Below are 244,033 nucleotides of genomic sequence, written 5' to 3'. Positions count from 1 at the left end.
GAAGGATATCTTACGATGGATTTAAAATATGTTACCAATTTAGTCTGATTAATTCTTCATCTCCATTAAAATATTTTTACCTTGTGTTTTTTAGACATCCTCAAAACATACATCATTCTGTTGTACAAAAACTTGTGCTATGTTAATTGTTAAAAGGCTATTTTAACAATTAACTTTTTTTTTGCTGTTTAAAACAACCAGTCAATAATAAATTTCAGTATGCAAAAACAATATGAATGAAAATCGTTTTTGCTTCATAATGATAGAAATATTTTCAAAATCACAGAGGCTTAAAATCAGTTCAGAATTTATTAGAGAAGTTGTAACAACTAAAATAACATCAAATATTTCTAAAGTCTTAAAACAATTTCAGTGGTCCCTTTTGGTGTTTTTTATTAGCAGTTTCATCTAAGTAACATTTTGTAAAAGATTAAAAAGTGAAAACTTTTCACAGAAAGCTAATTAATAAAAAAATGATTTCACCAAGGACTTGACAGCACTCTTTAATATCTAGTTTCTGTGCAAAATGTTGCATCCTTACTCTGTGAGGCTGGAACATACTTGCTTTTCATTCAACTCTTCTTAAGCTGGAGGTTTGGGAGCTTACATAAGTATATTCCTGTGTAAGGAAAAAAAATTAACATCTTGAATGCATTTCTTGTACCATAAAAATCTAATTCATCAAATGTATAATTAGATATTTATTTTGAGATTAACCATTTATGTAGTGAAAGCCATAAGACTTAAATAAATCTACAGGCATACTTTCTTAAGAAGCATAAGGCTAAAACAGGAAATACTGCATTTAGTAATGTAACAGTGAACATGGCAATGAATTAATTAACAGTGAATAAACAATAAAGTGAAATGCCATCACAGTTTCTCCTTGTTCTGTGCTAATTATGAAGAGCTGGCCATTACTGGAATACAGATAGTACGGAAGGCCCAGAAGCAGTGTGTAAGGAGAGAGCAGCAATGGGCCAAACACAGGGAAGGAAAGTAGAGGAAGAATTTCATTATCTGAAAATGCTGAAAGAACAGAACAAGAAACATTTGGTGCCAGAAACTCATTAAACTGACTAATTTGCTTAATATCCAAATTGCAAAAGAGAACAATCAGCTATCAAAGGCAATGGGCAGATCAAAACATAGATTTGGCAGTGAGATTTTCCTGAAGATTTTTAGTGGAGGATTACCAGGAGGAAGAAGAGATGAGGAATAAAAGTTTAGAGAAGATAGTTTCAAATTTAGCAGTGAAGGAAGCAAGGATCTGAACTGACATTAAGAACAGTGGAGATAGGCTTCCATTGGGGAATATGACTACTTGAGTGGTTCACCTTTTGAGCTGAGCTGGCAAGGCAGCACTTTTGGGGCTCAGGCAGGAGCCCAAAGCATTCTCCAGAGCAAAGGAGAATCCAGGAAATCATCCCACTTGTCCTCTGGATGGCTGTTCCTCGCAAGCAGATCGCGAAACAGAATTCCAGCGATCAATGGGTAAGTGGAGCGGCTGGGCGGTGGGGCTGTCGTCTTTTTCAAGACTGTGTCAAAGCCAGAGCACGGACATTAGAACTGATCGCCCCATTTCTAAAACGCTTTACTATTTGTCTACTTTTCTGTTTAAGAGTCTTTCTTCAGCACAGAGAAGTGTATACCCTTGGTCGTTATTTTTGGGGGATTATTTTTTAATTGACTTCATTTTGGAATTTGTGATTTGTTTATTCAGCACAAGGACCAAAGCTGAGACTATTGGCTGCTGTTGTTTTTTTTAAGAGACAAAAAGAAATTTGTATGGATGTTTTCTTTTTTCTTTGATGAATCTGCACTGTTGGAGCTGGATCTTGCCTTATTGATGTTCCTGTGGGAAAGTGGCTTGTTATCATAATTTCCCTCTGGGCTGATTGGTCTGGATAAACGACAGTAATTGGAGAACTTTCCCTTGTCTTATTGGAGTTTTACTTTGACTCTCATTTTCAGAGTCTTTTGCTTATATTTTGCCTGTACTTTGCATTTTGAGACACTAGAGGGAGCCAAGGACCATGGCAATGAGAAGAGTACAAGGGTGAGCCTCAAAAAACATGTTTGAGGAGCTCACTGTTAAGGTCACTCAATCTACTGAAAATAAATTCTTGGAATTGGAGAAAAGATTGGATGCTGAGCTGGAAAAGACTGCTGCAGATGTTAAGTAAATGACAGTGGATGTTTTAGAAAATAAGAGGGAGACCAGAGATTTGGAGAGAGAAAGAGAACTGGACAAGTTTGCATTGCTTGAGCTTAGAGAAAAAGAATTCTGTTTAAGACTTCAGGGGGTCCCGGAAAAGGGAGACTAGGATATAATGGAAAAGATATCTCAAGCACTGGCAGTTACTAAAATGGGAGGAAGAAAGGATGGAGGAGGAGTTGGATAAAGTCTTTCTTTTTAAGATATGCAACAATGAATAAGAAACCAAGAGATGTTCTAGTACATTTTGTCAGGAAAAGAACAAGGGATCAAGTTTTGCAAACTCGTTTTGACACAAGACTAAGAATTGACAATGTGGATATAATTATTTTAAAAGAACTTCTTGTTAGGATTTTATTGATTGATTGATTTGATTTGATTTCTATAGCCGCCCATCTCAGCAAGTGACTCTGGGCGGCTTACAACAATAAAACTATAAAACAATTAAAACAATTACAATTAAAACAGTTAAAATATAAAATAAATACAAAATAAATATACATGGCTGCCAAGTGAGCAATGTATGGATGTTAATACAGCCAAGAGACGGGACCATCCACACGCTCGAGGCCCCAGGCCATGGCACAAAGCCAGGTCTTCACGGCCTTACGAAAGGCCAACAGGGTCGGGGTCATCCTAATTTCTGGAGGGAGGATGTTCCAGAGGGCAGGCGCTACGGAGGAGAAGGCACGCCTTCTAGTTCCCGCCAACTGACACTCCCTGGCTGACGGGACCCACAGCATGCCCAACCTACCAGTTCAAATTGGACAGGCAGAAACAACGGAGAAGGAAGTCACTTAGGTAACCCAGCCCCAAGCCATGAAGGGCTTTAAAGGTGACAACCAGCACCTTGAATTGCACCCGGAAGCACACCAGCAACCAATGCAGCTCCCGTAGCAGTGGTGTTACATGTGTCGAGTACCCGACACCATTTACTATCCATGCAGCTGCATTCTGCACCAGTTGAAGCTTCCGAATGCTCTTCAAGGGCAGCCCCATGTAGAGCGCATTACAGTAGTCCAGATGGGAGGTCACGAGCGCATGAGTGACTGTGAGCAAAGCCTCTCGGTCTAGGAATGGGCGCAACTGGCACACAACCCGAAGGTGTGCAAAGGCCCTCCTAGCCACAGCTGCCACCTGCTCTTCAAGCAGGAACCGTGAGTCTATGAGGACCCCCAGATTGTGCACCGGGTCTGTCTGGGGCAGTGCAACCCCATCCAAGACCAAAGGTGGAAAAACCTTAGCACCAGGAGGTCCACAAACCCAAAGCCATTCTGTCTTCCTTGAGTTGAGTCGAAGCCCATTGCACCCCATCCAGGCCCTTACAGCCTCCAGGCGCTGGGTCAGGACATCCATAGCATCACTAAAACTGAATATCATCAGCTATTGATGGTATCTTAGCCCAAACCATCGGATCACCTCCCCCAATGGCCTCATGTTGTCCTGACTCCCAGGAAACACTCTGAGACAGGGAACTGTTCTCTAATGTTTTATTGCTAATACATAACAGTAATCCTAACAAACTGAACAAGCGTGGGAAAAACCCAGCCATATAAACCCGCAGGTTAAGGCGGTCCCAATCTGTGCCTCTTGGAATGGCTCACCAATTCCTCAGTGCTATGCATGCGCTTAACAGTCTGGAAAGGAGCCCCCTGCTCGCCATCCTTACTCATGACACATGTAGATGTTAAATAGGAGAGGGGAGAGAACTGAGCCCTGAGGCACCCCACAGAGTAGGGGACATGGGCTGGACCTTTCCCCCCCTATCAACACCAACTGGAACTGACCCCGGAGGAAGGAGGAGAACCAGCACAACACTGTGCCACCCACCCCCAACTCCCAAAGCCGGTCCAGAAGGATACCATGATCGACGGTATCGAAGGCGGCTGAGAGGTCAAGAAGAGCGAGAATGGTTGCACTGCCCCCATCCCACTCCCGCTCCCACCAGAGGTCATCTAAGAGTGTGATCAATGCCGTCTCAGTCCCATAACCCGGCCTGAATCCTGACTGAAAAGGGTCATTTTAAGGAAAAGAAAAGAATGCTCTTCTTTGACAGATGTTTTGAAAGAGAGCAAGATTGCATTTCGCTGGGATAAGTTAGAAGGTGTAATTTTTACTTATCAACAGCAGAGATTTAGATTAAACTCCATTCCAAAAGCCAAGGATTTCCTTGCCAAATATGGGGCAGATCTGGAACAACGGTCTGTGGAGGATGAACAAAAAACTTCATGAGTTTACCAACAGGTAGAGGATACTGAACAGGATGTGGAGATTGGAGACACATCTAAAGACTTTGATGGATTATTTGCCTAGAAATGGAGTACAAATATATCACTTGGAATATAAATGGAGTGAATGCTTCTCAGAAAAGAAAGAAGATTTTTCACCATTTGAGGAAATTAAATTACGATGTGATATGACTACAGAAAACTCACATAAGAAAAAAAGATGTTAAATATTTGACAAATAAATCTCTGGGGGAAGAATTTGTTTCTGCAGGCTTGAAAAAGACTAATGAAGTTGTTGTACATGTTAAACCACAATTGAAACCATGGCTTTTAATTTCTGATGAACATGGCAGATACGTGGCAGTTGAAGTAGAGATGCAAGGACTTAAATCGATAATAGTTGGAGTATATGTGCCAAATGAGAACAGAGGGAAGTTCTTTAAACATCTTATGGAACAACTGCCACAATTTTCATATCAGAATTGGTGTTTGTTGGGAGATTGCAGTAGAGTAGCTTCCTTACTTATAGACAGAACTTCAAGTAAGGAAATTAAACAAGGAAAACTACCAAAATCCTTTTTTGACTTGATTGACAACTTGGCCTTGGTGGACTCTTGGAGTGAGAAGAATGGAATGGCGATAGAATATACTTTTTTTTTCTGAAAGACAAAAGTCTTTTTCAAGAATTGACATGATATGAATTTCAAAGAATTTGGCTAATAAGATTCTTAAACTGGGTATTTTACCTAAGATTTTCTCTGACTGTAACCCAGATAGCTTCGTAATCAAAAGAAATCCTACCATCTTTAGGTAGAGATTAAACAAAGCAATATTACAAAAAGAATAGGTGGTGGAAGATTGTAAAAGGAGGTTAAATTAATTTTTTAACAATAATTTGGATAAAGGAGCTGACTTAAAGACTGTCTGGGACACTAGTAAAGCTGTTATGAGGGGCTATTTTATTCAGTACGATCGTGACTTAAAAAAGAAATCCCAAGAAAAAAATGTGGACTACATTGAAACAAATTAAAATAAAAGAGACTGAGTTACAGAAAACGCCAGTTGATTTTAATCTTTTATATCAAACGTTTACATCAACTATCTATGTTAATGTTGAGAGAAATAGAGACTAAATTGAACTATGTTAAACAAAGACATTTTGAATTAGCAAATAAACTAGGGAGAAGGTTAGCTTATTTATTAAGGGAAGAAAGAGAAAAGAAAATCATATTTATTTATTAAACAAATTTACATGGCTGCCCAACTCACACACAGTGACTTTGGGCAGCTTACAAAATTAAAATCCACAATATAAAAACTCGTCAACCCCCCACCCTCCCACAGCGGCTACAACACAATAAAATCAACCACTTGATCAGCTCCATCTCAGTTAGGGGTCCCCAGGCCTGCTGACAGAACCACATTTTAAGGGCCTTTCAGAAAAGCATCAAGCTGGGGGCCAATCTAATCTTCGGGGGAGTGATGTTCCACAAGGAGGGAGACACCACGGAGAAGGCTTTTTTTCGTGGTCCCACTAGATGAACTTAACATACCCTGCCTCCTTGCTCTGGTAGGCTGGGTAGATGTGATTGGGAAAAGGAAGTCCTTCAGATAACCAGGCCCCAAGCCATGTAGGGCTTTAAAGGTGATAACTAGCACCTTGAACTGGACCTGGAAGCAAATCAGCAACCAATGCAGCTCCCGCAAAAGGCGACACGGACACAAATCTAGACTTGTGCAAAACTCTCCAGGCCGCTGCATTTTGAACCAACTGAAACTTCCAGATACTCTTCAAAGGCAGCCCCATGTAATCCAATAGTCCAAACAGGAGGTGACTAGAGCATGGTGACTGTAAAAAGGGCATGGTGGTTCAGGAATGAGTGCAACTGGTGCACAACTCGCAGTTGTGCAAAGACCTTCCTGGCCATGACTGCCACCTGCTCCTCGAGCAGGAATCACGAGTTCAGGAGAACCCCCAAACTGAGCACCAGGTCTGTCTGGGGCAGTGCAACCCCATCCACAACCAAAGATGGTAATTCTCCAAGAAATAAGGAGCCCTAAGCCCAAAGCCACTCCATCTTTCCAGGGTTCAGTTTCAGCCTGTTGTGCCCCATCCATACCTCAACAGCCTTCAGGCACCAAGAAAGGGCAGCTGTGGTATCACTTAACTTACCATGGTCAGAGATGTACAATTAAGTATCATCAGCATACTGATGATATCTCACCCCATGGTGATGGATGATCTCACCCAGTGACTTCATGTAGATGTTAAACAGGAGCAGAGAAAGTACTGACCCCCGTGGAACCATGCAAAGCAGGGGCCACCATTTGGACCTCTTACTCCCAATCAACACCGACTGAAAACAGCCCCAGAGGAAGGAGGTAAACCAAGATAACACAGTGCCCCCCACTCCCAACCCCTGGAGCTGTTCCAGAAGCTTACCATGGTTGATAGTATCGAAAGCTGAGAGGTCAAGCAGAGCTCCTGCTCCCACCAGAGATCATCAAAAAGCACAACCAATATTGTTTCCATCCCATACCCGGGCCAGAATCCCAACTGAAAGGGGTCCAAATAATCCATTTCATCCAGGATCCTCTGGAGCTGCATTGTGACCACCTTCTCAACAACCTTCCCCAAAAAGGGAAGGTTGGAAACAGGATGAAAATTGTCCATCAGGGTGGGATCTAGCAATGGCTTCTTAAGGGGGCAAACCACAGTCTCCTTAAAAGACTGGGGCACCACCCACTCATCCAAAGATGCATTAACCACCACTAGTACCTACCTGCATGTCACTTCCCAGGAAGCTTTTACTAGCCAGGAGGGACCCAAGTCAAAACTGCAAGTGGCCAAGCTCACATTCCCTAGGATCATGTCTCCTTCCTCAGGAGCAAGAGGGTCAAACTGTTCCCAGATAATGGCAAGAACCTACCCCAGACACCTCCACTGGACCAGTATCCACACCGACATCCAACTGGGAACAAATCTGAGTGACTTTATCTGCCAGAAAATCAGCAACTTCCACAGGGTGCTCCTGCAGGTGGATCTCCAAGTCCTCCCTACCCAGAAGGAATTGGGTCACCTTAAAGAGGGACGCCAGGCGATTTTCTGCAGATGCAATTTGTGCAGAGAAGAATTTCTGCTTCGCCTCATGAATCACCACGAGGTAGGCTTTATTGCAACTCTTACCTGTGTTTGGTCAAGTTCTTCGTTTTCCACCAGTGACGCTCTAGGCGTCAGTTTGATCAGTTTCATCCCTCTCAATTCCTCCATATACCACAGGGCACGACCAAGTCCATGGGTTGGGAGAGAACACTCGGGCGCAATCCTATCTAAAGCCTCAGCCACCCTCATATTCCAGGGGGCAACAAGGGTCTCAGTAGGACTACACAGCAGATCCTCAGCTCCCTCTGAGACCCATCAGGGTCCATCAGTCACCAGGGGTGGACCGACCTAATAGGTCCAGCTTCTCTGCGAAGGGTTGTGGCCCTAGAGAAGCTCATAGCCACCAGGTTGTGATCTGACCATGATAATGGGACCAAAGATAGGTCCACCAATTCCAGTTCACAAAGGATCACAATACCAAATCAGGAGTGTGACCACTATTTCTAGTTGGGCCCTGGATGACTTGGGACAGGCCCATGGAAGTCATGGTTTCCATGAATAGGAAAGCTACCTCCAACCCCACACCCAGGGAAGGCAGATTGAAGTCCCCCAGAATCATAAGCCTGGGAAATTCCACTGCCAACCCTGCAGAGAGGTCTAGGAGCTCAGGTAGGGAGGCTGCTACGCAGCAGGGAGGCTGGTACAGTAGCAGCAATTCGAACTGATCCCTAGGGTCCAACCTCAGAAAAAAGGTCTAATAACTGGGCACTTGCGGAGTAGCCACCAGAGACTCTTGGATGACAACAGCCACACCACCTCCCCTGCACTGCAGTCTAGGCTGGTGCAACACTCAGTTCCCAGCCAAGCATATTTCAGAGAGGAACCCCTCCCTCTGTCCCCAGCCAAGTCTTGGTGACACATACCAGATCAGCCTTCTCTGTGATGATCAGGTAAGCAATAAGGGGAGTCTTATTACAGACTGATCTGGCATTTAAAAGCAGCAGCCTAAAATCTAGGCCTCTATTGATCTGCTGATCAGGTAAATGGGATGAGCTCAAGGGGCCAGAACACAAAACCAGTATATTAAAGATTCAAGAAAGTGATATTGTTTTAACAAACAATGAGAGAATTCAGAAATCCTTCCACGATTTTTATTCTAATTTGTATGTAAAAAAAGAGGTCTCCTTGGAAAAGATGGATGAATATTTGGAAAAACAAAAATTACCAGAACTCTCACAGTCACAGAGACAAATTATAAATAGCTCCATAACAACTTTTGAAATAGCTGAAACCACAAAAAAGATTAAATCAGGCAAACCACCAGGTCCAGATGGGCTATCAAGCTTGTATTATAAATGCTTTAAGGACCAACTTATACAACCACTTCAAAAGGTTATGAATTCTACATTGCAGGGATCTGCAATGCCAGAATCTTGGAAAAAGGCCAATATTGCATTATTACCAAAGGAGGGACAAGATCTTACTTTAACTAAGAAAAATAGATCAATTTTATTGCTGAACAATGACTATAAAATATTTACTTCAATATTGGCTGATAGATTAAAGACGATTTCCCAGGATTTTATTCATGATGACCAATGTGGGTTTTTACCCAAAAGACAAGAGACAATGTGAGAATAGTACTGGATACTATCGAATACTTACAACAACATAATGAAAAGCAAGCGGCACTGATCTTTTTGGATGCAGAGAAAGCCCTTGACAATTTGAACTGGTCCTTTATGTTTAAAGTTTTGAAAGATAATGAATTTTGTAGAAAATTTTATCCAAGGAATTAAATCAATACATACACCCCAACAGGCACATATTATTGTTAATGGTGATTTAACCAAACCATGTGAGATACAGAAAGGGATAAGACGAGGATGTCCCTTTTACTTTTCATTTTAGTTTTGGAATTGTTAAACAGAGATATTAGGCAAGGTGAAAAGATAAAGGGTCTGAAGGTTAAAAAAGAAGTGTATAAATTGAGGGCTTTTGCTGATGATTTAGCTCTGATCCTACAAGAACATTTGAATGATATTGAGCATTTCATGAAGAAATTGAAAGACTTTGGGGCACTCACTGGTTTTAAAATGAGTTACACTGTCAAACACGAATTTTATGTTGTTTCAGAATAATTATGTTAAGGTTTGGAATGATGTTAAAAAAGACTTCTTGAGGTAGATAAACTTCAATTATCATAGTTGGGAAGGATCTCAGTGATTAAAATGAATGTTTTATCCAGAACGCTATTTTTATTTCAGACAATACCAATATTGACAACGGATGTACCATTTAACCAATGGCAAAAATATATTTCTAAGTTTATATGGCAAGGTAAAAAACCAAGACTTAAGTATAAATTGTTAGAAGATGTTAAGGAAAGAGGGGGGTAAGGACTTCCCAATTTGAAGCCTGTATTTTGATGCCTGTTGTTTGCTTTGGGTGAAGAAATGGGTGACTTTGTAGAAAAAGAAGTGATTGGAGTTGGAGGGACATGATTTGAGATTTGGGTGGCATGGCTTTTTATGGTATGACAAAGTTAAGGTTAATATGGATTTTAAAAATAATTTTATTAGCTGTGCCATATTGAGAGTTTGGAATAAATATAAAGTAAGATTGTCTCCTAATGTTCCTCTATGGTTGTCACCCCAAGAAGGTTTTTTTAGGAGATGAGTGTGAAACCAACATGGTTGACATATGCTAAGCTACTAACCTTTGTGGAAGAAGAACCTAAGTTAAAAGCAAGAGAATAAGAAATGGGGGTTACACTTGTCATTGGTTTACTTTTGCACAGCTGATAGAATGATTTAATTTAGATAAGAAGACTTTTAATTGTATTAATGAAAAAACCCAGTTCGGTGGACCTATGTACTAATAACAAGCATGTTATTGCTAAGATGTATAAACCATTATTGCAAATGAATTTTGAGGATGAATGTGTTAAAAATTGTATGATTAAATGGGCAAAGAATTTTGGATATAATATCATGCTTGTCAATGGGAAAATATGTGAACAAAGGTTTGAACTTTACACTGAATTATAACTTGTAAGAGTTATATATAGAAATAATATTTACTATAGTTAAAATTAGAGTAAGAGGTTAATGTATCATTTATCTGCATCTGTGCTGGAGAAGGTCGGAAGTCACTCCTTTTGTACTTCTATTTATTTCTGCACTTTTTTAGTTTATCTTTTTTCTTTTAGTCTTTCTTCAATCTTTTTCTGTCTTTTTGTATTTTATCTTTATGTTGAAACCTCAATAAAAGTTAAAAAAAGAATGGGGGGTAGAGCAGTCAGGATTACTAGAGCTGCTGTGATATGGAAAAATTTATTAGAATTACTAGCTTACATTACAGTAGATGAGAAAACAATACTGTAAAACAGCAACATTAGCAAGTCTTGTTTTTCCTCCAGAGGTATATCTACAAGAATGTTACAAAGCTATCAACAGAGTAAGTTAGCTGGGCTTAAGGTCAGAGGAAAACTAGTTTATTGGAAGGGTGCACAAAATGTGTCAAAATGAAAAGTATTAATCAAAGGTAGTAACTGCAGAGTGTACAGAGAAGGTACCCATTACAGGACACCACATCTGCCTTGTCTGTCACAGCACTTGCCCTTTGGAGCACCATGCCATTCGAGATCAGGTGGGCTCCGACCCTGCTGGTCTTTCAGAAAGCTCTTAAGCCCTGGTGCTTTCCTGGGCAGGGGAGTCAGGAGATTAGTGGAGCCCATGAGGCACTGGCTGATTGGTTATCTTTGGTTGCCTTTCTATGCTTATGTTTTGTTTGTTGCGTTAACAGAATAATTTGTAATGAAGTTTTATACTCTGTTACCTTCCAGAGTTGCTATTGCAAGATGGGTGGGCCAGATAAATTTAAATGAATGAATGAATGATTATGGAGAGGGAAATTAAGGAGATACAGAAAATTCCACAGCAGAAAGACCAGACAAAACCATTCCTTATGAAGAACAGATCAAAAGCATCTAAGGAGACAAGAGGAAGAATCTGTCTAGTACTGGAGACCTTATTCTGGCTTAAAGATTTGTACTCTGTCTTTTCATGTGCACAATTAACATATTGATACACCAGGTACTTTTGGAGTGTTTTCTGCACTGACCCTGAAACTGTTTTTGAAACAGACTGAACCATTATACTATAGCAAAGTGAAATAATATGCAGCAATAATAAACTTTACTCAATTGTTCATAATATAGCCTTCACAGTATTTTAACTAGAGCTATAAAAAAAGAAGTTGCATCTGAGAATTTGATTTTCATTTAACTTTCCTAAATGACAGCCTAGCGATAAGTATTTATCTCCTTTGCAATTGCTGTTTAGTTTATTGGCTACATTGCTCTGAACAGTTAGGAACATTTATTTTTAAAAAACCCTCCCAGTATTTCTTTAGATCACCTGAAAATTTAATTTTACAAAATAGTTACATTTGTAATTATAATTAAAAGTTCTTTCCAAGAACTTTTCATCAGGCAAGGTGATTAAAAAAGGGGTGGGGGGAAGCAGTGGGAGGAACTGTGACAGAGTTTCTCAGCTAAACAACAGGTAGTCCCACTTATGGCTGGATTTGGAGCCTATAGCTAGTATAAAGAAACTCTTCAGTCTTCACTTATCCCCCGAAGTAGGCTGGCATCATAGTATCTAGACATTCTCATACATACATATTTCTGAATAAATGCAATATGCATACTTACTAAATCCTCAGATATTGTGTTTTGACTCCTTCGGGCTGAAGGAAAAATGTGTCCCAAGGTGGCTATATATTTAAGAGAAAAACATTTGAAAGCCAATTGAATTGATTTTAAAAATTCCAATAGACAAGCAGATCTACACAATACTGAAACTCAAAATTTCCCAATATTAAAACTGTTCAGTTATCTCAAAACACTTCCAAAATAATTAAAAAAAACTAAACTAAACAGAGATGTGTACATGCTATCCCTCAAGTCCTACATTTATGTTTATAAATGATAGAAAATGCATACTGTTGTACTGATTGTTTTGTTTTTGGATAGCATAATACTGAACTGGTTAAACTTGTCTCAGAGAGCCAATTTGTGTAGTGGTTAAGACACCCAGCTAGAAATGGAGAGAGTGTGAATTTAGATATGAAGCCAGCTGACTGACTTTGGGCCAGTCACTCTCTCTCAGCCCTGGGAAGCAGGCAAGGGTAAATCACTTCTGAAATCCTACCAAGAAAGCTGCAGGGACTTATCCAGGCAGTTTCCAGGAGTCAAGACTGGCTCAAAGGCACTAAACAAAAAATGAAAAAAAAACCCTTTGTCTCAGATTCTCACATATGTTTGGAAGCCAAAAGTATAATTTAATTAAAAATCAGATAACTACTATAAAAATAAGTTAATTTTAAGCATAAGTAACCAGTTTTTGAGAGATGTTTGTAATTAGTTTAATAACTTCTTTCTTGGGCAGGGGGACCTGAATCACTTTTAAAATTATGTGAGACTTTTATTGTGGACTTTTCCATTCTTCAACAGTAAAAACAACCTGCATGCTCATGAAGTTTTACATTTAATAAATCATAAAACAGATTATATACAAGCTATACTTGAATTATATAACTGATTGATTTATTGACTAAATGATTACATGCCATCAAGTCAGTGTCAGCTCCTAGTGCCTACATAAATAGATTTTCTCTAGATTTTTTTCTGCTCTCAACGTGGCCCTTTGGGTCTTCCAATGGTGCACCCATCGCTGCTGTAATTGAGTCCATGCACCTTGCTACTGCTTGTCCTTTTTTTCTCTTTCCTTCCACAGTATGCAAAGACCCAGCTGGAGGTCTGGGAAAGGTGGAAGGAAAGAGAAGAGGACTATAATTTTAGTTAGATTCTCTGATACCAAGGAGTCTAAGTTCCTCCTCACCAACTCTCTGTCCTGAGTGATACTGGCAAATACTAGCATATGTTGCAGTGCTCTTCCGTGCTCCATGTTCTGTAGCTCGTATAATTAATAGTTTTGTTGCAGGTGAAGTGCCTTGTACCTGGAAAAGTATCATAATAAGTTATTGTGGAATCACAAATGTTCATTTCTGTAGCATCAGTGCAGTGGGCTCTACTTACAATGATTACTGAGCTGACTTGAGTCTTTGGATGCCTATACATTTTGCAAATAAATATTTAATCCTAACCAGCAACCTGTCATCATATTGATGATATTGTCCTTTTAATTAACAAGCCAGGTGCTGCAATATAAAAATGAAAACAGATTCCACCCTTTCTAACTCCTTTAACTTTAATTTTATTTTCTCATGCTTTGCAGGATGTTTACTCCCTATTCAGCTGACTAATTGTTATAAATTACATAATGTCTAACTACAAAAGTATTTCTTACCTGATGGCAAGTTTTAGGTAAAATGCATGGTGCACAATAAGGATGCCCAAACTGACAATCCTGCACACTTCCATGTACGAGAATTACATTATCCATAGCTGCATCATAAATATCACATTTAGTGTGATGTGGGACATCCAGTACGTACATATTAGAAAACTGCACACATACTTTGTATGACCAATCCTACACACCAAGGACATATTATAAGAATTAGATGAACATTTATAAACATTCTAGTTTGACCATAATTCAAAACTTTTATGCAGGATGAAGTAGAATCTCTCTTGAATCAAGCTTAACTCCTGATAACTACACATCCATGTCCAAGGTGTTTTTTATACTCAAAAATATCTTGAAAGATTTTAACTTGTTGCCTTGTTCTGCTTATTATTTCATACTTTGGAAGGTATGAAATAACTTCCAAAGGCAACAAGTTAATGTTGTTTTCATACAAAGCTTCAGTAAATATTATTATGTATTTATGTATTTACTAAATTTATAGGCTGCCCTTTATACGTTTACTTAAATTATTTCCTAGACTTGTATCCTAAATCATGTCTTGAATATAAGCAGAGAGTTTTCAAGTTAGGAGCCCTTGTATATTCTAGTACTCAAACAAGTTGTCCAATTTTAGATATTTAACAAAAAGAAAAGTTTTGCACAATAATAATGTAAATCAATAAACTGTATATTAATACATACATATATAATATACACTGGCTGAAACCACAATAAAAAAATTACATCAATTCCATTCTGTACTCAAATGTACCTACTTGTTCAATAGGATAAGACATGAGATTATCATCCCCATATACAAACCTAAATGTTCTTATGACTCCATTTAAATTCATTGTTCATTTAAACAATAAACTATTCTTTAGAGTTTTAATGTTCTTTGGTATTCTGTAAACATATCAATTTGTTAAACATCCATAATTAATAATTCAGATTTTGTTTCAATCTTCCAAGAACTTGCTCTTCTTCCTTTTCTTTACCAAAAGGAAAATGCTGCTTGACACTCACTTTTGTCACTCCAGGAGTATGTTTTCTCTGCTTCCTGATTTCCCTACCAGAACAGGAAGTATTGCTTTGATAGGGATTATTTTAATACAATGCGCCCTGTGTCTTAAAGCAGTGAGACAGCCACAGCAGCATTTAATAGAATTGCTTTCCTTTGAATTATCACTGGCAAACTATAGGATTTCTGTAATTTTGTATGTTTTTTAGTTTATGTGAAAGTGGAACACAGTAGATACCCAGAAGTATTCCAGCCCGTCCCAAGGCTTCCAGAGTTCAGTTAGTTCTCACATCTGTCTCTAATTCAAAACTATAGTTTATCAGCCTGTCTCCCCACCTTCTCAAAGCTGAAAATCCATATATTTAAATAGCAGAGATACAAAAATCTGTATCTCAAAATTATTTTCTAGGAACCAGTGAATGAGGATATTCACTGATCACTACCTATAAATATTGACAGGATTTGCTAGCTACACCAATTATTACAATTCCCAGCTTCTTCACTGAGAAGTCTATTTCAGTTGCAGCACAGGTTAAATAAAAGTAACAGCAAAACAACTATACTAGAATCATATAAAACATGCAGATTTGCCTACCTGACTTGGAAGATTTTCCTTAAAAGTTTTGAGAGCGACATCAAGAGCAATTTTTAACCATATTTTATATTCCAGGGAGGGTGGTTCCAAAAATGTATCAAAAGCTTCAAACAAATCATCAATAGAGATGAAACATGTCTGAAAAAAAAAGAATAAAGGAAGTGTACAGGAGAATTACAACTGTTATTGTACCTTGTATTGCGACTGCATTGACTTCAATTTCAATTTCTTCTTTGCCTGAACCTGACAAAATCTTGCCCTTTTCATATCTCTGTGTGATAGAATGGAGCAGGTAAACACTGTCTGCCCTCCTGTCATGAGATCTACCATACTATACAAGCTGTACTTGTAACTGAGATACAGATGAGGTTTTCTACAAACATATACATGCACACACACTGAGCCTCTCATGAGGGAGTAGGAAGAAATTGAAATGGGATAAAGAGCTGGCAGGGGAAGAGCTGTTCTTGATCTGAGATAAAATGAGAAGATGGCTAGCAAGGAAAGGTGGATTTAGGTAGTTTCAGACTGCTGAAGATATGCAAGTTCCTGGGTGATGTAAGATCACCAAATAGGGGTTGGCATAAAGGTTGCTGTACAGGGTGGAAGACAGCATGGCATGGGATCATGTCTACCTGGCACAGAGGAAGAAAAGGATCCAAAAATCAAAGTTCTGCTACTTGTGACAGGTTGCTTGCTAAGTTTTAATCAAAAACCTTGATTAATTCTTTAGGGAATTAGTCATAACTACTCACTTAACAACAGCTTACTCATGTTGACATAGTAGTAAAGGCATTACTTTTGAGGGCAGATTCCAGCCTGCAGAGCAAATTACACAATAAATCAATTTGTCATATTCCACTTTCTTCTGAAGTCAGAAGTGGAGAGGGATGGATGGGATTTGTTTCTCTCAGCTTCAGGTGGGTTAATTTCCATCTTATTCCATAGTGATACAAATATGTGTCTTCCCTTCCCCAGATTAGTCTCTCCTCTCCTATCGGACATGAAGCCAGAATGGATGGACAGTCAGATGGTTTGAGCTTGTGAAGATACTGCCTATAGAACTGTTGAAAGAAGTGAGGGGTTTCAATGTGTCTAGGTAGTCCTTCCAATTAATGTGTCTAAGTAGTCCTTCCAATTAATCAGATTTTCCAGTCTGTCACTTCTGTGCCAGGAATCCAAAATACGTTCAGCCTCAAATTCTTCCTCCACTCTTGCAAGATTGGGGAATGGCGGGCAGGAGTGTGCAAGGGGCAAAAGAGGCATTTCAGGCCCAGGAGGGAACAGTGGAAAGCAGAATCTCTTTTCAGTATGGCTCAGAGCTGCAGTCAAAAGGCTGCAGCACTGGTCTGTGCAAGTGGGGGAATAAATGTGGCATCCAGCTTTTTAGAGTCACATGGAAAGGAGAAATCTGCTAGAAAGACATATGAGCTGATTGTTGCCTGTCAGATAAAAACTGAGGTATTTCATCGAGTGAGCTGGCAACCAGATTCTTCCTGCAGAAGACTGATTTCTCATTGTGTTAAAAAATCTTGCAATTGTTCGTTTTTTTGAAAATTGATTTTATATCCAGAGTATTCACCAAAACTATATATTGTTTCCGCTACCTGTTTTATTGCCTTTTGTGGTTCTATGATGGTTAATACTTAGGCTGACCATATTTCCTTGAGACAAAAACGGGACATTGGGATGGCAAAACAGGACGGGGTTAAACTTACGAAATATTACGTATTCACGAAAAAGACGAAAAGAAAAGTTACCAACAGTAAGCTGGGAAGGTGCAGGAGGGGGAGATGCAGAAATGGTTGGGTCCGGAGAGGCTGGTGCAGGGGTGGCTTTGGGCGGAGAGGTTGCAGGAGGGCTGGGGGTGGCGGCGGACTGAGGGCAGTGGTGGGCTGAAGGCAGCAGTGAGCTGGGATGGGAGGACAGGGACAAGGCAGCAGGAGGCTGGAGAAGCGGAGGGCTGAGGGCAGTGGTGGGCTGAAGGCAGCAGTGAGCTGGGATGGGAGGACAGGGGCAAGGCAGCAGGAGGCTGGAGAAGCGGAGGGCTGAGGGCAGCGGTTGGCTGAAGGCAGCAGTGAGCTGGGATGGGAGGACAGGGACAAGGCAGCAGGAGGCTGGAGAAGCAGAGGGCTGAGGGCAGCGGTTGGCTGAAGGCAGCAGTGAGCTGGGATGGGAGGACAGGGACAAGGCAGCAGGAGGCTGGAGAAGCGGAGGGCTGAGGGCAGCGGTTGGCTGAAGGCAGCAGTGAGCTGGGATGGGAGGACAGGGACAAGGCAGCAGGAGGCTGGAGAAGCGGAGGGCTGAGGGCAGCGGTTGGCTGAAGGCAGCAGTGAGCTGGGATGGGAGGACAGGGACAAGGCAGCAGGAGGCTGGAGAAGCGGAGGGCTGAGGGCAGTGGTGGGCTGAAGGCAGCAGTGAGCTGGGATGGGAGGACAGGGACAAGGCAGCAGGAGGCTGGAGAAGTGGAGGGCTGAGGGCAGCGGTTGGCTGAAGGCAGCAGTGAGCTGGGATGGGAGGACAGGGACAAGGCAGCAGGAGGCTGGAGAAGCGGAGGGCTGAGGGCAGTGGTGGGCTGAAGGCAGCAGTGAGCTGGGATGGGAGGACAGGGACAAGGCAGCAGGAGGCTGGAGAAGCGGAGGGCTGAGGGCAGTGGTGGGCTGAAGGCAGCAGTGAGCTGGGATGGGAGGACAGGGACAAGGCAGCAGGAGGCTGGAGAAGCGGAGGGCTGAGGGCAGTGATGGGCTGAAGGCAGCAGTGAGCTGGGATGGGAGGACAGGGACAAGGCAGCAGGAGGCTGGAGAAGTGGAGGGCAGCAGTGAGCTGGGACGGGAGGACAGGAACGAGGCAGCAGGAGGCTGGAGCGGTGGAGGGCTGAGGGCAGGTCCCATGAATACATGGAAGGTCTGCATATTCATCCAAGAACATATAATACAGGGATGCAGTTTTATTCTGTGCAGACTTTATTCTGGCTTTTAGGAACAGCAGCTGGAGACCAAGGTGCTTGAGAATTCAACCACAGAGGCCTAGGACAGGGACAAATGACTTAGAAGAGGGGAGATGTAGCAATATATAGGTTCCCCTTCCCCTGCAATGGCCTTCCGAGCCTCCCCATAAGACAAAGGAATTAACTTTGGTCTTGCATTCTTTATAGAAGCAGAATAAATCTGGAGGAGGGAACCACTCAACGGTAGAGGAGTCATTCTGCAAACCATCATTGCCTAGTTCTAGATGGAAGAATTCCCTAGAACGATTTTCTTTTCTCCTTTGGTCATTGTAATCTAAAATGCCAATCCAATTTGTGATTAGCAAAGACAACAACCCCCAAATAGGCTATATTTGACAAAGTAATTCTATACGAAAACTACATTGTATATCCTTGACTGAAGGTTAGTATACTCCTACTATCTGGGATGGTCATCCTCTTCTACTTAGCACACAATTTTGGGAGGGACACACATGAAGTGGTGAGGAACAGATACCTGTCTACCCAACCTGATCTGCCAAATCAACATCAATAAACAATGGAGTGACAGATGTCACAACCAGATTGCCCTCACATCCTATACAACATATAGGAAGCACTGAAAATAGATAATAAATTGCTTTTCTAATCTAGTTATGTCTGCCATCACAAAGGCTTCAGGTAATTCCCTCAGTTATAAATTCTGTAACAAGACGCTTTAGTATTTTTAAGAGCAGCTTATCTTGCAAATATTAAGTGAATTAATTCTGTGCAATGGACACATTAATCTGCTGCTTTCCACACTGTTCCACACTGATATAATTTTGTTTATCTTTAAGGCACTGGAGAAAACAGGAATGGTAATGTAAAGCAATTGGGTAATTCAATATGCATTGTTTAAAATCTGTTAAGATTGAAGTGATTTAACGTTAAGTATTTTGTGTTAATATGTTTTCTACTACAGAGTAAGGTTACTATGGTAACTAATCATTTTGGCCAGGTGAAGAGGTTGAATTTAATTGTCCTCTTTTCGGAGGTTAATTTTTGCACCTGGGGAGAAGAATGTGCCTGGACTTGTTTTAGTTTCTGTTTCCCTTCTGTGTAGGCATGTAGAGAGTTAAGCAGCTCTCACTGAGAGCCTGTAAGAATGCAGAAGCTTTTAAATATGTTTTGCTTTCTGTAAATAAAATTATTTTTATAGAAATGCCTGGTGTGTGACTTTTCTGATCTCTCCTGGGCCAAAGGCTTTCCTAGCAATCTGCCAACATTTTGAATTCAGTTTTAAAACCCAAAATATGACTACCATTTCAGAACTTCAAGTTTTAAATAATTATATATAATTTCTTAGTCAAAAATTTTAATTCTAATATCATGTAAAATCAACATTATAAAGCAGAATTCTCCAACCTGTACGGCAGTTTCACAAGTAACTCCATATTCCATTTCTTGCTTAGTTAAGCAGTTGAGCTCTCCTATTATAGCTCCAGTCACAAAGTAGTCCGTGTAGGAAGATGTAAGATGTTTATCGATATCTTTGTCAACATCTTTCTGAGTATCTTTATTAACTTCTTTGTAAACTCCATAAGAAGGGGCAGTACCAGAAAGCTAGGTTTAAAGGAACAGTAATAATTTTAGACAGGTAATGAAATAATAATTTGCATGTACTGGTATAGGCTTTCACAGCTGGCATCAATGAAGCAGTGATGAGTTTTTGGGCTGAATGGCCATGGTCTAGATTTCTTTGTTGACTTTCCGCCAGCAGCTGCAGCTGGCATCTTTAGAAGCAGAGTGAGCTGCTTTGTGGTGTACCTCTCAGCAGCTCATAGGCAATTGAACTGGGTTGACTGGGCTCTTGTATATGAACCTGGCAAACTGATCTCTGATTGGTCCTTGTGTAGGTGGACTTCTGAATGATTGATTTTGGACAATTCCAAGACACCTGGTTCCTGATTGGACAGTTTTTGAGCCAGGATACTTCTAGGTATTCTTTCTGGTGAGACTGCTGCACAAGGAACCAATCAGCAGCCTGGCTCTAAGACAGACTAATCAGGAACTGGTACTCTTGGTATTTCTTCAAAATGGACCAATCAGATGAAGAACTTATCAGGAACCAGTTTTCTTGTACTCCCATGACATGGATCAATTAGAGATTAGCTTGCCAGCTTATCATCATTACTTCAATAATTTGCACATATTTTATTCCACTATTAGCCCTTCATATACATTTGGTAGGTACCCTGCAGCAAATACAGAAAGACAGTTATAAAGCAGACACTTCTTGTTCCCCAAAGGATGTACCAGTGACCACCTAGCAGGCTTATAAATCTCTTCTATCAAGAGATTTTTCATGGAAGTCCACTGAGGCTGATGCCTCTAGTTAAATGTGCTACGTTTCTCCTTAACGTTGTTTCCCCAAGGCCATATAGCGTTTGATAGTACAGTATATTCTTTCAACCGGTGAGAAATAGAAGCCTCAAACACTTTATCTCCTTCAGGTTTACCTTACAAAGATACAAACAAACATTCAGATTTCCTAATTTCCAAGGAAGTATCCAAATAAAAATGGAGGGCTCAATATGCATTCAATTTGTTTCAATATTTATTTTGCTGGTATGAGGACAAAAAAGAAAAAAGAAAAACATATTGTATCTGGAGAAAACGAGAATTAACTTCAGCATTACAGTCATGCCTAAGCATCATCTGACCTTTGTGAAAAAATGTAATTTGGAACCTTAGGAAAGCTTGCCAAAATCTGGTATTTGCCTCATTAACCTTACGAATACTAGAAAAACAAGTGTAAGCAAATTTACCACATTTGACTTAAGGTTTAAATGGTGATCTATGAGCATAGTCCAATTCAGATTCTAGGTCAGAAATCTATAGGCTGCAGGCAGGTTAAGAAGTACTATTTCTTCCAAAAAGTCTCTTGAGGTGAAGACAATAGATGGCAACTATCTCTCTTAACTGCTAAATCTTAGTTGCTTGGATTTGTGCAACCCAGATATAACTGTTGGGAAAGTGTTAAGGGAGCCAAAATACAAAGAAAGGGTTTGTGTGTATTTTAGAGAGGTGGGCAGCTATGGGGTGCTCTCAGGCACAGCCACATCATTCCTGTAAAATTATTACTGACCTATTGACAAGTCAACCTACAATATCTTTGCCTGCAATCTGGATTTGTGAAACTGAAATCCAGCAGCTGGATAAGTACTGTTGAAGAACTAGAATTTGAGAAATCACTTTACTGATTCTTGTGTCAAATTACAGCACATACCATTCCATTCTGATCATCCAAAACAGTAGGAGAGAAAAAAAATGTGGCTGCATGTTGAAGTCATACCTATACTAGAGTACATTCTGTAGCAGAGTTACCTTTTCAAAGAACATTCCTTGAGGACAACTGAGGAGCCAGGGTTTCTCTGAGAACAGTGGGCATTGGGAAGGGAATTCCCCATCAAACAGGCTACAGAGGCACAACAGCAAAGTCCTTTCAGTTAATTAATGCTGTCATGGCACTGCCCTCTGAATGACATTTCCCCTGGGATTCATATAGCCCCCACCTGACCTTATTTAAATGAGCCCTTGTTGACAGTTCCCCCAGGCCTTGAGTTTGGGTGAGTGACAACGGATCCGTGTGTTGATTTTAATTACTAGTCAGTACTGTTTCTCCAGACTTTTTCTTTCTAGGTTATATACTTTTGTATTTTTATTGTTTTATTCTGTAAGCTGCCCAGAGTTGTGATAGATTGTGGCAGCCTAAAACTTCATAAATACATAAAAATAAATGCATTAAATGGAAGATGGGCTAATCAATTACAGGGATTCCACATAATTTCTTCAAAATACTGAGTTGTTGACCAGTCAACCTATTGACCATTAGGGGGCAGCAAAGCAGGTTTGGTTGCCATTTACTGATGATCCGGATTTATGCAGCTGAGATGCAGCTGCTGGATAAATGCTGTTGAGGAGCAGTATATTGAGGCCATATTTTTACAGGTTATGTTCTGCATCTTTGCAGAGTGTTTGAAATGAGGGCTTTGCAGAATAAGGGTTTGAAAGGGCAATAACATCTTGAGCTGTCAAGAGGGAAAAGAGCCAGGAGGTCAGATCATGGTATGACACCATCATTTCCAGCAGCAAGCTAACTCTGTTGGATCTGATGAATTCTGTCTGAACAAAGAATTCTAATTGCACAATCTTTGAATAATTTTACTCAGTAAGAAAAATGAATTGATTTATGTCCAACCTATTCCCAAGTGTCCCAGGCATTGAGATGGTCTCAAGCTCCTTTTCTACAATTTCAGTACTAAGTCACAGTCCTCCAAGCAAACTGCGGTGATCTGAATACTACCCAGGTACTACTGTCTTGACAATGTGCAAATCCAGCTATCACCCAAGTATAGAAAAAGAAAAGCTCCCTAGGCATGCAGGTGAGATGCTTGTACTATTCATATTAACACAAATACCTACGACCATATTCTGGTGGAGGTTGATCTCCATATTTTCAGTGTGCTTTAGTGTATACAGGCAAGCTTCTGCTATGTCTGTAAAAGCTAAAACTTCCTATTTATTAAACACTGACAAAACTGACTTCACTGTTTCCATTCTGAAGTATCTCTTAGAGCCATTTCCTATGCAGCATAATTTTTATGTTCCTATTCTTTATGTATAATAAAAAGAAAGCAGACTGTGGACCTATGTTGTCTTTTTGTCACTAGTTCTTTTACTTTCTTATCGAGGAAATGACCAATGGTTTGAGATTTCTCATTAAACTCTCATTGAGAATTCTCATTTACTTTAAAGAACAGGTCACTTATATGACTGTTTTTTTGAGTGGTTGCCTGTGCATTCACGCTTCTAGGTGACCCATCATCATAAATTTTCTACAGATAATTTTGGCAGGAAGCATGCTCTGAACTGAGAATGGCCTGAGCCCAGCCAATGAAGGAATAATATTTGAAATTGTTGGAAAGGAACAATTCTATCGATCGCTAACGCCCACTGAACATATAAAGTACAAAAGGATTGTCCTTAATCAGATTCTAATTGAAGAAAAATAGGCAGAACAATGAAATGATTAATATGAAAATCAGAGATTAGTTAGGTAGGAACTAGATAACAAGCTTGGTTGATGTAACACTGTGGCAAAATTATGTATCATGATTGAAGAACCAGGGGCCATAAAAAGGTTAAAAAACCTGTAGAGCTTTGAACCCTGCCAATAATTTGAAGCTATTTATGTGCAATTGCAGACATGGTTATCTAATAGCCAGCAGCAACCAGACTTCCATCTCCCTTCAACCTATTCTGCATCTTTGAATAAATCTCTGTTGTTATTACAGTCACTAGAAGACACTGTGAAAAGAGTAGCCTTAAAATACGCTGGGAGAAATTATAACTGTCAAAGCAGCTAGATAAGCCTTTCTCAACCTTTTGACCCTGGAGGAACCCTTGAAATATTTTTCAGGTCTCAGGGGACCCCTGCACATTCAGGCTCAAATATAGGCCAGAAGTTACAAAATTATTATATTCATTTCATGTGTAGGCCTGTATATATGCATTAACAGTGTTCTTAAACTAAAAATAAAGAATGAAACTTACTTCTTTAATATGAAGTTACCCAAATTTGAAATAAAATTTTAAATAAATTGTGATCTCCCAGGGAACCCCTAGTGACCTCTCACGGAACCCTAGGGTTCCATGGAACCATGACTGAGAAACCCTGAACTAGAAAATCCAGCTGGGAAAGTGGAGATGATGATGATTTGAATCTATATCAGAATGAAACACAAAGAGCAAAATCTCTGGTAATTAGGACCCCTCCCATGATGGTCACTAAATACTTCAGTAAAATCTGAAGAAGCTTGGTGTTAATGGTGCTAGTAATGGCGATAGACCATTATTATAATGAGGCAGAGTTTTATAATATGATGAGCTGACGTATTATCAGATAGAAAGGGTGCCAAATGAAAGAAATCCAGAAATATTCAACAAAGTGGAAAGTGGAATAACAAGGCAGTTTAATGAAATGACTATGAAAGAAAAGTGCTAAAAACCATAAGGTGGGATGATAGTTAATAATTCAGATACTATAAAGACAAATGCAAATCCTAGAGAGGCAGAGATAGGTAACAATGCACGTCATACATTTTGTGATGACAGTGGAGTGAGGAAAACAATGAAAAGAAAAACATGAAAGAAAACAAAAACCCACTATACATCAAAGAAACTTATGCAGCTGGATTCCAGTGTGGACAAATACCTTTTTGAAATCTAAGGATGTGAATCAACTTTTCTGCTAAAGGAAATGCAGAAGGTAGAGATAAAAATGTATAAATAGAATGCCACCAAACATGAGTGTTTGTACAGTGGCACACATTCTCCAGCATGTTGTACAGGAAGAAAAAGCTTGTCTGCACTGAGTCTAAGTTGAAGTCAGTAGACAGGTAGCACACTCAGGTCCTGCTCTGAGGTTCAAGGTGTTCATGGGAAGGTTATTAATTGGTCCAGGGTCAGAGTGACAGAGTTGCTGGATACACAGGTTTCAAGGCTCAAGAACACAGAGGCCAAGTTGCATTGGTTGTTCTCAACAGAGAGGTGCCAGCTGGTTGTCACCATGATATAGGGCCACTGACAGATGGGAACAAGAATGACACTACTCTGGAGAAATATCTACTGAGCTCCTCTATTCTGCTCTCCAGATTGTGTTGTACATCCAGGCACTGGGCAGTTGCTCAGAATGGAACCTTTGCCATCTGACTGCCAGCACAACTGCTCCAGATGATTGCTGACAGAGTCAGCTTCAAGTGCTCATTGCTTGCCAGTTCCTGGGGCTGACATACATCTGGTGCATCTAGTGGCAGCATCAGAATCCTCTGACTCAGAAGTAGGCATGTCATATACTTTTTGCCAGAAATGATGAGATATTAAATCTTTCCACAAGGCAAAACATAGAAGGGGTGCCACATGCTGAAAAAGACATGTGGCCATAAGCTGCCAGGAAAGAGGTTGGATCTATTCAAACATAAACTCTCACAAAGTTACCAAAATGAAGTTTCAAATGGTTGGAAATGAGTCTTCACAATTAAGTGAGATGCAGAAGAGGGCATTCAGTGCTACAAAGCCAGTGTAGTTATCAAGGGATACTCCCAAAGTATGATGAAGATTGTGATGAAACCTTTGCACTTGGAATAAAATATGTTTCAATTAGATCTCTCCTCAGTGTTGCAGCATCAAGAGTACAGTAATGTATTTTAACACATAGATGTAAGGATGGACTTCTTCTATAACAACATCAAGGTGACATAGACATGCAGCAGCAACCAAGATTTGAAGAACCTGAAAAAGAAAACCTCATGTGCAAGTTTTGTTGTTTATTCGTTCAGTCGCTTCCGACTCTTCGTGACTTCATGGACCAGCCCACGCCAGAGATTCCTGTCAGTCGTCAACACCCCCAGCTCCCCCAGGGATGAGTCCATCACCTCTAGAATATCATCCATCCATCTTGCCCTTGGTCGGCCCCTCTTCCTTTTGCCTTCCATCTTCTCCAGGGTGTCCTGTCTTCTCATTATGTGGCCAAAGTATTTCAGTTTTGCCTTTAATATCATTCCCTCAAGTGAGCAGTCTGGCTTTATTTCCTGGAGTATGGACTGGTTTGATCTTCTTGCAGTCCAAGGCACTCTCAGAATTTTCCTCCAACACCACAGTTCAAAAGGATCTATCTTCCTTCTCTCAGCCTTCCTTATGGCCCAGCTCTCGCAGCCATATGTTACTACGGGGAACACCATTGCTTTAACTATGCGGACCTTTGTTGTCAGTGTGATGTCTCTGCTCTTAACTATTTTATCGAGATTTGTCATTGCTCTCCTCCCAAGGATTAAGCGTCTTCTGATTTCCTGACTGCAGTCAGCATCTGCAGTAATCTTCGCACCTAGAAATACAAAGTCTTTCACTGCTTCTACTTTTTCTCCCTCTGTTTGCCAGTTATCAATCAAGCTGGTTGCCATAATCTTGGTTTTTTTGAGTTTTAGCTGCAAGCCAGCTTTTGCACTTTCTTCTTTCACCTTCATCATAAGGCTCCTCAGTTCCTCTTTGCTTTCAGCCATCAAAGTGGTATCATCTGCATATCTGAGATTGTTAATGTTTCTTCCAGCGATTTTAACCCCAGCCTTCCTCAAGCCCAGCATGTCGCATGCTGTGTTCTGCATACAAGTTGAATAGGTAGGGTGAGAGTATACAGCCCTGCCGTACTCCTTTCCCAATCTTAAACCAGTCTGTTGTTCCGTGGTCTGTTCTTACTGTTGTTACTTGGTCGTTATACAGATTCCTCAGGAGGCAGACAAGATGACTTGGTATCCCCATACCGCTAAGAACTTGCCACAATTCGTTATGGTCCACACAGTCAAAGCTTTACATGAGTCAATAAAACAGAAATAGATGTTTTTCTGAAACACTCTGGCTTTTTCCATTATCCAGTGGATATTGGCAATTTGGTCCCTAGTTCCTCTGCCTTTTCTAAACCCGGCTTGTACATCTGGCAATTCTCGCTCCATGAATTGCTGAAGTCTACCTTGCAGGATCTTGAGCATTACCTTACTGGCATGTGAAATGAGTGCCACTGTTCGATAGTTTGAACATTCTTTAGTATTTCCCTTTTTTGGTACGGGGATATAAGTTGATTTTTTCCAATCTGATGGCAATTCCTGTGTTTTCCAAATTTGCTGGCATATAGCATGCATTACCTTGACAGCATCATCCTGCAAGATTTTGAACAGTTCAGCTGGGATGCCGTCAACTCCTGCTGCCTTGTTAGCAATGCTTCTTAAGGCCCATTCAACCTCACTCTTCAGGATGTCTGGCTCTAGCTCACTGACCACACCGTCAAAGCTATCCCCGATATTGTTATCCTTCCTATACAGGTCTTCCGTATATTCTTGCCACCTTTTCTTGATCTCTTCTTCTTCTGTTAGGTCCTTGCCATCTTTGTTTTTGATCATACCCATTTTGGCCTGGAATTTACCTCCAATGTTTCTAATTTTCTGGAAGAGGTCTCTTGTCCTTCCTATTCTATTGTCTTCTTCCACTTCCGCGCATTGCTTGTTTAAAAATAATTCCTTATCTCTTCTGGCTAACCTCTGGAATTTTGCATTTAATTGGGCATATCTCCCCCTATCACTGTTGCCTTTTGCTTTCCTTCTTTCTTGGGCTACTTCTAGTGTCTCAGCAGACAGCCACTTTGCCTTCTTGGTTTTCTCTTTCTTTGGGATGTATTTTGTTGCCACCTCCTGAACAATGTTGCAAACTTCTGTCCATAGTTCTTCCAGGACCCTATCTACTAAGTCCAGTCCCTTAAATGTATTCTTCACCTCCACTGCATATTCCTTAGGAATATTAGTGAGCTCATATCTAGCTGATCTGTGAGTCTTCCCTAATCTCTTTAGTCTGATCCTAAATTGTGCAATAAGAAGTTCATGATCTGAATTACAGTCAGCTCCAGGTCTTGTTTTTACCGACTGTATAGATGTCCGCCACCTTTGGCTGCAAAGGATGTAGTCAATCTGATTTCGGTGTTGTCCATCTGGTGAAGTCCATGTATAAAGCCGTCTCTTAGGTTGTTGGAAGAGAGTGTTTGTTATGCAGAGTGAGTTGTCTTGGCAAAATTCTGTCAGCCTATGCTTTGTTTTGTTCTCCCAGGCCATGCTTACCTGTAATTCCAGGTGTCATTTGACTGCCCACCTTAGCATTCCAGTCTCCTGTGATGAAAATAACATCTCTTTTAGGCGTGCTGTCCAGTAGGTGCTGCAGATCCTCATAGAACTGCGCTACTTCAGCTTCTTCAGCATCTGTGGTTGGGGCGTATATTTGGATCACTGTGATGTTAGATGGCTTGCCCTGAATTCGAATTGAGATCATTCTATCGTTTTTTGGATTGTATCCAAGCACTGCTTTAGCCACTTTAGTAAAAAGCTATTTCTGGGGTCAAGCAAGCAGCAAGGGCTTGGTATGAAAAGATGAAACAAGTGTTGCTTAATGAGAGATTCATACCAAGAAAAGCTTATCCCTATTTATATACCCAATATTAAGAATCAGAAATTGACATGCTTTTAAACTTGTGTTGTGGATCTAATTTGTGTTATGAGGATGAAAAAGACAACCAAGAAATTTTAGAATATCTGAGCAAAGAACTAGAGGTAAAAAATTGAGAGCTCCTATATCTCAGAATCAAGTCTGAAAGAGGAGAAAATGGAAGCTTCTCAGATAGAAACAGAAAATAATGAACTTATTCAAGTGCCTTGAAGTGTTTAATTGGGATTCTCCCCTTATGCTCTTGTGATAACAAAGATGCCAATTAAATCCTATATCTGAGGTGATGGAATTAGTTCTTTTGGAAAAACAGAATGTAACTAAAGTTTGCAAACCTGTATGGGATTTCTATCACAAGATAGTAATAGATGTAGATCACCAATTTAATCAAAAAATCCTTTTATAGATCTTTGGGATGGTAGCCAAGGTGACAAAAAGGGAATTGTTTTCTTCTATATAACAGCAAACAAATAATTATCACAATGAGCAGTCCAATAAAACTAGAATGTGCCCTACTGTCAAGGAAAGAAAAATCCCGAATCCTCAGTTAAATAGAATCAATCAAATCCTGAGTTTTATTAGAATCAACCAAAAGGACAAAAATGAGCACACAAGCTTTTAAATTCTTCAGAACTTTTCATCAGACAGATTGTAGCAGACAGGGACATTCAGTGAAGGGAGAGGGTGTGTGTCAGTAAAGTTAATAAAGTCAAGATGATAGCAAACACTAATATAAGGAACAAAGAAGTCTAAAACTTTGACCAGCAATGAAACACAAATTCAGTTTCAGGAGTGTTTGTAGGTTACTGGCAATTAAAAGTTATAAAAGCTATATATAATATTACTAACATAATTCTAGGTAATATTAATTTCTTCATTCCCAGTTATATTCCCAGGTATTTGTTGATATCTATATCTTACCTTAACCATTCCTGATACAACTAAATGGATTCCTTGTGGTACTTCGCCTTCCTCACATATGACATCTCCATAATCAAAATAAAGAATTTTTGCTTTTTTCTGAAAATAGAAATAGGATTATAGAACACAGAATAAACAATACTTTCTTAAGCATACCCCCAAAGGCATCAAGTAAGAAAAGTATTTTAAGGTGCTTTGAACATTTTAAGAATGTAGCAAATGACAATATATATACAAAAGAATTTTAAAATTAAGAGGACAAAGATCAATGATAAATACAACTTGCATCAGAAGTATATTAAAATGTTTAAATTATTTAACTATTTCAAATAACTTTCCCATCCAGAAGACATCCACAATATAGTTGAGTCCAAAATGCTGGGGATTTTAGTTGGGCAAAGGATGAGCTCCTAACATTGGGCACAAACATCAAATGGTACCAGATGGATGCAGAGAGAGCCTGGGATTTGAAGGTGAAAGCCACTGGACTGACCTGAGCAACAATGGAAAAAGACCACATATAATAGGCATCAACTTTTTAAGATGACTGTTAAATAGGCAAAGACTTATTTCAAAGCCAGGCCATAGCCTCAGTTGTCAATGGTGATCTACAAAGCATCTGTAATGTTCCTTGGCATGGTCCTGTTGATACTTGACCTTTTAGAGCTTGCAACTTCTGGTTGGCTGCAGGAACAGGAAACTGTGGTAAAATTAATGAAAATAGGGATTACTTTAAAAAAATTGTTGGTGCCAAGGCATGCACCAATTTACTATAAGCAAATTCTCATGGGCAGAAAATCACCCTAATAGTCCTATTGAGAATTAACAGAGCAACACAGTACTGCTAGAAGGTTGCAGACCAGAATTTATGGAAAACAGAATCTTGTAGTATCCAAAATGTCCTATAAAATGTCGTAACAGAGATGCAAAAGCTCTTTCTTGATGGAGCCAGAACATATACCTGATCTCAGTGGTGTAAAAAGTCAAGGTTGTGAGGCATAAGACCAGTCATCACATCAGAAGATGATCAGAATTCCCTGCAATGGGTTTGACATACAGATCTGAATGCTTTAGACCATAAATCCTGTCCAACAACAGTCATATGAAACTGGAACATTTTCCAAATAATATATGGAAGGGCTTACTTCCAGTCCTTTGTATATTCAGGCATTCAGGAAAGGTCATCTGCCTATTTGTTAAAAGAAGAAGGAATATAGAAGGTGATAAAGATGAATCTAGAGGAAAAACAGAGACCAGTGACTTTGTTTCCTGTTTAATTTCCATGCAGTCGGTGAATGATTTAGGTACATACCTGGATAGGGAAACAAACTGCTTTGAATTGAAGGCTGATTTAATTGCCAGCTTTTCCCCTCAGTTCGTTTAATTCAAAGGAGTTATGCTTTCTGAAGTGGTATTCAAGTCACTGGTGTGTGGTCCTTTCTGGAGGTCTGTAAGAGCACCACTGTTACAAATATCTTTCCAGAATTCTGGTAATACAGCATGGGCTGGAAGATAAAGGCCTGTTTTACAAGGTGAAAAGCCTGCTGAGTCCCTTCATCCTTTTGGATCTTGCTTAAGTCAGGAGCAAATTGGAAATTCCCTCTTTCTGGAAAAAAATGAGGATGAAGCTCCTGTAATAACTGGCAAAGTTTCAAAAGCAATGTGCATTCTTCATGCAGTACCAACTGTTCCTTAGAGGAGGCATCTGGATAATAACAAGTATTGTGGAAAAGTACTGTGGATTGACTGAACTCCAGTTTTTTCCTAACCTGGCAGACAAGCGATGAATCTGGGGACATTGTAACAGTATCTGGACATACTGCTTATTTCATTGGGACCGCTAGACTATGCCAGCAGATTGCCCAAGTAGATAATGAGGAAATTACTTAGGAAATCCAGAAAAATGTGCATGAAGTTCTGAAAGACCATGGGAGCACTGCAAGGATAGAAAAGCATACCTGTATATTCAAAGTGCCACAGCAAGTATTAAACAGTCTTCTACTTATCCCCTTTCTAGATCTGGATGAAATTCTAGGCTTTCTGGAGATCTAGATTAATAAAAACTGTTGCTATCTGTAATCTCTCTACAAGTTCAGGGATCAGAAATAAAGGGTAGCAATTTTAAACTGTAAACCTGTTGAACCCCCCACAGTCATTACACAGGCATGGCTCCATTCAGAAAAAAAAAGGGAGTGGTAACTGGTAAGGTGGAAGTCCAAATGAATCTCTTGTGCAGATTCTTGTTCAGAAGTTCCCTCAAAACCTGCAATTTTGGTTCAAGAATTAGGTACTGTATATCTGCCCTGTTAAGACACTGGCTTCTACCATGAAACCAATAGGGCAACTGATTTGGAAGTAGCTGGTCTGCCTCCTTTTTCTCAGAGTGGGTGGTGGAGCAAGTCATGTTGACAGGCTCAAAATAGCTATGTCAATAAGAATAGCTAAATTCAACCAGACCTGTTGTTGTTTATTCGTTTAGTCGCTTCCGACTCTTCGTGACTTCATGGACCAGCCCACGCCAGAGCTTCCTGTCCGTCGTCAACACCCCCAGCTTCCTCAGGGACGAGTCCGTCACCTCTAGAATATCATCCATCCACCTTGCCCTTGGTCGGCCCCTCTTCCTTTTGCCTTCCACTCTCCCTAGCATCAGCATCTTCTCCAGGGTGTCCTGTCTTCTCATTATGTGGCCAAAGTATTTCAGTTTGGCCTTTAATATCATTCCCTCAAGTGAGCAGTCTGGCTTGATTTCCTGGAGGATGGACTGGTTTGATCTTCTTGCAGTCCAAGGCACTCTCAGAATTTTCCTCCAACACCACAGTTCAAAAGCATCGATCTTCCTTCACTCAGCCTTCCTTATGGTCCAGCTCTCGCAACCATATGTTACTACGGGGAACACCATTGCTTTAACTATGTGGACCTTTGTTGTCAGTGTGATGTCTCTGCTCTTAACTATTTTATCGAGATTTGTCATTGCTCTTCTTCCAAGGATTAAGCGTCTTCTGATTTCCTGACTGCAGTCAGCATCTGCAGTAATCTTCGCACCTAGGAATACAAAGTCTTTCACTGCTTCTACATTTTCTCCCTCTATTTGCCAGTTATCAATCAAGCTGGTTGCCATAATCTTGGTTTTTTTGAGGTTTAGCTGCAAGCCAGCTTTTGCACTTTCTTCTTTCACCTTCATCATAAGGCTCCTCAGTTCCTCTTCGCTTTCAGCCATCAAAGTGGTATCATCTGCATATCTGAGATTGTTAATGTTTCTTCCAGAGATTTTAACTCCAGCCTTGGATTCCTCAAGGCCAGCTTGTCGCATGATGTGTTCTGCGTACAAGTTGAATAGGTAGGGTGAGAGGATACAGCCCTGCCGTACTCCTTTCCCAATCTTAAACCAGTCTGTTGTTCCGTGGTCTGTTCTTACTGTTGCTACTTGGTCGTTATACAGATTCTTCAGGAGGCATACAAGATGACTTGGTATCCCCATACCACTAAGAACTTGCCACAATTTGTTATGGTCCACACAGTCAAAGGCTTTAGAATAGTCAATAAAACAGAAATAGATGTTTTTGTGTACAAAGTGGCCTCACACCAGACTTTTCTTGTTTTCTTGTCAGAGCAGTGGCAATGTGATCTGAAGGGAGAGTTACATCTTTCCCCTTTGACATGGTCAGACCATGCCCTGGTGGCCTTGAGTTTCTCCTGTGCCACCCCCTTCTGCAGAGAGGCAGGACCTATTTGATCAGTCCACCCCTGGCAACTAATGGACCCAATGGGGTTTCAGAGGGAGCTGGGGGTTATACCCAAGGATCTGCTGCACGGTCCAGTGGAGGTCCTGGCTGCTGCCTGGAATAGGGAGGTAGCTGGGGCCTTGGACAGGATTGTGCCTGTGCAGCCTCTCTTATCCCATCAAATCCGATACTCCCCATGGTTCATGGAGGAGTTGAGAGTTCTGAAGAGGATTAAGAGATGCCTAGAGCGCCGCTGGGAAAGAAGACTGAACCTGACTGGACACAAGCTAGAGCTGCAATTAAGGCCTTCCTAGTGGCGGTAAGAGCAGCGAAACATCAGTATTTCTCCGCTCTTATTGCATCTGCAGAATGCCACCCAGCAGCCTGGTTTAGGATCACCCAATCCCGTTGGGGAAAGGAGGTCTGGAAAATCATCTACAGGGCTGTGCTGAGAAGTTTTCGGAGCATCTGCAGGATAGAATTGCTCGGATTCACGCTAAGTTGGACTCCAAGCATGAGACATGGTCTGTGGAGATGCCTGGGGAACATACTTACCCAGTTATCTGGGAAAAGTTCAGTCCTGTTGGACCTGAGGAAGTGGACAAGATCCTCTGGACTGTAAATGCCACCACCTGTCAATTAGACCTGTGTCCCTCCTGGCTGGTGAAGGCAGCTCGGGAGGTGACATGTGGTTGGGCCCAGTCAATGGTAAATACATCCTTGTGGGAGGGGGTGTTTCCAGCAGCCTTTAAAGAGTTGCTGGTATGCCCCCTCCTCAAGAAACCATCACTGGACCCTACTGTACTGGATAATTTTCGTCCAGTCTCCCACCTCCCCTTTATGGGGAAGGTGTCATGTTCACTGATTCAATGTAGTTTATACATCGTAATGTTTCACATGCCATGGCGCTGACGCACATTTCTGTTTGGGAGGGAGCTGCTGTGAGACCTTGTACCAAGCTCTGTATGTGAAATCAGTACAATGGAATGTGTTTGGGTTATCTTCTCTGCTCAAGGACTTTTCCCGCAGACCATCAGAAACTGGAGCACTTGGGATTGTGAACTTGAGAAGATTCTACGGGGGGAAGGATTTTATTTGCACCGAGGGTTTTTAGTTTGAATTTGGTGCACTTTAATCATTCTCAGCTTTCTCTGTGATCCTGCATACTATTCTTTATTAAATCAGATATCTTCGAATTCCTACTCATGAGTCTGATGGTGTTTTAGAATAGGCAACCATTACATGGTTGAGAAGGTGGTGGCATTGCAACTCCAGAGGATCCTGGATGAAATGGATTATCTAGACCCCTTTCGGTCAGGTTTCAACCCCAGATATGGAACATCCTGGCTCTCCTTGACCTCTCAGCAGCTTTCGATACCATCAACCATGGTATCCTTCTGTGTTGGCTCAGGAAGTTGGGGGTGGGTGGTGTAGTTTTGCACTGGTTCGTCTCCTTTCTCCAGGGACGGTGTTAGTCGGTGTTAATAGGGGAGGAGAGATCGGGCCCATGGCCCCTCCTTTGTGGGGTGCTGCAGGGTTCAGTACTCTCTCCTCTCCTTTTTAATATCTACATGAAACCGCTGGGTGAGATCATCTGTCTCCACGGGATGAGGTATCACCAATATGCTGATGATACCCAGCTATACATCTCCATCCTGGGGGAAGTAAGTGATGCTGTGGCTGCCCTTTCCAGGTGCCAGGGGGCTGTTGGGGTCTGGATAGGGAACAACAGGCTTCAGCTGAACCCTGGTAAGATGGAGTGGCTGTGGGTTAATGGCCCTTTGGCTCCCAGGAAGTTGCCATCTCTAGTTCTGGATGGGGTTGCACTGCCCCAGACAGACCTGATGCATAACTTGGGGGTCCTCCTGGACTCATGACTCCTGCTCGAAGAGCAGGTGGCAGTCATGGCCAGATGGCCTTTGTGCAACTTCACGTTGTGCGCCAGTTACACCCCTTCCTGGAGTGAGAGGCCTTCGAATGGTCACTCAAGCCCTGGTCATCTCCCATATAGACTACTGTAATGCGCTCTACATGGGACTACCATTGAAGAGTATCCAGAAGCTACAGCTGGTCCAGAATGCAGCTGCATGGACAATTTTAGGCGCTTCAAGATCAGCACATATAACTCCTCTGCTCCACGAGCTGCGCTGGGTGTCAGTTTGCTTCCGGGTCCAATTCAAGGTGTTGGTTATCACCTTTAAAGCCCTACATGGCATGAGTCCAGGTTACCTAAGGGACTGTCTCATCCCTGTTACATCAACCCATCCCACCCGGTCATGCGGAGAGGGCATGCCATGGACCCCATCTGTAAGAGAATTCCATCTGGTGGGATCCAGGAAGTGGGCCTTCTCTGCAGCAGCTCCCACCCTTTGGAACATCCTTCCACCAGAAGTGTGGTTAGCCTCCTCCCTCCTGGACTTCAGAAAACAGTTGAAGACCTTGTTATGTAACCTGGCTTGAAGTGGGGAGAGGAAGAGCCATTCTTGGGGCTGGTTAGTTCCCTAGTCCTGCTGGGACCGGTCTTACCCCTTTATGGGCTGAATTTGATCTGCCCTTACTTGAATTTTATTGTATTTTATATTTATTGATTATTGGTATTATTTATAATTTTATTGAATTTTAAATTGTTTTTATTGTGAACCACCCAGAGTCCCCCATGTGGAGGAGATGGGCGGTGATAAAAATATGATTAATAATAATAATAATAATAATAATAATAATAATAATAATAATAATAATACCTCCTTTACGGCTGGCTCAGCTCACAACTTTGGTCATTGCCTTACAGGCCTAGTCAGTAGCAAGCTGCTGATCTCATTGAAAGTTTTTGATTGATCTTCCAGAAAAAGAAGAATCTCAAAGTGAAAATACTCAAACAACCCATAGTCTTTACCCAGGTGGATGGAACTGTGGCTCATGGGGGACCCATAGTGTTCCATACTGAAACTGTTGCCATGTGCATAGGTGGCCACAAGGAGACTCATAGTGGCCCCTATTGCAAATTATTCGATTATCCTGGGTCTCCCCTGGTTGAAGAGCAGGAAACCACAAGTACAATGGGAGACTGGTGGGTTGAAGTTCACTGATGGGGCTTATGCTACTTCCGGGCAGGATGTTAAGCACCCCCCAAGCTAGTTCACTGGGATCCTGATTAAGTGGTGCCAGATGCTACCCACCAAAGCTGAATCTTTGATCTCCAGCCAGTACCGAGACTTTTCTGATGTTTTCAATGGAAAGGAATCAGATCAGTTGCCTCCCCATAGAAAAACTGACTGTGCCATTGAAATTGACCCTAAAGCCAAATTGCTGAAGCCAAAAATGTATGCCATGTCCAAAACGGAAAAGAAAGTGACGAGAGAGTTCATAGATAAGAACCTAGCCAGGGGATTCACTGAGCCAGCAAACTCACTGATGGCTGCCCCTATGTTATTTAGAGCAAAAAAGGATGGCACCCTGAGGCTCTGCACTGATTACAGAGGCCTCAATGCCATTCCTATAACCAATCAATACCCTCTCCCACTGATGAAAGACATGCTGTTGCATCTGGCAAAAGGAAGGATTTACACTAAATTAGACCTGCGGGAGGCTTACTTTAGAATTCGGATTAGAGAGGGAGATGAATGGAAAATTGCTTTCAACTGTCCCTTGGGTTCTTATCAGTACAAAGTTCTCCCATTTGGATTGGCTGGGGCTCCAGGCGTCTTTATGCAGTACATCAATGAAGTCTTTCACGACCACCTGTACAAAGGGGTCTTAGTCTACCTGGACAATATCCTAATCTATACAGAAACTGAGGAGGAGCATGCCCACCCAGTTAGACAAGTGTTGCAAAAGCTGCGAAATGCCCAGTTATATGCTAAACTGTCAAAGTGTGAATTCCACAAAACTCAATTGGACTATTTGGGCTACTGTATTTCCACCGAGGGAGTGGAAATGGATCCTTCGAAAGTCCAAGACATCCTAGAGTGGGAACCCCCACGAACCAGGCGCCAACTCCAAAGTTTCCTAGGGTTTGCCAATTTCTACCACCAATTTATTCCCCAATTTGCGCAAACTGCCTTGCCACTGACTGATTTATTAAAGACGAGGGGAAAGGGGGAAACATGTAAGGTAACCACACCAGGCACACATTTAAATTGGACTCCTGAATGCCAAACTGCTTTTGAAAATCTGAGAGCCCTTTTCACGGCTGAGCCCATTTTAAGACACCCCAATCCAGAACTCCCATTTATCATACAAGCAGATGCATCTGATCAACCAATTGGAGATGTAGTAATTCAAAAAGATTCGAATCAGGTCCCTCAACCCTGTGCCTATTTGTCCTGCAAATTTACTGAGGCAGAAAGGTGCTGGCATGTATGGGAGAAGGAGGCATTCGCTGTAAAAACAGAACTGACGACTTGGCAACACCTTCTGGAAGGTGCCAAACATCCCTTTGAGGTGTGGACCGATCATAAAAATCTACAGGCACTGTGCACGTCTAGAAAATTAAACAAGAAACAATTGCACTGGGTTCAATTTTTCAGCCGCTTTAATTTTACTTTAAATTTTTTCCTGGGTAAGAAGAATATTTTGGTGGATGCCCTTTTGCATTTACCCCAACATAATAGCAAACAAATTGAGGGGGTAGACACTATTTTCTCTGAAAAACAATTGGGGCTGGCTTGCATAACTCGCAGACAAGCGGCAGCCCCAAAAGTAAAAGTACAATAAGACTTGAAACACGAAGTGCTCCAGGCACCTGCTAATGATCCCTGGCTACAAAGTAACAAGGCAATTTAACAGAACACAATGGGCTCTGGTATTGCAATGAGAGACTTTACGTTCCAGAAAGTCTGCGCCAAAAAATCTTGCAACAATCTCATGACAGCAAAACTGCTGGCCACTTTGCCTTCACAAAAACCCTGCATCTAGTGAGGTGCCAATTTTGGTGGCCCACTCTGAGAACTGATGTAAAAAATTATGTCACCACTTGTCCTGTTTGTGCACAAGCTAAATGCAAGGGTGGCAAACCGCAAGGGTTGCTCCAACCAGTTGCTTCCCCTTCTACCCCATGGAAAGACATTGCAATAGACTTTATCATCAATTTGCCCAAAAGCAAAAATAAGACTGCAATTTGGATTGTAATTGACTTATTTTCAAAACAAGCACACTTCATTCCCTGTGCAAAAATCCCAACCGCCCAGCAATGGGCCAAACTCTTCATGCAACATGTCTATTGTTTGCATGGATGTCCTGACCATGTAATTTTGGATCGCGGAGTACAATTTACTTCTAAATTCTGGAGATCCTTTTTAAAATTAATTGGGGTGCAACAATCATTAAGCTCTGCGAGCCATCCTGAGATGGATGGATCCACTGAATGGGTTCAGGCTACTCTAGAGCAATTTTTATGCTGCTACATAAACTTCCAACAAGACGATTGGGTAGACCTGCTTCCATTCGCTGAAGTAGCCTACAATAACTCCATTCATCAGAGCACAGGGTTTACCCTTTTCCAAGTCATTTCTGGTCAGGACTTTGTGCCAATTCCAGAGCTTCCCCTGAAGCTGCCCCACTGATTGCTCAGCAGGCAACTGGTGCACAAAAGTTGCTTCTAACTGGCCAGTGACTAAGCAAGCATTAAGTGAAGCATAGGAAACTTACAAAAAAATTGCCTACAGCAACAGACAACCTCAATGGGACATGAAAGTGGGTGACAGCATGTACCTCTATACCAAATTTCTTAAGTCGCACCAGCCATCCAAGAAGTTGGGACCCAAATTCATTGGTCCTTTCCGAATCGTTAAAATTATAAACCCAGTGACTGCACAACTTCAACTTCCTCATAACTTAAAGAGGCTTCATCCTGTTTTCCATTGCAGCTTGCTGAAACCTGCCCAGGATTCCTCCAAATGGCATCCTACTAATCCTCCACCCGCTCCCATCATGATCATTTACCACTGCCCAATGCAGTTTCCATCCTGTGCCCAAATTTGAATACTTACTGAAATGAATTAGTGTTTTTTTTTAGTTGAATATTTACCACCCCTTCCACAGCCTTACTGGAATTGGAATGGTAACTGTCTAACACAACTAGGTTTACAAAATTTCTCTTTAGAGAGGGCACAGTACTGCTGCTTTCAAGGTGAGCAATACTATCTCTAACAAGGCATTGACTATCTCCCTGATCCAGTTGATAATACATAATCCCAAGCCTTCCAGATGAGACAGGTCAGGCAGGAAACCAGTTCACAAGAGCAACATTCATACTGCTCAGTACCCTATCCACTTCCCTGGAACCCACAAGATGGAATGAATCCCAGATAACATTAGCTAACTTCTACTCCTGTCATCTCCAGGGATACCAGTCAACAGAAGTGAATTTGAGTGATTTTTTAAATAAAATGTTACCTCAAACTCTCACAGCAGTCTGTTGGCAGATCTTGCTGATTCCCACAGTCTAGAAGGGAATGGGCTACCCTAAACATGGCTGTTGGTCACTGACTGATGATGCAATAAGGGCAGAGAAAAAAGTGTTGGCACCCTTATTGCCACAATGTAGGGTCAGATGTGAGTGCACACCTTTGTTAGATAAGTTTACTTCTAATCACTACATCTCTTTTGTCACTTCATTTCCTGAAGCTTCTCAGTAAACCAAGTGGCATCTCAGGTTTGTTAAATAGGGAAATGCTGCTCAGCAGCACTCATCAAGCACTCTGGTCACCTCCATATTTCAGAGCTAAACCAGGTTCTCACTGAAACTGCTTTCCAGATTGCTGGGAAACCCTGCCCCCTCAAGTGCCTGCTGGAATCCATTTGGATCTATATGATGTCTAGGATGGACCAACTTAAAAGATGCTACTTAAGCAGGCAACTAACCTCAGGTGAACAAGGGAAGACATGACTTTGGTAAAGGACATGTCCTCCGTTTTCAGATCATATAACTGCTCTGAGGTGAAGACTAGATCTAATGTGTGACCACTGATATACATTGGGCCAGAGATAACCTGGGTGAAGCATCATTATAAATACCTAAGCATCATTACCTGAATGTATTCTATCTGTTTTTTATTATTCTGAAGCCACACAATATTGCACAGGAGGTCATGTACAGTAGGTGGAGCAATTGTAGAAGGAAGACTTGCAAGTTGTTGTTTTTTTAACAGAATCACCTAAAGAAAAAGAATATTGTTATAATACAATTTACATTACCTTTTAGTTCTTTAAATTCATATTATTAATAACCACTATGAAATGATTTCTATACTCTTAGATCCAAGACATCTTGGGCAATATAATTCTAAAGGAGGTAAAAATGGATCTAAAAAACACATACTACTATATTTTTCTGATAGATGCAGAGGCCTTTCTTACAATGTGCTGATAATATTTATTATAATTTCAAATATGTCAAGAAATTTTCCTGAGCTGCTGTTGTTATTTAATTAGAGGACATTTTTTACTGCTCTCTAAAAACACTGAGAACTAACATGAAACAGATTGTTTACCTTTAACTGTGGTTGTCTGAGAGGGCCATCTTTGCATTTAGGTATATTGGTGATGTCCTTTTATTGGGAATCTTCCAAAGTTGAGGAGGACTTTTGAGTAGAAGTATGACCCCACTGTACATAATCTTGGGTGTGCTCCTCCTATCCCCTCAGTTCCAATGACTGATACAGTAAAGGAACTGGAAATGCATTATGTGGAGGAAACCATAACTGAGGCCAGTGCTTTTGATACATGTTGGTAAAGGCTTATTTGCTAACTGACAGCAGAAGCATATAGTGTGTACAATCCACCTGGAAAGAGTTTGAAATTAAGCTAACTAGTCTACATGATGCCAAGAGGGAGATTAGAAAGTGTTGCCACAGTTCAATGCACTCTAGACAGTAGGCCAAGACCCATTGTGCACCTAAAGGCCTCCAAATCCATAGATAGGTTCATTAACAAAAACAGACAGATCCACAAGTTGATTCAGTTAACTGTTGAAAACTAGTTTTGGAACAGAGCAAGAGAAGCATGATGTTAAGATGGAACTATCAATAATGCACAACTTGGGTTGAAACTTGAACTTCTTAGTATCAATATTTAAAACACAAGCTTTCCAAGGTCAATATTTTGAAACAGTATCCAGTCACAGCTTGAAAAGCTACCCACAACAAAACTTTCTCATACAGTCTAAAAATAGTTTCAGTTTCAGATCCAACAAAATCTCTTAATTAAGTAAAAAATCTTTTGCATAAAAATATAAAAAATAATAGAAATCAGCAGACAATTTTATCGCCTTAGAAAGTAAAAAATTCTCAGTAAAAACAGTACATCTTTTAGATTCCTTGCTTGACTTATAATCCTTAAAATAGGTAAATCTCAATTAAAAATAATTCACAAAAAATAATGATAAATCCACCAAGAGAAATAGTATTTCTGTATCGGAAATAGCTTCTTAAGATCCAATAAGTAAAGTACAAAAGTGAATTAAGAAGTGGGGTGGTTGGAACTGGTGTCCCTTTAAGGGCTTCAAAAACGCAGTTTGGACAAGATGATTCTCCCACTTCACTGTTCCACTCACTGATCGATCGTCGAATCCATGACCCTCTGGCAAGATGCAGCTGTCTAGAAGACCTGGGGAGTGATTCCAAGCTTTCCTCCTTCCCGGGGAATGATTTGGGGCCCAGAATCTTGCCTGAGCCACCAGTTAAACACCGTGCTGCCAATCTAGCCAAGAAAGCCAGCTAGAAACGATCTTCTGCCATTAATCCCCCACTGGAAGTCCCCCCCCCACTGCAAGTTCTAATAAGAGATCATTCTGTTTCTGCATTTATATCAAGTTGGCAACCACTTTTGGATTACTTGCTTGTAATAGAAAAAAATGATGTTTTGATTTTGGGTTTTACAAATTGAATGGTTTGCTTTAATAGAAATAATGTTAAGACAGGTTAATTAATTGTAAGAGATTAGATCTGTAAACTTATCTATATCTGTATCGGAGAAAGTTGGAAGTCACTTTCCTTTTCTGTTTTCTTTCTATTGACACTTTTATAGTTTGTTCTTTTTTCTTTAGTTCTGTTTTCTATCTCTTCTATATTCTCTTTTGTTTGTATCTTAACCATATCTTGAAAATAATAAAATTTAATTTTTTTTAAAAAAAGGGCTACAGTTTAGCCATTTGTTCTCTGGAGGGCCAGAGGAGACTGTCCAATGACATGATGATATTCATTTTATTTTCAACATTTCTATAGTGCCACAATTAGACCATTCCAGCCAAGGTGGTGATGGGCTGGGGATGTTATGACGGGACCCGGAGGGCAGGCCATCTTCGGGGAAGATCCCCCCTGTGTTTGTTACTGGTGGCATGTTCTGGCCCTCTGTGGTCATACCCAGGCCCTGGACAGCAGATCCTCGTGAGCCCTGGTCTCTGGCTGCTGCTTCTCAATGCCAGGTCAGTGAACAAGGTCAGTGAACAAGGCCCCCCTCATATGTGACTTGATCACAGAGGAGGGGGCAGACCTGGTGTGTATCACCAAGACCTGGCTGGGCTCAGAAGGGGGAGTAGCCCTTTCTGAAATGTGCCCAGCCAGGGTTCAGGTCTGGCACCAGCCAAGACACCAGGGCAGGGGAGGAGGGGTGGCAGTTGTCATCAGAGAATCTTTGGTGGCCTTCAGGGGCACTGTTCTGCAAGTGGCTGGTTGCGAGACCCTGTTTTTCAAGCCAGGTTCCCAAGAACAGTTGGGGGTGTTGCTACTGTAGCAGCCACCTTGCTGTGTAGCAACCTCCCTGCCTGAGCTGCTGGAGGCTGTCTTGGGATTGGTGGTGGAGTTCTCCAGACTTATGGTTCTGGGGGACTTCAACCTGCTGTCCCTGGGGCATGCCTCTGAGGCAGCTTGGGAGTTCATGGCTACCATGGCAGCCATGGGCCTGTCCCAGATTATTCGGGACCCAACTCAAGACAGTGGTCTCATCCCAGACTTGGTTTTCTTGTCTGAGCAGTGGCAACGTGATCTGAGGGGAGAGCTAGATCTGCCCCCGTTGTCATGGTCAGACTACACCCTGGTGACCCTGAGATTCTTTTGTGCTGCCCTACTGCCTGCCAACAGACTGCTGTGAGAGGCAGGACCCATTTGATTGGCCCCCAGTGACTGATGGACCCGGTAGGGTTCCAGAGAGAGCTGGGGGTTATTCCTGAGGACCTGCTGCACAGGATCCTCCAGACTGTAAATGCCACCACTTGTCATCTAGACCCATGCCCTTCCTGGCTGGTAAAATCAGCCCAGGAGGTGACTTGTGGTTGGGTTAATGCATCCTTGAGGGAGGGAGGGTTTCCAGCTGCCTTTAAGGAGGCACTGGTGCACCCCCTCCTCAAGAAGCCATCCCTGGACCCTACTATACTGGGCAATTTCCACCCTGTTTCCCACCTTCCCTTTTTGGGAAAGTTGGTTGAGAAAGTGGTTGCGTTGCAGCTCCAGAGGATTCTGGAGGAAACGGATTATCTGGACCCCTTTCAGTCGGGTTTCAGGCTGGGATATGGGATGGAGACCATATTGGTCACACTTATGGATGATCTCTGGTGGGAGCGGGGTGGAGGGAGTGCATCCATCCTGGCTCTCTTGGACCTCTCAGCAGCTTTCGATACCATCAACCATGGTATCCTTTTGGGGAGGCTCAGGGGGTTAGGGGTGGGCGGTGTAGTTTTGCGCTCGTTCACCTCCTTCCTCCAGGCCCGCTTCCAATTGGTGGAGATAGGAGAGGAGAGATCCAACCCTCGACCCCTCCATTGTGGGGTGCTGCAGGGTTTGGTTCTCTCTCCTCTCCTATTCAACATCTACTTGAAACCACTGGGTGAGATCATCCATCACCATGGGATGAGGTATCATCAATATGCTTCAGAAGCTTCAGCTGGTCCAGAATGTGGCTGCGTGGACAGCTATTGGTGCTGCAAAATCAGCCCATGTGACACCACTGTTATGCGAGCTGCATCGGATACCAGTTTGCTTCCGGGTCCAATTCAAGGTGTTGGTTATTACCTTTAAAGCCCTACATGGCATGGGACCAGGTTACCTGAGAAACTGTCTCATCCCCATAACATTGACCCACCCCACCTGGTCAGGCAGAGAGGGCATGCTACAGACCCCATCAGCAAAGGAATTCCATCTAGTGGGGTCCAGGAGGCAGGCCTTCTCTGCAGTGGCGGCCGCCCTTTGGAATATCCTCCCCCCAGAGTTGAGATGGGTTTCCTTGCTCCCGGCCTTCCCAAAGAATTTGAAGGCCTGGTTCTGCTGCCTTGCTTGGGATGGGAAAGGTAGCAGCTCCACCTGGGGATGGGTGGCACCATAGCACCCACTATTGATTGTGATTCTATCTCCTCTTGGGTTTTATATCTATTTATCTTATTTATATTTTTAGATTGTAATTTAGGTTTATATGTTTTTATTATCTTTTATTGTAAACCGCCCAGAGTCCCCCGTTGGGGGAGATGGGCAGTGATATAAATTTAAATAATAAATAATGAAATAAAATAAATCAAGGGGCATCTCTAAGTTGCAGACCTGCTGTTTTGGGGAGAGTGTGATCCCATGTGGTTGCTGGAAAAAAAAACAGCCACTCAGTCTTGCTAGGATTCAATCTCAACTTGTTTTGTCCAATCCATAGCCTTACAATCCCCAGACATCTCCTGTCTGGCTCCAGATGAGATGTTTAACTAGACAACCTCAGGGTATTGATAATATATCACCTAAACCACTGAACAACTTTTTCTACCAGCTTTATGTAGATGTTAAATAGTACGGGGAGAGGACTAAGCCTGAGGCACCCCATATAGAAAAGGCCACAAACTCGACTGCTCATACTCTCAATTAGTACCTCCCACTCAGGAGGGAATGGAACCAGTGTAAAATAGTATTTCTAATTTCCAACCCTTGTATCTTGACCCTAACCCTAATCCACAGTCAACATTATAAAAAACAGCTGAGAGATCCCACAGTGACTTTTTATTTTATTATTTTTAGTGGTTTGTGCATGATAATTTTTTTTAAACATGACAGAATATCAACAAGCTAATGGAAGCTGTCATAAAATCATTGACTCAAAATAATGCAACATATGTATAAAAACAAATGCTACATCAAGAAACACATACATAATAGGACTTCCAGTGGAGACATGGCAAGCTAAACATGTCTCCTAGGAGAGCAGATACAATGACCATGGCAAAGGCCAACCAAAGAACTGGAGAGTAGACCAGTCCCACGGAACCTCTCTGGATAAGGAGAGGATGGGAGATCACCTACATTAGCTCTGGACAGCTGCTCCTTGCGAGGAGACTGCAGGATAGTGGTCTCCAGCAGGTCTGAGTGCTGGGAGATGAAGGGATTATTCATCAAGCTCACAACTGTGGCAGCGCCTTTTAAAGGACACTAAGTTCGCTAACCTCACTTCTAATCCTTTTGGAAATTGTTTATGTAAATGTCTTAAGGTTATTAGAGGTCTTCAGAATGACATGTCTGAAAAGTCACCTGGTGAGTGTATTTTTATTCCTGAACAAACAAACAAACAAAATTAACTATAAGTTTAAGAACTTGAAGAATTTGAAATAAAAGGCTAAACAAGATTTTGAATTAAGAAAGTTATAAACAAACTAAGGGTCCAGATAAATTTGGAATATTGAAACCTTTACTATAAGGTTTTAAAATTAACTATATAAACAGCTTTTCATGAGAACCAGAATTATTTTGACTACCGCAAGTCATAACAGAGATAAGAGACCTTACGATTTAAATTGGACACTAGAGGGGACTAAAGTCCAGGCAAAAAAACTTTAAGATTGGGATTTACAAAATGACACAAAATACTATAACATTTGAAATATTAAAGGAGATCTTCAAAGAATGGGGTCAGAAATTAGTAGCTACAATATCAGTAGTGATGTCTGCTTCTATGGATAGGCTATGTCTAAAAGATATTAATGAAGGAATGGCAGATCTGAAACAAATTTTGCTTGATGCAGAAATAGTGAAACCAGAATTATTGGATTAAAACAAGTGTGGATTAAAAAACAGATGAAGTGTTCAAACTGGAAATACAAATGACAGGAAAAAGTATGGATTACAAGATAGAGAAGGGCCAAGAGAATGACCCTGATAAGGACTTTTTACTGAATACACAAAAGAAGCTGGTTAAAGCTTTGAAAATCAAAGGAGAAAACCAAGACAATGATCTGGATAATGACTTTCCACCGGATTTACAAAAGAGGTCTGCTAAAGCCTTGAAGAAGCCTCTGCAATGGGAAAGACATCTAAATGAATTAAAATAAAGACTGCTAGAAGTAAAACAAAGGTATATAAAGTAGGTTTGTTTGATCAAAGTTAAAATAAGACATGTTTTTATAAAGCTCTGGTAACTCTTTATAGACTTTTGCTGACACCAGGACTGAAAAGCTGATGATTTATGGTTTTGCATATAGAAGGGATGGGTTATGGGAAGAAGAGATATTTGTTTGTAACTTAATAGGGGGTGATGAGTTATCAAATTTGTTTTTATTTCTTGTGATAAAGACTGGAAGTCACTTCTTTACATATTTTTCTTTTTCTTCTACTTCTTTCCTTTTTCTATTTTCTATTATTATTTTTCTTTCTTTGCACTTGTTATGCTATCTTTTTCTTTTTCTGAGTTTAATTTGTATTGCTTTTATTATTATACTTTAAATCTTTAATAAAAATTAAGATGGGAAAAAAAGAAACACATACATAACAGAGAAAACAAAATTGCCCACTCAGGCCAGTTCACCAACTATACCTGGAAATCTTAGTGGTTCCAATGCAATGCCTTAAGATTTCTAGAGTTTACCTTGCTGAAGTCTTTTCAGATCTGATATCTAACCTACCCACTACCCATCAGAGTTGGAGCAACTGGAAAGTTTAATTAGCTCTCAGTTTCTTCTTCATACAACAAAATTTGGTTATGGGGTACCATTATATCATAATGTTAATTATATGATAACAAATCTGAAAGTGCACAATTTACTAAAAATAATGTTAAAATGTCAGAAAATTAGGAAGCAGAAGCAGTGGTTACAGGTTATAGTAGTTATGGCCACAACAAAGAAAGATGGAAAGAGAGTTTATCTTCAAGGAATTTTTAGAACACAAAGAAGCAGCAAAAAAACTATCTCAGCACTGATCTCAGGTTCCAGATAATAGTAGGAGCAAGTTATATTCACTTTCAAAAACTTGTGCACAAATCTGTGCAATAAGCAATTATACAGCCTTTTCATGTTCTCAAAATTCTCTCAATGAAAATGTATCTGTATGAGGTGAATAAAAATACTGTTTACTTTTACCTCCAGCTTTCTAGTTTTTAAAACTGGAAATCTCAGCATCCAAAAATTATAAATATAATTTGAAGATTTTTTTCTATATTAAAAGAAAAACCTCATGATTACATGTATAATTATGTTTGAATTACCTTATTTAATTCAACTCCTTCATTTTTATCCACAATTCCTCCTGAGATCATAAATTTAAGAGTTTCAAAAGCTGTATTTAGCACTGTCTGAACTGCTTGTTTGGTTTTCACAGCAATGACAATATCTGGATAGTCACGCTGCATTAACCCTAAAATAAACAAAAATATCTTTCATACAAGAAATGATAAATGCCATTCAAGTGAAGGAAAACTATTTAGGAATAAATGCCCCCTCCCCCAAGACTAGCAGCAGCTGCAGCTTTGGAGATATACAGAAATGGATCAGAGATGTCATGCCTAAAAAAAAATCTCAATTCTAGAATGTTCTGAACAAGGCTCTGAGTATGTGCAGAATTCCATTCATATGATGTACAAGATTTCAAATATGTTAATATAGCAAAACTCACTACATCACATTGAAGGACAGACAACAAAAATACAAAGCATTATTTTTCCAAAACTGAACATCCTTTACAGTGGTCCTCACTTAACAGCCACTCATTCAGCAACCATTCAAACTTGCAATGGCGCTGAATGAGTGGTACTTATGACCAAGCCTTGGAATTCTGGTTGTCGCAGCATCCCCACAGTCATGTGGTTGCCATTTGCGACCTCCTTTGCTGGCTTCCAACAAGTAAATTCAGTGGGGAAGCCAGCAGGAGGTCACAAATGGAGACCATGTGATGTCCTTGCTTAATGACTCATAGTGATTTGCTTAAACAACAGCAACCATATGGAATTGCCATCATGAAGCAGCGCAGTCACATGATGTTGCACTTTATAACCACGTTGGTTATGAACAGCAATTCTGGTCCCAATTGACATCATTTACTGAGGACTACCTGTATTGATTTTCAGCAATAAGATGCTAATACACAAATATGGGCCATCTCTTCAATTATTTTTAAAGAGTGTAATGTTGATAGTAGTCCTATAAGGTTGGATTAAAAAAAAACAACTAAAGGGAAAAAGAAAAATATCAACAGTTTCTTCCAGTCCTATTGACTTTAGTAAGACTTTAAATGAAAGACAAGTTTTTTCTTAAGATTTTGAATAAAAAGACAACTTCCTTCCTGCAAGTTTTTTGTGTCCAAGAAACCATTCCATAATCTCTGAGATAACATTTCCCTATGGACAGCAAACATTACCCAGCCCTCTCAGACTAGACTGGAAAAGCAAAGTGAACTCCCTCAATGCCCCTCAGAAATATACACATAGTGTGACGATCATGATCCTTTAGCTGTTGAATTAGGAACTCCCAGCACAAGCCATGAGGATATGAAGAGTCTTTAATTAAAGCCAGTGACCCATTACACGTTAAAGATTCGAGTGAAGAAAACCCATGAAGCTGACAGTTTAAATCGTCAGGATTCTCCCCCCCTCCCCTGCTTCAGAGACCCTCGGCTTTTACACCACCTCTCTTTCCCTCAGTTTTCAGGTCCTTCCCATCCCGGACCATTCAACTCAATATTTCCGCCCTTCGATCTGTCCTTGGTGCTGAATTTCACACCGCAGTACTTTGATCACTGCAGTTTTGCAGATCTGCGACTAACCTAAGCTGCCCCCCCCCCCCAAGTAAGCATTCTTACCCACTCTGCCAGTTTGGCAGTTTCCCACCAATTCCTCCCCACTCCCTGCTTTGATAAATTGACAGGATGTTTCTTCCTGGACCCACGGCAGCATATACAATCCTGACATATTGCCCCCCTGAAAACAAAGCCCCACCTTCAAAGCGTTAAATTACAATACATTGCATTTTGCATGTACACATTTTCCAAACTCTCTATTTCAGCTTTGCAGGGAAATTGCCATGAAATCTTTTTATCAGAACAGGTGCTCGCCCACCCACTCACTCTGGGCTTTGGGAAAACGTTTCCATTGTATTAAATAATGCAGCAACCCCCCCGCCCCCAGTACCATCTAGAATCCAGTATCTCTTGCACTTCAAAGTGCTGCTCCCCATTAATCATCACTGGAGCCAGCGGAGGTTGCTCTGAATGCCAGCATTCCGAGTCCCTAACTGGTTCTAGTAGGCTGCAATGGAAAATGGGGTGGATTTTTCTCAAATTAATTGGTAACTGTAACTGTGCTATCACATCATTGATTATCTTAGTGAGAAAAAGGTCCCATGTACTTTGGACCTAGCTTTTTCGAGGCCTGTGAAGACTTTAGAAATTTGGTAGACAAATATACTTTCTCCCTACTTTCAGTGGCCATTCTGGTGCTCACTTCTAAAATATCTAAAATACTGATTTTTGATACAACTGCTTTCAACCTGAAAGAAGAAATATTGTTAATTATAGGAAGTCAAGGAATTTGCTCAGAAATCAGTATCAATCTCTCTTATATGTACAGTGAATCAAAAATCTTAGGAGGGAAGAATGTTCTTAAGATACAAAGAAAACATGCAGTAAATAATCAACTTTTTTTCCTGGGCTGAACATTTCATTTACATTGGATACATCTGGACAGTAAAATCCAAGGGCTTTCAAACGATTCACTTATGAAGTATCCAGACACTACAGCTGCCAAAAGCTGTATCCACAAATGAAAATACATCTATTTTATATTGCCTTGAAAATATATACAGGGAAGCTTGAGTGGTTGTTTATATAAATCTCCCCTACTAATGCACTATAGTCGAAGAAAAGAAACCACAACTCTGCATAGAGAAAGCAGTGATTTCTTACAATTGAAGACTGGCAGATGATATTTGGGGGCAGTGATTCCCCTCTCTAAAGACCAGGCCCATAATAATTTAGCCCCTGGGTTTGAGGAGACAATAACCTGGCTATTGGCCAGATTCAATTTCCATCTCTGCCCCACACCAAGATAAACATTTTCACATCAACCTAGTGAATTCCAGTATGCACGCTAAAGACAGAGGGAAAGAATGAGAACTCCTGTAACTAGGCAGGTTGATATGGGCATACAGAGTATCACATGCTAAAGAGATTCAGCTTGATTGCTCCCGATGCTAACTAAGGAAAGACACTCCCAAAGGTAATTGAATGCCCTCTGAAAGCCTCACACCCATACTTTCTTATCCCTGTGGATGTGCAATAGGCAATCCTGACTTAGAAACTGCATTCTCTGAGCTATAGCAATATAGGACTGCAAAGGGAAGTGTATTTTGCATAGTAAAATACCCACTGTATAGGCCTTGGACATGCGATATGACACCTGTAAGATATGGAAAAATACAATTTGTAAAGAAATAATGAAGATCTATATATATATAGCCATATAAGGCAATATCATATAGATCATGGTTGGGGGAGATTTTAAGGTGTAAATACTAATATTAGGTAATAGCAAAGAAGCAATATGTGTATATAAGTTCAAGCTAGTGAGCCACACAATGTTAAATACTTAAACCAACATGAAGGAGATAGTGGGGAAAACTCATCAAATGATAAGAACTAACACAGGTAAAGATTTAAATGTGTAAAAGCCTTGGGATAATGAGGTGAAAACTGGCAGGCTTACAAATAAGGTAACAACTTAGAATGCTTTCAAAAGGAACAAAGGGAAGAAATGGGCCTAATTAAAAGCTTAGCCTTCAGATGTCTTGTAGTCTAACACTGACCAACAGAGGAGACATATGCTAGATGTGTGATAAGAACATCAAACGGAGGCTCCTCCAGGATGTGCTAAACAAGGAGATAGAGTAAATGTCACCATATGAGAGATTGGCCTATAAAGATTTCAATGTGTGAAAACCTTGGAATGTTTAAAATGTTTCAAAATGAGGCTTTTACAAGTGTAAGCAAAATAAGATAGAGGGGTCCAGGGGATGAGGCGGTCGGAAGATTGTGCGTCTGAGAGTACCCAGCCAATGGGGAAACAGGCCAGAAAAGGGGGGTGAGGGCTGGACAGGGAAAGGTATAAGAAAGTGTGTATTTGTAATTTTGGGTGTGGCATCTCTCCTTTGGATCAGACTCTGTGTAGCCTGGTCAAGGTGCCCACCACGCTTTGCAAACCGCTCAAATAAAGTAAGTTCCTTTTCAGAGATCTCTGGTCTGGGTTTCTCATTATTTTTATATCTAACACACCCATGGCAGATATGTGACTACAAACACTTGCCTTCTGTTCACGAGGTTCTGTGCCTTGATTTGAAAGAACAACAACAACAACAACCTTTAAAATTACATGGAAAGCTAGCGTACTGCAAAAATATAACCTTCATTTCCAATAATGCTTTTGGAGTCCTGTATATATTTTGGTGGCATCCTTAGATAATAAATGTGATAGGATCTGCATATAGGAAAAAAAAATACAGAAAAGCTGAAGTGGTAGAAAGCAGTCTGGTAGGCTAAAGAGAGTGGGGGTAACCTGGGCAGTTTTATCTTATGGTAAATGGCCCTTTGGTGATTGGCTTTGCTTACAATGGCTGCCATTTTGTGAGAACCGATAACATGCTTCCAAAATTCTTAAGGTCCAGAATGGGGACCCCCTGGTACAGGCATTATATGTGACATTAAGCCTCAACCTTGTTAACATTGTAAAACAACAGTGTTATTTTATGTTTTACCATTTGCTTTTCAGTAGCCCTCAGGAAATACTGCAGTTAATAGTACTTCTATTATATAGAATGTTAATAAGAATTTATTACTTACTGTGTATTAATACTGTATTAATATTAATTCTGTAAAAATTAATCAGAGATATTTAATTGTATTTCAGGTTCTTCTACAATGCATTAGCTAAGCTGTAATGGAAGACAGCAAAAGGTGCTTTATGTGCAGCAGGCACTGGATTACAGATATACCCATTTTAAAGAACGTTTGTGTTGTAAGCACAATAGAACATTGTGTAATGCTGTAATAGAATATTTACAGTCCCTGTGATCAAGAGAGGAAGTCATTATATAATGGAAACCTCCTGTAATTATTCACAATCATTTGTAGGTCTGAAAGCTATGGTTGTTTTTGCCACTACGGTATCACTAAATCCTGTTCTCAAACACTGACTAATTATTTAAGCAATGAGATAGAGGTAGAACAGATTCCATGACCATTAGCATGGAAATGCATTGCCTAACCAATTGGGATTGTTGAATAACTTCAGTTCTGGGAGCATCAGTTTGATCAATGGATTTCATAAATAGCTTTATTGTAGTTTCTCTAAAGAAGGAAAAAATGATGCAGTCTTTATGTCTTCAATTTACAATTATTTTGATGATCAACTTCCTTCTTTACCTATCTGCCAATGAGTGCATTTCTGAGATAAAATGCTATCAGAAAGATGTAATAACAAATATATCACTTCCACAGTTGTAAAATCACCTGAAGAAAAAAGAGTAGATTCAACCTCAATGGATGACTTAAAGGGGGAATTGTTAAATGGACAAATGTGACTGAGCCACTTTCCTCAATAATATGGGCAAAAACATCTAGTTTTTTTGGGAAACAGTCTACTTCTACTGAGCTTTAGTGTGCACTTTTCTTTTGTTTTTCTCCATCATTTCTTCTCTTGTTTGTTTTCTTTTTTATTTACTTTGGTGCCTTACCATGTGGAACCTAAGACCTCACAGTTATTTTTTTGCAAGTCATTCAGCTGCAAGAGTAAACTGGATGGATATACTTCAGCTCTTTGGGTCTTCCCTTGGACTTCAGAACTACATATCTCATGTTTAGGAGAGGGCAGTTGAATTGAAGTAGGCCATGCTAAAAGAGTTTTATTGTGTGGGCACAGAAGAATTGATTGCCTTACCCAACTACTGGCATACCTTTGGGAATGGGGTTCGAAACTATGGCATCTGCTGGCTCTGACTCTCAGAGTGCAGGTGGCTCTTGGAAGAGTCTTCATAAAATTACATTCCCAAAGATACTACTTCTTTAATCTGTGACAAACTTCCAATCATAAATTATGGCCAGAATTGACCCTTGGACTTCAGATCTACATATCTGGTTCTTACAAGATCTGTAGAACTGCAATCCCCTATGATATCAGGCAAAAAGGGAAATTTTTCTGATTACCTAAGTGCCCTATCAAACTAAAAAAGTATGAGAAGAAGCAGGTGAAAGAGAACTCAGTACCAAAGGGTTTCAGGAAGTTGCCTTTTCATGTTAAAATAGCTGAGGGAGTTCTCTGGGATGGATACTTATGCACAGAAACTATTGTGAAATAAACTGTGATTTATGTACTCATCCAGTGTGTCAATGAAGACCATGGAATTTAAGGCACTGATGACTGTCAGTCATGCAGACACTCTTTCCATTTCCTTTTTTTTTTTCCTTTTAGGAACTACTGAAAAAAAAATTGCAAGTGAATATTGGCGACTCAACTCTGATTGCACTAATATATACCACCAGCAATATATAAGACACAAGTACTATAAAAACATTTTATTTACAGCATGGTCCATGTACTGCAATGGAATACTAGCCTGAAATCTCTAATTTATTAACATGATCATCTTCCTTTGTTACCACTACTACAATGACTAACCCAAACAAGCTATCAAAATGACCATAAGTCTAGGTAACTGTCTGAAAAGAAGCTTACTTCTCAGAACAGTTTATCTGACAGTCATTTTCCATAAGACAAAGTACCCGCAATACAAACAGGAAGTGTGAAATAGCAGCAAGATAAAATTGAGTGGCCCTCATTCCTTATCAGATGTACCATACATGAGGTTGACAGTCCTAAAGCTGGAGTCACCCTTTTGTAATTTCCATAATGCTTGGGATTCAGTGAAACCTGCTGTGATCCTACATAGCGAAGTCAAAACTCATGTTAATTCCTGGAAGACTCAGAATTTACTGTGTTGAGAACAAAACATCATGAGTTGGTCAGGGAAGCATAAAACTACTGCCAAGTGAGATGTTTCAGGAGCTGAAAGTTGAGTATTATTCTCACTTCCTCTAGGACTTGCAATTCTCAATTTTCCTGACACCAGGCATTTTCTAGGATATTTTGGAGCAAAATGCCCCAATAAGCCAAAGTAAAAATACAAGCAGCAGTTGAGCTGCAATTATATCTACAGCACAGTCACTAACCTACTAGGATTCACACACTGTGGACCCCTTCACTCCACTAGTGGTCCACCAATCCTTATCTATAATTCAGTAAAACCTTGAAAAGTCTTTCTACTAGCTCTAGTTTGCCTAGAAACTCATCAGTCACATCCTTTTAGTAATGATCCAGCCATATGATCTCTTTTCTGTTCAGATCTTATTTGCTGAAACTCACTCATGCATACTGAGACAGAGTGATGTCCCTGTAAAAAGCAATGAATCAGGCATTTTGAAACCATACCTCAAGAGTGTCTGAAATAGTCATGGCACAGCTCCTTTGTTCATCCTGTCTCTATTTATTTACATAATCTGTCTCATACTAGATAAGGCCAAGAGGGAATTCTACCACTTCCAAACCAAGCATAATTCTGAAGACAGCAAGGCAAGGAGCATGGGTTCAAATGATGAAGATAGTGGGCAGGCAGATTCACGTGAGATGATGCATTCTTCAAATATCTTGAACACAACTTGCTAAGGTTTTATAAAATAATAACCAAGACCTTGACTGAGAATGGAAAAAGAGGGACGCTTGTATAAATTAAACAGAAAAATAACTAGATGCCTGTAGGTTTTGTTTTTTATTCTGGAGTGGTCCATCTATGCAGACACAATAGGTTCTATACCTATACCAAGCCTTGTTTCAGAAGTTTCTAGAGCATCGCCAGCATTTTGGCAGGCCTTACATCCTCATCCTCAATACATGTTAAAGGGACAGGAATTCTGCATTTCCGTTTAATTTATAATACAGGGATTCCTCAAGTTACGACAGCAGTTGGGACCGGGATGGTCATCACTAAGTGACGCAGTCGTAAAGCGTGATGTCATGTGACCACATCTCTTAACAATGGCAATCCAGGCAGTCCTGGTTGCTGTCATAACTCCAAGATGTACAGGTTGTTTAGCGGAAAGCGTGAGTCCCAGGTAAGGAGCGAGGGGGTGCTGCAGGGGCATAGAGGAGGCCTTGGAAGACCCAGCACAGGCCGTGCACAAGTTGGGGGAGGGGGTTGCTGTGGGCACAGATGCGTGTGTGCGAGTGCAGGGAGGCTGAGGGAAGGAGGGCTTGGGCACATGCATGTGAGTGCAGGAAGGCCAAGGGAAGGAGGGTGCAGTGCACAGGAAGGTTGGGGGGGAGATTTACCAAAGCAACTTTGCTTGTGGGAAGCCAGTAGGGAAGGTCACAAATGGCAATCACATGACTGTGGGACACTGCAACCGTCATAAGTGTGAGCTGGTTGCCAAGCGCCTGAATTGCGATCACATGACCACAGGGGCGCTGAACAGCTGGAACATCAAGGACTGGTTGTAATTACCCCTTCATTCAGCACCGTTGAAACTTGGAACAGTCGCTGAACAAGTGTCAGTAAGTGAAGACTACCTGTAGTCTATGCAGTATCTTATGAATGAAAGCATAAGAAAGAACAGGAAAGTTAAGTAAGTTGGTGTGACTGCACAGATAACTACTTGAAGTATTGCAATCAAAACAAGCAACTTTTTTCCTCTATAATTAGTGTGCAGTATCATAAAGGGCTGAGCAGGATGTAAAATTATTGAAGGGAGAGCAGATGCATAGGAAACCATGGAGCTTAGCACTGTCTTTCTGATTGTGCTTGCTTTGGGTAGCTCCTTCATGTGCATAGAAAATGCTGTTCTGGCTTTGTAAGAATTGATGCTATGGAAATTAATGCTGCATTAATGAAATGAAAACAATATTAACGTTCATAATAATAATAACCTCTTTAAATGCATACCTAACTCTTTCATGGCTTCTTGTTTGTTTTTTTCCAAAATTTTGTTAATTTCCTGTTAAAAAGGGATATATAGATTTATATTAATCAAATTATAAATATCCAAGCAAGACCAGTTTAAATAGTAGCACTCTTCCCAACAGGCCACAGAGCACAACGCCTAAGCTTGTTTTTCTCCCTTCTATTTCTTCACACTATGACTTTATCCATGTATGATGTCTTATACACTGTTAGTGACTACCATTATTTTTTTAGATAAAGATTGCAATAAAAATATTTAAATGAATTGTTTATAATTATCTATATCTTACTTTGCTCCATCTCAAAAATTAGAGATATTAATGCAAATCAACTCTAAAACAGATTTCTGCTAGAACACAAACACAGTATTTCTGCTAGAACCACACACACACACACACACACTTGTGAATCATGATTACGACAATCAGGAGAAACAGTAGGGAAATCCAAAATCATGAGAAAAGGGTATATTTCGAAGGCATAATCTCATTCTCCTAACTGTTCAAGAATTTACACTGAGTTTCCACAATGGGAATACTTACCCTTTTTAAGAAAAAATGAATATACCTGGAAGATAAGCATTTTCTTGCCTTTAAACAGGGACTCTACATTTCTGGGGACTGTGTCTCTCTGATGGAAAACAGAATCAATCTGTGGAGCGTACCAGTAACATAACCATTTAAATGAAACTGAACTGCTTTTTAGAGGTTCAGTTCCATAGTCTGTCTTTTTAACTTTTGGTTTATGTTTGTGCATTCATATATATTATGTCATAGCAATGTATATGTAACAATATTTCTCTGATGTAAATATATTTTCAAAGTATGTTCTTATTATTTAAAGAAAGTAAATGAAGAAAGATATGACAGATACATCTTCTCTTTAAATATATGGCTATTTTACTCACAGCATAAACTTTCTCATGGCCAGCAATCTGTTCAATTAAACATTTTATATCTTCTTCACCTTGAACATATCCTTTGGCAATATCATAATGGAAAGTGAGCTGTCTATTTATTTGTTTATTCAACAAGAAAATCATTTTGGGTATCACTAGCTGAAATAGATAACATACTAAAAATCAGTATTTTTTTCCACACCCCTCCTGTGGTTTCTCTGTATCATCCTTCCCATCAAAGCTACTTCTTTGTCCACATCTATACCTTGTCTTACTTCCCCATAATAAGTGTATTTCTATTAATCTCCTGTTTCACCTTCCCAAATTCCAACATTACTTTGTCTGCTTTCCCCAGAACAATACTAATTTCTGCAGCTTCCCTATTCCTTCTGAGGTTTCCTATTGCTTTTTTCAGACCTCCACAGCTTTCCTAACTCCCCAACCACAGTAGTGTTGCTTGCTTCATCTCTCCTAGTTTTTTTTAAACCTACCTTCCTTATTTCTGTACCTTTCCACTTTTACATTTTTCTGTTGAGAAAAAAGACAGTAGAAGAAGCAAGAAAACATAGGACACACAAGGGTTATAAATGCAAGATCATACTATCTGAACACCATCATCAATTACATTTAATGAATGAGGAAAGGCAACTGTGCAGTAAATGCCTCCCCTAGAAACATCCTTGGTACCAAATTACATTGGGCCTTTTAAGCACTTTGAATTGTGCCTTGAATAACCATGAGTGAAGGTGATGAAAGAAATGAAGCTGCATTTGGCTTGCAGCTACCCAATATATTTTTCTTTAGAAGGAATGCTGCTGAGTCTCACATGACTTTCAAGATCAACCTTTCATTCTGCATTATCTTGCCAGATTAACACCTAAAAGATCCTCACTACTGCTTGCTTTTAAGTTTGGGAGCTTGGGAAAGTTCTGAGAAGGTTACAGAATGACTCTAAGGATGGGCATTGGTGAAAAATGTTATGGAGCAAATTGGTTTGGTTTGAAGAATTCTGATGAATGACTATGAAGGAAAATGTGTGTGTATAGTTACATAAAGATGGAAAGAGGAGATTAGAAATTATTTAGAAGGGAACTGAGTGTGAAATTGGGAATATTCAAAGAGAGACTCTGATAAGTTTGCAGTGTAGAATGAAAGTGTTTGCCAATAAAAGGAGTAGGTTCTCCTAAAAAGAGAGAAGATTTAAATTCAAGTGAATGATTTAATATAATGGGAATTAGATCCATTCTGTTTTGTATTAATCAACCAGGTGAGAATCATGCTATGAGAGATGTAGTCCCATGAAATCCTATGTAATCCAATCTGTTTAATTAAAAGAAAAGCTGATAGGAAACTATTGTCCTTTTTCAATTTAGGAGGAAAAAAAATCAGCCAATGATTTTCTCATTCTAGACAATTCTCTTCCACTATTTGGAAATACCTACTATTAAGAAACAGCTATACAATCAGTAAGAACTATCTATTGGAGAACAGATAGCTTTATGCAGCAGAACAAATGCATGGAGAGAAAGCTATGCTAAAATAAGGATTAAAACTCTTGTAAGATAAACATTCTTGAGGCTGGTACTTGTGTGAAAAAAATAAAATATGCTTCTTTAGGAAATAACATGGAGATAGGAAAGCCTAAATTAATTAAGTCTATTTATTGCTAAGAGCATATAATTGTGCTCTTTTCCATTATCGTCAGAGCGAAAGTCAGGTAAATGCTGAATCACATAGAGCAGTGTCAGATGACACACAGAATTGAAGTGACAGAGGAAGGAAATGATGAATGCCCTGAAAATACTAATCTAACCAATAGGCCTTTATTATGTAGAGAAATGCAAAGTAATTCTTTTAGACAAGGAGAGGAGATAGATATGCAGAGTCCTTCTGTTATTACCTCTACATCTATTGCCCCTATTAGTAAATTTATAGATGGAGAAAAACAGTACATATAAAGTTGAATTTCAATATTATCTGCCCATGGGAAACATCATTCAGCACATACATGCAACAGAAAGAAAAAAGAGAAAGAAATTTCCAGAGATTGAGAAGAAGATTCTCTTAAGGAGATTCCTAAAGTAAAAATGTAATATATGAATGTACTACTGGCTTTCCAAATATGACTACACTTGCTTACATTTCCCCCCCCTTACTAAGTGATGAACAGACACAATCCCATGGAATATCCATCTTTGCTTTTCTGCACTATGGTTTAGTAGGAAAATATAAGATTTCACTATCCAGAATACTTGGCCATCACAAAATGAGTGCTGACAATATTCTAATATAATGTGCTTCTCAAAAACTAACACCCAACTGATAAACCAAAGCAGAAATCATTGTCTTTATCTCATTTCACATTCAAACTCTCCCAAATAATACTCAGAGATACAAACAGATGATACTGTCTTTTTCTGGGCATTGTTTTCATGAAGCTTATAGTAAAGGAAAAGACAGAGACTGTTGAGAAGCATATTCAGTGCCTCTTCCTGTTCTGTGAATAAAATCTGGTAGTACATCAAGCCTTCCCAACCTTATACACTCCATAAGTGTCTGGACCGCACCCCCACATTACCAGAGAACATAACATTAAATGAATTTAATTGAGCAGTCAAGCAATCCAATGTTTATAGTCAACATTATATCTATACAGATAAATGGATCTAAGCTAAGCCATTATTAATAATGTACAGATATTTTAAACATTTTTTAAAAAATTCTGAAACAAATGAAAATCTCAATTTTTCACCTACAAGAACACAACATCTTTCTGTTTACCTTCAAGAGACGCAGAACTCTTACAACACGAAGAAGCCCTAATAAACCGATAATCGTACTAATGGGATGGGCTGACATAGTTGTTTGATCATTAATAAGTATGACATCTATAATTCCAGTTATTATTATTAGTAGATCAAACTGGTTCCAATGATGATAGAAGTAGTTCCTCCTCACTGCAGAAATCTGTTAAAAACAATACATTGATACTAAATAGGCAGACGTTAAATGTAAATATTACAAGACTCACTTTAAAACATATCTTTATACTTAAAGTTACTGTACAATCAAAATTATCACATAAATGTTAGAACAGTAGGATGCTAAATGTCAGAACATTCACATTGTTGAGTTTTCTATTTCTGAGAACAGACTCCTGCATCACTATATAAATATAAATAAATTATTATTTATTAAATGTATATACCGCCCGACTCCCAGCACCTCTGAGCAGTTTACAAATTATTTAAAACATGAAAAACATGACAATAAAAACAACAAGAAACAAAAAAGGATAGAGATGGCAGAATAACAAACTGGTGGAAACAAAAGAAAACAGCCTAAGTTAAAAGGAGGCTCCAGTCATCGCCACTAAAGACCTGGGTAAAGAGCCAGGTCTTCAGGCCCCTTCAAAACACCAGTAGGGCAGGAGGATCTCAGGGGAACCTTGTTCCAGAGGGCAGATGCTGCGACAGAGAAGGTGCACTTCTGGGGTCCCAATAGATGGCATTGCTTAATTGAAGGAACCTGGAGTACAATAACCTTGCCAGATTGGATTGGCTGGGCAGATACTATGGGAGATAGGCAGTCCCTCAAGTAACCAGGTCCTAGGCCATACATGGCTTTATAGGTAACAACCAGCACTTTGAATTGTGCCCAGAAGCAAACTGGCAACCATGGCAGCTTGCGAAGCAGAGATATCACATGGCCATACCAAGGCATGCACATCACTACTCATGCCATTGCATTCTGGACCAGTTGAAGCTTCCGGGTGGTCTTCAAGGGCAGCCCTATGTAGATTACATTATAATAGTCACCCATGAGGTGACAAGGGCATGAATGACTGCCTGAAGGGCCCCCTGATCTAGGAAAGGGCACAACTGGCACACCAAATGGAGCTGTGCAAAGGCTTTCCTGGCCACAACTGCCATCTGCTTATTGAACAGAAGCTGAGTCCAGGAAGCCCCCAAGTTGTGTACCAGACTTGAATGGGGAAGTGCCACCCCATCCAAGGTCAGAGATGAAATATCCCCAGATCTGGGTGGCCAAAACAACACAGCCACTCTGTCTTGGTAAGGGTGAGTTACTCTATGGGAAGCTTGGGTTTTTGACATTATTAAGGAAGGCTGGTGCGAAAACTTAGAAGGCTCTAAGAGTTTAATAGGATATGTATCAACCCAGAGAAACAAGTTAAGGGCACTAGGACACATTGCTCAGGAACATTTAGAAACAGCCAGGGAAGAATAGAAGAGGCAGTATGATAAGAGTTTAAAATCAAAGCAATTCAATGTAGGAGACTGGTCAATTATTATTAAAGACTGTTGGGTCCAAGGACAGTGTCAGGGTTCACCCAATTATGAAGCCCTGCCATGGGTTTGTATACAGGGTTGCAAGCGGAGAGTTACAAGCCAGACGTGTGTCAGCACCAGTGAATTCTGCCTGCGCAAAAGAGGAGGGGCAATATTCTAGTAAAGACAGTTGGAGAATGTTTACAGAAGAACTTAGCATCAAGGTTGTCCTGTCGGTATCTTCTAGCAGCGTCTGGGAGATGGACTGGTGAGGGTTTGTAAAGCTGAAAGGAAAAGTACTGTCTGATAAGAGATTCAGAAGGAGGGACTGGCATGGAGGAGCAAAGTATTTTATTCAAAGGTTTGAGGGGGGAAATCTCATTCAGGGCTTTGCCTAAGTTTCATGTTACTCTTTTCAAGTTACTTATTCCTAATAAAGAATTCTTCTATATCCTAAATGGATTATATTGAGAATTTCTATATTTAGGACTTAAGAACTGAATTGGGAACTGAAGCCATCACATAAAGCCCTGAACCTCACACTATGGAAACTCTACCTGAGAACTGCAGAGTTACTGAGGAAGATCCAACTTCAGAATGCCCAGAACTCAGAGAGACTCTTCTCGTGCTATCTGGAGGAGGAGAGTGGGCTAGAGGTGAGAAAGGACCTTACCAAGAGGCTCATGGGGACCCCGGAGGTGTCTCCTCAGAAGGGGTGAGACTTTCCCGGCAGCATCCCCAAGAGTCTTCAACACCATGACTGGCGAAACCACTAAGCCTGACGATCCTTCAGACGGCTACCAGGTGCAACCTAGATGAAATCCTTGCAATGCCAGAGCAAGGAGGAGAAGGGAGCAGAGTAGACAGAGATTCCGACTGCAACAAGAGCAAACCAGGAGTTTCGGATGATGAACAGCTGGAAGAAGGAGAGTTGCTCAGGATTTTGCAAGTCATGGGAATCTGACATCCAGTGAATCTATTCCCACAACTGGGAGCCTGACCGAAAGTTTTGTTCAACTCAGAAGGAAGCACTCACCCTAAACCCACGAAAGGGGCCAAACCACATTGGTCCCAGGGTGGAGGTGTTGAACCCCAGGACACCTGATTTGTGACTAAAGAGAGAGGTTCCCATCATTCCAGAACAGTATCGGCAAAACAAGTCAAACAGATGGAAAGAGAGATGACTTCCATCGGAGATCATGTAACTACTTTGCAGGGAGCAGTGGAAAAGTTATTACAGAAACTTGATTCTGTGGCAGAATCCTGAGCATCCTACAACCCAGGGTTGGCTTCAGGAGCCGAAAGTGATGGTTCAAGGTATTATTCAGCTAGAAGTAAGAAACTGGTGACATCATCAGTTGCATGCTCTGCCCAGAGGAGAATTCAAGCCTAGAACCCTCGAGAGCTGCAGAAGACAGAGAGCATGTTTGGAATACGGGATCTAAAGGTGAAATTTGGCAGGGACCCAAAACACTTAGCCTGGTTCTTGACTGGGGATTTATAGAGGAATTTGGGAAATTCTTCCCTAGCGACAAGGCTAAAATACGATATGTTTCAGCCCATTTAGAAAATGAGGCAGATAACTGGGCAGTTGATTTACATGACTCAGAGGCTCCAGAACTTGAGGACTTTGATGAATTCATGTATGCATTGAGAGAGCAGTTCAAAGATCCAATGGCTAAGGTGAGAGCCAAGATGAGTATACAGAATATTTGGCAAGGAGCCAGGTCAGTCTCAGAGTATACTATGGAGTTCAAAAGATGGCAGGAAAATTTAACTGACTGGCCAGAATTGCTGAAGATTGAATATTTCCACCTAGGTCTACAACCTGAAATCCTGGGATGGTCCCTAGCAAGGGGGAACCCGGAAACCCTTAGAGGGTGGATTTGCCTGGCAGGAGAAGTGGAAGACATACAAGCCCAAGTTCAGAGGCAACAGAGTACCCAAGCAGCGGAGAGACACCCAAGGACAGCTGCCGCCACAGCTCAGGAGAAGGGAATCTGGAGATCATGGGAGGAACAGAAGGAATGATGAATGCTAAAGGGCTTGTGCTTCAAGTGTGGCAAGGAGGGTCATAGAATCACCAACTGCCCACAAGTGTCAGTGACAGGAAGCAAAAGTGGATCCAAAGCCCCAGCAACTAAAAGTACAGCAGCCCTCGGGACGGAGATGACCCCTAAAGAACCCCTAACAGGAGAGGAAGACTTGGCAGAAGAAGAGCTTCAACCAGCAGGAAACTGGGAACACCTGTCCTGGTGCCCAAGGTCAGGCAATCCCAAGTGGGTGTGAGGATCCTATGGTGCATGGAAACTGCCCTGCCATGTTAGTGGAGGTTTGGGTAAAGTTGTTGAGAAATGTGCAGACTTGGTTGGGATGCTGGACTCTGGATGTACTTGCTCTTTCATGCACCCTGCCATAGTGACTGGTCTGCGACTGAGAGTGGGGAGATTGAAAGAACCCATCATTTTTATGCAACTGGATGGGTCAGACATGAAAGGGGACCAGTAGAATAGTATACTGAAATGGTAGAGATGCACATTGGTACCCACAAAGAGACTTTGTGATTTCTGGTGGCCCCCATAGCCAATCAGTCCATAATTCTGGGATTGGCATGGTTGAGACAAAGAAACCCCAAGGTGGACTGGGTGACAGGACAGTTCATGTTTGCCAATGGGAGCTACCTGGGACTAAAAGAGAAGGATCCACCCTCTGACTTAGAGATGATGGCTGTGGTGGCAGAGGTATGGAGTGGAGTTTCTACCCAGGATGAGGAGTTAATTCCATCGCAATACAGAGACTTAAAAGAGGTTTTTGGAAAGGCTGAGTCAAACCAGCTTCCTCCCCATAGAAAAACGGACTGTGCTATCGAATTGGACCCAAAGGCCTAAAACAAAGTTGTACTCCATGACCATTAAAGAATCAGAGGCATTGTGAGAATTCATTGATAAAAACTTAAAAAGGGGTTTCATCTGCCCAGCCACTTCACCCATGGCTGCGCTGGTGCTTTTCAGGAAAAAAGAAAGATGGATCATTAAGACTACGTATTGATTATAGAGGTTTAAATGTGATTTGCACCTCAAACAAGTACCCCTGGCCACTAATATTGGTCCACCTGTCTAAAGGAAAGATTTTTACTAAGCTGGATTTGCGAGAAGCTTATTTCTGGGTGCGCATCCAAGAAGGGGATGAGTGGAAAACAGCATTTAATTGCCAACTGGGTTGTTTTGAGTATTTAGTAATGCCCTTCAGGTTACAAGGGGCTCCAGGGTGCTTATGTACCTTGATGACATTTTAATCTATTCTGAGAGTTTGGAGGAACATGTGGTGTTGGTTAGGGAAGTGTTGAAAAGGCTACTCAAAGCCTAGTTATATGCAAAGCTATCAAAATGTAATTTCACAAACAGCTGGATTATTTGGGGTATCGAGTCTCCAGTAAGGGAATTGAAATGGATCCAACAAAAGTGAGAGATGTATTGGCATGGGAACCTCCCAAAACTAGGAGACAGTTACAAAGTTTCCTAGGGTTTGCTAATTTCTACCAATAGTTTATACTAAACTTTGCCCAAGTAGCTCTGCCCTTAACCTATTTGTTAAAAACGAAAGGAAAGGGAAAGCCTCAGAAAGTGAAAAAGCCTGGGGCAGTACTAAAGTGGACAGCAGAGTGTCAAGTTTTTGATCAGCTGAAAAGGCTATTTACAGCAGAGCCAGTTTTAAAACACCCCAATCCTCTCCAACCCCTAATCATACAAGCTGACGCATCAGCCTTGGCAATAGGGGCCATACTTCTGCAACGCAATGTAAAGGGAATTCTACGGCATTCTAACCTCTCCCGTAAATTCAGAGACTTAGAGGCTGTGGCGTGTCTGGGAAAAAGAAGCCTTTGCCATACGGCACACTTTAGTAACATGGAGACACCTATTAGAGGGAGCCCCTCATCCATTTGAAGTCTGGACAGACCACAAAAACTTAGAAGACTTAAAGTCACCCAGAAAGCCAAATCCCAAACAGATAAGATGGGCGCAGTTTTTTAGCAGATTCAACTTCACACTGAAGTATTTCCCTGGAGGTAAAAACTTTTTGGTTGACACATTGGCACGCTGGCCACAACATACTAGCCAGAGGAAAGAAGTAGTGGATTCTATAATTCCAAACCAGCAAGTGGGGTTGGCTGCAGTAACACAGAGTCAAAAAGACAAACCAGTCACAGAACTAGCAGAAAGGTTGCAATATGAGGTACAATCTGCATTGCAGGAAGATGAATGGTTGTGGGCAAACAAAGCATCTTTAACAGAGAAACAGGGACTTTGGTGGAGTGGAGGCAGGTTGTACATTCCAAAGACTTTACGCAAAAGAAGTTTAGAGAGAAGTCATGACACTAAATCAGCTGGTCATTTTGGGTTTGTAAAAACCTTGCATTTAATGAGACAGCAATTTTGGTGGCCCTCCATGAGGAAGGATGTAGAGGAATATGTAAGCAGTTGCCCAATATGTGCAATGGCAAAACAATGGGTGGGCAAACCTAGAGGACTGTTACAAAACGTTGCAAGCCCAGCTCATCCATGGAAGCAGATTGCCACGGATTTTATAGTGGAATTGCCTGAGAGCAAAAAGAAAATGGTAATTTGGGTTGTAACTGACTTATTTTCAAAACAAGCTCATTTCATTCCATGTGCCAGCCTACCTACAGCCAACCAGCTGGCCAAGATGTTTATACATGACTATCGCTTGCATGGGGCCCCTGAAACTGTCATTAGCGACTCCTGGGTACAATCCACTTCCAAATTTTGGAAAGCATTTCTTAAATTGATTGGGGCAGAACAAGGCTTAAGCAACTCCCATCATCTGGAGACGGACAGATCAACTGAACCTCTGAACTCTGCATTAGAACAGTATCTGAGATGTTACATTAGCTACCAGCAAAATGATTGGGTGGACCTGCTTCCTTTTGCTGAGGTGGCATATAATAATGCTGTACTTCAAAGCACTGGTTTCTCTCCTTTCTAAGTGGTAAACAGACAGGAGTTTGTAGCCATACCAGAACTGCCTCAGGATCAAAGTGATCCGATCCTAGCAGATGAATGGATAAAACGTATTGCTGACAACTGGCCTGTGATGAACAAAACCTTTCAAGAAGCAATGGAAACTTACAAGAAATATGCTGACTGCAAATGGTCCCCAGAATGGCTGCTGAAAGTTGGAGAAAAGGTTTACTTGTCAACTAAGTACCTGAAATCAACTCAACCATCTAGAAAATTGGGCCCCAAGTTTGTAGGTCCATTTCCTATCACTAAAGTTATAAACCCTGTGACTGTGCAATTACAATTGCCTAAGAACTTTAAAAAGATCCACCCTGTTTTTCATTGCAGTCTGCTAAAACCAGTCTGAAACTCAGAGACATGGCATCCAGAGCAAATTCCTCCAGCTCCAATGATTGATGGTGAACAACATTTTGAAGTACAAGAAATCCTTGATTTCCGCTGCCAGAGGGGGGAGTTACAGTACTTGATCCAATAGAAATATTTTCCTACGAGTTATAGTGAATGGGTCGCCAGTCGACATGTTCGCGCGCCTGAACTCACAGACTTATTTCATAAACGATATCCTGATGAACCAAAGTAACTGTTTCATATCATATTCACTTTGATATCATGCTCATTTGATTTAATCTTTGCCTATTATAATCACATTTGTAATTGCCTTTTGGATTGGGAATTTTCTTTCTTTGAGGGTGCAGTATGTCAGGGTTTGCCCAATTGCGAAGCCCTTCCATGGGTTTGTATACAGGGGTGCAAGCAGAGAGTTACAAGCCAGATGCATGTCAGCACCAGTGAATTCTGCCTGGGCAAAAGAAAAGGGGCAATATTCCAGCAAAGACAGTTGGAGAATGTTTACAGAAGAACTTAGCATCAAGGTTGTCCTGTCAGTACCTTCTAGCAGCATCTGGGAGATGGACTGGTGGGGATTTGTAAAGCTGAAAAGAAAAGTACTGTCTGATAAGAGACTCAGAAGGAGGGGCTGGCATGGAGGAGCAAAGTATTTTATTCAAAGGTTTGAGCAGAGAAATCTTATTCAGGGCTTTGCTTAAGTTTTATGTTATTCTTTTCAAATTACTTATTACTAATATAGAATTCTTCTATATCCTAAATGGATTATACTGAGAATTTCTATATTTAGGACTTAAGAACTGAATTGAGAACTGGAGCCATCACAGATAGCCTCTTGAGCAGGGGGTGTACCACCACCTCTTTCAAGATTGGGGGTACCACCTCTTCTGTCAAAGAGGCTAACCCTACAGTATGAACTCAACCATAGGTCACCTCCCTGGCCTCTTTCACAACCTAGGAGGGACCCAGATCCCAGTAAGCAGGTGGTTGACATCACAGAAAGCCCTCTCCACTTCCTCAGGAATCACCAGCTAAAACTCATCCCAGATCACACCAGATTGTTCCCCACGCATCTCAGCCTGCCCTACCCAGTCAGAGTCCAAGGAAGAGTGAATCTGAGTGGTTTGATCTGCCAGCATGAATAATCCTCAGAGTTCCAACAGATATTCCAATGGGCTCTCCCTACCCAATATGGACCAGATCACCCTAAACAGGGCTGCTAGGCAGCTATCAGCAGATGTGATAAGGGTGGAGAAATATTGATGGTAATCCCTAGTATGGGCTCTTACCTGTGTCTGGTCAGACTCGCTCTTCCTCCAATGGTGTTCCAGGTATCTCTTCAAGCATTTCATCTCCCAGAGCTGCTCAGTAAAAGGTACACTCTGAGATCAGCACACAGGGAGAAGCTGCATTGGAGCAATATAATGCAAGACCCCAGCTGTGCACCCACTGTAGGCAATGACTAGGTCTCATCCGAACCACCCACCAGATCCTCAAGGAAAACCCTAAGCTCTCTTTGGAACTCCACTGGGACCAACAATCACCTGGGGTGGACCAATCCAATGGGTCCTGTCTCCCTGCAGGGAAGGGTGGCACCAGTGAGCTGAAAGGCAACCAGAGAGTGATCTGTCCCCAGTGACAAACTGATGGTAATGTCCTCCAGATCATACCTCAATTGCCCCAAGACAAAAACCACATCTAGCTTGTGGCCTCCAGTATGTGTTGGGCCACCAATGACTTGGGACAGGTCCATGGTTGCCATGGAGGCCATGAACTCCTGACTGTCCTGGACTCAATGTCACCAGGTGGCAGATTGAAGAGTCTTGGGGACTCTACAGCCATCCTGTTAATGGAATCCAGCAGCTTAGGCAGGGAGGATGGTAACTATGCAGCACAGAGGATGGTATACAGTGGTGATTATGGATTGACATCTGCATATTCCTGTAATCACAGGACCAATAATGGCATAAGCTAATATCTGATAATTCCAATGTTGATGCAAACTTTTAACCAGAATTCCTATTCCTCATTAAAGAATATCCATCTGGGCACTAAACATTTCCATTCCAGTCACACAATAAGAAGTTGCAACAGGAAAATCAATGAAAGCAGAATATAAGGAAATAACCTAAATCTGCAGGGATGGGGTCAGAAAGGCTAAGGTTCATCATGAACAAATGCTTGCTATGAATGCTAAAAATAAAAAAAGAAGGGTTTTCCAGAACAAGAGGAAAGTCAAGGAAACTGTTGGCCCACTGTTTGGAGAGTGCAAGATGGTGATAGACAACATGGGAGAAAGCTGAAGTACTTAATTCCTACCTTGCACCTGTCTTTTCACAAAAGGAAAAAACAGTCCAACTTGTCAGAAGTGATAATGTTAGCAGCAGAAGAGAAATAAAGATCAAAATAGGTAAGGAATTGGTGAAGAAACATCTAGTTGCTGTTAATGAATTCAATTCTCTTGAACGGGATGGATTACATCCCAGAGTGTTAAAGGAATTGGTGGATGTCATCTCAGAACCACTGACTGAAATCTTTGAGAAATCTTTGAGCAGAAGAAGTGTCAGAAGATTGGAGAAGAACCAATGCTGTTCCAATATTTAAAAAGGGAATAAGGTGGAACCAGGAAACTACAGACCAACCAGCCTGATATCTATACTACATCAAATCAATAATTTTCCTTTTTTCCAGGGAAAAACCCAAGCAGTGGGTTTGCAACCACTTGGAAATGAACAGGGTGTTTACCAGAAGCCAACATGGATTTGTTAAAAACAGATCATGCCAGCCAAATCTTATTACTTTCTTTGACAATGTGACTAGATCAAGGGAATGCTGTGGATGTACCGTACAGATAGTCCTCAATTTACAGCTGATCATTTAACAATGGTCTGAAGTGGAAGGGTGTTTTATGGCCTGTAAAGCACTTCAGAGCATCGCAAACTGTCGCACCCTCCCCCCACAGTCACATAATTGCATTTTAGGCACTTGGCAACCGGCTCACAATTATGACCGGTTGTAGTGTCTCGGTCACATTATTGCATGGTAGTAAAATCAAGTCTAGTCATGTGATGACTTGACTTATGACCACAACTTACAACGGAAATCCTGGTCCCAATTGTGGTCGTAAGTCGAGGACTACCTGTACTTGGTCTTCAGTAAGGTGTTTGATGAAGTATGCCACAATCACCTTGTGATCTCACCCTATGTGGACATGGACCCATTAAGGACATGTGTTGGTTATGGTTGTTCAGCTAACTGTAAACCTATCTGGTAATGAGACCATCCACTGAACAACCATAACCATCACATGTCCTTAATGAGTCCATGTCCACATAGGGTGAGATATGCAGTAGGATACCTCAGGGTTCTGTCAGGCCTAATACCCTTCAACATCTTTATAAATTACTTAGATAAGGGAATAGAAGAGATGCTCATAAAATATGCAAATAACACAAAGTTAGGGGGGACTGTTAACACTCCAGAAGACAGGCTCAAGATTCAAAAGGATCCGATAGACTTGAACGTTGGGTCCTATCGAACAAAATGTTAAATGGTGAGAAATGGGAGCTTTAGCACTTAGGTAGTGCAAAAGCAGATACACGATACAAGATAACTGGCTTTGCCATAGTACTTGTAAAAAGAATCTGGGTGTCTTGGTACACTACAAATTAAGAATGAGCAAGCAATGTGCTCCAGCTGCCAAAAGAGCCAATGCACTTCTGAGCTGCATCAATAGAGGTATAGTGTCAAAATCACAGGAAGTTATAGTACTGCTGTATGCTGCATTGGTCAGACCACACCTGGAATACTGTGGCCAGTTCTGGTCACCATAATACAAAAAGGACACTGAGGAACTGGAAAGAGTACAGATAAGAGCAGCAAAGATGGTAGGGGTCTTGGAAGCTAAATCCTACAAAGACCAGTGAAAGAAACTTGGCATGTTTAATCTAAAGAAGAGAAGGCTAAGGGGAAATATGACAGCAGTCTTCTAGTACATGAAAGGATATCACAGGGAAGAGGGTATGGATTTATTTTCCATAGCACATGGAAGTCAAGATCAACTGGGCAGAAACTTTACTGTGAGAGATCCAAATTCGAAATAAGAAAGAATTTCCTGTGAGAACTATTAAGCAGCAGAGCAGCCTACTCCTGAGGTTGTGGGTGCTCCATCACTGGAAGATTTAAAGAAAAGATTGGACAGCCATTTGTCAGGGGTGTTATGGGGATCCTCCACTGTGCAGAGGGTTGGACTAGAAGACCTCTAAGTCCCTTCCAACCCTATGATTTTATGCTTCTGTTACAGCGGAATTGCTGTAAAATGGTGTTCCCAATTCCCATCTCAGACATTCAGAAGGACATTATGATCAAAAGGTATTGAAAAATGTAAGAAAATAAAAGGGGTTATGCTTCCCATCCCTTTTGGCAAAGTTCATGCCCTAGTAAAACTAATAGTTTCTGTCTCAAAACAACATCTAAAATCACAGTGAAATTGGTCCAGAAGATAAATGCCATTCAGAAATTTCTGGTATTCACCAACCACCTATTTAAGCCGTTTATCCAAGCTATCTATCACTTTCCTCAAAAGTAGCCCAAGTGACTCCTCTTAAACACTAATACCATTTCTTCTCTCAAGGAGTTAATGATTTCTTAGATCAATCAGCTATCGTATTTTAATGTCTAAGAAGTCAAGAATAGTAAGCAAACTTTTCATTGTGGACTCTGTACTTCACATAGATGAATTAACAAGGTATTCTTAGGGGTAGAGAAGCAGTGTTTGCCAAAGCAACTTAAATCAAATAAGAGAATCAGGCCTTGCCCTCATGCTCCCAATCTAAAAAGATAAGACTCTTCAAGGTCAGAAACAGTGGTGATCAATAGTAGCACTGACTGACCAATCAATCAAATTCATGTTGTTCTGATATTTTCTTCCTAAAGTTTTGTCTTGTATAGCAATATGTCACTTTCTCTATTGGCAAATAGATGGGGATAGAATTGTCACAACTAATAAATGGTTATGGCCAGAATATACTGCCTTTCAGTCTCCACTCCTGGTCAGCTATCAGTAGGCTCTCAGTATTCTAAATGACAAGGTTTAAAAAAGTTCTCTGCAGCTGTTCCTTCTCTTGCCAAAGTAAACAAATACAGCAATCTTCCCCTTTCCTAGGAAGTTCAGCCTAGGAAGCAGAGGGAGCAGCCTCCCAATGGCGTTTTCCATGGAACTCTGGTTGACAGAAGATGAACCTCTATTTTAGGGGGCTATTTTCTAGGAGACACAAGGCCTTTTGCTAAGCTTTTCAACTTAAAGACACCCCAATCTGATCAGGATCAGTAATTAGAAATGAGAGGTGGGTTGACCAATGTCCGCTTCTGACCCCACAATGCAGCTTTGTGCCAACTTGATTCTAAGGAAGATTCTAGGCCTCCTGTAGGGAACTCCTGCTGCCTATCTTGAATGAAAGTGAGGCTATCCTCAATCTCCATTAGAACTCACCTTGCACTGTTAAGGAACTATACAAAACTAGAATGCTTCCAAGAATCCCACCATTAAACTCTGTTTTTTACATAAGGGGAATTTAGTTTTTAGAGGAGTGAAAACATCAGAGATAAGCCTTTTGAACAGGAAAACTGTAGAGACAGTATTATAGTACAATCTTCAAAGTTTTCATCTTGGTACCACCACTATAAGAAACACAGAAGCCTCTCCCAGTATCTGGCTAACATTACTAATGCTTTTACAGTACATCTCTTTACATTCAGATCGTGCCCTCTGCTTATCTTGAAAGGAAATTTTGTAAATGTTCAGTGGTAGAGCACCAGTGCCCTGTGGTGCCAGCCAAGTAGAGGACATTAATAATTATGTCCTCTACTGCTCTATCTATGATAAAATCAGAGGGAAGACACTGATGATAAACTAATTTAAGGGGTAGGGTAATGAACAACCAAACTACCTCCTCACAGGCGTTCCAATTATTAGTAATCAGGTCACTACCTTTGCCATGCCATCTTTTCATCTTAGAAATGAAATGTTAAGATCCCAATTGCAGTACTGGTTGATTCTTAATTCTCTTGTATGCTTTCTTCTTCTTTGTTGTTGTTGATTATTGTAACTAATTTATTCTTCTTTTCTGCTATGCCATGTTGTTATGGCCTGTGGTCACAATAGTAAATTTATTGATTGAACTATGTATGTATTGGAGAAGGACTGCTGATTTGTGAATCTACCCTCATACTGTATAAGATTCTGTTACTATAGCCAATCTCAGTAAAAGTAGTTTTAGCCTTCCATTGCAGCTGATTTCCTAGTCTGGTCTACCTAATGGAGCTGACATCAATCTTGCAAGTTGTTACCTTGTTGCTCTGGACTTTAAAAAAATCTTTCAGCCCCTCTTGCCTAAGTAAAGGTCCTTGCATATTTCCAGCTTACCATTCCATTTTCCTTACTCTGTACATATACAGAAAAAGCAATTGTTCCATATGGTAAGATTATCGCCTTGGTAAAAATCACACACAATGCTTGAATTCAACTTCAGCAAGAGGCAGAATATTAAGTTTAAAAAAGCAATTTCTACAAACACTGAAAAAGTGATAGCACTATATTTCATATTTATAAAGAAAACCCTTAGGGTTTCACATTCACACTTTTCTGATAACATTTATTTATAACATTTCTAACCTGCTTTTCTGTTACAACAATCCAAAAATTCATATTTCAGTTATTGAACATATAGCAGACATGTTTATTTAAATTGTTATTAAGAAACATATTACTTTATATAGTCTGTACCTTCAATATAGCCTCCAGTATGTACAAACTCAGAAAATAGTAGGTGCACAATTTTAGTTGTGGAATATATGGTGACTCAGTATGAAGTATAAAGTAAAGAGCAATTGGAAAACAGTTCAAAAGGGTTATCATGCTACATATATATTCGAATTCCTTCATTAACACTATTTGGTGGCATGTTCTCATAAACTTGTTTCTTTAAAGAGAAAAAAAGTTAGACATGCAATTAGTAACAGTCATTTAAAAATTCAGAAAATGATATTACTTTTCGTTTCCTAATACCACATATGGCCAGTGATCAGCAATGTCCAAGAATCTTGCTCTGAGAGAATAATTCAACAAGAGTCCAACTCTGTGATTTTATGAATAGTTAAAGATGCCAAGTAGACATGTGAACTCAAATTACTGAGACCAAAGGAAGTACAAGAGAGTTATGCTCTGTTTCCTTTGATAACAGTAGTTATTCCAGTGTCTGAGAATAAGAAAATGGGGAGTAGTGTAACTCTTTTGAATTCCTTTTGATCTCATCAATGAATTTCAACACATTTTGGGATTCACAACATCCAAACTTTAGTCCAATACCTTTCTTCTATCTATTGCTGTCACTGTTGCCTCCTCAGGCTGGAGAAAAAACTGCAAGAGTGTACTGTATTTTGGAAGGGGCTGGTAGTTCCCATACCCAGAACTGTTCTTTAAGAGCAGTTGTTGTGAAATAATCAGAGAAGAACCCATTGTGGACATCCTCCCAACATACTGTCTTGAAGTACATCATCCAGCTGAGGAGGAGGAAAAACCTTGCATCAATCCCCCCCGCCCATGCCCTCATATAAATACATACATAAGGATGTGGACTAATTCCAGAAGGGTTAGTCAAGATATTCAGCAGCCAGTGGACTTCTGGGTGGAAACATGGAAGACTAGCACATCTCTGTGTACTGGGGATGACACAGAGGCAAAGACTGGCAACCAGGTGGTGTGCCCAAGCTAATGGAGCTTCTACAGACAAGGAGGAAGCCACAAGATTGCCTATTTGAGCTCCAAAGGCAGCTCCTCACGAAGAAACCCACAGGATCCAGAGGGAAACTGCAGGCAACTTGTGAGTAAAGAGCGTCAGGAACTATGGGAGAAAACAGCATGCTCACAGCCTCAAGCAAAACCTGTTTAAAGGACACTGGGTTTGCCCAACCCACTTTCTAAAGCACTTTTGGATGGAGGAAATTTAAAGTGTAAAGCATCAAAGCCACCCAACTGAGTATACCTTTGACCTGTGGGAAAGATTAAACTAAAAAGTAAGGATACAATTATAAATAATTTTAAAAAATTAAAAGCAAAAATCTTTCCAGGAGTTTCAAATGCAAAAGTTAAAAATGGATTAAGGGGACAGTCAAATTTGGAATATTGCCTTATTTAAAGTACTTTTGAATTAATTAGATAAAAAATATATACATTGGTGGGAAAGAGGATTGTTTAAACTTGCTAAGAAGGATGATTGGCTGACTTCAGTAAACAAAGAAGTAAGTTGAGAAGGAAGGAAAACAGGAAGTTGAGAAAGATCATGTGACTACAGAAGTGTGGAGGGCCAAAAGGGACTTAAGAGTTACGGACATAGGGAAAAAAAGCCTCTCTTTTATTCTTCTCCTTTCTGGATTACAAATTAGAAAAAAGACAAATGGCTACTACTAGAAAGATAGCGAAAGTTATAGAAGGGAGGAGAGGAATATTTACAGAGGGACAACAAATAATAGAAAAAGGGATTATGCCAGAGTCCTTACAAAGGATGTTTGTAGAATTAGGGAAGAATGTTACAGCATCAATAACTGCATCAGTGTCTGCATCTGTCAAAAGAGATCGGGCTACCCTCGAAGAGAGAACAGAGGAAAAATTTACAAATATGGAAGAAAAGATGAATAAACACTGGAAGATTCTGTAATACAGATGAGTGGAGAGGTTAAACAAATCAAAGAAAAAATGGAAAATTTGGAAAATAAGACAGAAATAATAAATGAAGAGATGGAAAAGGATTTAGACAATGTGGTGTTATTGGAATTAAGAAAGAATTTTGTTTAAGACAGGGCAGTTCCAGAGGAACCTGGTAAAGATATTAGAGAGTTGTAGAATCCTTAACAAAATTTTTGGAATGGAATGAAGAAGATATGGATGCAGAAGTGGACAAAGTGTATAGAATTAATAAAATATATGCAAAATTAAGAAAAGTACCAAGAAATATACTTGTATACTTTGTCAGGAAGAAGACAAGAGACCAGGTTCTACAACAACATTTCAATACTAAATTAAGGATAAATAATGAGAGCCAGTTTGGTGTTGTGGTTAAGGCATCAGGCTAGAAACTGGGAGACTGTGAGTTCCACTCCCGCCTTAAGCACAAAACCAGCTGGATGACCTTGGGCCAGTCATTTTCTCTCAGCCTAGGAAGGAGGCAATGACAAACCACTTCTGAAAACCCTCCAAAGAAAATTTCAGGGACTTGTCCAGGCAGTCTCGCCCTGCTGCCAAGCCAAGCCTTGCACCCAAGCCTCGCCTTGCTGCCATGCCAAGCCTCGTGCGTGGAACTTGCCCAGTGACTGAATCACGTGTTACTGAGCGACTGCCTACTGCATACTACTGTATATAGTTATTGCTTAAATAAAAGTCCTTAATGCACCACTTCCTGTGTTGAGTCTTAGTCGGAACAGGACAATTGTCCTATGAAAATTGGTGTTTTTTGGGAGACTAGAATGGAGTGCTTTGCCCACAAAAAGACAGAATGTCTGTGAAAGGAATTAAATCAACACAAGGTAAATTGCCAAAAATATTTTTTTGAAATGATGGACAACTTTGAGTTTATAGATATAGAGAGAGATAAAAATGGTGATTCCAAGGAATATATGTACTTTTCTGAAAGAGAGAGATCTTTCTCAAGAATAGATATGTTTTGGATTTCTAAGAAACTCACTACATATACTAATAGAGATATTACCAAAACCTTTTTCAGATCATAACCCACTGACTTTAATATATAACAGGAAAGGTAGAAGCTACAGATGGAGGCTAAATGAAACTTTACAACAAAAAGAATCAATAATTGAGGACTGTAAAAAGAAGCTGAAAGAATTGAGATTAATTTAAATAAAGGTATGGACATACCTTCAGCAAAGGATCGTTACCTTGTCATGGTGCTGGAGCTTGAGCACCTCAATGATGCCATGAGCTAAACCGTGAAGGGCCACCCAAGACAGGAAGGTTATGACAGAGAGGTCAGACTAAATGCGATCCCTGGGGAAGGTAATGGCAACCCACCCCAGTATTCTTGCCGTGAAAACTAAATGGATCAGCACAACCAGAGATATGTCAGTTTACCATCGGAAGATGAGACTCCCAGGTCGGAAGTTGGTCAAAATGCTACTGGGGAGGAACAGAGGATGAGTTCAACTAGCCCCAGACGTGATGATGCAGCTAGCTCAAAGCCGAAAGGACGGCTAGCAGCCGATGGTGCTGGTGGTGAACAGCGAATCCGATGTTCTAAGGATCAACGCACCATTGGAACCTGGAATGTAAGATCTATGAGCCAGGGCAAATGGGATGTGGTTATTGGTGAGATGTCAAGATTATAGACATTTTGGGAGTCAGTGAACTGAAATGGACTGGAATGGGCCACTTCACATCAAATGACCACCAGATCTACTACTGTGGACAAGAGGACCACAGAAGAAATGGAGTAGCCTTCATAATTAATAGTAAAGTGGCTAAAGCAGTGCTCGGATACAATCCAAAAAACGATAGAATGATCTCAATTCGAATTCAGGGCAAGCCATCTAACATCACAGTGATCCAAATATACGCCCCAACCACAGATGCTGAAGAAGCTGAAGTAGAGCAGTTCTATGAGGATCTGCAGCACCTACTGGACAACACGCCTAAAACAGATGTTGTTGTCATCACAGGAGACTGGAATGCTAAGGTGGGCAGTCAAATGACACCTGGAATTACAGGTAAGCATGGCCTGGGAGAACAAAATGAAGCAGGACATAGGCTGATAGAATTTTGCCAAGACAACTTACTCTGCATAACAAACACTCTCTTCCAACAACCTAAGAGACGGCTTTATAGATGAACTTCCCCAGATGGACAACACCGAAATCAGATTGACTACATCCTTTGCAGCCAAAGGTGGCGGACATCTATACAGTCGGTAAAAACAAGACCTGGAGCTGACTGCAGTTCAGATCACGAACTTCTTCCTGCACAATTTAGGATCAGACTAAAGAGATTAGGAAAGATCCACAGATCAGCTAGATATGAGCTCACTAATATTCCTCAGGAATATGCAGTGGAGGTGAAGAATAGATTGAAGGGACTGGACTTAGTAGATAGGGCCCCGGAAGAACTATGGACAGAAGTTCGCAACATTGTTCAGGAGGCGGCAACAAAATACATCCCAAAGAAAGAGAAAACCAAGAAGGCAAAATGGCTGTCTGCTGAGACACTAGAAGTAGCCCAAGAAAGAAGGAAAACAAAAGGCGACAGCGATAGGGGGAGATATGCCCAATTAAATGCAAAATGCCAGAGGTTAGCCAGAAGAGATAAGGAATTATTTTTAAACAAGCAATGCACGGAAGTGGAAGAAGACAATAGAATAGGAAGGACAAGAGACCTCTTCCAGAAAATTAGAAACATTGGAGGTAAATTCCAGGCAAACATGGGTATGATCAAAAACAAAGATGGCAAGGACCTAACAGAAGAAGAAGAGATCAAGAAAAGGTGGCAAGAATATACGGAAGACCTGTATAGGAAGGATAACAATATCGGGGATAGCTTTGACGGTGTGGTCAGTGAGCTAGAGCCAGACATTCTGAAGATTGAGGTTGAATGGGCCTTAAGAAGCATTGCTAATAACAAGGCAGCAGGAGACGACGGCATCCCAGCTGAACTGTTCAAAATCTTGCGAGATGGTGCTGTCAAGGTAATGCATGCTATATGCCAGCAAATTTGGAAAACACAAGAATGGCCATCCAATTGGAAAAAATCAACTTATATCCCCATACCAAAAAAGGGAAACACTAAAGAATGTTCAAACTATTGAACAGTGGCACTCATTTCACATGCCAGTAAGGTAATGCTCAAGATCCTGCAAGGTAGACTTCAGCAATTCATGGAGCGAGAATTGCCAGATGTACAAGCCGGGTTTAGAAAAGGCAGAGGAACTAGGGACCAAATTGCCAATATCCGCTGGATAATGGAAAAAGCCAGGGAGTTTCAGAAAAACATCTGTTTCTGTTTTATTGACTATTCTAAAGCCTTTGACTGTGTGGACCATAACAAATTGTGGCAAGTTCTTAGTGGTATGGGGATACCAAGTCATCTTGTATGCCTCCTGAAGAATCTGTATAACGACCAAGTAGCAACAGTAAGAACAGACCATGGAACAACGGACTGGTTTAAGATTGGGAAAGGAGTATGGCAGGGCTGTATACTCTCACCCTACCTATTCAACTTGTACACAGAACACATCATGCGACATGCTGGGCTTGAGGAATCCAAGGCTGGAGTTTAAATCGCTGGAAGAAACATTAACAATCTCAGATATGCAGATGATACCACTTTGATGGCTGAAAGTGAAGAGGAACTGAGGAGCCTTATGATGAAGGTGAAAGAAGAAAGTGCAAAAGCTGGCTTGCAGCTAAAACTCAAAAAAACCAAGATTATGGCAACCAGCTTGATTGATAACTGGCAAACAGAGGGAGAAAATGTAGAAGCAGTGAAAAACTTTGTATTTCTAGGTGCGAAGATTACTGCAGATGCTGACTGCAGTCAGGAAATCAGAAGATGCTTAATCCTTGGGAGAAGAGCAATGACAAATCTCGATAAAATAGTTAAGAGCAGAGACATCACACTGACAACAAAGGCCCGCATAGTTAAAGCAATGGTGTTCCCAGTAGTAACATATGGCTGCGAGAGCTGGACCATAAGGAAGGCTGAGAGAAGGAAGATCGATGCTTTTGAACTGTGGTGTTGGAGGAAAATTCTGAGAGTGCCTTGGACTGCAAGAAGATCAAACCGGTCCATACTCCAGGAAACAAAACCAGACTGCTCACTTGAGGGAATAATATTAAAGGCAAAACTGAAATACTTTGGCCACATAATGAGAAGACAGGACACCCTGGAGAAGATGCTGATGCTAGGGAGAGTGGAAGGCAAAAGGAAGAGGGGCCGACCAAGGGCAAGATGGACGGATGATATTCTAGAGGTGACGGACTTGTCCCTGGGGGAGCTGGGGGTGTTGACTGACAGGAAGCTCTGGCATGGGTTGGTCCATGAAGTCACGAAGAGCCGGAAGCAACTGAACGAATAAACAACAGATTTTAAAAATCATTATGTGCCATGTTAAGGATATGGAATAAATGTAAACCCAGGTTGGGCCCGAAATACATTTATTGCTCTCAGTACAGGAAGCATTTTATAGAAAAGAAACAGCAGGCAAAGAGAAATCGTTAACATATCAAAACTTATTAATACAGGAAGATGGACAAGATGAAGCCAAGGGAACAATTAACTGCAGAGGGATTTAGTTTTCAATGGTTTTCGTACAGTATGTACAATTAAGAGAAAGATTTAATACAGATAAAAAGTTAATTGGGATTGAACAACATAAGACAGAATTTGAAAATGAATTGTGTACAAATGATGAACATGTGAGTAGAAAAATGTATACTTTTGTTGAGATTTGAAACAGAAGAGGAATAAGTTAAAAATTCCATGATAAAATGGGCTATATAGAGATGGATCAATGGGAGAGAATGTGGATAAAGGGACTGAAATTCAAATTGTATTATAATTTAAGAGAGAATTTTTATAAAATTTGGTACCATTGGTATATGACACCAGAGAAATTATCTAAGATGTATAAAGGTATTTCTAGTCAATGTTGGAAATGTGAAAAACATGAAGGGACATTTTTACCATGCATTGGTACTTTTGAAAAAAGCAAAAAAAAAAAAAAGGAAACAAATACATAAAATGATATGAAGAATTTTGAAGATTAATATCAAGATGAAAACAGAACTTTTTTTTATTGGGCCTTATGGATAGTCAATTAGAAAAGACTTATGGAAGACTGGTTTTATATATGGTTCCTGCAGCAAGACTCTCAATAAAAATTTTATTTAAAAAAAAGGTATGAACAACAATGGAGAAATATTGAAATACCCACAATGGAGGAATGGATTGTGAACATGACAGAACTGGCAAAACTGACATGTTTGGTCAGGAACAAAACAACAAGTACCTTTCATAAAAGACTGGAAACCTTTTACAGACTTTTTGCTGAAAATGGAAAAAGCTGAAATGGTGATTTCTGGATTTGATGATTGCAAAAGCACTGAATAAGGGGCTGAAGGAATTATTGTAATGTTAAAGGAGGAGGAGTGATAATGAGTTTACTGCTTTAAAGAAGGTCAGAAGTCACTTCTTTAATTATCTTTTTTTCTTTCTTTAACTGTCTTATTCTCTGCACTGTATCTTTTCTTCTTTTCTCTCTTTTCTTTGTATATTTCTGCATTTTTCTTTTATCTATGTAAAAACTCTCAATAAAAAATTTATTTAAAAAAAAGGTATTCAGCAGCCAGATTCCCATGCCTCACAAATAAATTTTCATTTTTCCCAGCCTCACAAATAAGCTGTGTGTCTAAAGGAAGCCATCCAAATGATAATTTAAAAACCACCAACAGTTCTGTCATCTGATCATGAGAGTCAATCAGGATCTTCAGCTTCACAACTTTCTGAGCAACTTCTATTGAAAATCTTCCACACTTTTTCTCATAAATCTGCCTTAGAAACTGATTACTGGTTTCTACTAGCCTTTCTGATATCAAGTTTCCAATTTTGAACTTAATTTGCTGCAGTTCCTTTTTTCTGGCATTCTACAACTTTGTTTGCTTATTTGGGACTAGATCTTTGCTGAATTGGAATGAAAGCTAATTTCCAATAATTCTGGGTACTTGGGCCCAGTAGTTCTTGATTACTGTATTCAGCATTCCAATTACTAATCTTAGAATATATTCTAAGAGTGCATATATCACCTTCACAATATAAACAATGTTTTAAAATTTCCTTCATACATATTTTAATATACATTAACATATACTAACTTTGATGGCTTAGAGGTTTCCTCTTTCACAATGTAAACCCACTCAGATAGCCATTTCTTAATTGTGACCAGCATGCCTTTGCTTTCCCAATATGTTTTTACTTCATGAATATTCATAAACCTGCAATAATTAAAAGCATATACTTGAAAACAGAAGCTAAAATGTGAATACAAGGTAATTCTCAATACTTTTGCCATACACAGATATGTAGCTTTGGATCATTTTCCTCAATAAATAAATGAACAAGTATAATGTTGTTGACTCATTTGTTTAACTGGGTTTTCTTTATCTAGTTTTAGGACTTGTGTGGAGAACACATCACATTTCAGGTCATATTTATGCAGAAGTACTAAAAATTCAGAAGGGTTCACAAACTTTTATACATCACTGTAGATGCACATAACAATGTAAAGGGAAAAAAAGGGAAAAGGGAAAAAAGTTAAAACTTAAAGGAAAAAAGAAAAAGAATAATCAGTAAAAACACTATTGGGAAATGATATAATTTTACATTTCCTTCCATTGTACCGGACTGATCACATGAACATACTATATTTTCAAACATTGTTTCTAGTTACTGTCTTTGAGTCAATTATTTCCCCCTTAAAAACTGTACTGTTAAATTTCTGAGTTTGCCTTGTGTGACATACCTGTATGATATATATATGGAAGCCATTCTTGCTTAAACTTAGTCAAACTTTTGTTCTGAATATATACTATTAATTTTACTATTGCTGTATATTCCCCAAGTTTGGTTTCCCAATCTGATATTGTTGGCAATGTGTCCTCATATCCATCAGCATATAACTTAATAAACTGTAATTTTTTTTATTTGTTCTGGAACAATTCATAGTAAAAAAACTGTTTTCAAATATTAATTGTTTTCATCAGCTCTCTTATTGCATTTTGCAGTTGCATAATAGTTAGAACTATATAATCTGCATAGCATTTTAAGTTTTATTCCTCTCCTTGAGTCTTGATGCCTGATACTTATTTTTTCAACACTTATTTGCTAACACTTCTAAAGCAATCAAGAATAATAAAGGAGAAAGAAAGTGAACATCCTTATCTAGTACCTTTACTCATTAAAAAATTTGTAGAAGGTTTTTAATTAGCTATGATCTTTGTCATTTGCCATTGATATATTTATTTATTTTATTTATTTATCAAATTTGTCACCGCCCATCTCCTCCCACCAAAGGGACTCTGGGCGGTTTACAACAAAATACTCACTAAAACAATAAATATATAAAAATGCCTTATAAAATTACATATCATTAATAAATATAAATAAGAGTAAGTAACATACTTTTAACCCAACCTTTAAATTCTTCTCCAGGATTTCTTTTATTAAATACCACTAGTATTTCCTTTTGCTGATCTGTAAACCTCATAATATGTGTTGTATCCAAATATTCTATAACCTCTTCCAAAGTTGGTGTCTGTTTTCCATATAGTTAAGAATAGTATTTAACAAATTGACTCATATCTTCTGAATTTTAAACATGCTTCTTTCTGTCCCAAATTGATGTTCTTTTCTCAGTTGATAGGCCAACAATTTACCTGATTTGTTACCTTCCTTGAAATAGTTTAGCTTATTAAAAACTTGTTTTCGTGCAAGTCTCATTTCCTTCCATAAGATTTAACTAGTTACAGATTGCCTTTCCCCCCCCTATATCCAGGATCTGATTCTGCTTGTTTCTTGATTCTATTTATTTTAAATCTTTGAACAAAATTGCTTTCTAGTTTTATGCAAGCTTGCTTTCTATTTACTGGCGAAGAAATAAATACTGTAATCCTTTCATAAACACTCTACTAGATTCCCAAGCTGTGAATAAAGAAACATCAGGAATTGAGTTCACTTGGAAGGCTCTTTAATTCAGATTGGCCTTTCAAGATTGGTCTTGGAAGCAGGTCTGTTTAGTATCTGAATGGATTTCATTCAGGAAATCCTAGACGTGTAGGCTAGAATGAGAAGTTAAAAAACATCCTAGAAGAAGGCAGTGGCAAGCATTTCCATCCTGCAGCCAAGAAAATTACATGGGTATGTTCATGAAATCATCACAATGGATGTGATAACTTTTAGCTATAAATTAGTGCAGTTCTTAAAGGGCAAGTTTTTTTTAAAAGGGAAGCAGATGTATTTATTCAAGAAAGTTCTTGCCGTGTATATATATTGTGCATTTCATAATTTCTTAGCCTTTGGATTGCTTCCAATGTGGTTTTTAAAATACTTTTTGACAGTTTACTCAGTAAAACCTTTCTTAGTGCTATACTAAAAAGTTGTGACAGAATAGCTTAGGCCAGTTCCTGGAACTGGAGGTGCCCAGAGTACAATGTCCTTCCCTATACAGTCAGATGAATTTAGGTTTGAACCTGAGAGGCTTCTTAAAGGTTAGGGTTGTGACTCTAGGATGAAAAAAAAAACAAGGGCTTGTTTTGAATTCCTATTGCTTCCAATGGTGGAACATTCAAAATGAAAGGCTTCATTTTCTTCCAAGCTTAGTATAAAATTTCAGAATATGTATTTTCTTCCAGGTTCAATACACTTGAAATGACTATTGAAATTTTATATATCCCTAATAATAAACTTTATTTCAATTTACATTTTTATTTTTACATATCAATGTCAATGTAACATGTAAATGAACACAAAATCTCTCATTCAACTACATTTTTAAATATTTGAAACACACTTTTAAATTTCATCTATCAAACTTCTGTTGTTATGAACAAATGTAACAAAGTAACCTTAGTTCAAAAAGATTCTTTAAAAATTGACAAGTATTCAATTTCTATTTTTTAAAAAAATTAGGCTCTTTGAGAAACATGAAAGTAATATATTCCTAGCTTCAAAAATTATAGAAATGTTACATTGCTACCTTGAGTAAAACAGATTTAATTTATTCTGGAATGGAACTGCACTTCCCCTAAAAACACAAAGGTCATTGTTTGGCGGTGCTCTTGAACCCATTGTTATAATTAGCAATCTGGATAATATCACTGATGTGGTATGATGCTCTGATTAATTCCCATTTATACTGTTTAGATTTAGAAATTATAGCTGCTGCAAAATGTGGTAAAAGTCATAATTAGGATGATCTGGTTTATATGATATTAGATAGTTTGCTCCCAATTCATAGCAATGGTTTTGATTTATAAAGTTTTTCACCTCATAGTTATAAGACAGAACCCATGCACGAAGGTCCTTCTAAGGTCCTTCTCCAGTGCCCTCACATCTGAAATTTGACTTTTAGGAAGAGTAGAATGCTTCCCTTAGAAAAATTAATTTGCAGCCAACATGTTTTTGTTCCTGTCATCAGGTTATGAAATGTTCATTCTCCAAAGTCTTCAAATTTTTTTCTTTAAATCAAAAAAATGAATTCCTTTACTTGACAATAATTTTAACTCTTGCTTCATCTCACTTTTAAGGTATTTTATACATCAGGCTATATATTTTTGTTAGATGTATATTGTGGTTTTAAAAAATTGCAGCATTGTTCTGTTTTCTAAAAAGTCTAACATTTTGTACTTGTCAATAAAAATAATAGCAACAACAACAACAATAACAACAGCAACAACATATTAAATTATAATATTTACTTTTCTCATTTGGAATATTGAATTACAATAGCTGTACTTAGATTTTTTAAATTAATTGTTAAGTACTTACTTTCCTTCAATATCGACATAGCTTTCTGCCGCACCTATCAATGTTTGGGCAGCATCTTGGTTCAGCATTCCATCGTTATATTGCTTCTGATAACTAGCCTATATTTTTAAAAAAATGCTGAATAAATAGAATGCCAGAACTGTTGGCTAACCTATAAACCAATTACAGTATTTATATAAAATATATACATGCTAATTGTTTGCCTGCTTCTATTCATACAACTCTGTCGGTTTACTAAATCTACCTACGGACTCCACTGAGAAGCACTCTCTCATCTGAGATGAAAGAGCAGTTCTGTGATTCTTAATCTCTGATGTCACATTATTTTGGTATGTAACCACTTAAAGTTGCAATCTTCAGTTGAGTCTGCCATCCATCCATTATTAACTGATAGCCAAACCTATCATCCTGCTCTATACTGGCTAGTTAAAAGCATTATTACAAATGGGGATATTATGTAGAATTATTATTCTCCCCGCGTACCATTCTCTTAGCATAACTGTACTTCATCCAGCCTGTGAAACAAGTTAGTGAACTTACCTGAGAGTATCATGTTAGGAAGGTACGTGGATGTTTGAGACATAATAGACATGTGATTGAATATCTTGCAGACCCAGAGAAGAGAATATGACCATAACAGAAAAAAGTCCTCATGTTGGGTATGTGTGTGTGTGTGTGTGAGAGAAAGTAACTCAGAGTAACTCCGCCTTAATTTAACTAGGTGCAAGTTGATCTGGAGAACTGCTTTGGCAGCCTTTCAAGATTGTTACATTACCTTACTAGCAATACTGTAAAGATCATTCCAGAAATCCAAGTGGTTCTTGTTTCCTGAGTTTGCCAGCCTAAAGGGCTTGACAATATGCCATTAGCAGGCAAAGGGATCACTGCACTTTCCCAAACCAACACCTGACCTCAAACTCACTTGCCTAGTAAAGCTATGATGGGATGGGATGGATTTGCTGCTTGGCAACAAAACAGGCTTCCTGCTCGAAAACCTATATCAGCCTAAAAGTGGCAAATGCAGATTGGAGCAAACCTCTGAAATCCAAAAAAGGCTCCTGTAGGAGATACGTGAGTAAGGACCTATGAGAACCTTCTTTTTTCTTGACTTCTGAAATAGATCAAAATTTTGATAAGTTACTAAAATTATTTATACTTGTGGTGAAGGGGGAAGCCATTTATTTCTTTTCTTTTTTCTTTACTATATTCTTATTTCTTCTAGTTTGTATTAGTTTTTTATCACTGTAATTATAATTTTAATAAAATTAGTGTTAAAAAATGAAATAGACCAAAGATTTATTGCTGGATGGAATTTGGGTCAAAGAGACTGGAGGCACTATATTCAACCAGTTTTCTTTATGGTCACCAAAGGTATTAGTCTTTAGCTTTTTTGGTACTGAAGGTGGGGGCAAGAGAAGATTTCTAATGCTGGGAGGGTCCAGAGACTCTTGAGCAGGTCTAAGAAATGATAAATAGGATGCAGCTAATGCTGGGATCAGCTGCCAGTGAGGGTGGAAGGACCTGGAGTTGAATTGGCTTAGACTATTAATGTTTTGGCATCTTACTTTTTTTTGATGAGGATGAAATAGCTGAGGAAGATGTAAATTAGCAAGAACTGGAGTCCTGCAAATACTAACTGCAGATCAGCTTGAAACAAAAGAGACTGATCTTAGAGCCGGTCCTAAATGAAACACTAAAGTAAGTAACCAGCTCTTGCACACCTCTGGTGTGAAGTTCTGGTGATAAGCACAGGAATCAACATGGTGAAACTTTCTAAGACAATTTTAGAGTAGATGTGGAGAAGTGTCTTGCTTCCAGTTGGAAAACGTAGAGAAAAAGGGCTTTGAGGCCATGTACCCAGAAGGGAATAGGGCAGGGAGACAGCTTAATAAAATGTATGTATATTTTTAAGAAAAATAAGAAAAAAGAAAGGAAAGAGGAAGAGGAAGAGCCCAGGATCAAAAATCCAGATGGGTTTGGCTATGATTTCCTCAGGAAATCATAGAAGTGGAAAAAAAAGAGGAATGAAGTAGGCCACTCTTACATAGGTAGGAAAGGGATTATAGATTTTCAGTTATCTAAAAATATTTGATTTATATCCTGCCTTTAATTCAGGAGGAAAAGGAAGAATACATAGTGATTTCTCCTATTTTTTCCCACAATAACATTCCTTGAGATACACTGAGCTGAAAGAGAATGACTGGCCTAATTACCCAGTGAACCTTTTACGGCTAAGGATATACTAGAAACTGGATCTCCTGATGCCAATCCAGCATCTTAACCACAACAGCACATGGCTCATCTGAAACATGAGTCTGCACAGCTAAAAACAGGAAATTGATCAGAACTGGTTTTTTAAAAATTTAATGTCATAATTCCCACCTAGCATTGTAAAAACTGTTAGGAAGAATATGAATGAAGGTAGTCCTAAATTCATCAGGACCAAAACAGTGATGTTCCTGGAGCCAACCCAGCAATCAAGTAACACACATTCTTTTAAGCTCCAGCCTTTTTAAGAATTTCACTACTTTTAAATAGTTTATTTTAACTATTTTTGTTTCCTTTTTGATAATTTTAGTTATAATAAGTTTTTAGGATATTGTAGCTCTTAAATTTGATTTTTATATTATACCTTTTCAACTATATTTATATCTTTCCACTGTGAGATGAGTGTGGAGTAAAAGATATCAGCAAAACTTTCAGAGTGGACCTAACAACATGGGAAAAAGGAAGAATCGTCATGGAAATAGCCCAAACTCTCTTTTTCCCTCAAAGTCTGCGAAACAACCAAAAATAGAAGAACTATACAAATGAAAGGAAACTGTAAGTAAAACAAAGTCTTCTCCTGCTCCCCCCACAGCAGCCTTTGAATCATTCGAATGGGATTTTCAAACCTAACTTGAAAAGCAACAGCTGCTAGACCTTTCACTTTCTATTAGGGATGAACTAAATGAAAATGAGTGCATCCCGGACTCTCACTTTGGGTCTCTGGAACAATTAGCTAGCTCACCCAATAATCTCAAGGGAAATAAAAATAAGTTTAAAAACAGGATACAAAAAAAGAATTTGGAGAGACTCCCCTGGGAAAACAACAGAATATATGGCAAAGCAATGCCTTCTCACAGCCCAAACCGTTATCACATTGTTTGAGCAGTTGTCTGATATTAAATACAATCTGGATATGTTAAAAAAAGACTTTGAAGTTTTCATTTTTAAACATGACGCTGAACTTACTGCCATTACTAAATCAAAAGCAGAAGTCATGATAAAGCAAGACATCCCTGATACATGCTGGGCTAAGGCAAGTCATTAAAGGAACACAAACTGATAAAAGCAAGAAATGTCCTGACGACAGTACTAGCGAACCCCAATTCTCTGGTAAGGCAAAAGGAGGTAATATATGTACCAATTCTGCGGTGGGTTCAGCTGAGGAACTTTTTTGCAAGCAAAAACGCATGCTGCAAACACGGCAGGTTGCTCTCTGTATCTCCCTAACTAAGATCAACATGGGACATTGGGATTCTACGAGAGCAATTAAAATCTCATTAGGGCAACTCCTGCACTGTCATCATAGAATGATAGATCTAGATGCTATTGAATGGCTTCCTACAGTGCAAAATCAAAAACAGATTCTATTATCTTTTAAACAGCCTACCATCCCAGCTATGATACTCAAGATGAGATCATACTTAGTATCTCTTCAAAATTTTCCCACCAGAGTGTTCCACGAGGTAACAGTTAATCCTTTATTTGGTATTGCTGGACCCAGATGTTGCTCCCACACCAAAAGCGCAACAGAAGCTAGCAAGCTTCCCTCCCCTAAGGCCTTGAAAAAGCAAGGCAATGGGAGTCAACCTCCTCCTCAAACAGACAGGGAGGCTGACTCTGCTGAAGCATCAGTGCCTTTGGCTCTCTGCCCAGGAAGGAACAAGACAACATTATATACAAGCTAGAAAATCTTAAGAAAACCTTACTGGACACTATTGCAACCGCAGAACCTCTCATGGATCTTGTGACTCCAACTACTGACACTAATTACCATTACTTGGTCGACAAAGACATTGAGGAAAAGCGACACCCAAACAACAACTGTTCCAGTCCATATGAAATAAACGGGGTTCAGCATGCAAACAATTGAGGAGGCAGAAATTTCTATATCACAGACAGATGCTGACCAGTGCCTTATTAAATGTGTCCCTTCAGAGAAACATTCCCAGGAGCAGATACAGAATCTACACAAGATAAGCCAATTCTTGGTTGAGGCTCGGCCTCCCACTCCTGGTTCTCCAGCTCAACATAATGAATTTACATCATTGGCTCATCAAAATCAAGCCTTATGACAGTTTTCAAATGCTGATGTAATCTCCCTTTTAACTTGGAACATCGCAGGCTGGGCAGCACCATCAAAAGACCAACCTTTTTTCTGATTATCTGTCATGATTTGATATTCTTTTTCTCCAGGAAACCTGGGACACATCAGAGGTGGAGATAGATGGCTACTGGGTTAACTCAATTCTGACTACCCCAAGCAAGGCAGGAGGGAACCTAAGGGTGGTATTGTGACTTTAGTCGGAACAGCTATACAATTTAAATGTGTATCATTGCCCCCACTGAAGCCATGGGTAGTGGCCTCTTTGCTTTCATTTAACCAAGCTGAAATTTTGCTTTTCAATATTTATATTCCCCCTTTTAAAACATATGCTCAGATTAATACCACCTGGGAGAGTATAGAAAGTTTTATCCTTATCTGTTTAGATAAATATCCTGCAGCATCAATAATAATTGGTGGGGACCTGAATGCAAGGATGGGACCAAATGATTATGCATTATTTCGCCAATTCAAGATTTTTTATGAGGAGAATATCTTAGAGGAACCTTTGTACACAATAGAATCTAAGGATTCAAAATCTAACTGGGCTGGCCTATGTGCTAGACAGATGACTGCTCAACTAGAACTGTATATTCTTAATGGCTCTGTAGAAGGGGACCACCCGGCAGAATATACTTATTGGGGGGCAGGAAGGAGCTCCATGGTCGATTACTGGATTGTGTCATGTGATCTTCTAAAAGCCCTACAGCGGCTGGAGGTAGATCCATGACTAGAAAGTGATCACCATCCCTTAACATTAACTATGTCACTTCCCTGGAAATATGTTAGAGCAGAAACAATCTTTCCCCCAATGCTTGAAAATAATAACACTGAGGTGCGAATTAAATGGAATGATAAGAATGCAATGGCAGTTGCCAATTGGATGGTAGCTCCAGTAACTATAGAAATTTGTGTAGACCTGTTAAATAATAATTCCCAAAGACCATATTTAGAAGGGTATGAAATGTTAATGGCTAACCTTAAATCACTTTTTTATAAAGGAACACAACAACGCCTTAGAAATCAGGGTATAAAAAATAAAAATTAGTTTGATCAGGAGCGCGCTCAGATGAAATGGGCATACAACAGGGCTTATAGAAATAATAAAAACCTCCCCTCAGAGGACCAAATATATCTCTTAAAGAACTTAAAAACTCAGTATAAATCTCTCTTAAAAGAAAAGAAAAAATCAGCACTGCAGGAGTCCTGGCAGAAACTTATCCAATCAGTCAGCATGAGAGACTCATTCCTTTTCTGGTATATTACTAGAGAGCTGGGAAGATTGCTGACCCCTCCATCTAATCAGGTACCAACTCAAGCTTGGGAGGAATATTTTAGAGTTATATGTAGACCCAGCCAGCACTGAGAATGAGAGTCAGATTGATCTGGAGCAAGTCCAGAATTGGCCACCAGTTTCGGTCCAAGAGGCATCCCGATTGATTGTATCTCTTAAGATCAACAAGGCTCCAGGTGCCGATTGTGTTATGCCTGAAACGATTAAAAAGAACTCTAGTTGGTGGGCACCCCTGCTAGCATCTCTGTTCACATTTATAGACCAGACTGGTCACATCCCAAGAGACTGGGGGCTGGCAATAATTGTCCCAATTTATAAAAAGGGTAACAAGAATGAGCCATGTAACTACAGGCCCATTAGCCTTTTGAGTGTTGTTAGTAAGTTATATGCCAAACATTTAAATCTCAAATTACAAGACTGGATTGAGACAGAGGGCATAATTCAAGATGAACAGGCAGGTTTCAGAGAAGGGAGATCAACAGTAGATCACATACTGGTACTCCACCATCTTGTACAAAAGTACACGTACAAAAAGAAATCATCCCTCTTTGTAGCCTTCCTTGATTTTAAACAAGCCTTTGATTCAATTTCCAGAAATGCCCTTTGGGAAAAATTAAAAAATACAACTATTGATAGGCGCCTTCTCCACCTCATGCAGAAATTATATTCCAATTCCACCTTAAGAGCGAGGTGTAACCCTCTCGGGACCCTCTCCAGCATAGTAAATGTGCAGAAAGGAGTGCGACAAGGATGTATTCTTGCCCCCACCCTTTTCATCTCTATATTAACTCATTTGTGGACCTCTTACATAACATGGATATTCATGGACCCAACCTAGCACAGCGCAAAATTCAGATTCTCCTATATGCTGCTGCTGCTGCTTTAATTTTGCAAACCCCCACTGGATTGAAAAGAGCAATTGCAGCAACACTAAGGTACTGCAGACAAAACCATTTGGTTCTTAACTTTGACAAATGAAAAATTCTAGTTTTTGCCAAGAGAGCTAGGCAGCATTCCTGGAAAGTCGAAGGGCATAAATTAGAACAGGTCAATGTATTTAAATACCTTGGGGTGGTCTTCCACTCGAAAGGTACTTGGAATGCACATCAGAACTATGTAGTGCAATCAGCCCTCAGGTCAATGAATGCCATTAAACTTTTTTTTTACACTGGTGGAGGACAATTAGTACCTGCAGCTCTAAAACTTTTTGAGGCCAAAACATTGGCTCAAATTCTTTATGGGGCAGAAATAGGAATTTATATGAAGAAGGTGCCGCAGGAAACAGTCCAAACAAAATTCCTGTGATCAATTTTGGCCGCACTCAACGGTACATCAAATGCCCAGTTAAGGCTCGAGACAGGAATGCCGTCAATTCAAGTGAGGGCCTGGAAGCTGATGATAAATTATTGGCTAAAAATCCAATTTTTCCCAGTTGGTTTAATTCCTTTAGTCCTAGCAGATAATTTCTCTTCATCCTGGAAGCAGGCGGTAGAATATAAGCTGGCTTCATATGGACCCTCTCCTCTATTCTTAACATCATTAGGCTATGATCAAGCCAAACAAATAGTCATCCAAAGAATAAAGGACACAGAGTTCCAGAATGAACTCAATAGGCTCCCACAACATGCTCAGATTGGTTCTGACGGTGTCTTGCCAAACAATTTTGACAAAGACGGCCAGTATGTCAACAAGAACCCCAACAAGACCATACCAGAGCTGAGTCATAAATCCTGAAAGGCTTAAATACTGTTTTGTTATTAAACATAATTACTTCAAGAAACAAAGGATTAAGGCAGGCCTGTCTGATAAATCCCCAGTAACACAAATATGAACACAAATTATCAATGTTTCCTTCAATCATATAGAAGGAACAATACACACCAGCTGCTATTGGCTTCCTCACAAGAAAAGCAAGATAGCTATCAAAACGGTGGGCTTGAGGTTGGAGGCATGCTCCTTTCAGATGTATACTGAGAATGAGGTGAGCTTCCCACAATTAGAAAAATTCCAATAAAATTATGGGTAAGTAGAAAACCTTCTATAATGCTATAGACAGATTGGCCACAAAAATATCATAGCACATTCTGTTTATATTTTAGCCTTTGTGAGAAGTACAGTGCTTTATTTCATGCATACATAAGAATAGAATAGATTGGTCCTGGAATAGGAGCATCTGTCAGTCATGATGCTGTTAAGTAATCTTAAATCCAAATAGACCTATGCTCCACCTCACATGATAGAAAAGAAAATTAAGAAAACGAAAGAGGAATGTTAACAGATATCGTAGAGCCAGTTTGGTCTAGTGGTTAAGGTGCTGGGCTAGAAACCAGGAGACTGTGTGTTCTAGTCCTGCTTCAGGAATGAAAGCCGGCTGTGTGACCGTGGGCCAGTCACTCTCTCTCAGCCCAACTCACCTCACAGGGTTGCTATTGTGGGGAAAATAGGAGGAGGAAGGAGAATGAGGTATGTTCGCCACCTTGAATTATTTATAAGATAATAAAGGTGGGATAGAAAATAATAAATAAATAAAATAATAAAATAAAGTCATGAACTAATGTGGCAAGATAATTTCTGTGTTACTCTAGATTATAAAAATATCCAAATTATTCCTCATAAAATTGTAATATATCAATGTAGTGATTCCTTTTGAAAAATCTTATGGTATATTAGATTTTATGTTGCTCACAGTAGTATTACTTTTTTTATAGTACAGATACACCTTGTCTTCATGTGTAATTTTTCTACATTTTATTATCAGAATGTGGTCAAAATTCTGGATTAAGCTGGTTGTATTCTGGAAGGATGTAATGGTATGTGGGAATGACCTTAGGAGACAGGAGGAAGATCCTCAGACTGGACAACCATCATGTAAAAGTTATCTCAGTCCACAAAAGGAGAGGGGGAGCTGTGGAAAGTGTTTCAGAAGGGACTCTCCCTAGTTTTCTGGAGAGTAAAAGGAGAGGAGGGGAGAAATACTTTCAGTCTTACAAGATTCTGATAATGTAACCTTACAATAAAGACAGAATTAGTATTCATAGTTCTTGTGTGGACTACCTCAAAGGGCTAACAAAGGAACAAAAAATATTGGTTCATGGTCCCACAACCCAAGAAGGACACCAGGAATCCTCAAAGGCAAATGGTAATGGCTTGTTGCTCCAAGGCCAGCCAATGAAGTTTCCCAAAGCAATATACCACTTAGGACAGGAGTTCTTAACCCCTTGGGACTCTGTGGATAGATTTCAGGGGATCCATAAATTTGAATGGGAAAAAAATTACAACTTTATTTTTATAACCTCTCCCCCCAGCAGCATTTGATTATTTCAACTATTTCACATTTATATGTGGATTATTTAGTTTATAACATTGTGTGACCTTTATAAACTACCCAAGGAAGGTGATGTTGTGGCCCAAACCTGGCTCACCTAAAGCAACCAAATCACTTTGAAGATACAACATAATTTTATTAGGCATGCAAACAATATAGTGTACACTGAGCTCCCAGCAAACCATCGGCAGCTTGTTGGGTAGCCCTGAACAAAAGCAGAACCAGAGCTTATATACCCTTGGCCTACTACATTGCAAAGGCAAGACAAAGAAAAAAACAGTGACAGTGTAAATTACAGCTTGACATGTTTTTGATAAACCCATTTGGGTGACCTTATTATTATTTCTCCCTTCCTACTAGGTCAGCATGTCAGCTATACTATCTTTGAGATATAGCCAGTGAATATAAACAATTTATATTTAAGTGTGCGAAGGGCCTTGTTTCATGGTTGTGCTGACACTGATGGGTTTTAATATCTCTTGGCTGTATGTATATTTAACTTTTTATATTGTTTTAATTATTTGACTGCTTTTTTTATTGTTAGCTGCCCAGAGTCACTGGTCTGAGATGGGTAGCTATATAAATTGAATAAGTAAGTAAGTAAGTAGGTTTACTGGGCCACTGGTCCCTGATTGATTCTCCTCCCTGTCACCACTCAGGGTCAGTTCAACTTCCTGTAAATGTTTTTTTTACAAGCGCACTTTAAGCACTTTACATGTGGGGGGGGCATCTCATAGGTTTAATAGTGAATGCAGCTCACAAGTGTATGGGGGGGTAGTACCTTTTACTACCACACTGAGTATATTTATTTACTTCAATTTATATAGCCACCCATCTCAAATATATGACTCTGGGCAGAATACATGACTCTGGGTGGATATATAATTTACATAATTACCAAAATGAAGTGGTTGATACCACCAAGAAGCTCTTACCCTAGTCTTGCTAAATACTTTTGCTCTTAGATTACATACGTTAAATATTATATTTTGAAAAAAACATTAATACAAATAAAAATACGAACTATCTGTGCAGTTAAGAGACGTAACCTGGCTTCCTCCATTATATCAGCAATTTGTTGAGGATCTCTCTCAAATGTAATATCTGCACTGCATTCTGGACATCTAAGTGTTCTGATCAATTGATTAACTTCTTCTGAATTTAACTGCAGAAGGAAGAAAAGAACAGTACTGTAACTAAAAACTAATCATTAAATTATTCAGTCAACCAGGAGAGGAACAATATTTTCCCAAAATCTTTTGGGAATAAGCAACATACATTAATTATATTAATAAAGTAATTAAATAAATAAGGATGGTTACAGATAACAGGCAATCTGCCATGGAGGTTCAGATAAGCAAAATCTACAGATTTTTTAAAATATATATTTAACTTATTACAAGTTTAAAAAGTACAAAAAAATACACCCCCCCAACTCACTACAAAAAACTGTAAACAAAAGTAAAAAAGAAAAAACACAATTAATGAATAACAAACGTAACAGAAAAAAAGAAAAAAGAATAAACAATCTAAGCATATCACATATCACATTGAATGTTAAATAGCATTTAATAAAATAAGATTTCAAATTTTAAAAAAATCCGTTGTTGCAAAATATCATGACATCTATGCCAAAGGAAAACATATTGTGTCATTTTTTCATTAGCTGAAAAGATTGTCTTTTCAAAAATGGATGAATAACACATATCCAGAATTCAAACCTTAATATCAGGAATAATACTTTTCTAGTTTCTCAAAATAATTCTCTTAGCAATTCTCCATGCTCCATATAGCCAAGTTTCTTACAGAAACAGTCAAATTCCACATTTTTGGAACATAATCCAATGTAACATTGCTATATATAATTTTTTATTTTTATTGAGTGAAAAGCAACAGAAAAAACAAAACAAAGAAAAAAGGAAAAGGAATAGAATAGAATAGAATACATAAAGGTAGTCCTCGCTTAACAACCATTTGTTTAGTGCTGAAAAAACGACTTGTGACTGGTTCTCACATGACTATCGCATCACAATTTGGGGGCTTGGCAACCAGTTCGCATTTATGACGACTGCAGCGTCCCACTGTCACATGGTCACCATTTTCAACCTTCCCAGCCGGCTTCCGGCAAGCAAAATCAATGGGGACCACGTGAATCGCTTAACAACCTCTGCAAAAATGGTTGTAAAATCAGGTCGTTTTGCTTAACCACCACATCGCTTAGTGACCAAAATTCTGGTCTCAATTGTGGTGGTTAAGTGAAGACTACCTGTAGATATAAATGCATACCTAGCAGTATAATCCCTAATTTGTCTATTCTGTTATTTATTTTTCATATTAATATTAATGTTGCATAAACTTCACAGAGGTGAGGATTAAAGGGAATATTCAAAAGGTGAAATTTGAGATGATTATTTAATAAAAAATAAAAAACGACAGAAAAAATGAAACAACATTCAAGCAACCCCCCTTTTTTTTCCTTTTTCTTTTTTTCTTGACCATTAACTGCTGTTGTTGTTTATTCAGTCGCTTCCGACTCTTCATGACTTCATGGACCAGCCCACGCCAGAGCTTCCTGTCGGTCGTCAACACCCCCAGCTCCCCCAAGGTCAAGTCCATCACCTCTAGAATATCATTCATCCATCTTGCCCTTGGTCAGCACCTCTTCCTTTTGCCTTCCACTCTCCCTAGCATCAGCATCTTCTCCAGGGTGTCCCGTCTTCTCATTATGTGGCCAAAGTATTTCAGTTTTGCCTTTAATATCATTCCCTCAAGTGAGCAGTCTGGCTTTATTTCCTGGAGTATGGACTGGTTTGATCTTCTTGCAGTCCAAGGCACTCTCAGAATTTATACTGTGCTTTAAACTTCTGTGATTATTGCTCAGTTCTATTTAAATGGTTGTAATTACTCTTTAAACAGTTTCTCTTTTTCTTCAAAAACCATATTCTAAGTGTCTTAACTTGCAAACTTTTGAACCTTACCCACCTTTTTTTTCCTGCTCCATATACATTGGTTGGTTCCACAGACTAAATTTCTTGAATCTTTTCCCTTTTCTGGCCATTCTCTCAGGTAGATGTCCAATTGTCCTAGCAGCTTGCTATTTAATAAATTGATACTGCTAATGAATGCCAACTAGCCAAGAAAAGAGGGAGAGTCCTGAACATTTTAGGAATTCCATATCCCTCTCTTGGCCTCCTATCAAAGTGAAAACCGATGTGCATTATTTGGATCTTGTGTTGCACACTCAGGACAGATTACTGATTCTGCTGATGTTTTTGTTTTTGCCAATTCTAAACATCATTGTTCCTGACTAGAGTAGCTCAGGACCTTTATGGGGTTAAGGTGAGAATTCCCATCAATTTTATAAAACTGCTCCTGAATGTTAATACCGTGGGAATACATACATAACACTGATTCCAGATCAGTGCAAATGCAATGCATAGAGGACCCCTTGTGTAGCTGGTGATTGTTATTCTCAAATAAAAAGACAAATCACTAATCTAGATCTACAGTACATTTCTCGATTGGTGGTATTTGTACTAATAATGGTACTCAGAAGCAGTCTAGGTGGGACACAAAGCAAATTCTTAAAAATTTCCAATTCGGTGCGTTCTCCAACACTTGTGATACCCTAACCCTAACCATACCTCTTCTGTGGCCTTTCCACTTGTGTATCTCAGCTGTTTCAGATCACTGAACTAGCCCTCTGCTTTTGCTCCCATATAACTGACCACCTTTGACCCACTACCAGTGGGGCTTATGTGGCTGTGTGTTTAAGATTAAAGCTCCACTGTGCTGACACAGCAACAAGAATAATAATGAGTAAATATAACAGAATGTAAACATAGGTAAATATATAAGCATCCTTTTCAGGAAAAAATGGTTCATTCCCTTAGTCAAATAATATTCAGTTCACTCTAGAAAAATGTGCATCCCTCCATACTGTTTTCCACTTCAGGTCTATACTTAAAGGAGTGTGCCAGGACTCACATGCAAGAGGTGGGATTCCTCTATCACAAAAACTGGCACTCTACAATTCATTAAAACAACACATCTCCCCACTTTTCAGGGGGAGATGGGTGGTGATAGAAATTGGAATAATAAATAAATAAATAAACAAACATCCTTTTTCAGGCCTTCAGAGGAGCCTGAAAAAAGGTGTACCTAATTGAAGGAGTCAACTCATTAAACCTAATGCAACTTGCAAAGCAGTCACCTCTTTTTGTTAATGAGACAGCACTCTGGGGAAAAAAGACTGGCTATTCTAACACATACCAGTGAGATGCAGTGTTCACATGAGATCCAAAATCATTTTCATAGTCTACGTAACCCTATTCTTTTCCCTATTTGATCCCAGTTCCCAAACCAGTGATGCCCTCACTGTGCATGGACAGTATTTTTCAAGCAACCTATGCTTCTGCTAGTTGATTTTACCAGGCAGACAAAATGAATCAACAGCCAAAAGATGCAAACTCCATTAAAACCTATGGTCAAACCTATGGTCAACTCTTTGGTTGTCTTAATTGTAAATACTCTTTTTGCGTTTTTATATTCTGTATTACTATCACATTCTCCATCCAGTTCCTCCATACTTCTTTTCCTCCACTTAGAAGCATTCCATCCTTTCCCACTCAATTCCCAAGCAGCCTATATCCTTCCCACATTTCTACACAGCAACTTCAAAACCTCCTGCATGCTGAATAATGACCAACTCAATTGTACTATGAAAGCTAATATCTTTCATTTCATCATAGCAAAGTTGTAAATATAAATATAAATTTAAATATAAATTTAATTTAAATTATTTATTTGTATTACTTACTCTATAAGGATAATCCATTCTGATTGCTTCTTCTGCCATTGCCCAGTTTGCATCAGCCAAAAACCTATCAAGCTTTAACATTGAAAAAGTGTTGGCCTCCATTTGTCTAATACGTTGAACAGCATTAAACATTGCCATACGCTTTGGAAGAGTAATATTACAAAGCCCTATAGTGAGAGAAAAATAATTGGCTATTATGAAATATGTATGAAATCTGTAAAGATCTATCATAGTTGCCTATAAACTATCATTTTGAGAGGTGCATCTAAGATTTTAACAGCATTTTAACTCATTTTCTGAAAATTTTATTTGTTTTAAAAATGAAACTATCACTTGTCCACAAAACTTGGTGCACTTGAAGGCCTGAGACACCTCTATAACATGATAAGGATCAAATTTTCCAAAAGTCTAGCACTTTAAAATTTCAATAAATTCAAATTGCATGAAAAAACCTTTTTGCAAAAGTGAGCAACTGAGAAATAATAATATTAACAGTAATAATGGCAATTACAAAATAGTTTTAATAGTTTAGAAAAAGATCAGTTCTTCAAAAACACATAGAACAAAAGAAATCTGAAGGTATGTCTTCTCTGGTGAGTCAAACCTCAAATTTATAAAGATTTGAGACCAATTCTACATCCCATGGTGGCCTTACCAGTTTACACTTTCTTTGATATTGGTCATTGGAATAGCTAAGAACTCAGCAGTCATCAGCACAGAAACTAAACATAATCAGATCTGGCTAATACTCAGATGGGAAATCTCTAAGGCAGTGATGGTGAACCTTTTGGGCTCGGCGTGTCAGAAATTAGGAAACTGCCTAACTTAACTCAATTCACCATCCACCGCCCCCCAGAAGAAAAACAATTCTTTACATATTCATTTAAAAAAAAATACAATCCAGACATGTGTGGTGCAGTTTGAGTTACCAAAGAAACTGAACAAAAGGCACTGCAACTCTCCCCACCCACCTATCTCCCCCCCACATCTCTGCCCTTTTGGCCACCCTGCACCCTGCCTTGTGGGGCTGCAAGCAGCCCCAGAACTGCGCGGCTCTGGGGCTGCTTGCCACGCCCTGGGAAGCTGTAGCCACCCCAGCCCAGTCCCCGCGGCAGTCACCCTCACACCTCTGAGACCCCTGCTGCCCTGCCCTCCACTGCCCCAGCTCACCTTGCCATCTTCTGGCTCCCTCTTGCGTGAAGCTGGTTCCTGCAGAACCGGCTTTTTGCAAGGGGGCAATAATAATAGTTGTTGTTATTATTATCTGCTATTTATTATATTATAATAATACAATAATACGATTTGCTAATTATTATAATAGCAAAGCTGGTTTCTGCAATTTATTATCGTGCCTTGGTGCAAAGGGGCGCATTTGAGTGAAGGGGTGTGCTTTTGCTGGCTTCACGCAAAGCCAGTTCCTGGAGAAGCCAGAAACCAGCTTTGCACAAGAAGGAACAAGAAGATGGCAAGGTGAGCTTGGATTATTGCCCCTTCATGCTAAGCCAGTTTCTGGAGAAACCGCTTGCAAATTGTTAAAAGTTAAATTCCTATCCAGACAACGTTTACGCCTTTAAAACTTCATTAAGTGAGGAACTCCAATTCAAATTACTGGAAATATAGATGCATTTTATATATAATTCTCTTGCTTAATTAAATTGGCCAGATACACAAGTCAATCAAACTACAACATTTTCCTCAAATTTGCATTTGATATATAATATGCAAATATTCAATACACTAATTGCATAATCCCAGACATACTAACTCAGACATGTCCAACTGCATTCAGTAGAAATTATTTCCAGGAAAATGTACATAGCATAACCTGTCTGTTAGAGACTGAATAGAAAAACAGTTTTTTTTAAATGGTATTTTTAATGTGTCACCTAATATTACAACCAACTTCTTCACAGTGGTTGAATTAATAATCAAGGTTAATAGTGATGCTGTTCCAGAATGCATTAATATCTGAAATACAAAAGATTTGAAGTTATGATTAGCAACCTGATAAAAATGTTTGTATATTTATGCTACCATATTTTAACGGACCAGAGTAAAGCAGAAAGAATAATAAGAGACATATAGTACAATATCACCTAATATGTTAAAAAAACAAAATTAAACAACCTACCACAGAAGTATAGTTCTGGATTCTGAACTGAAAACAGAATTTTCTCCCCATAAGGAGCTAAAAAAGAAAAATAGTTAAGTTGCTTTCTCTACCCATCCCTTCTCTGCCACTAATTGTTCACATCAATATTTTAACAAAGAGCAATTAAGATTATGTTACAAGAGGTGACAAGATGAACTTTTAGTAACTTATTTCTTTGGTTACAGAGACTCATATCCAAGTTTAGCAGTGGAACTAAAATGGGACATTCTCCATTTTAACCATATTCAATATAATAGAATTCCCTTAATTTCTTGGACAAATATCAGGGTATACAAGGAAGTTGAGTGGAAAAAAAGGACTGCAATTGATTGCTACAAGAATAAATTTGTAAATATCAGATCATTTTGGTTATATTTAGGACTAATATAAATAAGGTGGAAAAGAAAGCAAGAACATGATTCATTTGCTTTATTGATATGCCTCTTTGTTGACAAAAGAGTAGATATAGTATACAAGATCTTTTTTCTCTAAGCATTATACTAAGCATATTTATGAATGTCAGTCAGTGGGGATTAGGCACAATTGTAAGCATTTTAAGTAAGAATAATTATTACTAAATCTGCTTAAATAAATAATTGCAGTAGAAATGCCACAACTTTGGAAAGTACTGTTATAATAAAGGTAATTTTGTCAGCGGGCCTGGGGACCCCAGATAGTTTTGGAGCCAATCAAGTGGCCGATATGGATGTGTTTGGTGCCATCGTGGGTTGCGTATTGTGTTTTTATGTTTTTTAATTCTGTAAGCCGCCTGGAGTTACCGTGTGTGAGTTGGGCAGCCTTACAAATTTGTTTAATAAAATAAAATAAAATAAAATTTCTATTTTGATCCATGCTCAACTCCTGGTGATCACATGGACACATTCATGTAGTTTTCATTGCAAAGTATTGAAGTAGATTGCCTCTGCCAGCTTCCAAGTTTTCTTTTATCATCCCAGTCTACCCTTGTTGCCTGGAAAGTCTCCTGTTTAAGTACTAATCAGGCTCCCAGCTGCTTAGCTTCTGAGATCAGACAAGGCCAACCAGGTATCTCCCCTGCTGAGAAACTGATAATAAACATTTTTTTAAATCTATAATTAAATACAGCTGTTTGAGGCCATATCACTAGAACTAAGCTAAAAATGGAAGAAACTTTAAAATAGATAGTAGGTGGATAACAAGAAATCCAAATGCAACCGCAGAATAACTGAACTGGTTGATCTATTTCCAAGAAAAAAAATCAATATTTTGAAAGTTACATCAGATATGTAAATATTAAATATACCTACATTTATCTACTTGTAGCATTCACAAATGAGAGTTCTGTTGGGACCCCAAAGAATAAGTTCTGATCATTGATAATTGGCAGAGATACAGCAAACATAAAGTATGTGTACCCTAAAGGATAAGTTTGCTCCCACAGTTGGAGCATGTTAAAAATGGTGCCTTCACAACTTTCAGCACTTGACTGAAAAGTTCAGGAATCAAAATCAACAAAATAACAATACAAAAAGTAAAGAAGTAAACTCAATCTTTTCAAATATATGAAGAGGCAAAGGGAATGTGCCTCACAATGCTATTACTGAGGTGAAGAACAATCAACCAAGAAAGTTTAGAGCCGTATCTTTGATCATGTACACTGAGTCATGCATGGGGAAATGCCAAATGAACAGGAAATTCTGAAAAGGTAGAGTTGTATGGCCTCATCATAAGATACCTAATAGAGAAAATAAGAAAATTCAAGAAGGATGTTTCATTGATTGCAGCAAGGCTTTTAATTGTGTAAATCGTGACAGAATATGACATGTATTATGGCTGATCGGTGTTACAGAACTTTTACAATCAACACAAATTTACTATAAGAACTGAATTTGGAGAAATAGAAAGGGAGTGAGACAAGGATGCATATTGTCTCCAGATCTATTTTACCTGAATGTATTATTAAAACGACAGGTTTAGAAGATAATTGGAATAAAAACAGGAGGTTTAAGCACTAAAATCCTAGGGAGAAAGGCAATGACACAATTAGGCAAGATCATGAAAAGATCAGGAATATTTCTATCACAACAAAGATTAGAATAGCTAAAACAATAGTCTTTCTAGTGATAAAATGTAACTGTAAAAGTTGGACACTGAAAAAGACCAAGAGAAAGATACCTTCAAATTATTGGTTTGGAGATGTTTACTAAGAGTACTGTGACCTGCAAAACAAACAATCCATCAGTTCTAGACCAAGGAGAGACTGATTACTAACTTGAGGCAATGATCTTGAAGCAGAAACTCATTAGTTTCACTTACTAGTTATATCTGAATGTTAATAATCAAGAAAGTTAAATACTGCTTTTCCATGGTCTTCCAGGAATAATTTTCATTATGTTTAGGATGAATTAGCTGGCACTTATAAGACAACTGATCATATTTTCCCATTGTTCCATCTGTATTTTATAACAATTTTAGCCCACTTTATCATACATTCTTTCACTTGTTCGTCTGTTTTGAATTTCAATAAATGTTTACACATTTTAGCAATTATATGTTCATCATTTATACACAATTCTATTTCAAACTCAGTCTTACATTGTTCAAAACCATAAATTCTTTTGTCTAATTTAAATTTTTCTAATAACTGTAAATAAGAGAACCATTGACAACTATATCTCTCTATGCCAGTTCTTCTCTTGATTTTATTTTACATTCCACTTGACCAAATTCTAGTATCTCACAATAAGTTAGCCATTTGTGTTTGCCTGTGATTTGTCATCTGTAAAATGCTTCTTGTGCTGAGAGCCACAAAGGTGTTTTCAGGCACAACCTGAGTTTGTATCTATTCCATATTCTCAATATGGCACATCTAACATAATTATTTTTAAAATCCACATTAGCCTTGACTTTATTGTACAACAAATATCCATGCCACCCAAATCTCAGAACATGTCCTTCTAACTCCAAAAGCCTTCTATTTCTCAGCAACATCCATTCTTTCATCCAAACCAAACAGCAAGCTGCAAAATACAATTTCAAATTGATTTTTTTTTGTATTATATGGTATTAAGCCACTAGAATTAGTAGGCTGAGCAGCATAAAAGTGTAAATAAGTAATCTATCATAGATATTCCTTTGATCATGTTACCATCCCTTTAGACAAAATAGTTATAGCATGGAATGAACTCAAAATCCAACTGTTGAGTTCTGGAAAATGAGATCATGCACAACATTCAAGTGGGACACTGTAGCAATATTAAGCCATTCTAAAGACTGAAATTAGCATTAATGCTAATTTTGTATTTTTTAATATAAATTAGACGTCATATCTTCTACAAGTCAAAAAAACATATTTTCATTACTCTATGCAGTATGCTGGATGTGCCTTCACTTCATAGCTTCAAAAAGCAGATTCAGAGGACATTTTGCTCAAAAGGTTTCCATACATTTAGTTTCTTGTACAAACTGATCAGAAATGTTGCTTTTCAAGATACTAATTTATTTTTACCTGGGTCTTAATGTTAGCGTCAAGTGCAGTCCCAGTATCTTTCTGGCTAATTTGAAGAGCCATGTACAAAGTAAAAGTGCCTCTCATTCCACTCCAAACAACAATAGCTCCCCAACGCCAATTAAATCCATAGCCAAGTCGACTCAGAAAAGGGCTCAGTGCCAAAATAACTAAACTCCTAAGTATATAAAATGTAAAAATTAGCAAAAACATATTTAAAATATTAACCAAGTTTTATATAATAATCAAAAATTAAAAATACATTTATTGAACAAATAATTAATCTTATATCATCTACAAGGTAAAGAACTTCATTTATCAATCAACATAAAATTCTGATGTTGTTGTTTATTCGTTTAGTCGCTTCCGACTCTTCGTGACTTCATGGACCAGCCCACGCCAGAGCTTCCTGTCGGTCGTCAACACCCCCAGCTCCCCCAGGGATGAGTCCGTCACCTCTAGAATATCATCCATCCATCTTGCCCTTGGTCGGCCCCTCTTCCTTTTGCCTTCCACTCTCCCTAGCATCAGCATCTTCTCCAGGGTGTCCTGTCTTCTCATTATGTGGCCAAAGTATTTCAGTTTTGCCTTTAATATCATTCCCTCAAGTGAGCAGTCTGGCTTTATTTCCTGGAGGATGGACTGGTTGGATCTTCTTGCAGTCCAAGGCACTCTCAGAATTTTCCTCCAACACCACAGTTCCAAAGCATCTATCTTCCTTCGCTCAGCCTTCCTTATGGTCCAGCTCTCGCAGCCATATGTTACTACAGGGAACACCATTGCTTTAACTATGCGGGCCTTTGTTGTCAGTGTGATGTCTCTGCTCTTAACTATTTTATCGAGATTTGTCATTGCTCTTCTTCCAAGGATTAAGCGTCTTCTGATTTCCTGACTGCAGTCAGCATCTGCAGTAATCTTTGCACCTAGGAATACAAAGTCTTTCACTGCTTCTACATTTTCTCCCTCTATTTGCCAGTTATCAATCAAGCTGGTTGCCATAATCTTGGTTTTTTTGAGTTTTAGCTGCAAGCCAGCTTTTGCACTTTCTTCTTTCACCTTCATCATAAGGCTCCTCAGTTCCTCTTCACTTTCAGCCATCAAAGTGGTATCATCTGCATATCTGAGATTGTTAATGCTTCTTCCAGAGATTTTAACTCCAGCCTTGGATTCCTCAAGGCCAGCTTGTCGCATGATGTGTTCTGCATACAAGTTGAATAGGTAGGGTGAGAGTATACAGCCCTGCCGTACTCCTTTCCCAATCTTAAACCAGTCTGTTGTTCCGTGGTCTGTTCTTACTGTTGCTACTTGGTCGTTATACAGATTCTTCAGGAGGCATACAAGATGACTTGGTATCCCCATACCACTAAGAACTTGCCACAATTTGTTATGGTCCACACAGTCAAAGGCTTTAGAATAGTCAATAAAACAGAAATAGATGTTTTTCTGAAACTCCCTGGCTTTTTCCATTATCCAGCGGATATTGGCAATTTGGTCTCTAGTTCCTCTGCCTTTTCTAAACCCAGCTTGTACGTCTGGCAATTCTCGCTCCATGAACTGCTGAAGTCTACCTTGCAGGATCTTGAGCATTACCTTACTGGCATGTGAAATGAGTGCCACTGTTCGATAGTTTGAACATTCTTTAGTGTTTCCCTTTTTTGGTATGGGGATATAAGTTGATTTTTTCCAGTCTGATGGCCATTCTTGTGTTTTCCAAATTTGCTGGCATATAGCATGCATTACCTTGACAGCATCATCTCGCAAGATTTTGAACAGTTCAGCTGGGATGCCGTCATCTCCTGTTGCCTTGTTATTAGCAATGCTTCTTAAGGCCCACTCAACCTCACTCTTCAGGATGTCTGGCTCTAGCTCACCGACCACACTGTCAAAGCTATCCCCGATATTGTTATCCTTCCTATACAGGTTTTCTGTATATTCTTGCCACCTTTTCTTGATCTCTTCTTCTTCTGTTAGGTCCTTGCCATCTTTGTTTTTGATCATACCCATTTTTGCCTGGAATTTACCTCCAATGTTTCTAATTTTCTGGAAGAGGTCTCTTGTCCTTCCTATTCTATTGTCTTCTTCCACTTCCGCGCATTGCTTGTTTAAAAATAATTCCTTATCTCTTCTGGCTAACCTCTGGAATTTTGCATTTAATTGGGCATATCTCCCCCTATCACTGTTGCCTTTTGCTTTCCTTCTTTCTTGGGCTACTTCTAGTGTCTCAGCAGACAGCCATTTTGCCTTCTTGGTTTTCTCTTTCTTTGGGATGTATTTTGTTGCCGCCTCCTGAACAATGCTGCCAACTTCTGTCCAGAGTTCTTCCGGGACCCTATCTACTAAGTCCAGTCCCTTAAATCTATTCTTCACCTCCACTGCATATTCCTTAGGAATATTAGTGAGCTCATATCTAGCTGATCTGTGGGTCTTCCCTAATCTCTTTAGTCTGATCCTAAATTGTGCAAGAAGAAGTTCGTGATCTGAACTACAGTCAGCTCCAGGCCTTGTTTTTACCGACTGTACAGATGTCCGCCACCTTTGGCTGCAAAGGATGTAATCAATCTGATTTCGGTGTTGTCCATCTGGTGAAGTCCATGTATAAAGCCGTCTCTTAGGTTGTTGGAAGAGAGTGTTTGTTATGCAGAGTGAATTGTCTTGGCAAAATTCTATCAGCCTGTGTCCTGCTTCGTTTTGTTCTCCCAGGCCATACTTACCTGTAATTCGAGGTGTCATTTGACTGCCCACCTTAGCATTCCAGTCTCCTGTGATGAAAATAACATCTGATACTAAAAATAAAATTCTGATACTAAACAAAAAAAATTTTTTTTCTTCCTAGCATCCTAGGGTCCACTTTTTCAGATCAACCAAACGTTGATCCATTGGTTGTGACGAGAATTGACTGACCAGCTTGTTGCCTGAGCCTGACATTGTGGGCTGAGAGAGAGTGACTGACCCAAAATCACTCAGCCAGCTTTCATGCCCTGAGGTGGGACTGGAACTCACAGTCTCCTGGTTTCTAGCCTGGAGCCTTAACCACTAGACCAAACTGGTTCTCTTCATTTTTTAAAATATTTATTTATTTATTTATTTATAAATATTTATTATTTAATATTTATTTAATATTTTTGTTTAGTATCTTTTGATATTAAACAAAAATATGTCACAGTATTGTTTATTTCACATAAACACCATTTTTTCTCTAGGAGCCCAAGGCAACATACATGGGAGTCTTCCCTTATTTTATAGCAACCATAATCCTGTGAAACTGATTAATCTGAGAAAGAGAGACTTGATTGTGTATCTAAATGGGAAGAACTTGAGTCTCTCTACCCCAAGTCAAACAACCATTACACTACACTGGCTCTCCAATGTATTATTCAAATACTATCTATATATCATTTTTCCCAAAACATAGCAGGTGTTACGAAATCTTAAGTGCTCTCGTGTTCATTAAGATCACTATGATTGGTTTTGAGTTATACTGTAATTTACTTAGCTCTAACACATCTTACAATGTCCAGAGAATGACTCTGAATTGCAGGCCTTTTTTAAAAAAAACCTTGCTTACCTCTTCTTCTCTATCCTGTTTAATATTTTTTAAATTATGCTCTCTGGAGAACTCCAAAGCTTCCACACATTTTTTTACATTCTGACATGTCTTAATATATGTATTACTCAGCTATTGATTTTCCCCCCACGAATGAATAGGATATATGCAGCACCTAAAACACTGGCATAATTCATTTCAACCATCAGGGAAGAAGGGATATGACTCCTGTATTCAATAGCAGAAACTTTAATGGGAAACTGTTTTTCTATAGCTTGATTACAATCCAACTCATTAGGAAATTGTGAGAATTAACTATATGTATACAGGTTCAATGTCAGGGCCATATATGTATATGTATACAAGTTCAATGACAGGGCCAGCCGAAGATCAACAACGAGTCAGTGTATTCCAAACTCTAGTTCTTTATTTGCTCTCATCATACAGACAGAATCTTGCCAGACTAAAGCTATCATAACCCAGAAGACTCTAGGGCGGGGCTACTCTAACTCTTTCTGTGTCTCTGACAAGGCTTTCCAAACTGTAAGTCCTCTTATCTCCTTGGAATGCGCTCCCTCCTTCCTGAGAACCAGAGGTAGGTTCAAATTCCACCACATCAACCCCCCCACCCCCAGGGACAAATTCCATCACATCCAATGACATTGCTACCAGAGATTCAGCCAAACAGAGTAACTTACACCGAGGGCTCTCATGCAAAAATAAACTGCAGTGAATGGATCAAAGATTTTTGACAATTACTGTACCACTAAGAATTTTAATAGTGCAATCATACGTACATCTAGTTAAATATAAATTCAACTTTAACTGTGATTTACTTCCAGCTAAATATACCGATGACAGAAAACTAAGAATATTAATTAGATTTATTTATTTATTATTCAAGTTTAATTACTGCCCATCTTCCCCAAAAGAGGGACTAGATGAGTTTTATAAGCTGACAGGCATTGTTTCCAAAAAAAGTTAAAAACCACATATTTACCTTACAAGATTCAGTGAAAGGTAGACTGTTACAATGTAAAAAATATCACGAGTTTCTATGCTTGGAAATGATTTTTGAGCTACCACAATTCCCATTATAAGGTATATCAAAATGTGAGCCAAAAATGTCAACATGGACCAAAATCTATTGAAGAAAAAGGAGATTAAGGGACACATTAAACCCTGCCAATGAGGAAAAAAATATTACAATTATTTATCATTTACTAGTATACCATAAGCTAAATTATACAACTTCTCACTGTCCTACAAAAGTAAATCTCCCACAAACACTTTATACATTTTTATTATATTACTGTAATGTTTAGTTAGTAATAAATGTTAGCCCATTTAAGATTAAGTTTTGTACTGGAAATACATTTTAAAAAAGTAAAATTAGAAATGGGCAAAATTTCACCAATTCCAGTCTGTTTTTATCTAGACCAGAGTTTCTCAACCAGGATTCCATAGAACCCTAGGGTTCCGCAAGAGGTCACTAAGGGTTTCCTGGGAGATCACAATTTATTTAAAAAATTATTTCAAATTCTGGCAACTTCACATTAAAGAGGTGAGTTTCATTCTTTATTTTTAGTTTAAGAACACTGTTAATGCATATATTCAGGCCTACGCATGAAATGAATATAATAATTTTGTGACTTCTGGCCTGTATTTGAGTCTGAATGTACAGGGGTTCCCCGAGGCCTGAAAAATATTTCAAGGGTTCCTCCAGGGTCAGTCAAAGGGTTGAGAAAGGCTGATCTAGACTAACTAAACAATCATTGAGACTAACAAGACAATCATTTGAATAATTCTTCAACGTTTCAAAAACATATTTACTAACGTGCTGATAAGAGTATATAATATGTAGAGTATAAATTGTTTCTTTCCTCTCCCAAATTAAATTGAAAGACAAAAAAAGTATAATTCCATACCACTTCAATACAGAAATGATGGCCACAGAACATGACATTTGAAATATTCCCTGTTCATTTCAATTCTTGAAAACTACAGATTTTATAATATGTGGGATTATAAAGAAACATAGATTGCTTAACTGTAACTTTGTCCTCTTGGTGATTGTCTTTATATATCAGTCTCTGCACCTGCACAGAGCAAACTTTGAAATATTCTATGACTGATTCCCAATCCCAATCCCATACCCCGAATACGTCATTACCCAATAGGCCCACAGATATTGACATCTGCCACCCATCATTGCTTTTGTCAATCAAGATCAGAGTGGTAACATTTGGGGCAGGATGGCTATATGGGAATTAGATGTTCTATCCATAAACCCAATACAGGATTTCTAAGCATTCTGAAATTGGAGGGAAAAAATAATATTTTTGTAAAGATTCCTTCATCAACCTTAGGAGAGTAAGCAGGATTGGAATGTAAACTAGAGAGGCAGAATTGGATGTGGCCAGTTAGAATACTGGGTCTGCCACAGGAATAGTTGGGCATATCAACTCAACAATGAGAGATTATAAGAGGTCTAAGTAGAATCTTTGCCAGACACCAAGCAAAAGAATTGAAGAAGTCTTTGAATCCACTGATATCAAATCCAATCACAGTCATCTCTGGGTGAGGACTGCTGACTAATCAAGTGAATTTGAGTCTCTTTGTGAGCTGATGGCTGCTTATCTTGGGCCCCTTCCCCTGCTTCCTTGTTATTGTCATGTGTGCCATTGCGCTGATGTCTTCAGCTCAACGGCACTCATGACATACTGCCCCCTGTCCGAATAGTGCCCCCCCCGGCTTTCCGGTTTTTTACCAGGAGAGCTGTCAAAATGGTTTTTTTTTTTTTTTTAATTTCCCGCCGGAGTGTTTTCGCCCCTCCCTTTGTTCCGCCCTCTACCTCGTGTCCATCTAGGGTGTGTTCCCAGTGCGCATGCCCCGACCACACCCTGGGTGTGCGCATGCTCCGGCCACACCCTGCTTGTTTGGCTCAGTTCGGCGAGGAGAGAGGCGTGGCTGGTCGGGTGCTTATCAGCTCCAGGTAGGGCCCTTATCTTTATTCCAAGTGCGTCGGCTTTGTTATGTGTGCATCCTGGGCGTTGCCCCCAGGCATGCACAGGTGACCAATGTCACTCCTTCGTGGGCCCGGGCGGGGGGAGGGTGAGTCCCGGGGGGAGGGAGGTCTACCCAAGTCGCGGGCTTGGGAGGGCCCTTTCCCCTGGGGGCGTGGTTGGCGGGGGGGGCCCACGGGGGAAAGTGTTCAGGGGCCGGTTCGGCTTGTCGCCCCTTTGGCTTGTCGGGGTACGTCCGGTGGAATGCCCGGGTCAGGTCTGGCGCCTTGACGTGTTGCGCCGCCACCCATTCTGGGTGGGGGAAGTGTTTCCACCTTACTAGATAGTGTAATATTCCCCTTTGACGGCGCGAGTCGAGTATGTCCCTTACTTCGAAATGTTGTTGGCCGTCGATCATCACTGGGGAGGGCAGCGGCGTGTTCGGGTGCCATCGAGAGGTGGTTGCAGGTTTCAGGAGGCTGGTGTGAAAGACCGGGTGGAGTCTCCATAGATTGTGCGGCAGGTCCAGGCGTATTGCCACCGGGTTCACTATCTGGGTTACTCGAAGCGGCCCGATATACTTAGGCCCCAGTTTTTTCAAGGGTTGAGGTGACTTCAGGAATTTGGTGGATAGGTAGACCATATCCCCTGCCTGGAACGTCGGTTGCTGGCGCCGGTGCTTGTTGGCCTGCTCTTTGTAGGCCGCCTGTGCTTCCTTCAGCGCTGCCGTGATTATTGGCCACGATTCCGCAATCTTCCGTCCCCAGTCACTAGCATCCACTTGGGGTCCCGGGGGTTGCGGTAGCTCCGGTATGGGGACGAAGTCGCGCCCCGAGACTACTTCGAATGGGGTTTTCCCCGTGTTCGTGTGGACGGTGTTATTATAGGCGACTTCCGCGAATGGGAGCAGTTCGACCCAGTCGTCTTGGTGGTAGTTTGTGTATGAGCGTATGAATTGTTCTAGGATGCCATTGAGGACCTCTGTGGCTCCGTCCGTCTGGGGGTGCCAGGCAGTGGATAGGGCCTGTTGGGTCCCCGTCAGCGTTAGGAAGGCCCGCCAGAATTTAGAAGTGAATTGTGTCCCCCTGTCGGTCACCACACGTGCAGGACATCCGTGTAACCTGTACACGTGTATCAGGAAGCGTTTCGCTAGTTGTTGGGCGGACGGGACTGATGCGCAGGGGATGAAGTGGGCTTGTTTCGAAAAGTAGTCTTTCACCACCCAAATGGCCGTTCTCTTCTGGCTGGGTGGGAGATCTACTATGAAATCCATGGAGATTTCCTCCCATGGGCGGGAGGGCTCCGCCACTTTTTGTAAAAGTCCCGGGGGCTTACCTGGTGCCCGTTTGGCCCTAGCGCATGTCGGGCAGGACGCTACATAGGCTTTCACGTCCCGTCTCAGCGCGGGCCACCAAAATTGGCGTCGTGTGAGGTGCAGGGTCTTCAGGAACCCGAAGTGTCCCGCTTGCTTGGCGTCGTGGGATCTGCGCAGGATCGCCTGGCGTTGCGAGTCTGGGACATATATTCTGCCTTCCCCCCATGCCAGGTCCTGTGCCATCGTCACCTTGTCGGGGTTTGCTAGGAGCCAAGGGTCGGTTTTGAGGGCGGCAGTGAGGTCTGCGCGTATCCCCCCTGGCAGTTGTGGATGGCGCCGTCTGGTTATCGGTTGCCCCACCGTCGGTTGTGCCGTGGGGTTGGGCTGTTTCCGAGCGCCGCTCCGGGTGGTCACCGCCATCCCCAGCTGGGATGCGGATAGGACCGTCCCATTCATGTCTGGGGCGGGCTCCTCGTCTTGGGGCAGTCGGGAGAGGGCGTCGGCTAGGAAGTTCTTTTTGCCCGGCATGAACTTCAGCTGAAAGTTGAAGCGGCTGAAGAATTGGGCCCATCTGACCTGTTTGGGGCTGAGGCGTCTGGGCGTTCGGAGGGCCTCGAGGTTCCGGTGGTCAGTCCAGACCTCGAATGGTTGAGTGGTGCCTTCCAGCAGGTGCCTCCATGTTTCCAACGCCGATTTCACCGCGAAGGCTTCCTTCTCCCAGACGTGCCAGCGCCTTTCTGTCTCAGAAAATTTCTTCGACAGGTAGGCGCATGGTTTTAGGACTCCTGTGGGGTCTTTTTGGAGTAGGATGGCCCCCAGGGAGAAGTCTGAGGCGTCGGCTTGGACCACGAATGGCCGTTCTGGATCCGGGTGCGCGAGGATTGGCTCTGTGGTGAACAGCGCTTTCAGCCTGTTGAATGCGGTTTGGCACGCGGGAGTCCAATTCAGTACTGTGCCCGGGTTCTTGGCGCGTCGTGTGTCCCCCACCCCTTTAGTCTTGAGGAGGTCTGTTAGGGGGAGGGCTATCTCCGCGAACCCCCGGGCGAATGACCTGTAAAAATTCGCGAAGCCGAGGAAGCTCTGGAGTTGGCGCCTGTTACGGGGGCGTTCCCAGTTCACCACCGCCTCGACTTTTGCAGGGTCCATTTCTATGCCTTCCCCGGAGATTCGGTACCCCAGGTAGTCTAGGCGTGCTTTGTGGAATTCGCACTTTGAGGGTTTGGCATAGAGTTTCGCCCGTTTTAGCTTGTCGAGGACTTGTCTGACTAGGGTCACGTGTTCCTCGTGCGTTTTGGAGTAGATGAGGACGTCGTCTATGTAGACCAGGACCCCTTTGAACAGGTGCTCATGCAGAACCTCATTGATGAGCTGCATGAATACCCCCGGGGCCCCTGCTAGTCCGAATGGCAGCACTTTGTACTGAAAGGCACCTAGGGGGCAGTTGAACGCCGTTTTCCATTCGTCCCCCTCCCTGATTCGGATTCGGTAGTACGCTTCGCGCAGGTCCAGCTTGGAGAATACTCTGCCCGTGGACAGGTGGGCGAGCATGTCTTTAACGAGGGGTAAGGGGTATTTATTGGATAGGGAAGCTGCATTGAGGCCCCGGTAGTCGGTGCAGAGCCGTAGGGTGCCGTCCTTTTTCTCTCGAAATAGGACGGGTGCTCCGACCGGTGAGCATGCCGGCTCTATGAATCCCCTTTCCAGGTTTTTGTCGATGAACTCCCGGAGGGTTGCCATCTCCTTCGGGGTCATCGAGTAAATCTTCGGCCTAGGTAAGGGGACATTGGGCAGCAGGTCGATCCTGCAGTCCGTCTTGCGGTGGGGGGGTAGTTGATCAGCTTCCGCCTCTCCGAAGACCTCTGAGAACTCAGCGTACTGCTCTTCTGGTGTGGTTGTGTTGTCCTGGGTTGCTGCCTCTGCTCGTCCCACCGTGGGGTTGGTCTTGCCGCTGAAACTGGCGCCCGGTACTTGCCGTCGTCGAATCGGAAGGTGCGGGTCGCCCAGTCGATGCGCGGGTTGTTTGTTGCGAGCCATGGTATCCCCAAGACTACGATGGGCCGTCCTATGTGGGTTACCACGAACAATGTTCGTTCGGTGTGGGTACCCATTTGTAGGGTGACCGGCTCGGTCTGCATCGTGGCTGGTGTCCCTCCCGCTGTTGAGCCGTCCAGCTGGTGAAATGCCAGCGGCATGGGGAGGGGGAGGCAGCGTAGGGAGAGTTTTGCAACTATGTCGGGGTGGATCAGGTTTTTCGAGCACCCCGAGTCCACTAGTGCTGCGGCCGTGGTGACTCCGTAGCCCCCAGAGAGCTTGATCTCCGCCGTTATGACGGAGCTTTCGCCGCTCTGTCAAAGTGATCCGCGCCTCTGTCCCACCACCTGCCTCGCGGCGCGTTTTAAGGCAGGCGGGGAGCGTTTCCCGCCGGCTGGTCTGGGTCTATGGCATCCTCTCCCCCCCAGTGGGCGTCCCAGCCTTCATCCGGTGTCGCTGTGGCTCCGGTCATTCGGCGGTGGGGGGGGTGGCGGGTTCGTTGGTTTGAGGCTAGGTTTCAGTGCGGGTTGAGGAGCGCTCGCTGGGGTTCGGCTGGAGAAGCACTCTGCCGTTTTGTGCCCCATTTTCCCACACCTCCCGCAGGGCCCGCGAGTAAATTTCTTCCTTAGGTGTGTGGGACCGGCCGCCCCCACGTGTGGCGCGGGTACCTTTGGGTGGGTGTTGGTTTTATCTTCCGTCGTTGTCATTAGGAAGGTGCAGTGCGCGTGCTCTGCTTTCCCCGCGAGGTGGATCCAGCCGTGCAGAGTCTCCGGGTCGTCCCGGTAGAGAGCCCATTGAAGTACTTCGTGGTTGAGCCCCCTTTTAAACATTTCTAGCAGGGTGGTCTCGGACCAGTCGTTGATCTTCCCTGCTAGGGCTTTAAATTCAAGGGCGTAGTCTGGGACAGTGCGTGCGCCCTGTTTGAGGCTTTGGAGTGCGCTTTTCGCCCTCTCTTTGGCCAGTGGGTCCTCAAAATAGCGCTTCATCTCCGTAATGAAAGCCTGGAAGTCCGAGAGGGCGGGGGAGTTGGACTCGTACATTTGGACGTACCAGTCCGCCGCCCGGTCTTGTAGCTTGATCGCCACGGCTGCGATCTTGTCCGCGTCGGAGTTAAAGGAGTGTCCGTGCCGCCCCATGAACTCCCTGGCGTTTGTAATGAAAAACGACAGTTTCGCGGGGTTCCCATCAAAGAAAATGGGGAAGTCCTTTGGGGCTCGGGCGTTCTGTGAGTCCCCTCCTCTCGCTTCCCGACTCCTGGCTTCGTCCGCTTGGGCCACTTGTTGATTCACACTCGGCCCCTGGGGAAGCGACGACCCGCTCGGGGTGTGGGCCTGTGCGGGAACGTCGTTGGGTGGCGCCGGGGACATCAGGGATTGCAACATGGTCCTGAGGTCCTGTAGCTGGGCCTCCATGGCCGCGAGTCTGGCCTGAGTTTCCCCTTCCGAAATCCGCGCCGCAGCTGGGGTCGGGTCTGTCGGGGTGTCCGCCGGGTTGAGCCGCTGGTGGGGTTCAGGCAGTCCCATCCGCCGATCCGCTTCCTCCGTTTGGGGGTGCGTCAGCTGGGTCGCCTCTCCGTCCTCCACCGAGCTTGCTGCAGTTGGGCTGCCGCTCCACGCCCGTGGCTGGGGTGCGATGTGGGGCGGGGGGGTCTCCGCTGGTCTCGGGAGGTATGTTGCTCCCTCCCGTGGCCGAGTCGCCTCCGCCATCTCCCTCTGGGGTTGGAGCTGAGGCTCGGGGTGGGCCGGGCGGGTGTCCGTGGCTCCTGGGGTCCGCGGTGCCTCTGGCCTCGATCGGTCCTCCTCCGCTTCTTGCCGTGCGGTTCGCCCGTTCTGGCCGCGACGCGTCGGCCTCATTGCTTGTGGTCTTCTCGCCGTCTAGTCCTCCCGCGGCTCGTTGTCCGGTGGGGCTTGGCGAGGCTGAGTTTATGACTCTCAGCTTTATGTCATGCCCTGTCTATGCAGAGTAAAGCACTGACGCTGATTTGTGCGAGAGCAGATTCAGTTTTATTCTGTACATAGTAACAGTTCCGGGAAAAAGCTGAGAGTGACAGGAGCGCGCCGGTGCGGGTTTAAATACCCTGCGCCGGTCAGCGCCCCCTCACTCAGGGTTACGTCATCCCCCCTTTGTCCTGCATGCTGTCTTGCCGGTAGGTGAAGGGTTGCGAGGCCCCGCTGGTGCTCCGGGATCGCCCATCATCGGTTTCCTTATTCAGCCGGTGATTGCTGTCAGCTGGGCGATCTCCGTTGCGCTGGTGCTAACAGCTTGGGTGTGCCTCGCGATCCGCTTAGCCTTTGTCTCTTCTTCTTTCTTCTTTGTGAGCTGATGGCTGCTTATCTTGGGCCCCTTCCCCTGCTTCCTTGTTATTGTCATGTGTGCCATTGCGCTGATGTCTTCAGCTCAACGGCACTCATGTCACCAATCATGTCAAATCATCATGCATGGCTCCATAGAGAAGCTATTGAAATTTATAAACACCACAACTTTTACACAAAAGAAGGGAGTCTGAAGGCTAACAAAGCCTGTTTTCCAGCTTTACATCACACTAAAATAAAACAGCCCTTAATTAACAAACACCATTTAAAACCTTCAGCAATCTCACCTGAAAAATAATAAACAGCAGTGTGTTTCAAAGAAAAACTGATCAAAAATACAAATAATTTTCTTCTGTCTCCCAGACTAAGTTTGAAATGCAGGCTCTCAAACTCAAGCCCATTGTCATGAGCTTCCTTGTGAGCAAAATGAAAGTTCTGTGGACCACAACTATAACCATTTTAGTTTATCAATATTCAATCATACCTACCATTTCTTTTGTAAGAACCTGGTATACAATTACAATTATAAATAAAGAATTTGCAAAATGGAATTTCATTTTAACATTCTGCAGCCATTTCAATGACACTAATTTGTATTATATGATAAGTAAAAGAGAGAAATTAAACTACCACAAACATTTACAAAGTGGTTAAGACAAAGAGATAAACTCTTACTTATAAAGAAAAGCATCCATTCCTGGACTAAAGGTCACCGAATCTAAAAGAAGGCCCAAAATAGAAAGAGCTATAACTCCAGACATGCCAAGCCATTCAGCTGAAGATAAAAAGAAAAAAAAAGTCATTATTATATGGAAGGAGGCAAGTCTGCTTTAAAAATTAAGCGTTTTACAAAGATAATACAGTCAACTTACCTACAAAAAAAATTATGTATGACATTGAGAAGCTTAAAACTACTTCAATTATTCCATCATTGAAAATATGTTGCAACCAATAAATAACTAGCCTTGAACTCAAAAATCCAAACGCAGCACTTGCAAAAAATTTTAAAGCCAGTTTTAAAAAAATCTCTTCAACTATAAAAGGAAAAAATAATTATTTACAATTTGATTTAGTTTTCACAAAACTACATTTAGTATTGCATACCTAACTGTATCACAGAATTTTAATATTCCCATTTTATATCCTAGAGTCATATTCTTGTCTTATTCAAATCAATCTGGCAGGACAGATTTGACTGCACTCCTACTCCACTTAAAACATCATCAGGTCTGATAGTGCCTTAAGTAAAAACAAAACTGTAGCCTTAAACCCATTGATTTAAATGGGACTAAAACACACTAACATAGGATGCAATCCTATATACTTACCTGGAAGCAAATGTAATTGGACTTATAAGTAAACATCCATAGGAACCAGTCTAATGATTTTTCTGTGAGGACAATATGCATAAATCTAAAATATGTAAATAATTAACAGTGGGCAAAGAAAATATTCAAACTGTAACAATAGAATAAGAAAATACTATGTCTTCCCAAGAATATGTATTATTTTTTAAATCTGTGAACTGCTTTGTATCATTCAATTGTTGACACTGTTAAAGAAATTCACAGATTATAGCAACACTTATCATTCAAGACAGTTATATCTAAATACCCTTTTAAAAAATGTCTAAATATTTTCATTAATATTTTAGAATATTTTAGAATGGAAGTCATGGACATGGATAGCAGTACAACTGAATACTAAGTCAACCAGCCATCACATAGCTAATATCCACCCTGAGATCTGTGTGGCTCGGACCCTGATGGTATTCCAGGTCTTGAAGAACCCTAACCCTTGTTGGAGGTATCAGCAAATCAGCATGCCTCATTAGCAAGTGGATGAGTTCGTTTTAGGATGCAAATTCTCCATGTGCTTCTGGAGGAAGCTGTTTGTTGTCCCTCCCACATTCCTCACTTCCTCTTCCTCCTTCTTCACCATCTGGGAAGCAGCATGCTTGTTGCAGCTCTCTCCATCTCTGTGGGCCATGCTTGGGCCTAAAGCCATGTGCTTGCCCCTTTCTGCATGCAGCTTTTAGCAGCAATGAGGGCTGAGTTCAATTCAGTTTAGGGAACAGAAGAAAACAAGAATCGATATGTTTCTACTGAAAATGGATGTAACTGGACCAAATAAATCAGTAAGACTCTTTTTTACTTTCTTTTTGAACCTACTTTGTCTAAGTATAATTCTTTATGTTTGGGTGGGCTAAATGTGTAAGATTTATTTATTTATTTATTTATTTCTCAAATTTGTACTACCACCCATCTCCCTCCACAGAGAGACTCTGAGCAGTTTACAATAAATTAATCCATTAAACATTAAAAACAGTAATCATAAGCTTAAAATACAATACAATATAAATGAAATAAAAATAAAAATCCAGATGGCTACAAAGATCGTAAATATAAAGGGAGCAATCTAAGGTGCCAGCCATCCCCAAGAATGACTACCCCCCTCTCTACCCCAAACACGGTGGCAGAGCCAGGTCTTCAGGGACTTCCAAAAGATCAGGAGGGATGGAGCTTGCCTAACTTCTGGTGGCAGAATGTTCCACAGTGTAGGTGCCACTGCAGAGAATGCCCGTTTCCTGGACCCCACCAAACGGAATTCTTACACCAACAGGGTCTGTAACATGCCCTCTCTGCATGAACGGGAGGGACAGGTTGATGTCATGGGGATGAGACGGTTCCTCAGGTAACTTGGACCCATGCCATGTAGGGCTTTAAAAGGTGATAACCAACATCTTGAATTGGACCTGGCAGCAAACTGGTACCCAATGCAGCTTGCGGAGCAAAGGTGTTACATGTGCAAACCTTGGGACACCCAAGATTGCCTGCACGGCTGCATTCTGGACCAGCTGTAGCTTCCAGATATTCTTCAAGGGTAGCCCCATGTAGAGCGCATTGCAATAGTCCATATGGGAGATGACCAGGGCATGAGTTACTGTTCAAAGGGCCTCCCAATCCAGGAAAGGGTGTAACTGGCGCAGAACATGAAGTTGCACAAAGGCCCTCCTGGCCATGACTGCCACCTGCTCTTTGAGCAGGAGTTGTGAGTCCAGAAGGACCCCCAGATTCTGCACCGGGTCTGTCTGGGGCAGTGCAACCCCATCCAGAACTAAAGATGACAATTTCCCAGATACAGAGGAGCCATTAACCCACAGCCACTCCGTCTTAGTTCAGCTAAAGCCTACTGTTCTCCATCCAGACCCCCACAATCCCCAGGCACTGAGAGAGGGCAGTCACTGCATCACTTACCTCACCTGGGATGGAGATGTATAATTGGTCATCCATGGTGATGGATGATCTCACCCAGTGGTTTCATGTAGATGTTGAAGAGGAGCGGAGAGAGCACCGAACCCTGTGGCACGCCACAAAGGAGGGGCTGGGGGTCAGACCTCTCGCTCCCTATCACCACCAACTGGGAACGGCCCTGGAGGAAGGAGGTGAACCAGCACAAAACCACGCCGCCCACCCCCAATTCCTGAGCCGACCCAAAAGGATACCATGGTCGATGGTACCGAAAGCTGCTGAGAGGTCAAGAAGAGCAAGGATGGATGCACTACCACCATCCCGCTCCCACCAGAGATCATCTATAAGTGCGACCAATGCTGTTTCCATCCCATATCCGGGCCTGAAACCTGACTGAAAGGGGTCAAGAGAATCCGTTTCCTCCAGGGTCCTCTGGAGCTGCAACACCACCACTTTCTCAACCACCTTCCCCAAAAAGGGGAGGAGGTGGGAGACAGAACGAAAATTGTCCAACACAGTAGGGTCCAGGGATGGTTTCTTGAGGAGGGGGTGCACCAGCGCCTCCTTAAAGGCAGCTGGGAACACACTCTCTCCCAAGGATGTATTGACCATTGCCTGAGCCCAACCACATGTCATGTCCCGGGCTGCCTTTACCAACCAGGAAGGGCATGGGTCTAGATGACAAGTGGTGGCATTTACAGTCTGAAGGATCCTGTCCACTTCCTCCAGTCCAACAGGATCAAACAGTTCCAAGATAACTGGGTAAGTACGTTCCTTTGGCATCTCCTTCAACTGTGCCTCACGCTTGGAGTCCAACTTTGAACGGATCCGAGCGATTTTATCCTGCAGATGCACATAAAATTCCGCTGCACGGCCCTGCAGCTTGGTCACTGGGCCCACCTTCCCCAAAAGGGATTGAGTAATCTTAAACAGGGCCGCCGGGTGGCATTCTGCGGATGCAATAAGAGCAGAGAATATTGATGTTTCGCCACTGTTTCCACCACAAGGTAGGCCATAATAGTGGCTCTAGCTTGTGTTTGGTTGGATTTGGTCTTTGTCTTCCTCCAGCGGTGCTCTAGACATCTCTTAACCCTCTTCAAAACCCTCAACTCCTCCGTAAACCACAGGGAGTGTCAAGTTGGGTGAGGCAAGAGAGGTCGCACAGGCACAATCCTGTCCAAGGCCCCAGCTCCTCACTATTCCAGGCTGCGGCCAGGACCTCTGCTGCACCATGCAGTAGATCCTTGGGTATAACCCCCAACTCCTTCTGAAAACCCACTGGGCCCATCAGTCACCAGGGGCGGACCAATCAAATGGGTCCTGCCTCCCTGCAGATCAACTGTTTATGTGATCAATAACCTATATTTCTCTAACTTGCTCATTAAAGCTATTTTAGATAATATTCTTTTTCTGTGCACATCTTTCACTCTGTTAAGCTCTGCTCCATTCAGTGGTCCTGGCTGTCCATTAATGGCTTCAACCCTAACCTAAAGGGCAGATTCAGGTCTGGTTATAGTACCAAGACAGCACTGATTGCGCTTGTCAATGACTTCTGGCAGGCTCAGGATGGGGGTTGTGCATCCATCCTGGCCCTCCCTGATCTCTCAGCAGCTTTTGATATCATCGATCACCGTATCTTTCTGGACCAGCTCAGTGGGCTGGGAATGGGGGGCACTGTTTTGTGGTGGCTCTCCTCCTTCCTTCAGGGCCAGCTCCAAACAGTGTTGGTAGGAGGGGAGAGTAGAACCTGAGGCCCCTGCTTGGAGGGGCACCTCAGGTCTCTAGCCTATCCCCACTCCTATTTAACATCTACATGAAGCTACAGAGCAAGGTTATCCATCGGCATGGGGTGCAGTATCATCAGTATGCTGATGATACCCAGTTGTACATCTGTTCCCTGGGCTGACCAAGTGATGCTATGAAGGTCCTTTCCCACTGATTGGAGGCTATGAGGGTCTGGATGGGGGAGAACAGGCTTCAGCTGAATCCTGGCAAGGTGGAGTCACTGTGGGTTTTAAGCCCCGCCCCCCCCAAGTGGATTTTCCATCTTTAACACTGCCTGGAGGTGCACTTCTCCAGTTGGAGTTGGTGAGCAATCTGGGGGCCCTACTGGACACTCTGCTCCACTGGAAAAGCAGGTAGCAGCCATGGCGAGGAGAGCTCTTATACAGGTTTGTCTTGTGCACTGTGTGCGCATTTCTGGACTGGAAGGCCTTGCTCATGGTGACTCATGCCTTCATCACCTCCCATTTGGATTACTGTAACACACTTTACATAGGGCGGCCTTGAAGAGCACTCAGAAGCTGCATCTGGTCCAGAATGCAGCAGCATGGGGATTTTTTGGCATTTCTCACTACACCCATGTAACACTGCTGCTTTATGAGCTACACCAGCTCCCAGTAGGCTTCCAGGTATAGTTCAAGATACTGGTCATCACCTATAATGCCCTCCATGGCATATGGCCAGGCTACTTGTGGGACTACCTTTCTCCTATTGTTTCTGCCCGCCCACCAGATCTGATGCTCTGGGTCACCTCTATTAAATAATGTCATGTTTTTGGACCGCCAAGTCATGCCTTCTCAATGGTAGCACCTACTCTGTGGAACAGCATTCCCCCCGGAGATTTGGATGGCCCCAACCCTGTTAGCCTTTTGCAAGGCACTGAAGACCTGGCTATTTCCCCAGACATTTCATCAGAAAGTAGATGAGCTCTGCTACTATTGATGCTAAGTGGGGTTAACAGTATATATTTGGGCACCAGAGGGTTATGCCTGGGGTTTGTTTTAATCTTGTTAGCCGCCCAGAGTCACTTGTCTGGGATGGGCAGCTATATAAATCATATAAATAAACAAACTAGTTTTCCTCCCAGGCCTTCCATTAGGGTGGATGGGACCCCTTTGGGTAAGTTTTGTAAATGTTTGTATTGAGTGGTCAGATACTATCTTGTTATCTATACAACACTGTGTTTTTAGTCTTTTTTCTATTTGATTTTGAGGTGCCTAGTCATTCTGGAATCAGGTGGCACCTAAATCCAATAAAATAAATAAAATGCCTGTTTCACAATTCATAGTTTCTGCAATCTATATGTATTGCTATATTTACTGAGATACTATACAGCAATTATTTTTCATAGTGTACAGAGTGAACAAATAAAGTTATTTTTTCATGACCCTATTAGGCATCATGACAACAATGATTAATATCATACTAAATACTGTAATTCAAATAGCCTCCAAATATATACTTAAAAATTATCAGTTGAGAATCATGGCATTACAGTATTTTATTCTATTCAAGGAAAAAGTACATAAAAATAGACACATACCCATTCTCTTATGGTTCAGTTTTGCAAGGTCCCTATATAACTCAAAAATAATTATTGTGGTTGCATCATTAAACAAAGATTCACCTTTAATTAAGTTGATAACTATTTTTGAAAGGCCTGAAGAAAGAAAATATGAAAAGTAATATAGTTAAGATTCACTTTTAATGTTAACAAGTAAAGAAATCTTAGTAAAATACAGGGGCATTACCATAGTTTGGATGCATTTATATTTTTATTTAAAAAGCAATGATGGAACAACAGCATCATGATTTTCTCCATGTAAATCCCATCAGCACTTTAGTGTAAGTCTATACATATGCACATAAAGTCTCCAAAGTCATTTCTGTGGTTGTCCACAAGAGGGTATCTGATTGACAAAAGCTCAGAATGAGGTGAAATTGGCAAAGGATGCTAAGAATAACAAAAACGACTTCTTCAATTATATTCAAGGTAGAAAAATCACTATACCAGTTGCTCAAACTAAATTGGGGATGATCAGCACTGAGAAGTCTTACGAAAGATATGACAACATTCTAGTACCTGAAAGAATATTGCCCAGAATATCAATAATCCAAAGAGTTAGTGGTCTTCCCTTCAGTGGATGTTCTAAAGAAGCTGAATATTCTTCTGTCAAAGTGCTTTAATCTCTACTCCAGCAGTGAACAGGGGTTTGGAGTTAATGACTTAAATAGCCCCTTCAAAGTCTAGGACTCAATGGCTATTCAAAGTCTAGCACCATTTTTATAAAACTGAAATCAGTCCTAATGTACTCTGTATGGAATCTATCTATCCTGTAGCCATTAATTACTTTTTCAGATGTGACAAATGATTTAGACCTGTTCTAGCAGCTTTTTACTGTGGGTACAGATAACAGTAAGGTCTTCTCCTGAACACAATAGAACCTGGGGTAGCCATCAATGGGGGGCATTTCAGCACCATATGTAGAACACTTATGAAGTACTCTTGAAGTCATAGAATTTGATTATGGTAGAAATACCCCACATCAGAGCCCATATTGCCTGCTGTTCTGACTTCTCTCAAAGATACTTTTTTTAAAAAAGGAAAGAAAATAAAAGCAAAAAGGAAATAATAATTTAGAGAAGTGTAGGAATAACAATAAAGGAACTAAAGAGATTTAAGTTTTCAGCACAGTTCCAAATAGAAAAGCTGAGAAAGTTTCTACTGAAGTATGGTCAAAAAGAAATTGAGGAAAAATTGGAATCCAAACCATGAGCAGGTGCACTAGGGAGATCCCTCCAAATATTTTTTCAGCTATCAGAGGCATCCACAGGGTTTAGCATGTTCATCAAAATGATGAAAACAATGTCATGTTGCAAGCTCCATCTCTTTAGTATGTGCACATGACACCACAACATACAGGCAGTCCTCGGGTCATGATGGCAATTGGGATCGGAATTTCCATCGCGAAGCAGTGCAGTCATAAAGTGCAATGTAACGTAACTGCATCATTTAATGACAGCAATCCCAACAGTCCCAGTTATCATCATAACCCCAGGACAATGCAGGTTGTTAACCAAGGACCTCACATGAACATGACGTGGGAAGAGGTGGGAGTCCCAGGCAAGCAGGCTGGCAAGTGAGAGCTGTGGGTGAAAGCTATGGGCAGGTCCTATGGAGTGGGGTTGGGTTGGTGGGTGCTGCGAGCAGGCGCTATGAACCATGGGTAGGTACATGGGCAGGCAAAAAGCGGTGGGAGAGGGAGCAACTTGCCATCTCCTGCCAGCTTCTCCATTGACTTTGCTTGTGCGGAGCTGGTAGGGAAGGTCGCAAATGGTGATGACATGACTGCAGGATGCCGCATCCATCATAAGCGTGAGCCAGTTGCCAAGCACCCACATCACGATCACGGGACTGCGGGGATGCTGCAATGGCCGCAACTTCATGGACTGGTTGCAAGTCCCCCTCATACAGCGCCATTGTAACTTTGAACAGTCACTGAATGAGTGGTCACGACCTGAGGACTACCCAGGTAGACCTCGACCTATGACCAGTCAGCAACCATTCCAAGTTATGATGGCACTGAACAAACAGTGATTATAACCAGGCCTCAGACTGCACCCCTGCAGTCATGTGACCGTTCCCACTTATGACCAGATGCCAAGCACCCTGCAATCACGTGATTGCCATTCGCAAACTTCCCTGCCGGCTTCTCCAGAAAGTCAATGGGGAAGGCGGCAGGGAATGTTGCAAGTTGCTATGGTAAGTCTCCCCCACCCGGACACCTTCCCCCAGCCACTCTGTGCTGCACCAGCCACTCATGCACCCCCAAGCACACTCCCCAACCCACCCTGCAACCCCGTGCACCCTCTCCCCTCACCCCACCTTCCTCACACCCTTGTGCTCCCTCACACCCCCACCAGCGCCGCACCTCCGCACACCCTCCCCAACCTGTATGGCACCTCTTGAGCACCTCCTCATACCCTTGCACACTCTTTCCAACATGCACCCCCTTGCACCCTCCCTGACCGATGTGACACCTCTCATGCACCCCTTTGTACCCTCCCCAACCCATGCCTCTTGTGCACACTCCCTGACCCTCCTTGCACCCTCGTGTACCCCCTCGCTCCCTCCCCCACCAAGCAGCAGCCACTTACCTGCCTGCGGGCCTAGGTAACCATTAACTGACTTTGATTGTAGGAAGCCAGCAGGAAGTTGCCTCACCCAACAACAGTGTGATTCAGTTAACAACTGCAACCAGGACTGCAGAAATTGCCATCACTAAGTGATGTGGTCACGCCTTACTATCACATTGCTTAGTGATGGAAATTCCAGTCCCAACTGCTGTTGTAAGTTGAGGACTACCTTTATATAACTTTGATTTGTTACGTAGGAATTACAAAAAAATATTGTAAATCACACTATAACCTCTATAACTGGAATGTCTTAGATAATTCTTAGAGAATGACATTACTGCAATACTCCTACATTCCTCTAAATTAACAGAAGTTTATTCCTGCTTTAGATTCTAACACTATGTACCATAAATAATATAATTTATTGTGCCTACATACTGCCTCCTTTCACATCATGGAAAAGACAACAGTCTGTTTTTTATTACCTGTCTCTTTTCCATGATCTTTTTAAAACCTCTACTCTGCTTAAAGATTAACTCTTATTACTGCATAATTCTTAATGGGTAACAGTCAACCAGATAAAGTGTTTAAGGTATGATAAGGCTTTTCATTTTGCTGTTAAAACTTACATGGCTATCCTTCTCAAAACTATTATAAATAGTAATGACCTAATGGCCAGGCCTTGTAGGAAAAGACAGCAATTTTTATTTTGTTCACCCGGAGAGGTTCCTTTCCAGGGTTTATCATTTAGAATCATAAGCATTCCTGACTAATAATCAACTTTAATTTAAAAAATAGTCGAAGGACAATCCTAGTCTGTTCACTATGTTTGTTGCTGTTAGATTATCAATTTTCTTTAGCTCATGAAGTTAACAAAAACTGTGCTACAAATGTTATGATTTTAATGAGGGTTCATTATCTTTTTTATTTTAACATTTTAACATTTATTTTTCTAAAAATTTTATACTTACACAATTAACAAAAGAATCTTAAAATATAAGAGACACAAACTAAAAATACAAACTAAGAAAAAAAGAAAAAATCTACCTTATATTTTACATTTATCAATAGTCACTGGTTAACTAATGAATACACACTATAATATGATCAGTTCAAGATATTGTAAAATATCACAAAATTTCTGCTATACATGTTGCTGCATCCTTTGATTAATAGAAAATGTTGCCTTTTCCAAAACAGATAGATCACCATTTCTGACAACCATTCCTTGACAACTGGAATGTCATATTTCCAATTTCTCAGTATTATTCTTTTAGCCCCCCCACCCCATGCATAATACAACCATAGTTCCTGATAAGCAGTCAATTTCCAAAACTTTGATATATAGTTTAACATGAACATCTGAAAAACGAATTAAAATTAAACAAGGGAGATTACCAAAATCTTCTTTTGATTTGATGGATAATTTGGCAATAGTGGACTCATGGAGATATAAAAATGGACTGGCAAAAGATTATACTTTTTACTCAGAGAGACATAAATCCTTTTCAAGAATTGATATGATTTGGGTTTCAAAAGATTTGGTGAATAAAATCTTTAAAGTGGACATATTACCAAAGGCTTTTTCTGATCATAATCCTTTGATAATAAAAAAGAATTTCTAGGTCATATAGATGGAGATTGAATGAATCTATTTTACAAAAAGAAAAGTTTGTGGAAGATTGTAAGAAGAAATTAAAGGATTTTTTTGAAATTAACCTGGACAATGAAAGAGATTTAAAAACTGTGTGGGATACTAGCAAAGCAGTTATAAGGGAACATTCTATCTACCATAATCGTAGTCTTAAGAAAAAATCTCAACAAAAGTTACAAACGGTTTTGGATCAGATCAAGTTGAAAGAAACTGAGCTACAGAAAAAACCATCAGATAATAACATTGTGTATCAACTCAAGTTATTACATCAACAAGTGTCAATGTTGACTGTGAAAGAAATTGAAACAAAATTAAAATATGCTAAACAGAGACTTTTGAGTTTGCTAATAAGCAAGGAAGCTGGCTAGCATATAAATTAAGGAAAGAGAAGAAAATGATATTAAAGATTCAAGAAGGAAATGTGGAGTTATTGGACAATGAAAAGATTTAAAAAGCATTTCACAGTTTTTTTTTTCTAATTTATATAAAAAACAAGAAGTCTCTTTGGAAAAGATAAATGAATATTTGAATGAACAAGATTTACCAAAAATTACACAGTCATAGAAATTAATATTGAATAGTCCCATAACTACCTTTGAAATAGTCAAAGCTATTAAAAAAAAAACAAAATTGGGAAAAGCACCAGGACCTGATGGCTTATCTGCACTATATTATCGATGTTTTGAGGATCAGATTCTTTTACCTTTTAAAAGACTGATGAATTCTATTTTGTTAGGTCCTCCAATGCCAGATTCATGGAAAGAAGCTAATATTGCTCTTATACCAAAGGAAGGACAAGATCCTTCCTTAGTTAAGAACTATAGGTCAATCTCATTGTTGAATAATGATTATAAAATATTTGCATGGGTACTGGTTGAAAGAATGAAAAAAAAAATTACAAGAACGTATCCATCATGACCAATGTGGATTTTTACCAAAAAGACAGTTAAAAGACAATGTTAGAGTAGTTTTGGATATTATAGAATATTTCCAATATCATAATGAATGTCAAGTGGCTCTTATCTTCTTAGATGCAGAAAAAGCCTTTGATAATTTGAACTGGAGCTTTATGTTTAAAGTTTTGGAAATTATGATTTTGGACAACATCTTATCCAGGGAATTAAGACAATTTATACACCACAAAAGGCAAATATTGTAAATGACGAATTAACTGAATCGTGTCATATACAAAAAGGAACAAGTCCTTTGTCACGTTTGCTCTTTATTTTGGTGTTGGAAGTTAGAGACATTAGAAGAGATGAACCAATAAAGGGCTTAAAGATCAAACAAGAGGTTTTTAAACTGAGGACTTTTGCTGATGATTTAGTTTTGATATTACAGGACCCCTTGGATACTGCAGAACATCTGATGAAGAAACTGAAAGAATTTGGATCATTGGCAAGTCTTAAAGTAAATAAACAAAAAAGAAAAATGTTAATTAAAAATATGACCCTGTCCAATCAAGAATTACTGATGGGTAAGACGGGTTTTAAGATTGAAAAAAAGGTTAGATATTTGAGGGTGATCCTGTCAACTAAGAATAGTACATTGTTTCAGAATAATTATGTTAAAATTTGGAATGACGTGAAAAAAGTTTGTTAAGATGGGGAAAACTACAATTGTCTCTCATGGGAAGAATATCTGTGATTAAGATGAATGTTTTGCCTAGGATGTTGTTTCTTTTTCAGACTTTACCAATTTTGTCAACAGATTTACCATTTAAAGAATGGCAGAGAGATATTTTGAAATTCATTTGGCAAGGCAAGAAACCAAGAATTAAATATAAATTGTTACAAGATGCCAAAGAACGAGGAGGTCTGGGTCTGCCTAATCTAAAATTGTATTTTGATGCCTGTTGTTTGTGTTGGATGAAGGAATGGATTATTTTGGAGAACAAGAAATTATTGCAGCTTGAAGGATATGAAATAAGATTCAGGTGGCACACCTGCTTGTGGTATGATAAAGTTAATAAGGATTTTAAAAATCATTTTGTTAGGAGTGCCATACTGAGGATCTGGAACAAATATAAGCTAAGATTGTCTCTTGATATACCATTATGGTTGTCACCTCAAGAAGCATTTGTTAGAAGAGAAAATGTGGGAGGAATAAGTTGGTTAAAGTATAAAGATTTGTTAAATTTTGAAGAAGGTGAACCAAAACTCAAAGCGAGGGAAATGTTAGAGTTGGAAGGTTTTATGTCATTGGTTCACCTATGTGAAATTATCAGAATGTTTTAAAGTGGATAAAAAGAATTATAAATTTCTTAATGAAATAACCCAGTTTGAAATGGAACTTTGTATAAATGATAAACATGTTATTAATGAAATCTATAAAATGTTGTTACAGATTAATTTAGAAGATGAACAGGTTAAAGAATGTATGATTATCTTAAAAGATAATTTTTACAAGATGATGTATTGTTGGTATTTAACTCCTGATAAGCTGTCAAAAATGTATAGTGGTGTAACTAACGTCTGTTGGAAATGTTTACAGGGTGAAGGAAACTTTTATCATCTCTGGCGGACTTGTGAAAAGGCTAAAAAGTTTTGGGATCAGATGTGTACTATTATTCAAAAGGTTCTTAAAGTGAACATACAAAAAAAAGCAGAACTGTTTCTTGGGTGTGATGGAGGAGTTAGAGACACAATATGGAATTTTGCTTTTATATATGATTACAGCTGCAAGACTTTTATATGCACAACAATGGAAAGATCCACAAATACCTACAGTTGAAGATTGGATTATTAAATTAATGGATTTGGCTCAACTGGCTAAATTAACAGCACTAATAAGACAATATTCTGTTTCTGGATTTATATCTACTTGGCAACCACTTTTAGAATACTTGCTTGAGTTGGAAAAAAAATGAAGTTTTGATCTTGGGTTTTAGTGATTAAATGGTTTGTTTTAATAGAAATAATGTTACTATGGTTTAATTAATGGTAAGAGATTATATTTGTAAATATATATCTATACCTATATATCTCTATCTCTCTATATCTCTGTATCTATATCTACAGATATATCTATATCTGTATTGGAGAAAGTCAGAAGTCACTTTCCATTTCTGTTTTCTATCTATCTGCACTTTTATAGTTTTTTTCTTTTTTTCTTTAGTTCTAGTATCTATCTTTACTATATTTTCTATTTTGTATTTTAACTATCCTTTGAAAAATAATAAAGTTCTTTTTTTTAAAAAGGTATATAGTTTAACATTACATTAACCTCTTTAACATTTAAAGATTTCCCCATAAATCTGCTTATATACATTAAATATACACTATCCCCAAAAGGATTCATTATAAATGAATCAAATCAAATCAAATCAAATCAATCTAAAATTAGATTCTTACTTACCAATGTTTCTTACAGAAGCCACAGAAAGGACAGGATCTGTTGTACTAAGAATTATGCCAAACAACATGCTATCATCCCAAGACCATTTATATTTATTAACTTTAAAAATTAACCATCCAAGGAAAGCACAATTCATCAAAAATCCAGGAACTGCCAGAATTACCACCTGTAAAAAACAATGTGTCCATATATTCTTGGAATTCAAATAGCTATAATTCATTTATGTTATCTCAAAATCATTTGCTAAATGCAATGCCATTAAATTATGATAACAAATACAGAGGTTGTAAATATATGATTTAATTTAATTTTCTCATATTAACTGAAATGTAATCTGCATACAGGTAGTCCTCACTTAATGACCATTTATCAGCGACCGTTCAAAGTTACAACAGCACTAAATGAATGGTAGTTACATCTGGTCCTTGAAGTTACAGCTGTTGCAGAACCCCTGCAGTCACGTGAACAAAATTCAGACACTTGGCAGCCTGCCCACATTTACGACCACAGCATGTGCTTCAACTCCCCCCACCCACTTATCTCCCCTGTCATCTCTGCCCTTTTGGCCTCACTGCACTCCACCACTGCCTACCCCTGCCACCCCCCGCCATCTTCTTCACACTGCTGCCAAGGCACACCTAGCCAAGGCAGCTGCTGGCCCTTCACAAGGCTGGTGAGGGGAGTTGAAACAGAGGTGAGCATGGCAGGGCAGGAGAAATGTGAGGTCCTCACCTAATGACGATGTGGTTCTTGCCTAAATGACCGCAACCAGGACTATCAGAAATGCCATCACTAAGCAGTGCAGTCACGTGATGTTTCACCTAACAACTGCTTTGCTTAGCAATGGAAATTCTGGTCCCAATTAGGCTAGTTAAATAAGGACTACCTGTACTTACAGCAATGAGTGATACATTTAGAAGTTATAAACCCAGAATATTCACATTTCACACACTTCCTGTTTATATTTGATTCAACAGATCACCAGAATGTATGAAACAGTTATATATATTTAGTTCATCACAGCTGCATGTATGGAATATGATCACTGAAAGGATAACATTTGGAACAACACCAACAGCAGTGTACTGTGGAGAAGAATTAAGATTAGCATAATGCATCTGATAGAAAAAGAAATCATGGATCTTCAGATATAAGTTCAATTAACTCTTTCTCCAACATAATTAGCTAGAACAGGCTGGACGATCTCAAACCGGCTGGTTAATCTCAAATAACAGGACAGTCTGTACTGCTCCTATTGGAATCTGCAATGAGTTCATGGATAATATTTCCAAGACTGGTATGAAAGGAGAGAAAAAAATACTAAACTGGAAATATGATCCTCAGATTATTTTTATCTTCATCCCAAAATCTGCTTCAATAACAGTGGAAGGATCTCCATCAGCCTATTTTTTTTCTTATATGCATCTGGTGTTTGAATATGCAACTTTGAAACCAATTTGGTAAGGAGCTTTACAGTTAACTTAGATCCAATGTTATTAATTTAGCCAATGTGTTACATCCATCAGCCTGTTCTTAGCAGACCATCTCAAAGTTGCAGAGCCATCAACATCAATCAAGCCAGTTTCTGAAAAGAAACTGCTAACTATCCACTAAAGTAGGCCTGTGCAACACACCACCCATGGTCTGCATGCAGCCCACCAAGCAGCCTTGTCTGGCCTGCTGGTATTTTTTTAAAAGCCAATAAATTTATCAGTGCCTCAAAAGACATGCTACTGAGCACCCCAAGCCTCACTGCTGCCACCAGCTCCAGCACTGCCGCTGCTCTGCTAGCCAACAAACAGGTATTCCTTTGCAGCCTGCAATGATTTTTAATTATCAATGTGGCCCTTTCACCTCTACTAGTTACACAGGCCTGCTCTAAAGGAACCACACTGCTCAAACCAGGGAGTACCAACTCCACTATTACAATGATTATGGACAAAGCTGGAATTAAATAGAAGATAAATATCTAAGGTACCGTAGAGCTAATATTTTTGGATTTGTCTCTGAAGAACTTTCTTGCAGAAGCTATCATATTGCCAAGGTATTATTTCCTTTTCTACTATCCTGTTTGGAATGTGACTTGTTGGAGACAGAGTCCAGTACTCACAACAAAGTAAGCAAATATGCAAGGTTCATACACAAGATTCAAACTGTTAGATAAACCACATAAAGAATCAAAATCCAAAAGCAAGGTTAGTCTAAAGGCTGAAATTGACAAGTCACTCAGCAGCCATCACAGGCCTAACCATACCAAAACACCCAAATTCACTTAACCCTCCCTCCTATTAAGCCACTCCCCAAACCCAATCCTCAGACTGGTCTTTATTCTAGCCTCTGAACCCAAGAATAACAATCCATTCTTCCTATCACTCCTTCAGCTTCTCTTTCTCCCCAACAACCTTGTATAAACCAATCTTCAGAACAAAACTAGTTCTCACCAGTAACATCTATCCAGAGCAGCCTCTTAATCAACAGCCAACCCTAAACAGTTCACATTGCATTGTTACAACTTTTTCAAGTTGTAACAATGCCAAATGGCAAGTTGTTCTGGCAGATATGCCCAGTCCCAGCTGTTTCAAGGCTCAGATCAATGGAATAAAACTATGTAAAAGATCCAACCCCATTTCCACAGCCTACAGTGTTCTGCTGTAGCATAATACTGCCTGGAGCAGCAGACCAACCTTGGTCAGTCTTCTCAGATCTCTTCCTACATTCCCCTCCTCCAGCACCAGCACTTGTCAGTCTCTCTTGATAAGGCTCCATGTACCACAGCCTGATTCAGCTGCATCTCCTATCCCATGCACTTGGTATGCTTTTGTCTCAATAAGACTAATACTATGCCTCATGCTGCAGCCTCACTGTGTTCAATCTCTACTTTCCCTATATGACATTTTAAAAGTCCCTGCTTTTGCTCTTGCTTTCTTCTACACTGTCTTAGTAATTCTTTATTAAGTAAAATGTATTATCATTATAGTGTATTATTAACTATAAGTGTATTATCATATACTTTATGATACAGCAAAGACCCATAACTTCCAAACCCACCTGATAACATCTCAACTGTAATCCCAACTCACTTTCACTTATCTTCACTAATTTTTAGTAGCTGTCACCAAGTAATTCAACCACGTTCGCTTTATTCATATGGTCCCGGAAATTTAAACTCAGAGAAAAAGGCTATTCCCTGACCATGATTCTGTCAATCTCAAGATTGGCTTCCTCTTGCTTGCTTGCTTGCTTGCTTGCAAGATGGCACTGAGGAAAAGATCCTTGAAGCAGATACTTTGGAGAAAAAAATCAGCTACCGTATGGGGAAGTTGATTATCTATGTAGGGAACCTCTGAGGGTTGAGTTTCCTGTTCACCAGTTAGCTCCTCCTGATGAAGGTGAGTGAAATACTCTGTAGCACAGCTTTTGGTTTATTCTTCTGCGGCTGAGTAGCTGAAGAGAATAACCTCCCCAGAGGATGAGGGTTGGAGAGGAAAATCGAAGGCTCACCTTATTTGTGCAGTTGCTCTTTTGAACTGGAACCACAAGGTGGCACTAATGTCAAAGGAGTAAAAGTCAATTCCCACTTTTTTTATTCCCAAAATGATGGGAACTAGTTTACATTTTATTTTATCTTCAAGATCTGACAGCATAATCTCTGGATCTGAGCTAATAGAGACACATGGGCACTGAAATAAGGAAGTTCAGCCAGGAATACTTCCAGATCCAAATGTAGAACTCTAGGTAAAGTAATGTCCCAACTATCACATAAAATCAACTTAATCCAGTCTTTTAAAACTCTGCCCCAAACATTATATACATTTGAGGTATTAAAATATGCTGATTACTGCTACATCTGCCACATAATCACTTCACACCTTTGTATGATCAAAAACTGGTATGAAACATGGGATGGCTAATATATAATATTAAAAAATCAATACAATGGCTAACAGTAGGCATAGGTTAAGGTCACTAGCAACCAAAACAAGAAGGCATAATAATTTGAAGCAAGACAGTATGGACAATATCTAGCGGAATGTGGTAGAAACTGCACAGCAGCAGTCATCACTGATACGGGTTGCTTCAGTGGAAGAAAATCAGTCCCCCACTGTTACAGATTCAATACTACAACTAAATATCTGCCATGGTTCCCAGAATAACAATAGGGATTTGACAATCAAGATAAGCATTAACTATTAGAGATCATTTCCCCAGAGATCATGGGAAAGATCTCTGATCTGGCTTTTTATATCATCAAAAGCAGACTCCAATGGTAGTTCAGTGGAAAAGGCAGGCAACAGAGCCAATAGGCTGTCAGAAGGCACCATCAGAACTAGGCCATGAATCCTCACAGGAGCTATTATAAGAGGCATTGGCTTAACAAAAGGAAATATGCAAGAACCTTTTTTTTATTTTGTCACAAGGGTCTTATCTGCCAACTATACCTGACAGATTCAGACCAAAGTGATAATCTCAATGGTTGCCTGATACTGCTTCTACTGCTTGGCTTAGATCTGCTAGCATTTGAAGGAGAACCTTGCCAGCTGGTCTTGGAGGCCTCAGCTACTCAACATGCAAATGGTTCTAATTCCATTTTACATCAGTAAGGGAGTAAGGGAATCAGCAACTGTTACTGAATGACCAGACACCATGCACTTTGAATGCAGATAAGGAGGAGCCTCAAATAGTTCAGCCTTCCAAATAATTCAGCAAGTTCTCTAATACTCCTCATTGTCCATTATCTGGTAGAATGTTGTAAGTTGACAATACATTATGCCTTTTAAAATTACATTTCTAAATATGATACTTTACCAGAAATATGGCTTTAGCCTATTTTATGTCTAAATCTTTTTTACAGCTTTAAATACTGAGAATGGTAGATTGTGTACGGGACTTAAGTCTGTTTATCTCTGTAATATTACAAGCTGAAATACGTGAACTCTGGAGCAATATGCAATGACAGCATTATTCAAATGTAGATGTACCACCTTGGTGTTAATTAATATTTACATACCTGTTACTCATGTCTATACCCAGAAAGATATCTGGCAAAAGTCAATTTGTTGAATTTGTTGCAGCCTTTACATTCTAGCACATATATATTCATGGCAGGGGATTTTAACTAAGAATTGATGCAAACAACTATCTGCTGTGTATGAAATTTCATGTTTAGCCCCTTGATATGAGAGAAACCTCCCCTTCCCCTCTTCTTATCCAACAGTCTTATCCATTAATCAAAAAATCCAGTTTGTAACCCTAGGAATTATGCCTAATGAAAAATTTTGATGAATTAGATTTTTGGCTCTTAAAAGTTACAGTGACTAATCATTATTCAACAGACTTTACCAACTGGGCTGGGGAGAGGCATTCATTGACCCATTATATTGCTGTATCTAGGAATTAAATCCCACATTTGATTAAGTTTTTAACTGTTAGTCATATGGATAGCAATTTTCTGCCACCTTTCCTGCAGTTAAGAACATTTGATAATTTATTTTTGGATCCAAACTATAGCTCTCTAATGGCTTCTGATCTATACCCTATTCCCACCAAATGGTTACTTCAGTAGGGTAAGTTGGCCTCTAGAATTTTAAATTCTGAAGAAGCACTTTGGCTTTATTCAGTAATTACTGATGAGGGTGCAGAAAGCTTCATTTTAAGGAATTTACCAACCTCCTGCAGCTCTTGCAACTAATGCTTTGTACAAGTGTTTCAACCACAGTTATTTATTTATTTGTTTGTTTGTTTGTTTGTTTTATTTATCAAACTTCATCACTGCCCATCTCCCTCCCAAGGAGGGACTCTGGGCGGTTTACAATAAAATAGAATTAAAACCAGAAGTTATAAATACAACAAATACAATAAAAGTAAGAATGTGATGGAATCTAGATGGACAAGAGGTCTTTATCAGACAGTGAGTATAGTGGGTCCATCAAAAATCACTCTAGGGCACTAGCCATCCCCAGATGTGGTTATTCCCCCTCCTGTTCCAAGCCTGCTGGCAAAACCAGGTCTTTAATCTTTTACAAAAGTCCAGGAGCAAGGGGGCCTGTCTCACCTCTGGGGGAAGGATGTTCCAAAGGGCGGGAGCTACTGCAGAGAAGGCACGCTTCCAAGACCCCGCTAAATGGAATTCTTTTACGGATGGGGTCCATAACATGCCCTCCCTGCATGATCAGGGGGGGCAAGTTGATGTAATAGGGATGAGACAGTCCCTCAGATATCCTGGTCCCATGCCATGTAGGGCTTTAAAGGTAATAACCAACACCTTGAATTGGACCCGGAAGCAGACTGGAACCCAGTGCAGCTCATGCAACAAAGGTGTTACATGTGCAAACCTTGGAACACCCAAGATTGCCCGCACGGCTGCATTCTGGACCAGTTGTAGCTTCTGGATATTCTTCAAGGGTAGCCCCATGTAGACCGTGTTACAGTAGTCTATATGGGAGATGACCAGGGCATTAGTGACTGTTCGAAGGGCCTCTCGGTCCAGGAAAGGGCGCAACTGGTGCACAACCCAAAGTTGTGCAAAGGCCCTCTTGGCCACACCTGCCACCTGCTCCTTGAGCAGGAACCGTGAATCCAGGAGGACCCCCAGATTCTGCACCAGGTCTGTCTGGGGCAGTGCAAGCCCATCCAGCATTAAGGATGACAATTTCCCAGAACCCGAGGTGCCATTAATCCACAGCTACTCCATCTTACCAGGGTTCAGCTGAAGCCTGTTGTTCCCCATCCAGATCCCCACAGCCCCCGGGCACCTGGAGAGGGTAGTCATGGCATCACTTACTTCACCCGGGATGGCAATGTATAATTGAGTATCATACCTCATCCCATGGTGACGGATGATCTTGCCCAGCGGTTTCATGTAGATGTTAAAAAGGAGTGGAGAGAGTACTGAGCCTTGCGGCACCCCACAATGAAGTGGCCACGGGATAGATCTCTCGCTCCCTATCAACACCGATTGGGACCAGCCCTGGAGGAAAGAGGTCAACCAACGCAGAACTACGCCACCCACCCCAAACTCCCAGAGGCAACCCAAAAGGATACCATGGCTGATGGTATTGAAAGCCACTGAGAGGTCAAGAAGAGCCAGGATGGATAAGGAATCAACTTCAAAACCATGTTTGGATTTAGATTGTTGTTTTTTCTAGGAAAAGCCAGATTTAATCTCAGCTCAGGATCTAATATTAGAGAAAACACAATATAAACAACTGATGTGGAATAAAAAGGTGGTTACTAGAGTTACTTGGTAACAGTAACAGTTGATATCAGCAACCCATTTAAAGAAATCATCTATATTTCGACAATAGTTATTCCATCTGAACTTAAACTTGGAAAATCTCCAGGCAATGCCTTTTTGATAACAGATATCATCAGATAATCTGAAGGATTAATAATGGCTAAATTATTATATAATTGGTGTACTTAGTGGCTGTATTTGCTCTTTTCTCTTTCCAGATTAGTTCCATTAACATTAGCAAATAATTTTACTACTAAATTGAAAGAATCCATTCAGCAAAAGTTGAATAATTATGGGTTCTCACAATGTTTCACTGGTTTTAATCAGGCTAAAGCAATTCTCAGACAGAGAATCCTAGACAAAGAGGGGAAGGAAGCCCCTTCCAACTTGTCAAGAGGAATATTTGTAAGTAATCAGTCCATTACCTCCTGCATATAGCTAGAGACTTAATCATATAGAAGTCTCAGAATACAATATAAACTATTTATATCGATACTAGCTCATTTTAGTTTGTTATCACAAGCAGGATCAGAAGGCACGTTTGTTTTTTTTTAAAATCCATTATGAAGACTGTTGCTATAGCTATGTGGGATGGGACAGCTGAGAATGTGGCTCATTTTCTTCTATCATGTGTAATAATATTTGAGAACAGTTTATCTCACCTCTCATAGTTTCTTTCCCAAGCATTCAGGTTTATTTTATCTTCAGTACCTGTTATTAGAGTGATTCAGTTTCTTTAAATATTTTTAAATTCTGTTACATTGCTTGTAGAACTCACACATAGCAATTTTTTATTTATATATTAATTGAATTTATATAATCACCCATCTCAGTACATGACTCTGGGTGGCTCACAAGATAAGTACTAGTGTTACTTGCTAATTGATTTTTTTTCTTATAGCAAATCTGATTAATTTTGTGATTTGCTAAATGTATATAAACTGGCCAGTTGCCTTTTTATATTCTATGTTTTTATTAGTTATCTTAGCTTTTTAGACTTCACTTTTCCATTGGAATTGAGCAGCTATAACGAATTTGAGTTAATAAAAATAATCGTTTAAAAATATTATTGCATTTACATAATCTTCATATTAACTGTGGTCTTGTTTTATCTGTTTTGTTTTTATAATGTTTTGTTTAGTCATATTTTACAACTAAGATTGTCCTTAGTGAATTGGCTGTAAATTGTATTTTATATTGTTTTTGCTGGTCTATGACTGTAATAAAACAGCTATCATCTATCCATCCAACTAACATAGGAGAAGGAACAGCTGCTTGTCCTGGCTAATGTGAGACTTTATCCAGACCAATACTCAAACAAAAGCTCCTCCATCCACCAGTCAAGGCTGTGATAAAATACTTTTATTGCAGATATTAGAAAAGCCCTTAATAATCAAGAAAAACAGCTATTACAAACTCTAGAACAGTCCCAAGATTCAAGTCTTTCTTCTCTCCTGCCTTCTATCATAATTAAGAGCATTCGTTTCTCAGAGTGAGAAGCAGTTGGCACCTGTGCACTTTACTCTAACAGACAAATCAGGACCCATACCACAGAATTAGGCAGGACTGGAACTGAGCAGTGACTGCTTCCTTCTTAATGAAGGTTAAAATCTGGATCTTGTGTACCGAACAATGAAAGACTAATCCACTATAACAGGGGTTTACAATTTTTCAGAACCCTTGATTAAAAGGCCAAGCTCTAATGATAGAAAGTTGGCTGAGTTCAAATGAACATTTTTTTTTGCCCCTAGTCTCTCACAGAACCCCATCAAGTTCTCACAGAACCCTAAGGTTTCACAGAAATCCCTGCCCTACAGGATGGCCTCCTCCATTATTGCCAAATGATCAATTCAGGAATAGGTCGCTACTTCCTTAGACTAATTATTCCTTATTCCTGAGAACATTTGTGCTTGGGATGCAAATGGCTTAACTAAATGTGCACATTCAAATATCTATGTAATTTGGGTTCATTAGAACTTCATCCTCTCCCTTGAACAGCCCTGTGTTCTGGGGTAGTATGACATAGGATCTGATTTTACCATATGTGAGGTTTAGAGCACGTTCCATTATTTATTCATATCCTCTGATGAGGATTCCTCTGTAGAGACATGACATCATGTTGTCTGGTAAAAGTTAGATAGTATTTGCAAGGATCAATCAGTTTTCTCTCAACAAAATACGAATGGTTATCCATCAGCAGCAATTTACTGTCATAAGAACGTTTACAGAAAATAACACATTTTGAGCCATAGGTTTCAAAGAATCCTCTTCTTTGAAATCACTCTTGTTCACAGAGATAGAGAAAAGACCAAGAACAGATAAAAGCACAAATATAAACAGGTAGTCCTTGCTTAATGACCACTCATTCAGCGACTGTTCAAAGTTATGATAGCGCTGAAAAATGAACCTTATGGCTGGTCCTCAAAGTTGCAGCTGCCACAGCATCCCTGTGGTCATGTGATCACAATTCGGGCACTTGGCAACTGGCTCATATTTATAATAGTCACAACATGCTGCGGACACCTGATCACAATTTGCGACCTTCACAGCTGGCTTCTGACAAGCAAAGTCAACGGGGAAGCCAGCAGGAGGTCACAAATGGCTATCACATGATGTTGTGCCTGTCGACCGCATGGTATTCGCTTAACAACAGCAGCTGGAAATGACGTCCTAAGTTGGCATAGTCATGTGACTTCACACTTAACAACCGTGCCACTTAGCAATATAGTTGCCGATCCCTATTGTGGTTGGTAAGTGAGGACTACCTGTAATCTAAAAGGCTGAAAAAGACAGAATGATAAGAGGATTTTTTTTCCTGATGCTCTAGCTGTGGCTATTGAAAAAGAACCAAACAGGGAAGTAAAAATCCAGCATACCTTTCAATGCACATTGATAGGATGGCAATGAAAAATCCACCAAAGCTCTAGCTTATAAAAGGTTCACAAACTAGGCACAAAATCCTTATGAGTGACAGCAGAGTCTATTATTAAGAAGCGCTATTAATAAATTTGATTTCTTTATTGTACAATTGTACTTCTTCCTTCCTCCAAGAAGCTTCTCCCAAATTAGCCAAATGGTTAATAACCTGAACAAGGTCATCTGCTGTTCAAAGCACCAGTGAGAATGGTAAACGCATTAAGAGAAAGTCATTACTTACACATACTCTAATATAGTACCCTGAATTCCACTGACCAAAATATAGGGGGAGCAGAATGAAAAAAGCATGAAGGATTACAATGAAACAAATTACACTGGAATGATTTATTAGTAGGAATATTACCAAAGAACACCAACTGATCTCCTTTTAGGCCCCCAAACTCTCATGTTATATCTCAGCATTGTAATGTTCACAATATTTGTGAACAAAAACTAATAAAAAGGGCAAACCACTTTGGACATTTTGCTGACACCAGGACTGAAATGTTAATGATTTATGGATTTGCATATGGATAAGGGATGAGTTATGGGAAGAAGAGATACTTGCATGTAACCTTATAGGGGGTGAAGAATCATTAAGTTTGTACTTGTGATGAAGATCAGAAGTCTATTCTTTAAATACTTCTTTTATCTTTTCCGCTTTTTTCCTTTTTGCTTGCACTTTCTATTTTTCTTTTCCTTTTCCTTTCCCTTTTTCTTTTTGCCCGGTAAAGAAAATGAGCATTCCAGGATAAGGAAGCATGGAACTGCACTCCAAGGTATTTATAGGTGCACACCTGTTCAATTGGAGTCCCATTTTTTTTGCCATTTGTGAATCTTATGATGATGTCAGGCAAAAACTAAGACTTTAGTTTTCTCATAATTTATTGAAAGATTTTGATCTGTGCAAAATAAAGCTAGTGCCCTAAGTGCTTTTTGTTGAGGTTTTCCTACTAACGATTAAGACTGTTATTGTACCTAATCATTTTGGCCAGGTGAAGAGGTTGTATTTGATTGACTCCTTTCACGTGCTTGATGCAAATCGCCTGGGAGGAGGAACCTGCCCGGACTTGTTTCTTACTTCCTCTCTTTTTCTCTGTGCTGGCATGTAGCAAGCCAGGAGAGCTAAGTCCTTTAAATATGTTTTGCTTTTGTTTTGCTTTCTGTAAATAAATTATTTTTATAGATATGCCTGGTGTGTGTGACTTTTCTGATCTCTCCTGGGCTAAAGGCTTTCCCAGCATTCTGCCAACAGGTTATGGGCCCAGTGAGCAGCCCAGTAAAACCCAGAGAGAAAAGAGAGATCAGCTCCACACCTCATGCACAATTTAAAGGCAGGTAGCAAAGACCTGTGAAGATTTTCTTTGGAGCCACCTGGAGATTTTCCAGCAACTGCCGGTCTACAGGACAAAGAAGCCAGCTGAGGTGACTTGCAAAAGAAGGAAGAAGCCATGGCTACCTCCCAGCCCTCAGCGATGCCTCTGGAGTGCCTATCAGAGACCAACTATTTGAATTGGGCCCTGAAGATGGAGATGTATCTTCGCAGAGAGAATCTTTGGCTGCCAATTGGTGAGCAAAACCCCCAAAATCCCAGTGCTGAATGGCTGAGACAGGATGAGCGGGCTAGAGCCACCATTATCTTGGGAGTTGAGGACAATCAGCTAGTCCACGTGCGAGGCATGCAGTCTGCAAAGCAACTTTGGGACACTTTGAGAGACTTATATGTAAAGGCAACAGCAGGGAGTAAAGTTACTCTGACGAAAAAGCTGTACAGAGCCTACCTTGCAGAAGGAGATAGCCTTCCTGAGCACCTGCATTATATTCAGCAGCTGTTTGTTGAGTTGCAGGAGAGAGGAATGGAATTTACACCTCTCACAAAATCATATATCCTCCTGTTCTCACTGAATGCAATGTGGGACACACTGATCTGTAGCCTGGAGGCTATGCCTGAAACAGACCTCACCCCATCGTATGTTACACAGCGCTTACTCGCTGAATGGGAGAAGAGAGAGGAAAGATCCCCCCCCCCATCTCTTCTGGAAAGCTGCAATACCAGAAAATGAGGGAAAAGAAGGGAAAGGAACCTGAGGCCACAGCGCTAGCCAGCCAGCGATGCTTCACTTGTGGTTCAGCTGGACATTTGCAAAGAGACTGTGCCATGAGACCCAAGAGTAGAAAGACAGAGAAGAAGAACACAAGGGCAACACAGAAGAAGGCTCTTCAGACAACCCAGATTGCACAGGTTGCTGAGAAGGGTAATTCTGATGTATGGGTGTTAGATTCTGGGGCCAGTTGTCATTTATGTAATTGTAAAAGCTCTTTTGTGTCACTGTCTAAAACTGAAAGACAAAGTGTATCTTTGGCTGATGGGTCTGTGACCAAAATTATGGGACAAGGTGACTTGTATTTATCCTGCTTGGGAGAAACTGTAAAAAGTGTGTTGTATGTGCCAAATTTACAATCAAACCTTTTATCTGTGGCACAATTGGCTGCAACAGGGTATATCATAACATTTAAGAAAAATGGTTGTGAGATACGTAAAAATGGGAAATTGTGTGCTACTGGTATGTTAAAAGACTCCTTGTACATTGTGCAAAATGCAAGGAAGCCAGGCTGCAAGGCTGCAGTTGGCAACACACCATATCATGACCAATGTGTACACCTGATGCACAGGAGATTTGGTCATGCTAATTTCAAGTATATAGCACAAATGCCACAGCTGTGTGCTGACCTAAAGATAAAACCCTGTGATAAATACTTAGACTGTGTAGTTTGCAAAGAATGCAAAACACTAAAAGCTCCTGTGAGTAAGCACAGTGACAGAGTTACAACTAGACCTTTGGAAATTATACACTCTGACATTATTGGTCCTTTTGCTCCAAGTCTTGGACAAGCAAGGTATGCAATGACCATAATTGATGATTTCTCAAGATACACATTTATCTACATCTTAAAACATAAAGGTGAGGCATTTGAGAAATTTAAAAGTTTTGTGACATGGGCAAATGGAAAATTCCCTAGGCCTGTATCTGCACTCCAATGTGATAGAGGAGGAGAATACCTTTCTCACAAATTCAGAAGGTTCCTAGTGGAAAAAGGGATAGAACAAATTCTTTCTAACCCTTACACCCCTCAGCAAAATGGTGTTGCTGAAAGAAAGGGCAGAACCTTGCAAAATGCGATGGAATGCATGATTAAAGATTCACAATTATCTTTTAAGTACTGGGGAGAGGCCATATCTACTGCCACTTATGTACAAAACAGATTGTATAACTCTGTGATTCAGGACACTCCATTCCATTTGTTTTATGGTGTGAAACCAAAGGTAAACCATCTTAGAGTGTTTGGTAGCACTGCATGGGTTCACATTCCAAAACAGCAGAGAAGGAAAGGAGGCCCCACAACAAAGAAAGCCATCTTTGTTGGCTATGAACAAAGCCAGAGGAGCTACAGGTTCATAATGGGAGAGAAATTAATAATTAGCAAAAGCGCTTCTTTTGCTGAACAAAACTGGGGGAGATTAAATTCTAGCTCTCCAGTTGAACTGACCACCACAAGAGAACAGCAAGGACTTGCTGATGGTGATCTTTTGCCTGATGAGGACATTAAACAAGAAAAGCAAACTGAAGATCTGTCTGATGAGATAGATGCTTCTCAGGAAAGTGATAGGAGTCAAAATTTAAGCCCTGTATTACCTCGCAGATCTCAGAGGAGTAATAAAGGCGTTCCTCCATCACGTTTTCAGGCTGAAACAGTAAAGGCTTTTCACATATTCACAGAACCTGAGTCTTTAGAACAAGTGAATGCTTTACCACCTGAGATTGCACAAAATTGGCATTCTGCCATGCAACAGGAATTAGCATCCTTGAAAGAAAGTAAAACATGGAAACAGGTAAATCTACCTCCCAATGAATGCTGTCTGGTTGTAGGTGGGTTTTCAAACTGAAAAGGGATGCTGATGGCAAAATCCAAAAATATAAAGCAAGGTTGGTTGCAAAAGGGTTCACTCAAAGGAAAGATTTAGACTTTGACAAGACTTTTGCACCAGTTACTAAAGGTGAATCAATTAGATTACTGTTAAAAGTTGCTGCACTAAAAGGAATGCCAGTTAACCACTATGACATTCAGACTGCATTTCTCTATGGTGATTTAGACCACAAATTATACATGCAGCAACCCCCTGGCTATGAAAAAGGGGAGAATCTAGTCTGTGAACTACAGAAGTCAATCTTTGGGTTAAAACAAGCTGCTAGATCCTGGAACCAAAAAATAGATGAAAAACTGCAGAATTTTGGTTTTGAAAAAGGAAAAGCAGATCCCTGTGTATATATGAAGAAGGACAAACAAGGCTGTATGTATCTGTGCATTTATGTTGATGATTTGCTGCTGTTCACATCAACAGAAAAACAAAGGCTTGATTTTGAAGCCTGCAAGAAAAGTCATTTCACATTAAAAAGCCTTGGAATTATAACAACCTAGGTTTGGAAAAACACAGGAAGAAGAATGGTAGCTTTGTTAAACCAAAGGGGAGATAATGGTAAAGTAATGTGAATGGAAAGACATATAAAGTTGTCAGAGAAGATTGGCTTGCATCTTAATCTATAGTGTAAAAAGGGGAGTGTTGAGGTTTTTCTACTAACGATTAAGACTGCTATTGTACCTAATCATTTTGGCCAGGTGAAGAGGTTGTATTTGATTGACTCCTTTCACGTGCTTGATGCAAATCGCCTGTGGGGAGGAACCTGCCCGGACTTTTTTCTTACTTCCTCTCTTTTTCTCTGTGCCGGCATGTAGCAAGCCAGGAGAGCTAAGTCCTTTAAATATGTTTTGCTTTCTGTAAATAAATTATTTTTTATAGATATGCCTGGTGTGTGTGACTTTTCTGATCTCTCCTGGGCTAAAGGCTTTCCCAGCATTCTGCCAACACTTTTCTCATTCCCACTTGTGAAGTAGACATAATGATTACATCAGCAGCATACAGTAGTGCTGGAATTGCACAATTAGCCAAAATAGGTAGATGCGAGAGACTAGGCTTAAGCTGCCATTACCTAAAGATGGGCAGACACGTAGGCAGAGAGGACAAAAGCCAGGAAACTTGTCTAAAAGATCCCTTCAGGGAGGTAGGTAAGAAGGAAGCAGGTCATTAAGGAAACAAAGGAAAAATGTCACCTGAACCAGACAAAGGAAGTTGGGCCTGAGCACATGGAGAAACCGCCCCCTCCATCCCAACTACAGCTACTGAACTTGTGAATCAACAAAGCAAGGACTTTTGGGGATAAAAGGGGTCCCGAAGCCCGCCCACTCCTTGAGTCATCTTTGGATCCAGACTTGGCGGCTTCTGTCCCTCTAGCTAGTGCCTGGCAGCTTAGTTGGACATGGGTAAGTGTGGATGATCGTGTGTGTGTGTCTGCGTGTGAGAAAGAGCAATGTATCTTGCAACCAGTAAAGTTTTGCTGTTACTTTAAATTCACTGGATCTCCATATATCACAAAGAACCTGTTGTGCCTCAGTGTTTGGTTGATATTTGTGTGTGTCCCTAATTACTTCCTGGCTGTTGACCAGGGCTGTGTGTCTTGTCTGCTCAAGCCGCACCTATCTGGAAAACCCAGGTAGAAAGCAAGGGGTGCTGACAAGATCCGTGTGCCTCAACAGGCTGTGAGTCTGTGAGTGATTGACCATAAGCCAAACCTGGGAGCTTGTGTGTGTAACAGATGATGGGCTGGAACAGCAAGCGCTTGAATTATTGGATTTACTGTAGATACAAATTGAAAAGTAATGGAGCTAATATGCAACCTTGCCTTACACCTCTATAGGTTGGGACTGCTTTAGATAGATGTCCCCAGAGGGTGCATCTAATTTTCAGGGTGGTGTTTGAATAAAGCGACTGAATAAGAGCTAGCAGCTTTTTATCAATCGTGGAATGTCTCAGACTATCCCACAATCTCTCCCTTGGTATTAGTTCAAAAGCTGACTTAAAATCAACAAAGGTTGCAAAAAGGGAACCACGAGGGGGGGTAGAATATTTTTCTGCCAAATGGTGAAGAACCAAACAATGATCTAGTGTTGAACATTCCTCTCTAAATCTGGCCTGTTCTTCAGCAATAATATTTTCATTTTGTACCCAATCCACTAACTTTGGATATAAAAATCTGGCATAAAGTTTATTTATTGTGTTTAATAAACTGATAGGCCTATAATTTGTAGGGTCAAGTCTATTTCCTTTACTTTTGTACATTGGTACAACAATGGCCTGATTCCAGTCAGATGGAATTGTCCTGTGTTAATATGTGTAAATAGGGTGGCCAAAACTGGGGCCCACCAGTCTTTATTTTCCCTTATTAATTCTGGGGGGATAAAATCACCTCCAGATGCTTTACCTGGTTTTAGTTGGACAATAAGATCTTTAACCTCAGCTATGGATACTGGCAGCCAATCCGGGAGGTCATTGCAAAAGACTAGTTGGGTGTCAGCCAGAGAAATGTGCTGAAGACCAGAAGAGGAGGAGGTGCCATATGAATGTGTGTCTACTAGTGCAGAAAGTATTGGTGGAGCTGAAGATTACTGTCTAGAAGAAAAGCTGAAAGATTTTGCCAGAGAGGAAAAAAAAACACCTGCCTGAAGTGGTGTCTTGCACTAAATTTCTATCAAATCCTAAAAACCCAATAGCAACTTCACAAAGATTGCAATCTCCTTTTCTCAAAGACAAGAGACAATAATCTTCATCTTGGAATTCTGAACTCCAGAGACGGAACTCAATGTAGATTTTCTGCTGACCGAACTGCTTCAGTCAGAAAGATGGGAAAAGATTAGTTTCCTTTCCCCCAAACCACTGTATTTACACTTCAAAATCTGATCTATAGGGTTGGGAGATTCTACTAAGAAAATATTTAGGAGGCATAGAAGATGGCTCCTATCGTTTGAGCAGAATGCCATTTTTGAAATTTTGTATTTCAACTTACAGAAAGCAGTCTCAGTGGAATATATTCAGCCTGACTTATTCATTTTTGCAACTCCTGAGATTTGGATGCCAGTATCTACACTACATTTCCTCATTCAGTGATTCTGTCAGGAGACATTATCCCTTCAGTCAATAACTCTTGATATTTACCTTATTCCAATCCCATTTATACTGGTAGAAAAGAAATAAATCCAAGCAGCATACCCAAGGGGATACAGAGGTTTCCACTCTGTGTCTACATGAGACTAACAGAATGATGCTAAGGAACTTGATTGAAGCTAGTCTTGAATACTGGTAACAAACTGAAATTTATAAAAACAATTTAAAGCTTTATTGAAAAATCAGTTTTCCATACTGTCAGGATGGAGGCTGAGTCTGAGAAGGGTCAGCTGATCGCAGAAAAAGCAAGAGAAAACCTTGAGCAGGAGGATCCAGAGCCACCGACTGAGACAGACAGGAGGCAGATTCACCACCACCTATCGGTGTGCAAGAAAGGAGGCTGGAAAGGCGGGCTGAGCAGCGAGAGAAGCAATTGGCTCCTGCACAAAAAAGGCAGGAAAGCCGAAGATATAAAGAGCGCCAGAAGCCAGAGCCAGTTGTTGGAGACAACAGTTCTCTTCTCCCTGCCTTGTTCTCGGAACGAGCCGCCTCAGCCGACCTCCTTACCTTGTCTGCCGACTCTGAGCCTCCTGCCTCTGCTGCCTGCCCAGCTGCTGCACCACTGTTTGCCTCAGAAATTTGCCTTGCTACTGAGCTGTACCCTGCCTGAGTCTTGCCTTGCTTCCGAGCCCAGGCTTGCCTCAGAGCCCTGCCTTGTTACCAAGCTCAGCCTTGCCTCAGAGCCTTGCCTTGCCACCAGGTCCAGCCTTGCCTCAAAGTCTTGCCTTGCTACTCGGTGATTCTAGCCTTCCAGTCCAGCCTGTTTTCGCCTTGCCTTGCTGCTCTCTAATTCCAGCCTTCCAGTTCAGCCTTGCTTGTCTTGCCCTGCTGCTGTGCAATTTCCAGCTTCCCAGTCCAGCCCTGGTTCACCTTGCCTGCCACCTTATTGACCTGGGAAATAGCCTATTCCTTATTGCTTTTGAGTTAATGTGTAAATAAAGAACTTTATTGCACCTCTTCTGTGTCTAGTCTAGTTGGCCATGACACATACTAGGCAAGCAAAAATAAGAGACTATGAATGAATAAATGAACAGAAGAGCAATGCATGATACAGAGATAATAACTATTACAACAGTTTGCAACATTCAGCCAACATGCCTCTGCTCATGGAATCACAGGTCTGAACTTTTTTTTACTTTAGGCCTATTTATAACTTTGAACCAGCAAGGGGGGGTAACCATTTGTTGCAATAATCTAGCACCAGGGCTTGACCAAATGAAGAAGTATTTTGCAATACTCTCATGCAAGCATAACAATACAGTTACCACTTGTTCTTAAAACTGCAATGAAAACCATTCCTCAAGAATGTAGGCTAAGACCTAGTGAAAAGCCTGAGTTAAAACATTTCAGATTTTAGAGTCAAAGAATTCTTATGACTTGGCCAGAACCAATCTTTTGCTGGATTCATCCTAACAAAGAGGACTCTTACTTTCTCCCTCCTTTTGATGTATCTTGCTTTTCAGCTTCCACTTCAATTTTTCTCCTTTTCCTCACAAATTTTGAAGCACTACTGGACATCACCCTGGACTCTTGTCTAACCTCTTCTCCTTTCCATATCTTTCACCATTCTGGAAGGAGCCATAACTAACTTGAAATCTGCCTCTTTTTGTAATCAATAATGCTCTTTTTTCCCCCAGAAAAGCTCTGGTCTCATCTCTGTTACTCCTTTTGAAGTACCTTATAAGATATTTCCATCAACCAAATTAGAGGTGTATAATTTGCAGCTCCTTGTTACTGAACTGCCTCATCATCTGTGACTAGAAAGATAAAGGGTCAGAATACCTAATACAGGTGTGCTTCCACAGATATTGTAAATCCCATGAAGGATTTGAGGAAATTTGAAGAAAAGAAATGGCTAATGGTTACTGATTATCATGTTTCTAAAGAAAAAAATGTAAAAAAATAGTGGACTTACCTGCCAAAATGATTTTCGAAATATATATAAATCCATCTCAAATGCAGCTGTAAATATTATAATTGGTGTAAATAAATGTAGGAAAAGTACTGGATTTATTTTTGCAATGTCCTTCACAAAAGGCAACTGACAATAAAAATGAGCAAAAGGTATCATTAACTGAATAAAATGTATATCATAAAACTCTTAAATTCTCCCCCTCCCAAAACAGAATTGCAGGGAGATGAAAAGAAATACTTTGTTGTATCTTTGTTGATATTTTGTTGTACTCTTTAAAATTTGGTGTGAGGGAATGCTGCTACATCCCAGCACTGAGCACAATGTCTTCAGAAAGGCTAGATAACTCTTTGTATACTAATTTCTAATACTATTTGACAAAATAATCTGCACATGGATTCATTAATAGTAACTGTATTATAAATATTTTTAAAGTGTAGAACCTGTAGGACAAGGTTTACTGATGAGGAATATGCCTCGACTGAGTATGGAACTGGGCTCAAGAAACTACACTGTTTTTAATTCCAAAACAAAAGTCTTTTCCAATCCTAAAGCTAAAATATCAGCACACTTCTAATGTCACTGAAAGCATGTTGGAATGCTGGTGCTTCCCAATAACTCTTCCCTTATGGAAACATACTTTGTTTTACTACTGTTGAGAAGCCAAACTATTTTCACAGTACTCCAGATGGTCACCTATATGCCAGGCAGACTGCAGACATTCTGAATAAAAAATTTATTTTATTTTATTTATTTATTTATCAAATTTCATCACCGCTCATCTCCCTCAAAAATTCACTCATGTTAGACACAGAATTTACATCTTCACAAGGAATAGTGGCATGCTCTGGGTCATGTACAAAGCCAGGTTCCCTAAGTCCCTCACTCTTTGCTAGTGACAGAACTGAAGCTTTTTTGGGGGGGAAAAGAGAAGTTGTTAGACCAGAGCATCTTCCTACAGCCTTCAACACCAGGAATTTACAATATGCCTCTTGTAAATATTTTACAATATTTTATTCATTCATTCATCACATTTATATACTGTAGCCGCCCATCTCACAAATGTGACTCTAGGCAGCATACAACAAAAACAGACCATAAAAGAAACAAACATTAAAATTATTCCATAACAAAAACATTAAATGTTTTAAAAACTTGTTTGTATGCACCAATTAAACCTTTTGTGTCTTTGTCTCTGTATACATTATTCTATATATTGTGAATACTGTTCATGAATCCCACTTCACAGACTTTGTCAGAGCTCTGTTAAATCCAGAGGTGTTACTGTTAAAAGTAACAGACAGAATCAGGTGCCATGAAAAATTACATTTTCCCAGGATTTCTGCTGGAGAGGGAATACTTTGCAGTGTTCAAAGTGCCATGGCTAGAAGCACAAATTCCACTTAAGTTCAAACCACATAAGGATTTTGGAAGGCATTTTGGCTAATTTTATTGCATGTAAATAGTAACATTATAAACAAGGTGTCATGTTTATAATGTTACTATTTTATAATGTTACTACACCATTACACAAGGACAGTGATAGGTAGTGTAGACTTTCCAGCAAAAGGCATCCAATATCCTAAACCAGATTTACAGATGTATTATTTATTGCTGAACATAATTTTGTAGTATACATGAAATTATGAAATTGATGAGTGGAAAAAAAGGAAAAAATTAGAAAATGAGATGAAATATACTGTTGCATAATAAAAGTATTCCATTAGAATAATATTTCATCAGAAAATATTCATACTGAAGCCACTTGAAATGGTTTCTCTCTCCCCATGGGAGAGGTTTGCCATCACTGATTCAGTATGTCTGATTACTGCCCAAGTTGGCAATTTAAAAATGATACATCCATCCTGTAATTTTTGGGCTCACGGGATCCAGAGTAAGTTTTAGCTTATTCCTTGCTGATTCTTGGGCAGTTCTGTTTAGACTCCAAAAGAGGCCTGGGGGGAGGGACCAGTAGTGGGGAAGTGATAATATTAGAGGGTTAAAGCCCGCTTTCGTTGACTTCTCTATATGATTTAATTGTTCTGTTTTGTTCATCATATGACTGGCCCTATGATTACTGCTAAAGCCAAAAGTATGCATCTTACAAATAAGTAATTTCTCATTCATATTTGATTATAATTTTACTCTCATATATTCAGAAATAATGCATGATCAAAATACATATATACATCACCATTAATCCACAACTCATACCACATAAATAGCTGCATTATATATTAATTCAAAGTTGATAACTAGTAATGGGAAACTGGACAAATAGAAAGGGTTTCAATAGTACTGACCTTTAACCAGTGTGGGGGGTGGGTACCCTTATTTATCAACCACTAAAGCCTACACACAAACACACATACACACACATTTGCCAATATATCCATGCAAACTTTAGCAATTAATACTACTAAGACTGAAGTACATGTGCTATGAATTCTAAAGCCAGGTGTATTAATGTAGGAGAGCAGGTGACCACTCACTCACTTCATGGTAATTTTTGGAGGTTGGGGAACAGTTACTATACTAATATCAGGAACCAAAATCTTCCCCAAAGACCAACATGAATAAGGGATAGATCAGAAGATAAAGACGTAACTAGCCATTCTATGCTCTCATGCTTTTAATAAATCCTATTATCCTGGGCTTATTTTTTCATCAGAGGGGAAATAAATTTTTCCCAGTTATTCCAGCATAATAAATCATTTAAATCTGAAGTTCCTAAAATGAATGGGATTCAGCGGACTTAAACAATGCTAACTTTACTTGGTTTCTTTAAATCGACTTCATTAAAACAGTGTAAAGACAGGTCTACCCATGTCTTAAATCCATTGAGTCCATCAAGATTCTAGAATGATGGATCTGCAGGAACAGCTTCCAATATATACTGGAAGTAGGCAACTCAATGGACCTGTTAGAGGCATGTAGAGGAGACTGAAATTCCTTTCTCCTTTTGTCACTCGAGCCTAATATAGATTAATCTACAATTCCTGTTCATAAACTATAAGATATATTCCCTAGTTTCTTGTGTGCTACTATTTTAATACAGTACCTTTTTTGCATAAAATTCTATTATTCCAAGGATAAGTCCAACAACAAATATAATTACGAGAATAGGTATTTTTGTTTCCTTCAAAATAGTTCGTAATAAGGCTGAAAGAAAATATTACCATTAAATACGTAATTTGGTACACAATCTCAACACAGTATCTATGTTTTAAGTAAGTGCAACTTTTTTGATTCAGTAATAATTCATATGCAACATTCAAATAAATTTTAACCATAACTTCCTGAAGTAATTGAAGTAACTATTAAGTACAGCTAAACAATACCAAAGAAACATTAATACAGTCTATGCTACAATGCACAAGATAAAAATAAAATAAAATTAGGACACAAGCAACAATTTGGAAAATAAAAGTAAGTCAGATAGTCTTATGCAGTGAAGATGCCATCACCAAGGCAATCTTCTGTTGAGTGTTTACCCATTTCACCTCATATGGCAGTGGAATCTAAATAAAAACCTGTATTAAATATTTGAATAGCATATAAAATATCAGTTACTAGGGTTCAGAATCAGGAAACATTTTAAAGCTCTCTGAATTAGACCCAGAAAGAAACAAGGTCTATTGCAGTTGACATAGCACAGATATAACACCACAGATGTGATTTCATCTTCAGAAGTACAGTATTACTACAGTTTGGTCATAGAACGGAGGTATCAGTTACATCTATCTTATTTTTCTGTTTATAAAACTCCTATTTAAAAAAGTCAATTTCATTTCTTTTTCTTACAGAATCATGACTCAGGAAGGGAGATGAAGAAAAAATATTTTTCAGGTTGTAAGCGAACTGCATTTTTACAAAAGAGGATGTCACTTTGAAAGCTAAAATACTGCTCTCATTTTATATTTTTGATAAATAACTATAATATATTTGATATACTAAAATACAATAATTAGCAAGCCTAGAAATAATAAAACAGTCAAGAACTCTAAATTCTGTTCATGGCAAATAAAGGAAAAGCTTAATATGAATATTTTAAAGAGTTTCTCAGAAGTTTCTCAATACCGTAATAGCAGACAAACAGAAATTTAAAGTGACTTTTTTAAAAATAAGAATGAAAACAATAAATCTTACTACCATGTCTAATCTTCCCCTATGGCCATATTATTATAATACATATACCTGTAGACTCTTCCTCTTATAAGTAGCCATTGTAAACTTTTTTAAAAAAGTGAACTCCAATTACAAATCCATTGCTGGCATATTTGGTATACCACTATAGAACACAGTCATGGCATATATTTATGACAGGGTAAATTCTCCATTTCTCTTACCAAAGTGATTTTGGAAGATTAATTAATAGGATTTACAAGGCATATGGTGATAAAGCAAAGCATTTATTATTTTTCTAGGATGGAGGTGAATTTTTAACAAGCTGCAATTCATTACTTCCACACAAATGACTGTTCTGGATGTAGCAAAATTGTTCTTTTGAACGCATTTAGAGAGTAATAAGAATACAGTAACAAAGATTAATTTAGCAGGGGTTCCATGCATGAAAATTTGCTCCAGCCTAAGAAGACATTGCTTAGAAAAAGAATATACTGTCTACGGCCAGCAACACCACAGGGAATGTTTCCTGATGAGGCATCTATCATGCAATTAGTCCATTTCAGTCACAAAATTTTATGGGAGGAAAAAATGTCCTTCCAGTTGATGGAATATCTTCAAGATATATTTTGATTTGTAGCCATACATATGGAAGGTGTTTGTTTTTTGTGCCTTCGAGTCAGTGTTGACTCCTGGTGGCTGCCTGGACTAGTCCCTGCATCTTTCTTGACAAGGTTTTTTGGAAGTGGTCTGCCATTGCCTCCTTCCTAGGGCTGAGAGAGTGACTGGACTGAGATTACCCAGCTGGCTTTGTGCCTAAGGTGGGACTAATGCTCACTGTCTCCTGGTTTCTAGCCTGATGCCTGAATCACTACTCCAAACTGGCTCTCTACATACAGAACTATCCTGCATGATATTATAAGGCTGGTTCACACACTGCATTACATCATAAACTGTAATTTGTACAGCATGCTAAAACAAAACAAAACAGCGTTATTGTGGCACAATATATTCACTCATTACATTAAGCCATGGATTAGTGTGTGTGTGTGTGTGTGTATACATACATACATATACATACACACATACACATGTATAAAGCACAACTGGATAGTTTCAGACAACACACTATACCATAACACATTATTTAACAAACCATAATGGCTGAATTCACACAATGAATGGTGATGGGTGCACTGTCAGAAAACCTGAAGGACCAGGTTAGGGATCACTCACCATGGAGAAAAATCTATCTGTGTGATCGCTAAGAGTCAACACTGACTTGATGACACATAATCTATCAACTGTGCTGAAAGCCTACTAAAAAAAAGGCTACCTGGAAAATGAAGATATTTACTACATAAATTTTTAAAATAGCATGCTCATACACTGCAGCTGTGGCCATTAGTAAACTATTTTCTATATTTTTATTAATTTTGCTGAAATGTGGGAATATTTCAGTTCTTCACAAAGAAAGGTGCACAATTTTATATTTTTACAAACCAGCTCTCTTTATACTTTGTATGCTACCAGATTGAGCTATTGTAATTACACACACACTGTGACTGCACTAACACTCCACAAATATTATTCTAATTATATGTGAAGCTCCAAGCCCCAATTTCATTGGTATAATGTACTAAAAGTAGAGATTTTTGAAAAACTGGCATCCAAGATACAGACAGGCCAGACCACTCTAATACTAAGTTTCTATGTTCTAAGAATTGTTTTGTACAAATCTTAAGGATAATTTAAAAAATTTAACATCAATTTTAATAGAAAGGCAATACAATTTGGATGACAGTTTGTGAACAGACTCATGCATCACACAGCAAAATGTACACTAAACTGTTCCACTAAAGCAATAAATTGCTATGTTAACTGCACAGCACTTACACTCCATCCTTCTTTCAAGAAGCACAAGACAGCACACATGTGGGCATCCATGGAGGTGGCAAAGGAAAACTAAATGATGGCATTGTGCAAATGCTGTGATTTACATAACATCAGGACACAAGTACATAGTGATGGCATGTGTATGATTGTCACCTTGTGCATGTTGTCATTTTATTGCAGTTTGCTGTAGATTCTACTGGCCCCTGCATTTATCACAACAACCCTATTGCTAATTAATGACAGTGACTAATCCAAGACCCTATAGGAAGACAGCCATAATAGTCTATGACAGCAAAAATATTAAAAATTTGATAACACCTTTTCCAATTAACTAATTTTATTACAAGGCATAAGTGAGACTTTAATACCACCATTCAGCCAGAGATTGCTGAACTTACATATATATCAAAACGTTACAGGCAATCACAAATAGTCATAACAAACACAATAGGTTTTTAACACATTGCAATTATTGATAGGTAATCTGTCTCAAATGTAACCTGCATCTGTATAACCCACCTGCTTTTCAATCCTATACCAGCCACTCTATGCTTCTGATGAGATGAGCTGCAGCCCACAAAAATGTATGCCTTGTTAGTTAAATTTGTTAGTTGGAAAAGATGCTACAGACTTCCAATGTTTCAACTAATCCAAGGATACCCAGCTCAGTAGTAGTTTGAACATGGATCTCCCACAATCCTACCATAAGGCTTGCCTTATTATGGACATTTAGGCAAAGAGTAAGAGGCAAATCAGGGGCAAAAGAAGGGGAAAACCATTTTTTCCCTTTTTTAAATTGCTAATGATTTTACAAACTGTGTAACTCAGTACTGCAGGCACTGTTTGAGAATAAGAAATGTATCCACATGCTTATGAAAGAGTTTATTAAATTAATGAAGAAGGCAATTCACAGTACTTAAGGGGGAGCGCAACACCATCCAGAACAGGTATATCACCCAAAAGTCTGGAAAAAGATGTGCATTCAAAAACACCTCCTTCAAAGAATTTGTACAGCCTCAATCAACAGTCTCAAAAGCTACAGAGATGAAGGAACAACAAGGGCCTTATTCCCCATCTTTTTTCTACAGATTATTCAACAGGATGATCAAAGTTGTCTTCATGCTAAGGTAAAGGTTTCCCTTGACATTAAGTCCAGTCGTGTCTGACTCTAGGGGGCGGTGCTCATCTCTGTTTCATAGCCGAAGAGCCGGCGTTTGTCCGTAGACACTTCCGTGGTCATGTGGCCGGCATGACTAAACGGAACGCCGTTACCTGCCTGCCAAAGTGGTGCCTATTAATCTACTCACATTGGCATGTTTTCAAACTGCTAGGTTGATGCGGTGGTGCTGCGGGTTAAACCGCTGAGCTTGCTGATTGGAAGGTCGGCCGTTCGAATCTGTGTGACGGGGTGAGCTCCCGTTGCTAGTCCCAGCTCCTGCCAACCTAGCTTCATGCTAAATCAAGTTCTAAATCCAGGCTGAAAAGGATCAAGATAATCCATTTCATCTGAGAGCTTCTGGAGTTGCAACACCAGAGCATCTGCCCACCAGCTTGACTAAACATGGTATCTGGAGAATGAGGCCATAGCCTACTTTAATTTGACACAGCCTACTTTAAGTGGCAGGAAATTCCATCTACAAAAGAGAAGCATTAATGATGTGAGTAATCACTAGAATATTATGCAAACCCATCCCATGTAGTTAATCTATGCCTCAATGTATCATGAGAATCCAGAAAATCAGACTGAGTAAACCATATGAGTGTGTTTTGCAAACACAACCACAGGGTCTCATCAGCTATAGCATCTGGGCTCTCTAATACTTCCCCAAGGAAACTCACCTCCTGCCAAATTTGAAATGATTTTTGGTATCAGGTGGAAGACTTTATTATTCATCCATTTAGATCTTTTAATTATTTTGTTTCCCTTTTTAAAATTTGCTAGTTATGCTGTCCATGCTGTTTCTTATTGTGTTTATAGTAATTTGGATATACTGCTTCTATTTTATTTGTTCAATCTATAGTTATCTGTAAGCTTTTTGCATTTTAGTAAAAAACTGTCTAAAAATAAACAGATGGATATACAACACAGCTGTCACTTAAACACTGTGATGTAATACCATTCTAAAAACATCTTTCTGGTTTCAGACTGCATTTAAGGCACACTCCACATTTACATCAAAAATCTAAAACAATGCAGAACAGTACACCCATCACTAGAAAACTGAATTGGCAAACTGTACTGTATCACATTAAGCCTTAATGTGGCTTGTTTGATTTTGCCTCATGCTTTATTCAAATCCTAGGAGTTGCAATTCCTAAACAACAGCTTTTTTGTGTGATATTTTCTGTGAATCCATTAATGTGGATTATCCACTAACAATTAGTAACCCATATTGTAGCACAATGTGCAACTTAGCCAAAGATTTGGTTGTTGCTTTTTAGGATCCAAACCGCCCAAGGTCATGTTCAAAGGGATAGTTTGGGGCATGTAGTTATATCTCTATATAAGAGCTTGGTCAAAATCCAGTAGAGACCTCCGACTTCCTACCTCCTAAGGCGCAGCTCATAAACATTACCAACAGAATTATCGGCCTGTCCTTAGTGATGATGTGAAATCTACCATGAAAACTGTCATCCTCCTGGTTGCTGTCGTCAATTTGCTCTTCGTAACGCGGAGAAATAGGGTATGCCAAGTGGCCGGTGACAGCAAGGCTCAAGTTTAAGGAATTCATCCTACCACGTAAACGCCGCTTCAAATCCGCAAGAGAGCGGGATATGGCACATTTTACATTTCCCGCCAAACAGTGACTTCAAAAACCCATAAGCCTCCCTACCACACACACGCTACCATTCCCCTTTCTCTTTTTTTTTTCCCCTCGAGCGTCGGCTTTCAGGCACTTCCTTCCAGCGGGAGAACCGTTGGAGTGGCGCTGCACCTTTTCAAAACTGCGCACGCGACGCCGATGGGCGAGTGTCGGTTCCCACCAAAGTTCCAAGGGGCAGGGAACGGTCTCAGCGTCTCCTTGGAGCGCAGGGCGCGCGCGACTGACTGTTGGGGTTCCAGCATGTTTGGTCTGGTCTGCTCCACTGCACCAGCACGCGGCGCTAAGAGCCGAAAGGGAGAAAGCGAACGGTGCCGTCCGCCACAGCTGATCTCTGCCCTAATGAAGAGAGTGGTTTGTGAATCGCGTCTGGCTTACAAGGCGGAGAGTGACGCGAAAGGCGTTTTCCGAGTCACGTATTTATTGAAAGGGATTGCCGGCTGCCCCAGTTTCTGTTGATATAATGTAGAAGAAAGTCTAAAAGCCCCACTTGTGGTATTTCGACGTTTTATAATGAACAGTTGTCACCAATAGGCAATCCGAGTTTTTCGAGGAATAGCGCTGTAACAAATATTACTTTGCAAAAGATAAAAACTCTCGCTTAGATATTAAAAGTAGTTTTAAAGTGCTTGTACTTCTAATTAGAGAAATAGCACCCGACAGAGATCCAGCTCAATGGAGTGTACATGTGTTGAAAAAAATTACAAATAAAGACTAGTACATTATAATGTGTACAATTATACAAATATTTACGGTATCAACTTTCTGCCAATGCTAAGCCCTTGGTTGGTGTACAAAAAGACCTTATAAACAAAATTAAGATCTAGGTTACACTGCATTGGGTGATGCTGCCAAATCCAACATATTATAATACTGGTTGTTGCCTGTAAACTCAGGCACCCTGAGTGGCGTGGAGCTGAAGACCCATTCCATGAATTTGGGAGAGAAAACAACCTTTGCAAAGGTGGCTTTCTGCCCACCTGAAACAGGAATCACCCAGCAATTCAGGCAAAAGCAAAAAGCCTTTATTAAGGCTTGACCCCTGAGTGTCAAGACCCTTTATAGGGTGCAGAAACAAATGATACATACATTCGGTATATGCAATACGTCATAAAGCAAGTAATCAAACAGTAAAAGACCTTGATTACATGTGAGAATTGGACAATAGAAAACATTGATTCTAGATAACATTCCACAAATGGCAAATTTATGAGTTGCATCAGTCCCTTTCCCAGAGGGGTTTGTGCCTTTTAAAACTTGCAAGTGTATTCAAGGACTTTCAGAATATGCTCCCTCTTGTAGTTGCTGAAAAGGCAAGTTCTCATGAACCAGAAGAAACACCTTGGCCCAGAAGAAAAAATGTTTTCCTGAATTTAGAAAAAGAGGCCCAGACTGCCATGTTAGAAATGCCAATATCATCTTTCCTTAAAAGCTAATAACAAAGCCTGACAATTCCAGGTAACATGGTCAATTTAAAGCCTTTTGCCTTAGAAGCCCGTGGTGAATCATGGTGAATTCCTGGAGAAAAACTTAAGAGGAAAGATCCATTTTACCAGACTGACTCAATGTCCTGTGTTTAAGGGAAATCATCAGTTCTGCTGCCATTTTTGTGAATACAGTACATGAAAAAAGCAGATGGATGATTTAACAATTATGAGGCTCTGTAGCCCATAAGCCCATCCATTCCTTTCTAATGAACATTAACTGAATTTTGAATTTTTTTCTTGTCTTTAATTTTTTCAGATATATGCTGATATTTATAATGATAAAATCGTAAGCATGTCTGTATTTTTACTAGGAGAATGTCAGCCAATCAGTGGTGAACAATACTGTATCTGCTGGAGTTAATACTAAAACTGTATCAAACAAACCCATATCATCTGGATTTCGAGAAACCAGGGTCTGTAGCTGAAGTTTATTGTAGACTGCAAGCCTTGGATTCTGGAAACTCAAAATTATGGGGCTTTGATAATACAGATAATACAGATAATACAGATCATTAATGTTGGTTAAAATGAAGCAAGTGAAGAATGGGCTAAATGTTAATCAAGCATGTTATGTGAACATAATCCCCAACTTTCCAGAGACCTCATATAGAAACCAGTCTGGATAAAAAGACCTTTATTTTAGAGTTTCCAGTTATTTGGAGATGTGCGCATAAAGAAACACAACAGTATATTCCATTTATGTCATGGAATTTATTAGATTTGTCTTTTTATTTCTGATTAAATTCTACCATAGAGATTAAAATGGTCTTCATAATTCCAGTCCTTTCCTTAAACCAAACAGATTTTTTTAAAAAAATTGTGTGGGTTAAATATGTCACTTTTAAAAGGTTAGTATGTAGATTTAACTTTATTTTCAGCAATAGAATATAGTTTAAGAATGTATGATGCAGAAAGATTCCATTCATTCACCAATTTAAAATAAGAAAGAAAAAGAAATAGCCTGTCATATAAATGCAAAGTTCTAATTCAGTAGTAGGACTCTATTATATTTTGAAGCATTAATAAAATTTAAGGGCTTTTTATGCAGCAGTAGTCATTTCAACTGAGTTATGATTATGCTTTTAAACATAATAATGTTTAAAAGACCAGCTTAGTCTTGATTTTAGCATTAAAATTCACAGTAGTTGAAATTTTTAAAGCAGTTTATCTTCTGATTGCTTAGCATATAAATTCACAGTACCTCATATGGCATGATAAAAAATTTATAATAAAAGTGAAATGAAGGATTATCAGCAAAACTTTAAAAAACATATTTTGTATTTTTGCTCATAATATTGCTGAGTATACTCAGTGTTAACTGTCTTATTTCTATAATATCTAAATAGTATTATTCATAATGCTTTTGAATATTGGTTTTAGAGAAGACTCCTGAGAATCCCACGCATAGCCAAAAAAACCCAAACAAATGGATCGTGTAACAAATCAATTCAGAGTTCTCACTTGAGGCACAAATGACCAGGGTCAAATTATCATACTTTGGATACATTAGTGAAGACCTAGCTCTCCTGAGAAGTCTAAAGGTGGAAGAAAAAAGAAGAAGATAACAACCAGCAACAAGGTGAATGGACTCAATTATGACAATGCATGCTCCACTGGAAGACCTGAAGGATCAGGTTGCGGACAGATTGTCCTGGAAAGAGTCTGTGTATGTGGTTGTAAAGAGTTAACACTGACTTGATAGCACATAATCATCATCAAGTACCCATAAAGAATCAAGTACCCATAAAGAACACTGATAGTTTAATGAGCATTCTATTTATTTATATTTAACATCTTAAAAGTGAATACATATCTCTATTGTGCATAATTAGCATTATTAGCAAAATAGCATTAGCATCATGGGAAGAAAAATAACTAAAGATGATCTGTGCATATATTTCTACACTACTGGCATTTTTCAATTTACAGTACTTATACTGAGTGTACTACTGACTGGGTTAATAGATTTGGACACTAATCATAAACCTTGCCCCTACTGATTCGGAATATATTGAGAATCAAAACTGCATACCTTTACCTGTGTATAACTTCTTACAGTAATGGAATATGGCAGATTGGTATTTATTTTCTTTGTTAAAATAATTATTCCATCTTTTAATCTTTACAATGTGCAATGCAATTTACAACAATAAAATTAATACATAAGAAAAATAAAACAATAATATAAATCAGGCAGCAGAAAAAACATTGCCAGTAAAACTTATTTTAAAAGATCTCTCTTGCTCAAGTTCTCAGTTATTGATCTAGTATTAATCAGATCGATATTCAACCATTTTGGCCCTGACATATCACAATATAAAATCTATACATACATACAAACATATAGTGTGTGTTACACACACACACACACTAATTGAGAAATGTTTATATCTCCAATGTATATTTGTGTAACTCAACTGTATATTCCCATTAATTTGGCAATCAGGGCACAGCTGATCATAATAATGTAATCTAAATTATATTTTATTCAGTAACAGTACATACAACCACAGTGTTTACAAACTCAGCAAAAAGAGTATCACCAACAGAATTCACAGCAACCATGCTTCTCTCAGTCATAACTCTTGCCCAGACAATATTCATAGAAACTATAACAGCATAAATCTATGATTAATATTCCACTATTGGCAACAGTGATCCTCTTGCCTACAAATTATTGTTTGTATTTTGTGAAAATAACAACTGCTGTTTAAATTTTTCATATTTGGTTTACATCATGATTAAAACGTTATGAACCACCTTGGAAAACCTTTGCTCTGAAGGATGGGATTTCATTTTTAGGGGGGAAAAAGTAGATAAAGTATACAAAGACACATCTTATTGTCTGTATCCTATTCTCATAAGAATGTATCTAAACTCCTATTTAATAGGTAGTTTAAGTCAGTACCTTCAACGGTTTTGCATAATCCAAAATAAGTTTATTGTTTCATAGCAAAGGAGAGCCAGTTTGGTCTAGTGGTTAAGGTTCCAGGCTAGAATCCAGGAGACTGTGAGTTCTAGTCCAGCCTTGGCATGAAAGTCGACTGGGTGACTTTGGGCCAGTCACTGTCTCTCAGCCCATGGTGTCAGGCTCAGGCAACAAGCTGGTTGATTAATTCCTGTTGCAACCAACAGATCAACATTTGGTTGATCCAAAAAAAGCGGACCCTGCACCTGCGGGAAAAATGTTAGGAAGAAAAAGTTTCATAGCAAGGACAAGGTGAATGGCATTAATTCATGGTATAGTAGAAATACACATTAAGATCCTTTTAACTGAAAAGAGATGCTGATTGAAGAGATGAAGATAGATGCTGAGATATAGTCAGAAATTATAAAGTAAAAAAAGTGGTGGTTATTTGTTGCTCTCATAGGCTGTTGATGTTTGGCAGTGAAAGATTCCCAGGGTGGCTGGTCCCTGCAGGGAATACTGAGATTTCTTTGGCTCAAATTGGAGCCATACTTGGCTAAGTTCCAGAGGAGTTTAGGATTCAGGCAGTTGTAATATAGGTGGTTACAGCCATTAAAATTAATGGGACAAATGATGCTAGGCAAGAGAGGATTAAAGGGACTAGAACGATACATGCCGACTAACACAAAGCACATGGCAGAACAGTCTGGATATACTACTTCTCATACTGAGAAGTAATTTTTAAATGTCCTACAAGTCAGTTCCATGTGAATAGGGACTCTGGTTACAGATTACAGACTCCCATCTCTAAGATACAACACTGTCTGCTAGGATTATGACTCTGCTAATTGTTTATCATGCTTCTCTCTCAACCAAACTGCAGTTTGTTTCTTAGAGACTGGTTTCATTCATGGTACTTTCATAATGGTTTTATAACCTAGATAATGTATGCATACAACCACTGTGGTTTAAAAACTGTGGTTTATGCCTTACTGTAGTGTGTTATATAAATCCAATTGAAAACTATTTAGTAAACCATAGTTAAAGGAACACTGGCTTAGAGCAATGTCTGAACTAGATCAAAGCTGGGAACATGAGAATATACTGGGAAAACAGTTGACTCAAAATAGCAAGCAGTCTTAATCACAGAAGCTGGATCCATAATGAGTTAGACAATCATTATGATGGAATTATTCTTTCTAGGATTTTTTTCAGCCCTGCCACAAAAGAACAGCCATATTCAGTCAGACCAAAAAACTATTTAGCTTTGCATTAGATTTCCATTATTGAATAAGGAACTGGAATAATATGCTCCCTCTCTCAGTGTGTTCTCTTTCCCTTTTACTCCATAGTTATGGGACATAAAGATGAATTCAGTATTGGAGGGGTGGGAATGGAGACATTTTAAAGACCTTTCGCAGGTGTAATTGTCCATTTGGGGCATTCTACTGGTGATGGAACTGAACATGGCACAGGAGAGATATATTGTTAAATTACTGACATAGAACAAACTGTTTTTCACAGTAGTTGAAAACCATTAATAAACAGCCATGTAACTTGGAAAAGAAAATAGACACTTCTTCAATAGGTATTTTAATATTTACTTCAGTTTGACACAGTGTTAGATAAAAAATAGACAAATGATTCAGATCTGAGGCTACTCATGTCCTTCCTCCCACTCCATTAGGCAAGATTGGATAATGAGAAAACAATAGCAAAGGCTTTGGAAATACTAGGAAAATGAGCCTTCTGTTATTACCATCCATTTTCATGTTTTTCCATCACTTTTTTTCTGTTCTCAGTTGATTAAAATAATCTCAATTGTTCTCACAAATGCGACAAAATGAAAAAAGATAAAAGGCAGCTTCTATAATTAGTGTGAATGATATATGGAATAAATATCATGTACAGAAAATATATCCAGGGCATTAGAAGACTGCAAATGGCAGGGCCACAGCATCTTAGCATCAAGTACAACTGTGTTATCCCCAAAATACCTAATATCTTGACTGAAATCCCTAAATGGATAGACAATAATGAGTTGAAGTAAAAATGCCAGGAAGTCTCAATAATATGAGTGAAGGAGCTTCAAAGAGCTTCAAAGAACAACCAGACTTTACAATGCCTATTACACCATATGTTTCAGCATATAAGTGCCCGAGTAATAAAAAATTTGTGATCTTTGGGGCTTCCCCCATGTTTTTGAACACTCACAATAATGGCCCCAGAATCATTTTTTAAAATATCCTGGTATCTGCATCTGACTACCTTGGCCATCCCTACATCCGTATGTCTATTTTTCTGACAGTCTTTATTATGTAGTTCTATTTTTAATATCAGACAAAATGGAACATGTCCTCTTCTCAAACCTAAAAGGTGCAGAAAATTACTCAGTTCAGGTCACAAAAACAAACTCCAGATAGTAGCAGATAAAAAGTTCAAATAAGTTCCTGTAATACTATTAATTGAAAATCTAAAACTGGAGACAAAGAAAATGAATTATTCCCTTTACAAAGTGGCATAAATGTTATTTCCTCATTGACACTACAGTATGGTGCTTTTAGTGCAGGAATACTGGATTTGGATACTGCAAATCTAGGTTCAAATCCCCACCAACCACGAAGTTCTGATCCTAACTTACAACTTAAGGTTAGAAAATGGCTTTGAACTCCTTGAATAAAAATGTGGTTGGATATAATTATAGCAAAATATTCTGTGATATATCCAAATTAAATTCTATACAATGGACATTTCTGTTAAAGAATCCTTTCCTTCTACATGAACTTCCTATCTAAATTTGCCCAGATATTATAGTCCTATTCAGAAGCTTCTCTTCAGGTCTGCTGTTAAGTAATTTGTGACTAAAGTCTTGGCATTTGTGCAAGGCCAGAGAAACTTATGTCATAAATCAAAATTAAGATTTATGATCTGGGATATATGAGTACCTTGCAGTTTGGTTTTAATCTGGTGAGTAAAGTATTTCTGAGCCAGTTTGGTGTAGTGGTTAAGGCACCAGGCTAGAAACCGGGAGACTGTGAGTTCTAGTCCTGCCTTAGGCACAAAGCCAGCTGGGTGACCTTGGGCCAGTCTCTCTCTCTCCACCCTAGGAAGTAGGCAATGGCAAACCACTTCTGAAAAACCTTGCCAAGAAAACTGCAGGGACTTGTCCAGGCAGTCTCTGAGAATCAGACACAATTGAATGGATTAAAAAAAAGTATTTCTACTGTTTTGCTTTAAAAATTACTTTCAATTTAATGGTATCCTTGTTTCTTATTTGGTTAGCCTGGGAATTTCTACTATTGAAGGATGGCATTTCTATTAACTATGTTTGAGAACTTAATATAGGTAAAGGGAAAAAAAGCTTGATTACGTTTATTCTTATATTAAGGAGGTTGCACATAAAGTGGCCTCCATAAAACTTGCCAGTGGTTGAGATGGAATCGGTTTCTGCTCGTCTTCTTTCTTGTAAGAAAGCAATAGACATATAGGACAAAACAGAAATGTAGGAAGCATTTTATAATGATACATTTTGAAGTACAAGCGCTCATTGTGAAAGTACATATCACCATATCCCCAGGGAAATTTCATAGTCCCAGGGCCCAGGCCTTAGAAAATTATATCCTATTTTTCCATTAGGAACTAACATAGAAATCCAAAACAAATCACTAAGAAAATCTCACTGTTAAGCTTTCAGCCATGATTGCACTCTTAGATGTAGATACTGGGAGTAAGGTTACTGAAGTCAGTATTTTTTATTTCTGACTTCAGAGATTCAAAACTCGGAAAACACCCTGAATTTTAACATAATTAGAATTATAAACAGTCTTAATAAATGTTTTAAGCTGTTAACATCAAGTAAGAAGCACATCAAAGGAAAGAGGCAAAAATTCTCTATTTCTCTTGTTTTATTATTTTCTGACTTTATATTGGAACTGGCAAAGTTTGGGGGGGCGGTTACTGCAGATACTAGAAAAGTTGAGATATCTATCAATCTACCAATCTATCGACCTACCTATCTAGGCCCCTGGGTATGTGCAAGACCATCTGCTTCGGCTGAAATTGGAACATCCATTACTGTAGATCTTCCAGGCAGAAACCACTTACAGTCCCATATTTTTGAGAGGTTGGGGGGACTGAAGCTAGAAAGTACTGTTTCTCCATGGTAGTGTCAGTGTTTTGGAGTAGCCTCCCAATAGAAATCATGTTCCTTGTTAGTCTTCAGGAAAAATACTTCCTCACCACCTTCCTTCAGTAAGAAACATCCACTTGATCCTACTTTTCTCCTTAAAGGAAAGAGTCCTTCATTCATGAAATAATACTGTAAGTCTAGATACCTTCAAGAATTTCAGATTAAGAAGTCAACCATGAAAAAGCATCAGCATGGTTGTGGAGGTGACAGAAGGCTGTGTTTTTCTGAAAGGGATGCCATGATCCTGGATGCTTCCTTGGCTTGGAGCAGAGGTTATAGTTTGCTAATGAGCAAAATATATGAGAAGATAAGAATAGAAAGTCTGTGCAGCCTAAAGAGCTACTTACGAAGTTGGAAAGACGTAATGGCTAACAAGGAATTGATTCCTGGTTTTCTTCAGAATCAGACAAAATTTGGAGATGAAGAGGAAAAAACATGGATGGTTGCCCAGAGCAGTCAGGAAGATTACCTTCCAAAAGGACAGGAGCCAAAGTTGGGGCACTCTATCACACATTCCTACACAAGCTTTTACTGGAAGATGAATCCAGCACACTTCTGATGTGATTTCAACAGAAGTTTAAAAACCTTCTAAAGTTATTTTTCATGATGAGTAATGGTAAGGAGTAAATGTATTAGAAAGTCAACCCACAATATTAAACTGCAATTTGATTTGGACAATGGGCTCATTTGAACGCTAACATAAAAGTGCAGCCGTAATACTCACTATGAATTATCCTGCCTGCACAACTAGACATTTCAGTACTGAAAAAAATAAAAAAGGACTAATAATATTCTTGACAAGCAGAACTGAAGGAACAATATGCATCTGGGTAGAGAAGAAAGCGATTTAAGTGATCCTGACAATCTAGTTTGAGATAAAAGAAGAAAAGAGGAGAGTCCAAAAAATGAAGTAGAAAACTGCTAGGCTGAATTCTTAATAATACAAATGGCTTCCATTGTCTACTCACCTGATAAACACAGATTTGTATTACCAAAGCTCTGAGAAAGAAATTCATAAATCACCTAACCATTGGTTTAAAAGCACTGTACCAGTCCTTTAGCCAGAATAAAGAAAAGTGCTCCATCTAATGACAGCAAATATTAATATATTTTATTTGTGATGTTCTTAGACTTCAGGGTTTGATTTGGCCTTTCAATAACCCTGCACTTCATAGCAAAATGGATTCCACTGAGTAACAACAATTATCTTACAAAAATTAACATGAAATTTTACAAAATATATACGTACATTTAGATTTCATAACCAGGTTTATGGAATTCCTAATCCTAAATATTTGTGTCCATCATATTTATTACTAACAGTCACTTTGTTCTGTGTTAATATACCATTCTTCTTCTACATACAGTTATTATTATAAATCCCATCACACATCTATCTATATTTGTCAAGGTCAATCAAAGATGCTCATAGCCTTAAAGGCAGCCACTAAAAAACTAGACAAAGAACAATCCTTGACCAAGTGGAATATCTTGGGCACTCTACTCTAGCCTCAGCTTTTATACTCCAGGTATTTATATACAGCTCCAAATATGGTATCAGACACTTGATTTTCAGATCAGACACATCAGTACTGGAATTTAGAAGCTATTTCATGTATCAATTTATATAAACCCATTTTAATCTGCAATTTATTTGATAATTCAAACAGAATAATTTGCTGGGTAAACCACTGTGAAAGTATAGGTGCAGTTGTGTGTTGCTGTGGCTGTGCATGTACTGTCAACAGAATAAATTTTTACAAGTTTATCTACAAGAAGAAAACATACAACTAATAGCATCCTTCTGTCAGGGTAGAGGCTACATGCACTTTTTGCCTACTATTTGCACAGTACAGTGCAAACCATGCTATCTCAGAAGAAAATCACTCCAAGTCCACTTACACTTTCACTACTATATACATGGGATTTCAGCCAGGAGGGAAAGTATAGAAATTTTCATTGCAGTGTGTTATGTTGCTGCTTGTGTATTTACTGTACTCTTGCACTTTATACTTCCATCATCCACCAGTGAGTAATATATTCAATCTATCTTCATTGTGAGATTCTTTAAATGGCAAGTCTCACAGAGCAAGCACCTAACCTAACTTTTGGACTTAAGTGTTTCTTGTTTTTCTTGATTAAAAGTCATGGCAAACTAGTATTTATTTATTTATTTATTTATTTATTTTTCAAATTTGATCACCGCCCATCTCCCCTGAAAAGAGGGAGTATACCCTTTTGAGCCATTTGGTCCTGTGGACTTTGGATTTAGAAACAAGCACATGAAAAGAAGTCCTGCATTTCAGTACTCCTGCTCCAAAGAAAACTGATTCTAGAAGCAGGGCCTGCCCTACCATTAGGTAGGCTAACCTAAGCCAGCAGAGGATTTTGAGTGTTGCAGGAAGGCAAGTAATCCTTAGCTATTGAATGTACTATAGATGCAATTACCAGTAAATGGCATTCAGTGTATTTTTACTGCTAAGGATGGGACAGAAATGCTTAAAGATTTTCTGCCTTGGGGGCCAGAGTAACTTGGCTGGTTATGGGAATTTTGCACCTTGATTCAAATGGACGGGGCCTTATTTGTTGCCATCTTTGCCTCCATAACAGCCAGTCTTGGGTGGACCAGAAGGCTTATGGGGACACAGCAAACTTTATCTAAAGAACAGAAAACAGGTGGGCACTAGAAAGCCAAGAAACGCAACGGCTTTGAATCAGAAAAAGGAATTCCAAAGGAAACTTGTTTTCCCGCTAGAGAAGCGAGAGAAGCCAGGAACGCTATAATTGGAAAACCTGTGACTCTGATGGTATATAATAGCCATAATGGAAATACAAAGCGCTCTTTTCTCCTCGAACTTCGCTGCCGGCTCTCCGACAAGGCAGCGCTATTCCCTCTTGCCGCCTCTTTCGCGAACAGCAACAAAGAACTTCTGAAGTTGAGGAGGAAGCAACGAGGCGCGCGCGCGCTCTCCAACGCGGTCTTCGGCTCCGCCGCGGGGGCCAGCCCGGGCGTAATGAAAGGTAATTGGCCGGGCTGCACGCCATCTGCAGTCTCCAAATGTCTGTAATTGAGTTGTCGTAATTTTTTGCCCTTCGTAATGCACTGCCTTGCCGAGGGGAAACGGCCACGGGGTGTGGGCGGCTCCTGATCTCCCCCGGGGGTGTGACGAGGCACGCCAGAAACGATGTTGAACCGCAGCTCATAAATAGCCGAGGAGAAGTAGGCTTGGGATCGCTCCGATTTCCCTGCCGCCCGCTCCCCGGGGCGCTCCATCCGTAGGGCCAGTTTCTAGGCTGGCGCCGGAGCCATGCAGTGACTGAGGAGATCTAGAGGAGAGATCGGTCCAGGGACCCCTCGCCTTGGCCTCGCTCCTGCCAGCTGCGACCGGGCGAGCTCAGCAGGCAAGGGCACCCTCCGCTCCGGGGCAAGGTACCTTCCTTCACCGTCCCCATATTGTCCACCCTCCCTTCTTTTCCGCCGTGCGCTCCAACTTTACGAGGCTAGGAGCACGTGCTAATTTCTAAGATCAGGGGCGCCTTTAAAACAGATCCATAAAACCTCAGAAGTCCTGGTCGCTGGGCCACTTCCACGTAGCGTCTTCGTCTGTCTCTGGAAAGGGAGACTCGCTTGGGGCCAGGAGTGACGGGGGAAGTTGGGGAATTAAATGATTTCGGTCTCCTTTTAGATGCAGCGACACCCCGGTCTCCTGTTCGTCTGCTTGATCTTTTGTGCTGCTCTCTCAGAGACGTTTGGGCTGGTTTTATCCGTAAGTAACCAAACGGCGCTCTCAGCTGCTCGCACGTCTTCCAGCGGACAACGAGGCCCCGCGCAGCACGTGCTCCGACTCGACCTCCTGGTCCCTTTTCAAGCCCAGGACGTCATTATAACCGCGAGTCGCGGCTCACCGAGAGATGTCTGTCTGCTAAGTGCATCTGGCAGTGATAAGGCAGGAGAAAAATGAATCCCACTGGCAAAGATTTGATCAGGTCCAGCTGGCAAGGAACAAGCAATTTGTTGAAGAAGAGCAGAGGGAGCGAAATGAAAGGGATGCAAATCTTTTGACAAAATTCAGGAGCAGACCTAAGATTAAATCCTTGCTACTGAGATGTACTGTATATGTAATGCTGAACTCAGTTCTAACTCCTAAGCATTTTTACCCAAGGAAAATCACTGATTATTCCTATAAAGTCTGCGAAACTTACTGCTGGGTTCTCTGAAATCCTAAAGGATGTTAAAACTAATTCTTATATACAATTGATTTAGTCTTATAATATACAGCTTGCTTTTAAAATTAAAAGTACCATATGCAAATTCCAGTACATAATCCCCAAATGAATGGATGTGATTTTAATGAAATATGATGAAATCCATTTGAGTGGGTAATTCTGTATTCCCTAGATAGTATCTCTGTTTTAAAAGAAATGTTGGGTAATATATACAAAATTAATCATGCAATTTTTCCTTCTGTAAGGCTAAAGAGAAAAGGGGATGGACTATGAATAGTGCTGGTTATCTGCTTGGCCCGCGTGAGTCCAAACATTTTATATATATTTAAAACAATCTGGAAGAATAATAATTTCTACAGTTCTTTGATTATGAGTTGAAATGCTAGAGAAATTTATATATATATATATATATATATATATATATATATATATATATATATATAATATTTTATATTAGCTCTCACTCCCTCCTTGATGGAAGAGGGTATGAAATTGTTCAGTTACAGCTCTCCCTGGGTTAGTTTAACCTATTTCCAATTGAGAACTGTGAAGGAACAATTCCTCCATTATCTCATTTGAACTCTTAACAGCAAACTAATTTGATCTGAGAGCCATATTTCAGTTCCAGACCAAGTCTATGTATGTATCTCCCTGGATATGCTGATCAACTTTCTGGTTCTATTCCATTTCATAAATGGAAGGAATATGGTTCTTGAAAATATTTTTTGTTGTTTCCAAGCTTGTTTTTTCTATTTGCCTTTTTTTCCCTGTAACTGTCTAGTGAGGGTCATATATTTTAGACTGCCTGCAAACATTGGGGCATTAGTGGTGCTGTCATGCCCCAAGTAGCAGAGTAAGCAGGCAGGTAATACAGCAGGCTTAGATTATAGTTTGAAGTGAAGCAATATATAATACTTGGTTGGGGGGGAGGTTGGTTAAGTCAAATTATAAAATTATTTAGTTGACTGTTACGGCATAAGATATTTATGCTGATTTGCCCTTGGTTATTGCTGTGTATATGACAAATACCTTTGTTAGCCATGATTGGACCATTTAATATTTTGGTAGGACAGGAAGCAAAAATTATATATGTAAGACTAAGGAAGTGTTTCTCATAGGTGTCAACACCATTTGCTTATCTATGTATTTTTAAGAATCCAAATGACATCCTATTATAAAAGTAAACAACCATGTGCATAGCTGGATACATCCATTCCCATAAGTTCTGGTCATCAGAGTTAGTGGCAACCATCCTAAACATTTGGAGGGCACCAGGTTGGGACAGAGTGACTTTAAGCATCTATTGTGGTTTGTGCAAGTTCCCTTCAACATAGATGGGTCCTTGTGGTTTTAAGAAAAATTGAATTAGAAACTAATATATTTTACCCCCTTCAGTTTAGAACCTTCAGCTGAAATTGAGAAACCTTTCAACTTATCATCCTTGTAAAGACAGCCATAGTAATGCTATATTGCCCCATAAAAGATGGTGTGGAAATTCTCCCAAAGGAGTTTACAGCAGTGTTGGTTGATATAAACTCTGTTGAAGAAAAGTGATTTTTCCCTTCTAGGGAACAGCCGAGAGGGTGGCAGCTGCTGTTTGCTAGAAAAGATGTGGCTAGTTGAAGTTCCCATGTTAGCAGAAAGATGGGTAAGGTTTCCCTAGCTCAAAAATGTTCTGACAAAACTGGTGCATTATATGGAGGCTGTGAAAAAAGGTGAAAGGTCCCCTGTGCAGGCACTGGGTCATGTCTGACCCTTTGGGGGGATGCCGCTTTCGTGACGTTTTCTTGGCAGACTATAGAATGGGGTGGTTTGCCATTGCCTTCCCCAGTCGTCACCTTCCCCAGCAAGCAAGCTGGGTACTCATTTTACCGACCTCGGAAGGATGGAAGGCTGAGTCGACCTGAGCCGGCTACCCAAGGATCCAGCTTCCGCTGGGATCAAACTCAGGTCGTGGGGAGAGTTTCGGTTGCAATACTGCCACCTACCACTGCGCCACAGGAGGCTTCATATGGAAGCTACCTATCATCAATTCACACTGAAATCAGGCTATTGGTTTTATAATGTCAGTCTATCCACTCTTTTTCCAGTTTTGTATGATCACTTGGAAGGACTTACATGTTTTCTTTAAACTTCCCAATAATCAAAGATGTATTTGCTTTTGAAAATTAATCACATATGGACTGAAATTTTAGGGCAAGGGGGACTACCCCCTTTAGCCCAAGAACCTGCAATTTTAATGGATGCAAAAAAAGCCATGTTTCTTGAAAGGCAATTATATTACTAACAATTCTGAGAGGGGGGCGAATAATTGAACAGACCATCCTGGTGGTTTATGTTTTTAATTATTACTATCTAAAACAACTTCCATTGTTCATGATACAAATAAGTGAACACAATAATCCTTTCTTGTAATGGTACATACAGGTTAGAGAAGTGGGCTGAAAATTACAGATTGAAATTGAACAGAGACAAATGTAAGGTTCTTTGCTTAATAAAAAAATAAAATAAAATGTAAAGCACAGAATGAGGCTTTGGTAACAATATGCATGAAAAAAATCTTGTCATGTAGTTGATCACACTGAATATGAGCCAGCAGTGTTCATTGCAGCTAAAAAGGCAAAAATAATTTTAGGCTACTGTATATCAACAAAAGTACTGTCTCCTCATTTAGAGGGAAGGACGCATAATGGTGAAAGGTTTCAGGAAAGCAGATTCTGGTTAAATGCTAGGAAAGATTTTAACACAGCAGTTTGACAGTGGAATTACTTCTCAGGTGAGGTTGTGAATGTCTGTCGCTGAATATGTTCAAGAAGAAGCTGGATGGCCTTCTGTTGGGGATACTTTTAGTTAATTCCTACACGGAGTAAGGGCTTGGACTTGATAGCCTAAATAGCCCTTTCCAATTCTATGACTTTATCCTAATACATATCACTTGCCAATCATCAGCTGGATCAGCTGAAGCTAATTTTGGGGTGGTATACAAGTATAATGTAGTAAATTAATTAAAAATATTTCAGGAGAGCAAACCAGCTAAAGATGTCCTTTGCTGCCTGTTGTGTTAGACACATTGAGCTTACTCAATATTTTGATTATAAAATACTATGTCTGGACACTGTAGGAATAACTTTAAAGCCATACAATGGTATCTGGGTAGCAATTACTTACAAAAAGAAAGGCAGAATTAATATATTGTCTAAGGGAACAGAACTAAAATACTTTTACTTGGAACATTTTATTCTGTTTATGTTGGGTTCAAGATGGCCAAATCTCCTTTCTGTACAAAGGAAATCTACATTTCAAGTTCGATTTTATCTAAGGATAGGTAATAGCCATCATCTGTTTCAGGTCGTATTGAACAGCTCCTCAAGGAAATGCCCAGTGCAAGGGGGAGAGAAGAGCCACCTGGGGAATGTAAGATGGCTTTTGGAGGCTATTTGTGTAAACTAATTGCAGTTTACTGTCAACATAAACTATCTTAATAACATGTTTCTGAAAATGAAGGGAAGCAATCACTATGCCACATTTTATCAAGTAAACATATTGAGCCCAAAACAGCACACTATGTGCACCCAAATATGCTCACCTTTTTCAAGCAGGGCTTTTCAAGAATGAACAAACAAATGGCTACAAAGTGGATATTGTACCAGAGATGCTTTTCTTTAATTCAGTGGCAATCACTTAGTTCCATATTTGGCTAAGTCAAGACATTTGCATTATGCCAGAGATGATCAAGCTGTCACCTTCAGATGCCGTTGAACTTCAACTCCTAGCTGCTTAGACCAGAATGGTAAAGGATGAGACATGTTAGGAGTGTAGTCCAACAGCACTTGGGTGGCAACATCTTGTCTGTCTCTTCACTATACCAACAGTTGCATGATTACACCCAAAATGTGACATTGTGCTGAATTTGCTGGTGTTGTATGCCAGTGTTGCAGTAGGTCAGACACTTTGGTTTACAGTTGATGTGTCACTTCAAGTGAAATGCTTTTCTCCACTCATTCAGTGTGCATCATTCCATCAAAAAAGTCTGTTATATTTTTGTTGGGAACCTTTTTACCTGCTGGGAGGATATCTCACAATACTCTGGTGAATGTCAATGTAATAAAACCTGATCTCACGTCTTGTTTTATTTACAGATATAATAGACAGAGTTTTTAGTAACAAGCACGGTTTTGCTGGTAAACGTGACATACATCTTGAAGAAAATATAAAAGCAGGTAACCTTTCTTCTTCTAATACCTTTCTGATATGTACTTCCTACCACATTTAAAAAGTTGTTCCCAATTTCTTTTTAATTCCTAAATCATAATGCACAACCTTTTCTGGTTGAAGGGCTGCCCTTGTTTCATGCCTAGGTTTAAGCTGGGCAGCTATATCACCAACAGCAATAGATGGGGGTAGGATGAAATCCAAATTAGATTTGATTGTGTTTAATTAAATTTAACTACAGTTAATAGGATTATTGCCCAGTCATCGTGAGAATAGACTCACTTGCACAATGAGTCTCCCTTTAGTCCTTCCTTTCCCCTTCCCCCATTGTCTTGAATGCCCTCCAAATCTGCATGGGAAAAGTTCCTGGAGTGTGGATAGGAAATCTACCCTCCATTGTCTGTGCAATGCAGTTTTCAGGCAGCAAAAGACTGTAAATATAATCAACAAAGTATAGAAACATACAAGAAAGATTAAAATATTTCCACCCCCAGAAGGACAATTTACATTTAAGAAGAACATGTAGATATTTTGACATGTTTCATATTTATTGAGAAATATTATAATCCTAAAAGAATGAAAGCTAACCAAAAACTTTCTATTAAAGATTCTGAATTTCAGTGGATAGTCCCAAGCAGTTTTTTTTTATAGTTTATCAACTTTCATTTGCAAGAAGTGATCCCTACATTTGCTGCAAGTTATTAAAACATTGTTCATCCAGGCTTATCCTAAATTAATCCTCAACTACTACTTTTGTCAAGCCTTCTCACCTTCACTCTCTCATGTAATCAATTGATTTTTTTCCAGATGCTTCCACAAGACTTCTGACATACAACAATATTATGCGTACAGTAATTGAATTCTTGGCCTATTTACATCTTAAAGGTTAGTGGAGTTTTCCACATGTGAAGGGAATGGTTGTGCTACTACTTTAAAATAGGGACATACAAAATTGCACGTACAAATTGCTGTTGCTCAGAGCTCAAGATATCTAGGCATGAGAGGCCCTAAGAAGGAAATAACAGTTCAGGGTCCATATAGTGACATGTACTAACTTCCCATTCCAGCTAATAGTCAGTATACTGTTAAACACAGAAGCCATGCAATGGTTCACTAATCAATAGGAAAGCCAGTTTGGGATTAGTTCTTAGCTTATGTTGTATAGGGTCTCACACATACTAAGAATGGAGTTTCCATTCTTTAGAAAAGCTAATCTGGTGCCCCTGGGATTTGGAATGGCTTTGCTCAACTTGGGTTGGTGCTCCAATCAAAATGCTATGACATATGCCAGATGTTGCTCTTCCTTAGCTGGACAAAACAGTTCTGACCTTGGCTGGTTCTTCTCTACAAAGCTCTCAATTGCCCAGAATTAGGCCATGGGTAAGATTGACTGGGGCGTGGGATAAAGGTTTTTGAACAGGAGTCTCTGACCCTGGAATCTGATTCTCCCAAGAATGATCAGGTTGGCTTCCTCACTATTTCCTTTTTTTTTTAATCCATTCAATTGTGTCCGATTCTTGGAGACTGCCTAGACAAGTCCTTGCAGTTTTCTTGGCAAGGTTTTTCAGAAGTGGTTTGCCATTGCCTCCTTTCTAGAGTTAATAGAGAGTGACTGGCCCAAGGTCACCCAGCTGGCTTTGTGCCTAAGGCAGGACTAGAACTCATGGTCTCCTGGTTTCTAGCCTAGTGCTTTAACCACAACACCAATCTGGCTCTCATTTCCTTTTAGCATGTAGTTAATTATTTTTCTGCAAGAATTATCTCCCTTTTTAAACTTTTGTGTGCTGTTTTTCCTCTGCCTTTATTCTCCACATTTGTTCTGTATTCTACTAGATTTTAGGCATGGCAATTTGGGACTCTTTTGAGGGTCCAGAATAGAAAGAATTTCATGAATATTAATGTTGATAATTTATTCATATCAATAAATACTGATTATAAAATGCGGCTGGCATTTTAACTGACATTAGTAAGCATCTCTTCAGTTTTAATGTTTTTTTTAGATATTTGGGTGTAAAAATGAAGGGGAAAATGCAATATCAAATAAAGAGAGAGGGAAGGATATGAATTATGGCTTTTCAACAATAAATAACTTTATAATTATTTCAGGGGCATTATGCTGAAGGATTTGGGGGGAATGTATTTATGAATTCCAAAATTACTTTCAGGTTTTTAGGCCGTGTAGTCTTTTTTTTCTAAAATATGTGCTGGGTATAAGGTAGAAAATTATTTGTAAGAAGAAAAAATAACAATAGGAAGATGAAAGGCTAAGGCTGTAATTACAAGTCTGATAAAAGCGCTATTATCAATGAAGCAATAATCTTTGAGTCAAAGCCAGCCAATTTTGCAGAAGGTATTTTCCAGTCGAGTTACTTTAGGTGCATCAAAGCTCTTCAGTGGCATGGAATGGCAATATGTGCTTCCCTATTGCAACAATCTACTTCCCAAGATTAAATTAATAGCTTAGGGATGTCTTAATTCTTTTGAGAACAAAACTGTGCAAAGGTTTTGTCTAATATCAACATTATTTTATAATTGAACAGTCACTGTTACTGAGTGCCTTTTTCCCTACCTTGTATGCAGATATGCTTTTACTTTTTCTTTCTTTATGCAGAAGCTGGGGCTCTTGACAACATAGCTACAACAGTTTCTTCAGAAGAAAGAGATCAGTCCTGAAAGAGAATGCATTTATACTCTGAATTGATCTAATCTGAACATTGAACAAAATAAGACATTATTTATTGTTTACAGACCTTACACTACGACTGCTTGTCAAGTTCTTTTCTCCCCAGTGATGTTATATTATAAGATTTTTCCTTAATAAAAATGATTACTTTGGATAAATGACAAAATAATAATAAAAAAAATAGCAGCTACTTCTTGTGCTACTTTCCCTAGAAATGGGGCTTTGTTCTTTTAAATTTTCTTTCATTTCAGGGGTAGTGAAGGTGATAGGAGAAATCTCATTTTACTTTAAAGCAAAAGGACATATACAATAAACAGTTTAATTTGGTCTTTGGCTGTAAATTCATTTTAAAAATGAACTAATACTTATTTCAAATAATAGAAATCTTCGCTAGGTCTCTTTCCAAGAATTTATAGCAAATCCATCAAGCAACTGAAACAATATCAACTCATAAACTCATCCTTCATAGCACAGAACTTTCCCTATATGTACAGGCTCTGTTAAATCTCTATTCCTATGCAGTTTATACCAAGTGAGATGCTATGCTGAATCCATCTGTTCGTGAAGGTGCGTCCACTCTTTAAAAAGCTATGAACAATATAGCACTGCAGTGGGAGAGATTTCTTGTTCTGTCAGACCACACAAAACAACCTCTCAGAACATTTAAAATATATTGGATTATTCTCCGTTGTATTCAGATTCACCCACCAATGAACTGGGGAGAGAGCTGTAAATTTATCACATGTCTATGTGGAGCAAAAAACCCAATCTCAACAACAATGACCCACTTGATACACTATTTTCTTGGGAAAACAGCCCTTCAGGCGGGAAGAAATGCTGGTGGAGCTGGTTTTGAACATATGGCTTTTGAAACAGAAACAAGTAGGGAAAGGGATGAGGTGCCTCCTTTATTCCCTGTATTATATTAAATATTTGACTTTTCAGAAGGAAAAAAGGCTCCCAACTTGAAAAAGGCTATAGGATTACTGTGATGTGCATTTTCACATAATACACAGTTTAGTCTTAAATGAAAGAGTCTGTATGTTGCATGTTTTAAGGTGTATGTTGTTAGAGAGTTTTCATTTTAATTAAATGTTATCATTAGCATAATTGGTAAATGCACATATTCTTCCAAGCTGAGGCCAAGAAGCACATTAAAATTGTAGCTTGTAACTCTGCCTACCCGGGGCCAAGTTCTACTTAAAGTAGGAGGAAAACTTCTACCTAAACGTGCAGAAGAGTTTTCTGTTAATCGAGCACATTGGTTTTCTGGGTGCTTCTGTGGTCCCTCTATTTCCTGACTTTCTCAGGCTTACAAAATTGAATGGCTATGAGTATTTTCCTCTTGTAACATTCACAGAGGGGTTAGGCTATTACAAATATGCAAGTTTGAAGTTTCTCAGAAGATTTAACTAATTCATTTTTAGATACTTGTTAGGACAGTATTGTGACATCTCAGGACTCACATGGCCCTGCCCTATATTGGGATATTCAAATTAGAAAAGAAAAAGTTGTCAATAAAATTGAAAATGTGAAGGTGCCACTGAGATTCAGTTATAGGTATTGAGGCCTGATGGTGAGTTACATGCCTGATATCCTGGACAAGCATGAGGCTATAAAGTGGCAAGTTCTAGAGCAATGTTTCTCAACCTTGGCAACTTTAAGATGTGTGGACCTCAACTCCCAGAATTCCCCAGCCAGCCATGGGAGTTCTAGGAGTTGAAGTCCACACATCTTAAAGTTGCCAAGGTTGAAAAACACTGCTCTAGAGGTTCATACTAGAGGCTGTAAATTGTGGGATGTTAGACGCAAAAACAGAAAAAAAATTGAATCTCTCCAAGTTTCTATAAAAAGGCAAGTTTATAAGTTTCCTGAGATAGCAAGGTGTCTTGGTACTCTTTCAGATGGCTATGTGCATATTCTTCAGCAAAGGATCGTTACCTTGTCGTGGTGCTGGAGCTTGAGCACCTCAATGATGCCATGAGCTAAACCGTGAAGGGCCACCCAAGACGGGAAGGTCATGACAGAGAGGTCAGACTAAATGCGATCCCTGGGGAAGGTAATGGCAACCCACCCCAGTATTCTTGCCGTGAAAACTCAATGGATCCGTACAACCAGAGATATGTCAGTATACCATCGGAAGACGAGACCCCCAGGTTGGAAGATGGTCAAAACGCTACTGGGGAGGAACAGAGGATGAGTTCAACTAGCCCCAGACATGATGACGCAGCTAGCTCAAAGCCGAAAGGACGGCTAGCAGCAGACGGTGCTGGTGGTGAACGGCGAATCCGATGTTCTAAGGATCAACACACCATTGGAACCTGGAATGTAAGATCTATGAGCCAGGGCAAATTGGATGTGGTTATTGGTGAGATGTCCAGATTAAAGATAGACATTTTGGGCGTCAGTGAACTGAAATGGACTGGAATGGGCCACTTCACATCAAATGACCACCAGATCTACTACTGTGGACAAGAGGACCACAGAGGAAATGGAGTAGCCTTCATAATTAATAGTAAAGTGGCTAAAGCAGTGCTTGGATACAATCCAAAAAATGATACAATGATCTCAATTCGAATTCAGGGCAAGCCATCTAACATCACAATGATCCAAATATACGCCCCAACCACAAATGCTGAAGAAGCTGAAGTAAAGCAGTTCTATGAGGATCTGCAGCACCTGCTGGACAACACGCCTAAAAGAGATGTTATTTTCATCACAGGAGACTGGAATGCTAAGGTGGGCAGTCAAATGACACCTGGAATTACAGGTAAGTATGGCCTGGGAGAACAAAATGAAGCAGGACATAGGTTGATAGAATTTTGCCAAGACAATTCACTCTGCATAACAAACACTCTCTTCCAACAACCTAAGAGACGGCTTTATACATGGACTTCACCAGATGGACAACACCGAAATCAGATTGACTACATCCTTTGCAGCCAAAGGTGGTGGACATCTGTACAGTCGGTAAAAACAAGGCCTGGAGCTGACTGTAGTTCAGATCACGAACTTCTTCTTGCACAATTTAGGATCAGACTAAAGAGATTAGGGAAGACCTACAGATCAGCTAGGTATGAGCTCACTAATATTCCTAAGGAATATGCAGTGGAGGTGAAGAATCGATTGAAGGGACTGGACTTAGTAGATAGGGTCCTGGAAGAACTCTGGGCAGAAGTTCGCAGCATTGTTCAGGAGGCGGCAACAAAATACATCCCAAAGAAAGAGAAAACCAAGAAGGCAAAATGGCTGTCTGCTGAGACACTAGAAGTAGCCCAAGAAAGAAGGAAAGCAAAAGGCAACAGTGATAGGGGGAGATATGCCCAATTAAATGCAAAATTCCAGAGGTTAGCCAGAAGAGATAAGGAATTATTTTTAAACAAGCAATGCGCGGAAGTGGAAGAAGACAATAGAATAGGAAGGACAAGAGACCTCTTCCAGAAAATTAGAAACATTGGAGGTAAATTCCAGGCCAAAATGGGTATGATCAAAAACAAAGATGGCAAGGACCTAACAGAAGAAGAGATCAAGAAAAGGTGGCAAGAATATACAGAAGACCTGTATAGGAAGGATAACAATATCGGGGATAGCTTTGACGTTGTGGTCAGTGAGCTAGAGCCAGACATCCTGAAGAGTGAGGTTGAGTGGGCCTTAAGAAGCATTGCTAATAACAAGGCAGCAGGAGACGACGGCATCCCAGCTGAACTGTTCAAAATCTTGCAAGATGATGCTGTCAAGGTAATGCATGCTATATGCCAGCAAATTTGGAAAACACAAGAATGGCCATCAGATTGGAAAAAATCAACTTATATCCCCATACCAAAAAAGGGGAACACTAAAGAATGTTCAAACTATCGAGCAGTGGCACTCATTTCACATGCCAGTAAGGTAATGCTCAAGATCCTGCAAGGTAGACTTCAGCAGTTCATGGAGCGAGAATTGCCAGATGTACAAGCTGGGTTTAGAAAAGGCAGAGGAACTAGGGACCAAATTGCCAATATCCGCTGGATAATGGAAAAAGCCAGGGAGTTTCAGAAAAACATCTATTTCTGTTTTATTGACTCATCTAAAGCCTTTGACTGTGTGGACCATAACAAATTGTGGCAAGTTCTTAGTGGTATGGGGATACCAAGTCATCTTGTATGCCTCCTGAAGAATCTGTATAACGACCAAGTAGCAACAGTAAGAACAGACCATGGAACAACGGACTGGTTTAAGATTGGGAAAGGAGTACGGCAGGGCTGTATACTCTCACCCTACCTATTCAACTTGTATGCAGAACACATCATGCGACAAGCTGGCCTTGAGGAATCCAAGGCTGGAGTTAAAATCTCTGGAAGAAACATTAACAATCTCAGATATGCAGATGATACCACTTTGATGGCTGAAAGTGAAGAGGAACTGAGGAGCCTTATGATGAAGGTGAAAGAAGAAAGCGCAAAAGCTGGCGTGCAGCTAAACCTCAAAAAAACCAAGATTATGGCAACCAGCTTGATTGATAACTGGCAAATAGAGGGAGAAAATGTAGAAGCAGTGAAAGACTTTGTATTCCTAGGTGCAAAGATTACTGCAGATGCTGACTGCAGTCAGGAAATCAGAAGACGCTTAATCCTTGGGAGAAGAGCAATGACAAATCTCGATAAAATAGTTAAGAGCAGAGAAATCACACTGACAACAAAGGCCCGCATAGTTAAAGCAATGGTGTTCCCCGTAGTAACATATGGCTGCGAGAGCTGGACCATAAGGAAGGCTGAGCAAAGGAAGATCGATGCTTTGAAACTGTGGTGTTGGAGGAAAATTCTGAGAGTGCCTTGGACTGCAAGAAGATCCAACCAGTCCATCCTCCAGGAAATCAAGCCAGACTGCTCACTTGAGGGAATGATATTAAAGGCAAAACTGAAATACTTTGGCCACATAATGAGAAGACAGGACACCCTGGAGAAGATGCTGATGCTAGGGAGAGTGGAGGGCAAAAGGAAGAGGGGCCGACCAAGGGCAAGGTGGATGGATGATATTCTAGAGGTGACGGACTCGTCCCTGGGGGAGCTGGGGGTGTTGACGACCGACAGGAAGCTCTGGCGTGGGCTGGTCCATGAAGTCACGAAGAGTCAGAAGCGACTAAACGAATAAACAACAACAATGCCCATATTATTAGGCTATCCACATATTATTTTAATTCCCCTCTGAGCAAAGTAGTGATTTAAATCATATGCTAAGTTAACTTAAAATAGTGAAACATTTTATGAGAAGGAATTTTATGAGAATTATAATGCTAGGTGCTCTTTGAAAGTCATGCTTTGCAAAGCGGGCAACATTCAATTTACATTTTCCCCCAAAGAAGAACTCTCTTTTCTTTTGTGGAGTTGGATATAAAACAGAAGCTGTTTTAACTGTTACCTTTGACGCTTTCTTAATTGGGGTCATCAGGGGGTACTCTTGTGCTAGGAGAAAGACAAATTTCAAAGTAGCCACTCCAGAACCCTAGCAGGAAACATTCCATTCATGAAGTGCCATTTATGAGTGAGCCTATTACCAGTCACTAGCAGCTATTAAGGATAGGACATGACCACTTCAGTCATTACACAACCATCCACTGCAATCTAACAATGTTGTTAAAAATGGTACAAAACTTTGATTCAATTTGGAGTTGTTATGGCCGAATTTGTCAGCCTTACGAGGTAGACCAGGCAGGAAACACAACCAGATGAACTAATTCTACTTGATTGTAAAGCTACATTAACAGAATCTTATAAGTCTAAACGAATATCTCCCCTTGTCTCCTTTACAGCCCAAGAAACTGGGGGGGGGGGAGGGTCTCTTCTGAGCCTCTTGCCCCACCTGCATTCCTGCTGCATGTTCAGGTGCCTTTTATCTGACCGATCCCTTGGCCCTGTCTCTCAAAGTCATTCCCACATAACATTACAGAATTGATTCTGGTGACTCTATACAGGGGCAGGGGATAAGTCAGTTCCCCTTTTTAATGTTTGCAATGTCAATTTCAAGAGCTTCTCAAACTTCTCCTTAACAGCTCTTCTCTGGAAGAGGCAAATGTTAGTCCTTCAATCTTCCACATTCCATTCTTTCTCTCTGCTCAGTCCCTGATATTCATAATCCCGTATCACTACATTTTACCTGTCTGATCATCTACCTATTTAGTGTATTTTTATCCTTCTTCTCAGATAACTGTCTTCCAGGGCAATTCATATCCCTTAAAGATCAGGGCCATCCTTAGGCTTATGGTAAAAAATTAAGAGAAACAGAAGGGAAAGGGAGAAGATGAACTGGCATTTCCATTCAGTGCTCAGTACTCTTCCCCTGCTAGACATTATTTTCCCTTTGTCCCCTGGTCAATGGAAAGAAAACCAGGTTACTTTATTTCCAGCTTCCCAGTTGTTCAAGGAGAATTGCAGGTGGGGAAGGCATGTGAGGGCTCCATTTCACAGAGATGAATGAATCAAGCTCCCTGCAGCAGTTTTCTCTGGCTGGTGTAAGAATCAGGTTGGTCTTCTGGAAGGCTTCCTTGTGGCCATCTGAGTCCATGGTGAGGGCAAGGAGTGGAAAATGACAAAAGGAGCAATTCCAGCCCCATCCCTTTTGTACATGTGTCGTGACATCACACATGTACAGTATGACAGGAAAAAGGGTTTCTTTGCGATACCTCTGTCTGTGGCCTTGGAACCCCGAGTTCTCCATTGTGCCCAGATCTTGCCAGGTGGGCTTTCTCATTCCTTTACTTAGGAGCCAAAAGTTCCCTTTCTCCACCTTTGTCTATCCCCTCACTATTCCTACCTTCTCAACCAAGCCTTCAAGACATTTCAGTGATGGGCCTGAAGCCTAGCAGTGCATTGCCTGCAGTCTTCAAATTTCAAAGGCCCTCTGCAAGCCCACCGCTCAGGCCAGTAGAAGAATGATTTGCACCTTCTCTGGGAGCCTCCTGAGAGGACTGGGAGCCAGAAAAGCCTCAGAGTATAATAGAGGGAAGCTGAGATCTGGCCTGATGGAAAGTGCCTGGTGATGCTGTCAGCTCTCAACGGGAGGCTAAATTAACTTCCCAAGCAGACCTGAAGATACGTCTGGTACCAGCCAGAGAGAGAAAATGATGGCTTTGCCCCTCACAATGTTAGCATTGGCCACCTTTCATCGCTAGCGCATCACTCTTAAGTGATTATTACAACGAGAATGTACCCATCAATAGAAAATTGTTTCCCACACTTAGCTTTATGCAATGTTTAATATCACAATAATAATAATAATAATAATAATAATTGAAATGATGTTTAATCTCTTACTGAATGTTTTTATCTCTTATTCTATATTTTGTTGCATTGCTCTTTTGACTGAGAAGCATATAGTACATATTTATTTTTAAAAAGACATATTAATGTTTGTAAGGCACTGGGCTTATGTACCTTTCAGTTTTTTTTCTTTCTCTTTTTTTCATTTAGCACCATGCACCCACATATAGCATTCATGATTAGTTTAGCAAATCTTAAGAAATGTGTTGATCTGACCAAACCTGAGCACAGCATTATGTTTCTCCAAAGATTTATTTGGTACTATTAACAAAAGGGATACAAGAATTTGATTTCTTTTAAAATCTATTTTGAATGTGAACGAATATCATTCCAGTGGGAAAACTATTCTTTGGTTCTCATAGCCACAAAAATAAATAATTCTGTCTTTAACAGGGAATTATTACAGAGATAACTGGGATATTGTCCCATATGCTATTAAGCTAAAGGCAACTATGAGCTACAGAAAATGGGATGGAAAAAAATATTTTTTTTCATTTTTAAAAGCTATCATAATTTGGCATATGTGTAATTCAGTTGTCAGATTTAATGCACACTAGTAAAAGGGAAATCTCTTTGTTTACTAGATCAGTTACTAAGATGACAAAGCACTTTGTCAAAAGTGTACTGTAGTTCATATTAAAAATGCACTGCAGGTTGTATAATCCAACTAGGGTAGATGAATATAAAATCAAAGAAAGCATATCAGTAGGGGGAATAATCCACCTCGATCCTATGTTATAATGAAAAAGTAAAAACAAATTAAACTAGATTGTAGCAAGTGTAACATAGTTACATTTGCTACATAGTTCAACTATGTTCCTTATGGCGTAAAAAATGTATGGCAGACCTTGAGATTCAAGGGTCAGACCATATTGTCTGAAAAGTTCAAGAACAAATATTTCAATCCTTCCAAGCATAGGTGTAATCACACATAGTTACATACTGCCGTAGCTACATCATGTGAAATAGTAGGCTAGCTTTGTGCCCTGCATGTATTGGTGTCTTTGAGCACATACAGTCATATATGAACAGACTTGCAGCACAATGTACATGCATAACTACCCTGCTTACCATGGCCACTTTTTCCATATACTTGCATTGATCCAGTGGGGAATCAGTAATTTAGCAGAAGTGGATATATTTTCACACAACTGATGGTTTTTCTGCTTGCATTTCTCTCCCACCTTTTCTCAAGGCAGCTTACATGAGGGTCTCCCCAAATTTTTCCCTCGCCAAAATCCTGTGAGAGAGACTGACCTGAAGGCCCTCAGTGACCTCCATGGTTGAGTGAAGTGACCTCCCTCAGTGACCTCCATGGTTGAGTTGAAGCTCCATGGAATGAGCTTCCTCATTCCAATTTCAACACATTAATCAATATACCACACTGAACACCACACAAAGAGCCAACTTTGGTTCCCTTGCTTCTACTGCCCTCCCTCCTTCCTACCCTCCAGCAGTTTTATGGCTTCTTCAGAAGAGGAGAGACCTTGAAGCAGCAAACGAATTGTGTGAAACTCAAAGTTCCAATCCCCCATAACATTAGATACTACCTGCTTACTACAGTAGTTTTATGATCAAGGATGTGCCAATGAGCTTTCAGCCAACACTGCAGCATAGCACAGACCTACCCAGAGATAAATTCTTGGAGAATAAAATCAAGGGGAAAAAGAAGAGCAACCTTTTTCCAGATGCAAATCTTCCAACATGATATATATGAAATAAAACTAGGTGGCAGTCCAAATGGCTTGCCTGCAGAATAAGACTCCTGATGTGCAACAGTCGTTCTGGGATGCAGACTCACTTTTGATGTTGCTATACATGGGCAAAAAGAATAGATCAAAAGATTTTCCAACTGGGTCTCACCATGGAATTGCACAGACTGAAGGCAAGGCAAGAAGTCACATATACAGCTACCATGCAAATAATCGGGGCTTCACCTGCACATCGGCCATTGCCTTATTGTTTATTACATTCTTTATTCACCTAGTTTTGTAGGTGACATACCTATCTGCATATTCACTTTATGAGCTATTCTATTACACATGTTCTCTTGGTTGGGCCTAAGTAAAGAAATACTAACATTAAAAACATTAAAAAATGGCACAGAATATCACTGCTTTGAAACAAGGACAAGCAGCAGTGATACAGTGAAAGCAGGGAGGAAAGAAGTAAAACATACTTGAAACCTTAGCTGAATAATAATAATAATAATAATAATAATAATAATAATAATAATAATATAGAAATGTAAGTGGTTTGGGAAAATGCTAAGGTCTTTGCCTTGCTTTGAAAAAATATTAAAACACTAAATGCACTGCTCAGTTATGTATACAATGTGAAAATTTGCATCCGTCTCTTTGAATTGATAGGAATGTGTATCAGCTCCACGTGTGTTGACCAGTATTAATATATTTTTTCCCTGCATCTAGTACTTGCTGCATTCAATGCCTTGTTGCCTTTGTCCAACTGTTTGTATTCTGGTGCCAATATGTCAAACCATTATTCTGCAATAAGAGTTGCTTAATTTGTGTGATAGTCACACTGCACTTGCTGAGATCATGAGTTTCAGAATCCATTATGCTGCAAGAGTCAATTAAGGAAGAATTTGATGAAGAATGAATATAGATATAGATAATGCATTTTTTCAGTTTTTAACCATTGTTAGATTGAAAGGCTCAGCACAGAACCTGGCTTATATTTTTATATGCTCTTATCACAAAAGGCTAAAAGGGTATATGATAACATCATTCCATGTCTGTACATGTGCACTGGGGAGAAACTTATTCAGTTTGCATTTGAATTGAATTTTATTTAATCTGTACTTTTGAAACAATAAACTGAATTATGGTTATTCCTCAAAATCCACAGTTGTCTGCAAAAATGCAATTCTCCAGCAAAAATGCATACAGCTTATCAAAAAAAAAAAGAGCAAGTATATATTAGGGATTGTGAAAGTGACCGTGTGTGTGTGTCTCATGTCTCGTCCATGTATGGTTTGTTCCAATAGCCCACTTACCATCAGATTGTCCTGGTTCCACAACATCTGACGTGAACCTTGTTAATCCATGCGATGTCCAAGCCGGCATGACTCCCTTAGTCCTATGGGACTTCCAGATCCAGACGGACAGGCAAGTACTGGCCAATCAACCAGACATCATGGTAGTAGACAAGGACCAGAAGACAGCGGTGGTGATAGATGTATGTAGCAGTGCCAAGTGCAGGCAACATGAGGAAGGAGGAGTATGAGAAGCTGGAGAAGTACCAGGGCCTGAAGGAGGAACTAGAGAGGTTGAGGAAGACACATACCACCCATAGGGGTGGGAAAGGATTTTTTTTAATTGAATCTATTCTGAGGGCTCTTTTCATAGAATCGCTGTGTTGGAAGGATGCATTTAAGCCACTGAGTCAACTCTCACTTCAGTACAGAGATCCAAATTATGGCATCCCAGTATGAAGGCTGTCTAGGTTACATCTAGTGAAGTGGAAACCACCAGCTCTCTGGGTCATTGGTTCCACTGTTGAGCTGCTCTTATGTTTTCTGCCTTCCTATAACTTGATCCTATCATTCCATTGCCTACAGTCTGGAATGACAGAGAAAAGATATTGGCCTTCTTCTGTGTGACATCTTTTCAGGTACTTGAAGACTTCTCTCGTATCTACTCTTGCTCAGTCTTCTCAGTGCTAAACGTTTCTATTTCCTTCCATCTCTCTTCATAATATTTCTAGTTCCATTGAACCCTCTCCAGATTATCTCAACCCTCCTAAAAGTGTGGTGCCTAGAACTGGACACAATATTCAAGGTGGGCTCTGATCAACTGAACCCTACTGCTCAAATCCTTGAGACCCAAGAATCTGAGCATAATAAGGCCCAGTCACAACTACTTTGGCAACAACATCAGAAAGAGAAAACATGTTATGTTTTGGTGGGTATGTGCCACAGACTGCCAAGACAGGCAAAAGATCTGGATGATGCCCTCCTGGACCAGATTACAGAACTTTCGGGGTGGAGAAACATCATAATAACTTGGCCAATACTGCAGGATCCAAAAACTTCTTCAGTAGCATTGCTGACAGTTTTATTTTCCAGAAAATTGAAGAAGAGACAGAATGTTTAGTTTTCTAGTGCTTATAGAGAAGAGCGGGTTGAAGAGGTATAATGTAGTGGGAATTTTGGGAGCATGACATGTTGGAGCTCAAGATACCACCAAAAAAAAAAAATCACAGCATAGTTGTATAAGCACACCAGATTTCAGGAGCTTAAAGAAGCACTAGTCAGGGTCCCATGGATAGAAATTCTTAGGACAAAGAAGGTGCAGTAGCATTGGACCATTCCAATTAGAAAAAAAAAAAAGTGGGGGGGCAGTTTAGGAAGCCCTTATAGATGCACAGGGAGCTTTTGGCTGAGCTAAGAGATAACAGGGACATGAATAGGAAATGGAAGATGCGTATAATCATAAAAGAGGAAAAGAGACCCCCTCAATCCTCTTGTACCTTCTGAACTGATTAACTAGAGCCAGGATTCAGGATCTTCATCTGTCTGAGTAGATTCCTTAGCTCAGCTTGTAAATGAGTTTCTTGTTAGTTTTCAGAGTGACTTGCTGGCAGACTGTCCTGATATACAGAACAAGACAGTCCTTCTAGCTTATCATTATTTCTCTTAAAACCAGTTGAGATACAGCATCTTGAAAGGCATTTGTTCAGTTCAGTTTCGTCATCTTTATTTATGGCAGCAGTCCTTAGTAACCTATGTTGAACGGGTCCACTGTGTGACCAAAAATTAAATTCTGTTAATAACACAGACACACAGACACACACACACACATATATATAGGAAAACAAAAAAACTGAACCCAGATCTGACACTTTATTCTTAATTTTAAAAAGCCACGTTATTATAATCAGTTATCTAAAGAAAATAAGATACTTTAATTATGTGAATGTTCCCTAATATCTCATTATCTGACAGAGTTGAATGCGATTTCTTAAAATTCTTTTTATCAGAAACTCATTTTGGGGGGAGAAAAAATCCCACGAAACATAAAAGCTGTACTTTAGAGAAAAGAAATCTTTTATGGAAAAAAGGTGTTGATTTAGTGAAAAAGGAGGGATTGGCTAGTACATCACCTGCCTTGTAGTATTTTCCTTTTGTGCATGGACAAAGACCTTTTATTTAAGTATATGAAAAAAAAATGTCATACTTTCTTTTTGAAGTATTGTAAGACAGCATTTCTTCCTTATACTTAAATAAAAGGTCTTTGTCCATGGATTGCAATTGTTCATATTATTGTTCTTCAGCTACATTAGGAAATAAGCTGCTATTAAAATTCTGGAAGATCCTTTAGTACCTGCCTTTATGAAGCATAAATTAAATACAGCCTTGTTGGTACTTCACTCCATTTGGAAAAGTGGAATTTCCCGGAAAGCAGTTGATGGCCATGCTGCAGCACACGAGAAGGAAGGCCAAGCTGACTTCCTCAACTTGCAGCTCACTCTTCTGGCGGGCTCCAAGCAAAGGCCTCTTCACCGCCATCTCTTCTATGTTAGCCAGCTGAACAGAACCATTCTGAAGTACCTTGTGGTGCTTGGCTTCCAGCTGCTCACAAGGCTCACTCCATGCTGGACTGGGCAACTTGGGCCCTTGGCCTCCTGGTGAGAAGGCTCCAAGCAGGGGCACTGGTCGCCCCTTCCCCACTTAGCTTCTCCCTGTCGGCTGCTAAACAGAGAGGAGTTGTTCCTGCCCTGCTGCTTTCCCTTCTTGGGCTCTGACTGCTTAAAGCAGGTTCAGCTGGACAGCACGTCTGCCCCCCTTGCTCCCATGGAAGGGAGGCTGAGGTGGGAGCCTGGCAGAGAGACTGCCCACAGACCCCCGTATATAACAGCTGCTATTCCCACACTTCAGTCTGGAAAGGGTGGGAAGCAGCTCAGGCTACCAGTCCCCTCCTCCCCTCAAGTAATTCCAGCTCCGCTGGGTTACTTCTTCTGTGAGCATGCCACCTGAGAATGGCCTCCCTTTGCCTTAGACATTGGCTATGTCCTTCCCACCAATCTTGAGGGCAACCAGCTTTCACCTGCCAAAAGTCTGGCCCAAATGAGGTAGAGGTGTAGGTGATCCTGAGGCTGGCCTAGAAACCTTCCAGTAGGACAGCTGCTGCAGAAGAAGGCCAGGACTCTCCCAGTAGCGCTTTGGACCCAGGTCTGTCCTCGGATGCTGGCAGGATGTTCATGGCCACTCCCTGTTGAGTAGAAGACCAAGCTGCAAACCTTACCCATCTCCTGCCGCAAGCTGGTACAGGGCTTGTTTGCTGATCCCTTCCCAAGCCTCAGAAGAAGGAACTTGTTCTGGGCCTTGTTTCACATTTTGCTGGGGCAATCCAGTTTGCCCAGGGAAATAGAAGCTAGTTTTGACGGTGCTCCAGCTTTCTGGGCACAAGCTGAAATCGCGTGCAAACCATTCAAAGCCACTCATGGTGGGGTCATAAACCAGACTTTGGGAACCCTGACAGAAGATGTAATTGAGGCCTGTTCCTAATATAGGAGTCCTGAATAAAGCGCCACCCTAGACATCATTGCCTCCCCCAACATCATCCAGCTTTAATGAATGGCTGCAGGTAGCGGGGCAAGAAGGTCATCATTGCTCCAGGGAAGTGCCCACTGCCCAACATTTCTGTAGAATGTCCCCCTCTAGAATCTCTTCAGGGCATGTTAAGGGCAAAGGAGCCCTGCTAGGAAGAAGTAGCAAACAGGGAGCATAAAATGACTGTACGAGTCCTCAATAAATTCCTTCCCTCCTCAAGTTCTGTAGGGTAGAAGAAAATCTTAAGTAGAGAAAAAAGGAAGAGAAAATAGCGTGGCTTATTTATAATGAGCCTAAATGGTCTTTCATCAAGCCAATTTACATATAATGTATGCAAGTCAATTCACAGCTGTTTCTATCTTTCCTTAATTGATATGTCAGTTTACAACCCAGAGCCATCTGCTTTCTGGGGTGCTTGCATCATTTCCTCTCTTTTAATTTAATAGCTGAATGTTTAAAGAAAAATCGCAAATCTCCTTTTAATTACATGCAGTACCAGCAAAACCAATCTGTTAAATAAGGACCAAAATTTGAAGCATTACCTTGGTTTGTAACTGGTTGAATAATTAATTAATTAATTAATCTATCTATTTATCTATCTATCAAACTTTATCACTGCCCATCTCCCCCATGGGGGGGGGGGACTCTGGGTGGTTTACAATAAAACAGAATTAAAATTCAGAACAATTACAAATACAACAATATAATAAAAATAGAAATGTAATAGAATCTAAATGGCTAAGAGATTTTAATCAGTCTGTGAGTGTAATAGGTCCATCAAAAATCACTCTAGGGCACTAGCCATCCCCAGGTATGACTGTTCCCCCTCCCATTCCAAGCCTGCTGGCAAAACCAGGTCTTTAATCTTTTTCAAAAGTCCAGGAGAGAGGGGGCCTGTCTCACCTCTGGGGGAAGGATGCTCCAAAGGGCGGGAGCTACTGCAGAGAAGGCACGCTTCCAAGACCCCGCTAAATGGAATTCTTTTACGGATGGGGTCCGTAACATGCCCTCCCTGCATGACTGGATGGGGAAGGTTGATGTAATAGGGATGAGACTGTCCCTAAGATCTCCTGGTCCCATGCCATGTAGGGCTTTAAAGGTGATGACCAACACATTGAATTGGACCCGGAAGCAAACTGGAACCCAGTGCAGCTCACGCAACAAAGGTGTTACATGTGCAAACCTTGGGACACCCAAGATTGCCTGCACGGCTGCATTCTGGACTAGCTGTAGCTTCCAGATATTCTTCAAAGGTAGCCCCATGTAGAGTGCATTACAGTAGTCTATATGGGAGATGACCAGGGCATGAATGACTGTTCAAAGGGCCTCTCAGTCCAGGAAAGGGCATAACTGGTGCACAACATGAGTTGTGTGAAGGGCCTCCTGGCCATGACTGCGACCTGCTCTTTGAGCAGGAGTCGTGAGTCCAAGAAGACCCCCAAGTTATGCACTGGGTCTGTCTGGGGCAGTGCAACCCCATCCATCACTAAAGATGACAAGTTCCTAGTACCTGAGGTGCCGTTAGTCCACAGCCACTCTGTTTTACTAGGGTTTAGTTGAAGCCTGTTGTTCCCCATCCAGGCACCCCCAGCCCCCAGGCACTTGGAGAGAGTGGTCACAGCATCACCTACTTCACTTGGGATGGAGATATACAATTGAGTATCTTCAGCATACTGATGATACCTTATCCCATGGTGACGGATGATCTCACCCAGCGGTTTCATATAGATGTTAAAAAGGAGTGGAGAGAGTACCAAGCCCTGTGGCACCCCACAAAAAAAGGGGCTGCGGGCTGGATCTCTTGCTCCCTATCAACACCTATTGGGACCAGCCCTGGAGGAAGGAGGTGAACCAGCGCAAGACTACGCCACCCACCCCCAACTCCCTGAGCCAACCCAAAAGGATACCATGGTCGATGGTATCAAAAGCCGCTGAGAGGTCAAGAAGAGCCAGGATTGGTGCACTGCCCCCATCCTGCTCCTGCCAGAGATCATCCATAAGTGCAACCAATGCCATTTCTGTCCCATAACTGGGCCTGAAACCTGACTGGAAGGGGTCTAGATAATCCGTTTCATCCAGGATCCTCTGGAGCTGCAACGCCACCACTTTCTCAACCACTTCCCCCAAAAAGGGGAGGTGGGAGACTGGACGAAAGTTGTCCAGTATGCTAGGGTCTGGCGATGGTTTCTTGAGGAGGGGGCGCACCAGCACCTCCTTAAAGTCTGCCAGAAATACCCCCTCTCTCAAGGATGCATTTACCATCTCCTGGACCCAACCACACGTCCACTTCCGAGCTGCCTTCACCAGCCAGGAGGGGCATGGATCTAATTGGCAAGTGGTGGCATTTACAGTCCGGAGGATCCTGTCCATTTCCTTGGGCTCAACAGGATCAAACCGTTCCCAAATAACTGGATAAGAACGTTCCCCGGGAATGGATCTGAGCAATTTTATCCTACATATGCCCAGGAAACTCCTCAGCTCGGCCCTGTAGGTGGATCTCCAAATCCCCTTTCCCCAGAAGGGATCATGTAATCTTAAACAGGGCTGCCAGGCAACATTCCACGGATGCAATAAGGGCAGAGAAATACTGACATTTCGCTGCTCTTACCACCACAAGGTAGGCCTTAATGGCGGCTCTAGCTTGCGTTCAGTCAGATTCAGTCTTTGTCTTCCTCCAGTGGCTCTCTAGGCATCTCTTAATCCTCTTCAGAACCCTCAGCTCCTCTGTAAACCATGGGGAGTGTCGGGTTCGATGGGACAACAGAGGCCACACGGGCGCTATCGTGTCCAAGGCCCCAGCTGCTTCCCTATTCCAGGCAGCCACCAGAGCCTCTGTTGGACCGTGCAGCAGATCCTCAGGTATAACCCCCAGCTCCCTCTGAAACCCTGTAGTGTCCATTAGTCTCCAGGGGTGGACCAATCGAATGGGTCCTGCCTCCCTGCAGAGGGAAGCAGCATAGGAGAATCTCAGGCTCACCAGGGCGTGATCTGACCATGACAAAGGGAAAAGATGTACTTCTCCTCTCAGATCACATTGCCACTGCTCCAACAAGAAAACTAAGTCTGGGGTGAGGCCACTGTCCAGAGTTGGGTCTCGAATAATCTGAATCAGGTCCATGACTGCCATGGTGGTCATAAACTCCCAAACTGCCTCCGAGGCCCGCCCCATGGACGGCAGATTGAAGTCCCCCAGAACCATAAGCCTGGGGAACTCTACCTCCAACCCCGAGATGGCCTCCAGCAGCTCAGGTAGGGAGGTTGCTATGCAGCAGGGAGGCTGGTACAATAGCAACACCCCCAACTGTTCCCAAGAACCCAACTTGAAAAATAGGGTCTCACACCCAGTCACTCGTAGAGCACGGCTGCTGAAGGTAACAAGAGATTCCTGGATGACAACAGCCACCCCTCTTCCCCTGCCCTGAGGTCTCAGTTGGTGCCATACTCGAAACCCAGCTGGGCACATCTCTGAAAGAGGAACACCTCCTTCTGGGCCCAGCCAGGTTTCAGTTATGCACGCCAGGTCTGCCTACTCCTCCACGATCAAATTGCAAATGAGCGGGGCCTTGTTGTTAAATGACCTGGCATTACAAAGCAGCAGCCAGAGTTCAGGGCCTCCATGAGTCTGCTGACCAGGGTCTGGGTCTGAGCACAGAGGGCCAGAACATGCCACCAGTAATAAACACCTGGGGTATCTTCCCCATAGATAGCCCACCCTCCGAGTTCTGTCATAACATCCCTGACCCATCACCACCTTTATCCTCTGTCCCGCCCTACAATTCCCAGAGTCTTGCAGTCTATTAGCCCCCAATCCTGAACTCTAAAGACCCCTGGTTAAATATAGAGATTCCTCCATTCAAACACTCATTCACTCACTCACTCACATGCTCAATCGGTCGCAGTGTGATGGCGGGCCCTTCGCATGCACCAGCTTATGCTTTCGGCGTTGTTAGGGCCTCACCATTGCCCACCCTCTCATTCACTGTGCCCCCCCTCAGCTTTTCTCACTGGTCAGGAGGGGGCACACCAGCTACTACTCCTCACCCTCTGCCTTTCACTCAGGAGGTGGGTGTTTCCATACAGTCATTCTCAATCAGTAACCCATACTCCCTCTCACACCTCTCACACCTGGGAGGGAGTACCCCATTCACCTTGGAGGAACCTTCACAAAGCTAATGATGACTAATGATGACTAAAAGGAGTCATTATCCTAAATTCTCAGATCTTAAAATTAAAATTTGCGCCGACGGACCTGTTCTACAGACCGCCAGATACCCACTTGGTCCAATTCCCCCACCCCATCCCAAATCGACACATCTTCCAGTTGGAGATGTTTATTGTCCAAGGCTAGAAGCTTTGAGGAGCCTCGTGTGGCACAGAGTGGTAGGTGGCAGCATTGCAACTGAAACTCTCCCCACAACCCGGGTTCGATCCCAGCGGAAGCTGGATTCTTGGGTAGCCAGCTCAGGTCGACTTGGCCTTCCAGCCTTCCAAGGTCGGTAAAATGAGTACCCAGCTTGCTGGGGAAGGTGACGTCTGGGGAAGGCAATGGCAAACCACCCTGCTCTATAGTCTGCCAAGAAAATGTTGCGAAAGCGGCATCCCTCAAAGGGGTCAAACATGACTCAGTGCTTGCACAGGGGACCTTTCACCTTTCACCACAGAAGCTTTGAGCCTCACCTTTGCTGGGCCATCTTCTTGTCTTGGAGCCCTGCCTTCCCCTCTGTGGCTGGCAAGGCAGGCTGGCCATGCCTCATGAAATACCTCTGTGAACTGTAGAGCTGTTGTGCCCAGCTTGCCTCTTCCCACCTCTATGTTTTCCTGGCAATGGGAGCAAATTGTGCAGCTGGGATCTGCCACCTTTTGAAAATGAGCCCACCTCATGCTGCTTCCCTTGTCTTTGCAGCCAATTCTACAACTGTGAGTTAAGCAGGAGCGCTGTTGGCACTAGTGCCCCTTTGGTTGTCTTCTCTGCACTGACATACAGCTCACTCCCTGGGATAACTATGAGGGTGTCAGAAAATCCTTTTCCTCCTTCCCCAACAGCACATCATCTGCAATAGACCCCTCATGAAGAGGACAGAGCAGTGAGGCTGCTGCCCTTCCTCCTGACACACTGGAGCTGCTGCATCTCACATCACTTCCTGCCATAGCAATCTCTCAGAGTTTTCTGACCACTCAATATGTGCACCCAGATCTCTCTACTGAAAAAGATAGGGGCAGGGGCTTAAATTTTTTTAGAATCTTTTTTGTGGAATGGAATTAGTGGAGTTTTGTTCACTCCAGGATCAGGGGTAACCCATGAGGCTGAACATTGATGAAATGTTCTCTGCACTCTCCTGTTGGTCAACTGTAGGAAAAATGGATGAGCTTTGATTGATTTGTTCTGGTTTGAGAGCAGCAGAAGTAAAAACAATTGTGGGTCAGACTCAAATTTCAAAATGCCTTATCCAAAGAATAAAGATGACAAGTCTATCCTTGTCTATCACTCTATACTAGCTGACTGAAACACAGAAGATCAATGTGCTGACACAATAAATAGGAGGGCTGTGCAGCACTTCTGCTGGTCTGTGTTTACAGGGAGAAAGCCAGAAGGTGGCTTCCAAGTCACAGCTCTCTGGAGCATTCCTACCATATTCTCTCCACCATCAGCCACTCCACCATTCTACATAAGGGCTGGTTACATAGTCAGAAGTCCCTCCAATCGACACACATTCTCAGAAAATCCCACTCAAATTAGACCCAGTGTTGTGTTTTCTGAGTAGGCTGTCTCTTGACCAGGGCTCAAGCCTTGGAGGACATCTCCCTCACTCTAGGGAGGTGACCACCACTGTTCCCTTTCTTGCTCCAGAAGAGAATATAGAGGATTGCTGCAGTGCGCCAATCTTCCTGGGTATATGGCTTAAATTTAGTTTGCAATAAAGTAACTAGATAGATTGTACAATACAATAACTTTCAGATCAAAATTCTTCAGCATATCAAAGAACAAGGTACCTGTGTTTGGCAGGAAAATGGAGCAAATCATTGCAAGTTATATGTAAATGGTAAAAAAAAAACCTTGAGCAAGTAAACTGCACTTCGTTAGAATGTTTACTATAATGAGGGAAGTGAATGGATTGCAATTGTTCATATTAACAAGGGAAGTGAATGAAGAAAAACATTTGTATAATGTTCTGTCCACTTTGTAGTATGAAAGTAAGAGTAGGTATCTGTGTGAGGTCTGTTTCCTGACTTGATCTACCTTAAAGAGCTGACAGTGACAGGGAAAGAAGACTTTGAGGCTGCTCAGTCATGTGGGCTGGTCTGCCTGATCAGGTTGCCCCAGCATGAGTGTGGACCCCAACCATTTCTCAAGGGCAGGAATGCATCATGTCATTCTCCATTTACCTCCAGCTCACCAGGTTGGCAAGCTCAAGCCATCTTTTCCTGCTATGCATCAAAGAAGTGTTTTCCAGTTTGTGCTGGCACAGGGGTGCTGTCCAGCTCACCTTCTGCACCTCATTTCCTTATAGGCAAAGCCCTCCACTCCAACTGGCTGCTCTGTGCAGTAGCTGGATTGCCCTCATCACGGCTTGTTGTTTGTCCTGGGCTGCTGGGCTCTCTTCTAAAGACAGCTCAACTCTCCATTTTTTCCTTTGTTTTACTGGTGGACCAGTGAAGTTTTCTGTACTGCCTCTCCCCCTAAGCTTCTGCTCTGTTCAGCTACATGCTCACAGTGTGTTTAAATCTCCATGGATTAATTATGAGCTAGGAGAGAAGAGGAGGCACAGAGTGAGAAGTTCTAGCCCAAGTGACAGGAAGAAGGTAAAATGGACTTCCTCCCTCCGTCCCTCCCTTCCTTTGGTTGATATCGCCAAATGGAAGGTTATCAATCTCCAATAATGCTTCTGTATGCTGCAAAGGAATGGAATAGAATGAGCAGAAGTTGAGAATGGAAGTTAGTAATTAGATGGTATGCCTGTTTTCTTGCAGATCAATTAGCAAAGTTAGACAGCAGGGGTATCCTTAAAGATAAATGATTTTATAATGATATAAGTGTTACTTTACTGTGATTGTAAATGAATCATGGTGTATAGTGATTTTATTGCTTTTGTGTAATTTTAAATGTTGTTACTTTTTACTTGTTAAATTTGACCATGCCCCACTGGGGGCACTCTATTAAGCAATTGTTTGTCTGTTTGTTTGTACAAGAAGTCAACAGAAGGAGGAATCATGCAAAATGTCTATCCATGGAAAGCCCATGTCCACAAAGACCTACCCACCATCAATTGGAAGTCGTGACACATGTGGCCTGGATAGAATATCAGGCCATCCCCATGGCCAAAGCCAAAGAAGAGGTTGAAATCAGGAAAGAGGTTTCTTAAGCTGGCTTCCTTTCCAGCTGGGATACGCATGGAAGTCAAGAAGCTTAAGGTGGCAATGAAAAAGGCTCACAGAGATTCTGAATGAGGATCAAATTGCAGAACTAATAGGAAGAAGTGAATGGCTTGAGAGAAAAGAGAATATCAAGAAAATTATCACTGAATGGAGTTGATGAGACCCGCAAAACAGAAAGGTGAGACGTTTAAAGAACTAAAGGCAAGGTATGAAACAATATGAACGTAGTGGAAGCAAAGGTGGTTTGTAAAAAATAGTAAGCTAAGAGTGAATGGTGTTGGTATAAATTAGTAAGGTAAGAGTGAATGATGTTGGTATTTTACTGTAAACCGCCCAAAGCCCCTCTTCTGGGGGAAATGGGCAGTAATTAAAATTCAATAATAAATAAATAAATAAACTAAACTAGATTTAGCTATATCTCCCTTACTTTCATTTTATTCCTTTACAATTTTAGCTGACTATTTACTGTTGGCTTTCTGTGCTTTGTATAAAATTGCTTACCTTGCAAGAGAAGAGCATGATGGGCATTTATATAGGTCTGTAAATTTGTTCTGCTAATGAAATAGGATGGAAATCATTAAACAGGAAACTCTTTGTAAACAGAAACTTGCTGTACATGAGGGATGACTGGCTGCAAAATTCCACTCCTTTTCCTTAAAAGGCTTCAGTGCATTATTTACTGATTTGTGTACTGATTAGCCTCTTCATTAGTGTGCACTGGATAATAACTCTTCCAAACTGTAATCGAGCATACAGAATAAAACAAGCTATTTGTTAAAAACAAATGCTAAAAGCCAGGAATACATTTTATGTAATTGCTAAAGAAAAATGATTAGTTTAATAGCATCAACACAAAGCTGTCATCATAATATCAGCAGTGTTGTAATGACTGGAATGAAATTCAGACTTCATGACTTGAACAGAGGTTGTTTTGATATAAGCTTTCTAGGCAATGAGGAAATGTTACTGAATGGACAAATTAGAAAGAAGGGAGATAATGGAAATAAACTAATCTGGAATATATTCATTATATATTTCCATCTCACCTTCACCATGCTGCCTTAAGAAGTAAGTAATCACTTCATATCCATCAAAGAGTTCTGCAGAATGAGTGTGGACAGAAGCACACATTCAGAATTATTGATCTATTGATACACACTGACAAGAAGGACCTGATCAAAGGAGGGTTAGTACTGCAAAAACAGACAACACAAAGTTCTACAATATGTCACATGAGATTGTCAGCATTGAGGTGAAGAAACAACGCTGAGCCAGGAATTCAGCTCTAGTTCTTTACTGTTTCTATCATGCACAGGATCTTGCTAAACTAAGTAAAGCCAAAAGGTGCTAAGGAAAAATACTCCAGGCAATCTAAGGCGGGCCCTGTCTCAGCTTCTTGGCCGGCTGCCCAAGGTCCTCCAAATTGTAAGATCATTTCTCCCCCTGGAATGCACCCCCTCCTTCCTCTCCTGCAACCTCCATTGCACCACCTCCCTCCTCAGAGACACATTCCATCACAGAGATCTTTTTAATGCATGTTCTTGACATTTGCTGGGTGTAACATATCCTTCATGAGCTTGGCTATGAGAAGAATATTGGGTGATAAAATTAAATTAAAACAGAAAGGAGAGTGGAATTGAGCAAAACAAAAACGATCTAGATAGATTGGACATCATCTGAGAAAAATTCATATTAACTACATAGCTTGCACTAAAGGGCCCAAGATAAGCCTAAGCTAGTTTTTACACTATATTCACATCTTGTCCAATAAATAAACTTCCCCAGCCTGGTGGTCATCAAATATGTTGAATTTTAGTTGTGATGATCTCCAGCTAAGAGGTCCATGCATTCTTTCTCATCCACAGGGATTAGCTGTGGTTGTTGCATTTAAAAAAAAAAGGAAGGAACAGTTTTGCACATAGTAAAGAAAAACTTTCCCAAAGCCAATGCTAGCTGTCAAATAAGCCTCTATTTCTCTGATGAGTCAAGAGGTGTTCCTTCCAGGAAGCCACCACAACTGGGGTCAGATGAATGAAGGGCTCTGAATGTGCACAGTAAGAATACCCAGGGCAAGGCTGCACTCTGGTCATTAAGGGGTTCCAGGTACTGTAATGAGGTAATATATGGAACAATCGCAGTATTGGCACTTTTAATTCTTGTGGGGCTCCTAGACACAATGGTACTCGGGCTTCTAGCAAACAAGTTCCAGAGCATTCAGAGAAGATGACCAAACCATGGTATTTGTTAGGTTTTAGGCCTACATCAGTGTTTATCAAATGCAGTATTCATCAGAAATGTATATAAATTACCTTTTACCCCAACCTTATCTTGTCATTGATCATTCTGGATACCTTAGAGCTCACAAGCTTGAATCCAAAGCTTAGAAGTGCCTTAGATTAGCTCTTTCACCCATAGATAAAAAATATAATGTAGTAACAACGTCTTGGAAATGCATAATCAAATAATTTAGGAATAAGCCCAAATTAGTGAGTAGATAGCCAAAATGTAGTTCCACAACTGGGATCACGTACATGAGAAAAGAGCTGTCTCCGTAGCCTTCTCCTTGAACATGTATTTACTACCACAGAAAATGAATGAGGAGTGTAAATAAAATGTGGGAAGTACCAAGTACAAATGCTTGCCATCTAGTCATATTTTCTCTCTCTACTTTACTCCACCCCCGTAGGTACAGAACAACTCTCATTATCTGTCCTTTCGTCACAGAGTCTCTGACACTAATTCGCTGTGCTGATCTGTGAGAAGGCTAAATTGCGCTCTCTCTCAATGCTGCCTCTCAATTTGGCATAAAGCCAAAGTCTGAAAGAAGGGGGAGGGGAAAAATACAAAACCACCATGCCCAGCTCAACTTACATCCCGGGTTTTTTTTAGGTTTTTTTTATCCCACCTTTATTATTTTTATCATCACCAATTTAAAAGTGAAAGTCCCAGATCAGATCATGGATAACCTTTGGGTAAATAAAATGAGGTGATAAAGGCTCAACCATCATGGTAAGATTTTGGCATCAGGTCTGATCCAAAATATTTGCTTTTCACCTGTAGAACGAAAGCAAATGTTTCCTGTTTTTCTTTCAGAAAGTTAAAACTACATTAGTTTAGACTTTGACCATCATGCCAGTCTTTTTGGTAGTTAAATTATTGGGCAATTCAAAGATAAAAGACTAAAAGGAAAAAAATGGCAACCACTGTACAGGATACAATTTATTTTTCAGTGATTAACTACTACATTCTTTTTGAAGAATAAACTTATCACAAGAAATTGTACTCACTGTATGAATGCTGTATCTCAAAGGATGTAAGTTAAGTTCGAATATAAATTGTTACTAAAGGTAATCCTTGCTTAATGACTGCCCTGTTTAGTGACCGTTCAAAGTTATGATGGTGCTGAAAAAGGAACTTTATGACTGTCACAGCATCCCTGCAGTCACATGATCAAGATTCGGGTGCTTTACAGCTGGCTTCCGACAGAGTGAATGGAGAAGCTGGCAGTAAAATCACAAGTCACAATCACGCAATGTCTTGCTTAACTACCACATGTGATTCACTTAATGACTGCAGCTGAAGGGAGGTCGTAAGTCCATTGCAGTCATGTGATGTCTCACTTAACGGCTGTGCCACTTAGCAATGCAATTGCTGGTCCTGATTGTGGCCGTTAAGCATAGACTACCCATATTGTACTGCATTACTTAAAATTTTCCACGCTATTCAATTTTTTGATAGATTGATTTAACAAAGTAGTTATTCTTGTAATATTCTAATATGTTAATATCAAAATAAAGTAAGAATTTAGCTTACTGTGGCATCTATGGTTAGGCATTTGGAGATAGCTTAGTGCTTTTTCAGCTGCAAATACAGTTTGAATACAGTGGGCATGAAAACAGTTATTTGCTCAAAAAATCTGGATTTCTTGAAATTTCATATATGTATAAATTTAATCTCAATAATTATTTTATGTTAATTGAGTTAGAAGTGCATGAGAACAAATTTATTGTTGTCATTAAAGGTAATTTCTTTCTGTTGGAGATTTTTGAATAGTCCCCTGATAATTTTTTTTAAAAATTAATAATAAATTGGTTCTCAGTGGAGCTATATAAAACAAACACTTCTTTAACTGTATTTTTTTTTTTTAAAAAAAGACATTTCTGAGGCCTTCCATAAGGCCTAGAAGCCTTAGGGCCTTGGGTGTGTAATGGAGCCTGTCTCCTGGCTATGTTGAAGGATGGGCTGATATTTTGTAATTTTTTCCTGGCTGTTGTATGTTTTATATGATAGATAGATGATGATAGATAGATAGATAGATAGATAGATAGATAGATAGATAGATAGATAGATAGATAGATAGATAGATGATAGATAGCCACTCAGAGTTGTGTGCTTGAGATGGGAGGCCATGTATATATGTATGTATGTATGCATTTATTTATTTTTCACATTTCTATCACCGTCCATCTCTCCTGAAAAGGGGACTCTGGGTAGTTAAATATAAATTTAAATCTATAAATCTACTAAATAAATACATATAAAATACATATAAAAATAAATACATATAAAAAGCTAAAATGGAATTGTTAGTTGTAGTCATGCAACAAAAATATGCAAGGAACCTAAAAACTGACTTTGCTAATTTTAAATACAAAGCTAATAAATTAGTTTTTACTAAATGGTCATAGATTTTCATGATATTATAATTAATTTGGGAGTACATTCTACAATAACCTTAATATGCATTAACAGTACCTGCACCAACACATCATTTGATATTTTGAAGATTTTATGCAGATTCTTGTGGAAATAATATACAGTATTTCAGAGAGAAATCTGTGGCTAAATCTAAACAGATAGTACTATGTTCACAGAGATATTCCATTTCAAAACTTTTCCAAATGATCTGATTTGTTTATTCCTGTTTTCCTTCAGATGTTGTACTGAAGCATTCAAGTGTATATACATTAATCTATAGCAATCGACGCCAAGGTAATATTCTCCAGATCTTTTGGATCACAACTCCCAGCAATCCAACTAGTCTGGCCAGAGATAAAGGAGTATGGAAATTATAATGTTACAATTATTTATAGTTAAAAAGTGTTATTCCATTAATGCCTGTGTGTGTCTGTGTTTATACATACACACACATACTCCTGGGAAAAAGCTGTATTTACTGGAGATTAATTACCATAAGTTAGTACAGTATGTTTATTCACAAGCATTGCTATTTTGTCCTGTTAAATTTATATTTCAAACTCTGGCATGTAGTGGCATTCATCATCCTAATAACACTCTTTGATGGTCTTCATAATAAATACATAATAGAGGAAATAAAATAAAAGACTATACAAAAAGGAAAAGAAAAATACAGAGAGCAGGGAGTAAACCTCTGTTGACACCTGAAGTGACCAGGATGGGATAGGATGGAGGGATTTACAGTATGTGGATTTTCTCCTTCCTTCTGAAGGAACCTCTTGAACTTCTTTCTTACTTGGATGACAGAGAGAGACAATGGACAAAAAGACTGTCCTGCCTTTTGCCCTTGAACATGCTTCTTTATGGTCATCAAAATGTAGATAAGCAAGCATGGATGTCTGGGGGGTAAGGTCAAAACAGTCAAGATGGTGGTTGTGATGGTCCATCAAAGTTCTGCCTGTTTTTTTTGTGTGCATTGTGGTACTGGGCTGTGCTATAACAATGTGCCAAAGCTTAATTGTGGAGTCTTACAAGGGATGATTACTTATCTTGAGCAACTAAAGATGGTAGAATTACAGTGTAGAGGGTGTGCCAAAAGTCATGCTCCATAGACAATTTATTATATGATTAAATGTTTGAATTGGTTGTTATTTTATTCTAAATGCTTGCTTACTTGTTTAATGCATCGCCTTTGAACATTCCTAAGTACAGTAACATTTTCTCTGAAAAAATTTTAATAAAACATATTGTGATTGGCCTTAGGGGCCTGACTTTTGGTACACCGGTATATTGAAAAAGTGACAGCATTTTTAATAGTTTCTGAAAGAGATTAGAAAGTGGGGTTTGCGAACTTAGTGTCCTTTAAAAGGATCCACCATGGTAGCAAGAGAGATGGCTAATGCCTTCATCTCCCAGTGCTCAAACTCATGGAAAACCACTGTCCTGCAGTCTCCTCACAAGAAGCAGCAATCCAGAGTACATGTGGACAATATTCTACCCTTTCCTTAATATTCTACCCTCTCCTTATCCAGAGAGGTTCCATGGAACTGGTCCACTCACCAGTTCCTTGGTTTTTGCCACAGTTGTCAGCATTGCTTTTGCAGAGCTGTCTTCAGTTCACCATACCTCCCCTGGGAGCTATTAGAAGTTTGAAAAGTCATTGGGTGAGTTTTATCTTCAACTCTGAACAAAATAAAAATTAATTATAAGCTTAAGAACTTAAAGAATTTGAAATAAACAGCAAAAAGCTAAATAAAGGTTTTTATCTAAGAAAGTTATAAACGGATTAAGGGTCCAGATAAATTTGGAATATTGACTTTTACTATAAGATTTTAGAATTAACTATAAAACATAAATAACTTCTCATGGGAAACAGACTTTTTTGGCTATCCTGGCTATTGTAAGTTATAACAAAGATAAGTTACTTTATGATTTTAGAAACTGAGCACTAGAGGGGACTAAAGAGTCTTAGCAAAAATACAACCCTGTTCTTGATGTCAATTAATACTTGGACTTACAAAATGACACAAAACGTTATAACATCAGAAACATTAAATAAGATCTTTGAAGAATGGAGCCAGAAATTAGTAACTACAATATCAACACTGTCAGCAATGTTGTCTGCTTCTATGGATAGACTATGTCCAAAAGATGTTAATAAAGGAATGACAGATCAGGAGCAAATTTTATCTGACAAGACAGAGAAAGTACCAAAAGTGGAACTACCAATGTCAAGCCAAGAGAATGATTTGGAAAAAGTTGCTTTACTGGATATACAAAAGAAACTGGCTCAACCTTTTAAAAATTAAAAGGGAAATACAAATGATAAAAACCAAGAGAATGACCTGGAAAATGTTTTCTTATTGGATTTACAAAAGGATTTACCTCTTCAGGTTCAGGAAGATGCTTTATTTAAACGAAAATATTCTATTTTGCCACAGTATAGAACTATCATTGTCCTCCTTATCTTTCCTCAGAACTAGAAAAATATGGAACAACTGTAAAAACAAATTCAGGTTATTATATATTAATAGCAATCTTCAAAAGAAGAGCTCTTATTTCTCATTGCAGAAATTGTAACTGGAAAGTTCCTTTCAAGCAGTGGAACCGCCTCCTCTTAGAGTCACGGGGGCTCCATCACTGGAGGTTTCCAAGCAAAGGTTGGTCAGCCATTTGTCTGGGATGGTCTGAGGATTCCTGTCCTGGTCAAGAGGTAGGACAAGACTTCCACGGTTCCTTCCAATCCTACAATTCTATGAAAATGTTCAGACTACTGTAAAGGCACACAAACTTTGCAAACTTTCTTTTCATTTAGTGACACTCCATTCATGGATGAAGACGTCCTTGGTTCAACTTTGCTCCAATCAGCTGTGGATGAGACAGTAAAGCTAATGATGCAAAATATGCTTTATTTAATACTCTGTATCCTGTAATTCAAGGATCAGGAGGACATTTCTCTAGTAAATGACAGTGTGATCTTCTATCCATAATAATATTATTCTGTAGCAAAGGTACTTGATGATACATTGCGTTCATCTGCATTTTCAGAAAACCTTCTGTCCTATAATTGAAAAGTGCTTTCCTTTGGGTTGTTTTGGTTTCACCAGCAGTGAGTGCCTTGTTGAGCAGGATAGCTTATTGTAAAATATTAGTGGCCATTAATTTTCATTATGGTAATAGCACACAGGGTTCAAGCTACAATTCTGATAAATTGTACAAACCAATGTGCACATCCACTGATTATGACATTACTCAAAATTCAACTCTTGACATTCATATGCAATATTTATGTGACTCATAGCACAATAATACTAAATGACCCAGAATCTTTAATGCATTTTTGTTTATATTTTGTGAAACATGGTATAATTCTCAGTTTACAAATGTGAAAGTAAAATTCGTAATGTTTCACAGGCAAAAATTATATTTGCTGTGAGTCTTAGCAGTATTTAGAATATTTTGATTATTTTGCTTTTAAAAGTTTAGCATAAACTGTTTACCCTGTGCCTAGGAATAAAATGGCAAGAGTGCCTGTTTCTCCTTTTAGCCCAAGTGATAGGTCATAGGAACAGCCAATAGGCATGGCCAGAATTAGGTGCTGCTGGCTATAGCCACTCCTGCTAGAACTGACGTTCCTTTGCAGCAGTCAGGAACTAGACAGCTGATTTCAGCCAAAACCAAGATTCTCACAGAGGCTTCTTCAACCAGATTTATTGAAAAGGAAGAGGGATTAGGTTACAGAAATCTCAACAATGGGATTGTTTTCACTTTCAGAAGCTATTTTATCTCCCAGCCCGCTAAAGTGGGAACTTTTCTCTGTTCTTAATCATGATCTCTGTGTGCACTGAAGGGACCATTCTTTTGACTGATAAAAGAGAATGTCTAAATGTTCAAATTGGGAACCTTCTCAAGCTCTGAACAAAATCACATAGTTATTGATTGCTTCTTCCTCACTTCAACTTCCAAATGACGTGTTGCACGCACAGTAGGGGATGCAGATTGAAGCAAGAAGGAACTTTCCCAACACTCTTCACACCTGTGAACTTTGTCACACTTGTGACCTTTTGGAAGAGTGCTAAACCAGTGATCAAGAACTAGGTTGTACGTGTGGGGGAGAGGCATAAGACAAAGCAGGAGTAACAGAAGAGCACTAGATCTATATCTAAATCACAATTGCCCAAACTGATCAATATTGACCCCAAAGAGTCAATGGGACTATCCATTATTATTATCATTCATAGCACTATTAGTTAAAGTAGTATTTATTAAATTATTTTCATATAATAAATGTTTAGGGGTCAATGATTTAAATGAACAGGTCTAGCACCCTTTCAGAAGAATGCTGCACCTGCGTTCAAAAATATCCCAGCTGACAGGACAGTGGCACAGAGATCCTCAAGTTCAAACAACTTGGCAAATGATTAAATCCCTTATCCCAGGCACATAACCAGAGATGCTGAAGCTACCCTACCACATGTTAAGGACAGTGACTAGACGTTGTTTTTCCTGTTGGCAGGTGACACTGGGTAGGAGGGGAAGCACAGTCAGGGGAAGCCATCAACTCCTGCCCTTGAACTGATGCACATTAAAATTGTAGGAACAACACAAGTCACCAGAACCATCATTAAGGAAGAATAGGGTTTGGCTATCAGGGCACCACAATTTATGCTGGCAGAGTCACTTACGTGGGATGGGCAGCCATTCAAATTGAATGAATGAATGAATGAATGAATAAATAAATAATATTTTTCTGCTGACTCAAGGACTGGATAAATATTAATGCAGCTGTGAACTTTGCTTATAAATAAGATCTTTCTATTATTTTGTTACAAGAAATGGATGGATGGGTACAGAACTAGAGAGCTAGATGTTCTTCTGGAAGAAAAAGACTTCCTCCAACAAATTCCTTGAATGTGAAAGGAACCCCAAATCCTACAGGATCCTGACATAGGCATAAGCACTCTCCTGTACACACCAAGATCCATGCCTGCAAAAAGATTGCAGAGTTTCACACAGTGACTCAAGGGATGTACTTGTACTATATCCAAAATGCACAAAGTGTTCCGAATCAGCTTCTACCCCAGAATAATGCCACTGTCAGAACCACTGCTGCAAACAGGTCTTTGGATTCACCCATATAGCACTTCCTTTTTTTCCTCTTTAAGCCATCCAGTATGAATTATGTTCTTATGTCTAATTAGCTTTGTCATTTAAAAGGATTTATTCCCCTTTCTTTCTTGATACAAGATTTCCAGACTTTCCAAAACTTTTGCTTAATAATGTAATTTTACCATAATGATATTTTGCCTTAAAGACATTGAAAACATTGTACACCCTCTGACTAGTTTTCTTATTACAGTATAATATAGATAGATGTGTTTCTAGCTGCAGTAATTACTTTAATTTCATAGAAACAAAAGACTGTTGAGTAATCAGCTATTACTAATGTAATTACTCCAACAAAAATGGTTCACAAAGAGACAGTGTTAGGGTTGTTCCTACATTGTACTAATTTAATAGTGAGTCACATTTGTCTCTGAAGTGGATAATACAGGATAGCAAAAATCCACATTATAATGAAGATGTATGAAAAGCATTTTTTGAGATGTACTATCAGGGTAGCTTTTCAAAATAAATCTGTATCTCTTCGTCATTCTTATGTCATTCTTGTTTGTATTACAGTGGCTTCCTGAAAATCAAGATATATACTTGCCTTATATGAACACTGAAGATGCAATTTTTTTTACAATTTAAGACATTATATTTAAGCAGGTAAATATTCAATTTCATAAGCAGAAAATGTGCCCTACACAAGACCAGTTTTTCCCCCTCTAGAGTCATAGTAGCTAATGTTTTGAGAAGAATGTTTTGAGTTGAATTCTCAGTGATGACACTCTGGTGCATTTTATAAACTGCATATGCAGTTCCTACTTTTGGTCTTATATGCAGTAAGACAGAAAATAGACACAGTTCAGTTATAGAGAAGAAACTGGGTGAGGTTGACTGTTTGCTGTACCAGGTCCTTGACAAATCTATTCCTTCTGACTAGAATTTGCATCAGTGATTTATGCATGTGCCACTTGTCATGCTGCAAACCAGCTACCAATAGTTATGATAGGATAGGATAGGATATTCTTATGTTAGGTTAATATGTGGATGGAGGGAATGGTGATGTGCACTGCAGTCATGTGACCTCATTCTCAACCTCTTCATGTTGACAGTGGTCTGCAGGAAATATGTAGCAACGTTTAGCAATTGATGCAGTTACAATGCTTCACACGAACACTAATCCTGAATGTGCACTCTTTGGGTTTCCAGGAAGGACTGCACCCCTGTGACTATAATCTTATTCTTCCTATGGACTAATCATTATGGAATATTAAGGAGGGATGGCCCCTGTATAGTTTTCAATCACTCTCCACAAGGGTTTTTTAGCCTATGTAGGAAACTAGTATTAAGGGACATTAGCAAAAACATACAATTATTTCATTCCAGGTTCTGCAATGAGTAGCTCAACTTATTTTATGTTGTAAAATCATACAAGGGACCAGTGAGATCTTGAGGTGGCTCCATTGCTGACTGAATCTCTTGTGTGTGGTGTGTATGTGTTTAAAACTTTTTAAATATGGCTGTGTTTTACATGTTTATTGTTTTTATACTTTTTTGCTGTATGCCACTCAGAGTCATTTTTTGTGAGATGGGCAGCCATATAAATTTGATAAATAAATAAATAAATAAATACTGAAGAATGTGAAATTAAAATCAAGGGTATCAGCTTTTTTGCACCTAATCTTCACTGGAAGAAAGAGGAAATGATTGATGGTCTGAAGGTTTCAGGCATCTGAGGGGAAAGCAACCATGTCTATTTCTATATGTCTATAACCTCTATTTCAAGAAACCCTAGAGTTCCAACTATAAGCCCAGGGGTATGATTGAAAATTGAGAAAGTTTCCCCCCCCATCTCCATGTGAAAATCTGGATTTTGATGTGAAAAATCTAGACTATTGACTATCGTGTAAAAACATATCAATCTGGTTAAAATGCTTTACAGGTATTAATTTATTAATCCGTCTAAGAATATATGTTGATATTTTAGTAACATTTAGTCTTCCCCATACATTTATGGAGATTCTTAACCATCTATTTTTTAAAATCTGAGATAAACAATTAAGAATATTAACCAATAAATAACTCTTTCTGACTATAATTCCAACATATTTAAATGAACACACTAAATGTAGCAACCCAGTTTTTACAATATCCATGGAAATCTCAGAAGCGATAGGAAGCTTATTAGTCTTATTTCAATTAATGAAATAACCTGAAAGTTTATCAGAGTATTGTATAACATCCATAAATGTTGGTTAAAAACATATGTAAGGCATATCATATCACCTGCATACAACAGTAATTTATTCCGGCAACTCTGATAACAAATCATACTTATTTTCTTTAATAGAACAGGCCAAAGAAACTAACTAAACCTGAACAACAATCAGGACTGGAGAAAAACAGCAAGGAACAATTCTCTTAGAGCTCAAGTTATTAAGATTTATTATTTATCCAAATGACAAAATTGAAGGGAAAACCAACTTTAACCTCCAGCAACATGGGAGAAAAAAAAAAACCTTTATTCCAGGGGTTTGTAAACTTTTTCAAGCTGCAGAATCTGGTAAAAAAATTCCTGGAACCCCTGATCAAGAAGCAAAGCTCTAGTGATACAAATTTGGCTGTTTGAGTGAACTTTATTTTACTCTTAGTCTCTCACAAAACTCCACTGAGTTTTTATCTATTTTATTGTATTCCTGATTTATTGCAAAGATGAAGATGGAGCTAACTGAATTGCTTGATCTTAGGTAATCTTTGGAAAATTTATTTTATAAAAAAAATAATTTGTAAATCTGACACTATTGAATCAATATGTTAAAAACAGGCATAACATTAAAAACGCTGATTTATTGATTCAGAGTCCTTGAAAATCCTTTATTATAGGAACAATATTAGATTGCTGGTATTTTTTAACCTGGAGACCAACAGTTTTCTGGATTTCTCCCCTTATTCATAATAATCTGTCTTAACACATTTTAAATAATGTTCAGTGTCAAGTGCATAAAAATGATTGAGCTGCATTTTAGCAGACATGCAACACATGTTTCTGATGAGAGCTGTGTTGCATAATTAATTATGGAATTGCTTAATCTTATTTTCCAACTTTTATGTTCCAACTTTCTTCTGTTTTGAAGTAATATACGCAATAATCTGATCATGAATCTTAAAAGAATCCCACACAGTCCCTAAATTCACTAAATATTTATAGAAAATATTATTGAGATTTTGTGTCATCTTTTGGTAAGATATGAATCCTTTAATAATAGTGTACTGTCACAATAACATAGTGGTTGTAACATTTACCTAAAAATTCTAAAAGGTTACCTTGAATCCTTTTCAGGCAGAATTCAGGCAAACCACTGTGCAAAACTGTCCCAGCTGCCAGGCAGGGGATCTACTGGCAATTCTATTCCCAATAGGGAGCTGATTATCCTAAATGAGCACTTGGCTGATAGCCCACGAATGCAGTAAGGGAGGAAAAATAAGGATGTTCTGTCTCTTTCATCACCAGGTTGTAACCTTGAATCTGAGCTCATACTCATACTCAGAGGCTTTGCTGTAAAAGCTGCTTTAGAAGCATGGCATCACCTCCTAGAAGGTGCTAAATGCCCTTTCGAGGTTTGGACTGATCACAGGAATTTGGAAGCCCTCTGCACCCCCCAGCGTCTCAGTCCTAAACAAATTCGCTGGGCTCAATTTTTCAGTCGCTTTGATTTCCAGTTAAAATTTATTCCGGGAAAGAAAAACTTTCTAGCTGATGCTTTGTCACGTTTGCCTCAGGACTCTGACCACGTGACAGATATAGTTGGGACTGTTCTCACTGAACCACAACTGGGCTTGGTTGCCATCACCCGGAGCCAGACCCGTGCGCAGGCAACCCAGCCCCCAGCCCCGTTTGGGAGGCGGAAAATGCAAGTTCCTTGTCAGTTACAAAAAGACTTTCTACAGGCACTAAAATCTGACACTTGGTTGCTAGCTAATAGAGACAAGGTTTCTTTTCAAAACGGTCTGGTGTGGGTGGAGCACTGCCTTTATGTGCCTGAAACTTTGAGGGCTGATGTTTTGCAGCGTTCCAATGATGGCAAACTTGCTGGACACTTCAGTTTTGTCAAAACCTTGCAACTGGTTCGCCGCCAATTTTGGTGGCCGACCTTAAGGCATGACATGAAAGACTATGTTGCTTCCTGTCCTGTTTGTGCCATGTCAAAATGGAAAGGGGGCAAACCACAGGGGCTTCTGCAGCCAGTGGCCAGCCCATCCCGTCCCTGGGAGGAGATTTCTATGGATTTTATTGTGGACCTGCCTCCCAGTCAGAAGAAAACTGTCATTTGGGTTGTAAAGGATTTTTTTTCCAAACAAGCCCATTTCATTCCATGTGCATCGATCCTGTCAGCCCCACAATTGGCCCGCCTCTTTCTAATCCACATCTACCGTCTCCACGGTAGCCCCTCCCATTTGGTCAGCGACCGCGGGACAGTTTACTTCCCAGTTTTGGAAATCATTTTTAAAATTGATTGGCACCAAACAGGTGCTGTCCACATCGTCGCATCCCGAGACTGATGGATCTACGGAGGTTTTGAACTCTACCCTTGAACAATTCCTTAAAGCATACATAAATTACCATCAGGACAATTGGGTTGACTTGTTGCCCTTTGCTGAGGTGGCTTACAACAACGCTGTCCATCAGAGCACTGGGCAGACCCCTTTTCATGTGGTTTCTGAGCACGACTTTATTCCCATCCCTGGGCTGCCACAAACCCCTCCCCAATCTTGTCCTGCCTCTGACTGGGCTGTTCAGCTGGCTGACTCCTGGCCAGTGATTCAGCAAGCTTTGGCTGATGCCCAGGCTGCTTACAAGTTCCAAGCCGATAAATGCCGTTCTGTGCAACATGATTTTGGGGATCAGGTTTATCTTTCTACCAAATTCATAAAGTCCCCACAGCCGTCGAAAAAGCTTGCTCCCAAGTTCATTGGTCCTTTCCCTATTGTTGGTCTTATCAATCCGGTTACTGTTAAGTTGGACTTGCCTCACAATTTGAAACGCTTGCACCCTGTTTTCCACTGCAGCCTGCTCAAGCCTGTCCACTCTTCCCACTGGCATCCCAAACCTCCTCCTCCTGCTCCGATCACGATTGACAGGCAACAACACTTTGAAGTCAAGGAGGTCGTTGATTCCTGCAAGCTTCATGGCACCCTCCAGTACCTGATCTGCTGGAAACACTTCCCTCATCCTGAATGGGTGCCTGCTCGCCACGTTAATGCTCCTGCTTTAGTTAACCGTTTCCACTTAGCTTACCCTTTGAAGCCTTCTGCTTAGACTTTTCTTTCTTTTGGGGGGGCGGTATGTCATGTTCATTGTTTCAATGTGCACTGTACATTGTAATGTTTCACATGCCATGGTGCTGACGCGCGTTTCTGTTGGGAGGGAGCTGCTGGGAAACCTTGTGCCAAGCTCTGTATCTATGTTCATTTCAATGGAATGTGTTTGGGTTATGTGCTCTGCTCAAGGACTTTTCCCGTGGACCATCAGAAGCCGTTAGGAGCACCTGGGATTGTGAGCCTGGGAAGATTCTACGGGGGGAGGGATCTCGTTTGTACCGAGGGGTTTTTAGTTTGCATTTGGCCCGCATTTCCCATTCTCATCTTTGTGATCCTGCATACTATTCTTTAATAAATCAGATATCTTTATGAACCTGTTCATGAGTCTGATGGTGTTTTAGGATAGGCAATCATTACAGGGGGTGACTCAAATGTTATGCCTCAAACCATCATTTTCATGTGATACACATTTGTTGCACAATACTGTCTAGCACACACAAATAATCTTATTAAGGATATTTATTAGCTGAAATGTATGCCATTGTTACAAAACTAGTAAATAAAGCAAATGGAAAACAGTTCTTTTCATTCTAACAATTGAACATTAAAACAGGGGCTTTGCAATTCTTCAGTTTTATATCATCTTTAGTCAGACAGTACTGAACAAAGGGAGGAGTAAGTAAGAGTATACAAATTTTACATGCACACACACACACACACCCTGTTAGGAAATCATTTCAAGAATACTTTAAACATCAGAATAATCCAGTTAACCTTTTTTATTGCTCTGTTAATTTGGAACAAAATAATTATCAATTATGATAATGTAAAAGTAGTAGAAATAGAATAAGAAAATAAACTAAGTGGTTTATACATTTTATCAAAATTAAAAATAATTTCAAGCAATACTTTAGCTCTGCAAGTAAAACACATTATTCTACTTTCAGTCCTTTGGATTTAAATTCAGAGTGAAGAATCTGTGATAAGCATCTCCCAAATTCTTCTAGAATCATTTGTTCAGCTAAGCAAATGGAGTAAGCTTGTTTTTCTGCCTCTTCAGCTTGAGCAAGAAGACAGGCACATGTTGCCTCGACCACTTCCCAGGATATACATGTACTAGACTGCCTATTACAACAAAACAATATATAATTATATTTTAAATAAGTAAACTGATGCAAAGAGAGAATTACTCTACATATTCACCAAACTCTAAATTTACTCATGGCTTAACTAACTGTTCTGTGGCAGACTTGTATCTCAAAACTGACTCATCTCTGAACAGATGTTAAGTGGCAGCAGAAGTCAGTTTGGGATGCCAAACGTTTTTTCAATTTGCAGCTTTCTTCTTGCAACCAATCTCCTTTTATATACAGGTAGCTGGAATCTTGTCAGGAAAAAGGTAGGGACATAGCTGTCTGCAGGAAGGACAAATGCTGAAATTTGAGCCATGCCACAATGCAAACTCCATCTGCAAACTCCGTGTACTTGCATACAATGTTATGACAAAAGACAGACAGACAAAAACCTATTCAATCAATGATTAGATTGTGACAGACATATGAAAGGGGGAGCTTGAATTATGCACGTCTTGTTATTTTGGCATTTTCATGGCTAGCTGCGGATACCTATGGGTACTGGGTGCAAGGTAGAAGCAGGGAACAAATGATGGATTAAGCACCCTGATGTTACCCGCCACTCCTTGCACTCTTTATGCAGTTTTTCAGTGCTTTAGTCCATGCTTTCAGAACTCAACTAACCCCAATGTCAATTTTAGTCTTTAGCCAAGCAATGCAGATTAGTAATAAATGTACTTTTAAAAATACCAAACTAGGGGTAATTTTTCCATAGAAATAGGTAGGCTTCATAGCTGTCTCTCAAACACTTCTATTCCTGAAGTAACTATAAAGTGAATAGTAAATTCTTTAAAAGCTTACTGAAGCTTTCCCTTATTACTAGTCCTTGATTGATTGGATTCAATTTTTAAAAATCTAGATTACACAGGTTTTGAAGATTATAATGCAGTATAATGCAGTTTTTGAGGATTATTTCCAAGTTTTTTATTTGCCTCCATATTGCAATTCAGTATCAACAGGATAATAGTAAGTTCTGGAAAAGTTCTGAAATTGTATGTTGTACAATACACAAACATGTATATTTGTATATGTGTTATAAAGTACAGCTGATACAAATTACTGAGCTCTAATTGGATAACTGTAAATTAAAAGAGCAAACAGAGGTTGGAAAGGACCAGACCGTTAGACTCAAAGGATTATCTAAAAATATTCCAATACTACGAAAGATGTGTCTTAGAAAAATATTACATGGGTAATTAATATTTACCTTTCTTTTTTGGTTTTTGATAATATTTCAGAGTTAGAAAATGATTCAGAATCATTTCCTTCAGTGGTTTTAAATTCCATTTGAATTGGCATATTCATTAGTGTTTTTCGATCAGGGCTTTCTTCATAATTTTTGCATCCAACACATTTGCAGATAGATGAGCACATAATTTTAGCCTACAAAAAACCCAAAAGATTTTAATTCCTAAAAAAATACATGTTATTTAATAAAGGTACACAATAAAAAAATCCAGTGAGATTTGACTATTTTGCAATCCAAACATACGTTTGCTTCACTGGAGATAAATCTCTTGAGTTCAGTGATATTTCTTTCCATTGATCAAATATTCTTTTATCCAGAGAAAGCTTATATATTTTAAAGTGAGAGGATGCAATTTTGCCTAATCCCAGTCCAATCTCCACTTGCCCCACTATTCTAGGAAGTTTTCAACCTCCCTGAAAAATGTTTGGGATTCAAACTGACTTAAAGATGAAGGAGGAATTGGAAAAAAAAATCTCACTCCCTGTTCTGCAAATGGAAATTTTCTGTATCCAGAAGTGTGGTCACAGACATTTAGGATCTAAATCTATGTATTTATTTTAAACCTTTATATAGTTTTTCCAGTTTGACTCCTGATAATTTCATGGATATATATATTAGGGCTGTGTAGTGCTTTGGTTTTTATCTCTAAAAGTTGCTTCAAAGCAGGAACATGAATTTGGCAACTGTCTGCAATACTTAAAGCAATTGCTTCAACTGATACTTGAAGCAGTCCAAGCAGCTTAAAATGCAGCTCTGTTAGAGTGTTGCAGATTGATGCTACATTCATACATTTATGTACTTCAAAGTATCTTTCAGAGATTGAAACCAAAGCATTGCACAACCCTAATAACTGTGTTATCTTCCTGCTTACAGTATAAAAGTGATTTGCCATTACCTTCTCTGGGAATTATTTTGGACTTCCCAATTTTGGGATTTATTGGTGACCTCCTATCCAAGTATTAAAAAGGTCTGACCCTCCCTAGCTTTTCAAGATCAACAAAAGTTGGCTAGCGACTACCATTCAGCATGCCACAGGCAGGCATTTTCTCTTTGTCCTGCTTGTGTTTTCCTATTTGCCATTCACTCAATCCCTTTTTAGCCTTTTTAAAATTTACAAATCCTTTTTTTATTTACAACTACTTACCCCAGTTTTCCCTGATCAGCATACCCGTGGAAGTTCCCCCAAATAAAGACTCTTAATGCTTATTCTGAATATCCTTCAACTATGATAATATTTTTATAAAACTGATTAAAAATATTTTCAACAAACCTCAAAGCATTCACAGTAATTTTTTAGGCACCCTGAACGCTTACAGTTACAACCTTTGTTATGTCTCGGTTTGATATCTCCAAGTTTTCCTTTTCCAATCTTTGGCAAGAAAGCTTCTGGATTTCTGTCAAGACAAGCCTAAAATAAAATATTTTATTCATATAGAATATACCTCTCAAACAATTTTAAGAAAAAATTAGCTTACTTTATTCCTAAAGCAAGCCTTTCCTAAAGATGATTATGTTTCACTCTTTTTCAGAGACAGAAATTACCAAGTATACTATTGCTTCTATTAAATAGAATTAAATAAGGCAAAATGTATGTCAAGCAGAATTGTACTGTCAAATTATCTAAAGCACTGGAATGTATTTTATATGTACATCAAGAATCCTTGATCTGAACCATCAATTCTAAAATGAAGAATTGTAGCATGTTTCACATGTGTTTGAAGAAACCCTTACAAGAGCAGAAAATCAGGAATCTGGTAGTACGTTTTCCAACTAAAACATTCATTCAAAGACATTATCTTTTGTGAGCTGCAGCTGATTCGCAGACCTATGCACCTGATAACAATAAGCCAAATCTTTGATGAAGACTTTTGGTAGTACAAAAATCTCAGATAGCTCAATCTGAATTCAAATCTGCCTGTACTGGCTTTCTGCATCTATAAACCCACTGACCACTAGGGGTAATAGATGAACAGACAGTTACGAGAGGTACTCTACTTTTATCTCCTTGCCTTGTCTAAAAGACTTACTTACAATGCTTCTGCATAACATGTATCCTATTGGTTAGATTGTCTTTTTTTTTCAGGATTTTCATCACTTCCTTCCTCTCAGTTCAGTTCTTTTTTTTACCAAGCTTGTTGTTTCTTTATAAGAGGAGAACATTCTAGGTTGTTAACTCTAGATAGATTTAAGCAATTCAAGCTTTTCTATCACTGTTATTTCCAAAAATACAAGCATCAACATCAAGAATACTTTTTTTTTTTTCCAAAAAATAATATCTTAATTTTAGTGTTTCCCTCTATACACATTCTTCTACTGTGCAAAGGTACCTGCTATCCAGCACTGCAGTGGTAGAAGAAACTCCAGGGTGTAATCCAATGGATTGATTGCTAAAACCCAACAGTCCTGTCTGCAATTCCTTAAAGTAGCCACAACTTTTCTCTCTGCAGCTGCCATATGATCCCAGGAAAAAATGCATTTGGTTTAGGAGTTGTAGACAGTTATCTTCATACCCCTACATGCTCCAAAACATGTTTTTGCCTTTGTATCCAAAGTATCACTCAGATCTGTTAATTGCAGTACCATTCCTACTATTTCCAGCACTTTCCTAATAAAGTTGAACCAAGAACAGCCAACATTCAAGTCACCTGTGGTGAGTTGAAATTGCATCAAGGTGATTGGAGAGAGAGATGTTTTTAATAGAATTTCTCTTCCCCATCTCCCCTAATTGCAGAGATATATGAACAGTGATATGGTGTTTACATATTGGTATACTAAAAGGCTGTTTTAATGAAGACATTTACCCAATTTGTTCTCTTGAATTGATGGAATATGTAAATGCAACTCATTTAAAATACTTTAAAAATAACGTAACAACCTAATGAATATAAAGTAAAAATAATTTGCATACCAAAAATAAAAAAAGAGAACATAGTTGTATTACCTTAATAGCCTTAAACCGTTCTATTTCATGCTGTGGATTGTTATAACAATTATTACAGTTGCAGTTACTACAGAAATCACCATTGGCAAAACAATCGCAGTATCTGTATTTAACAAAGGAAGTATATGAAATTGTTCATAGTTCAACATTTTCAGATATTGCTCATTCTTATCTACTATTTATTTTTATTTATTTAATTTATTTAAAAGACTTGTATGCCCACCCATCTTAGCATCACAACTCTGGGCAGCTCACAAACTATAATAAAACCCATCAAAACAGTAAAACCAACATACAAAAAAAAAAGAAAAAAAAATGAATCCCAGCACCCCAACCAACACTCCCCAACTGATCCACAATTGGGATCCAGCTTCACCTTATCCAATGCCCAAACGAACAGCCAGCTTTTCAACCCCTTCCGGATGGCTAGGAAAATGGAGACTTGCTGGATCCCGGGGGGAGAGTGTTCCACAGAGCAAGGGCCACTGCAGAAAAGGCATGTTGCCTAAGCCCCGCTAGGGAAGGAACCTGGACCGTACCCACCCTACTGGATTGAGAAGCAACTAAGTTGAGTCATATGGATATCTATGAGTTATATCCTTTATATATCTTGCCATGTACATGAGTATTTTGAAGATTGCCAACAAATGCACTTCCAGGAAATCAATTGCTGCTAAAAGGCTCTGGGATACACTTCATATTTTCCAAGCATTTTTATTATATGTTTGTTTGTTTGTTATTTTGTCTTCTGGGATTCCTATCCATTACATGCAGTTATACTATGTTTTGGTATGCATCTAATTTAATGCAAAAGTTATTAAGCAATCTTCCCATCTTCACCATGAGCCATCTTTAAGGTTGTTTAAACAAGAAAAAATACAGAAAGAAAGAGGGCTAAATGAAGTTCAGATAGAGGGAAACTCATATCCTTTTAACATGACCAGTCTTTAGCATATAAGCAACAATTGTTTTCACTTAATACTATGAGGAAGGGAGGAAAATATTAAATTACTAGAGATGCACATTTTGTCATGATTGGTTACTTTGTGCTGTGAATCTTTTAAAATGAAAAGAAAAAGGAGTTGCAGCTTTTGATGTGTCAAAATCATGTCTGTGTCTATTGAAGTATCATATCTGAGTTTCCTACAATAGCATCTACATGATATATTTGAGTATATACAAAAGAAACAAATTAGACTTGGCCTTTCTTACACACCCAAATCATATCTCAATGACATTTTATTTACTTACAGTTTGAGGCACTGAGATTTAGTGCAGTTGCATGGCTTCTTTGATTTTGTATCCCAGGAAGTACAAGGAAACCTAAACAAACACACATGTCACATCTAAACTATAATGAAGTATTTATGGAATAGTGCCTATTAGAGAGATGACACCAACAGAGTGGTAAGGTAACAAGAAAAATGTAACTGTTTAATTTCCAATTCTCCATTTAGTTTCTCTTTTTGGTCTCCATAAACTCTACCTTTTTGATAGAAAGATTAAATTATAAGAAAAAATATTTATTATTTATTGATGTTTAAATTGTATACCTTGCATTTTCATTGGATTTTCTAGCAATTCCAAAGCAGATATTATTATATTGGGGAAAGTGCCGTAGTTTGATCCTAAGATAAATTCATATAAGATAGTTCAGTTTCTGTAAAAAGTTAACATATCTGGAGATCTGAATCAATATATTTAGTTCCAATGTATATTCTCATTGTTCGATTATGTAATATATGATTCCTAATATGAATTTTCCTTTGGATCATGTATAATGCAAAAATTAACAAAGGTTCTCAAAATGTCACCTCTTGCTCACTTGCTTGAAATGAAATATATCTAATTAGAATCTATGTGTAGGCATCAATAAAAAGATACGTACTATATCAAAGTGCTTTGCTTTATTGAAAACAATTGTAAACAATAACTTTTTCAATATGCAGAGATAATTATATAAATGCCTATTTCTTACAATGATGCCAGTGATGTATACATTTTTACTATTCTTACCCAACTAAAGTTAGTTTTGTTGGCTCCTGAAGAGTCAGATCTGAACTGCTTGTATGTATGGATCCATTATCAAGCTGCTCAAAATAAAATCCAAACATTCTATTTGCATTATATTATCATACATTTACACACTATTTAATATTAATATAAAACATGAATAACTCTTATAGAACATCATTTGAAAGAATTGATATTTTAAAATGTTGCTTTCAAGCTATAGCACACTTTCTTCTATTTCTGTTACTACATATTGCACATTGCTGATTAGGAACAGCTACAGATTTTTGAGCAGAACCCCAGAGATCAAAGAGATTATCTGCATGTGCTATTCAATTTCGAACAAATGTTGGAAATGTTTGAAAGAGTGAAAAAGTGAATAGGTGGAACAGGAGAAACTGGAGTGATGTTGAGAGGATTGGAGTAAAAAGAGAAGGGGAGGAAGCAATGGAGAGAGAAAAATTGGCAAATATATTTGGGTGAGAGAGTTGGAAGAGAAAAAGAAATTGATATATAAGTTGTAATTAAAATAAGTAATGAATGATGAAGAAATGGGAAAGAGAGCATGGAAAACAGCAAACCAAAAGGAATGAGGGAATAGCTAGATAATAGTAACCAGGAAAAGGGTAAGGATTAGAGTTGGCTCTGTCATTAGGCAGTATGAGATGGTTGCCGTTAGCTTGGCAAAATCAAATCCAGTCTTTATTACAGTCATAGAGAAGCACAGATCAGCTTGGCAGATATTGGGCGGTAAGGAGATGGCAGGAGTAATAGATATTTGGTTTTCACTTTTTTGAAAGACAAAGCCAGATATTTCAGAGATTACCTTGCTCCAGCTAAGGTAATTGGCTGGAGGAATCCACTCAGGTGAAGGGAAGGATTAAACAGGGGTGAGGGGGGTATCAGAAAAATCTCCCCTGCCAAACTTTTTGTTGCCCAAGTGTATTCTTTCCACTATGAGTCTTGACAGATGCTATACTTTTTCTGTAGCTGTTTTTCAGAAGGGAACCTTTTCTTCCACAGTGCAAGTGAATAGAGAAATTGCATCCTCCATGAATGAATTATACCATTCACTTGCATGAGGCATCGTGGTTGCTTCAATAGTGGTAACTGAAGGCTCCACACAAGCATGCCAACCAATATATCTTAACATATGAAATATATTTATTTATTCATACAAATTTAGAAACTGCCTGACTCCCAACAATTCTGGGTGGCTTACAATTCTCAGCATGGAAAGGAAAAGCATGCTGTTGTTGGGAAGTTACTTTTAGTTTCATTATGAAGTCTTCTATAGAGAAAGCCTATAATGAAATCATACAAATTAGAGTCCATGCATCTGAGCAGCCTATGGCAAGATAATAAAACTATATAGACATCCTTTGGCAAAAAAGAGGGGGCATCAACATATGGTATAAGATTATTAGATTGAAAATATTTTTTTAAAGGAAAAGAAAAAACATATACTTACCTCTTGTGCACAGATATTCAGTTTACCTGCAACTGGCAAAAACTGCCCAAGTACAGATGTTACCGAGTTGCTTGCATCTAATAAGAAAGTGCTTATTGAATGATGTTTGGTGCAACGATGTCTTCAGTACATATCTAGGTAACTAAGACTTACATTATATAAGAACGAAGGTTTTTGCTATAAAATCAACACTTGGTATTTATTGTGATATGTTTATTTCTGAAATAGGAGGATATCCTTTAAGAGGATGCTTGTCTTACTGCTCTGGTAGGCAGAAATATGCTAATAAATCTAGAACTATCAGTTCCTTCCTAGTTGGAGGAACAATATTCTTCCAAATTGAGGTGCCATACCAACAAATAAATGTAGGCAGAAAAATGGAAAACTTGTTCTTACCTGTGAAACAAAAATAGAGTGCAGACTGAGAGAAAATAGAGAAAAGGTAAACAGAATAAATGACAATACTACAAAATAGATCAGGTTGCTTATTGGTAACTGAAGTTCCTCAAGTGGTCATATGTTCACACAAATGAACTTGCATGCCTACATATCGTATCACTATGTTCTAGCTGAGATTTTAGGCAGGAGGGATTATTATTATTATTATGTCTCCATCTCCCTCTGTATATTCAAAATGTTCCTCACATTACCTCAGTTCCTTAAGCTGAAACAGTTAGATTCTCAAAAAAGATAGTATCTATATGGAGATGGAAGGTGGATTATTTGAATGCACAGATCACAACTTAAAGAACCTCAGTTATAAGTAAACTTTCATGATGGTTTTTCTTTCATAATCTCTGTGCATCACACAAATGGGAAAGTAGCAAGTTATATTTACAGGAGATGAGGCAGGCAGTTGAATACTGTACTGAAGAAAGCATAGCTCTACTAAAGTTTATAACTGCCCGAGATTGTGCATCTTATTTATAGTGAGTAACAAATGAGATATTTGAGAAAGAATATCAGAAGAGCAGATGTCTGGTACAGGTCTTCCTAGTAGAATGGGATTGGACTCCATTCTATTAGAATGTTTTTAGAGTCTAAGTGGTGGAAGCGTGTTAGCTGTTATGCAGTATAAATAGTGCCTGAGTGGTAGTAGTAAATACATTGCAAAGAGAAAGTGAGCTCTTGCTTCAGAGTGAAATGACACACAAAAGATCAAGACATGTTATGAAATGTTTTTGTGTAAACCCAGTAAAATAGCCGAGTACATCAATGTTAAGATAATGCAATGAAGTCTTTATCAGTTTCAAAAGTGGTGAGATCAAGATAGAAGTATGGTCTGAGTGACATGAGATGTCAGTATTCTCACTTTCAGTAAGAATGTAACATTTACATGGAGTATGAAACTTGTCTATAAAAAAATGAGAAATGGGAGAAAGAAATTACCCTTACCTTTCCCAAGACAGGAAAAGTTTTTCTCACTGATATGATTGTCAGAAGGAAGATAACCTTCAAAGACAGCAGATGAAACATTAAGTAGTAAGAACTACTTTTGTCATCAAAGCAGAAAGTACCACAGAGATTAAGAAGTACAGATGGATATATGTGGAAAGGTACCTGTGAAGTCACCCAAACATAGTTCCTCTGTGGTTTCCCTTTTCATGAGAACTTAATATGCTTTACAGAATCCCGCTTCCAAAAAAGAAATGATCCCTATATCAATGAACTGACAGGTATCATGTTTTTGTACAATATTTATGCCAAGAGAGCAGCCTTTTCTTCACCATCTTTGTTCTCATCTTCTGTTGTAGAGATTTTCAATTTTTTCATCCTCTCACAAGGAGATTCCTTCAGGAATTCCTTAAGGTTGGGTTAAGAGTTGGGTAACCCTTAAGGTAAAAATTACCCTTATGGAAGATGGAGGCTAATGATGAGAAGGACTAGGTTTGATTGCCCTACTATGAGAGTATCTTTGCCAGCAGGGAATAGGAAAGACAGTGATTAATCAAGCAAGATCTCTCTATTAGACAAAGCTAAAAGAAAGGACAATGACAGGCAAGAAGAGAAAAGAGAAGTGAAATTGAATAAGAAAAAGACTGAAACAAGGAAAGATCTCTCTGCTCATAAAGGAGAGAGATGAAAAAGAAAAGCAGGTTTGTGGCAGTTCTAAGGAAGATGGGCTTCCTAATTAAATAATCCTAGATATGCTTTTGAAAAAAATATTATACATCAACCCAATAATAAAACTAAACATTGATGTTCTGGTTAATGAAAAATACTGTCACCCAAGTGGTCAAAGTAAAATTACTATTTTGCAGCTCTATTTTGCAAGTAGCTGTTTCCCAGTATTTTTTAAAAGATATAATACAGTTATGTTTCATGGTATACTGTGATATTTTCATTTTTGACTCAGAGTTTTTGTATCAATATATGGAAATACTTTAATGTTATAACCCTCAGGATAATAAACTAGTCCTCATGTGACACTCTGGCTATTTGAATCTGAGATCCTTGTAATAGTGAAAGAACCGATCCAAATCCACCTTTCTTTTTTGTTATTCCCTCTTGCCTTTAACTGTGGGAGAAACTTTATCTGTATGAGAGAGCTACATGAACATCCGAGAGATTATTTCTGCATAATGTGCTTAAAATGGTGGTTATAAGAAAAATGATGAGGTCAAAAATATCATGAGGAAACGACAGCAGAATACTCTGACTGAATGGAGCAGAAGATAAAGATTCCCTTGATTTTCTGAGGTAAAATTTCACATGAAGAATGATGACTTGACAGTAATAACTTCTCTATTATTTCTGTTCCATGAAGGGAGAAATTTGAACTCCAATGTGAATTATAAATTGTCTAAGTGCAAAATTCAGTGTGAAGAAAGGTTCCTTCTAGTTTTGGGGGAAGAGGGGGAATATGCAGGAACAGCATGGAACATTTTCTCCTCTAACATAGCCCTGCTACTACCCATTTCCAGTACCTTCCATGTCAAATATACCTCCCTGCTCTGTTGGGCTTCATTAGCAGAAAGGAGATAGAATAATAATTCTTGTTCAGCTGGAGAAATAGCTCCCACATGGGAGACTTGGCATCATAACCAGCAAGCTGCTTGACCCACCCACCCCTTTTTTTTTTAGCCAGAATTCTGATTCCTCTGAGAGTCACAATATAATTCTGGGCTGTCCTCTCATTCCTAGCACCATACATTGTGCCAATAAGGTTTAAATAGTTCATTGATAGAAAGAATAGAAGCATGCACAGAATTTGACAGTTTCATGAGAATGAAATGAGCGCTGCAATACTATGACTCAAGCTCTGTGCATTATATATGTGTATGCAATATAATGATGCACGTATACAACAGATAAAGCTTCAGTCATGACACTCATTTTGTCATTTGTCCCCTTGTCCCCTCATAGATACCCATGAGAAAGGAGAAAAACTATTTCCTTAATAAATACCTGAAAAAGAAAAAATTGGCAAGCAAATACTAGTTTTCTGTCACAGAGTAAGGAGAAACAAAACTGAAAACAGGTTGCTCCCCCTCTAGGGAGGATATTTCCAGCTTCAGTGACATATCACTGCCTATTGGAGCAAACAGGAAATGCAGAGATAAGTTCCTCCACTGCAGGAAAAATAGGCATACAATGATTGACACTTCTTCCAAAATCAACGTGTATTCATTTTTGTGTAAAAAACATAAAAAATAAGAATGCAAAGAGATAATAGTTGTGAAAAAAGTTTGTAAAAGAAAAGAAGTAGTTCTGTAGAAAAGTCTATGAGTTGCATGCAAAATGTCATAGTTTTAATTCTCTATGTTACATGCTTGCGTGGGACTCTAGGAAAGTCTTGACTGAAAAGCTGGAGAATCATTGCCACTTAGCAACATAGAAGATACTTGGCTTTATGGGTCAATAGTGTGAGTTGTTATAAGTTAAATTCCTATGTATTGCCACAATAGGAAAGTTAATAGTTTTTTCCCTCTAAGTTTATCTAAAATACTTACTGTATTTCCTAGTGCACACACACATATCCCCTATCATATGCATTTTAGTAATAAATTGCATGAAAAAAAGCCCTGGCTTAGAGAATATGATCTGCTACTAACTGTGCTCCGTAGTGTCCACTACCTGGGTTCACCTCACCATTATTTTATGTGATTATTTTATATCTCTTCTGTAGCAAACTACCACATTAAAAGAGGCTAATCTTAAAGTTGTTTAGGATGTTTTCTAATACCCATTTATTTGGAAGTAAAACTCATTGGCATATATTATATAAAGATTGAAGTTTTAAAATTAAGCAACAATATGTATTTTCAGGTAGTTTTGTGGTAGGGGAGGGTAAAGGAACTTTAAATGTGTATGTTCAATAGGTTCTTGGAAGTCATCTTAACAATCAATATTTTTTAAAAATCCTGAAATGTTTTATTCTTCTCATTGTTTGCCTTCGTATTGTTTAAAAAAAATGATTGTTATATTTTTTATATAAACATAAACACACACACACACACACATATATATATTATTGGTGCATAATATGCTTTTCATTGTTGATAAAAGAGTGACATCAGGTGGATGGTTTGCATAAATACAGCTAGTTTTTTTTTTAGAATTTCCTCAGGCCTTTTCCCCTTTCCTAATACATAAATGTATATTTTTATTAATTCAATTCAGAAACTTTCTCTTCTCCTACATTCTTACTTCTATTATGGTAAAATTGTACTTTCTTAAAATTTAATATGTTATAGTTTATAATTTGGAAAATGTAATGTTTCAGTTTTACAGATACTGATTAATTTTTTCTGTGTAAAAACTTGCTGAAAATATACAGGCAGGACAAGTATGTAATGATATAGTGGTACCAAAATGTAATAGAATAAATCTAAATAGGAGCATGCATTCTGTGGTCCTTTAGACCAGAAGGTATGGACAGTAGTGAAGAATGATGGAATTTTTTGGTCAAAAATACCACAGGTTGCCAATCCTTGAAAAGCCAAGAAGGGGTTTTGAAGCTGGGCATTGCACTTAATTTTTTGGAAGGAAGGAAGCCACAATTGGCAGGCAGGTAGGACAGTTATATAAAGTAGACATGATCACATCATACACAGGGATGGAATTTTCTGTCCCCCCATATTATTATAGCCTGAATAGATTATATCATAGTTTTCAACACATATATCTATCATTAGAGTTCCATATGAAAGTTTAAGATGTACCAACATAATAAACAATTTGAATATCAGATATATTATTTATACTTTCCAAAATTTAAATATCTATTGAAGATACTTACGCTGTTCTTGATACTGGGGAACCAAATGAATGGCTTTCAATTCTCTTGTCTCAGTATTGTTTACACAAAGTATATGAGTGCCACTTTTCAACTGACATATTATCTAAAATGCATAACCAATTATTAGTTTGTTATAATTTTCATTCTAAGTAGCAGAATTATTTATGCAAAAAAACCTCACTAAAATTGTTACTTAAAACCAGCGTGTTAATTTCTGATATTAACTCTGAATATTTGTGTAGTATTGGAAGAATATACATACTGTAGATGTTCATACTCACTTATAAAATGCTAAATTTATACTTTACATTTCTGTTTATTACACTTAGATTGCAATCTTATGTACATTTATCAGGGAATATGTCTTATTAAACTGAAAGTGTCTTATTACTTCTGAATTAAAGAGTTTAAGATTGAACTCTAATCTTATGCATTAAATAATTAAAAAGAAGTCTGAGTGTCTGCATACACATGAGAGAGGAGAAGGAAGACCACAACCTATCCATGCCTACTAGTGGCTTGTACCCCCAATCTATTTTCTACTACCACCTGTGACCTTCAAGTGGATAATGATTGCCCATTTGTATTATGCAAACAATATCTGATAAGCTTTTAAAAAAAATAACGGAATATGTGTGGTGCCACTTAGAGAGCTATGTTAACCATAAAAACCCCCCTGAAAGATACATAGATTACCCAAGGATCTTTTAATAAAAACATGCAATGTTCTTTAATACAAATATACAAGTTACATATACAAAGTTCTCTAATACAAATATAACCAAGGAGTTATATTTACCACTTGAGGATTGGAATAATTTCTCTGTGAACAAGTGGGTTCCTCCACAGCATTTTGTGCAACTGCCAGATTGTGGCCTGCTTCTGCACCATTTGAACTGTGAAAAACACCTTCTTCAGAATTATTTGCTGCAAGGCTAACAGCTGTCTCTTTAACCTCACCCTGAAATACAAGCAATTTCATATTTTAAATGGGATATATTGTGTTGGAATATTAAGAAAAAGAATAAAATTTAATAACATTTCAACAGAACATGCTGACACTGATATGTAAATGAGAATTTCAAATTGCTACTGTTTTTAATTGCCATTAAAATATTTTTAAAAGGAATGTTCCATTTTCTTTTAACAAGTAACTAAAGAATGAAAAGCAACAAAGAAAATATGGGAAAAAATATTTTGGAACTTCTCCAGGGGAATGCCTGCCTTATGATCTGTTGCCACTTGGTTTTTAAGGGTTTCATCAAAGACCCCTACATAGTTAGTAGTTGTAAGATAGGGCATTTTTATTTATATTTATTTTTATTCAATTTATAAACTGAATGTTTATGTTTTTCAACAATCCTAAAGCAGACTGTATTAGGGTATTTGTCTTTGTGGTTTGTCTCTTTATTTAAAGTATTTGTATTCTTTTCCATTACCAAAAACAAACAAATAAACCCTCACTTGGAATAAAAATGATACAACAAAAAGCATGAGAGATACAGTAACATAAATGACTAACATGTATAATAAATAGTCTGAAAACATAATTCAGGGAACATACAGTATAGATACAGTACATAAAAACATAGAAAGTTCAGCTTCAGAAAACCTTCAAAGAGGTGAGGAATGGGTGATTCTGCTTGAATGAATGTGGATCTAATTCATAAATTCCTACCAGATAGTGAGATAAATGTCAAATGAATACTTACGAATTCATCACAAACAGGATCAGTATCCTGAGGTAAAACAGGGATACCATTGCAAGATTCTATTGTGCAAAACAAATGTGAAAAAATTATATGGAGGAATTATTATTATTATTATTAGTAGTAGTAGTAGTAGTAGTAGTACTATAACCCACTGAATTCAAAAAGAAAAATAACTTTGGAAGTACATGTCTGAGATGAATTCAAGTATACCCCTCAGTACTGAAAACTAAACATTCTTTCCAAATGGAGCATGTAATAAAGGAAAGCTAACTGAAGTTTGGCAATAAAGTTCATCAGAAGCCTCTAGTGAGAGATCCCTAACCACCTTCCAACATAGGAATATGGCTGTACATGAGGTGAGATAATGAACATGTCAGAAAAACATGAAAAGACCATAATTGAGACTGAACACAGTACTGACACCAATAATAGCATCTCAAACTCTGTTTTCACAGCATTAGCTGAAGCTGAACAGAACTTGTGGCATGCCTGCATTGTATAGAATAGTTATCTATTAGTTGTGGTTGTTTGACTGATAGAGTTTGCCACAATATTACTATCACCTTGCCATGGAGACCAAGAACAAGAACGTTACTATATCTGACATAGACATCTGTTCTATGTGCTATCCTTTTTGGCTGTCTCAGAAAACAAGCTGCAACTGAAGCAACCTCAAAAAGCATTTTCACACTGTCATCAATAACAGAAAAGTATGTTTCTATTGATGCACCCAACACAGCTAAAAGTAAACAACTTTGGGAGCTGTAATTCAGTGACATCTGGCAAGCTATCGCACCGTATTTCTATTTATACAATTATCAGTCTTTAAACATTAACATATTTTAAAGAAATATATCCAGTTAGTATATTGTATATACAGTATACATATATTGTATACTATATAGTATATAATCCATTGGGGGAGATGGACAGTGGCAAAATTTGAAAAACAAACAAACAAACAAACAAACAAATATTTATAGAAACATACCTGCACAATTCATGTATACTTTTAACAGTGAAAAGGCAAAAAATCAAGGTTTTTGATACAGAATTCCCATTTATAAAAATCCAGTGATAAGCCTTTTCTACTAGAGGAAGGGTTGAGTAGGCAAGTTTTAAATTTTTTTGCCCACCTGCAGTTCTCTGCCTCTTTGGAAAACTCTTTTGAACCACCTCAAATAATGTGCAATGTGGCATAGACAGCTAAAGGAAGAACAGTTAAAATATTCTTCCTATGGGAGGCTCACCTGAATCTTAGTCCCATCGTAAATAGGAAGATTTTTTTCCATTTGCAGGAGGAATATCCTGGTTGCAGTCTAATTCATTCAAACATAGAACTGATATTTTAAAATCACTTACCATCAGAGCATCCTGGTAAGATTTGTGACATTGTAGAATTATTAACAATTCCTTTGATTTGGTCACAAGAAACAGCGCTATTTGCATTTGAAGGAGTTAATAAAGGTCTTAGTACCTAGGAAACAAAGCAGGCATACTATTGAAACTTAAACTATTATTTACATTGTAGAAATATTTTCTCACCTAAGTTGTAGCACCTCATTTTTCTGATCAACTATCTTTTGCAGCTATATTGTATAATTCTTCTCTACATCACAATCCATTCTTATAGAGACCTCCAGAACAGATTTCTGAAGGGAGTAAGGAGTTTAAGACAGTTGGATACATTAGCAATAACCTATGGTCCTTATATAACCATAATGAATAAGTTTTTTTTTTTTTAAAGTGCCTTAAATCAAGCTTGACTCCTGGTAAAGGTGTCCATATAGTTATCTTAGTAGCATTCAGAAGTGGTTTGTAATCATGTTCTTCTACAATTTTTCTTTCTCTTCCCAGCTTATATTCTGCAGATATGCCACAGATTAGCACTTGGTAGAGTAGCCACGAAGGTCTTTAAAAAGATAGTCAAATGCTATGATGTGTCTATTCCTACAAAGATCAGAATCATGCAAATCATGGTATTCCCTGTGACACTCTATGGAAGCAAAAGTTGGACTTTGAAGAAGCAGGATAGGAAGACTATTGATGCCTTTGAACTTTGGTGTTGGAGAAGACTCCTGAGAATACTGTGGACAGGCAAGAAAACAAACCGATGGATCATTGAATAAATCAACCCAAAGTTCTCACTTTTAGTGCCCATCTACTTATTAAGCCAATACCATCTTGCTTTCTTTGACTAGTCACAGAAACATAAAACCCACCTTATGCTCAGTCAGACTACTGATTCATCTAGTCCAATATTGTTAACAATAAATATGGAACATACATTCAGGTACTTTTGCAGCCTGAGATGAAAGATATATGGTGACTTTCATTCCTATGTCTCCCATTTATTGAACAGGCAGTTGAAACTAGTAACAAATAAGATTTGTCATTGCTGAATGCTGGCTCAGAAGTATGGTAACAGTTACTTGCCTGAGGAGGAATGGCCATGCAGCTGCCAATCTCTTCCCTGAACATCAGCTGCTTGAGGCTGTAGACTCATTCTGCCTAGTTATAGGACTGAATCCATGGAGTCCTTGGTGTTCTCTGAGCCTTGTTGTTTTCTTGCAGATGTTTCATTGCCAGACTAGGCAACATCTTCAGTGATGTTGTCTGCCAATGAAAGGTCTGCAAAAAAACAAGGCTCAGAGAGCGCCAAGGACTCCACAGTTCAACCCTGAGCTACAAATATTCCCTTCGATTAGGATTGAATCTGCATTTTGCCTTGTTTGTACACACAAACAAGCTCCTGATCTGAAATTTTCCATAGAAGCCTCTCATGTTCAAAAGCACTGTAACTCTTGAATATTTGTTACTAGGTTTAATTAAAAAAAAGAATGCTGGAAACAGAGCTAGACCAGGCAAATTATTTAACTAAGACCACCCATCGAGGAAAGGATACAGATGAGATATTTATCATCAAGTTTAGGTCATTCCTGTAACATTTCCTATTGAAGTATCTGTTTTGCAGAAGACAAGTCAGTAAGACTGATGAAAAACTAGCTCAAAATTAGAAATTGAAAAGAAAAATGGGATCTGACTTTCTAACTTCAATTCTCCAATATTATCCTATTTAATTAATTTATTCATTTATTTTTCACCAATAACTTCTCAAGTTTCCCCCTGAAAGACTAGATCACCTGATACATTATTCAAGATTTTTAATTCCTCTTAAAATTAATTTCCATCTTGAAAAAAGCATCCACCTATCTTTTCTGCTTCTTTGCTAAAGAGAGAGAGAAAATTTCCCATTTAATCACTCTTCATCCATCTTAGATAAGTCCTAATCCAATAGTAATCCAATACCATAGACTGACTGAGACTGGATTTATAGATTTACCTAAGAATAAGTCATATTGGAGTTAGTAGGATTAATTCTGAGTACTGATATATAAAATTGTCTGTAAGGCTGAGTTCACACACTGCAATAAGCCATAATAGTTGATCTTTAGATTGTGTTGTGTGAATGCAGACATTGTGGCTTGTAAACCATATCTAATGCTTAGTGTGCTGTTTTTAATAAAGTATAGTTAAGCAAACCATGACTTACTAGAGTATGTGAACCAGCCATTACACCAGGAAACCAAGAGTGAGAAGTGAGGTGAGTCAGGCTTCTTCAATGGCCACAATGATTGACCCGTACAAATTAGTGCAGAAATGCAGCTATTCCTGCTACATACAGAAGCTTTCCATTTGTAGAATATCTTGTGATAGCAGCATTACAAAGATGGGACCAAGCACAATGAAAAGGATACAGCAATAACACAGACACATGAGCATACTGGAACCCAGATCTAGTAATGACTTTCTTCCCTAAAATAATTAATTTTAAAAAGATAAAAGGGAGACATTGTGGCTTAATACATATTCTGGTTAAATTGATGGAAAGTACTACTAAAATAAAGAATAAATCTTGCTGAAGAACCAATAACATATGCAAAAATAAATCCTCTCTCACTAACCTAGTCTCTTTTGAAACATCAGAACATGAAAGTGGAGGGATTCTATAGATTGCGCATTTAGACTTTCAAAAGGCTTTACACAAATCTTCTCACCAACCGTTCCTGAACTGAACTACCAGAGTTGGGTTAAGAAGACAGCTCCTTTTATGTATTAGCCCAAGGAATTACAGAACAGGAAGCAGGGGGAAAAAATAATTTTTTCACAGTGAAACAAGCTGGCTGTGCTTGCACATACACGCATAAACAGCAGGAAACAGCTTCCAGAGCAGTTGTGCAAGCCTGGAAAAAGATGCCGTTGATCTAAAGATTTTTTTAAAAAAATGCTTTGTACGTGTTCCCATGTGTTCTGAATCACCTGTTTTGAAAGATTTGGACAGCCAATCTTCTAAATTATCAGTTCTTAAAATGGAGACTTGTAGACTAGAATGCTCTAAGTATGTATGGGCACCAAAGCTTTTTAACTTTAGATATGGTCTGGAAATGGAAGAGAATAATCCAGATTCAAAGGCAACATGCCATCAATACCATTCAATAGAAGCAAAAATGTCCTCTTGCTCTGGTTATGTTTTTCCACATGTATTTTGCTGATCACTATATGATGCAGAATCTATTTGTATAATAATTAACAGATATATACAGTAAGTTTTCTCATTCAAACTATCAGGGCTAAAGTATTATTTCAGGGCTAAAATACATCCTGTACATTCTGTAAGTTAAAAAATAAGGAGTTACATCCAATTGTGTTCATCCGGTAACCTAATAGCTTTTAATAATATATAAAATCTTTCAAATCTGAAACATCTTGGAATACTCCAATCTGAGTTCAAAGCAGTTTTGACCTCAAAATGCTCCAAACAACTCTTCAGAACTCAAAATAGTAGTTTTGAACTTGAAATAGAACACTTTTGAGTCCAAAGCATTTTGAATTTAAAATTTTTGTACACCTCTAACAGATTCTTTCCCCACTTTCAGCCCTTTTATCTCCAAATCTGTTCTAATGAAAGACCCCCTGAAGCAAATGTGGGGCTATGGTGATGAATAAGAGAAACTCATGTCATACATCTTCATGTTCACTTGTATGATGATAATGTAACCCAGCACTCTTAAATTGTTTTAGATTTAACAACCATACTGAATAATGTAATTAATTACAGTATACTGTAACTAGAATATAATAAAGTACAATAAATAATGACTATGGTATTTTCTAAATGGTAAATAGAAGCACAGTCTTACTGGTATAATTTCTCTATTTGTACTGACTGCTCCATCAGGAGTGTTGGTGCCAATAGATAGCACAGTATTTCTATCTTGTGTCATTAAAGAAGAAGAAAATTGAACACTGTATGAATGCAGCTGCAGTTCTGGTAAATATGCACATCTTGCTGCTTCTGAAGGAGCTTCTTCGGATAATTTTTCATATTTTCCAAGGATTTCATCACAATAATCTTGTGTACATGGTTGCATTTTTACCTCAAGCACTGCATTTTCATTTTCCCTGTTAAAAGTATGTTTCAAATGATCAACTGCAGTTTCACTCATGCAATTTAAACAAGTATCTTGACTGCAATGGAATCCTTTTTCAACTGGTTTATTTAGTAAATCAGTCTTAAGGTTATGGTTTTCAGAACTAAATGCAAGTCCATTATCTGTCCTGGAAATTCCAGCAAGAGTTAGATGATTTTCCATAGGTACTGTTAAAATTTCAGACTGGCTGTGTTTCATCTCAATGGAGACATGTCCTAAACCAGTTTTCATCTTGGCAAATGTTTCAGCTTCAAAATAAGCAAACAAAAATAAGCAAGAAAATATGGAACATATAACTCTAATCATAAACTTAATTACGCTGTTCTCTATACATATTGGGACAATATGTTATATATGCCAGACCTCATCCTTATACTCTAAGTAAATGGAAATGCTTATTTTTGCTATTAATTTATTATATATGAACATCTGGGCTTAACTTGTGTTACATACAGATTTACATTTTAAATGCATGATATGAACAACATTGCAATTCTTTCTATACATCTGAAATACTAAAACACTTTCTTACGAAAGAAAAAATAATCTGTTTACATTAGACATAGGTGAAAGTTTTATCATTCTATTGTTCCTGATACCTGTATTTCTATGAAAATATACATCTATGCCAATATACTTTAGATATCACCCAATATACTTCGGAAAATTTAACTTTCCCAATATGTTGGAAAATTTAGCTTTCCCAATATGTTTGAAACATCCTTCCCCCAGAGGTCGAACAGGCCCCTTTGCTCCTGGACTTCCGAAAAAGGCTAAAGACCTGGTTTTGTCAGCAGGCTTGGAATGGGAGGGGGAATAGTTATACCTGGGGCTGGCTAGTGCCCTAAGTGATTTTGAGGGGCGTCCTACACTCATGGACTGATTAAAATCTCTTGCCACTTAGATTTTACTATATTCTTATTTTATTGTATTGTTAGACTGAAATGGTTTTAAGTTTTAACTGCATTTTATTGTAAACTGCCCAGAGTCCCCCATGAGGGGGAGATGGGCGGTGAATAAATGTATAAATAAATAAATAAATAAATAAAAATGTTGTTTATTATTACATTTATAAGATGGGCATATTTATTTTCATATTCTGGACTGGGGTCATTTAGAATTATTTAAAGTAAACACGAACAATCATGCTTTCATATCTGGTGGCAATTTTGTAAAGCTCAGCAATGCTGGAATATGATTAATACCAGTATGAAAGAAATCCTAAATGATGAATTCTCATTTCAACTTCTGATATTTTTATTACACTTTACTAATCCATGTATTTCCTCAAAGTATACTGAATGATCTTTGTACATGCTAACTGCTACAAGGATATTATAGGTTTTTTACTGCAAAAGTCATTTGATTCTCTCAAGGAAAGAACAGCTAATCAAGTTGTGGGAGTATGCCTTGATACCTAGAATAACTTCGTATCTTAAAAGTAAATCTAACACAGAATTTAACTCAAATTGGATACCATTTGTAGATTACAATTTAACACATAGTGTGTATATCCAAAAATTGTGTTACTCTGTTTAGAGTCTACATGTAATTTTATACGATTTCCAAATAAGAACAGATTTTGGCAATATGGATAGAATTTATTATAGCTTACAATCTCACTTGGTGATTTATACTGTTTTGACCGTGGTTACTGATATTCCTGATTTACTTAAATAGTGATTTTCAGTCCTTTAAAATGATGTAATATATCCAATTAACTAATGATATGCTGGAAAACTATAATCTCCATGACATTTGTTTAATCATTTGTATTTTGTTCTTTTAGCTTTTTGTTCTTTCTTTGTTTATATATCTCATTTAAAACATTTAACAAAATAAGAAATAGAAAAAAGCAAATACAATTTGTGTTATGAAGCACAATTTCAAAACAGGCTAGACTGTAATATGCATATCAGTAGGTCCACTTGGTAAATTAATGTTTACCAACATTAATGTTCAAAATGTTCAGAGCATTACAACCTGTGCTTTACAACATTATTTCATCTGGGTAACTCTTTGCCTTATGGTTCCCCTATTCTCCTACATGAACAGAAACTGTAGGTTAATGTTAGGAAGGGGGAACTTACATTGTATAATATCAACTTCATCTATTGTAGATTATTTATTTATTTAATATGCAGTACCATCATATTCCATAGGGATTCATGGTAGTGTACATTACTGTACAAACTAAAATAATTGTAACAGTACAGTAATACAAAAATAATTTTAAACTGTCAAACCTTTTCATAAATGATATTTTAAAAGTTCCAATAGGTGTACTGATGAAGATCTTAACTAAGTACACTTTGAATAGCTCAGATTTTAAGGTTTCTCTAAGGTCAGGAGTGGTGGATCTGAATTTCTGGTGGAAGACTCTTCTTTAGGGTAGGTTCCAATGCCGATGAACAACGTAATCTTGTTTTCCAAGGAACTCACGTGAGGATTAGGCGTATATAATATGCTGATCGTGTGAAATGATTCTACACACTAATTTCATCACCTCTTCAGCAAAGGATCATTACCTTGCCGTGGTGCTGGAGCTTGAGTACCTCAATGATGCCATGAGCTAGACCGTGAAGGGCCACCCAAGATGGGAAGGTCATGACAGAGAGGTCAGACTAAATGTGATCCCTGGGGAAGGTAATGGCAACCCACCCCAGTATTCTTGCCGTGAAAACTAAATGGATCAGTACAACCAGAGATATGTTGGTATACCATCGGAAGATGAGACTCCCAGGTTGGAAGATGGTCAAAATGCTACTGGGGAGGAACAGAGGATGCGTTCAACTAGCCCCAGACGTGATGACGCAGCTAGCTCAAAGCCGAAAGGACAGCTAGCGGCTGACAGTGCTGGTGGCGAACGGTGAATCCGATGTTCTAAGGATCAACACACCATTGGAACCTGGAATGTAAGATCTATGAGCCAGGGCAAATTGGATGTGGTTATTGGTGAGATGTCAAGATTAAAGATAGACATTTTGGGCGTCAGTGAACTGAAATGGACTGGAATGGGCCACTTCACATCAAATGACCATCAGATCTGCTACTGTGGACAAGAGGACCACAGAAGAAATGGAGTAGCCTTCATAATTAATAGTAAAGTGGCTAAAGCAGTGCTCGGATACAATCCAAAAAATGATACAATGATCTCAATTCAAATTCAGGGCAAGCCATCTAACATCACAGTGATCCAAATATATGCCCCGACCACAGATGCTGAAGAAGCTGAAGTAGAGCAGTTCTATGAGGATCTGCAGCACCTACTGGACAACACGCCTAAAAGAGATGTTATTTTCATCACAGGTAGACTTCAGCAATTCATGGAGCGAGAATTGCCAGATGTACAAGCTGGGTTTAGAAAAGGCAGAGGAACTAGGGACCAAATTGCCAATATCCGCTGGATAATGGAAAAAGCCAGGGAGTTTCAGAAAAACATCTATTTCTGTTTTATTGACTATTCTAAAGCCTTTGACTGTGTGGACCATAACAAATTGTGGCAAGTTCTTAGCAGTATGGGGATACCAAGTCATCTTGTATGCCTCCTGAAGAATCTGTATAACGACCAAGTAGCAACAGTAAGAACAGACCACAGAACAACGGACTGGTTTAAGATTGGGAAAGGAGTACGGCAGGGCTGTATACTCTCACCCTACCTATTCAACTTGTACGCAGAACACATCATGCGACATGCTGGGCTTGAGGAATCCAAGGCTGGGGTTAAAATCACTGGAAGAAACATTAACGATCTCAGATATGCAGATGATACCACTTTGATGGCTGAAAGCAAAGAGGAACTGAGGAGCCTTATGATGAAGGTGAAAGAAGAAAGTGCAAAAGCTGGCTTGCAGCTAAACCTCAAAAAAACCAAGATTATGGCAACCAGCTTGATTGATAACTGAGGGAGGCAAACAGAGGGAGAAAATGTAGAAGCAGTGAAAGACTTTGTATTTCTAGGTGCGAAGATTACTGCAAATGCTGACTGCAGTCAGGAAATCAGAAGACGTTTAATCCTTGGAAGAAGAGCAATGACAAAATAGTTAAGAGCTGAGACATCACACTGACAACAAAGGTCCGCATAGTTAAAGGAATGGTATTCCCAGTAGTAGGTACTGGGAATAGGTACCACTTCGGCGGGCAGGTAACGGCGTTCCGTGTAGTCATGCTGGCCACATGACCATTGAAGTGTCTACAGACAAACGCCAGGTCTTCGGCTTTGAAATGGAGATGAGCACTGCCCCCTAGAGTTGGACACGACTGGACTTTACCTTTACCTTTATTCCTAGTAGTAACATATGGCTGCGAGAGCTGGACCATAAGGAAGGTTGAGAGAAGGAAGATAGATGCTTTTAAACTGTGGTGCTGGAGGAAAATTCTGAGAGTGCCTTGGACTGCAAGAAGATCAAACCAGTCCATACTCCAGGAAATAAAGCCAGGCTGCTCACTTGAGGGAATGATATTAAAGGCAAAACTGAAATACTTTGGCCACATAATGAGAAGACAGGACACCCTGGAGAAGATGCTGATGCTAGGGAGAGTGGAGGGCAAAAGGAAGAGGGGCCGACCAAGGGCAAGATGGATGGATGATAGTCTAGAGGTGACGGACTCGTCCCTGGGGGAGCTGGGGGTGTTGACGACCGACAGGAAGCTCTGGCTTGGGCTGGTCCATGAAGTCACGAAGAGTCGGAAGCAACTGAACGAATAAACAATTTCATCACCTGTGTACCAAATCAATCAAAGAGGAATATAGTTATCTACAGCTGCTTCAGAAATGCTTTTTATGCATTGTGCATAGTGGAAATATTGTTGGGTCATACATGCAGTAGTTTGTTTCCTTTTCACTAAATATACACACATATAGATACCTCTGAAAATAATGAAAATAATGGGTAGTTGTGGCTGGGGAAGGTGATGACTGGGGAAGGCAATGGCACACCACCCCGCTATAGTCTGCCGAGAAAAGGTAGCAAAAGCGGAGTCCCTCCAAAGGGTCAGACATGACTCAGTGCTTGCACAGGGGACCTTTCGCCTTTTTTTTTTTGTGGCTCTCTCATGTATGGTCGAAGATGGGCTGCCTCACACTTTACAATGCTAGCTGTGTCTGTCACAGACAGAACTTGTGGGTACATCAGAGTTTAATAAGCGTTCATTATCTTTATCTACATACATCCGTAAGTTGCAACTGCCGGATAGACAAGTACCTCAAGCAAGTCTAAGGACTACAGATCTGACCCCTCAAAATGTTTCCCCAACCTGTGGGTGTGGGCGGGTGGCGGTGTGCGGGCGCATGTCACATGAGGTGAACATGTCCTGGCAGGTCATTCGTACATACGTCTACATTTCTCTCTGTCTTTCCCGCTCACCTTCCCCCTCTGCAGATTCCCGCCTTTTCCCTTCCATCGTTCTTACGAGCACTTGCTCTAATTTGCGGAGGAAGAGCCGTTGGGCGAGGCGAGGAGCAGCAGTGCCTCGAGCAGAGGCGGAGCTTGGAGGGCACGCGCTGGTTCCGGGTCAGATGACCTCGCCACCAAGAGTACAAACCCCGGGAACGCTTCGCCAGTGTCCGTGCACGAGCGCTGGCAGGCAGCGAAGGTCCCTCAGTGGAATTCCATGGAACGAAACCTTGATAGGCTTTCAAAGGAGAGGGCGGAAAATATAGGGGCGGGGGGAATGCTGAGCTGGTCAAGGACCTAGCGATTTTTAAAAATTAATGGTTGTTTTTGAAAATGCACGTTGCTGTCCTGCATGATCCAGTTCCAGAATCATGCGCATTCCCCCTCACTGGACTGTATTTAAATAATAGGCGGCATCATTTCTACCATTTCACTTTATGAAGACAAACCGGGGGAAAAGAGAGGGAAGGACGAAGTTCTGCTTTTCAGGGCAAAAAACGAAACATTCTCTCCGACGGGGATAGGGAAAAAGGCTGCGCACGAAATGAGCCAGGACACCCAAATTCATGGTATCCCATATCTCAAAATAGGAGATCCTGTTAATACCTGGAGATCGACAGGTATTAACCACCTGCACCGCACGCACATTCTCTTGAAAGCTGCAGTTTCGGTGCAGTTCACTTGCCTGCTTTCACATACTTAAAAGCCAGTAAGTTGGTGGATTTCTTGTTCTTCTGCAGGCCAAACAGTTCAAAATACATCTTAAATCATGTTCATGTGGCTGTCTTAATTAGCATGCAGCACAGTAGGTACAGCCTTAAGTATTTATATACTGACATTGGAAGCACATTCTCCCCAATGCAGAAGATTTAACTTAAATATTTTAAAGTTAAACCCTCAATAAAGAAAATTCTGCAACTTGTACTTATTTTAATATCCCACAAAAGGAAAATATAAAGACAATGTCCTTTTTTCCTTCTAAGGGAATGAATAAGGTCTGAGAAATTAAGTCTGTGTTAATATACTAGTATTGCAGGTATCAGTGTAACTTCTCTCCTTTCCCCCCAGCAAAATGTTTGGGATAGGTGAGTGGTGTACGAGGACCTGGAGCACATTTCTACTGCATGTGATCTGTTTTTGGGGGTGCAGTGAGATCTGTTGTACTTACATGCATTTAAGTTCCTGACTGTAGTAAGAAGTGAATCACATGTGGCTCTATAGATGTTGGCAAACTCCAATTTCTTTAGCTCTAGCAATTATATTCAATTGCTATAAAGTTAATGACAAGCAGGCAGTTGCACATAGGAGAAAGTGAAGGATATTATGAATAGGAAGCACTTCACTGTAGAGACTAAGGTCTCATTCACTTGCCTTTTACATTAATTTTGACAGGATTTCTGGTGCTAATGTTGCTCCTTAAAAACAAGATGGTCACCCACCCCCACCCCAGCCCCAGATTTAAGATATTCTGGAAAATAACCAACTTTTTCTGCTCAAGATGCCAAGGGAGCTATTGTGTGTAGATTTTGTGGTACTTCTCCACTTTACTAATATGACCAGGCTTTTCTTGCTCATTGATTGGTATTCAGGGAGGAGCGAGAGAAGGCAATACATGCCACTGGCTATTCATTAGCCAGTCATGGTTTTCAAAGTATTTTCCCCCCCTCACCAAGGAAAGTATGCTTTATTAACCAGCAGCTGAATGAGCACATCACAGCAAGCTATTATGCTGTTGCAGTAAGGGCTGAGGTACCCTAAGTGAATAAGTAAGTGTACCTAGTGTACCTAGTGAGGTAAGGCTCTCAACCTGCCCCTAAAAGCTTCAGC

General features: G+C 39.6%; 3 protein-coding genes across 4 annotated transcripts; 1 reads left to right on the top strand and 2 right to left on the bottom strand.

Moving 5' to 3' along the window:
* Positions 1–13,404: 13,404 nt before the first annotated feature.
* Positions 13,405–159,402, bottom strand: LOC134487457 (sodium/hydrogen exchanger 10-like). Its single transcript, XM_063289270.1, has 25 exons — positions 159,209–159,402; positions 153,721–153,801; positions 150,643–150,773; positions 131,461–131,626; positions 123,856–123,972; positions 118,152–118,313; positions 117,955–118,054; positions 109,617–109,760; positions 105,073–105,250; positions 101,320–101,401; positions 99,434–99,600; positions 95,639–95,779; positions 85,627–85,724; positions 81,957–82,076; positions 73,813–74,008; positions 60,137–60,322; positions 57,365–57,514; positions 56,440–56,491; positions 47,670–47,818; positions 40,259–40,384; positions 29,509–29,607; positions 19,915–20,112; positions 15,543–15,680; positions 13,924–14,109; positions 13,405–13,573 (listed from the first exon to the last, which is right to left on the bottom strand). The coding sequence occupies exons 1-25, from the start codon at positions 159,390–159,392 to the stop codon at positions 13,412–13,414; spliced, it is 3,513 nt and encodes a 1,170-aa protein (XP_063145340.1). The 5' UTR covers positions 159,393–159,402; the 3' UTR covers positions 13,405–13,411.
* Positions 159,403–171,466: 12,064 nt separating this feature from the next.
* Positions 171,467–179,403, top strand: GAL (galanin and GMAP prepropeptide). Of its 2 annotated transcripts, XM_063292928.1 has the most exons (7): positions 171,467–171,496; positions 171,753–171,833; positions 172,539–172,593; positions 175,642–175,707; positions 176,433–176,513; positions 177,313–177,390; positions 179,117–179,403. In XM_063292928.1, exons 2-7 carry the CDS (start codon positions 171,753–171,755, stop codon positions 179,176–179,178), a joined length of 423 nt encoding a protein of 140 aa, XP_063148998.1. In that variant the 5' UTR covers positions 171,467–171,496; the 3' UTR covers positions 179,179–179,403. The 2 variants fall into 2 exon arrangements, with proteins under 2 accessions (XP_063148998.1, XP_063149006.1); XM_063292936.1 differs by lacking the exon at positions 175,642–175,707.
* Positions 179,404–216,335: 36,932 nt separating this feature from the next.
* TESMIN (testis expressed metallothionein like protein) lies at positions 216,336–242,272 on the bottom strand. The gene is made up of 14 exons (XM_063291065.1): positions 242,177–242,272; positions 236,520–237,058; positions 232,681–232,795; positions 231,319–231,377; positions 230,406–230,567; positions 229,607–229,709; positions 224,365–224,441; positions 222,897–222,970; positions 222,434–222,508; positions 222,132–222,203; positions 220,881–220,983; positions 219,210–219,347; positions 217,898–218,073; positions 216,336–216,682 (listed from the first exon to the last, which is right to left on the bottom strand). The coding sequence occupies exons 1-14, from the start codon at positions 242,211–242,213 to the stop codon at positions 216,490–216,492; spliced, it is 1,923 nt and encodes a 640-aa protein (XP_063147135.1). The 5' UTR covers positions 242,214–242,272; the 3' UTR covers positions 216,336–216,489.
* Between the last annotated feature and the right edge of the window lie 1,761 nt (positions 242,273–244,033).

Source organism: Candoia aspera, chromosome 1 (assembly GCF_035149785.1).
Source record: "Candoia aspera isolate rCanAsp1 chromosome 1, rCanAsp1.hap2, whole genome shotgun sequence".
Lineage (NCBI taxonomy): Eukaryota > Metazoa > Chordata > Lepidosauria > Squamata > Boidae > Candoia > Candoia aspera.
Note: the sequence above shows the minus strand (reverse complement) of the source record. Positions and strands in the feature narration are given on the sequence as shown.

Coding starts and splice junctions, on each gene's coding strand:
- GAL (XM_063292928.1), top strand. CDS start 171,753: ATGCAGCGACACCCCGGTCTCCTGTTCGTCTGCTTGATCTTTTGTGCT. Junction 171,834..172,538: donor CGTTTGGGCTGGTTTTATCC/GTAAGTAACCAA, acceptor TCCTTCTGTAAG/GCTAAAGAGAAAAGGGGATG. Junction 172,594..175,641: donor TGGTTATCTGCTTGGCCCGC/GTGAGTCCAAAC, acceptor CATCTGTTTCAG/GTCGTATTGAACAGCTCCTC.
- LOC134487457 (XM_063289270.1), bottom strand. CDS start 159,392: ATGAATTCCTTAAACTTGAGCCTTGCTGTCACCGGCCACTTGGCATAC. Junction 150,774..153,720: donor TGGACTTATCCTTGGAATAA/TAGAATTTTATG, acceptor CTCATTTTTATT/GTCAGTTGCCTTTTGTGAAG. Junction 118,314..123,855: donor ACTGAACCATAAGAGAATGG/GTATGTGTCTAT, acceptor TTCCTTTTATAG/TTGAAGAGATTTTTTTAAAA.
- TESMIN (XM_063291065.1), bottom strand. CDS start 242,213: ATGGAAGGGAAAAGGCGGGAATCTGCAGAGGGGGAAG. Junction 220,984..222,131: donor AAATCTCAGTGCCTCAAACT/GTAAGTAAATAA, acceptor TGTTAAATACAG/ATACTGCGATTGTTTTGCCA. Junction 218,074..219,209: donor ATTACTGTGAATGCTTTGAG/GTTTGTTGAAAA, acceptor GGTTTTTTGTAG/GCTAAAATTATGTGCTCATC.